Genomic DNA, 271,019 nt, shown 5'->3' with positions numbered 1-271,019 from the left:
ACAGTATAAAAATACACCAAAAATCCAATTCTAATAAAATGTACTAGTGTCTCAAGATTCTTCCAGCTTCACCTAAATACTACAAGCAAGTTTTAAAATAGTCTGGAAATACTTGTGAAAGATACAGAGTTTGGGACTTCCAAGAAGGCAAAAGGGTTGGGAGCAGCAGAAGGTGTCTCTCAACATGATACTGTTGGTCTGTAGGAAATTATGCACTTTCAAGAGTGCACTTTCAGGCCATTTAGGGGTCCCAGTAACCCCATCCAACACCTAAATTGTTCCCAAGCCATATCAAGAAGATAATGCAAATATTGGAGCCTTGATACAATATGGCCCCAATAAAGCACTTCTCAAATCATGGACATATTACCTTATTTCAGCAGAAGCTTTTAAAATGCCATGAAGGATAGTCCCAAGAAACATGGATTACTGCATTCTGGATCAGTGGCTCTTGGCTTGAGCACTGGGACTAGTCAGCAGTACATTCTGTGGCCGTACAATGTTAATTTCCTTAAATATATACTAAGCTCTTGAAAGTCATTCAATTGTTCCTGCCACTGGAACTGTAAAATAATAACACATTTTAGACATGTTTTGACATGGGAACCAGGTTAAATCAGTCTAAGGAGTGGTGGCACTTCCTACTGGTTGAATTGTGTTTTGGACTTGGTTCAATGATGGTATGAATGACAGATATTGAATGACAGTCCAACTAATACTGACAGACTTTTCACCAGATTAAGTCGATGAAACAGGCTCTGTAAAGTCACACACGGATTAACAGTAGAATAGGAAGTAGAATACCATTAATAACTGATGGCAGGGAGGGCGGTATATAAGTGTAATAAACTGAACTGATGTCCTTATCCTTTTAGATCACAGGTCCAGTTTTTTGTCCTAACTTTATTGGATTGACTGTTGTTTTAAGTCGCCCACAAATGTGGACAGTGAACTAAAATGGCTGTGCCTCAACTAAATGGAAAGGGACAACCGTCTGGGTGTGTGTTTAATGATGACGCCCGGTTCCATGGCTACAATCTATCATAGAGCTGAGTCTGCTTAAGACTGAAAACCAACTGGAACACCAGTGGACCACTGTGGAACAGGGGCTCCTCGTGGAGAATCTTGGGTGAGGATTACACAACATCTTTGCAGGCTTCTCTGTTCCAGTCGAGCTGTGAATGCTTTCCAGGTTCCACGGAACCCTCCTCGGCACCTCTTGAGCAGCATTATCAAAGGTTGCAGAAAAGCTTGAACAATAAGTGGCAACTGCCATGCAAGTTACCCTGAAGGCCATTCTTTCCCATTGGAGACAACAAAGCAGCAGCTTTTATAAAAAGTATTACCTTGGGGACAGCTGGGGTACTAATGAAGGTAAGATCACCATTCCAAAGAGAACATGGCGGCATACATAACTGCTGCTTGATTTTGCCCTTGGAATGTTAGCCGCCTTTGTGCCATTCACTCTGTTTTAAAGCCTTTTTGGAATTGGGCCATTTAGCTCTTGCTGAGAAATTATATGGATTAATGCCTGTCAGTCTGAGAGTCTAAATCCCTCTTCTGCCTTATTTCCTTGATGGCACTACATATTTCTAGGCCCTCTGTTGGTTTTGCTGGGTTTTTTTTTTTTAAGTCAGAGCAGACTTTTCATTATTTCCAAATTAAAGAATTTTTTATGATCGTTTAAAGCTTTTAATGCAGTTTAAAAGTACTGTGGAACTAATTTGTCTGTTTTTCTCCTAATGGTTTCTTTTCCCTCATAAAACCTTTCAGTAGGGCTCACCGTAACAGAATTTGGTTGTCATGTTTTTGGACAAGACCTGCTTCCAAAGCATACACTCGGGTTCTGTATTTACAGGCAGGCAGTGTCTGGGACAGAACTTGGGGCACCACAGGTCGAGTGATGTTGACTTGGGAGCTGCGTCACTCTTGGCTCAAGTGTGTGCTTTTAGAAACCATGGGGGAAGTTCTTTCATCCTTTCCATCTTGATTATGTAAATTTGCAGTGCTGTTCTCCTTTGTGAAAGAGATTTGCCACTTATATATTCCAACCTTTTACTAAGGAGCTCAGCAGCACACACAAAGTTGTTATGGTAATCTCCTTACAGCAACCATGTGAAGAAGGGTTAGGTTGAGCAACACACATTCCCTCCCTCCTGCCCCACTGTGAGGAGAGAAGAAATTACCCTCTGGTGGCGTAGGAGAACTGAGGGATGAAGGGGCACACCATGTCTTGCGCAGGATCAGGCAGGAAAGGCACGACACGTGCACAAAGGACCGAGAGCGCCCCATCCAGAGCTTTAGACCTATAGAATCTCTCTCTGGAGCAGGTCTGCGCAAGTGCAGTCCTAATGTGTGTATGCACAGAGAGAACTCGTTGAACAACAGTTATAGGTAGGTGCAACACTGTTTCCCCCAAAGTCATTTAGTGAACTTCACATCTAAGTGGGGTTTTGCACCCTGGTTAGGTGTCTGGTTTTGGCCCAGACAGTTTGGTATTTTGGAGGAATCTCCAGGAAAAACATCCCCCAAATACTGGACACCTGGGCCGGGCTGGGAAAGTGGTCTGCCAGCCCAGATATCAACCCAGCCTCCTGTGGCTATGCTGCACCAACCAGGAGCAGCTGGCCAGCAAGCTCGGGCTCCTGCTGGTCTTCTGTGGCTGCATGGCCCCATGACTGGGCCACAGAAGTGGCCTGCCACCCCAGGTGGCCTCCTGTGGTGATGTGGCCAGGCACCCAGGCGGCCTCCTGTGGCGGAGTGGTCAGTCAGTCTGGGCAGTCTCCCATGCCAGCATGGCAACACCCAGGAGAGGCTCCTGGAAGGGGGGGGTCAGCATGATGTCACTTCATACAGTGATGTCATCGTGCTGCCCCAGCAGCGCACACAAAAGGTAAGTCTGCCCCTCCCCCCCACTTCTCTCCAGGGTGTGGTATTAGGCCAGACCCTATCTGTTCAAGTCCAATACTCTATTCTCAGCAGCAAGGATCCTTACTTCAATTTAAATAGGGGATAGCACGCGTCACATGCTCAATAGAACTTTTTCAAAGAATGCGTGACAACCCTATGTCTTTGAAGGCTTTTGTCATCAAATCAATATAGTGAGACCCATCACAAGCAAGTTGAATAAGAAGTTATTGTCTGTGCTATGTCATGTCTCAGAAGATAGATGTGTTATAGACCACAGCTCAAAAGACCTAAATACTAATCAATCTCACCCCTTGATTGAATTACTACAGAGTTCGCTGTTTGAGTTAAAATCTGCAGGATCCAGATTTCCCCCAATAGTTTATGCAGCTGTTTCCCCTGATGTGCCGTTGCTGTCCATTGATGTTATTCTGCAGCGCAGATAACCACAGGCTCAACAAGGTCGAGTGCTCTTGGATGCTGTGCACCGCCGCAAAATGGCCGCAACACAGAATAGTTGTTGTGGGGGATGAGCCCATTGGAGGTTCCAGAGCAAGTGTTCTTTTGAGATGGATGCGGCTCTTTCTGAATCAACACTCCCAGCCGGTGCCAAGGTGCTCTTCACCTCCTGCTCCGGTGAGATGGAGGAAAGTCGAGATTGACTCTTCGCCTTGGAGAAGAGATGTTTTTATAGGAAGATGGAAGTGGTGCCAGGAAACGCAACAGGTACTAGGCTCAGTACTTTAGCAGAACATTTCAAAAAGGTCAGGACATTATCTCCATGCACTGATTTTCCTTTTGCTTGCTTTATTTTTTTCCCCAGTTTATCTGTTGTTTTTTCTTTCTCACTCTGGATTTCTTGTGTGGCCACTCTTGTTTTGTTCCTTTAAAGCAATTCTTAAGAACTTTTTGTGCATACCTTTGCCCTTCTCAAAAAATTCCAGCACCAAATATTAAAAAAAAGAATCCAGCAATGTTTAACAAAGGTTATAAGGGTCTAGACTAGAGCTTCACCAATACCCTTGGCACAGTGTAGTCTCCTTATTCCTTCCTCCTCACTCTACATAGATATTTAGATGGGAAGCCTTTGGCGAGGGGCTTGTTTATGATTCTTTATGGAGTTTATTTTAAATGCTATGCAAATAATAATGGGAGAGAGGGAAGCATGTCAAATGAGAGAGGTGTGGAAAGCTGGAATGTGGATCTAGCAAAAATCAAACAAACTGGGATTTACGTGCTGTCTAAGCATGGACTTCAATGAACTTTGAAAGATATAAGGCTATATAAGGATGGCACTGTCGGAGGAGGAAGGAGGACAGTGTAAATTTGCAAAAGTAAATTCGAATGCTTCAGTACTTTTCCACAAATTAAATTGCTTCCACTGTCATTACTGCCCAGACTTCTTCAGAAGATGTCTGTGGTTTTCTAACTTTTTTCCTACTGCTTATAACTGTACATTCCTCCCTATTTTCTGGGGGGTTTTCCTCCCCTTTCTTACTGCTGTTTAGAAAAAAAACTATTCAAACAGTACAAGCCAGCTAGTGTCACAATAGACGGGGGGGGGGGGGGACATACAGTCAGTCAAATGACCACAAAGGGCAACACACAACAGGAAAAAATGTGTTGTATGTGGGAGAACACTAGGAAATTATTTACACCATTACATAATATAATCTGAACTTGGAAATTTTCTTTTGGAAAGTAATTGGGTGCAGCTGCTTTACCAGTTGCACAATGGTAGAACAGAGTCCTGGTAAAATTAACAAAAAGCAGATGTTTGAAACAGGCAAAGCCGGAGTGTTTAGCATGACTTGGAACTTTCTGCCCTAGAGAGCCAGTTTGGTGCAGACAAGAATCTGGTAGACTAAAGGTACCGGCTGGATATTAGGAAGAACTTTTTCACGGTCAGAGTAGTTCAAACGTGGAATCAGCTGCCTAGGGAGGTGGTGAGCTCCCCTTCACTGACAGTTTTCAAGAAGAGGCTGGACGAATATTTGTCAGAGATGCTTTAGGCTGATCCTGCAGATGCTTTAGGCTGATCCTGCACTGGGCAGGGGGTTGGACTAGATGGTCTGCATGGCCCCTTCCAACTCTTATGATTCTATGTTCAGATCTTGGGCCTCTCACAGTTTCTCAGCCTAACCTACCTCTCAGAGTGGTTGTGAGGCTAAAATGAGCTCAATGAAGAAGAGCAGAACAAAAATTCACTAGACAGGATATGGCAAGTGCCAACAGTGCAATAAAAAGCATGGTTCCCTAAAGAGTTCAGCTGCCTGGGCCAATTTAGACATTCATCCATGGGTCTGGGAACATTGTTTGGAAAATTTGTTCAATAACCCCAGCTCAGTTTCTATCAATGATACTTTGGAGAAGGACGAGGATCTGTCTGTTTGGAATCCTGAAATACCAGACAAAGTTAAATTGTTGATGAACCGTTTAAAGACTGGTAATGTGCCAGGCCCAGATTTGGTGCCACGTAATCTTTCAAAAGTTAACGTAGGTTGGTGGTTGCCTGTAATCACTGCCCTGTTTACAGCAATTGATAGATCAGGAATAATACCTGAGCACTGGTGGCGAGTAATGGTAGTGCCCATCTTCCAAAAATGGCAAGAAATTACCCTGCTAATGACATCAAATCAGCCTTTTATTTGTTCTGGGTAAATTTATATGCTTCCCATTTCCAGCTTAAACCAGATAATTGGATGCGGCTGGCCCAGATTTTGGATCCAGAACAAATAAGGATAAGCTTAAGAAAAGGGGCTTTATCGTGCGTCATGCATTACTCTTGTTTCATTTGACCAAGAAATATTCATTCTACAAAAAGAGAAAGCTTTACGCAGCATTTATCAATGTACAGGCAGCATTTGATTCCATCTCTAGAACATGCCTATGGGAAAAAAATAGAAGACCCAAGGCTATTATTTCTAACCAAGCAATTATGTAAGTCTCACTCCTTGAAAACATGTTATGATACCCATGGTTCACTTACCAATTTGGTCACAGTCACCAGGGGGGTATGTCAGAGCTGTGTTCTTGCTCCTCCTCTTTACAATTATTTTTTAAGTGAGCCCAGAAATTTGCATCTACGGATCTTCATGCCCCAAATTGGCCAAGCACCCAATTTCTATTCTCTTATGTGCAGATGATGCTGTCTTGCTATTGCTCTCAGCGACTGATGTGTGCCATACTTTAAAAATATTCATTGAATATTGCAAATCTGAATCCTTAACTATTAGTTATCAAAGATAATTTTTTTCTAAGGCCAAGCTTGTTCCATGACTGGTTGCTTGATGCTCACCCACTTGAACATGTTCGATTATTCAATTATCTGGGCTTCTAATTCTCTTCATCTCTTTCCTGGATCTTGCATTACAAGCAAGCCTTGGCCAGTTTTTGGACAAATCATGCAGCCATTAAAGGGTTCTTTTTTTCCCTTGGGGAGCATCACACTCCTTCTGCCTTACAAGTATTTAAATCAAAAGCTATTGCTCAGCTACTATATGCAACCCCAACTGGGATTCAAGTTATCAGTCCTTATTAGATATGGGCATGAACCACAAAAAAACTGAACCATGCGGTTCATGGTTTGTGGGATTTGCAGTGGCAGGAAAACTTTTAATGGCCAGTTCCCCGTGGAAATGGCCATTTAAACTCTCCTTTAATACAAACCAAACAAACCAGTAGACCAGTTTGTGGAAGTTCATGGAGACGAACTTCCATGAACCACTGGTTCGCGAACTGCAAACTGGGCTGGTTCATGGGTTTTTTTGGTTCGTATTCAGGTTCGTGCCCATCTCTAGTCCTTATATCAAGCGCATTCAATCTACCTTTCTGGGCAGTTTCTTTGGAGCACCTAGATGCGTAACCTCATCGTTTCGGTGACTAGAGGCGAGTATGAAGCAAATTTCCACTGTAGCCTGGACTACAGCAGTTAAATTCAGGCTGTTTCTCATTCTATCTGACTGCCAACTGTGATGAGCTGGCTTCAATCTGACTCCTACTACAGCCAGAGGATAAACAAGAAAATTCTATGACTTATTTATCAATGTTGGGGTTAAACAAAGCCAGTGTAGTAATAACAAAGGCTTGAAGACCTAGACTGGCAAAAGCTAGTAGCTGAACCTAGATGAATCTACTGACCTATCTAACTAGGCTTCGTGCCTTCATTTCTTTTTGCTTATAATAAATCTTTAGCCTATCTTATAGTTCCTGCTTATCATAGGCTGATTTCCTTTGCCCGTTTTAACATGCTTCCCTTAGAGCTCAGGGGGGAAATTCAGGGGAACTCCCAGCGAGCAGAGGCTGTGTCCAGGTTGTGGAATCTGTTACGCACTTTTTGTTTTCCTGTAAGTTGTATGCTGAACAAAGAAAATACGTTACTTCTTCTTAGGGCCTCCATTCCACCCCACTTAGTGGAGTACCATCTGCTAAATCTCTGCCAGTGTATGACAAGAGGACAACAGAAACCGTGGCTAAATGTATCTCACGGGCCCTAAAACTGTAATCAAGTCCTGAAACCTCTTGATCAACCAGATTCTGCGGACTTCAAACTCTTCTAGTAGGCATAATCAAAACCTCAGCTACTGCTAAACTCCCTAGTTCTAATTTATACTGTGTGAATACTTTAACAAGAATGGTTTTTATATGTGCATGTTTTTATTGGCCCCAGCCTAAGCATGTCCCATAAGCCACTGTGCTTTATGGGCTATTTTAACAGTGAGTAATGAAACTTGCGACAGAAATCTGTTAGCAAACATATTTATAAAAATACAGGGCCAAAATAGATGGGGAAATTGACCCTTCCATGATTCTGGCCCTTTTCTTGTGGATTGCTCATAAGAAGCAGGGTTTAGAAGCTCTACAGAAGTAGATGTGAGCCATTTGTGTTCAGTGCATTTCACATCTGTTTCTTTCTGCCTGCCTACTAGAGAAGTCAATCCTTCCCTTAATTCTCACCCCCTATCATTCAAATAATGCTGTATCTACTGCAAAGCTGGAAAGGCCCAGCTAGAAACCCATTTCAATGCTGTTTTTATAAAAAGTGTGATTTTTTAAAAAATTAAAAATACACTTTCCCCTATTGCATTTTGGTATCCTTCACGGTTCCATTTTTGGAAAGAATCAGATTTTGGTGAATGAGTATCATTGTGTGTTTAAGGGCTGGAAAAACTGAATCACATGGGGACTGGTGCTACCTTTCCACATTGGTTGTTCTATTTACTTTACATTTGTGGCGCTATTTTAACTAGCTCCTTGCTGTGGCTGTCTGCATACTAAAATCTTTTATACCTTGATATTTTAAGCCATAGGCGTCAAATGTAAATGATTTGGAGAGCAAGTTAGAAAAGGTAGGGAGAAAACTTTACAGGTTCTCACCTCTCACTTTCAGGATAGAGAAAAATCAAGCTATTAAGGTTCTTTATCAGTTCCCTGAGAAGATCTCTCCACATCTGGATCTTAGAGGGAAGTCGGAGGCTAGCTAAGGTCCTTCAGTTGGAGGCTTCCAAGCTCTTGCACCTCATTAACACAACTAAGCATGTAGCCGATTGCCCTGCCTGCAGTCCAGCTACTGCAATTTCTTTAAAGCGCATGACTAATTGCAGTCTACGTCCTTGCCTAATGAGGCAAAGACAAGGGTAGAAGATCTCCCTTTGCACGGAGTCAAGCTATTTAGCTCTCAGAGAGATGAGGCTCTAGAGAAAATGCACAAGAACAGAGAGGACACAGAAGAAAATAATCTTTTCACAGACCAAGGCCATACACTCCAAGTCTTAGGCTTACTAGCATAAGGGTCAGGGATATCACCGTTTTCAGCCACATCCAAGGTATAAGTCCTCCCTTGCACCTTCGTACTCCAGTTCTCAGCCTCAACCAAGGAAGTGGCACCTTTCTTTAAAAAGGCAGACAAGGCTTCAGTGCCCTAAAGCATCACTTTCACCTGAGCAGTCCTTCCTGGACTCACCCCTTTACCCAAGTACTTAAGGGACCTCCCCTTACATGGGAATCAATACCCTCCAAGTCTAGCAATTATCTAAGTGGGTGATGCCATGGAATTCAAAGGCCACCCCTATAACCTGCCTCCTCTATCCAATCTTCCCACCCCAGCTCCTCAGTTATTTTTGGTACTAACTTCAAAAGTAACTGCGGAAGGGGTTCTATGCAACATATTTCCTAAACTGGGGTGGTGCTGGTGAGGGATGAACAGGTCCACTCTGGTCCTAAGACAAGTTTCTGTGGGTCAAAAACTTCAAGATACTCTCGATGTCTGATATCCTTATGGTGCAGTCTTTCTGTTAGCGCAATCTGCACAACTGCAACGTGGTCCTCTTCCAGAATGCCTACAAAACATTGCTCCATGGGTATTGATGCTGTAAAGCAGGCAGGAGGTGGGGAAAGTATTTTCACTGCATGATATTTTTGAAATGTGCCTCCTCTCCTTGCATTTCCTGTCTGTTGCTGTACTCAGTAAAGATTGATTTAGTTAATTTTGGTACCCTCTGGGTGTATACACAGACTTATGATCCCAAACCAAGAATACAGAGGTGCATGTGCAAAGGCCGTTCACATGTATTCCCCCCTACCAAGCTTCTCTGGATAGCAGCACCATTCTCAAAAAACACTTCTAAATTGGACAGTCTTTCATAATCTTTGGAAGCAGGCCAGCAGTGGAATCCATCCAACTTTGGGGGGGAAGACCATTCCAAAGGGCTCTAACCACAGCTAAAAATCACAAAGATTGGGCTGGGACAAATTTAATAAATATGGAAGAAGGGGACCCTGGGGAGGGAGCTGGCTGGCAGCCATCAGGCACAAAGGAAGGTCTTATTGAATGTGTGCCTGAGACCTGAGTATCATATGCATATATCATAAATACACCTACATAAATCAAATTATCTGGTCTGGAACACTGTTTATGGCCTTATTTTTTTTTGCTTGGGGAACATTTGATGATGTTGCATACTTGGTGGGCGGTAGTGGATTTAAAGGTTAAGAGAGACTGATCCTAAATCATCAGCCGTGCATTCTTGCAGATAATATGCAAACAGAGCGTTGCCAGTTTCTCTGCTATCATCCTCTTCCCCCTTTTGCCCATTCAGTACTGAGCAAAAGCCTTGTACCATTTTGCATAACAGTAGCCTTGACTCATGCATGTTGCAGTGGCACAACAAGCTTGGGTTGGTCTGGAACATTAACACATCATTACAAGCTGATCCGGTGCTGGCATGGTGGCAGCTGCATCCCCTCCAGAACGCTTAGTTGCTAGCCTAGAATGAGTGCATTAAGTGAATTCTATCATGTTGCTGTGCCTTAGCAATGGCAGCTCAAAACTGTCTGTACAACAGAAAAAAGATTAATGTGTCTAACTGAAGCATTAGGCCTTGGGTTGGGAATCCGCAAAACTATTTGTGATTAAATACATTCATCACTGGCCTAGCTGTGGATGTCTGGTACCTATTAGAGGGGGGGACAAAGCAAACTCGCTACTATGGTATCCAGTAAACATCTCCCAAATAATGCCTTGGTTAAGTCAAGGTCTTTGTGCTGCTGTTCTTCTATCTGCCCTGAAGTGTACAAGAACTGTCAGAAGAAAATAACTTTCTGGCTACTGATTCAGAACCTGTTGCTTCTTAACATGCCTGCAGATTCCCGTCAACTAGCTGGATTAGAAACAGACCATAGCTTTTAAGAGAGATTAAGGTGGTATGCCAGAGGCATAATTTCCTGTCATCCCCCTCCCTTTTAAAAATATGTATCAGTTATACCAGATGTACTGTTGTATGAAGAACAGAGAGTTGCATATGGGCATTGAGATGCTGGAAATGGAGTTGCTGGAAATGGGGAGATAGTTTTCAGTAACAGGGCACGTGTTGTTGTTGAATGATTGACATTCATGCTTAGTGGAAGGTGCAGAAGGGGCCAACCCCTTACCATCTGTGCCATTATCAATCTGGGTCTATTGCTTGCCGGACTAAGATCTGGGTGCCAGCAAAAGTGCCATTTAGGCTGCGGTACAAGCTCTGCCTGCTCAGTTAATGCCCAGTCCTTTTCCATCAAGCACTAGGATCTTGAGTTTGCTCCTCAGTTTAAATGACTCACTTTTGAGGCAATTTCATTGGGGTTGTGGGGGGGGGCAGGGACATGTGTGATATCAGTGCCAACTTCTGGATTCAAGCTGGAAGTGAGAATGCATAGCACTAGGAATCACAAGAAACTCATACCATAGAGTTTCTAACAATTCCTAGAGCTACCCACTGCCACTTCCCAGAAGTGATGTGCTGGCATGGAGGACATCAGCATTTTTTGTTTCACTTTTCTTCTGTTGCCACTCGGAGGGCGATGGAGGTAATCGGTAGGAGGAGTCCTGCAAGAGGAGGAGGCCTGGGAACCCTATCTGACTGTGATTCTGGATCCTGCTTGCTATCTTAGAGCAGATCCTTGACTGGACGGTGTCATACGTTACTGGATTGCTCTTAATCTCTGCTTAGATTTTTACTGTGTAACTGAGATTAGAGCCTTTGTCCTTGCACCTGGCCTCCAGAACATATGCTGCATCGAGGCCTGATGCTTCTCTTGATTTTTAAAAAAACATTTTGAACATTGAACTAATAGGGGAAAGTGGGAGAATCTTGTTGTGAACATGTTTGTTTATTTTGTCCCCTTTAATGCCTCTGGTCAGTCACCATTCTGAAGAGCGCAAAACTTTGCAAGATGGAGAGAATACACTGGGATATCATTGCATATAACACACAAGTGATGTTTCTGGGCAATCCTTTCTATGTGTTTGCAAACATTCTTTTTATATAAGTACCCTCATCAAAGAATGGAGATTGGCTATGGGTGCCCCGTGCATGCACTCAGATGCAAACTCAGTTTTGTTGCCGTGTAACGTGATTAGGGGCATTTTTCTGCTATTTTCTCCATTAGCTCAAAGTGATTTAAAAAACAAAAAGCCCCAAAGCCATAAGATGACAAATTACTTTAAAAATAGCGCCAACTACAAAGTACTCAACAGCCAGAAAGCCATCACTGTGACGACAAGCTGAAAAAGGTAGTTACACAGCAGTTAAGGAGATCCAAAAGTGACGTGGCCTTTTGAACCTCTTCAGGGAGGCATTTCCAGATGGCGGAGCTACTGCTGCAAAAAGAGTCCACTCCAGCTTTCATCTGATGTAAGCATGGAACCTGATCTTGCTTGCTGCGTGAGCTCACTATGCGTGAAACACCCTTAATCTTTTATCTTCCTAAAAATGCTGTCTCCGGCCGAGACGTTTGGAGTTGAGTTGCTGAGGTTATGCACCACAGTCTTCCTTCTGTGCTCTGAGAACAACGCGTCCTTGATGATATCAACCAAGACGAATAGTGTGCTTTGTTTAAAAGTATTAACACAAGAAGTAGGCACAACGTGGCAGAGGAATGCAAAGGCCAGAGACAGATTACAGCCTTTCTCAGAGAGCTGAAAGTGGGTTATAGATCCAGAGGGGTGGGGGCAAATTATCTGACAAGTCTGAGACTCTCCCATATTACCTTCAGTTAGTGGACCAACAGGGCTGCACCAACAGTGAAACTTCAGGGCAGATCCCTTAGCTTAAAAAAAGAGATAACAACTAAAAGCTCTTTCTTGCCCATTAGGCTCAGAATTGTCCTGGCCTGATTCTGAACAGTTTGTGTGGGCTAGGCTTGCGAGGTCCAGGTTGGGAAATTCCTGGAGATTTGGGGGGTGGAGCCTGGAGAGGGTGGGGTTTGGGGAGAGGAGGGGCCTCAGTGGGGTATAATGCCAGAGAGTTCACCCTTCAGAGCAGCCATTTTCTCCAGGGGAGCTGGTCTCTGTTGCTTGGAGATCAAGTATTATTCCGGGAGATCTCCAGCGGCCACCTGGAGGCTGGCATCCCTAGTGTGGGCCCAGCATTCCTGCAGGATACTAGCAGGAAAGTGAAAGTGTGTCCTTCCTACTCTCTTGCTTGCTCTGAGGCCTTCTTTGAACTTCAGGGCAGTGAGTTACAGAATTAGAGGCGGTAGGGCTGCTCTTGCCTCTTGCCTCTTCTGCTCGCAGCTTGCTTTGTTGGCTGCTGCTCGAAGAAGAGAAAAATTAAAATGAATGTATCGTTAAACACTACATGCTATAATTAAAGCATCATTAAATACTACATATAATACACTAGTATGTCATAGACTTGCCAACCTCCAGGTGGTAACAGTACAGAGAGAATCATGAGAAGCAATAATGTATCAAAGTACCGTGATGTTCTAATGAAATAAAGTACTACTACAACAATTATAAAATAATTAACTTGTTCGTATTTCATCTGTACAAAATTTATCATCAACATACCAGTGCATGCAATCTTCCCACCTTCAGACCTATACATAAAGTGCTAGTGCATTCAATACAATTGATGAACAGTCATTTAACAACATTCAATATTGCTTTTTGTAAACAGTTCTTGATATAAGGTGCATAAAGTCCATCAATGCCAATTGTAGGTCAAGGTGTGCTGGATGGAAAGGAAACCATCTAACGGGCTGACCGGTTTGCTATAGGTCCCATTCCAATTCTTTATCAAAGATGGTCAAAAAGCTGTTGTCAGTTTCACCATTCCTGAAACCATTCTATTCAATCACTAGTAAGCCAGACGTCAGGTAATGCTCCTAAAGAAGGCTGTGTTCCAGCTCTCCAGGCTATGGAGATCAATTTCCCTGGAGAAAATAGCTTTCTTTTTTTTTTTTTTACAAAAATATTGAAGGTGGTTTCCAGAAAGAGGATGTATGATAATAACAATGACTACAGAACTATAAAAGCAGAATAGGCAGCATTCAAAGGAAAGTAGTCACATAGAAACTGTATCAACTGTTTCATAAGTTAGACTATGGCAATGGCATTATACTCTGCTGAGGTCCCTCTTCTCCCCAAACCCCACCCTCTCCAAGGTCCACCCCCAAATCTCCAGGAATTTCCCAACCTGGAGGTGGCAACCCTAGGTGGCCATCAATGATGCCCTGATCACTGCCCCGGACATGACATCATGCTTCCCTAGGAATCATCAGTGATGTCACATCTCCCTTGAAATCTCCAAAAACTCTATAGTAAAACTGGCAATTCCTTGAGAGATGTTATGACATTTCTGGATTTTCCCCAGAAGTGACTTCATAGCATAGGGTCAAATGCCATTTTTAATTTTACTATTCTCCCTCTGTCACTCAGAGTGGCGGAGTAGGAGTAGGAGCAGGAGTAAGTTTTATTACGGTCGATGACCAGATTCAAGCTTATAAAACAAAACATCATCTGGTATACAGTACTGGTAGGAAGCCAGTTGAGCTGGCAGGGCTGCACTTGACTGGAGGTGCCAGAGGATATGTAAGCCTACTTCTAGTGATCACTTCTTGCCTTTGGAGCGAAAGAATGAGTGGGTATCCTATATGCAAAAATGCTTGGACTCATGAAGTTGCCTCATACTGAGTCAACCCTTTGGTATATCAAGCTCAGTACTGACTACTCTGAGTAGACAATAGGGTTTCAAGCAGGGGGTCTTTTCGACATGCGAAGCAAATGCTCCACCACTGAGCCACTGTCCCACCATGGCACTGTCATATGGTGGACATCTCATGCCACTTCCAATCTTCTCGCTCCAAACTTAACAGTACAATTCTAAAATGAGTTACTCCAGTGGTCTTAGACTAGACTCACTGGAGTAACTCTTCTTAGGGTTGCACTGTAAATAATTTGAAGCCTGGATGTTAGTGGTTTTAATTAGCTTTGTACACACGGAGATGGGAATTGTATCCTGAAATGTCTTTCCCCTGAATTTACTGTTAATCTAATTGCAATTTTTAAAAAAAATTGAATTAAAAAACAGAATTCGCCTCTGGCTGAACAAGGGCTCAGAAGTGCCAGCTGATTTCCCTGCCCCTTTCATTGAAAGCTCCTTAGTTGTTGTCCTCTGTTTTGAATAAAAAGTAACGTGTTTTGAAATTGCTGGTGTCACTTATGAGTTTTAATCCACCCTCCACAATAAAAAGAAGGAAAAACTGTGAAGCTTTACGGCAGGAGAACTCTTACCTACACCTGCAAGGAGATTTCTTTGTTGTAAAGGAAAACTGATCCTCCTGTGCCAGTAGTATCTGTGGTGTTATCCACACAATAATGGTAAACTGCAGGGAGAAGAATGAGAGATGAATCCCATCAACACTTCTCTAATTCATTTGGTTGTCCAAAAAGAAAGTGTTAACACAGCACAAAGAATGTCTCGTGGCAACCAGCACAGGCAATAGTGATAATAGCATCCCCAAACTTCAGGAGAATCACTTTTAAAATGATTTACTTTATATACTTAACTTTATATCATCCCCATATCTTTCTGTACTCCTTTCCCTCTTCCATTCTCTTCTTTTGCTCATCACTATCTGTCTTTCTTCATTGCTCTTTCACTGCAAAAAATGGTTGTGGTGCCATTGATATGATGCACCACACAGGTGAGGTCATCAGTTCATCATCACCCACCAGGCAAAGGCCAATGGCTTCAAGCATAATAGAGAGGTAAGGTTATATCAGAGCCCTGCTAGGTCAAACTGCTGATAACCTGTGCCCATCTAGATTACCTAGACCTGTTAACCCACCATATTTTAGGTATTACTAACCTCAATCCAAATGATCTCCAACTCCTGCTTTCTTTCAGGCAAAAGTTTAGAAGCTGTTCTGCATTCCTAAACACAAACAGTCTGGTTTCATTTTGGCTTAAGTAGGACACATCTCTGGTGTATGGGATTGGCTTGATCCAAAATGTTCCTCAGTGCCTAACAAACCTAAACTCTCCCTCCCAGCATCATTCTTGCATCAACATCCATCATATCCACTTAGGGTCAAACCACACAAGACAAAATACACTTGAATTACACTCGAATTACACTCAAATACACTCAAATTACAAAATACACTCAAATTACACGGGTATTTTGTCTTGTGTGGTGAGATCCTTATCTAGCTGGTCCAGTGTGTTGAACAGGCAGCATTTCTGAGATTGGTTTCCTCACTTATTTATCATTCGGCCCTCCAGCCAATCCCCTCCCATCTTAGAATGGGTGACACTATGTTAATTCTATCCTTATGGTTGTTGTTTTTTTATTCCTAAACACCAAAATGAGTTTAAACGAATGTTTTTTTAAACAATTCTTCTGGAAGACACACAGACTCAGGCTTTAGCAAGTCTCCAGGGGAAGAGAATTCTAAACGTGAGAAAAGAGCTGATGAGAACATTTCTTTGTGCACCCGTAGGCTCCCTGTTTTGGACAACAGATAATATGTTTAAACGACCTTTTGTATTCAGTGGTTGTGGTGTATATATACCATAGGGATGTAAGTGTCCTGTTAGGGATCCTGGCACCTTCTTCAACCTGAGGGGCCCCAAAGAGCTGGAGCCAATCCCAGTCCAGCCCCTCCTCTTGCCTGGCCTAACGCAGCATCCATTAAGGGCTCTAACCCAGGATGAAATCACCTTTCTTTCTTTCTCCTTCTGTTCCATTAAGCAAACAGCTATGATTTGTTTTGTTTTGTGGTTTTAATTCCTACTTGGAGTCGTCCATGAAATAGTTGAACAATGCGCTTAACTGACTCCAAGACTTTCGTTTTGCTATTTCGAGGAGAGTGAGCAAAGCTCCCACTGGAGAGCTCCTTGCCTTCCCCCATCTGAGCAGCCAAGGGCCAGCTTCCAAGAACATTAAATTCCAGCTGCCTTCTCTACCAAAAGCCTGGTTAGTTTAGTATCCCCCTTCCCCACCCCTACTTCTTTTTTTCTTGGGGTCTTTAACGTAGTTAATATTCCAGCCAAAATATTCGTCATGTTTCCAAACTTCCCTATTTCTTGATTTATAGGCAGAGAGTGCTGAGGGAAAGATTCCAGAGGGCTGTGAAGAGTGCAAACTAACTCACCTGCAGATGCGTAGCAGTGTATGCTAGTTGGAACATGACTGGCTTTGCCCAGGCACAGCCATCCAAGCTGGTCTGACAGCCAAATGGACTGGGCTTGAATGGAGGCAATGCTATTTCATGTTGTCATACTGAAAGATAAGAAAGAGGCTTAAAGAAAATCTCTCAAATACCCTATTATGTGTGCCAGAATGCAACCAGAAGGAGGGACACACAATACAGCAGAAGGCAAGAACAAAAGGCTCAAAGATTTATTAACAAAACCAAAAGGCTCAAAGATTTATTAACGGGTTAGTTTCCAGATTTCCTGGTGTATTTCAAAAGCCAATGATCTTCCCAAAGGCAGCTGCTTAATCTAGAAATTAAAATCAGTCAGAATGCTGATTTCTTAATCTCATCCAGTTTACTCCAAAATTAAACGGATCTATTTAAACATTTGGTGTGACTGTGAAAAGTTCATTCATGAATCATAGAAAAGCTGGTCTCCCCATGTCAACTTCCCATGCAAACGATTGATGTTCAAAATGCACTGGGAAATCTGGACACCAACTTAACAATAAATCTTGACCACATCCGTTGACGTTCCTTTCTTGACATACCAGCCCTTTTCACATGCGCCGGGACGGGAGATTGTGCAAACTCACAGCGTCTTCCTAGCACGATCTCCCAGCACGCTCCCCTTAAATGGCCCGATGACATCAGAAAAAGCGCCATTAAACGGGATAGTGCCAGGAAATCACACTAGGAAGACGCTTTTATGCTGTGAGTTTTGCGTGATCTTCTGGGTGCGTGGCTGTGTGAAAACAGCCACCATGAATATATACAACCATCCCTGAAGATGAAAATTGCTCATCTTTGGTTCCATGTAACTGTTTCAAGGTGCAGGTACAATGCAGAGAGTGGATCGGGGACAACCTGTGCTTCTCTTCCCTGCTCAGTCTTGACGTGAGGGTCTTGCTGCTGCATTATTTTTCCCCCCTGAAAGAAAGACATGACTCTGCTTTGCCAGTTTCTGAGCCAAACATATCTAACCAATCTGTTTACCTTTTAATTTTAATCTTTGAATGCTTTGTATATTTAGCTGTTTTATGCATTTGGATTCCGGGAATGGAGACACAATCATATACATGCCAAGTATCACCTTTTAGCAAGGAACACTTCTAATTTTCTGGCACCTGCCCTTTGTAATTACTGGACGTATGTTCTCTAACTTTTTTTTTCCATGTTGGGAGCATACTGTTAAAACTTTTAGTGACCGTTTTTCCAGTTTTCCTTCTTCAGGGTTCTGCTTCTTCTTCTAGACCTGTAGAAGTGGGTAATGGCTAGTACAGCATTTCCCAGCCTGTGGGTCCCACTCCCTACCCAAAAGATGGGTCACAAAACCTGTGAGAGTGGTTCCCAGGCTTTTGCAGGCTTATGGATTTGTGCAAGCTTTTTTTAAAGTGGGTCATCATACAAAATGAATTTGGGCATGTCGATCACCACGTAAAGAAGCTTGGGAACAACTGCTATAGCGCATGTTCTGTATGTGCATGAAGAGAAGAAAATTGATTCATTTGAAAAGTGGTGCTGGAGGAGAGTTTTGAGGATACTATGCATGGCCAAACTGATAAATAAGTGGGTTCTAGATCAAATTAAGCCCAAATTTTCCCTAGAAACTAAAATGACAAAACTGAGGCTATCCTACTTTGAGAAGACAAGATTCACTGGAAAATTCAATAATGTTAGGAAAAGTGGAAGACAGTAGGAAAAGAGGAAGACCCAAAATGAGATGGCTTGACTCAATAAAAGAAGCCACGCCTTCTAGTTTGCAAGATCTGATCAAGTCTGTTAATGGTCGGACGTTTTGGACATCTTTCATTCATAGAGTCGCCTTAAGTTGGAAGGGACTTGACGGCACATAATATGCACACACGTGTCATGCTCAACCATCTATTTCACACACAGTCACTACTGGGGCATATTTTGAACTGTTGATCATGCCAAGATAACTGTTTTTTTCTAATATATCTTAAAAAAAGATATTTCTTTGCTTTTAAATTATTGCTAGAGAGGTTAATGAAAAGAGCATAGACAGAGTAGAGCTATCAGCAAAATATAATTATGGATGGCTAAGGCAGTGATTCTCAGTAAGATGATAAAAGCAGTGCAAGAATGCCCATATGCCCTGTGAGGGCAGAAAGTAATGGTAAAAATCTTGTTTAATTAATAAATAAACATTTTCATCTATGAACGGTTAGAAGATAAGGTATTGAAGGATGGAGTTTTTCCTTATCTTTCAATAAACAAGTATCTTTCAAACCATAAAAACTTTGCTGCGGGAGAAATGTGAACTGGCCCTGATAGCTCTGAGCCCGGACAGGATTCTGACTCAAAACACATTTCTAATACCATAAAAGGTTAGCGTTCAAGGTAGTATACACACCCATTCAATGCATACTTGTCCTCCATTCCTGACTATCAGTCAATGGTGAAATGGAACGGTGGGTACAATGTTTAGAAATGGATGCAACCATCAGGTTATCTGGCTTTGTTGATTCCTGAGGGTTTGCTGCACCATCATTGGTTGTGAGCATTTTAACTTTGCGTGGTGTTGGGTGCTTCAAGTACTTGAAATCCATGAACAAAATAAATAACATTATGCTCAATCAGGGCTTGAAATTAGCTCTGTGCTGGCTCTTCCTTCTCCTTATTTACTTTTAATCTTGGCTCCCCGAGGGCTCCTTTCCCTTTTTATCCAGCAGTGACTTACGTTAAGTAACCAAAAAGGAAATTAGTAACAGGCTAAAAGCTGGCTTAATTTTGTTACTCTGAGTGTGTGATCCTAGGAGAAATATTTGGCTACTGCCAAATGCTGACATTCCTTCCTAATCTGCTTTAGCACAAAGGCTATATCATATATTTTTTTGTCCTGGTGAAATGAATGTAGTAGGTAAAAAAGAGGGCTAAAAACTTGAATTCAGCTAAAGCTAGTTGGTTGACTGGCTTCTGGAGGGACACACTTGCCGGGACAGATTGGAAAGTTTAAACTGATTTGGGGGGTAAAAAGCATCAGAGTGACCCTTTATGTTAGAGTTGCCAGGTCTCCTAGTCCTTACGACCCAGCACTTCCCATCCTGGAGCTTGGCCCTTATGAACAGTGGATCCAACAATGCTCTTGTATGGGCCGCATTCACCTTAATGGATTTTTTGGAAGGAATCTTCCGCTTGGATTGGACTGGGCTCACAGTCCTCATAGCCTGCAAAGTGATATTTCTGGTAGATTCAACTTATTACACAGCAAAGAGTTTGTCAAAGTTGTGAAAAAAATATGCATGATTATCTGAAAGCATATAACCGGTACCATTCTTTTCCCTTTCAGTGAGCAATGCTAGCATGTTACACCAACTTTGCTTTCTTTTCCCGCCCCTCTGAGATCACCAGAGCATAAAAACTTGGCAGATGTTTTTCTTACGTACTTAACTGTGAAATTTAAGATTGCCGAAAAATAAAGAATTACTTGAGACCCTGAATTACGGAGTGTTACTTGGCAGGGTTTCAATGAGGCTTGTAAATAAACACAACGATGATTTTCAAATAAAGTAGTCTGATCATAGGATCTTCCTGTTTCTGCTTTTTAAAAATGCATTGCTCCCTTCGAGATCCATGACAGGAATCATTTCCACGTTAACCCCAACGATGGCCCTGTGGGATGTGTGTTATTATTTGCTCCCATTTTACTAACAGCAAAATGGAAGGCTCTGACAGAACAGGCAGCAGTTGGTACAAGTGCTAGAAACTCCCTCCGTTGCAGGAGAATAATGAGTCAGTCACCCCTCACTCCCTGCCCCAAACCAAATTCAAGCCCATCTGTATATGAACGCTAGCTAGGGGATGCCAGCCGCTGTAACAAATATGCATGAGCTAGCCAAGAGCTGCCTAGAGAGGGAGATTAAGTCTGATATGTTGGAGGATTGAGCAGTGGGAAGCCTGCTGCTCAAAACCCCGCTGCCATTTTCTGTCCCAGTGCCAGGCCCCCATGTACTTCAAGATTTCCCAGGCCACAGTGACAGTCTGGCAGCAATGACCAGTAGCGGCTCCTGCTTTCAGACTGCAGTGGTGCTAGCAGGTGGGTGGGCTGTGTACACCAGACCACCTCTCTGCACAAGAGCTCTTCGGTGGGTACACGACCCAAAGGGAAGTAGTCCTGCCAAACATCATGTCTCTAGCAATCGATATACACACCCCAAAATGTCACCCTTCCTTCAGAAAGCTGCTGTAATGTTGGCAAGGAGATACAATGGACAGAGCCACCAGTCAACTGCCGCCCACAGAGCACTTACAAACCTTTGGATTTTTTATAATTACTAGATGAGGTACCGCTTAAAAAAAATACAGCCTCTTCAAAGGATGGAAAATCTGTACTTTCTACCCAAGGAAGATTCATAGAAATTCATTTGTTTTTATTCCCTCCAGCGCAAATAAATGACCCAAATCAATGGCCTGCCTCCCTCCTCCCTCCTCTTCCTTCTCTACCCTGCTTTGTTTAAATCACATTGGAAGGCTGCATAGGGAAGGTAATTTAATGTGGATTATTTAAACTTGACTCTTTTTGTTGTTTCAAAGAGGTCAAGCTGCAGTACGAGACTGAAGACATCATGTTTCTAACGCCAACTCTGTTGAGAGCTGATGGAGTGTAGCGGCTATAAGCCAGCAAGTTCTCCAGGTTCTCAATTCAAATCTCGCTTGTCCTGTGAATCCTGTAACACTGCAATTCTGTGCAGAGTTACTCTCATGTAAGCCCATTGACTCCTATGGCCTTAAACAAGCCTCTGTTTACTCTGCTTCAAGTTCAACCCACCATCTGTAATGTGGGGATAAATTAGGTATTGTCTCTCCTTGTTGCATGTGAAGTGGTTAAGTGTGTTAAAAGTGCTAAGGATCAGGGCCTTTTTTCTGGGAAAAGAGGTGGTGGAACTCAGTGGGTTGCCCTCAGAGAAAATGGTCACATGGCTGGTGGCCCCGCCCCCTGATCTCCAGACAGAGGGGAGTGTAGATTGCCCTCCGCGCCGCTGAGCCATTTTCATGAGGTTCCGGAACTCCGTTCCACCGCGTTCCAGCTGAAAAAAAGCCCCACTAAGGATTATGACGCATGATTAGTGATTCTAATCTATATTATTTTTAGCATAACTAAGAGGGTGCTTGTAGAGAAACAGTTGTGTGCAGAGTTATCGAATATATATATATATATATATATATATATATATATATATATATATATATATATATATATATATATATATATATATATATATATATATATATATATATATATATATATATAAATGTTTAAAAAGCTCTCTATAAAAAGGTAGTGTTTACTATTAAGAAACTGTAGAAGTTCTGAGGTAACATGATGAGGTAATTTTACTTCTTTGAAAGAAATAAAGCCAAGGAGTATCTTGGCCTCTGGGCAGCTTGTCAGAGTGGAGCGTAATCATTACCAAGAGAGTAGTTTTCTCGCTGGGATTGTCAGTCAGTATCTTTCATTTTCACATGGGACAGAAGGATTCAAAATGGGTCACTTGTGATGGGTCAAGTTTATGATTAGTCAGCTAGTGGATGATTTAGCTAGTTTGGTACAGTGGTTAAGAGCAGTAGAACTCTAATCTGGAGAACCAGGTTTGATTCCCCACTCCTCTACTTGAAGCCAGCTGGGTGACCTTGGGTCAGTCACAGCTATCTCAGAGCTCTCTCAGCCCCACCCACCTCACAGGGTGATTGTTATGAGGATAATAATAACATACTTTGTAAACCACTCTGTGTGGGTGTTCAGTTGTTCTGAAGGGCAGTATATAAATAGAATATTATTGCTGTTATCATTATTGTTGTTTGATTTTTAGCTTAGAACCAATGAGATGAGGGCCTGAGACATAATAAACTTCAATTAGTTGAAGAATCTGGAAGGAAAGAGTAAAAGGACTATGTGGACAAAGACAGGTGCAGAGTCAGTCAAGGTGTGTAAAGACAGTTGCTGATGGAGGCACCAAAAAGTGCTGAAGAAGAGGACAACTGAGGAAGAGCTGTGTGAAGATAGAAGCCTGTGATTTGTCAAGGGAGAACTGAGAGGAAGATGGTGGCAGGAGGAAGTGGTAGAGTCTTCAAGGGATGGTGTCTTGTCCTCGTTCCAGTATCTTCAGTGAGCCGTCATCATGACCAGTGAAAATCGCTAGCTTTGTACATCTGCCAGTGTCTTCAAGATACAGAACAAGCCAAATAAGAGCTTGACCAGAAGGAGGACTTCAGTGCAACCAAAGCAAGGCTCTGAGGTTGGTTGCTAGAAGTAGCAGCTTGTTTTAATTCTATCAAGGGGTAAGTCTATCACAGGGATCGCCATCTCCCTTAATTACAGTAACATTAAAGAAAGCAATAATAAATAAGAAAGTGATTCCTGCATAACAGATGCCCAGTTCAATATTCATATCATTCTTTTAAATATTTAATTATTTAATAATGTTTTAAATATTTGGCTCTTCTAAGCCTTTGGTCTCAGAGCCTATCTGCCCTATGACTAGTATAAACCAAGGTTCCTGGGTATAAATTAAAGGTACGTTTTACTTCTAAGTAAAATTGTGGCAGCAGAAAACCAAGTAAAATATAAAAATACATAAGACCCCATTCTTGCCACGGGGGTAGCATAGCTGAGGAGGTGGAGCATAACATAAGAAAAAAGTATGTTTTGTTCTTCTTCTTGCATGTATCTTCCATTTGAAGAGCATGCTTTTGTGTATTTAACTATACAAAGTCATTGCTCTGCCTACACAGAGGCCACTTCCTTCCTAGTCTCTTATTACAATCTTTAGTCAGCTGACAGTCGCTTTTGTTACAATCTTTAGTCAGCTGACAGTCACTTTTGTTGACTTCCAAGCACAAAGTCCCAGCAGTGAGGAGCGAGTAACAAGGCACTCTAGAAGGATACCCTCAGGTCTGACGTTTTCTGCCTCCAGAACTAGAAAATCCAAGCATCTTCTAGAAGTAACATATAGCCATTTTATTGAGACAAGACTGGCAGGAAGTTCATTAAAAATTATTTTGGTGGCTTCTGATTTTTTTTTGAAGTTTGTAAATGTTCCTTACCTACTCTAAACCTTCAGATGAAGGGCAGTGGACAAGACACCAGGACTGGCCAGATGTTTTTTGCCATCTTAGGTGTTTCGCTTTGCAGAGCATTCTGAGGAACATTCTCAATTTCTGCAAGGAGCTGGCTATATGGAAAGCAACACAAGACCTGCGTGCTGGTTCTAGAACAGAAGACGTACTTAAAAGTTGCAAAAAACAGTATCCTATATTGCTGCCTCCAAACTGTTGGGCTAGCGAGCTTGGCAACACAGGGGGCTCCACTAGTTCTCCATTGTTCTTTCTTTTTTGGCATTTATCTCCACCCTTTTTTCTTCCTCAAGTCGCTTTTGAAACACCTCTTCCATCTTGTTTCCCTTGCATTGTATCTTGCATTAATCCCTGTCTTAGCACATGCCCTGACATATTTGACTGGCTTCCCATTCTATCCTACAATACTTGGGAGAGGTGAAGAGCTAGAGAGTATCTAAATAACTTGCAGAGCCTCAAATAGGTAAACAAAGAATGAGTGTTATTTCCTGTCCTGATCTGCTTAGTTGCAACGACTCCATATTCTGGATTCCAGTGCCTCTTCTTTCTCCCTTGATGTCTGCTGCTTTTCATGGCACAGGTTCTTGCCTTCCTGCCTGACCTTTGCTTCTAAATGATCACCAAAATAAACAGGAGTATTGTGGCACCTTAAAGTCTGACAGTTTTATTCCAGTACAAGTTTTCAAGGGCTAGAGTCCACTTCTTCAGACGCAATGAGTAGTTCCTCGCTATGCAGTTATAGATCTGAATTGGGCTTCCTGTATTGCATGACCCTTCACTTTGCAGTTTGTTTTTTCCATTACCACCACCACCCCATTATAAATGTCTGTGTATGAGAATCTCCTTTTTGCATCTAAAGAAGCTAGCTCTAGTCCCTAAAAGCTTATGCTGAAACAAACACTTGGCAGTCTTGTTTGTTTTGCTGCGCTAACACAACTACCCTGCTGGAATTGTTGGCTTGTATCCAACCTTAAACAGAAGGGAGTTTCTCTAGCCTGATAAGCCCTCCTCCATTCTAGGGAGACTTCGTCTAATTTTAGTGGCTAAATTAATTGTATTCTATTTTCTTCATTTATACCCCACCTTTCTCCCCAGCGAGGACTCAAAGCAGCCAAGTCAAGGTAGTTCAGTTAATATTACTCAATGCTTCCTAATGTTCTCCTAGGATGCAACTGTGTTGCCTGGGAAATTGATGCTTTGGGGATTCCTCCACTTCTCTGCAGTAGGGATGGCTTTGCCAAGGGAATCCAACCCTCGTCCTTACTTACTTCCCTTTCTTGGGAGCAAGTAGCCAAGACCAGGCATTACAGCACCTTGGACAGTTCTCAGGGAGGAGACAAATTGCACTATAAAGGTCTCAGCTCAGGGCCCAACTATGTTGGTCATGAATAATCTCCCCACCCACCCTTTTTTAGAATTAGAACAGATATCTTAGCGGGGTGGGGTAATGGCCGTCAGGAAAATGACTGGTGGAAGAAGACTTAACCCTCTCCTCTGCAGCATGGCCCGAATCCAAAGGGGCCACTGCAGCTTCAGAGTGTGGAAATGCATTTCTTTTTGGAAGAATACAGGCTGATGTTTCCTGCGGCATCAAGTCTTCAAGGTGTGAGAAGAAGACCCAGAATTCCATTTTCCCTAATGCCAAAACCCCTTCGTCACTTAGAAACTTGGCTGACCACAGTAGTACAGAGGTCGACTAATCCTCTCTGGGTGCCACAATTCCTTTACAGAGAAGTCTTCCATGTGCGGTTGATGACAGCGCCATTTGGGCTTCCTTCAGGTGCATTGCTTCCTCCTACAGCCCCAGTTCTAGAATCAGTCCTTTCAAACCTAGGAGCTTTCCCTGGAAGTTAAATGGACAGTGTGCCCAGAGCCACGTACAGAAATGAACCATCATCTGGATGAAGGTTCTAACCAATCTTTCTGTCCTGCGAAAAAAACTGGGGATAGTGTGTGGATGGTGATATGGCAAAGACATTGTCACCTGTGGTATGTGCAGTCATGCCATTATAACTACATATCATAGTAAAGTGGATGTTTTAGACTTGGCAGCACAGCTCAGTGGTACAGCATCTGCCTTTGCATGCCAAAGGTTCCAGGTTCGGTCCCCCGCGTCTCCAGCTAAAAGGATCAGGTAGTAGAGGACATGAAAGCCCCTCTGCCCTGAGACCTCGGAGAGCTATTGTCAGTCAGAGTAGACCCTTGCTAGACCAAGAGTCTAGCTCAGTATAAAGCAGTTTCATGTGTTCATTTCCCCCACGTCAATTGGGAAAGCAAGAAAAACAGTCCACCCACAGGCAAGGTAGGGTGGTCTCTAGGTATGCAGGGAAATGTGACATTATAAATGAATTCAAAACAAAAAAAAACAAGGCATGGTAGGGAATTAATATGTTCAGGAAGCACCAATCTTGACAGCAGCGGTATGTCAGTTAAAGGAAAAAGTGTCAGTGTGTGGGGCAGGGTAAGTTAATCTGCTCAAGTTATTGAGAGCTTAGAAAATTTTGGAGGGGGGAGATTCCTAAAACTGAAGTGGAATTTCTGAATGGTTTCCCCCTCCCATGATTCTGTAAAGCCTCCCCCCTCAGCTTGTTGCTTCTACTGGTACTGGTATTACATTGTATTATCAGTTTTAAAGTTTGTATTTATGCTATTTTAATATTGTATTGTTTATTCTATTTTAGACTATTTTAAGTATTGGTTATTTTACATCTTATGTTGTAAACCATCACAAGCCCTAACCATCACGAGGTGGTATAAAAGTCAAATTAAATACATAAATAAAATGTGAACTTTTTTTTGTAGTGTTTCAAAACTTATTTGACCAAGTGAAACATTGGGACAAAATAAATTTGTGGCGTTTCCTCCCTGCATTGTGGCAATACTACTTTTAACTCCCTTAAAAACAGTTGTCCATCCCCAGTGGGAAATGTCATGAATGAAATTCAAAATTACTTTAGTGGAGGGGAAGAAAAACAACCTTTGCTTGCATTTAGTCACATTCTGCTGTAAGGAACAGTGGAAGACCAAAAGCTCGACAGCTGCGAGCGCAGTATCATGTGGATTGTAGGACATTTCTTTCTGGCAGAGACTATTTTTTATGACTGTCCTTTTTCATTGTTTTAAATTGATACCACCATGTGCTTGGACTCCCAATGGGCCACAGATGCTGCTGCTACCCCAACAGCAATGTGATATCCTGTGTATTTGAGGGGGAAATCAACATTGTCCTAGATTTTGCGGCTGAAATTTTACATCTGATTCTGAGGGGGATGAAACAAGAGCTTTCTTTGGAATTGATGCTTATAAAACTTGACATTTGGAATCTAAAGTCAGAGCTGTGTATTATCTGTATTAACAAAGAAGAAAAATTAACTGACAATAGTAATTCTCAGAATCTGCTGTTGAGAGATGCACTGCCTCTGTACATGGAAGTTCCATTTAAGTACCAGGGCTAACAATTGTTAAAAGACTTGTTCTCTGTGAGTTTGCCTGATTCTTTAAAACAGTCATCTGAGCAATCTGTCTCATAGTAATGAATTCTATGAGTTACTTTTGTATTCTGTGCAAAAGTATTCTCTTCCCCCTCCCTTCTTATTTTCAGGTCAGTAATTTTATAGTCATTCCTCAAAGAAGGGGCAATAAAGATCAAATTTATGTTTTTGGACTTGGACAGCTCTTCAAAACCATAGCCAATATCCTATAAAACGGAGAGGTTGAAAAAGCTGGGGACAATGTTGCTGATTTTCATTCTGAGTGATAGAAAATTAGAAGAAATGTACATAACTGGATTTCTCTTGGTTCAGTTTATCCAAAACGTGTCATTAGTGAACTGTTGACTTCTACCTAGGATGCTAGCTTGAATATTCCAGAAATACACAGAAATGCTATTGGAACTGTTTTCCAACAGGCCACTAATCCTATGTTCTTTTCATTATAGCTTTAAATCTCTGCAAATAGCAGAAAGGTATATGCTGAACTTTCTTTCACTGCCTTCTGCTCTACATACGGTTCTTGAATTGGTCCCATACAAGCAGAATTCTATGTATGTATAATAGTCTCTCTTGCCATTTGGAGAATCTCTTTGCTTTGCTTTTGCTTTTTTGTGACGTGTGATAAAGAGAGTTTAAAAGGGAAATCATCTGCATTTTGTAAACTCATGACTGCGCTGGCAGCTATGAGATTTGTAGCTGTTTCCAATGTCTGATAAAGCAATTATGATATTGCAAAGGAGAGGAAGTGCCAACTCTCCGCGCAAGTAAAGAGAGAAAGGATGAGAGATTCAAACACAGGAATAGAACCGTATATATTCCAAATGCAGGAAAACTTGGTGGAACTTGGTGGCTGCATCTGCCACATTGGACATGATGCAATTATTGTGCTGCTGAGATCATTTGCAACTAGTTTTTCCTGTGTGAACAAGGCAACCCTGTTGCAAATTATAACTATAGTACAGCAATCGAGCAATATTCAACTATCTGTGAATGCAGTCCCTACTAGAGATGGGCACAAACCAAAATATGAACCAATGTTCATCACGAACCAGGCCAATTTGTGGTTCACGAACTGGCAGTTTGTCAGAGCCCATTTCTGATGAACCACCACAAACTTTAGGGTGGTTCGTTTGGTTCATTTTTCAGTTCGTCACTGCAGACAGTTTGGCACCAATCAATCAGTTTCCTAGGCAACAGCTTCCTGCTGACCCAGAAGTGGTGATTTGCTGGCCCGGAAGTCCCATTTTCACAAACCAAACGAACTGGTTCATGAGCCGGGACAGGTTCATGAAAGTTCTAGTTCATGGCTCGTGAAACGTGATGAACCGCAAACCGCAAGGTTTGTTTTTTTCTGGTTTGTGCCCATCTCTAGTTCCTACACACATATCAATGTCTAAATGACAAAAGTTCTGCTTCAAGAGAGATTTCCTCCAAACTTCATTACAAAAGGATGAACTTCCAATTCATAACTCACAGGTATGGATCCAAAATTTCCATTCCACTCATGGGTTGAACCATCCTCTGACTTGACAAGACAACTGTCAATGCCTGGAGCTTTCTGTCAGCAGAACATGCTTCTTTTTCCGGATCAGGACCACTCGCACCCATGGAAGGCTCCATCATTAGTGGAACGGCATCTTTGGATCCAACCCCATGTGTTTTCAATTGGCAATTCACACATTTGGATCTAACCCATTGCTGTTTCTGTAGTCAAGAGGTTAGATCCAAAAAGGAGTTAGACTGAAAAGGAAAAAAAGAGAAAAAGTTATTCTCATGAAAATTCACATTGATTGCAATACAACTTGTTTTTCTTTATCTTGTTTTTGGATATTCAAACCTGTTCATACCTGAGACCCAATCTGCAACATAAGTCTTAAAAAAAAAAATTAATATCTGTTTCTAACGCTCGTTCTTACCATCTGTATTTTTCTGCTGTCTTTCCCCGCTTTTCAATCTCTATCCATTTCTCTTAGAAAATTTTAAGAGTATCAAAATGATAAAAGGGTAGTTGTGACTTTAGCCTGACCAACATTGTTTGGGCCATAGTTCAGCTACAAGTCAAAAGACATCCTGACTCATACCCTGCGACTTTTCATTTAAAGTCTGGTCCACTACAGGAAGTCATCCCATTCCCTGGTAGAATTGTGTGGCTGATCCACGAGTCCTCATGAAATCACAGTCATATTTTTTATGTATTTGTATTACCCGTGGCGAGAGAGAGAGTATCACGGGGCCTCCCTTAGCTTTAGCACTTCCAAGAACTATCCTACCCTTTTTATTTAAGCATCTCAAATGGGAAAGCACATCTACTAGCTCAAAGCGACTCCCGTTCTGTACCCCTTCCCTTTAGGGATAAGATCAGGATATTTAAAGAAGCAGCTGCTCCCCTCCCCAGGCTCGTGACCACTTCCAGCTTAGACCTTGGGGGAAATCCAGTTTTCCATTCCAGCAGAGGAGTTCATTCAGCAGCCCTGAGAATAGGGGGGCAGGGAGGAGAGGCTGGTTTTTACAAGCCAGATCATTCTCTGGAACGTCTTTTCTCTGGCTCTCTCCAGGAGCAGCAGTGCTGGCGTGCGCTCAGAGAAACTGCTGCTCCTGTTTAACTTTCTTCCAGTGGAACATCTGATGAGACGTCAGTTTCCACTCTGTGGGCCAGCATCACTTGAGTCCCCGGCTGTAGGCATGAGCTTGTGAGGCCTAGGGTCGCCAATCAATGTTGGACAGAGTGGACGACTGGGATCGCATATCGCGAGGTGAAGATGTATGTCAGTTCACCTGCCCATGGGTTGAGGATCTACGGCACCTGGATGGGGTCCCATTCTCCTGGAGGTGTGCCTGGATTCAAGTCTCACTCCCAAACAATCCATCTCAGTTTCACCTTCCCTCCTTCTCCACTTCATTCCTTCTAGGAGATGGGTGGCCAACTGGCAGCGGGGGACAGCAGGCAGTTCCATCAGGAACTTGATCAGGCGGTCCCGTGGTGCTCCTATAAGATTTTTATCATAGTAGCAAAAAGAAATTCACTCATTGTTTCACTTACGAGGAGAACAATGGATGTTTCTCCATGTATCTGGCACGGATGCACGGTTTTCTCAGACACAGCATGGGTTTCCCCCACAGTCAATAACCAGCTGCCATCCAGATGCACACACACTCACCCTGCAAGGCCCAGAGAGTATGACCAGCCAAGCAGGGGTGAGTCTGCTTTGTACAACATGCTCACTTCGCATGTTCATGGGCTGGCTGGGATAGCCACAGCGTAGTGACAGAACATATGTGTTTCATTAGGAGAGCCCTGAGTCCAATGCCTCGAGCACTTTGGGTAGGAAAGGCCTCTTGTCTTTGCTTGATACCAAGACAGGTCTGAGCTAGATGGGCCAACAGTCTGGGGCAGTTTATGCCAACTTCATAAGGTCCGTATGAATGTCATAGAGAGGCGGCGGCGGCAGCAGCGAAGGTCAGAATCTGCCTTCTCCAGGCTCAGCAAGTGACCTCTCCGATGGGTTGACTGGTCCAGAGCAATATTAATTGCAAGAAAATACCTAACACCGTAATGTTTTCCACCCTGTTCTCTTATAAGCCAGATTCTTTCACCATGCCATCACAGGCAAATGTTCCGCCTGGGTTTATTTTTATGACAAATTCACGGCCTTTTTGAAATTAAAAGCAGCTGGCAGAGGGAAGGAAAATCACTTTCTGACCTTTTTTTGGGTAATGCTCTGAGATTCTCTCTGATTCCTAATGATTTTTTTTTTGTCTTTGGTTTTTCAACAGGAGGAAAAATGGGAAGACTCGTTTTTTTAACATTCAAAATGTGGGTTTTAAAAGTCTGGGTTTTTTTCCTTAGCAAATTCTTGATTTCTTTGAGGGCTCAAGAATCACAACAAATGCAGGTGTGAGTGTGCATTCCTGTTCAATTCCCCTTCCTTTCGATCCTTACAGCGCAGTTTGGTGGAGATACGTTCCAGTCGAAGCCCATTGCTTTCATTGGGCTTAGACCGGAGTTACTTTGCACAGGAATGCACTATGAAAGTTTCGCTTCAGTTTGCATAGGGTGGTAAGGCTGTTCTGGAGATCACAAATGCAATCACACAAAACCTCCCAAAGTCATGGAAATGACTCCTAGGTTTGCACAATGACGATAAGGGGAAGGAGCCTCCACTGGGAGTGGAGGCAGACACTGGTGCAAGCTGACAGGGGCAGTCATAGATGACTTTGTTGCGAAGACAACAGAAACACCTAGATACTTTCCCAGGGATCAATGGCTGCGAATGAATGAATGGCTATACCTGGGTAACTACTGATTCACTGTGCAATTCTAAGCAAGAGTCACACCTAAAAATAAATCACCTAAGCAGAGTTACACCAATAAATAAATCAACTGGCCTGCTTAGGAGGACATTCTAAGGCTACAATCCTATGCATTCTTACTTGGGAGTATGCCACATTGAACACAGTGGGATTTTGTTGTGGAGTGCATGTCTGGTGTACAGGCAGCTAGGCCACTTCCATGGGAGAGGACCTTTTATCAGGCAATGCTGTTGAGGCAGAAGATCTTGGGGGGCGGCAGTCCCGTCTGCTGGTAGTGCTGGCATTGAGGTGGTCTGAATGCTGGGTGGATTTTTCTTCCTGACCGGGAGCTCCATTGCATGCCTCAATCCATAGATGTGTGAGGTCAGGACCCCCCCTTCTTATCTGTGACTCTTGGCCCCAAGTGACCCTGCTGGCACTCCTGGCCTCTGCTGTGGTGCTGCACTGGAGGGGTGGGGCTGCCTGGGTGCCTGAGCTAGCCAGCCCTTGGCAGTCGGTCCTCTGCTGTGGATCGCTTTGCCTCCCTCCTCTTTTGGCACTCCTTTGCCCCCATAATTAAGCGGGCAGCCCTGCGCCTTCTCACATCCTTCCCCCAGCAGCTGTGGCTGAGCTTCTTCGCTCCTAGCCCCAAAGGGCACGGCCTCAGTAGCAAGCAGGCTACATTCTAATTTCCCACATACGCATGTGAAGGATTGAGTGGTTCTATGGGAATCCAAGCGTCTGCAAATGGTTGCTACGCAAAAGGCAGGGAAATTGGCCGTACAAATCCATCCTTAGTGGATTCTCTAATCGGTTTCCCTTTGGGACAGCCTCTTTATTTATAAACACTCCCTGGACAAAGCGTGCAAGATGGGGGGGGCCTGTGGGGAAAGCCTTCTTTTCCCCCCTCGCTGATCAGAACTTTGGCAACTGGGAGAGGAACGAATGTGATAGCTTCGTTTTAATTAAGAACAGAAGCAAGGAAGACGGAAGAGTTCCTGGCTTCCTCCAGGCACTGGGCTCTTGAGCGGCGGAGTCCTCAGTACACTCAATAAAAACAGGAAAAACCTGATCAGGCTGATTCAGATGCTCCCTTCAAGATCTGCTGACAGAGTAACCCTTCCCCAGGTTTTTTGTAGCCTGTCTCTCTCCTCTCGGTTAGGGTGCAGAAACAGTCCACTTTTTTCAAAAGGCATTGCAAAGCTGTGGCTGTGGCAAAGCAACGGGAGCTAAATAGGCACGCATGAAAATGTGCACGCATCTGGAGCATCGGTGAAGTTTTCTTGCCGTAGTTCTGCCCCAAAGGCAAGCCGCTAAGAGCGCTCTGACTCCATGCCTGCCTGCCTGCCGGTTCTTTGGATGGATACACATGCATGCGAGAAGCACAACATTGCATCTGTTTAGCCTAGTAAGGGCAAATAGCCCCAAGAACTGTAAAAGAGCCCCGATCGTGAGATGGAACTTTCCCCTCTCCCTCTACATTGCCCTAACCCCTGAAATGCTGCTACTGGGGAGGGGGGTCATTGGACCCTTCCCAGGAATAGCACTGAATGCCACATAGGAAACCAGCAAAAATGGCTCTCCTCTGCCGGCAGGGAGAATGCTTTAGATCCAATCTAAATTTGCTTTGCTTGTGTGCTGGTTAAATTTTTTTTTTAAAGTAGACATATCTTAGGTCTACAATGCTCTTGGTCTCTTTACAAAGGAATAGACCCCATCAAGAAGCCACTCCTGGAACTTCTAGGCTGTTTTGGAATTGGGGTGAACTCCCTTCCTTGTGTTCGCATATAGGCCAGAGAATTCCAACACATGAAAAAGGTCACACTTTGGACTTAATCTTTTGCACTGAGCCTTTGAGGGGAGATCTTGTTTCAGAGTTGGAGATTCATCCTGAACCAGGGCCTGACTACCATGCACACCATGAATATGGTGCCAACCCCCCACAAAAGGGGGCCCTGTGGAGGCTTCATGGATGTCAGTTTGGTGCAGTGGTTAAGAGCGACGGGACTCCACTCTGGAGAACTAGGTTTGATTCCCTGTTCCTCTGTTTGAAGCCAGCTGGGTGAACTTGGGTCAGTCACAGCTTCTCAGAGCTCTCTCAGCCCCGCCCACCTTGCAGGGCGATTGTGTGGGGATAATAACAACATACTCTGTAAACTACTCTGAGTGGGTGTTCAGTTGTCCTGAAGAGCGGTATATAAATTGAATGTTATTATTATTATTCTGAATTCCAAAATGCTCAGGGGGTGGGTAGGATTCCAAACACATGTTCTATTGAGGCTGCAGTGGCTGATTGGAATGTGAAGCTCCTTAGTCCTATTGACAAGATTACTCCTTGTTGATCTCTCCCATCCTTAGGGCAGCCCCATATTTTACTGGAGTGCTCAGTGACCTAAAGAGGACCAAAAGACGTCTAGAAATACCCATGTAGAAAACTCATACCAATTTCAACAAAGTGAGCGATACCCATGCAAGACCCATGAAGCAGCAGTGATAAGTGGCAAAGAAATATTATTTCTCTGTGTCTATTGCACCAGCTAGTTCATGACCATCCCAGTTGTTTAAGGTATCTTAGCATCAGTTGAATACTAAATCTGAGCCTTTATTGTCTCAGGAACAAACAATTCGCTGTGATACCTTTACAAAGTTTTTTTGCTGATAAAATAACATGAATATGTCCTGATCTGTAATGTAGACCAGACAACTGAAATGCCTAATATTTTGTTCAGTTTATGGTCTATCTTGATCTAGTTATTGTGGTGGAATTGACAGGATCCTGGGAGCTTTGAAAGCCACAGTGTGTGCACTGGACCCTTGGCTACTAAGAGCCAAAACACACGTTAAGAAATACCTAGGTTCAGCACGTGTTCTCTTACCTCAAGGTGTGCCAGGATCTGTAGGCATCCTGGAAGCTTAAAGTTTAGCATTTACAGAGCAGCAGGGAGGAAAATACAGGTGCCTGTATTTCCCTTCCCCTTCCTGCTGCTCTGTAAATGCTAAACTTTAAGCTTCCAGGATGCCTACAGATCCCGGCAAACTTTGAGGTAAGAGAACAAGTTTAGCATTTACAGAGCAGCAGGAAAGGGAAGGGAAATACAGGCGCCTGTATTTCCCTCCCTGCTGCTCTGTAAATGCTAAACTTTAAGCTTCCAGGATGCCTACAGATCCCGGCAAACCTTGAGGTAAGAGAACACGTGCTGAACCTAGGTGTTTTGGCTCTAAAATAGGGTTGCCAGCCCCCCCCCCGGTGAGAATGGGGGATCCCCCACTTCCAGCCTCCCCCCCCCAACTGGCAGGCAGGCAAGAGGAAAAAGGCGCAAGATGGGCCTCCCGGGACTTGTACCTAGCACGGTGCAACATCATCACTTCCAATGTTATTGTGCAGGCTGCGGAAGCGCTTCTGTGCTTCACACCTGACCGATTTGGGCACCAATCAATGCAAAGCGTGGTAGTGCTCCTGTGGCCAGGAGCATGCACACACAAATCACAGGTGCAAAGACTTCCTAAAGGTTAGTGCTGGGTCCTCCCCTTCCACCAGGTGGGTAAGGGGACCTGGCAAACCTATGCTAAAATCATGTAAGAACCACATAGATGAGCCTTTGCTGCCTGTCAAAAACATGGTCCCTCCCCTCAGCCACTCAAAGAGGCTATCCATCCATTAAGTTTGATCCTACTATGTAATTTCTGCAGCGTTTAACGTGTCATATTGAGGTTTCAGATTTGTTTCAGCTCTATTTTCAGGTTTCGGCAATCCAAGTCCTGTTAATTTATTGAATGTCCCATCCTGTTTAGTGTATTTGACTTACACTGTAAATAACAGAAATAAATTCAATTAATAACATTTTAAACAAAAACTATGCAAGTGAAATCTGCAACAAGCTCAGCACTCACAGGGTTTCAGTGAGTGCATTGGGACCCTAGTGCTGTTTGCAGCAGCTCACATGTGGACCACCTGCTCTATTTAGAGGATCAATTGAAAAATCTTTTGATAAATTAAAAATGTGCCCCCTGATTGTTATTTGTTTTTTTAGTACAACTGTTTGCAAAACCCTAGAGGGCAAGTATGGTCTTAGAATAGAAATCACCAGAGGAGAAAGAATACGGGACTCAAAAGAGCTACCAGGAGGATCTTTACAATAAATCACAGACCATTTGATGTCATGCAAGAAGATACTGGGAACAATCTACTTGCAACAGAGAAACAGGATCCCCCAGGCTTCAGTGCAGCCCTATTTCCCCCCCCATTTCCTTTATCTCCTTGTGTTAGGAAAGTCCTGGTGTATGGCCTTGTGCACATATAGATACTTGCATATGAGCAGGGGGGACAGGTCACTGTTGCATCCTAGGGGGATTTCTGCAAGCAGGCATTGCAAAGCTGTAAAGCAATATGTTTAAAGGGGAAGATTCAGCATATCTTTCTCCGTGATGCTTTCTTTCTTTCTTTCTTTCTTTCTTTCTTTCTTTCTTTCTTTCTTTCTTTCTTTCTTTCTTTCTTTCTTTCTTTCTTTCTTTCTTTCTTTCTTTCTTTCTTTCTTTCTTTCTTTCTTTCTTTCTTTCTTTCTTTCTTTCTGGAGCATTCAGATTTAAAAAAAACACAATGTGAACAATACAATCCAGAAAATGGTTGCCTCCATCATTTTTGCTGAGAATGTATACTGAAGCTTGGGATTGTATTACCTTCCATTTCTCCTCTTCCTCCTGAGTAGGGATTCTGAAACATTCCTCCTGAGGGGCTCCTTATTTCCTGTTTAGATTCCAGTTGCTAGGCAGCACATTAAATTCCACCCCACATTAAATTTACAGCTTTCAAACTATCCCCCTTTGCTTCCTCCCCCACCTTCTAACCACACATCTGTAATGGGTTTTTGATCTGCCAGGATTCCCAGGTTGCGCCATTCATCCTTGGCTCTGCTGAAATCAAAAAGGAACCTGAGAACTCTTGTGGTTTTTCATGATCCTTTTGTTTTCCTTCTCTCTTCTCCTTTCCTCCATCCCTCCCCTGCCTCCATCTGTAATTAATTCTTCCACAAAGCCACATCTGTGGGAGGAAAGGGGGGGTTGGTAAAAATGAAGGCTCACTCTCTCTTTCCTAGTAAATGGCAAAAATACTGCAGGTGGGAAACAAAAACAATTGCAGTTCCTTGAGGGAATCTCTCTCCATAACTCCTGCCCTATTACACGCAAACTGCTGGAGTTTACTCACACTTGAAGCATTGCTAATTTGGTGGGTAGAGCATTTGTTCTGTGCTACTCTAACCACATCACACCACTGCAGTGTTAATATTTCCTGATATGCAGCACATTTGTGTAGCGTACTGAATTGCAAACAGACTGTGCTACTTATCAGGACTTCCCCAACTTGAATATACCCTCTGCCTTGAATTCACAAACTATGCTGTCTCTCTCAGCCCCCGCACCCTCCCTTTTTACAGACTTGTAAGAATTGCTATGAAATGACTTATGTGGAGTGCAAAGGTGATGAATTATTATCAACAGAACACCAATTATTGCCAACAGTCTCATTTAGATGACAGACAGTATCGCCTAATCCAGCATATAGAGATGGGCGCGATCCGCATTATGATCGGAAAAAACCCACGATAATGGCGATCACGCAGTCGTGACCCAGCAGATTGTTATCATCCACGGCCAATGATTCAACAATCGGGAGGGGCCTGGATCGAGGTGATCGGGCTCGGATCGGGGATCCAGACACTCAGGCGCCAGCAATCTATTCTCCTGGCAACGGAGCCAGGGGAATGCCTGAGCTCTGTTTGCCCTCCTTCTGTCACCCTGGAAACCCAAATGGAAGCCCAGCTTTCCTTGATCAGCAGGGCTTCCTTCCAAACACGGAGCAGCAAAGCAGTCACCAGTTGGGAGAAGACAACCAGGGGAGGGAGGGGGAAGGGGGTGTTCTGTAGCCGTGGGCACTCCAATCTCATCCCTGCAAACCCTGATAGGCAGCTCTGACGGCCAAACACAGACGGCCAAACACAAACACAGATGCCGCCGGCATCACCCACTGTTCCTGTATCGCTGGAAACAGCAGGGCACCCCTCCGCTTTTGCCTCCACGATCCATGATTCACGGATCGGGAATGGGAGATGCTTGGTGCAGGTCATTAAATCAGGATCGTTGCCGGCGCCGATCCACGATCAGCTTGATCATTAATTTTTTTTGGATCGTGCCCATCTCTACCAGCATATATCTTGAGATTCATCATTCGTGGTATTTACTCAAGAAATCTGCATTTTAATGAATTCTCACCTAATTTCAGACATTCACTGTCTTCAGCTGACCAAGTGCTGCAAAAGAGCCATGGAGATGAATGTGGAATATCACTACTATTTCTTTGTTTCAACTGGATTTGTGCGAAAGATCTCTGCAGTCACTGTGTCCCAAATCTCCAGGGTGATAGAAGTAGATCAGGCATTTCTTTGAACTAACTTGTGGAGTAATTTTTGGAACTTCCCAACCCCATCAGTTCCTACTTCATTCGGCTCACACTTGTCAGATAGGCTTGCAGCGTATCTGCCATGCATTATGCATCATATGTATTTTGTATATGTATTTTGCTTCCGACCCTCTGAGTATGTGCAGAGTGGAACCAGAGTTGTGTAGTCTTGTTGCTAACTGCTTATCTTTCCAGGAAGATGTTTTGGTTACGAGGTCTTGCAGAAGCCTGAGAATGCGACCTTGGATTTAGTACAGAGATTGAACTGAGCTCCTCTTCCCCCCTCTACTCCCTTGTTCCCAGGCGATGCATGCCAAAACTCCTAACTAGAGATGGGCACAAACAGCAATACGAACAAAAAAAAAGCCACGAACAGCCCAATCTGCTGTTCGAGAACAAGCTGTTCGTGAGGCCCCATTCTAAACAAACAGGTGGTCATTGCAAGACTTGTTTGTTGCTGTTCATCAAGCCAGACAGTCTGACACCTGCAATCAATTCCCTTGGCAACTTAGGCAGGGATTGTCTGAACTCTGTCTGAACTCCTGCTGTTGCCCTGGAAACCCCAATCTAAGCCCAATTTAGCTTGATAGGCAGGTCTTCCTTTCAAGTGTGGAGCTCCAAATTTGTTACAAGGGAGCAAAGACCGGGAGGGAGGGAGGCTCCCAGCTCTGGCTTTGCAGACAGTGGAGTGGGAGACAGTTGCTATTGGCATTTTAATAGAGAGAGTGCATTGGAGCTTGAATTTTCTTTGTGTGTGGTGGGATAGGGATCTACCCCTTCAGGTTCCAGGGCTGCTGCCAGGTTCTGGGCCAAGCTATTATTTATTATTAGTACCTTTCCTGCTGCCTGCTCAGGTCAGGTTTCTGGGAGTGGTACAGTAGGGATCTTGACCAAACTTGGATGATGGCTGGAGGAGAGCCTGCTGGCCCCCACGAACATTCAACCACGAACATGTTCATGAACAGGTCATGATTGTAAGTGTTTGTGAGTCCCTGTTTGTGGATGGCAACGAACAACGAACATCATGTTCATTTTTTTTCCTGTTCATGCCCATCTCTACTCCTAACTTCTTCTCCCTCCTACTGGGAGGGGGGAGGAGAAACTGACCTATAATTGATCCTGCTTTACCACCTTTAGGCATTCCAGTCAATTCCCTTGTTACAGCATCTTGATACTGGTAGTTACCCTAATAAACATCTTTAACTCATACACTGGCGTGATGCAGTGAAGTGTTTGGGAGAAATACCTGGCAAGACCTGACAATAATGCTGCTTCCTTCCTCCCATAAAATCAGAGAGAAGAAGAAGACTCTGCTCCCCACTTTACAGGGATTAGTATGGATTCAGTCAAGCTGGAGGCCCACAGAGAGAGCCAGTGAGTTGTAGGGGATAGAATGATGCGCTGGAATCTGGGCGACCCAGGTTCAAATCCCCATTTTGCCGTGGGAGCTCGCTGGGTGACCTTGGGCCTGTCTCACACTCTCAACCTAACTTGCCTCACAGGATTTGTTGTGAGGAAAAAATGGAGGAGAGGAGAATGATGTAAACCTCTTTGGGTCCCCAATGGGAGAAACCAAAAAAAAAGGAATACAATGAGTAATAAATCATGGAAGGGAGGACCAATTTGGACAGTGCACCCACCCTTGGAAACCAGCCTCTTCAAAAGTTACTAAATTCAGGGACTTGAGTAGAATTCTTCTCCCCCTTTTCTCCTTCTTTTTCTGACACACCGTTCCATTTCTTCTGGAGCCTTTCCAGACCTTATCAGGCCTGTTTTTTAAAGTTTTTTTTTCTCGTTTCATTTACAAGGTCATATATTTTCCTGCTAACCTGTGGAATTCTCCTCTCCCGAGTAATTACAGTTCTTCTGCCTTCTCTGTAGATTACCATGTTGTGCTGTTCTTGTCATCCAGACATAGACTGATAGCTTTACCACTAGACGGTTATAATATTTTAGAAGGCATGCCTGTCACACCCAGGAAAACTTGCAAGTGAGAACATAGCGATAGTGTGCTGATGTTTGCAGTAACAGATGTTTGTGTACTTGCTTGTGATACCTAACCGCTCTGCATTTTTCTGCAAGCAGTTCCTGTTCAACAGGCATCAAGAAAGCTACAGGCCTTTTTCACTTTAGAGGTTATATTTTGTTCATTACCATTTTATCCTATCGTTCTTCCAAGGAGGTCAGGAGGATTGCATACATGATTTTTGAATATTTGGGCATTGCTTGCAAAGCAGAGGCAACCATGGATTTGCTAAGCTACTTGTCTACAAAGATAATTTGCTGGACAGTATAGTATTTTCTCTTAACATAATTAGTGATGCTCAAACACCCATCACTTCAGCTCATATCCTGTTCACTGGTTGCAAACAGGGAGCTGGTTTTTCGACAAGCTGTTCAACTGTTGGCAGTTCAGCACGTTGCTTCACTTATTCCTTCCCACAGTGCAGTCAGTTTTTCCTGAAGCTGTGGCAACCATTTTCCCTGTCATGCCATCAGAAGGCTTTTTGAAGAGTTTTTTTAAAATTAGTTATTGTGCTTGTGCACGTGAACACTAACATTCTACAATCTGTTGCCATGATCTCTGAATCCCCAGTTTTCTTCTCTTAAAAAAAAAAAAAAGTATCTAGCACTTTCCCTTGCAGAGTTATTAGGGGAAATATGAGGTGCACATTTCCCCCTGTAAATCTGCCAGGAAAAGGGCTGGAGATTAATTTTTTGAAGCTGAGCATGTGCCAAAACACAGCTAATCCAAACATCTTAGCAGCAATTAGACAAACACTGGACAGCATGATTGTTTAAAAACACAACATGTATACATGATTGATTGATTTGTGACTGTTTATGGCTTCATCCAAAACAGCGAGCCTGCGTTTTCCCCCAACTGTGCCGCTGGAACCCTTGGGGGGGGGAAATCAGTAATTGCTGTTGCAAAACTACACACTAGAGCTCTAACAATCTCTTGCCATGATCTCTGAATTCCTAGCTTTCATTTTTAAAAGTATCCAGGCAAACCTGTTCAGCAGGCATTTGAGTTTTTCAGTGATTGGTTCATGTCTGATAGGCTCACGTCTGATTATGTTACATTCAATTGTTGAACATGTTTGACGTGGAGTTTGCAGCATCGGTACCAGGAACCTTCCCACAATATTGGGAAACCATTTCTTGTCTTTTTGCTTTTCCAATATCTTGTATGGAATTTGGACTGCTCACAACATAGGCTTACACACAGAGAGAGAGAGAGAGTTAGGATAATGAAGAAAAATATAGGGAACATTTGTGAAAACACTTCAGTGTTCAGGGAAGTATGGAATTTCCGCAGAGCTCTCTCCCCCTCCCCTCCGATGGCCCCCAAACATGTATCAGTATGCTGTCATCATTATCACAGCTCTTTCCACTTGGTGAAAACTCTGCAAAACACAAAAATGTCAGTTTAAGAGCAAGTTCCCGCAAAATCTCAACATATGCACTGGTGCAACATATGCACTAGTAGCTAGGGAAGGAAAGTTTTGATATAATAATTCCTTCTTATTCAAGTACTTTAGGGAGTCAAAGTCTGCATACAGGACAGGGTCCCGTGGGTATCCAACTCCTCAATAAAAAAGTTACTTTGGAGATATATATACATGTGATGCTGCTTTTAGTCTGTGGTTCAGTAGCTACGCGTGAAAAATGGTGCCACCTGGTGGCCAGAAGGGGAGCGGCAGTAGATAGCTTTGTTTAGGTTGATATGTGCAGAGAAGAACAAAAGAAGAGTTTTGTGACATCTTAAAGACTAGCAGAATTTATAGCATGTTTTTTTGTGAGAGAAGGCCCATTGTATCATGAATTGTGCCCTCAGTTGGCAGATATAAATATGGGAGGGAGGAGGGTTGATCTACAAAGACATTCTGCTGCTCATCCAAAAGTCACTATGCTTCAGAGAAGGAACTCCAAAGAAGACGTGAAATTGCCTAATTTAAATCCTTTTATAGCATTGATTATATTAACCAGGACTTAAATTGAAATGACACTTACCCCACCCACTAGAGATGTTATTTGCTTATCATAACGAAGGATGTGACAGATAGGAGATGCAGTTTATTTATTCACCTACTATTTTTATAGTCCACTGTTCTTAGAAGGCATGTTTAAATACCCACCCCATCCAAAGCACTAAAGTGCTGAAAAAAGGAAGGGCTCATCCTAGAAAGGGCTGGGCTGGACAGGCAGGGATTTGTTAGAAAGGAATGGGAGCTATGACTGATGAGATTAGGGTTAGGTTTATTCTTATGTGTTTTGTAAATTTCCCTTTGAATAATTTATTTTTCCAGTATTAGGCTGGAAACCAAGAGAAGGAATTGAATATTCTGAACTCTGTATGATTCTTAAAATTAAAAAAAAACAAGAAGATGCAATTTTCCTTAGCTGAAACAGTAGCAGGGAGATGCGCTGTTTGGGGTAAGGGTACCTGTATCTTAACTATAAAGCTGCTGGCTTGGCTTGCTTTGAAAGGATATTTATAGAGTTACTGCATCTTGAAAATTCCTTTATGAGTATTGATAGCTGGGGTGCTTTCCTTCAGTCAGTGATAAAAATCTGAACCAGCAGTGCTCCTAGTTTTGAAAACACATGCTCCATTTGAGTAGGAGCACATTTACACTGCCATGTGTCTAGCGATTACATGTCCTTGATTTCATGCGGTAACACCCAATTCAAGAGTTATGTGCCTCTGTGAGCATATTTCGGTGCATCAATATCCTTAGCTGCTTTGGGGGCATCAGTCTGTTGGCTGCCTTTATGACAGTAAACAAAAGTTCCCACAAAAGCTCCATATGCTCCTTAAGTCCACCATGCTGCATTGCTCTTCGGAGCAGCTGGAGTGTCCATAAACATTCCATGACACTCAGCAGCAGAGCCAATAGCTTAAAGAGCCAGCAAAATATCTATGGAAGTATTTAAAACTGCAGCTTGTATTATCCTCTGGTTTTCTTTTTAAAAAAGAAACAGGACTTGGTGGTAAACTGGCAGAACCGCTTTATTTCCTGCAAATCTTCGTATTCTGTGCTTTACTTTGATACCTTTTAGTTTCTCTCTGGCATTATTGGTCTGGAGAAATTTAAAGCTGGTTTTAATGTTCCAAATAGATTTGTGACTAGTTCAATCTCATTCATTGTCTTCTTTCTTTTGGCCAAGTATTGGAGGTATAGACATGGTGGTATAGTCATGATTTTTATTCAACATTTATTAACTAATGTGTATAGCAATAACTATCCACTTTGCAGTTTTTTTAAAAAAAAAACCTGTCAATCATTATTCTGATTTACCCTCCTTACAAGCTTGTGAAGTAGGGCCAAGCTACAAGTGACGAATGACACTTGCCTGGCAAGTGAACAGACTCGCATGTATTCCTCCCTGTTCACTTGCCATTCACTTTTGTTCCATTTGATCAAGTGGAGCGCAAGTGAATGGCAAGTGAACAGGGAGGAATACACGTGAGTCTGTTCACTTGCCAGGCAAGTGTCATTCGTCACTTGTAGCTTGGCCTGTAGATGAGCCTTTTTTGTAGATTGGAAACATTGAAGCAAGAGTGAGATATTTATGTTGGAGCAGCAGAACATTAATTGGGTATTAAATTTTTGCAATGGGTGATTTTAATTTTACTTAGAACCTTTTAATGATTAATTATTGGGAGATCACAAAATAAGTAAAATTAACAACCTCCAAAGTATTTTATTTTAAACGACAAACTGTGAAATCTTGTTTGGAGGCCAATAGTTCAATGAAGAAGAAAATATGGACGTGGTAACAATTTTTTACCATTGACCATAATTTTAAAATTCTGTAAAAGTGATTTTGTTGGATGTTGTCTATATCCTTCTGGGATTTGCATTAATGGTGGAGGAAAGCATTCTGGTCTGCCAAGGCACTGATAGCTGCCACTGGAGACGGTCCCTAACAATCACCTGGTAAGTAACTGATCCCTTTTCCTTAAAGCTTTCCAATGGCCATTCAGAAAGGCAGCGAATTTTTATAATCCTTGGGAAAGGACCAAACGGTTCCAAGAGCTATTCTGCCATTCATTAAGGCAGCATTAAGAGATTGTGGTAAACTGGAATCACACAAATTTGCCGCAAAAGACATGAACATAGCTCCTTCACTGAAACCAAGTGCTCGCCTCTCTTATCTCACTCCTTTCTCATGCAGAACACAAAAGCAAACTCCAGTCAGAAACAAGCTCCAGTTGCCTGTGGTGTCTGAGCGCAGGCTCTTGGCTAAATTGGAGTTTTCTGGCCCATCACAAACCAGGATTCTAAGCTGGGATTGTTTTTGAATGTCATCTTGTGAGCGGGAAACAAACTCTAGTTTGCTCGGTGTTTGCAGTCAGACATCATGGGTAATTGGAGCTTGTTTTCATCTAGAGTTTTCCTTCCCACTCTTGAAGGAAGGAGGAAGGAGGGATGAGGAGGACATGAGAACACAGGGAACAAGGCATGTGCATGCCTGTGGGGTAAACTGAGTTTCATTCCTGCTTAATGTGACATATAAATGCAGATGCTACACTTACGTTCCCATAATGCTTTTTAATTCTTGTTTTGTTTTTGGCTCAGAAAAGGGGGGGGGAAAGATGAGAGAGCAGGAGTTTGGACTCCTCTCGGAACAAGGAATAAAATAGCAGATGGAGGGAAATGGGGAAAGCAGTATTTGAAATATGTTTATAACATTTCAATCTTGTTCGGTTTTTTGCTCCAGCTAAACTTGCCAATTGGAGTTGCATCCTCCCTTTTTCTCCTTTTGGACATGTTCTGTTCTGATGTGCTTTTAATGGCTCTCTTTTGAATTTCCTTCTTAGAATGGTCTGAGCCAGGCTCAGCTTGGGGTACTGATGGATTCCAGAACTGGTTCTCATCCCTACCATGGGAAATCAACCTGAACCTAACGCACATCTGGGTTTCATGAAAATCATCACCAACCTACCTGCGGTGCTGTATTCTGAATCCCCCTCACTCCTGCAAACATGGAAAACTGCTCATTTTCTTTCCACCCCAAAGAAATTTCAACTGCGAGTTTGCTGGGCCCTTGGCTGTTATCCCCATGGTTGGAATATCCGACAACTCTCAAAAGTGGGGGTGGGGGAGAGAGAAAACAACAATAAAAAAGAAGATTGCGGCTCAAGGCTGTTTTGTGGACAAGATGATAATTTTTTCCCTATTGTAGTGCCAGGCAGGTGTGTTTCCAGGGTAATAAAGACATGTTTTGTTGCACGTGAATGATTAGCAAACCTGAGGTAAATTTACATGATCTTTGCCAGGTCTGCTAAGGTAATGAGTGAAGAGTATTCCTGCGGTGGAATGGAAAGCTATTTCACTCTCAGTTTATGGAGGCAGCACAACTCCAGACTAATTTTGTGTGAGCTACAGTTCAAGAAAACAAAAGCCAGTTAAAGAGCACTGAGGAGAAAGGGAGGATCCCTTGAAAATGTAAAACTGTGGAAAAGACTGGCTCAAATTTGTGAACTGTGTGTGGACTTCTTTTTGCAGACTATAAGAGAGAACCTCTTCAAGGTTTGCCGTGATCATCAATACTGCCATTTTCAGACATTCAGTATTGGCTTGCCAACAACGTGTAATAGGAATGTACACTATGAGCAATCGTCATTTTGTATGAATGGGGCAACATAATGTTTTCCATATGTGTACATCTTTGGTACATGTGTACATGTTCCCTCAAAATATTGGGGTTTTGTTCATGTGTACCACATGGAAAGTACATGAATTGCCCCATTCACACAAACTGGCAAACTCATATCAGGACAATTGCATGTAGCAAGCACTCCTGTTACACTTAGTTGGAACACTAAAATTTAACATCTGAAAGGGATTTTGATAAAAAGATATTCCCTTACCAATAGCTCTTTTTCCTTAACATGATCTCTTCTCCAGAAAATTTACAGTTCAGCCCTGTGCATAGTTCTTGTGAACTGTAAGCCCTCCTGAGTTCAGTAAGAGTAACTTACTTCTAAGTTAGCATGCACAGAATTTCATCTGGAATGGAAACAGGACTTAAAATCTTTCTTATTCATCTGTGGCAACAGTCCTGCAAGGTAGGCATAATGTTTTGTCATGTGAATAGTTTGCTTGTTTTATTTCTGCTAATTAAAGTGGGGTTTACTGTGGTTAAAAATGCAGGACTCTAAAGTAAAAAGGGGGGGCTGGATGGGTGAGAGAAGTGTGCTGTGACTGGACAGTAGAAGTACCCTAAAAAGTGGAGCAAGCTGCAGCTCCTAGAATCTCTCTATACGAAACACCTGGGCACGTGTTTGCCAAGTTCAAGGAGGCACGTTAGCCGGGAAGTGAGTTTTAAAAGACAGAGCCGGTGGAGATCGCTTCAGAGGGGACAGATTCTCTCACAGCCCTCCACAGCTTCTGCCATGCCCTTCTGGAGCCTTTGCCCTGCTGTACTCACTGCTTAAAACTTTGAATTAACCAAGCTTCTGCAGGGCCCTTTTCTGGGAATGTCGCTTGGGATCTTATTGCCTGCTTCAAACAGGTAAGCCTAATATGACATTAATCCATTCATAACAGAGGCCACCACAGAGAAGGCCCTGTTCATAGTAGGTAAGGACTCATTAGATGGAACTCATTAGATGAAAGAATTGGGGAGGAAGCTCTCATTAAGGGTGCGGATGCTTTCTGAGGTATCCTGAAAACAGTATAGAGTTTTAAAACACCAGCCTCTTAAAACTCAGCCCAGAAACTAATGGCAAACCGTATTCCATCACAGCTGGTTTTTTATTCTCCCAGGGTAATCTGTTAACAAGTAGACAGCTGCATTTTGAACTAGTTGCAGTTTCCAATCCATCTTGCAGGCTGCTCCACAGTCTTACAATAATCCAATGTAAACATTTCCAAGGCGTGAGCAATTGAATCTTTGGCCATATTTTTAATTTTGGGAATAAACAAATTTTTCTTGTTCAGGCATACAAAGTCTGTGAAAAAAAAACCCTGATGTGGCCAGATTGCAAAGGATGTAATTTTGTAATCTGGCATGAATGATGTTTAGTCTACAGCCACACAGCTGTTCTGTCTAAAGCGATGGATATCCGGTTATGGTTTGTGGAGAACCAGTTGTGATACGACTGAAAAGACTTCCGCTTGTTTGGGTGCATGAAGTGATAAAGTAAAATCAGTTCTAGCAGTCTCCGAAGGTGTGCAAAATGGGTTTGTACTACTACTGATTTTCCTTTGTAAGCACGCCCACATTAGGAGGGGCCGTGGCTCAATGGCAGAGCAACCGCTTGGCATGGAGAAAGCCCCAGGTTCAATCCCTGACATCTCCAGTTAAAAGGATCAGGCAGTAGGTGATGGGAAAGACCTCTGCCTGTGACCCTGGAGAGCTGCTGTAGTCTTAGGGCCAAGCTACAAGTGACGAATGACACAGGTTGGACACTTGTCAGCTTCCCTCAAGTTTTGATGGGAAATGTAGGCATCCTGGTCTTGCAGCTGTAATGGAGAGCCAAGCTATAAAACCAGGACACCTACATTTCCCATCAAAACTTGAGGGAAGCTGACAAGAGTCCAGCCTGTGTCATTCGTCACTTGTAGTTTGGCTCTTAGATAACACTGACCTTGATAGATCAATGGCCTGATCCAGTATAAGGCAGCTTCATACATACACACCCACCCAGCCATAGTAAGGTATACTGTAGAGGCCTGAATGAACACATGCCAGACAGCTCCACAGTACAGATTCCAGTCTCTATAGCAACCATGTCCCCTTTCTGATAGGCCTCACAGTGGGATGCATTACTGGCCTCTCCCACCACATCACCCCCAGCACACACTGCAAAGGCAACTCCCATCAAAACTCCAGCACCTCTCCTGAAAATAGTTCAAGTTGAGCTGGGGAGGGAGAAAAGTGCTTTGCAAGGCAAGGGCACAAGAGAATGCACACTTCACAGTCACATAAGGCGCTCCCGCCTCCAATAGCTCACTGGGCATAGCTCATTCACACACCAGTAGTTTGAGCACTGGTTAAATTTGAGTCACCTCTGGTAGACTGCATAGTACAGTAGCCTTCAACGGCTTTTTCAGACCTGAGAGTGAGGCCCACCATTAATCCCAACCAACAAGACGGGTTCCCTGTTTGAAAAGTTGATGCATGTTTTGGTCCCATTTCAGGCCCATTGTCTATATTTATATGTCCTATGCGATTTATTTGTTGAAATGCATTCTTTTGTGAAATGTTACCGCTTTCAAATTTTATGGTCTCAGTGAGACCCTTTTTGTGTATGTAAATGTCTGTTTTTATCTTTGCAGAGGTACTTAGAAGCAAGGGACGACAATCATTGTGGCTGGATTAAAAATTATGTGCAACATCAGTTCTGGCAGATGAGTCATGTCCAGCCCTCTTCTCCACCCCTGCTGTCTGTGACTTCACCTGCAGGGCTGCAGTGGATGGTACCGAGAGACCGGGCTTTTTGGTGGTGGTGCCTCACCTTTGAAATGCCTTCTTTCTTGCCTGGTGCTTACCCCGCTTTCTTTTGAGGGGCAGGCCAAAACATTTCTTTTTACCCAGGCTTTTAACTGAGTGATTCCATCTTTTTGAAAATTATTTTTATTGCAAGAACTGTTTTATCAATGCCATTTTAGGCTGCGTAGTGTTTGTTAAATGCTGTTTTTATACCATGGCTTGTTTTTAATGGCCTGCTTGGTTTTGTTGTGTTGTTTTGACTTTATGAGCCACTTCAAGCAGGTCTTTGGAGAGGCAGCGTGTGAATTTTCTAGATAAACAGATCAGCAAGCGAGAAAAAAGTTGCACGAGTTTAAATTCCCTCCTCTACAAGCTATTCACAGCCCCAGAGATCCTGTTTTCCCTCCTTATCTTTTTTTGTCTCCAACTTTTCCCTTTGTTTAAAAGGAAAATCCTAAATAAGTAAAGAAAATAATATGGAGATGATGATGCTACCAGGACAACTCACTTTAGACTGAGACATATCCCACTTGTGGGTCCTGGCCTACCACCTAAGGTAGCCAACTGGCAAGGTTATCAGGTCCCCATAGGCTCTTGCTGTGTGTGTGGATACTTATCAGAGACCCGTTTGCAGCCTGCACAATGACATCACTTCAGGAAGTGATGTCGTTATGCCCTGCCATGCTGGAAGTGTGCCCACCACCAGCTGGAGCCTGGGAACCCTATCAACTGGCCTAGAGGAAAATGCCCTGTCCCTTTAGTAGAGGCTTAATGCAATGTTATTTGCCTCCATTTCATGAAAAGTTCCAGTTGCCTATTCCTATACATGAAATCTCTGGTAAAGGGATATTTTTCTTCATGCCATCTGGCAACTCTACAGCCATCTGAAGACTTCTGTTGTAGTAGTTCCCAGCATCCCAAAGCAATTTGTTTTTAAAGGGGCCAATGATGACAGAGATCTCTTCTGCTAGTAGTAGCACTTTTCTCCAGTGCAAGAAGCCCATCTCTGATGCCAGAGGCTCAAGATCCAGTCCAGTGGTTCTGGAATGCAGTGTCATCATGACTGCTCTCTCGGACAGAAATAATGGCCTCAGTGTCTAGAGGAGGAGGCTTCTAGAAACTATTCAGTAGTTTCAGCGGCTGCAGAATGGAGCTGCTCATGTCCTCCTAACAGTGAGTGGCTGAAAGCTCATCCAGCGCTGACACTGCCATTCTAAGCCAAATTACACCCTGCCAAGTCCTCTGATGTCTATGAACTAGGGTGTAGCTGCGTTTAGGATTGCACTGTGACAATCTCAGTGCTCTTCCAAAGCAAGCTATATTGCACATAAAGCGTAACTTCTTTTGAGCATTCTGGCCAATGTTCAAACTTGAATTTGAGGCTACAAGTCAAAACAGTGCAATCCTAGGCAGGCTTCCTCAGAAGTAACTCCTGTCGGGTTCAGTGGGGCTTACTCCCAGGTAAGTGTGTATAGGATACTGCTTGCTGGAGGAAAACTGGAAAGATCTGTACTGACTACACACCTATTTCCAGGCACAATACAAACAGTGCAAAGTCACAGTTCAATGGACTTAGAAGGGTGTAACTCAATTTACAGTGTAAATAGGGTGCCACTCTATTTCAGATTGCGCTGAAAGTGTGGGTTCTTACCTTGAATGCTCATTAATGACTTGGGGCCAGGTGCTTGAAGTACAGGCTCTTCCCATATTGTCTAGCCCACCAGTTAAGATTTCCCAAGCCCTGTTCTCTGCCCCCCCCCAACTTCAGAGGCGAGGCAGGTGACACAACTAGAGACAGGGAATTTTCAGTGGTGGCACCTTGCCTTTGGAATGCCCTCCCCTTTGAGGCTCACCTGCCACCTAGCACACTTTTAGTTTCCAATTTTGAACATTTCTTTCCCCTCAAGCTTTTAGGTAAGGGCTTTAAAGCTGTTTATTGTCTGTATTTGGATACTTTTTAGGGTGCTCAATATTTGTTTTAGGCTATTGTTAGGCCTCCCTAGTTTGTTTTTAATTGCTTGTTGTGTTTTTATATTAATGATCGTGTTTTTATGACGTTATAATGTTTGGGAGGGAAGGCAGCATAGTATAGCCTAATCTCAGCAGATCGGTACAAGTATGACTTGAGGGCACATGGTACTTGCAAGCTGCCTTGAGTAGTACACTGGAGAGGCAGCATATACATTCCCTAAACAAATAAAAACCCACTGGCCTCAGTGATGTTCAGGAATAGACCGTTTAGTGGGGTATTTAATTGCTTTATTATTTATCTATTTATTTATTCAAAACATTTATTAGCCACCTTTGTGCCTTGCAGGAACTGAAGGCAGCATGGCTCCCTGGTTCTCAGAACAGAAGGGGAAGTACCACGGACTTCTTTACTTGGAGCAGAGAGCACTGGAGACTTAGGGCATTTGTGTAATATCCAGTAATAAATATACCATTTAAGCATGGGTGCACAAACAAATTGACAGAAAACAGTAATTTGTAAACCAGCACTAGATCCCCGGATAAAACTGCACCCATTTGGATCTCCATAATACCATCTTTTCAGGTTGCAGCAAACTTCATGTCTCGTGGAAATGAGAAGAAGATCACGCATCTTGGTTCAGCCACAACATTCAACTACAGACTCGTGCAGCCTCAATTTGCCTGGGGGCTGTGCAGGGAATGTGCAATGTCCATTCAGTTTCACTGTTCTAATCAGCTCCATTGTTCTGTGATGAAGTCCAGATTTCTTTCTCTTTCACGGGTCACACTACTACTCCCCAACTGCTTCAGCCCCAAACCGAACATGTGAGATGTGTCCTAAGCAAGACCCATTAACTGAGTATGTTCCTTAGAAGCCACAGAGCAAACATCTTCAGTTAGTTCTAAAAATAGCAAGTAGCCACAAGCACTCATTAGCAATAGCAAGCATTCACACTAATGAAAAGTTGGATGTAAAGTTCATCTCTGTGTTACGTTGATGCCACAGTATAGCATTTCTGTTACGTCAGCAATATGGTAAAACTGGTATGGTGGGGTTAATTGGGCTTAATTGCCCATTAGTGGTTCAGCACTGAATTTTGTATATGAATGGTTATTCCACAGGCAGGAAGAAAAGCAAAGAGGTAGTTGCAAGCAAACACAGAAATAGTTCAGTTTTACAGGACTAGAGAAAGCCAACAGTGCACTTAGAGAGCCACCTGCTGAGAAAAGCTAATATTACAGTCATCAGTATATTTGATTTTGAACAATGACCCCCAGGTCAAAAAGAAAATGGGAAAGGCCTAAAGAAAAAAAGGGGGGGCAGACCAACTGACATTGCTGGAAGAGAGTGCGCCACACCGCCAGAAGGTGCACCGTGCCACTGGGGGTGCATCCCAGGGGGCATGCCCCCCCGCTGACCTAGTAATTGGGGCAGTGGGGAGGTAGGAGCAGGGGATCCCCCGCCCCAAATGGGGGAATGGCAAGCCTATAGCAGGGCTTTATGCCCTTGAGGGCCAAAAGTGGTATGATGAGGCCCTTTGTTGTCTGTGGTTATTGCTTGTGTCCAGGTAGTGTGTGTGTTTTAAGCACTCTGTAAAAAATGTGTTTGAGCAAAGACAACAGTGAGATACGGAAAAAGTGTGTACATACCACCTTTAACTTTCTGAAAAATGTATTGCCTCTCTTCCTGTCACAGGCTCCTCATTATGAATTCCATGGGACATTCTTTTCAGAATTTTGCCTCTCCACTTCAGTTGCTAGACTGACTGAATTTTCTTCTCATACAAAAGCATTTTTGGCTAAATATTTGGCAGAACTTCCTGACAGAACGGTTCCTCAGTAGAACAGTCTTCCTTGGGATGGACTCTCCTTCTTTAAGTAGGTTTTTAAGGAGGTTTCTAAGCAGAGGCTAGGCGGCTATCTGTCAACAATTCTGATTCTATGACTCAATATGAACTTAGGCAGACTTTGAGGGGGAGGGCAGGAAGGCATGAGCCAGGGCTCAGCTCTCGTGGCCCTTTTCTAATGCCTAGGGTAAAACTGGTTGCCACTCTGGGGTCAGGAAGGAATTTTCATCCAAGCCAGATTGGCCAGGGCTCCTGGAGGTTTTTTGCCTTCCTCTGGGCATTGAACAGGGGGTCACTGGCGGGGGAGCTATAAATTTCTTTCATTGTGCAGGGAATTGGACTAGATGACCCACTGGGTTCCTTTCAGCCCTATATTTCTATGTTTCTAAACTAGTATTTGTCGTCTTGACAAATCTGTAGAAGCCTATGGTTTGCCCCATCCTAAAAGGCTGAATTAACAGAATAAAATTTTACCACAAAAAAGCTCACTTGAATTAGACCAAGGGATTAGACCTGTGAGGCTCCTCCCTCACTGGCGCCTCCACCTGATGGCCTGCCATCCTACCAGCTCTCCAGGCAGGTGTCCTCCAGCCTCAGATGGACAGGGAAGGGTGTTGCCTGCTGCCTTGGAAGTAACAGCACGCTAAAGCTGCCTCTCCCTGCAAAATCCTCCTCAGCCTTCATAGGGACCTGAATTTAAAGGCCTCCCCTTGCCTCCCTGGCTCTGCTCCCAATCTCCACCCAGTCTCCCTGACTGGCCCTGCTCCCAGCCCTGATAGGAGGGCTGGGTAAACTCTGCAGGCTCCCACCTCCTCCCCCCCCCGACCCCACTTACCTGCCAGCAGGGGGGCACGCCCCTGGGGTGCCCCCCCCCGGTGGCACACCATACCCCCAGGCAGCACGGCGCCCCCCACTGCAGCACACCCCCGCACCCCGCAATGGGACTGTTACAGGCTGAATCAGGCCTGCGGTGTGTGTGTGATTCAGCCCTTTGGAGAGCACCAGAGTGCACGCCAGGCTGCCCTTTGACCCACATGATAACATCACTTCCTGGAAACATCACTTTGTAGGGTAAGTGTCAGGCTCCCAATCCCCCATCAGGGGGGCTCCAGAGACCTGGCAACCCTAGTTGCAGGGCCTGAAGATGGTGTCTGCTACTTCAGGGTTGGTGGAGGGGATAGACAGAAGAACAGTATCGCTGGACAAGACCATTAGACCCAGTCCAGCTCTGGAAATAGCAACAATCTGTCAACTCTTTCCAACAGTGGAAAGCAGGAATTTCCAGGAAGCCCACATGTAAGTTATGATCAAAGCCCCCCCCCCCCGCTTGCCTCCCAGCAATTGGTACTCAAGGGTACACTGCCCCTGAACCTGGAGGCTTCATGTTGCTGTCATGGCCAATAACCACTGGATTTGCCTAATCCTCTTCTGAAATCATCTAACCATTTGCTGTCACCACCTTAGCACAGCATATTTTTAAAAATTCATTAGAATGGATACTCTGCCTATCTTGCATCTTCCTCCCATCAATAGCGGTGGGAAAGAAAAATGTAAAATTATCTTTATCAACTTTTCCCTACACCATACGTAATTTTATAAACTTCTATCATCCTCCCATCCAAGTTGTCTGTTTTTCTAAACTTATTTTCTTTCATTCAATGAACAGCTTTAGTGGCTGTTTTCTGCAGCAGCCAGTTGCATTTTAAGCACAGGAGCAGACCACATCATTTTTTCCCCCTTGATCATCTGGCAAATTTAGGAGGCAGCAGTTTCTAATGTTGAACTCAAGCTGTTACGACTTTATATGTCAATACAAGGAACAGTGGCTATGTTGATAAGAAGGCAGAACAATTAAAAGTACTTTGTTCACAGCAATCACTCTATAGTGCTGGGAAACAGGTCGTTCCATTCTGCATTAGTTTTAGTTTCTGAAAAGTCTTCAAGAGCCACCCCAAATAAAATATAGCACAGCAGAGTATCTTCAAAGTGATGAAAGAATGGATAATGGTTGCCACATTTAGAGATGGGCACAAACCGAAATGAAGAATGAACCAGGCCGGTTCGTGGTTCGCGAACCATGGTTCGTCAGATCCCATTAATTTAATTTAATTTAATTTAATTTAATTTATTGTATTTATATTCCGCCCTCTCCGCTTTCGCAGGCTCAGGGCAGATAACAGAATACAAATAAACATATCATTAAAACACATTAAAAAACACAATCATCATCTGCAATATCATCTATTGCATATAAATAATTTAAAAATTTTAAAAGCAGCACATAAGTTTAGCACATCACACAGTGGTGTTACCAGAACAAATCCATGCCGTAATAATAGGTGTGGCAGCAGCATCGGCGTTCACATAGGGGCAATGGTTTAACCCCCCCTCCACGGGGGGGGGAACGCCCGGCGTCAGTCATATGCCTGGAGGAATAGCTCCGTCTTACAGGCCTGGCGAAATGCAAGCAAATCTTGCCGGGTCCTAGTCTCACAAGACAGAGCATTCCACCAGGCCGCGGCCAGGACCGAAAACGCCCTGGCCCTGGTCAATGCCAGGCGGGCCTCTCTAGGGCCAGGGAAACTTAGAAGATACTTTCCACTAGATCAAAGAGTCCTCTGGGGCTCATATGGTGAGAGATGGTCCCGCAGATACGTCGGTCCCAGCCCGCATAGGGTTTTGTAGGTTAACACCAAAACCTTGGACCTGATTCGGTACTCCACTGGCAACCAATGCAGCTGGCGTAGCACCGGCGTAACGTGCTCCCACACCGGTGCTCTAGTAATGACCCACGCCGCTGCATTCTGTACCAGCTGTAACCGCCGAATCAGGCCCATGGGAAGCCCAACGTAGAGCGCGTTACAGTAATCCAGCCTAGAGGTGACCATTGCTTGGACCACTGTAGTCAAGTCGTGGGGAGATAAATAAGGGGCAAGCTGCCTGGCCTGCCGAAGATGATAAAATGAGGACCTGGCAACTGCCATGATCTGGTCCTCCATCTTCAAGGAGGAGTCCAGAATCACCCCCAGGGTCCTAACTCTTGGGGCCAATGTAAGTGGTGCCCCATCAAGTGTAAGAAGCCGGGGTCCCGAAGCCATCTCCCCATTTCTGATGAACCACCACGAACTTTAGGCTGGTTCGTTTGGTACGTTTTTGGGGTTCGTCACTGCAGACAGCCTGGTGCCAATCAATCAGTTTTCTAGGCAACAGGGGATGGACTTCCTGCAGACCTTCTTCTGACCCAGAAGTAAACTTCTGCTGTCCCAGAAGTGACCTTTTGCTGACCCAGAAGTGATGATTTTTCTGACCTGGATGTGACGTTTTCACAAACCAAATGAACTGGTTCGCGAACCGGGGCAGGTTTGTGAAAGTTCGTAGTTTGTGAAATTTGACGAACCACGAACTGCATGGTTCAGGTTTTTTCCAGTTCATGCCCATCTCTAGCTACATTCTCAGGAAGTCTACTCATCACATAGAGTTGGTCAATGGCACTCCTTGTTAAGGATGTGTGAAACCTTCACATTCATTTTAAATGACAGTTTTACATTGCTTGGGGAAACTCTCAAGGCAACGTCCGGGATGCTGACCTGCAAAGGCGGACATGTACTTTTTGGCACTAAGAAATTTTCAAGCTTTTAACCGTCCTTCAGCGCAGAATTTATCTTTGATTGCACTGTAAATGTGGCTTTTGTTATTCTGTTTGCGGTTGCCATTAAAAAGGCAGCCTTCCCCAAGGTGTTCCGTCATCTGGATTGAATTTCCTAATGAGGTTAACCTTTTCCTTCTCTAGTTTTGAGAGAGGATGCAGTAACCACTGTATTAGTCATGGGCAGCCATTCAAAACGTACCTTCCTTGACCTGAGTTATGGAACTCAGAGCTTGTAAGGAGCATAACACAGAGAGATGGGAATAGTCTAGAAGAAAAAAAAATTAGAAAAATTAGAAAACAAACACTGCACCTCTTTAGGACATGTCCCACCCAGTTCTTCTAAAAGAAATATCAGAAATTTTGTGAAGCACTGGAAAATGTCTGGAGAAATATTTTGTTTTGGAACTAGTGAAATGCTTTTTAAGATGCAGTTTTAATCCCTCAAAATGCATAGCAAGAAACAATCAACAGCATTATATAATTATCCCAGTGTGTTCATTAGATACATGGAAGATATTTTTCTGTTGCGGGGGTGGATCATTTTACTTGATCCCTTACCATTGTGGTGGCTTTATGCTACATTTAGGCTAAACACAACCAGACAGTGGTCCTAGGGTAGCCGTGTGCCCACTGGGGATGGGAGATTTTCTGCCCACCAATACAACTGCAGCCAATGGCAAAAAGAATTTTGTTTAAAAATTGCTAACAGGTCTACCATAGAGTTTCCAGTGATTCCTAGAGAGGCATGTAGTCACTGACAGCCTCTCCCAATGTCCCCTCCCCATCTGTTGTCCTGCTGATTCCCTTGGCAACCCTAAATGGTCCATGATTGACAATGGAGTCAAATAGAATTTTTCCACTCCTAGATCATTATCCTGACCAGAACACCAAATGCAAAGTATGATCCACTATGTGTGATGGGCATGATGTCAACTTAGACATACCCATAGTTGTTATGATGGCCATGAAATCCTGAACCGGTCCAGACATCAAAACTTTGGTATATATATTGCAAATTCCCCTGACACCAAAAGCCTGGGAGACTCTATTACCAGTGGCAAGACCACCTGGGTCAGCTCAGGCAGGAAGACAGAATGGTAGTTGGTACACAGGGATAGGCAGAGGGCTACATGGTACCAAACAGGACCCAATTCTATCTCAAGATCCCAGCATCAGGAATAAAGATGCAGAGAACAGGTTGTCTATATAAATCAATGGAATCATGATAGAGCAAGGCAACAACACCACTTCAGCCTTCAGGGTGTACCTTTGTTAGCATATTTACTTCAAAGACCATATATTAAAATGCTCTTAGGGAAACCCCCCTCCAAATTTTCTTGAGTAATCTGATAAGGATAGTAAAAGGAAAAGATCTAAAACTTGAATTGAGAGTAGCAAAAATTACAGTTGGGTGGGTGAAGGGCATTCTACTTTCAACATCTGGATATTAAAACTAAATTATAGATATTATACTGTCTCCCAAACTGATAAAATTGAAAAGTAGATTCTGTTTAAAGGTTTTTGAAATAAGAATTTATTCATCTATAAGTATCATAAGGCTGTTATCTGATTCTGCCTTTTTAGACCAATTGTTTGGCACCTTTAAAAAAATTGACACCCAAGTTGTAATGTTTCTATGTATACATTCAAGAATACAGTGATATCTTCCTGGTGATATACAAACTAGTACTTCCTAAAGCTGGCAAACTTATCCAGGGACCTGCCAGTCCACAGCTCCTAATATAAGAAAAATATATAAACTATTGTGCTGTATTTATAATATTTGACTTTATAAGACATTTTTCTTAATGGTTATTTACCTTTTTAGATAGCAAATTATTTCCGTCTCTCTTTAAATACAATTAAATGCCTTCCTTTTATTGAACTCACATTTTGTCCTACTCTGTTGTGCTACATCCTTTACAGAGTGACGTGTTCAGGCCTGCCCATGTTTCTCAATATTTGTTTTGAAAGGAGTGTTACATTTTTAACTTTCAGCAAACATCACCTTAACTTTCTTAAAATCACTATGTGTTCCTTGAATTTCTTTATCCTACCCATGTTGGGTGAAAAACACAGTCCTATTAATAATTGGGTGGTTCATTACTAATCACAAAAGATGCAAAACTGGATCTTCCACAGACAAGCAGCAGGTAAGCAAAAATATATTTGTAAATATGCTGCAGAAGGGGTAGAATGTCACCTCCAGGGTCACTTAAAGGAAACAGGGGAGGGGGAATTACTTTGCTGACACTAATTTCTACTCTCCCCCTCCTTGCAATTCGTTGCAAAACCTATGGTTGCCAACCTCCACATGGTGGCTGGAGATTTATTTATTTATTTATTTAATTTCAGATTTGTATTCCGCCCTCCTCGCGAGCGAGCTCAGGGCAGATAATACTGAAGGCAAGGGAACTCCAACCCCTGCCCTCCATTGCTTGTTCTCCAGTGAGCAACAGATGGAAGAGGGGGAACGTTGTTAACATTTCATTGACACTGATGAAGATCTGGAAGTGACATCACTTCCCCCCAGTGTATCTCTAGAAACTGATGCCAGTGTCATGGGAGACAATGACTCTTTCCCCTCCCGGACACAACCCCAAACACTTCCCAGGGAGCACAGGCGAAGGCCTGGTATCCCTACCACTGCGCCTTTGCAATCATTTTAACTGGATTTTCATGTGTAGACAAGACAGGTTAATGACGGTTAAAGGGCAACCATGGCACATTAGCCAGCTGTGTACAGATGCAGCCAGTGTTGTTGTGTAACTAGAAGTTGTTTGGTGTTCATGTATAATTGTAAAAGCGAACAAAGCCAATGTTGGTTTTACAGCTGATCGCCCATTAGCTGAGTTGTTAAATGTGTTGTATAAAGAAATGTTAATTAATTTAACCACCCATTAATCTAGGAATGACTTACGGATACCAACCTCCAGGTGGTGGCTGGAGATCTCCCGGAATTACAACTGACCTCCAGGCCAAAAAGATCCCCTGGAGAAAATGGCTGCTTTGGAAGGTGGACTTTATAGAATTATGCCTTGCTGCAGTCACTCTCATCCTCAAGCCTGGCTCTCTCTAGGCTTCTTCCCCTCAAATCTCCAGGAATTTCCTAACATGGAGCTGGCAACCCTAGAATGAGTACCAGCCTACATTTCATTGATGAGACAGGGCCTCAGGCATTATGAATACTTTCTACAACAAATATACTGTAAAATGTGGTGATAGCCATCATTTCAGTTAGTTTTAAAGTAAGGGTAAGTTCAGGCGGATCGACAGCGATTACACATGCAAGCTAAATGGAATCTGCATGTACGGTGCAGAGTACTTTTAAGGAAGGAAACACACAAGGATGTCCTTGGCCTGTTTATTCGTTTTCTCACTGGCATCTACTCGACACACAACGCTGGGTTAGATGGATTTTATTTTGAGAAAAGTAGGATGGAACAAGGACCTTCTTGCTAAATTAGGGCGCGCCCTAAGTCATAAAAAGCAACCATCAGCAGGTCTACTCAAACGTAAGTCTCATATTATTACATGGAGTTTACTCTCAGGAAAGCATCGCTAGGATTGCCGCCGCTAGTCTTCTCCAGCCAGGAAAGAGTTAACAAACGAACCCGCCCACTTGACTTCTACAGAGTATCTTTTTTAATTGGCCAGCTAAGAAGGAACAGACACGTCCTGATTGGGCAGTGGCTTTTCATTGGTGTGGGCAGGCAACGCCGAGCCTCTTCGAACGAACTCCTGGGCGGGGCCTTCTCCCCGCTTAGCGCGAGAGTATAAACCGCGCGACGTAGCCCCGTTGAGGGCGGATGCGTTGTGGAGGGAGGGCGTGGCTTTGCCGGGTGTTTCCATTGGTTGAAGGGGGGGTAGACGAGCTGGGCGGTACCATGTTGCGTGTATGAGGGGAGCGCGGAGAGAGGGGCAGCTGGCGGCGTCGGCGGTGCCGGCGGGCCCAGTCAGCGGGGATGGCGCGCGGGTGCGTGTTGGCCGCGTAAGTAATAAAGTGGGCATTCAGGAGAAGGAGCGGGGAAGGGAACGAAGGGGACGGGCGCGCGCACTGGAGGGCCAGAGCGAGGCGAGTTGCCGGGCCCTCTTCCCTCTCCGCTTTGGATCCGTCCATGTGCTTGAAGTAAAGGGGGGAGGTGAGGAGGGATGTACCAAGTACTGTCCTGTACAGGGGTGGGGGGCATCAGGGCCAGAGCAGTTACCTCGCAGCTGCCACATTTCAGTTGTGGTGAGGGGCAGTGAAAGAAATAAAAAACGATTTCCTCTGCCCCCCTTCGTGTGTCTTGGGGTAGAAGGAGCCGTTGACACATATCAGGTAAAAGAAAAGGTGAATAGGTGGAAGTGCCTCTGGGCATGTGCGGAGTGTCCTTTTACTTTCACCCATGAGTTGCTACAAGAAGGCATGGCGCTTTGCAGCTCAGGGGGTGTTACTGGGTGAGAGTGCCTCTGAACATGTGTAGAGGACGCTCCCTCCTTCCTTGCTGAATCACTGAGGAGAGCACTGCTTTCCTCCTCTGGCCTGATCTACATGTGCTGCAGAATGAAGAGAGAAAATGGACGGGGCCACGTCAGACTGCAGGGGAGGGCGTCGTTTTGTTCAGAGTTCCACAGCATGCAAAGGTCTAGACCAGAACTTTTTTCCCTAATGGACTAATCTGTTATTTGTAGGGAGGGACAGCCCATTCTACCTCTTCATTCAGCCATGTGTCTTGACCAAACCTCTCTGAGGAACTCTAGAGGGGAAAAACTTTTTAAGTGTAGAAGTGTTTTTGAAGCTTATTTTTGTGAAACACTTTTTATTATTACAAGTTCTGTTGCAATAAACAACATGAAGCAATCCCATCCAGTCAAAACAGATCCTGAAAATTGCTATTCCAGAATTTAGACTAAATCCTAAACAGAATTATTCCAGTCTAAGCCCATTGAAATCAATGGGTTTAGAGACTGGAAATCAATTAAAATTTTTTTTAAAAAAAACACGTTTCCAGAAAAAAGAAATGCATACAATTGGTACCTGTTTTTCTTCTGCTCTTTCTCCAAGGAGCACAGGGCAGCATATGTAGTTACTCCTCTTCCATTTTGTTGTCACAATAACGGTAGGAAAGGTAAGACTAAGTGAGGGTGGTTATCCAAAGTCACCCAGTCTACTTCATAGTAGAGAGTGGTTTGTACCTGGACTTCCCCCCGCCCTAAAATCTGACACTCTAACCACTGAGACACACTCCTCTTTTCTCTTGCCCCCTGAAATTAAGCACCAGGGAGAGCTCAACAAACAAACCCCAGATGCTCAATTTTCTCATTTATTTATTAGTGAAAAGTATACTCTGCTATCATATTTGTAAATAAGCCTAGTAGTTCATAATAAATTTTGAAACGTGATAAAATATTAGTTTGATAAAACAATGATGCCTGAACAGCTAAGAACAGTAACTGTAAAATAGCTATCAAAAGTCATCAAAACAGCAGCAGATTAAAACCTAACAAAAAGAAAAATAAGACAACACTTCTACCTTCAAGGTATAAACAGAGGCTATCAAATTTCAGGGCAATAATAATTGGTTCCGTAGGCTTTCCTGACCATGTAAGTTTTGGAAGTTCCATGGAAAACTGGCAAAGAAAAAGTAGATCGTGCCACATGTCAAAGAAAGGAGGAGATGATGAACATACTTCTCGCTCAGTTTTAACCAGAATATCATCTAATCTGCGTGAGTCCTACTTCATTAGGAAATAGCAACATTTGTTTCTTTAATACTATTGTTAAATTAGAGAGGAAGAGAGCAGGCTATGCAGTGTTTCTGGTTTTTGTTCTGATCTTTGGGACTTTGGGATGAGTGTGGGAAAGAGCTTCCTCTCCCCCTCTCTAAATTGCCACCCTAAACTGTAGAGACTTGAGTACTGTTGCTATTGCCAGTTTAAGAAAGAGTTGTTCATATTTCAAATGTGGCTGTGTAATGCACGTGTCTTATGTTATCTGGCAATTGGTCAAATACTACCATGTTCTAATCTTTTTTGATGAGTAGCAGATAAATTAACAGGATTAAGTATAACATGATAAAGTAAACATAGCTAACATGGTGAAACTTTAGCTGACGAATACCACAAAATCAGTATCATAACTGAAATTTATTATGAAATGCCCCTATGAGTGCTGCATGAAGTAACATGTTCTTTGTATAATGCCATTCAGACTACAAGAAGTGTAGTAACATCATTTTCTTATTCCACGTGTTTCTTATCCTTGAGCCTCCTGGTTGTCGCATCCTGTTCTGCGTGGTGGTTTGATAAAATGTAGTTTTTATTTCTTACTGGATGTAGATATAGTTCACAGTTGGTATAAATGATGTGTTACAGAATAATACCCATTTGGACTTGCAGAAGGCATCTCATTTTTCTTATTATTTCCCTTTCCTGAAAGCTCCAGTAGCCTTTCCTTTTCCTGCTTCCATTCCACCCGCCAACCAACCCACTTTTATCTGCTCCCCCTTCAGTTTTCTCTCCTTCCCTCCCCTGGCAGCCTCTCCAAGAATACTTGGGCCAAGTTGCATGGTGCCTGCTGAGCTGGGCCCATTTGCACTATGCGGAACCGGCAAGGATTTGTGGGAGGTACCTCACTTTCCCCTGTATCCCCCCCCCCATACTCTCTCTCCTCCTGGCAGCCCTTTCCAGCCCTTTCTCCTTTCCACCCACCAATCAACTTACCTTTTATCTGCTCTGCCATTTTCAGCCATATTTATTATTTATTTACTTATTTAATTAGTCGGAGCACAAAGTGTGTAGTTTAATATACTGTAAATCTAAAGAAATAAGGGGCTTTGTGATAGAATTAACAGAATTTGGGTGGCTTGCAGTGGTATACGCAAGCATAATTATGCTACTGCACTGTCTCTTCTGTGTTTGGTGGCACTTTTTTGTAATATTGAAAAAAAGACCATGCACAGGAAGTATGGCTTGTTACATGGATCTGCAGCCTGCGCAACTTTATTTTGCAAGATTCTTGTTGGGTATTACAAATCTCCCAGGTTCAGCTTTTTTTTTCTTAGACCATGTAAGTAGATTTCCTTATAACTGTCACCAACTACAAATCTTTCCAGCAGCCTGTTGTGGAGCTCAGAAACGCTGGTTACAGAAAGTAGATCTGTTTTATTGACATGCACAGCAAAAGTACTAAACATCTGAAATGTCCATTATATAGAACCAGAGAGCAGACCATGCCTCAAGGTATAAAATTCCATTATGTTTATTAACTTACAGCAGTAAAAGAAGATGCATTTGCCACAATGGGCTAGTTGGAGTAAAGGCTATGAATGAAATCCATCAAATTCCACACTGCTGCTTGCCTCGCTTTGTAAGAGACTTCCTGTAGCCCTTGGAAGAGCTTATCAGGATTAGAGACTATTTTCCACCATGAAGTTGAAGCAGCGGGTGGTGCTTCTGGCAATTCTCCTTGTCATCTTTATTTTCACCAAGGTTTTCCTCATAGACAACTTGGACACCTCGGCAGCTAACCGTGAGGACCAGCGTGCTTTTCATCGTATGATGGCAAGCCTGCGGGTGGAACTGGACCCCCGACTTGACCACACGCTGCAGTCTCCATGGGAGATTGCAGCCCAGTGGGTGGTGCCGCGTGAAGTGTATCCGGAGGAGACTCCAGAACTGGGGGCAGTAATGCATGCCATGGCTACAAAAAAGATCATCAAAGCAGATGTGGGCTACAAGGGAACACAGCTGAAGGCATTGCTCATACTGGAAGGGGGACAGAAAGTAGTCTTCAAGCCTAAGAGGTAAAATGTCCGTTTAATGGAAGCATAAAGAAATTACTTTCACCGGGGTTTCCCAAAGTGGAGCGCTTGATGATCATCCCCCGGCAGAAGGAGAGGTGGCAGGAGACATAGCTGACTGCTTGTCTGTTTATTCCTCCACAATGTGTATTTATGGAAAGGGTGTAGAGAGAGGTGGGGAGAAGGATCTGAGATAATTCCTCTGATGCCATTCTTGCAGGCAAGTTTGTGAATGGATGTCTCTCTCATGGGTCCTGGGTTTCCTGGAGCAGCATGAGTGAGAAGTAGCCACAGAAAAGCTGTTCCATCTCGCTGATGGTGAACCACAATGTAGATTACAGAACCATTTCTGTGCCTGCTGTTGAAAGCTGTAGCTCGGGGCTCGCTTGCTTAAACGGCAATAACATTATGACCCAAGAGCACTACTCTAAATTCGCTCCTGCTCCTTCTCACTGAATTACTTGGGAGTGATGCAAAGCCCTCCTTCCACTTGACCTTTTCTTTTGTAGCTTGGAAGTGGAAATCCAGAACAATGCACTAGAACATCTCTTTTGTCACATCTTTTTAGATATGCCAGAGACTATGTGGTAGAAGGGGAGCCGTATGCTGGGTATGACAGGCACAATGCAGAAGTGGCAGCCTTCCATCTTGACAGGTACACAAACGGTGAATTGCAATTCATTGCTTTTAAAGACTGAGAATAGGAGTTGAAGTGTCGTCCTTAGCTAACTGACTGTGTTTTCTTTTTCCTTTATTTATTTGGAAGAACCATCTATCGTAACATTTTTTTTAGTTGTGTTTAAATGTGAGTCTGTAGATATTTTTTTGAGGAAGATGCTCCCAAATGGTTCTTTATGTTACTGGAGCAGCAACAGAAGCAGCCATCAAAAAGTGAAATTACTGTCATTGAAGTAGGCTTGTAAATAGTCACTTGTCTGGTCACCTGTGGGAGATAAAAAAAATTTACTTCCAAGAGACGAGTATGGGAACATTACAGTAGTTCTCTTAGGCTGCAAATGCATGGTTAGTTAATGTGGGGCAGGCAAGTCTGTAAAAAAAGTGGGGGGAAGGTGGGCTAGTACATTTTATAGAGTTTTTGTAAGCAACTAAACCTTTTGTTGCAGCAGTTAAACTTTTCCCCATCTTCTCCAGTGTTCCCTTAGTACCTTGGTAAGTATCCGCCAATTTTAGGTATAAGAGAGTTGTTCTCTGATAGGGGAATTTTTATAATAGTACTCTGCTGCCAGTTCATAAGTCCCCTACTATCACTTACCCACATATATTTCAAGACACCAAACACAGTGATTACAGAAGAGAAAATTTTTTTGTTTAAATTTAATAAGCCCATGACACCCATCACCAATCAGGCTGAAATGTGTAAGGACCAGTTCCATTGGAGGGCTTTATATACAATCAATGCTATTTGTTTATAGGATAATTGCTAATTGTTTACAGAATAAAAGATCAAAGGTTATTTTGAACATGCTGTCAGAATGATGCGAACACTCTGTCAGAATGACGCTTGTCACAGAGAACATGACATCTGACAAGCTTGAGCGAGAAATGAATTATGCAAACATTTGAAAAGCCGGAGCCATATATCTGACATTCTCTTGGGAAAGGAATGCAATCAAGGTTAAAATCTTTATCTAATTAGAATAACCAAAACAAGTAAATGTTTATATTTTGCTCAGTGACCTTTCTCATCCACTGGAGACCTCTATGGCCTGCAGGATATCTCAGAGAAATAATTTTAACACTTGGAGCAAGGCTTTCTTACTTGTTTACATACTTTGTGTGCTGTTAGGTTGGAATGTATGCTCTTTAACAGTTTAATGCTCTTCAAGTCTTTAACATTCTCAATCAAGCCAAGAACATTAGTTACGCTCTAAATCGGTGCTGGAGCAGGACTACACCACAACTTGCATCCCTGGATTGAGCCTGTCGTGTGTCAAATGTCTGCATGTTCTTAAACATTATGGTGCAGGAGGGGAACATTCAATGTGGAGATGCTATTTTTGGCATCGTTCCTGCATGGCCATTATGTGTAGTTCTGAGTTTGTTGCCAAGGACTTAGGTGCTGGAACCTGAAATCTCATAGCCTGAGGCAAACTGGGACACTGTACAGGTGTGTGGAATATGGGTGCAATGCTGGCCTCACTGATTTGCAGGCAGTATGACACTTCTCTTTTGGTCAGACCTGATCTGAACTCTAAAAGGTTGTTTCCTGCCTTTGCCCAGGGTACCTTCACTCTTGTTTCAGCAACCAGCCTCAGGGCCTTGGGTTGGAGTAGATAGACTCTCAGCTCCGGTTATGTGTGCAGCCTGGCCCCAGCTGAACCACTTGTCTGTGGCTCAGGACACATTTCCGATGTTTTTTTCCTAGCCTCCTTAATTGCAAGTTACTCTGCTTTCAATGGTGAGCACTCTAAACCATGTGATGAGAATGGCACATGCAGTTTAAGGCGTTCTCACGCAGTTGAAACATGGCCTGTAAGTTCTCCAACTCTCCACAAAAGGTTTCAAGTTTGTTATCAAGTTTATTATTACGATCTAGGATCAGAATTTGAGTCAGCATATACAATAATATATAACAAATACATCGATTACATGTCTAAGCATATCTAGGAAACTGAACAATATATTTAAATAAATAAAATTGTTAAATATTGGTTAAAATTTCTTAAAGGAAGTTGTGATAGTCTATCTAATTAAACTAGTCAGGGTGCAGAATCTTGCTACCTCAGCAGTGATTTCATTACAGCAAACATCTAAAAGGATAACAGAATAAAATTAACTGTAAGAGTACATTAATTTTAAGTTTACACATGTCTAAGAATTAAGTACATCAGTGTGCTAAAATGGGTAAAATCGTTAAAATTGTAATTAAAATTTCTAGAGGAAGTAATAATGTTTTGTCTGATTACACTAGCCAAAGCACAGAACTTTGCAGCCTTAGCAGTAATTTCTTTGCAGGAATCAGTTAGAAGGAGGGCAGAATAAGACTGACTTGGTCTGCCTGGGTGGGCAGCAATAACTGGTAAGATATACTTTGTACGAATCTCCTGATAGAACTTACAGTATAGAAGGACATGCTCTATCGTCTCTACCTGTCCGGATTGACAGGGGCAGAGGCGATTTGCATATGGAATATGAGCGTATCTCCCCTCCAAGACAGCAGATGGGAGAGCATTAAAACGTGCTAAGGTGAAAGCTCTGCGGTAATTTGGAAACTCCAATGAAAAGAGATAGCTGGGTGGAGTAAAATTTTGTTTTCTGTTCCCCACTAATGGGACATTTAAGGCCTGTGCTCTATCTACTTGGAGAGAAGTGTCCCATAGTCTCTGTTTAATAATTATTCTGGCTCCTTGATGGCCAAGGTGCATCAGCGCTGTGCTGGAGAAGCCCAGCAACTTCTAACAGGATCACAAAAGGTTTTTAACTTCTGGGCACTTTTTTTTAAGATTCATTCTGTATTGCATCTCCTCAGGCTTTATTCCTCCCTATACCCCACAGAATCTTGGGTTTCCGGCGAGCCCCGATGGTGGTTGGCAGGTTTGTGAATCTCCGCACAGAAATCAAACCCGTTGCCACGGAGCAGCTGCTCAGTACCTTCCTGACATTAGGTAAGTGAGAATGCACATTTAAAAATGTCCTCTCAGCTGGAAAAACCTTGTAGAAAATGTTAGCTGGCTGCCTGTGTTTTCCAGGTCCCTTATGTCCAGTGCAGATGAAACTTTTGTAATCTCCCAAGGTTTAAGAAATGGGGAGGATGAGATGGTCTCGTTTCCCTTTCCCTTCGTTCTCACCTCTCATATGTGAAATCTCCTCTGTGGTGCCCTTTTGGAGCTAACCATGGTACTGAATTATGTCTACACTGGTATTAACACTCACCATGATTGGTTTGTAAACGGGTGTGAAGCTAGCTGCAGTTAGCAATAACACTGGTGCAGGGAGTGTGCACTGGTTAGTTCTAAAAAGTGAAAAGATTGGGAAGTTCATGCCCTTGAGGGAAGAAAGGAGAGAGGGGAGTACATAACTCCGTGGCTCCCCTCCAAGAGTTTAACTATGGGAAAATGGAAACATTGGGCTGTGATCCAGTAACCTACAAGCAGAGCTCTGCTTGTGGAATGAAACTTTCCTGCTTCCCCTGTTGATGTAGATCCCCCAAGTATTGATCCAGGTGCAGAGGACTGCCAGGAACAGTGCTGGGCACAAGCTGCCCTGGGGGTGAAACGACAGATATTCCCTGCTCCCAGCCACCAGAAGTCTCCTTCGTGTTCAGAAAGAGACTGTGTCAAATTCACCCTGTTACATCTGCTGACGAGCTTGTTTGACATACTGGTCTGTGCAGAGAATCCTCCGTTAAGGAGCCGTCTTTGCTGTTTCGCTACTGCTTTTGTTAATTGGGACAACGAATGTTTCAGAAGTAATTTCAACTGTTGGTTTAAAAATATTTATATTCTGGCTTTCCTCAGAATGGGTTCAATGAGGCTTACAGTATGATATAAACCAGTCTTTTTTTAAATGATCAGACTTTGCAGAGACAGTTGTTTGAAACCGCCAGCTGTATCAAGTACCAGGGGGTCTGCTTCAGACTTTGATACTCCCATTTTTAGGTGGTATGTGAATAAATGTCCTTTGCATATATTTATATAAAGTAAACATCTGTCATTACTCGCAGTCAAGTTTTAATCCATCAAGCACAGTAAAATTTGTTACAGCCTCTTTCCAACATATTGGGAAGCAGTAGTACCTGCCTGTTGATTTAAATTTTCTAGATTGGAATTTTTCCCTCTGGAAGACTTCCAACTTTGTCTTAGAACATCCCAAAGCCTTTTTGTTTAAAATCCGAACATCAAGTTGAAGTGGTTTCTTCTTTTGCCTTGAAGGTAATAATACTTGCTTCTATGGGAAGTGCTACTATTGCCGGGAAACGGAACCAGCCTGCGCTGATGGGAACACCATGGAGGGTTCGGTCACGCTGTGGTTGCCAGATGTTTGGCCTCTTCAGAAGCATCGGCATCCATGGGGAAGGACCTACAGGGAGGGCAAATTGGCCAGGTATGAGATGCATCGTGACAGCAAGCAATGTCTGTTGACCAGTCTAGTGGTGGGTTTTACATGTAAATAAGAATTTAAGGGTTTAGCTCGTGGAGAAGAATGGGAGGTGTCACTGATGGGAGGTTTGCTGTGGCTTAAGGGTATGTTAACCTAATGTGCAGAATATTTCAAGAGACAGTGGGAAATTCAAGGTTCATTTTGATCTCTTGGCCATTGCCTTCTTTGTTGAAAGCTTGAGTCTGTGAAGAAATAAAGATTTTAAGATATTCTCCAGTTCTACTATTGGCATTGCATTAACTTCTGCAACTAAAGTAAACTGTGTTCCCAAGAGCACAGAATATGGTTCTGGTTATTCTTCCCCTTCTAGAGAATCCAATTCCTGACTAGAGTAAGTTCAGTTTGCTTTTTTGTCATTCCACTCTGAAATTCGGATTCCTGAGAATCTGCTTTTGATTCCAGCAAACAAATCACATAACCCACAAACCAAGTTTCTGCCCATCTTGCTTGCTTGGTGAAATGTGTTCGAAAACCATGGCAGCATCTGATAATCGCTCTTCAGGGCTAAGGATTCCTGTGTATAACAAGGTTAAACATTTCTTCTTCATGACATGCACGTGTTTCCATATTACTTGTTGACAAGTTGGTAAAATGTGCATTCAGTCCTACTGCTGTAAGATGGATTTGTAGCTGGTTAAAAGGTAGCACCCAAAGAGTGCTTGCAAGTGGTTCCTCATTCTATTGGAAAGGGGTAACAAGTGGAGTGCCTCAGGGATCTGTCCAGGGCCTTGTGTTGTACAGCATCTTTATAATTGCCTTAGATGAAGGAATAGAGAGAATGCTCTTTAAATTTGCATTTGATACCAAATTGGGAGAGTTAGCAAATACAGTAGAAGACATAAGAAGATTAAGGATGAACTTGACAGGCTAGAAAACTAAGTTAAAAATAATAAAATGAATTTCAGCAGAGATAGGTGTAAAGTTCTGCATTTAAGTAGGAAAAATCAAAGACATAAATGTAGGCTGAGGAGACTTGTCTTGGCAGTAGTATATATGAAAAGGATCTAGGGGTCTTAGTAGACTGTATCCTGAACATGAGTTAGCAGTGTGATGCAATTTTAGGCAGTATCAACAGAAGTATCGTGTCCAGATCACATGAAGTGATGGTATCACTTTTATTCTACGTTGGTTACACCTCAGTTGGAGTACCATGTTCAGTTTTGGGCACCACAGTTTAAGAACAATGTTGACAAGCTGGAATGTGACCAAAAGAAGGCAACAAAGATGGTGAAGGGTCTGGAGACCAAGTCCTATGAAGAAAGGTTGAAAGAGCTGAGTGTGTTTAGCCTGGAGAAGAGGAGACTGAGAGGTGATATGATAGCCCTCTTCAAGTATTTGAAGTATTTGAAAGGCTGTCACATAGAAGATGGAGAGGAATTGTTTTCTGTTGCCCCAGAGGGTCGGTTCAGAATTAAATTAATTAAATATAGAGGCGTTTTTGACTAAATATTAGGGAGAACTTCCTGACAGAGTGGTTCCTCAGCGGAACAGGCTTCCTTGGGAGGTGGTGGGCTCTCCTTCTTTGGAGGTTTTTAAGAAGAGGCTAGATGGCCACCTCACAGCAGTGATAATTCTATGACTCAAAATGTATTTAAGCAGATCTGGAGAGGGAGGGAATGAAGGGATGAGCTTCTGCTAGGCTCGCATGGCCCTTTCTCATAGGCCCAGGGTTATGCCCGTCACCTCTTTGGATTCAGGAAAGAATTTTCCTCCATGCCAGATTGGCTGGGGAACCTAGAGGGTTTTTGCCTTCCTCTGAGCAGTGGTCACAGAGGGGGGGTAGCAATGAATTTCCTGCACTGTGCAGGGGGTTTGAACTGGATGACTCTTGGTGTACCTTCTAGTTCTGTGTTTCTATGGTTCTCCTTTCCCTTACCATCTTACTGAAATCTTACGGTCCTTTGCAAAAGCAGAGCCTAATGCTCAGTTCTGTAGCTGCAGGGAGCACACTGCCTGCACTTGCTTCCATCACTAGTTTTTCTTCCTACTTCTCCCCTGTGTGGGTATCTAGCGCCCCCAAGGACACTAGGACCCAGCACAACTCTCTTCTATATTGGAGGAGAAGGGGAACATTGTCAGATCCTTGCACCTTGCAACCCAGCCCCACAAAAGGGCTGGTAGAGCCCCATGCTAGAAGAGGGGCTTTGAGGGAGAATAGCGGGGGGAGCCTATACAGAAAAAGGAGAAGCAAGAGACTGGCTTAAACAAAGGTCATGGAGGAGAATAGCTTCCCCTGGAGAAGGTGTGGCCTGGAGGCAATTTGCTTGGGGACTTTTCCAGCAACACCTGCATTAGAGAAGACTAGGGGGTGATGAAGGTCATTTCCTAGAGCCAGATTGTCAGTTGTTAAAGCAGCAATAAATGTGCTGCATTTCAAAGAAGAAGAGTTGGCAATTTGACTTGTACAGAGGAGATGAATGCTAAAAGATGTAGTGTCTCCTTTTGCCCCTGCGAGGATAATAGGTACAAAATTGAGCAGCAGTTTGAAAAAGAAGTTAACATTCATTTATAAAGAGTGCAGGAAGCAATTTGTTTATTTTGAAAATGTATATGCCACCTCTTCAGAGAACCTGCTCGAGGTTGTATGCAAAATAAAACATGATAAATATATCTAATTCTCAGCATGGCCCAATTTGAGGATACTTGAATCTAGAGATCCTACTTTGTCTCCTAATTTTACATTCCAGTCACCTATGATTACCAGTGCATCTTGTTTATGTTTACGATCAATTTCTTCTTGGACATTTGCATAAAAACTTTCAGTTTCTTCCTGTTCACCATCTGTAGCGGGGGCATAAATGTGAGTGGTGGTTATGTTGATAGGCCTTCCATGAAGTCTGATTATTATTTGGTCAGATTTTGCATTATAGCTCCTGATTGTTTGTGCTACATCTTGCCTCACTATAAAAGCAACACAGTTTCTTCCAAGCTTGTCATTTCCATAGTAAAACACTTCATAATTTTCTAATTGAAAATGTCCAGTCCACTTTAGTTCACTCACGTTCAGGATTACAATGTTTAAATGTTCCATTTCTTATTATGATTTTGAGATTACATGGATTCATACTTCTCACATTCCATGTTCCATGCTTTGAATTTTCCTTTTGCATCCATTCACTGCCCAGATAATACAAGCAGCACCTGTAGCTTTAAGAAAGGAATGCCCTCTCAGTACTTGTTGCTAGGCAACTACAATAGTATTGCCAGCCTTCAAGCCATGGTTTTTGCCAGTGAAAAAGCAGCAGGAGGGGGAGGGCCCTTTCCAGGTCTATTTTGGCCTTTGAGGAAGGACTGAGTGGGACCAGGCCCACCAGCAATTAGTGGATTACTTGCTACCATCCAGCTTGCCTAACTCATCCAGGTCAGCTGCTTGGTACTGTTTAACAGCAGCCACCCCATGAAAGCTGATGTGGTTTAGTGGATGGAGTTTTAGACTAGGATCTGGGAGACCGTGCTCTGCTGTGGTGTTTGCTGGTTGACCTTGGGCCTGTCACATACACTCAACATAACCTACTTCACAGGGTTGTTGTGATGAAAAACAGAGAAGAGAGACTGATATACGCTGCTTTGGAACTCCATTGTGGACAAAGATGGGGTATAAATGAAGTAAATAATAAACATGGCTGAATATGGGGTTAGATAAAAGGTGGATGGAAGGGTCAAAAGGTGAAGTTATAGAGGCTGCTAAAAAGAGAAGAAGAGATACTGTGGTGGGGGGGGGGGCAGAGGAAAGTAAGGTTCTCTCTGCACATCATTGTGGGCTCCCCACTGTGCAACTGGGCCCAGCACAGGGAGAGGTTGCCGTGGGAAAGAAGGAAAATTGAAGGCAATGGAAGGGACATAAAGAGAGGTTGGGTGGTGGGTGGAAAGGAGAGAAGGAAGCTGGCAAAGGGAGAACCTCCCGCCTGCCATTTCAAGTGCTGCTTACAGCCACCCTAAGGCACAAGCAAAGGGCATTTAAAACAATAAAAGCTTGTCTATTGTAACTGTAGCTGACTAACTAAAACATAAAGCTGGCTAACTTAGCATTTCTCTGAGGAAAACTTGAGGCTCATACTCACAAACATATTCCTCAAACTATACCAGGCAGGTCTGGTCGTCAGGCCTGGCATAGAGCAAAAATCTCTCTCATGCTGATGGAAAAGTAGCATGGAGCAATCCTTCCCTCCTTCTTGGAGCCTTGTTGGAAGTTCTTCAAGCTAGTTTGAGCTAGTTACTGAGGGCTGAGAGGAGCCATCTTCTTTTTTTGATTGATAGCCAATCAGAGGTGCCGTGCAATCCGCGTTGCTAGGCGGGAACTGAGAGGAGTACGTGCAGAGATAAGACTCCCTTGTTTCTCAAGGCCCCCCCTCTCGGCAACAGCTTGCAGGTGCAGTTAATTAGCTGAGCCAGACATTCTGCTCCCAGGATGTTAAGCTAGAACTGGACCTGTGGAAACTTAGAAGCCTGAACCAATACAGGCAATGAACTTAAAGGGGCTCTGCTAGACAGGGGCGGGGGGGACCGAGGAAAGTAAGGTTCTCCCTGCACATCATTGTGGGCTCCCCACTGTGCAACTCGGCCCAGCACAGGGAGAGGTTGCCGGGGGAAAGAAGGAAAATTGAAGACAATGGAAGGCACATAAAGAGAGGTTGGGTGGTGGGTGGAAAGGAGAGAAGGAAGCAGGCGAAGGGAGAAGCTGTAGGGCCTTTTAGGGAAGATGGGTAGTGGGGGAGGGAAAAATGAGATGTCCCCAGCACGTCTTTGCAGGTCTCCCACTTGTAAAATCATAGAACGGCAGATTGAGATGTTAAGTTGAATTAAGTGCCCAGTCTAAGTAAAAGAAATTTGCTTATGCAACATGATGGGACTGCTAGGTTGAAACCTAAGTGAAGCTGACAACTTGGCTGCCTCTTGCTGTGGGCATTCACGAAGTAGGCTTTGAACAAATCTGACGTCAGAACTTTCTGTAGATAGCCTAATTGCTCACAATTTAAGTAGGAGAGGGAAAAAACTAAATGTGGAAGCTCTGAGATTATGCACGTCTGAACCTTCTTCATTTTTAATTTTTTTATTGTTTTTATATTTTACATTGTAAGCTGCCTTAACTGCTGTAAAGTAGAAAGGTGGGTAATAAATATTTTAAATGAACAGAACCTTTTTCAGAGTCTCTCTTTAAATATGTCTGAAGATGGGCAGTCGTATGGTGAACAGGTCATAAAAACCATCACAGTTTTGGCCTGGATATTCCATGTCTTCTTTCAGGTGGGAATATGATGAGAGCTACTGTGATGCTGTGAAGAAGACTTCGCCCTATGACTCAGGACCACGGCTCCTTGACATCATAGATACAGCCATCTTTGATTACTTGATTGGCAATGCTGATCGACATCATTATGAAAGCTTTCAGGATGATGAAGGGGCCAGCATGCTTATTCTCCTTGACAACGCCAAAAGGTAAGAGCTGTAGAATATCTGCAAGTTTTCTAAACAGAATGACTTCCTTGAGCCATCTGCTTTATAATTGGAGCCAATTAAACAGTGTGGGGGATAGATACAATTTTAAAAGATATATTTTGGAAGTCTAGACCCTCATCATGTGTTCAATGAACTCAAACCTCTCCGCGAGTCTCTCTTACATTTTCTGTTACTTTTTGGAGCTGCTAGGTACCCAAGTCTTTTATCCATCTTTTCCTTCTAGAGTTTTAAATCTTTCTTAAGTTTGTACTTTGAGCCAAAGTGTTCAATGAAAGAAAGTTAGGTAATATTTCCCCTAAACGTCTACCCCAACTCACCTTTTGGTGGTTAAATATGTCACTTTAGGAAAACTGTCCTTGGTTTAGGAAAACTGTTTGATTTAATTAATCACATGAATCAAGTAATGGTCACTGATGTGAATATATGAAGCTGCCTTAGTCTAAGACAGACTGCTGGTAGGATGTCAGCCACATAGTCCACTTGAGCTAGTAACAACTTTCTCAGTCAGGGTCTGTTCCAGCCCTGCTACGTGAAATGTAGAGGCATAGTGCTCAGAGTATCAGATGAGGATTTGGGAGACCTCAGCTTGAATCTGCCATGGAAGCTTGCTGAGTGCCTTTGGGCAAGTCACTCTCTCAGCCTACATCTGCCTGACACGGCATTTGTTGTGAGAATGAAACGGAGGAGGAGAGAATGATGAGGTGAGCTGCTTTGTGCCCCCATTGGAAAGAAAACATGTAATTGAATATCTGAAAATGCCAGGGACTGATCCTGGGGCTTTCTACATGCAAAGCATGTGCTGTACTCCTCTGTTAGGGACTGCACCCAAAGGTCTGAGATTGGAGTTCTCAGTGAAATTTTAGAAACAATCCAGCCTGTTGATGCATTTAATTGATTTCATTGTGTTGGATCCCATGGAGGATTTCCATGGATGGAGTAGGGGACAGGGTGATTTTTGCCAGTTTCACCCTCCTGCCGGAGACCTGTCTCCGCCTCATGCTGTTTCGCCCTCTCCCTTTGAAGCAGCCTTCTGATGGGCCCTTCAGGCTGCAGCAGGAGAGGGGAGTGAAAGGGGAGGAAGTCGTACTTCATGGACAGAACTCCCTATCTGTGGAAACCCTCTATAGGAGCCAACCAATTGTTTGTGGGATGTTGAACTTCAAAGTTACTTGCATGTATTTCATACTCCTCCATTGCTTGGTCAGGGGAAGTAGAATTTCCCAAAGAATTTGTCTGATTTGATACCATTTGCTTTTCAGTTTTGGGAACCCTTCCCTGGATGAGAGAAGCATCCTTGCACCCCTCTATCAATGCTGCATGTGAGTAAAGGCAAAATATCTGTTGGTCTTACTTGTATACAACATGCAAATCTTAAAAGCAAAACTGATGGTGATTAAGTTTCCTCTGAGCATCCTTGGAACGTACAGGTGAGGCAGCTAATCCAGTGTATTGCAATAGTAGTCCAGTTGCTGATTTAGAATCTGCATTTATCTTTTATATTTAAGGATCTTGATAGCTCTGGACTTCTTCCCCCAAACTTGATATTCCAGGTACACGTGCCATGATCATACAAAAAGTAGCTACATGTAAGCCCATGATCTGACCGTTGATAATTCTAAGGGCTTCCCTAGAGATAAATAGCCAGTGCAGTCCTAAGAGGAGTTACACCCTTCTAAGACAGATTACTTCAATGGACTTAGAAGAGTGTAACTCTGCTTAGGAATGCACTGAAAGAGAACTGGGATTGTAGATCTGCAGACTTGCCTAGACAAACAATGGCAGCCAACAGCTGTGGTCCCCCATCATACCTGAGAGAGCTTTCAGAACATTCAACAGTCAAAGCCTGGCTTATACAGAATGTCATGAAGAATAGCAACTGACAATACATAACCTAGTTCTGGTATTCCGTGTAAGTGCTGCTGCGTAAGGAAGGAATTGTAGGGAGCAGGAGAGATGGAATGATGAGAGGAATGGCAGCAATGAAGCCGTGAGGGCTTCTAGCTCAGGAATTTCTCACAAGAATAGCAGTGTTCTTATTCTCTGTGGCTGCAAAAAATGTTGCAAACTCCTTTAATCAAAGACAGGCACATAAAAATCATGTTTGCTGTTTTCATGTTATAGCCCTGCCATTAACCATAGCAAATATTCAGATCGCTGCTTTTGGCAATGCCATAGCCAGAGTGAACAAATTTCTGTGTGTACAGAATTAATTTAGGACTTAATTTGAGAGCTAGCCTAGCAATGTGGCTATGAGGCTGAACTTGTGATCTAGGCAGTCCCTTCAGATCTTATCTTGACTGTATCCAAACATAAGACTAATTATCACCATGTGCCTGGAAGAATAAAAGCATCTTTGCCTGACAGCTAAGAGTAGGTGCTTGTCAGATTTCTGTAGGGAGGGAATTCCAAGGTGTCACTACAGAAAAATTCTCGGTCTCCAAAGGCCACCAATCTCATGGCAGAAGATGGGGGTTGCACACAACAAAATTTCTGCTGATCTTGGCAGATTTGTACGGTGGAAGGCAGTCTTTCAGGGATCCTGATCCCACGTCGTATAGGGCTTTAGAGATAAAGATCAGCACTTTGAATTATGTTCAGATACAAATTGGCAGCTGGTGAAGTTTTCTTAAAATCAGCTTGGCATGTTTCCATGCCAGTATTTCAGCTGGCAGTGTTGTGGCTTCATAGTGTACCAACGGGAGTTTCCAAACAGTATTAAAAGGAAGCCTGGTGTAAAGTACATTGCAATAGTCTAATCTGGATGTAATCAGAGCATGGGTCTGGTCTCATATGTCCAAGAGTGGACACAGCTGGCAACCAACCAAAGTTAATTAAATGCTACAGGTGAAATCTGAGGGAATGGATTGAATTGGACTCGAGAGTATAAATCTGCTCCTTAAGGGCAGGCTGGCTCCTCAGTCTCTGGTTAGATCTACTGTGGACTTAACAGCACCTCAGTTTTGCCTAGATTGGTCTTCAGTATTAGTTCCGATCCCTCCCATTACTAAACTGTACTGAACTGTTCAGGACATCCACCACCTCACCTGAGTTTGTTCAAAATGAGAAGCAGAGCTGTGTGTCAAAGGTATGATGAGGATTTACGTGAATCTTTGGCATCCTGCCCTTTCTCTAGGGAGGATTTTTATTCTTGCTGTGTCCTTGAGAAGTTAAATTAGGCTGAGATTCACTGACTGGTCCAAGGTCATCCAGAGAGCTTCACGGCTGAACCCAGGTCTCCCTAATCTGGATCCACTGATTTTGTTGCAATATTGTGTGTCAGTGTATAAACTACCCATAACTATATGCAACATCAACTGTGCAGATAGGCCCAAATGAGGTACCTCCATGAGGTCTGCAGTGCAAATCAAGAGTTGTTGCACACACTTTTTTTTTTCTCCTTGCAGCATCCGTGTCTCCACTTGGAACAGGCTAAACTACCTAAAGAATGGGGTGCTGAAGTCTGCCTTAAAAACTGCCATGTCCCATGACCCCATCTCACCAGTGTTGTCCGCACCGCACATGGACGCCTTGGACCAACGACTCCTGAACATCCTGGCTACAATAAAACAATGTACAGACCAGTTTGGATCAGACGTTGTGCTGGTGGAAGATAGGATGACACTCTCCCATTTGTAGCTTTCAACAGAAGACAGTTGAGATTCTTTCTTAAAACACAGACAATAGAAAAACAGCACAATGGGCGATGTGTGGCTGTGACCAGATTGAACTGGAAATGAAACGCCTGATTTCCCTGCGTTTGAGAAGAAAACAGCAGCTCGAAGTTCCTGCTGAAGACATGGGACTTGCCCTTGGGTGGCCGTATGGAACTTTTTTGGGAGGTCCATTGCTGGCAGTGGATATTGCACCAAGAGCTTTCCTGGTATCTATGGAGAAAAGACCAGAATTGGGACATTAAATCAGACTGGTTCTTGAGAGGGGCCAGGGTTGCCCTCACCTGCTCAAGATATAATTTTTAAAATAGTTTAGTCCAGTTCAGGGTTGTGAAGAATTAGCTGGTTTGGAATCAGTGATGGCTCCTCTAAATGAGCAGCAGCAAGATAAGTACAGCTGTGGGAGAGGTTCCTTGGAATCTCGCCTGGAGTGTGCACACAACCCCACCCAGGTGTCTTTCTAATTTTTTGTGAGCCCTATGAAAGCGTGTGTGACTGTAACTGTGCTGTTCAGCACATTCCTTCAGTTCCAGGATGCTGAGGAAAGAAACTACTTTAAGTTGTCACGGTGATCAAGCTGAAAGGAGTCAGAATTGTGTGATAATAGCAAACACCCAACCAGTTCTAAAGATGACTTACAAATTCTTCATAAAGATTACTAGGCAAGACAAGGGTTCTTGCTCTCTTTAAGTAAATAATATTCCCTTGGTAGCTGCTAATGCTTAAAAAAAATCGGATGCAGGTTCAGTTGAACCAAATTGTCTTTCCAATTAGGGGAAGAAGGATTGAGTCTGTTAGGAGAATATAGATAGTACTCTTCATGAGACAAATAGGATTCGTTGCTGCACTTGGAATAATTTGAGTATCCCAAACTTGAAAGGATGGAAGATTTTCTGACAAATGTGTCACTTCTCATGTGAAGTAGTCGTAGATGCAGTGCTATAGGATATATCTTTGGTATTGTATCATTGGTCATAGCTGAACTCTCAACTTACACGGGGTCTTCAGAGGGCCTTTGTCAGCTGGTACACTGTTTTGTTTCAAACTCAAGCTGCTATCTGCTGGCCTTGTGAGCATGAGCCTGGAATTGTAGCTTGCACTGATTTTCAGAAAGCTTTAGGTGTCTCTGCTTGGAAGAATAAACCTGACAGTTTGGGAAAGAACCTCTTTCCACATCACTAGGAAGAAATTTGTGGACGATTATCCTGTGTCTTAATTTTATTATGGCCCAGTGCATATTCAGCTAGACTTTATCAGAGGTCTCAGCTGGTCTTCTTTGATAGATATTAAAACTGATGTTTGGGACTCCTGTTAAGAACTTAAAAGATCTTTATCAGTCACCTTTCTAACAGATGTTTACGTCAACTGGGCCAAAGGATAAAAGCATGTGCAAAAGATTTTTAAAAACCAAGGCAGTGCCTTGGTCGACACAAATAGAATAAGGATTCTTGCTTATGTTTCAGCAACTTCCCCTGCCATGGAGCATTTTTAGACTTGTGTTTATGCCAGTAACTCTTAAAAACGTTGCCTAAACAAACACTGATGCCATTGACAGACCATGTTGGTAGCAAGCTAGCTGCTTGAACAAAAAGAACATTAATAATTGAGCCAGTTTTTCTCAAGGTGGTTCAGCTAGGTATTGGCCGTTACAACAGGAATGACTAAGTAATAGCTGCTACAGTGAGGGTCACTGGTTAGAAACATCTTAGGGAAAGATAAAATAAAAAATATTATCAGTTCAGTCATTAAGGTGAGATGTTTATCATCAAAAGCTGGCTATTACGGCTAGTCTTACATCCAGAACTGATAGGCAGTGCTAGCGAGGGAAACGTCATGCAGATTTGGCTGAGGTTCTCAGGATGTTCCCATCTTCTCATCATTCATACAGCGTGTCAAGTGGGCACCAGTGTAAACAACAATAACCCCGGGTGGTTGAAAGATGGTCATTTCTTTGCTGCCCAGTCGTGGACATCAGAGTAGCTTTGAAGCACCAGAGTGAGTTTAAAAGAGCCCTCTGTGTCTTTGTCTCAGTTGGTAAGCAAGCCAGAAGACATCATATGAGCTTCTACTTTGGCATCTGATGAACTGGAAATATTTTGTATCACACTCATTTAAAAAAGACACTAATTTATTAAGAAAGTAACTTATTTGTGTGGCAGCTGAAGCGGAATGCTTTAAACTCGCACCTCTTTTTGGAGCTGCCAGAGGATCGCCGGCAGCAGCAGCTACAAAATGGAAGCTGTCAGCAGAAGAGAATACAGTGTAATCTCAGACATGATATGTGTTTTCCCCAGAGTCAAACTCTGCATAAATAAACATTATGTGAATAAAAATTTTAATAAACCAAGACTGGATCAGTTGTTTACTGGATGATGAACATTATCTTGTTTTTTGGGGGTAGGGAAACATTGTCTACATATGCCCTTCTGTCACTAGCTGCAGTAGCTTCCATGTGACTCCCTTTCACACTAATGTTAACCTAGTTCCCAGGAGCATAGTGGTCTGGGAAGTGTAAGGGACTCGTTTAAACTGAGAAGCCTCATGGTCTGAGGCTGGGATCCTGAGGCTTTACAGTCTCAGGCCTCAGAAACCATGTTGGGTACAGAAGGCAACATCAGCCCTTCTGATAGTGGCAGTATGAAGCCTCTGGCTTGGCTAGGTCTGGTATAAAAATCAGGAGATAGGGTTTCTGTCTTGGGCTGGTTAACAAAACCTTTTCAGTTGAAGCCACTTACTTCAACCACAGAGGTGGATACCATTCAGGCCTACGTTACATTGCATTCTGATACGAGAACAATGGAATGGACTTGTTGTGATTTCTTCTGTCCGATTTGTGTTAAATGAGTCTCTCATGCAGAGACTAACATATTTTTCCAATGTAGGTGGTTATAGAGGTATTGCTTGCATATGATGGCATCTATTAAATTGAGTGATGTGTAAGTGGATGCGCCCAGGATGGTATAGCTAATGTTATTAGGTCATCTAACGGTAGAGGGTAAAGTTGGCATCTAGGTCTGTGTCAGAATTTGGTTCCTGGGTTTATGTCTCTGTTGGATGGTCCATGGTTGGTGGTGAGAAGCTGTTTGAAGTTGGGAGGCTGCCTGTGGGCAAGGAAAGGCCAGCCACCCAAGACCTGTGAAAGAGAAATATCCTTATCTAGGAGAGACTGTAAATGATGCATTGAGGTGGTTTAAGTTGTAGAGCTGTAGGTGAAAACAAACAGTGTTCTTCCATTATCTTTTTTGGGGTTGGCTTGTAGCAGGCTTGCTCTGCTTCTCCCTGAGTAGTTATTTACCCTATTTATCTCACTTCATCACTTTGCTTATCACTCTGTTTATCAGACTGCTCTCATAATCTATTATGTCACTTACATAGGTAATTTACACCTGTAAGATTTATGATCAAATTCACACCAAACCTCTCTACCTCAACTCTTCTTCCCATTTTGTAATCTTCCTCATAAGAATTCCCTGTATGATTTTCCTTCACGTATCTGTCTGACAATGTGGGCTGTGACTCACAAAAGCTCATATTGAAGTAAAAGTTTTTAAAGAAGCTACTGTTTTTATTTTAACCCAACAGAGTAACACAGCTACCCTCTTGCAATCACCATGGAAGGCCCTGGTTATGAAGACATTTTTGCCTGTTTCTTGGCTGGTGTGGGAAAAAAACAGCTTGAGTGCATAAAAAGAGGGTGTGTGCACAATGGGGTCAATAAGCATGGCAGGGATGTATCAGAGATTCACCTTTGGGCTGGACTGTGTTCCTAGCCGCTGATTGTTTATTGCTGTTGTGTCATGAGCCCTGCATAGAAGCTGCAATATATATAGCAGGTATTTCTAACAGCCTCTAGATGGCCTTGCACTCTACTGAATGTTAAATGCTAAGAAATTGTTTAGATTTTTTATTCCAGTATTTGCCCTGACCTGGGTAATCAAGGATAGCCCGATCTTGGAAGATAAACAGGGTTAGCCCTGGTTAGTACTTGGATTGGAGACCGGCAAGGAAATCTAAGGTTGCTACTCAGAGGCAGGCATTGGTAAACCACCTCTGAATTGCTGTTGCCTTGAAAACCCCATGGGGTCACCATAAGTTGACTGTGACTTAATACCAATGAAATAAAATAAAATTACAGTATTTGAAAGGAAGCATGAACGAAAGAAAGAGACACAGGTGCACATACAGGAACAACAGCTTATCAAAGAACAAAAACTGCAAATAACACTGTATAAACTGCTTACAGTAACTAATACAATGGACAAAAAATTAACTATCCATTTCATCACAGGTTTGAAATCTAGCAGTCAACTAGGAAAATTGATGAAGTGGATTTATAAGGAACTATTTTTTAATTTTAGTAAGTGCTCCAAGTGTTGTGCCCAGTTTAGCAAGGGAAACCCTGAAATTTGACTAGAGAAAACAAGGCTCTAGCCCTGAGGCTGTTTCTCTCCATAATTTGTGTTTATTTTGAGGCCACAGTCAAAGAAAATTGCTAACAGATGTAGTGACCCAAATGGGCGTGTACTGAGAGTTCTTCATCTCATGTATATGCACCTGAGAGTGTAAAGGTGATAGGAAATGAAGTAAAAAAATATACACCAATAGTTATTGACGGCACTAACCTAGATGTGATGTGACGTCTATGGGGCCACTGTCAGGATGCGGCGGCCATTTTAAAAAGATTTAAAAATGCCACAAGGGCTCTTACTTCTTTCTCCTGCAGCTTCTAAAGTTCCAAAACAGCTGTGAGGTGGGGGATGGATTTCAGACATGGGATATCTCCCACCCCCATAGCCACTTCTGGGAACAGGGTGCTGGACTAGAATGACGTCATTCTGAGCAGCCAGGCCATTTTTAAGTTAAGTGGCATTCTGCACTTTGATTTTTTTTTAAAATGGATGACAATAGGACTCATGCACAGAATGAACAACATATGACCAGTTTTGCTTGATCCCCAAAAGAATGAGGAACAAGATAATTTATAAATATAGTTTACAGATATTAAAGTCCATCTCATATTAACCAAGATATTTACACTGGTGAACACAGGGACTACCTTGGGTTTTTTCACAGTTCATAGCTGCAAGAAAATCTTATAGCCTGTAATCTAATGAACTGTGTTACACAGGGGTATGGTATCAGGATATCAGTTTGACGATGTTGTTCTCTCTCACACACACATGATGAGCCACTGAATCTTTGCACAATGTAGTACACAGGGAGAAGAAGGAGTAGCTCCTGGAATTAGGCAAACGTGTTCCAAAATTGCTGCAAAAACCCAAAGGAAACAGTCTGTGAACTACAGGATAACACTTCATTCAATTTCTCCCCCTCTTTTATATTTCTACTTGTTATATTGCAAATAAAAATTTCAAGAGTTTTGCTTATCAATGTTTTGTAAACAGTAAACCCCCCTAAAATGTAAACAGTACATCTTGTAAGTGCCTATTGTTTTGCTGCTAGCAAATATGCAGTCCAGTCTCTTAACACAGCAAAAATAATTCAGAAAAAGTCTGTGGTACAGTTACTTCAATGTTCTCTGAACACTGTGCTACTGAATTACTTTTGTGAATACTTTTATTCGAGTATTGCAATAATGTTAAGGCAATATTTTCAAAGAGCATCAAAGAGAACACAATGAGTTCCTCTATACTGAGAAACTACCTTTGGAGTATGTCATTATTCAAAAAAGGCAAATGGTTCACAAAAAAAGTTTGAAAGAAGAATTCTGGAAAAGAAGAACTTGGAAAGAAGTATTGGCAAAGGTAAACTTAATTGGAAGCTCAAGGAACTAATGGACATGGGAGGGAAAAGGGCACAACTCTTCCCACAAATATCTGCTGGGTCAGATAGCCTTTGGAGTGCTTCCTTCCATGCTGGAGTTCAGAGTGCTGTGTCCAAACCAAGACAGAACAAGTGATTTTGCAACTGCTCTGGTTTCATAGGTAAACTAGATTTCAAATTAAGGCATCGTTATTCACGCCTAGGTTATCTATGTTCTTTTGCTGAAAAACATCTTTTTTCACACCATGATGGAAAACATGCATGGCTCTACATAGGATTCCTCTTTCTTTCTCAGAGATGGGTTTTTTTCACAAAGCCTCTGAATCTCTAGGATCATGAGACAGTGATGGTCCTACCATAGACACCCTTCACAGAGTCCAGAATTTTCAGTCATAAGGTAGAGCAACTAGTGTAGCACTAGGCATGTATTTCTAACATGCAAATTATAAAATCAGTAAAAGAAATTCCGCATATATACAAAACAAACCCCAAGTCAAGCTCTCTTTGGTACACACACTCCTAGCCCTACCAAGTTCAAGTCATGGCTCTGCCAACACGTTACCTTAGGCAGGGAGCAAGAGAGAAAGGAAGGGGATCAACAGCCTACATGGGGCAAGCACAGTTTTCCAATTCTTGTGTGTCCAGGGCCTGAGGCAGCTGGTGGCTCATTGGAGGATGAACTAAAACACTGGAAAAGGAGGAACACTGGCCTCAGATTCATCTTTGGACCAGCTTTTCATTCTGCCCAGAGGCAGCTGAAACAAATCTTTAGCCAAATCCAGAGCTCAAGACCCACATGCTTTGCTTGCATTAATCCAGCAACCATCTCTAGGTCCACATTTTGAGACTGAAAGATGAAAATGAAGGGAAGAATAGAACAAAACTGGGGGAGGGGGAGAAGGAGACCACTGCAGGTTTTGAATGCAGGATAAATCATCATGATGGTTAAGGAAGTTATTGCTTACAAAACCAGGTTAGGACAAAAGTTACTTAAATAAAAAACAATGTTTACTGATGACTAAGTTTCCACTGCTGCCAGTGAATCTGATATGGGGTGCTCCAGCTCAGCTTTTAATATAATGCAGTAGTTGTAAACAGACTGTTAAAGGATCAACTGGGGGGAGGGGGACTCTTTTTGGAACAAACCCAGGGAGAAGTCTCTAAAAATTGAAGGTGGGAGGGGGAGATGTCACACCATCTCTCTTCTCAGCCATGTTTAAGATCATATTTTGCTCCAAAGCAGCATTGCTATGACAAAGGGATCCATCCTGGAGGTCACATGGGCAGTAACCTCTCTTGTTTCTCGTTGATCTGGTTAAGAACATCGATTGTCTCTCTGATTAAGGCCTCAAAAATCCCATCTGCCAGTTGCATCTTCACATATAGCTCATCTTCATCATAATTCACCCATTGAGCTTCCTCTTCATGCAGTTCCTGAACCTTAAAATTATAGAGAGAGGGAATAGGGGGGAAAGTCACTATGGTTAAATAGACGTTGCTTGGTATGCATTCTGATAATCAGCTATGGCTGCCTTTTCATTCTCTATGACAAATCACAACAAAGTAGGTGACAACGAGTGTGCTGTTAGTGGTTAGAGTACTGGCCTAGGATCTGGGGGAACCAGATTCAATCTCCATTCTGCCATGGAAGCTTGCTGGGAGACCTTGGGCCAGCCACACACTCTCCGCCTAACCTACCTTCACAGCATTCTTGTGAGGATAAAATAGAGAATGATGGAAGCCACTTCGGGTTCCCGTTGGGGAGAAAGGCAGGGTATAAATGAAGTAAATAAATAAACTTAACAATTGACATCAGGAGTGATATAGTTGTTTAAATCAAGCCTTGAAAATGTTGTTATAATAATTCCCACTTATTAATAACTACTTTCTTCCTCTCTAGCATGTTAGGTCAGCTGTAGTGTTGCACGTACCATACTGAAAGTATATGGGTTGGATCCAACCAGATTTTCCGCTGGTGAAAAAAGAAGAAAGGGGTCAAAAAAGGGGATCAAAAAAGACTGTTCTGGGGATCATGGGATCTCCAAGGACAAAAACCACCTAGGACAGGGCTGCAGGAAGGAGCGGAAGTCAATGAAGAATCTGGCTGTATCCAACCCTATGTCTTGAAAACAGACGTAAGCAATCTTGGGGATTTGCTACTGGTCTCCTGCAAGCCCATAATATGCTGTCCAATACAGTTTCTCCGTATAATGTCAGCAGATTCTTCTGACAAAGGTAAACCCCTCCTAACATTCCCCACTTCTACAAGCAACTATTATGTCCCTCTAATTAAAAAAAACTCCACAGTCTTTGCTATTCATTGTTGGCCAAAGCCATTCTCCTTAAACAACTCTCATTGAAATGAAAGAGACTCAACAAGACTTATCTTCGGCAGGATCTTGTCTATGCTTTGATAGGTAAACATGGAGAGAGAGATTACTTATAAATTACATGGAGATGAATTGTACATTTTTTTGTCTGAGAACTGAGCAACACTTCCCATAGGTACTTATTTCTGGATACAAGTTTTGTTTTTTTTAAATCTACTGACCAGTATACGATCCACTCGGTGATGTTTTTTGTTTCCAGATTCCATTTTTTTTTGCCATTCCGTTTTGTTATTTGGCTCCTTTTTCAAATTTAACAGCTTTAGCACCTCGGTTGCTATGAAGCTCTAAAACACAGTAGACAAACATAAACAGAATTATTTGAAGGAAGTGCTTTCTATTTCTAAAAGACATTTCTGAGATGGAAGATCTTTTTTAAAGGGAGTATGTATTTCTAATTTAATTTAATTTAATTTATTATATTTATATTCTGCCCTCCCCGCTTTCGCAGGCTCAAGGTTAACAAATACAAACACCATTAAAAACATTTAAAAACATTAAATAATACATTTAAAACATTTAAAAACATTAAATATTACAGTTCATGCTGCACAGTGGTTCATACATGCCTCTGTGTTCGCATAGGGGCGATGGTTTAACCCCCCCTTCACGGGGGGTGCACTGCCCGGCGTCAGCCATATGCCTGGCGGAATAGCTCTGTCTTACAGGCCCGGCGAAATGCAAGCAAATCTTGCCGGGCCCTTGTCTCACAAGACAGAGCATTCCACCAGGTCGGGGCCAGGACCGAAAAGGCCCTGGCCCTGGTCGACGCCAGGCGGGCCTCCCTAGGGCCAGGGACACTTAAAAGATGTTTTCCACCAGAGCGGAGAGTCCTCCGGGGCTCATATGGTGAGAGACGGTCCCTCAGATACGTCGGTCCTAGTCCTAGGCTCTGGAGATGAGGTACCTGTTAGGGTTCTAAAATGAGACATGTTAGCCACACAGTACGACTTGGCTGTTCCCCTTCAGTGTTAGTGCTAAGTGCTTCCTCAGTAGTGCCAAGTTCCCTGTCTGTGTTTCTCCTGCCAATGAGGTGCACTGCAGAGACCTCAGAGGCACAGTTCTGTGCTGCACACCCTACTTACTCAACTATGGGGTGTCCTGGCTGGGGTTATGAAGTACCAGGGTTCAGTTTTGTCACTGCTGGGGAGGAAAATGGTTGTGGCTGTACCCAGCATCCTGTGCTCTTTTTGGGAGAGGGGGCACCTGGCATTTCCTGGTGCATGGGCACCTATGGGCTATGCTGTGGTTTTTGCTGGTGCAACTTTCTGTTGCTCTTGGGGGGTGTCCCTGGGCTGGAGTGGCTTAGAGAGCTGACTATCTCCCACCCTCCCCATCCCATCCAGTTCCATCTGGATGCAGGGATTTATGCCAGCAGTCAAACAGTGGGTAGCCATGGCAGAGCACTGCCAGCAGCCAGGCCTGGTGTGGCAGCGCCAATGTGTAGCTCCTACTTTTACCAGCATATCTCAGAAACACCAGCACAGCAGCTAGTCAACTCCCTAAATGCTTCCACCCCACCCCAGATTGCACTGACAGACTCCATCAGTGACAGTTTTCAGAGATAAACCACAAACTTTGCCTTAAACCCTAGATGGGATAACTTGTACTTCCATAGAACATTTTATGGCTTGTGCATGTAGAATATCAAGTCACTGTTTACTGCTTTCAATCGCGGACTGGATTTGGAAATGACGGAGTTAGCAGAGATGGCTCAAGTTACAGCTCTAATCAGAGATAAAACATGGTCTACTTTTATGGTTAACTGGAAACCCCTTATTGAATTTCTGTGTGAGATGAGGAAAAATGAACTGTTAATTTGTGGTTTTGATTTTTAAGAAGATAAATTTGGGGAAAATTATAAATAAAAGGGGGCAGTACTGAAAAGGTAAATTCTGGAGATATTAAAACGAAAAGTATAATGTTTGTTAAAATATGATAGGTGTTGTAGAGAAAAATGGAAAATAAAATATGTATTATTTTTCTTTGTTATTTTAAATCTTTGTTCTATTTTTTCTCTCTTTGTATTCTTTTTTCTTTACTTTTTCCTTCTATTTCTCTGCCCTTTTTTCTGGACTTTTAATCTTACTAATAAAAAAAAATCCAAATAAAAATAATATTAACAGAGCCAGGGCTTTTTTTTATGGGAAAAGAGGTGGTAGAACTCAGTAGGTTGCCCTCGGAGAAAAGGATCACATGGCTGGTGGCCCCGCCCCCTGATCTCCAGACAGAGGGGAGTTTAGATTGCCCTCCACGCCGCTGAGTGGCGCAGAGGGCAATCTAAACTCCCCTCTGTCTGGAGATCAGGGGGCGGGGCCACCAGCCATGTGACCATTTTCAAGAGGTTCCGGAACTCCATTCCCCCGCGATCCCCCTGAAAAAAAGCCCTGAACAGAGCAATCCTCAGCAGTGTTACACCAGTCTAAGCGCATTGAAATCAATGGGCTTAGACTGGTGTAACTCTACTTAGGATTGCACTGTAAGTCACAGTTCAACTTAACAGCTTCATTCCTACCTTTATTTCCTCAAAGTCTCTTGGGTTTTTTACTTGATGGAAGTAAACTGAAGTTACCCTGCAGGATTTCATCCATATGGGTTGGTTCAAATTTGGATCTTCTGCAAAGATTTCTCCCAAAATCTCTCTTGTTAAATCAAACACAGCCTTAGCAAACAAAAAATAAAAAGTATTTTAAATTTGCTTTTTGATGATATTTAGCATAGAAATGCTCATCATGCGGACTAGAAATTACAATTCAGTCTACATAGCAATTACAGCATTTTAGGGCCATGTTTCGATTCATTTCTCTGACAAGGCACAGAATTTCAAGATTTCCTTTCTAAGCTCTCTCTCTCAAGCTTATTCTCTTTCACACTCACTTTTGTGAGGCTGGCCCAGCGAGACTACCACTGCAACATATGCAGCACTGTGACCTGCCATGGGGGGTGGGGGAGGAACAGAGCGGTCCTTTTTTTTCAAAGGAACATGTTTTTCCTCTGTTTGCACATGGGCCTGAAAGCACACTAACTTTCCCCACCCTTTACAGCTGCTTGTCCCCAAGGCCCAGGTCATGTGAACACGAGTATAATTATGGTGTCCACCTCCACTATATTGGGGGATGATTCCAGTTCAGATTTCTTCCAGGAGACAGGAAGGTCCAGAATTCTTGACCTAGTGGATGAGAAGAGTGGTCCCCAGAGCTATACCTGTTTATAGATTTGGCTGCTGATGGCTTCGATGTCGTCATCTTTAAGGGAATCACTTAGATCTCTGGGAAGGCCAGCAGCCTGGAGACCATGCCCCAGCTCTTTGCACTTCCATAGTTCCTCAGCCGCCTCGTGCACCAAGACCTCTACCTCTTCTGCAGTGTGTGGGACAGCTAAGGGCCCTTCACATGGCTTGGGAGGTACTTTGGGAGGCTCTGTCTTAGGCAACACTACTGATTCTGCTTGCTTTGGAGGGAGTTTGCGAGAACTCAAGCCAAAATCTTCATCAAACCAATCTTGGTCATCTCCTAACACACTCAGGAATTCCTGGCTAAGCTCCCACTCTGCCAGCCTCTTGGCAAGCTCTTCTTGCCCACTGGCACCAAATATAGGTCTTTCCTGTACCATAAGAAAAAGAAGATTACTATTTTGGAACATGCAAGTGGTATGCATTACATTTAAATAATTGCCAGAGTTCAACAGGCTGTGATGCTGGGCAACATCACCCCACTTTTCAACAGTAATGGAAGCTGGGGAACAGCAGTGTTAAGTTAAACATATTTCTGATGAAATTGGAGGGCACTGTGCCACACACAGAAAGAGAAGCAGCTCTTTCTTTATGGTCTCACTTTCTGACAACACTTTTGAGACACTGTATGTGGAGCTATTACATTAGGAAAGGTTACAGCGGCAGCATGTTGCCCTTGAGCATGAGTGTGCGGACAGCATTCGCACACTTACTGCTGCATCTGATTCTGCTGCAGTCAAAAGGAGGAATGTAGATGTGCCCACCACAGACGAGCCGATTTTTTCTATTAACAGTGGTCTTTTACACACATTCAAAGGATAATATATAAGGATAATAATATACATGAAGAATAAGCAGAAATGCATTTGCTCCTGCTCAACAATCTTCTTTGCTTTTTAACTCTGCTGGCTGGCAAACAAACTAAGAGTCAGCAAATACATGGTATTTTGGCGCCAGCTCGCTCAACCAAACCATAAACCAAACGGTCAGATCCAAGAACTGAGAGGCCGCAGGAGGTTTCAGATGTCTTTCTCAAGCAGCAGCCCCTTATCCTGCATGGCAAGATGGTTCTGAAATAGTGGAGTCCCCAAAACAGTTTATGACATGGCACATGGGTGTGTGTGTGACGTGTGAGGTTCAGTGAAGTCAAAAATTGCACTGAGCCCAGGTCCCTTGGGCACTGAGGGGGAGGCCTGGCAACATTTTCTACTTCTCTGTATATACGTTTTATGGCTGAAGCAGCACCACAATAATCGTTTCTGGAACCATCTGAGGAAACGGTACTTACGGGTCTGGGACACAAGTCTGGAGAGGAAACTTCTTCTCCATCATCCAGTTGAGAACTTATTAAAATGCTCTGCAGGTCCCCAGCTGCCAACTTCTGCTCTTGGCCAGCAGCGAGTTCTTGATTACTACACTGAATTTTCTCATTCCTGACCTTTCTGATTTGCTGCAGCTGATTGACTGTGTCCTTCACAAACGCCTGCAGGAGGCTGTCTGTCAACAAGTCTACTTTTTCCTGTTGATTTTTGGATTCTTCTTCCTCGTGGGATGGGAGCCTAAGCTGTGCTTCTAACTGGCTCCTTTCTTTTGTGAGCAACTCCAGGAGTGGAGCTGCAGATTTCTCCAACACTTCTACAACACTCCTGGGGAAACACTTTTCAGTATACTTCTGCCAAGAGGGATGCCGTTGCTTCCATTTTTCAGGGAAGATTCCATCCAGGGCCCCTTGAGTAGCTGAAGTCTTGCTAAGAACATCAGAAATGGAGGCAGGCATGAGCCTGTTGTCATCTGCTGGGGACTTGAGAGAATTTACGACACTCTGTTCTTCAGCAAGCACTTCTTCAACAGCAGCAATAGTTTTGCTTTTGGGGGCAGGGAGTTCTAAATAATCTCCAGATGCTATGGCAGAGATGTTTCTTTGTGATTTATCTCTGAGAGATTTCTCACTTGCAATTTTCCCCTCACTTTCCTCTTCTTCTTTGGGAATTTCTCTGTACTTTTTTGTCCTCCATCTTCTTTTTCCTGCTTTATGGTTGTGATTTAGCTGAAGCTTGCAGAAAGAATCCTCATGCAAGTCCATGTGGCCACCCAAACTCTTAGAAATCCGTGAGATTTTTTGCGGAGGAGCAAAAATTCCATGTTTTTCTTTGCAAACAAAATATTTTATGCCATCATAAGTGCCATTATTTCTTCCTTCAGGCTTGTCTAATTCCACACCAGCCCAAAAACCTTTAGCAAAATTCGTCAGGCCTTTAAATCTCAACGTCCCAGGCTGGACATTACTGACAAGAACTCTGTCACCAATGCTGAAACCCTGTAGAGAATTTTCCTCTTCTTCTATCTTGGAAGCCCAAAGTGATGTATCAACATGTGCTGATTCTTCCTCCACATCACTGCGCTCTTTACTTTTCATCTGTTCTGTTGGCGATTTCAGTATTAATAATCTTTCTGAATGAGCGCTAGAAGCCACAGACAGAGCTTTGACGCTGAGACATTCACTTACTTCCTCATCACTTCCAATACTTGCAGATTTGCTCCTGGGAGTCTTTGTATACCATGATTTTTCTCCCTGTGACCTACAGTCTTCTCCAAGAGAGGACGCAGATGTGTCAAAATCATCCTTGTAGTATTCAGTATGAGGTACTTCATCATCTGACCTATGCTTTCTTGAGGATGACCTCTCAAAATCATTAGCATGCAGTGGCTCCTTGCACAGCTGCTCTGAAGGCAAGGTCTTATTTGGCTTATGAGAGGGCTGACCTGATGCAGCACATTCATCATCCTTGTAACTTCCCTCCTGCTTTGGTATCTCCTTTCCATCTTGAACACGTACAACAGCCAAGCCAACCTCAGGATAAACACTTGTCTTTCGCGAGACTGGCGGGCAGCTCCTTTGCTCTGTGTCCAAAGCAGAAGCACCAGGTCTTTCTGAAAACTTGTGAGTATCATCTGGCTCAGAGTCTTCTGATTTTACAGACTCGATGTCCTCTTGTACCACAGATCTGTTAGTGGAAAATGGAGTATCACAACTTGTCACATCTTCAAAAGTGTTCAGTGATGCATGCGATGTTTTGCTTAAGACTCCTAAAGCCAAGGACGGAAAACTATCCAGCATAACACCAGATTCTGCTCCAGTTTTTTGTGGGGCCTTGAGGATCAGGAATGGAATTTGGAAATGTTCCTCTGTCTGAATCTCTGCCTCAATGAATTTCTTGCTGAGTGTAGACACAGATTTTTCAGAATGTGGTACAGCACCTTTAGTGGAAAAAACTAAATATTTAAAACATTTCCCATAATAATTGCTATAATTTCATCCCATTAAAGAGTCAAAAGTTAAGAGTGCCCTAGGAAGGGCATTTGGAGCCAGAGACAAGAAACAAAAAGCCAACCCACTCCTCATTTCCACTGGCAAAAGAGAGGTGGAAAGGAAAGGAAACCAGGAGCTCTTTCTCCCCACTTATAGCGCTCCCTTGCAGCTCCAAGCAAACGAGTTCTGCTTAAGATGAGTTCCCCTGATGTACATCTGACTGCGAGTTGCCCCAGCACATGTCAGACATATTGTGTATTTGGGACCTAAGTCAGTTTAATCAACAGGATGAGATATTCAATAAACAATGCAATAGGACTAAGAATGGAGAAATCTGAAACTATGCATGAATCTGAAACAAGCATAATGAGACACATCAAACAATACAGAAATTACATAATAGGATCACACACATAGCAACAAATAGTACATATTATACATAGTAAAGGCAGGCTTTCCAGGTGGGGAGAATCAGTATCACTGTCTTGGCCAGCCCAGCACTAAAATGGAGCCCAAACAGAGAGAGAACGGTGGGGGAGGGAATTGGCGCTAGTGGCTTATTCAGTGCTACGATGGAATCCAAATATAGGGAGGAACAAATTCATTGCAAGGTGAGATGTGGGGGGAACAGCATGCTGTTCAGCATCATACAGAGTAAATGAACCCTTTTTTAAAAAGGGTATAGAATGGCACTATTCTCAAGCAGCAGTATGCACATACCAAAAATTTTCAGTTAATAATGGTAAAAAAACAGATTACCCTGTGCCATCTGGAATCTCTCTTACAAGTGAGAATTGACCAACAACTACAATGGCAACCTGACCACCACAGGGAAAATCTCCTTGTGTGGAATCAGCACTAGTTACATACCAATATGCTCTGCAATGGATTCCAGTGACCCCCTGCAACATTCAGAATCAGTTAGTGATTTCCAACTTTTTGTTGTCTCAGATCTAGAGAAAAACAGTGAAGAACTAGTCATTACAGATGCCAAAATGATATCATGCCATAGAACAAAACGCTGGATACAGAAAGATATAAACGGAAAAACTCAGAAGGCTCCTTTTCTGATAGCGTCATCCTAGTAGAATATAACTCTGCTTAGAATGGGACTGTCAATCATTCAATGCTAGTAACAGAGTCAGCAGCTCTTCTAGATGTCCCAGAGAGCTGATGGTGGAATAAGAACTGAAAACCAAGCCTTAAAAAACCCAGCTTTGTATCTAAGGGCCCACAGGCATTTCTAGCTTCAGATATCTCAATGTTGCCATCCCCATCTAGAAAATATTCCGTTCAAGATTGGTTTTTTTGAGAGGCAGAAGTCTAGGCGCTTGTTTTACAGAGGAGAGCAAACTGAGGTTCCTTGGCAAAAGAAATGCTCTCTTTAGTTAGCAATGGAACATACCTATGCTAAACACGAGACAAAGGGTTGCTATCTGACAAAGCGTGTCCCCCGGTTAAAATGCCTGATTTTTTTTGCAACGGCCATTTCACTTTGCAGTCATATGTTAGTTTTCTCCCCCATGAAAGGGCAAGAACTCTTCTGAGATAATGGCACACACCAAGAGCTAAATAAGATCATAGAGTCGCTTACTGCCACCACCACCCAGCATGGTGGGCAAAGGGAACAAGAGCATGACTTTCCACCCAGCATACCTGTCCTATCTCGGATGCCACCAGCTGCACACAAAGGAACGTAACAGTTCTATACACACAGAATCCAATATGTGTAGATCCATTTTCCAAATAAAAAATGAATCAACTTTGCAATCTTAGCTTATGCATGAAGGTTATATTAGAATATCATACCACAACGTATTAGGCCAATGGTGATGGGTGTAGGACAGTCATGTCAGGTGGGCACAATTTTGCTCCCCACCATGTGGGGACTGATGGAGTATCTTATTAGATTTATCCCCCCCCCCCCCAAATCACATTTAACTTTAAGCATTCATTCCTTTTACCTATGAAGTGGAGGCGGCTTGATCTTTGGTTTCTCCATAACAGAAGATGGAGTTTTAATTTGTGGTTTAGCTGTAGGTGTTGCCTCAAGATCCTGACTCAACTCTGCTTCAGTCTTCTTGATGAATTCATCATAACTCTGATATATTTTTTAAAAAGATATGAGAGGGTATAAGTTTCTGCTCTTTCAAAGTCTATTCTTATGGGTGGCTCAGCAGCCTGTAGATAATGGCATTCTTATAAATATTTTTTAATCTCCAGCATTCACTTTCTGGGGGTCAGAAGACGCTGCTAGAGAAGCAAAATGCAGGAAAGATTAGTAACCATCAGCAAAGCAATGCATACCTATTCAGTTTTCAACTACATAGAAGAATTGTAATTATCTATATCCACAAAAACAACATTCAATTCATTATTTTATTTCCAGCACATAACTACCCAGGGTCAGAAAATCTTAAGATAAATACTCTCTAATGCTAACGATTTAACAGTTCATTAAGACATGAATTTCAAAGGACACATGTCAACACTGACCTCTTGTTATTATGAGGTAATGAGGATCTTTCATATAGGATTCCTCCCAGCCATTCAGCTCCTGTTTAATGCCTCTTCCAAATGCTTCTTACCTCTAGCTGCTTGAGCAGGCTCGCCTCCTGGGCTTTCAGCCTCTCCTTGTGCCTCTTTTTTTGCTGCTTCTTCAGCTGGTAGACCACAGATTTTCTCTTCCGAAGCTCATCCTTCAGAGCTCGGATTCGGCTTTCAATGTCGCTCCGATCCGAGGTGGTTTCTGAGAAGAGAAGTTCTACTGTCATAGAGAAAGGGACTTCCTTATATGCTGCAAAACACAACTGGCTATAGATGATCGGAGAAAATCTCATGGTGCCATCTTTTACTGAAATCCACTTTTTCTATTGAACCCACCACTGAAAGCTTCCGATCTTCTGCCCCAATCTAAGGACAGGCCACTGCTTTTACTTATGTCTATCCCTTATTGGCTTCTCCTGTTCTTCTCTGCTTTGTATGACCCCTCCTTGGAGCAGGTCCTGACATTTGCTTGTGGTATAAAACACCTAAGCCCTATTAATACAAATGATGGACTGAAAGTGCAATTTAAACACTTGAGTAATGTTGATTTCTATCCAACTATGAGACCACCCCTTAACCTTCTCAAGACTGTGTCTTTTTAAACAGAACTGTTCACAATTTAGTCAATTCGATCCTGCCCACCAAAAGCAAGAATACAGTGGTAATGTTGTGAAGATTCCTAAGCAGAAACCATTGAAGCCTACCCCCTTCCATGCAATATATATCTAAGCAACCACAATACAATGAACAGCTCAGTTCAATACAATCAACAGCTGCAGCAATTAATAAACAATATAATAGGGTATAAATTGCAGAAATGTGAAAACACTTGATAGGCATCACGAAGTCTAATCCTTCCTTACCTGACTGGGTCATGGATAATGACTCATCAGAGCAACTATAGGATTCCTCCTGGGATTTTACTGGTAAATGCTGCTGCTCTCTACTTCTGGGGGTCCCTTTGCTGGACTCTTGCTTTGACAAGGATGTGCACCTTTTAGAAGGAAACTATTCAGAGGGGTGGGGGAAAGTAGTCTGGTTATACATTTTGTTTTTTAAAAAAAACTCCATGCATTATAATCTTACTTTCAACACCCTAATTGCAAGTATGGAAAACACCATAATTGCAAGTATGGAAAGTATTCTGGGGTCATAAAATCCTAGATATAGGATTTTAACATGGGGTTAGGTGTGATTAAGCTTTTGGTAGCAGATTAAGTTAAGAATTTGGGGGTGCTCCCAGACCCAGCCTTGTTAATGAATATGTAGATTCTAGGAGCACCTTCTTTCAGTTGCACCTGGCTCATAAGCTGGGCCTTATCTAGATTCTTCTGACTGGGCTACACTGATCCATGATACCGTATTCTCCAGGCTGGACTACTGTAACACTCTGTACATAGGGCTATATTTGAAGACATCTTAGAAGCTTCAACTGGTACAAAATGTGGTAGCAAGGCTCCTCTCTGGAGTCAGCTGCTTAGGGTTGCCATTTGCCAGGTAACGGAGAGGGAACGCCTGCCTCCCCCCACCCCTCAGCCGCCCTTGCTCCAGCAAACAGTGGGGAAGGAATGAAGGGGCTGGAATGGAATCCTACAATGTCATGACATCACTTCCAGCCATGTTGCCAGAAATATTATTACTGTGCAACTGGACGCTCTAGCTCTCACCCAAAACTCTATGGTTTCTGCTTCTGGAAATGATATGACATTGGAGGGTGCTGTTATGGTGAATCTCCATCCCTAAAATATTCTCAGGAGCTGACAACTCTATGTTCAGAACATTTAACTCCAGTGCTGTGTCAACTGCACTAGATACCTATTTGCTTCATGGCCCAATTCAAAGTGCTGGTTATTACCATTAAAATTCGTCATGTCCTGTGGCCAGTCCTTTCAAATTGTGTCTCCCAGTATATTCCCCTGCAACAGTTCCATTATTCAGGTAGCCTCTTCCTTAAGGAGCCTTTACGGACTTGAAAGGCTCATTTCTGCATTAGTTTTTAGCATTCTTAGGAACAAGTTCACTCACAAGTTTTCCTGGTGAGGCAGCAGAATCAAGTTCCTGTGTTTCTTCCATTTCTTCCATAAGTGTAGTGTGATCTGGGCTACCCAGCTGTCCTTGGACCTGGGAGATGTTTGATGAGCCAGGTTCAATAGCTAGATTGCCCAGTTCCTTGGGGACAGAGCTTTCACTATTTAAGTGAGAACAGGGCAACATGGAAGAATTTTCTTTGCTGGCTGTTTCTGTAATGAAATAGCAGACTAAGGTCAGTCAAGCAAGAACATCCACCCACTTCATGTCCAGCTGCAATGGCTCTATGTCTTTTACCCTCTTAAATCTACCCCCATTCTTGGATAAGAGATTCAAGTTAGTCACATTTTTTTAAAAAAACACAGTAGGGAGAGGTATTTGACAGACTCAAATGCAATGGAAAAAAATTATAACAATACACTGACTTCATAGCTATACAGTGATAAGCCAACTATCACGGCATTTAAAAGCAGAGATCCCGTGATACTCATGCATTTTTTTTCATCTTCAGGTGATACGAACAAAAAGAGACTGTGTATGTGAGTGGAGAACGTGCAAACAGTAAAAGCTTACCCACCTCTTAATTTCAAATGCTGCATAAACATAAGGCTGCTATTTCAGAGTTAAGCCTGAGTTTTCATGATGTTTGGGCCATTCAGACCACTCTCATCAAATTTCGCTTTTATTCATCCAGTGTAATACTGAATGGGAGACCACATTTTAGTGAATGTTTCAAATTAACGCTTTGGGAATGGGGTGTGTGTGTAAAATACCACACTCCCTCTTACTACAGGAAAACAGTGTATGAAGTAGCACAGGTATAGTGAGAGTGCTGGGCTAGAATCTGGGAGAACTAGGTTTGAATCTTCACTCTGCCATGGAAACTTGCTGGGTAACCTTGGGCCAGTAACACACACTCAGCCTACCTCACAGGGATGTTGTGGGGATAAAATGGAGGAGAGGAGAATTATGTAAACCACCTTTGGTCCCCACAGGGGAGAAAGATGAGCATAAATAAAGTAAATAAATAATAAAAAATTACACTCCTTCACACAAATATTTACATCGTAAGCTGGTAGGGATTTCCTTGGAAACAGTGATATCAACAAGATATATTTCCAAGCAGGCACACTCAAGATCAAAGGAAAAATGTCTTTAATAAAAACCCGAAGTTGTGGGAGGTTAATGTACAGGCTGCATAGCTGGCACTCCATTGGCAGAGGGAGTGCTGCTGACTACAGCCTTAGTCTTCCTGCCTTCAGAAGTCTTTCATTCTTTCTACCTTTCTGATCATTCTGGTCTCCTGCAGCCATTTTGAGCCCTTCTTTGTCCCAAGCAGCCAAAGCTTGTTTCTCTATCTGACGTATCTCTGCTTCTTCAGCATCTAGATGGCGTTTCCACTGCAGCAATTCTTCAGCATGCCGGCGCCGTTGCCTCAGTTTTTGCTCTTGCTTTGTTAAAAATCTGGAAAAAAACCAAAACATTGAGAAACCGACACCAAGAGTTGTAGCAGAAAGACATCCTATCTATGTTCAAGATAAGGTGAACACAATGAAAAATTATTTTTTATTCTTTTCATGATTACTCATTGAATATAAGAAACACCTGTGAAAATGTGCACCAGCTGACTCAAGCTTTTTTCCTATGTTTACACCATTTCTTAGGATATCATGGAGCCAGTGTGGTAGTGTTGGTTAGAGTGTTGGACTAGGATCTGGGAGATTCAGGTTCAAATCTCTACACCGCTGTGAAAGCTTGCTGGGTGACCTTGGGCCAGTGACACACTCTCAGTCTTGGGTCAGTCATATAGTCTTAACCTACCTCACAGGGTTGTTGTGAGGATAAAATGGAGGTTAAAAGAATGATGTAAGCCACTTTGGGTCCCCATTGGGGGAAAAGGTGAGATATAAATGAAGTAAGTAAGCAAACAAACAAACAAACAAACAGTCTGGAAAACAGTCCAACAGGCAGCATATTAGGTTTTTTCCGGTATGAGGCAATCAGAAATTTTTCTGCCAGTATCAATATCGAAATCAGTTCTCTTTTTAGGACAGAGAGCTTTTGAGCATTGATGTTTTCTAGTAAGACAATTAAGGGACCATAAGCAACCTTGTATTGTGTGATTAATTCTACATCTTTCAAGATCTTGTCCCAAAATAAGCTAAATTTTGTGGAGGACCACCAGCAAGGCAAAAAATTAAATGGGGTACCACAGCCCAACATCGACCTAAATGTCATGATATGGTATGATGAAGACGAGAGGGTATGAGATACCATTGACTTGTAATTTTGTCAACTAGTTGGTAGAAGCTGATTTAAGAGAATACATCTTCCAGATGGATGTCTAGTCACCTTTAAAAATATTAGATTTGATTGCACTCTGCCACATCTTAGTATATGAGGGAAGAAAAAAAGAGCTATCTTTTAAAGTTTTATATAAAATTGAGAAAATACCTTTACAACAGGTTTGTCTATTCAGTACCAGTGTCTCAAATGTTGTTAATTTTGGCAGATAGCTGGTATCTGGAATAAATGCAATAACTGCAGATACTGGAACCAGTAGATCCAGAGGAGTTAGCTGTGTTAGTCTGCAGTAGCAAAATCAAAAAGAGTCCAGTAGCACCTTTAAGACTAACCAACTTTATTGTAGCATAAGCTTTCGAGAACCAGTAGATTTTGTTTTCTCCTATGATATCTTGTAACAATGACCTATGTTTTAATAACTTTGTATGACAAACAGCTGTAGATATTTCTTTCTTTTTAAGCATTAAATAGGTCTGTGTCTTGTCCTGGTGGGAAGAAGTGTGTGTGTGTTATGTGCCATCGAGTCACTTCCAACTGGCGACCCTATGAATGAAAGACCTCCAAAACATCCTATAATTAACAGACTTGCTCAGATCTTGCAGACTGGAGGACCTGGCTTCCTTTATTGAGTCAAGCCATTTCATTTTGGGTCTTCTTTTCCTACTGCCTCCAATTTTTCCTAGCATTATTGACTTTTCCGGTGAGTCTTGTCTCCTCATGATGTGACCAAAGTATAGTAGCCTCTGTTTTATCATTTTACCTTCTAGGAAGAAGCCTTGGCCTATTATTGTAGAAGGTGGTGAAATTTCTGGAGCTAGAACCTTCTTTCTATTATCTCAAATTTGCAGTGTAGTTACAAGAAAGGGGTTCTGCTTCCCTATTTCAAGGATAGTGTTTTGATGGGCTGGGAGAAGGCTTAAAAGTCTCAATGCATGTATGAAAACCTGGTGCATATTCCAAAGCCCTGCTAATGTAACTTTAGAGAGCAAGTTTGGTGCAGTGGTTAAAAGTGGCAGGACTCGTCTAATCTGGAGAACTAGGTTGGATTCCCCACTCCTCCGCTTGAAGCCAGCTGAGTAACCTTGGGTCAGTCAGTGATCTCCCAGACCTCTCTCAGCCCCACCCACCTCACAGGGTTATTGTCATGAGGATAATAAGAACACACTTTGTAAATCTCTCTGAGTGGGCATTAAGTTGTCCTAAAGGGCGGTATATAAATCAAATGTTGTTGTTGTTATTATTAAATATTGTACATGTTAAATTTTTTTTAAAATATATCTTATGCCTGAAACTTTCACAATAAGAAGAAAATAACCTCAACCTGATAAAAATAAAAAAAGTTACTTCTCATCCATCTGGCTGCGCATTTTCTTTAATTTCTGCATGATGCTACTGGTCTCACTGCTGGAGACAGAAGAAGGGCTACATGTCTCTGCATCCATTGGCAGCAAGCTGGAAGAATGAGTTTGTTTTGTACCATCCTCCCTGCAAAGCTCCTGTGGAAAAAGCCAAGTCATATAAAAAACGAGAGAAATCAAGTTATGCTGGTTCCTAGTGTTGACATTCATCTACGCAAAAGGAAAAAGGGAAATGTGTAAAAATGAAACATGGGGTTTTAATTTTAGGGAAAACTGCTTTTTACACAGGTAGAGCACCAACAGCTGCAGTTAACTAGAAAATGTGTAGAATTGTGAGTGATGTCTTGCAATTTTCCGCTTATCAGTCATTCCCCTTTAATCATTATCTTGATTCAGTCAGAATAATGACTGACTTATTAGGACTGCCTCCTCTCATATATGCATGCTGCCAGTTAAGATCTTCTTTCCAAGCCCTGAATTCTGTACCTGCAAAGGTGAGGCAGGTGCTGACTAGAGACGGGCTTTTTCAGCGGTGGCACCTTGCCTTTGGAATGCTCTCCCCTTAAAGCTCGCCTAGTGCTTACCTCACTGTCCTTTAGTGTCCGGCTCAAACATTTCTTTTTGCACAGGGGTTAACTGAAGGACACAAACTTTTAAAGCTGTTTTTGTGCTCTACTTCTAGCTTGAAGACAGTTAACATTTTAGGCTGCTGAATATTTTTATGATGTTTTTAATGGCTGGCTTTAATGTTTTTATTATTATCTTTTTACAAGTTGCCAACAGAATTACTACTGCTAAAAAGATCTGGCAGAGAGTTTTCAAGCCTATTTATGTATATCTAAAAATTTACAGCCCTCCTTTTAGTTCTAAGAAATGTTCATTTTTGCATTTGAGAACTGCAGTGGGACAAAGAACATTTATAGGATACTTCCCCGAGGCAGGATTCCATTTGCTGCAGTGCACCTTACCAGCTTATTTTCTTCTGCAGATTTCAATTTTTCTTGCAGTTTCATAGTAGTTTGGCATATTTGCTCTATCTCTTCCTGCTGCTTAAGGATCAGTTGCCTTTCTTTCCGGGCAGCCTTATTAGCCTCCTGAAGACGTTTAATTTCTGCCTGTATGAGAAAGTAGAATGCAACAAAGCAAAAAAAGGTAGTAATGTTCTCATTGCCACAGATTTAATTCTCATTCATTTCCACTTTCTCCTATCTGTTCTTCATTCTGCTGCTCTGCAGGTTTTTTCCATCTTCTGCTCCTTTTATTTTCTTCTGTCTTTTTTATTTTCTTGTATTCACTACATGTGGTGCTCCACAAAAGCACATGCCAACAGTGAGGATGCTTTTCATCCATGCAAGTGTCTCTTAAGGCAAAGGAATTTGTTGCACTGTACTTTAAGAGCTCTGAATTAGGCTCACAGCTAACTTACACTTTCCTTTTAGCAGAGGCTCTTCTGTGTCTGAGAAGCAATTTCTCTTAATGTTACACCTGTCTTTGGAGACCCTTTCTGCTTCCTTGTCTCTCTTTGATATCTCCTCAGCAAAAAACCGGGGAGACTACTAGGAAAAGCACTCCATTTCACTCCTGCTTTTGTGCTAAGTAGAAGGTAAGAACAGACAAGTCTTTTCAAAAAATGAAATCAGACATGCTTCTGATTTCTATTAAAAAGCTATTCCAAACCCAGTTGCCAGGGTGTTTGTCTGATCATATGCATACTTACTCAGAAATGTGTTTCACTGGGGTCAATAGTGCTTACTATCATGCAATTGTATGCAGTACTGCAGCCTTGAACATATGAACCTGCCTTATAACACAACAGGCCAGTTGTCAATCTAACACAGCATTATCTACTCTGAGGGGCAGTGGACATGGTTCACAGGTGTGGACACTGCCGCCATTTTAAAGCAATTTTTAAAAATGCTGAAAGGGCTCCATCCTGATCACGCCTATAGTGAAGGTGGCTAAGAAGCTCACCTCTCATGTACCTTTCCAGCTGTCAAAACAGGCATCTATTGGGGTGAGTGGCCATTTCAGCACTTGAAAAGGCATGGGGGGGGGTTCCAAAACGCCTCAGCTTGCCATGCTGGCTGCCTGCCATGCTGGAGGCCCAATGGGCCTTTGTGGCATTTTTAAATCAGTTTAAAATGGTGACAGAGTCCATGGGTTGGGCCGATAGATGCTGTCACATCTAGTTTGGCCCTTACTTAAGTCTTCTTGGAAGCAATCTTAATTAGGCCTACTAACCAGGCCTATTCAGTGGAGCTTACTCTCCATAAAATGTTCTTTGGATTGCAACCATTGTTGTTAGTAAGACATAAACATAACCAACTATACCTGGATAGGGGCCACAACCCATCTTCCTCCTGAAACAGGTCCCAGTTTACTACAAGACAAGCTGCAGCATTTCACTCTTAATCCCAAGTGAGAGCCCAACTGGAAATCTACATCTGGACTTTATCCCTCTACTAACTTCCCTGTGAACTCTGAAAAATCATGAGGGCCGTCGTCACATGGGCCCTTATTTCGTCAGTTTTGCACTAGAAATAGTTTCTTCTGTTATCGTTATTAGAACGGATTCTCCCATCTTTTGACGACTGCTTGCACTTCCAGTCAGTCACATTAAGAGGGAAAAGTGCAATTCGACAGTCAGTCAAAGTGCTTCCGGAAACGGGCCTCTAAAAATCCCGCCCCTTTAAAAAAAATTTTTTTCACAAATTTGCGCTATATCACTCTTCTATTATACCAATGTTGTGCTGGGCCATCCCAAAAGCCAACCATGATAGGTAGCAGAGGTTTCCCGCCCATGGCAGAATAGCGCTATAGCGCTATAAGGCTGACGTTTTTAAAAAAAAAATTACTTTGAGGCTTAATTGCGGGTCACGCTGGGACTTGTGTGAGTGTAGGGCAGGAGAATCAGCATTAGGTGAGACAGATGATCGGGGAGAGTGAGCGATAGTCGATCCAGGGCATTCACATGGAAGTGGATAAAGACGACATAAAGAGTCACAAAGTGTGAATTGGGGAGAATGGCGAAATTGCAAGAGAACCAGAATAAGGTGAGCATTCAGCGGGAGATGGTGCTAGTTTGGCGCTAAATTTATGGCTGTGTGATGACAGCCAAGGAATCTGTTTCCCTGCCAACGTGCTGCTGGAAAAGCCAAGTCAGGCCTTCCTCTGATCCCAAATAATTGTGAACGCCACCTCACCCCCAGCAGCTTAAAACATTCTGAAATGGGGGGAAGCATATGCCCCGTCCACAATTCTGCCTCCTTTCCTTAGTCTGAGAGCCAAACTACAAGTGACGCCTGACACAGGTTGGACATGTGTCAGCTTCCCTCAAGTTTTCATGGGAAATGTAGGCATCCTGGTCTTGCAGCTGTAATGGAGAGCCAAGCTGTAAAACCAGGGCGCCTACATTTCCCATCAAAACCTGAGGGAAGCTGACACGTGTCCAACCTGTGTAAGGCGTCACTTCTAGCTTGGCCCTCATTCTTTACAGGAAAAGAGGTGAAATTATGTGCGGTACTACTTAGTGTTAGAATTGTACAACAAAGTAGCTTTACAGGATACTATTCATCTATTCTGGAGCTCACCACCTGAAGCAACTGTGGCTTGGAGAAAGGAGGATTTATTTCTCTTTTAGCTCTTCCCCTCTTCCTGCTCTGCAATTCCACTGGATTCTAACTGGTAGCTATGATGATGATAATATATATGAAGAACACTGTACATTATGTAAAATTTGGATATAATTCAATAGCTTCTCATGTATTTTTTACAATGTTTATATTATAAAGACAAGCTGGCAAATATTTAAGTGAATGTTTTAGTTCTTTTTTGCCTCAGACTCGGAGCCCTTTCAGTTGCTAATTTCATACCTGGTGACATGAAGACACCAGCAGTGTAAACCAAAGCCACGTAAATTCGTTCCTAGTGCTTCTAAGCAAACTGCTCCGAATCTAATGAAAAGCCACAAACCTTTCAGTGCTCCTGATAACTGTGCTGTGGGATCAAATAGTGCAGGTTCAACTTTGCCTCTCAGCCACACTGGCTCAAACTTCCAACAACCAGCAGCAGTATCTTGGCTCTACAGAAGTTAGGCCTCAAACAGGGATGCCACATCTCACACTTCGGCAGGAGTGTGTGTGTGTGTGTGTGTGTGTGTGTGTGTGAGAGAGAAAGAGAGAGAGAGAGAGAGAGAGAGAGAGAGAGAGAGAGAGAGAGAGAGGCCAAAACTCTACAGGAAAAATGCTAGAGTACTGTCGGTGACGCAATGATGTCACTTCTAGTCATGCCACAAGCGATGTCAATAGAATTTTGAATGCTAGAGTATTTCCAGCGATGCTGGTATGTTGCCAGTGAAGAGGACCCTCTACCAGTGAGTCTCCTGCTGGCTGCCTTCCTCATGCTGGCAACCCTAGCTTCAAAGCAATTTTTACCTTTTCCTGCTGCAGCTTCAGAATTAGGCCACGCTGCTTCTTTTGGATAGGTGGCATCTTGTCATCCTCTCCTTTGTCACTCAAATGCCTGGGAAAATCAACAGCAGAAGAGTCTCACATTTTCATCAGAATAACTTGCACCAGTTTTGCATTTTCATGTTCCTTTACCGATAATAGATCAGTACTATAGCTTTCTCCCTCCTTGATAATACCTGAAGTTTACAGCGATGTACAAAAGTCACCCTATTGGTCACTTTCTTGCTTCATGATTCAATTTCTGATTAGTGCATAACATTTTTATTTTCAATATAAAGTTTAAAAAACACTCAGACTGGAACCCCAGATATCAAAAGGTACACATAGCTATAAAAGCATATAAAACTCTGTGCAATGATACAGTGTGCTGTGGCATCCAGTGCAAGTAAGGTGCTGAAGGTCCAACCAGCACTCTTTCGCATCTGTAGTAGCCCTGTTCTAACAGATTACAACCAAAGACTAAAGGGATGGGTTTGCACTGCAATAATGTAAATAGTTCCAAAATAAACGGGTTGGCTTTAAGAGAATGTAACTCTGCACTTAGTATGCTACCTAATAGGTGATTCAGTTGTACCTTGTACCTTCTTTTACATTGTCCTCTCATTTTCTAGCTAGCCAGGGAAAAGGTGGGTGCAATACCCTTCCTATGTAAGCTGGCAATGTCAACCGTTCTTGGTAATGTACAAGCACCAACTCATTTGGGAGTAGAGGCACTTACACCACATCATTCAGAGTCACACCACATATCTATTTGCAGTCATAGAGGCTGAAAACTCTCTAGAGCAGGAGTAACCCCCTTATTTTGGAGTGAAAGGGATTCTATTCCAGAAAGCAGTTGAAGTGCTGGAACTATGACGGGGAACTCCATAACTGCTTGTCAAGATCTGTAAAATAATTATTATCTATTAGATTTTTATCCCATCCTTCCTCCGCGGATCTCAGGATGGTGTCCATGGCTCTCTCCTCATTTTACCGTTGTAACTGTGCTTTGCGGAATGCTTGCTCACCAAGTGAGGTTTGTGGCAGTGTTGGATTAGAAGCTATGTTTTTCAGGCCCTAGTCCAACATTAACCACTACACTATGCGGGCTCTTAGAGCCAAGCTACAAGTGACGCCTTACACAGGTTGGACACTTGTCAGCTTCCCTCAAGTTTTGATGGGAAATGTAGGCATCCTGGTCTTGCAGCTGTAATGGAGAGCCAAGCTGTAAAACCAGGACGCCTACATTTCCCATCAAAACTTGAGGGAAGCTGACAAGTGTCCAACCTGTGTAAGGCGTCACTTGTAGCTTGGCTCTTAGTCATCAGCAGGTAACAAGGGGCTTCCCAGATACCAAGCGTATGCATTTGGAGGGCTTTGCATCATCAACAAAGGGGGCTGCAGATTGAATATGCTTCTGAAAAGATTCCCTTCGTGAGTCAGATGGGCTTTTCCAAAATGTACACAATAGTAATACAATAAAATAATCTGAAATAAACAGGAGAATTAATTGCTTCCTTTTATTACAAGTGAAAAACTAAGGCAAAACTGTTCATCCTAGTTAAATTTATGTGGCTCCTGCTGACCCTAGCAAAGTTACTTCAGGACAAGTACTGGCCCACGGGATACCAGATGACCCACCTGACTCCAGAACATTACTTTTTGAAACATGACTGCAACATACACAACTCTTCCGAGCTGTTCTTTCATGGCAATCAAGCATTTATACAAGGAGAATGGAAACTAACAGTGCAACCCTAAACAGAGTTACTGCAATCTAAGCCCATTGAGTTCAATGGACTTAGACTGGCATAACTCTACTTAGGATTGCACTGAAAATGTAATAGAGTTGAAGAAGATCAAAAGATGGCTTAATATAAGTCCCCAAGATGGAGTACTGGTCCTGATATTACAAACTATAATGTTTCCTAAGATTCTCATACTTTTCTTGGTGCTTTAGCCAAGCTAGCTCAGCCTTGGTTTTCTCTTTCAGTGCTTTCTCACGCAATCGGAGTAGTGAGGACTGATGAACTGCCCGCATTTCTTCTTCCTTCATGTATTGCCGCACCATTTCCATTGTGAATTTGGAAAAATTGTCTTGACCTCCTGAGAACGGCAGGCTTAGCTCCTGAAACAAGAACACAGTTCAAAATGTTAATTTTCACAGAACAACCTGGAATCCCTTTAATTTCATATACTCGAGCAAGATAAAATTACCTTTATTATTAGCATAAGCAACACCAAGGGAGGAGTAAGCCCCTCCATTTAACAAACATTCCATAACACTGTAGAATAAGAAGCTAGTAAAAAGCTCATCTTGGGCATAAGTGAACCCTTCCTGACTCTTTAAGGGGGTTTTCTTGCTAGCAAAGCTGGTGCTCCTGCCAAACTCTGATTGACCTATGCAACAAGAGATGACCTGGGCAGTGGGGACGATTGCTTCAAAGTGTCCTTTCTCCTCCTGCAAAAAACAGAATGCTCCTTGGTTTATTGAGGGGCTCACGTAGAGGTCTTTCACATCTCCTACTACCTCATCCTTTTTAACTAGAGATGCAAAGGATTGAACCTAGGATCTTCTGCATGCAAAGAATATGTTCTGTCTCTCATCCAATTTATTTGGCAGTGTAAGGCTGTTTTGCTTAGCTGACCTTATTTTTGACTTGGTTTTAATGGTGTTAACACATTAATTGTTGACTTAATTTAAATGTTAATACAACATTAATTGTGTTAATAGTTTAATATGTCACTTTTCTGGCCATTTTTAATGTGCTTGCTTTATTGTAAACCATTCTGAGCAACAAGGAAAAATGGTATAGAAATATAGTAAATAAATGTTTTTGTTCACTCAAAATATGACTAAAAAATTAAATAAAGGAGTAAGAGAAAAAATAGTCTGATGAGGTCTAAATACCATATGCTTCAGATGGCAACCTGCCCGTAGTTAGTCAGGGCTAGAACTGGGAGTCAAGGAAGCCCCTTCCAAATGGGGTCTCCAAAAAAGGTTGTGAGCCCGTCTACCACCAGGAGGATCTTCTGCCGACTGGTTGAGACTGTCTCAGATTCAGTTCTACTCCTTTTCCCCCCTTACACATTTCATTTCTAGTGATAATATGGCCCATTTACTTTAGACATTACTGTGTCCATTGGGCCTTACATTATTTTTACATGTGTTTTAACAGGATATTCCTAATGAAATTCATAAACAGACTCTGAAAAACGACTTCTCATTACAACTGGATTTATAGAAAAGTAAATAACATTTGTAAATGATATCATTTGATTGTATTTACTGAGGTTTGGAATTTGTACAATATATATCAAAATAATAGTATAATTATAATATTATTAAATATATATACTAAAGGGGGAAAAAGGTCATTACAAACTGACAAGAAGATTCCCAAACACGAAGTACTGAAGTACTGAAAACTTGCCTTGACAGGTGTCTTTCTAGAAGGAGCTTCCTCATCAGAACAGTCATGGTGGCCTCGTTTTTTCAAGCTGATCCGTCGGTGACTCTCAGAAGGTAGCAAGGACCGGAAGGACTTTTCTTCAATCTCATCTTCTGTCATGGACTCATCAAATTTCAGGGACCATTCTGTTGCAATAGAAGTTGAATCTGAAGAGGAAGTCCAGACAATTGATTCTCAAGGGAAACCTTCATGTTAGAAAAAGATAGGGCATAGTTTTGTCCTTATGGACAACTTATACAAGTGTTCCTCAAGTCAATGGCCCAAACTATATTGTGCAGGTGTGAATCAGCATGAAGTGTAATAGTAAACTAACTGGCCTGTGTGTGGATAAGCTACACAATGGTGTCATCCACAAACAAGGTAGAATCTCTACCAATGAGGTGGTATCCTCATGCAGAAAAACATAACTGTAAATTATTTAAATAAGTAAAGGAGGGGAGCCTGTTTAGGCATAAATATGCTCTTGAAGCAGAGGAGTGCTGAGACCAGTGAGCATTAGCTAAAGAAAAAAAGAGGTAGAGGAAGAGAAAAAAGCCAATTCAAGGCTCTGAGCACCTGTTGAATTCTAGAGGAGCTGGGAATTTAGAGAGATGGAATTTTCAAACTGCTTCCATCCTCCTGTGATTTCTTCTACGCTCCCATTTTGTCAGATTTAACATCCAACTATTGGGTCTTAACTGAGGATCCAAACATTCCTTACTTCATCCTTTCAGCTATACCAGAGACACAGGATGCAAAGAGGAGCTGCAACCCACATGCTGTACCTCGCAAGACCACATACAGCTTGATCTTTTGTGTATTTAGTCAGAAGCAAACCCTCTGGAATTCATGAATTTTTACTTCCAGGAAAGCATACAAAAGATTCTTTTACAGCCTGACAACTTCAGTCCTTTGCAGTTTGGCATATCTTCATATCTAGTCATTTCAATAAGTTCAGGACTGACTATAGTCTACAGAAGAGGGAACTCTATAGGTATCCACTGTAATGTTGTCTATGCTAGTGCTGCACATTTTTGGGAACTGCTGACAAAGGAATTCTCTATGCAAAGCATGGGATCCAAAAGTTAAATAGCTGTGTCGATGCTGCCCACCATTATACTGGGGATCACTATGTATCATTCTCTCCTGCATTATTGTGAGACTCACTGAAATAATCATAGTCATGGGGCACTGCAACCTGCTAGCATGACCTCCCTTTCATATCCAAAAATAAAAAATCCACAGATTTTCCCTCAACCACGTAACTTCCCATAAGAGTCCAGAGCTTTTTCTAAGTAGCTCATACAGTGACGGATCTCCATAGCCAATTACCCACTCACAACTTTCTTCCTCCTCCTACTAGACTTCAGTTGCATAGAGGATCTCATCCTTCCCCCCACAATTCCTTGCAGGTCACTCATTTCTCATAGTTTGCTAGCACAATGCCCATCCTCATTATGGAGAAGGACATGACTTGCAAGAAGAAGAGTATACAGCACATCTTGGCCTTTCAGTGGAGATCAGGACTCTTTGTGGTAGGGAGAAGGAAGGTTTTATCCCCATATTTCTGTTAGGAGTGATGTTTAATGGTACAGAAGGAAAAAATAAGAGGAGGAGCTAAGGGAAGCTAAGCCATAATGGTAGATGCTAAAGCTGCCTTTTAGGTGGCTCAAAGTTACATAGGGAGGGGCTGGTTTTGTTCACTACCCCTGGCAGTACTGCCTATTGAAATTCATTCATTTTGCAGGATAAAACTTAACTGAAGTTACAGAGAACCAAAATCTGCACCTATCTGCATTGCCCTACCCTGAGTGTGACAAAGAGAAGGAATTTAAGATAGCTTTTTATATTGATGGTCATAGATGCAGAGGAGGTAGCCATATTAGTCTGTAGTAGCAAAATCAAAAAGAGTCCAGTAGCACCTTTAAGACTAACCAACTTTATTGTAGCATAAGCTTTCGAGAATCACAGTTCTCTTCGTCAGATGCATCTTTTATATTGCTGGTGCATTGCACAACATCCATTAAAAAACAACTCTATAGTGCTGTGGAAATCAGTGTTTTAAAGAAGAGACAATATCTTCCAGAACAATGAAAAGTGAGAACAACCAGCCAGCCAACAGCTCACAGCTAGGTGCCAGTGTGACAAACCAAGGTATCAAACTGCAGGTTCCTTAAGCAGCTCAAAAGCTGCCAATAGGTAATTCAGAATTACCAGCATGTGCAGACATACATGAAGCAATCAGAGGAGTTGCTTGTTATATGTCTGTTATCTGTTTCAGCATGTTACATGCTTTCGGCATGATTCATTCACAGCCACCACTGATGGAGGCAAGGACAGAACACAAATAGTCCTTCAGCAGTGCTTATCTGAGTACTCACCTCTCTCATCTGGGATGGATGGAATGCTATTGCTCTGCAGAGGATCATTCACAGATGTCAGACCCTCTTCCTCAATGGAGCTGTTTGGTTTTTCACGGCGGGAAACTTTTTTGGACTCCTTGGAAAATGGAGCAGGTGGACTTTCCTGGCAATTGCTGTTGCTTCATAAGGAGACATAACAGAAGAGCAGAGATTAAGCTTCGACTAGGATTATAAAAAACAAGACTAAAGCAAACCTTAGAATGACTGTAAAAGAATATATGTCTATTTTTACACCCCAAGGGGCCTGTTTGCCTCTCCTCCTCAAGAACTATAATAAAGAATGGAGATAAAGTTCTGAGTGTCTGTCAGATTGACAAGCAACATAACATAGCTTAATGAATGTAATATCCAATATATGCTAGACAAACAGAAACAGAGCAGCTCTACACTACTAGTAATTTGAGAACTGCATACTCTGTACGTAGCCTTTGTGGCCTGCCAGATGCTTGACAACACCCAAGTCTCTCCCAGGCAGACAGATAAACAAGGGATTTATTGAGACCTTGGTGGGCTACCAAACATGACATGAGCTGCATTTGAAGACTTGTATCCTATCACTCTACTATGCCAAATCTGAAGAATTCTTCCAACATGTGCTGGGGGAAGAACATTTTTATTGAATGAAGCCAGAGGAAGACTTCAGACTTGGTTGAGCTGAGTGGCAGGATGCAAGCCAAAGAACGTATCGCTTTGGACTAGAAGAGGAAAGTATTACACTGGCAAAAACTATGACACTCACAGTCTACTGGGAACTTTGAGTAAAACTTAATTGAAATGAAATGATATTCTACAACAGTGTCCGACAGCACTCGTACGCAGTTCCCATTCACTCTGGGACACCATGCCTGAAAAATCTGAACTGACTGAGAGTTACACATTACATGCATCATTCCAATAATGTTTCATCCTCTGTAACTGTTTAAAGAAAAATATAGAAAGGATGGGTTAAAGCTAAAAACTGTTTCAGACGTCACAAAAACACGAATGGCTGCAAGGATCTGTAGCAATACTGATGTCCGGTGGTTAAGGGCATGTCAAATTAAGTTTGCCTTAGTTTATGACAATGTTATTTGAGGAAGCCCACCCTAAGGAAAACAGTGAGGAACTTTAGAAGGATTTGATCAAAAAGGGAAGTGTAGGCAGCAAGACAAGATGATTGACCCAGGTGCTGTTCTGCCTCCCCTTCTGGATGCTCCAGTGCATTTTTCACTGCTTGGTGGTTTCACTGCATGCCCGCCCCCCTCAAGAACAGAAGCGTAGGGAGCTGTTTTCCAGAGAATCTTCCAAACAGCCAGACACTCACTCCAGCTGTATATATCGATCACGGTACCCTTCTGGACTGCCTTCTGGGACTGGGAGCAGGTTCATAGTCTTGGTGCGGCTGGGCCTGGGCCTCCTGTTGGTTAAGCAAGTGGCAGTGGTAGCCAGTGGTGCATTTCACCAGCTTCAGCTGGAGAGCTACCTGTAGCCTTTCCTAGATAATAAAGATCTTGCCATTAAGGTGCGTGCCCTGATAACATCTAGATTAGAGTACTTCAGTGTGCTCTATATGGTGCTCTTGAAGAGGGAGGCTCTATGTGGGGCTGCTCTTGACTCGCATTCCTGTTTCTGTTTTTTAATTCTCTCTCTGTCTCTCATTGATTTAGATGTTTTTTTGTTTGCCACCTTGAAGACCATAGCTGGGTAGAACAGCAGGATAAAAATGTTTTAGCTAAATAAATGTATAAATAAATACAAGTAAATAAAATATAAGGAGCAGAAGACTGCCGATGTGGTGCTACTAGGAGAGTACAACCAGGAAAGTCCCCTTTAGCATGATCCAAAGATAAAGCCATGGATAGTGTGTGCATACAACGAGAAATTACTAAGAGGTTACTAACTGGTAGGAAGATAATACTAACATCAATTTAACAACCAATATTCATATTGCATAATGAATTGGATTATGTGCCGTCAAGTCACAACCAACTTAGGGCGACTTCAGCAAGGGGCTTTCAAGACAAGTGAGAAGCAGAGGTGGTTTGCCATTGCCTTCCTTTGCAGAGTCTCCCTTGTGGCCTCCCATCCCAGTACCAACATTGCTTAGTTTCTGAGATTTGATGAGATCAGGCTATATCATGCCACCTTTCCTCTCTATGAACTAAGTTGCTATCTAGATTTCTTCATTGCCCTATTAATCAAAATTAATTAAGGATATGGGAATTCCTACAGGTGTGATGAATCAACCTGTCAATTTCTATAATGAATGGTTAATGTTGTCTCTCCTCTATTAACTCTCAAGTAATTATGATTTGGTAATGTGACTCTCTCTTTTTCAGTGTACTGAACTGAGATTCTGACACATTTTGGATAGTGAGATTAAAGTAGCTCTATTAAATACAAAATGAAAATGAATAATGGGCAAAAATAGATAAACCAATGTGTGTGTGTGATGGAAAGAAGGACTACCTCCCCCCGCAAAAAAAGGAGGAGAAATGACTGGTTTAAAAAGGACTCCAGAAATCTAAATTAATATCAAGGAGGAAATTAAGATCTTTTAAAAATGAAAAAGGAGAAACATTAGAAAGAACAGAACAAGTCATAGAAAATAGGCTGGGAGTTTTGGTTCAAAAATTATCCACATGTACAAGAATTAGATTATACAGATTATGGGGATGAATTAAAAGTTCCTCAAAAGGAGCTCACAGAATGGAACTTTCCTGCCTGCCTCCCACTTCCCATTGAAACCAGCTCAGGGGACCCCCTGGGAACATCACTGGATGTGACGTAGAGATCTGCAGTGGGAACGGAGGGACTTGGCAAAAAGTTCCTTCCTTTCCTCTACCACTGGAAGTGCCCTGTTAAAATTAGATTTGGATAATCTCTATGAAAGTAAAAGCTGGAACTGATGAGAAAAATGGTATTAGAAGAGCAAGAGGCAATTGTTAAGGATTTTTTTAACTTCAAGGGAAAAAAAAGATAACGCACTGGAAGGAGTTTGGGATCAAAATGAAGACGTTCATCAGTGCTTACATTTGGCACCAATTCCTAAGCACCACTCAGATTAAGTCCTGAGAATAATACCCATCTAAATATCATCAAAGGTGGTTCATAAAGTTTTGGCTAATATGGGAACTATATATAAAATTCAGATAATCTCAAGATGATGCTAAGGAAACAAGCAACGCAATGCTTGCATCTTGCTGGAAGACAAGTAAAAATGTATGGACTGAATACAGTGGCACAATGTACAACAGTACTCGTTTTGACAAGGATGGTCTCAAGCCTCCAATCACAGTTAAACTAGGGCATGGCAGTCCTGCTTTGTTTCTCATCTCTGCTTTCATTGCCATTGGGGCTGCAGTTTGAAATGCATAGGGGATGTCAGTCCCTTTCACAATTATTCAAACCAAGTTGCCTAATTTGCAAAGTGAGCATTAAAAAACTACAAATTGAGACTCGCTTATTATGTTTCAGGTTAGGGGTGTGTGTACCTTTCCTGTATGCACATATTCACCCACCTGACCAACCCTTGGACAGTATTGCCCACTCTCTTCCTGGATGATTTCCCCAACAGTATACAGCCTCATCTGTCCCAAGTCCTAAACTGACATTTTTAAAAAAAAATCCTTTGAGCTGTTGGAATGACTGATACTGCAATTCTCAAATAATGCACTTGAAAAATCAATTTTACCCTAATTGTAATGCCCAATTTTCTTGAATGGAATCCAAATACTCTCAAATTGCTGGTATTTTTACAAGTTAAAACATGTTCTAATTTGAGTGCACATACAATTTTTGCATCTCCATAGTCAGCTGCATTCATCTTCACACCAAGCAGCTATGTAGCTTCTTTAGCACATGCTCAGAGAATTATGGATGCAAGAAATCATGGCACAAGAAATGCAGAAAGCACTGCACAGTTGCCTAGGCAACGTCATCCCTTGTTCATGAACCCTACCTCATTAAAAGTGTTTTTTTAAGAGTTCCAGGAAGTTGCCTGCAATTAGTAATTGAATGTCATGAAAATTTGAAAAAAGACAATTTACACATCACTTATTGCAAGGTTCATAATGCATTACATAACTCTTTGGTTTGTCCCCCTCTGAAACCTGAGGAGAGGGACGACGCTGGATCCTCCCCTTCCAACACTTGCCTTGCCTATCCCTTGTTCCACAGAATGGCCTTGGTTGAAAGGTAGGGAAAGTTTTGCCACAAGATAGAGGGAGGATGCTGATCTGGCAAGTCACAACTGACTATGAGGCTTCACTTTCCAAACCTGGCAGCCCGGAAGGAAAGATAAATGTTATGGGGGAAGCAGATGCTGCTTGCTAGACAGCTGCTTGAGCCATAACTTGACAAGCAAAAGGCAATGTTGGTTGCTCCATACAGTCTGCTGCAGAGGGGTGAGATAACTGGATGCCTGATAGTTGATGTCTTCCCTGAGGCCTAGAACCAATCCACCCAAGAGGAAAATTTTAATAAAAATATTTTTTTAAACTTACGCATTGATTTTTCTTAGTATTTAAAAGATAAACCACTACCATACTGTATCTTTGAATTTTTAAACTTCCATTAAAATACCTGCTTATATCAGAATGAGCTTTGATTTTCTTTATGAATGTTGAATAGTGCTTCTGCTCTTGATCCGATAGAAATGGAATTGGACTTTCAAGAATATTGGCTGCATCTGTGTTCTGGGCATGTGCTATCGCTGACAGCTGAATAAAGAGTTATAATGAAAACTAAATTAGCCCTTTAGAAGTCATCAAGTATTAATTTTTGAATTTTGCCTAGTGATAGCCTTGTCATTTTCCCACTGCCACTCTTGTGGTCTGTGGGAGAAAAATAATGGGGGGGGAAATTGCGGTCAGGCAACAGCATAATGTCATTTCTGGGGCAAACATGGAAATGATATACTCCATTCTAGGAATTGCTGGAAACTCTATCATTTTAAAATACAGCTTCCAGCAATTCCTAGGGACGCATGACATCTCTTCTGGGTTTCCCCTAAAAACCGATGTTATGTAGGGTTGTCAGGTCCCCCTGTGCTCCTGGTGGGAGGTAGGGACCCTGGCACAGGTTCCCTAGCAAGTGACGTCATTGCTCAAGGGTGTGGCTGCCCCCAGGAGTACTCCCATGCTCCGCACAGCCCCCAAGAGCGCTCCCACACTCCGCACGGATTTGAGCCAATTCAGGTCACTGTGGAGCACGGGCAAGCTCCTGCACTCTGCAGCATCCAAATCCAGGTTGCTTTGGGCCTGAATTGGCCCAGATCAGGCCCAGATCGGTCCTGAATCAGCCTGGAACGGGCCACTGTGGAGCGCGGGAGTGTTCCTGTGCTCCACAACAGCCTGAACCAGGCTGATTTGGATAGGGCCCAAATTGTCCTGGAATAGGATGCTGCAGAGTGTCAGAGTCCTCCTGCACTCCTCAGAGGGCCAATTTGGGTCCAATCCTGGCCAATTCAGGCCCAAATGGGCCTGGATTGGACCTAAATTGGCCCGGATCAGGCCACTGCAGAGCATAGGAGTGCTCCCGTGATCTGCAGCTGCCCAATCCAGGCCGATTCGGGCCCAATCTGGACTCGGATCAGGCCTGCAGGAGCACACAGCCCAGAAGTGTGCTGTGCCACCCTGGAGCGTGCTCCTGGAAGACCCATGCCAGGTAGGCGGGGGCGGGGGGGTGGAGGGTGGTAGCGGCAGATTCCCTGCTCCCAGCGGGGGACTGGTGACCCTAAGTTATGCTATTGCCCAATGGTGCCCCCCATATTTCTGCCCCCCCAGACTCCTGACAGTTGCCAGCTGCTGGCTGACAACTGTACCTAGTGATAGCATACAACTGCTTCTTCTGATGCCTCACTTTTGTTTAACAAACAGCTCCACAAAATGATTGTTTTATTTATTTGAACCATTAGATTCTTGGCATAACAATTTGTAAGAGATTCTTCTAAGAGCATTTTTTCAAAGCATAGAAGTACCTAGAAATTGCATTTAGCACATCCACTTAGCAAGTCTTCTTTAACACATATCAGGTTTTCAAAGAGACATCATCTACTAACATTCCAGTGGTCAAACAGTAGTATAATTTTTACTTTAAGACAAAGATTCTTGTAAGTGTTGCATTCCACAAAGATTTGCCACAGCAGTATAGTTGGAGATGGTGTTTCTAGATTTACCCTCCAAAATAACCTATGGAATTGTCAGGAAGGGATCTTTTTCCACTCCGCCCAATCTCTATTGGGGAAGAGAGCAAAATAACTCCCAAGTTATGTGGAAATCTTCAGACTAATAATATTGTTCTTAACTGTCTATTTTAGGCATACCATGTCCCAGACCTACTGATAATTAGTAGCCTTACAGGGCAATCCTAAGCAGAGTTACTCCAGTTTGAACCCACTGGTTTTAATGGGCTAAGACTGGAGTAACTTTGTTTAGGATTGCACTGTTAGCCTACCACTCTACTAAGCAAAGTCTGAAGCCTTCCTTCAGCCTAAGGAGATGTCCTCCAACTTAACTGGTACTTCCAATGGAGGAAGGTTCTCTAGGATGGAAGAACTTCCTCCATCCTAGGATAGGATACCACCCAGGATATCAAACCGCAACACATTAACCCACAGAAAGCTCTGTGAGAAAGCTCTGTGAGAACCAAATGGCATTTGGTTGCCATTACCCAGGGGATTATAAAGTTAAAGAAATTTTAACATGTGGTTATGCTTGACAGGGATTTCACAGCAGACTCTCACCTCGCAGATCTGCTGAGCAGCATCTGTGGTGAGAAGAGTTGCCTCCACCTGTTGAGCTGTTATCTTACTCGTAGACTCCTGGAGAGCCTCGGCAGCATCTTGCTGGGACTGTATTAGCTGTTGCAGTGATTCTGCATGGGCCTAGAGAAGGGGAGCCAATAATCTTTTACACACTGCTTGCTTGCATTGAAGTTGCTGAATTACCTGGCTCAATACCACCCAGCAGCACATGAACCCATGTGGAGAAAGCATCTCACCCCATTTCCCCCTTCAAACAGAAAATAGGCTTTCTTTTTCCAACTTGCAGAAGCAGCTGAATTATTATTATTATTATTATTATTATTATTATTATTATTATTATTATTATTATTATTATTATTATTATTATTACCTGGCTCAATGAAACCTGAAGAGGGAGTCCAATCCTCTACATGGGTGCAAGATTCAGTATAATGACCAAATAAATTAACTCACATTTTTGGGAGACTAATAGTTCAGTCCTAAGCTATGAGACAGCACTGTCACTCGTGCGTGGACGGAAATGTGCTGCCGCCCCACTCTTCCCTATGGACTTTTGCCAGAGTCCTGCTGGCGGCCGAGCTCAGCGAGGTGAAGCACAACTGCAGCCAAGAGCACTCGCCCACTGTACCCGACAATCCTACGCACGCCAGCTACACAGGCGGGTGAGGGGCAAGCAGAGGCACAGCCAATGGGAAGGGCATGATCCCTGCTGCTCACCATCACCCCCTCATCAGGGAGCAGACATCCCTGCTGGGAGAGGGGGCAAAGGTAATACTGAAGGTGCGGATTGGACAGCCACCCTCTTGCCCGTCCAGCCCAAATTTCTGATGAAGGCCCGGCTGGTGGCTGCAGCTCAGTGCACCAGCAAATCCCCTCATTGCCGCCGCCGTCACCATCACAAGAAACAGGTGCCCCCTCCCTGAAAAGTAGGGCCAGATAGTAGGGAACTGATCTCTGTTGCCTGGAGATCAGTTGTAATTCTGGGAGATCTCCAGCTACCACCTGGAGACTGGCAACCCTAATTAGTCCCCAGGTTCTGGAGAGGCAGGTGAGGGAGAGGCGGATCCTTCCATGAGTGACAGGAATGCCCATTGGAAACTACGTGGGAGGCCAGAAGGCCGATTGGAAGCAAGGGGAATGAAAAGCGCCCACAAACTTGCGGCGCCGCCACTTGAACACATCACTGCATCTCTACAATGCGAGACATGGACTGACAACCCCTCCCCATGCTAGATTTCCCAAGTCCATCCCTGCTTCCATAAACAGCGAAAAGGAGGGGAATGCCCAGTAACTACATCCCCCCCACCCCCTGGCAGCAACTTTCCACACTCAGCGACCATCTTCCTGGCTTATTATTTTTTTTTTTTTGAAAAGTTTTTTATTTTTTCAATTACTAATACTAATACTACAAAAAGGAGAAAAAGGGAACATGGGAAAGGGAAAGAAACAACACATAACAACAAACATACTACAAGTCTTGCATTCCCTTCATACTGTAACTATTTAAAATTTAAGTTTTATAAAATGCTATTAGGATTGGTAAGTCTTATAAAATACAAACTACAATCAAAATTAAGTCTTCTTCACCCCCCTGGGTCTCGGACGCAGTTCTCTCTGCACAGCCACAATAGCTGTGCTCGTTCCCTCCTCCCCCCCCCCCTTCAGACTTTAACAGTGCAATCCTATGGAGAGTTACTCCAGTCTAAGCCCATTGAAGTCAATGGCCTTAGACTGGAGTAACTCTCCATAGGATTGCACTGTTAGTCCTCTTCTTGCTGGAATTCTTGGTTTTTAGATATAAAGTCTCTTAGCTGATCTTCCGATGTTATCTTGAAGTTTTGACCTTTATAGCTGAACCAGATGCCTTCCGGGAATAGCCATTTATACTTTATTTCACGTTCCCTCAGGAGAGCTGCAAGCTTTTTGTATTTGAATCTTCTTTTCCGGGCTAGAAATGGAACGTCCTTCAGTATTTTGACCTTGTTACCCAGAAAATCCAAATCTCCATTATATGAATTGTATAGGATAGTGTCCCGAATCTTTTTAGATGAAAAGTCAATAATAATCTTGCGAGGCAGCTGACGCTTCGTTGCATACTTTGAAGAAGCCCGACGGACTTCCAAAATGGTGCTTTTTAGCTCTTCTTTAGTTGCCTTCGTGGGTAATGCCAAAAGTTCCGAGGCAAGATCCCTCAAATTCTCATTTTCCTCTTCCTTCACATTCTGGAGGCGCAGTATTGTTTGGACACGATCCACTTGTAACCCGATCAATTGGTTTTCCAACAGCTTCACTTCTTTGTTTGTAGCTCTCATGAGTGCTGCGTTTTCTCGAGCAGACTGCTCCACCCCCAACGCTGCCTCCTTAATGGTTTTCACTTCACTCTCAATTAAGCCAACCCTTTGATCTGTTTCATTCAGCTTGTCAACAAAGGGCTTTATAGCTTCTACAACCGACCGCTTTACTAGCTCCTCCAAAGATTCTCCTTTCCCCTGTAAAACAGCCGAGACAGACTTGCCTATATCCGGGCTCTGCTTTTTCGTTGCCTTCTTTTGGGGGGGGGGGAGATCCGTCAGCTAAATTTCGGAGCCCAGTAAGGGGGAAAAAATCCAAGCCTTCTTAGCTTCAGATCCCACCAATCTTCCACATGCACTTGTAAACAGAAGGTAACCTGCCTAAAGGCCACTTTGCCTGTGGCTCATGTAACGTTTGCAGCCTTATGGTTAGGGCAGAACAAATACTCCCCGATTATCGTTCTAATAGACAGTTCTTTTCAAATTGTAAGTCTGAAAATGTGATCTATGTCATCCAGTGCGAATGCCCCTTACTATATGTGGGGAGCACAACTCGCCCACTTAGGATTAGGATACAAGAGCATCTATCGAGAATAAGGAATCAGGTTTGGGAGGCACCCCTTGTGAGTCACTTTCATGAATTTAAGCACCATCCTCAAGATGTTAAAGTTTCAGTGGTAGATATACTAGAATGTCCTTTTGCCGCTGATCGGGCTAAATTACTATCTCGTTTAGAATCCAAATGGATCTTCCAGACAAACTCCCTGTCCCCACAAGGTTTGAATTTCGATATTAATTTTTCCTGTTTCTTATGAAGGTCTAAATCCTGTAAGTTTCTCCAGCTCTTGCAAAGCCTTCTCTTTACTATGTTTGACTCCTCCTTCGGTGGCTATATTAGTAGTAACGGTTACCTTTATGGGCACACGTCCGTGACTTGCGTGTCGGAGGAACGGTGGGAGAACTCGTGGCGCTACTTTCATACTGTGAGTGTGTGGTTTGCTGTTTTAAATATAAATATTTATTAAAATTGAATATATGTTCGTTTATTGTTAATTTTCCTTCACAGTATGTTCAGTCTGAACTGCTACACGCCCAGGAAGAAGTGAGGGGTGATCCTCACGAAACGGGTTAATGTTATTTGCCTGCAAGTCCCCGTTGGCGTTTTCTTCTGTATATGTATTTTGATTATATGGACTGTTAATATTCCTTTGGCGCAAGCTCCCACCTACCGATTCTCCTTTGACTTTTTTGGCATTTGCACTTTAATGGATAAGATTTGTTCCGGACAGTGATATTTTGCACAATTATATTTGCTACTGGTAACTGTATCTATGCACTTATGAATTCTTCTGTACAAATTGGTTTATAATTCTTGTATGTATTTTCAGCACTTTTGCACTTTGTATTGTAAACAATAGATTATACTCCAATTATTAACTACATTGTAGCCCTGGCTTGTTGTTTTTGCTAATTTGTACTAGGGTTGCCCTTGGTATTTCCCTTTGTTCTCCATGGCCCGGCAGCACGCGATGTGCTGCGCAAGTCTGCCGGCCTCCATAGGAGCAAACGGGCAATTTACCCCCAGCATCAACTTCAGGGGGCTCTTCCCGTGGCGCACCGGACCCTGACTCCCTCACTGGGAGTCCTGGGGGTTAACCCTCGCAGGTCAACCACCCGGTCAGGCTGCTCGAGCACTTCCTCCCGGACCTGCGGAGAGGAGCGTCCGACATGGCCGAGAAAACGAAACCGAATCCCATCTTCCTGGCTTATTAGATGCCAGCAGCTCAGACTATCAGAGAAAAAGTCCTCAGTCCCCACTGCCCCCCAGACATTCATGGGCCACACTTCAATTCCCACCCCACTGCCTGAAGTTACATTGAGGAGAGGAAGGGGGCAGGGAGACTGGATGGGGCACCATTTGAAACATTTGCAGGGATGTGTGAGAGGACATTCTGACAGGGAGTTGAGGGGGTGGCTACTGGAAATGTCAGGCAAGCATGCAAACACAGCAGTTTGTTGTTTTTCAACATGTTTTATTAAAAAGTGCCAATGTCTCTCGGCTGGAAAAGGAGCCAAGGCAGTTTGTACAGCCCTCATTCTGCCCTCCCAGGGGCGAGGCTGAGATACAGATTGCCTTGGGAAACTGCTCCCTGGGCTGAATCTGAATGGCACTTGAGGAGGATTACGGGGGGGCAGGGCTGAAGCAGACATGCTCTGTCGTCTCCCGGATGAGTCACGACATGCCTGCAAGGGAAAGAGACATGTGCTGCAAGTAACCCAGCCCAGTCCATGGCCGAGGCCAAGCCCACACTCCAACATCTGGGAAGATGCACATAGTAGAGAACAGCAGCGGCAGCACCACAGGTGCAGCTAGTGACCAGATGATGCATGACCCTCTGGTGAGGAAGCGCGCTGCCTTGGGGTGATTTTACCTTTAAGATAAAAGTTAACAGGTAGTTACAAACACCCAGTCAAGAGTAGTTTTCTGGGCAACTGCCTCTGGGGTAGGCAGGGGCTGCCGCCACTGTCCCTTCCCCCACCGAGCCTCACCTGAAGAGGCTAGTGGTCAGGCGAGGTCAGGTGATGGGGCAGCTGGCACAAATCAGTGAGCTGGGTTTGCCGCCACCCCATCTCCTTCTTACCTGTAAGTGCTCCCTCACTCCTACTGAGCTGAAACTTCAGTCAGATAACCTGCAAGGAGACTTGAGTGGTTATTGTTAGTTAGCCAGACATTCTGGACTTTGCCCTTCTTCCCTTGAGTGAGTGCAAAGTTCTCCCAGTTTTGCCGCTAAGTCCCCTCTAGTGCACTCTCCCTCCTCGTGCACATAGTACCCACGGCAGAAGGCAGACAGGCAGAGCCTTTGGCCATATGTTCACCTACCTGAGGTCATGAGCAGCGCAGCCGGCCGTTTTGTAGGGTGCGTGAGCAGGTGATTGGGTGCAGGGAGCGGGGCTCACCCACCCTGGAAGCGCATGTGGATTGGCCCCCATGGTGGTTTCCATCCTATGCTCCTTCAGGCCGCGGGGGCGGGGCTGGGTGCCGGGAGAAGGGTACAAGTTTCCCCATTTCAATGGGCACCTATGAGCTACACCTGCTTTTTTCATGGTGTAACTTTCTGCTGCTGCAGGAGGTGTTCCTGGGCCTGGAATAGCTCTGGAAGTGGACTGACTCATGCCCTGCCCCCTACCCCCTTCCACGCCAGCATGGAGACTTGCACCATACTTGCGCCTCCGCCTGGCTGCCAAGCGTGCTGCCTGGCAGCAATCCATCTACAGTGATGTGCCTTGGGCAAGTGCCAGCAGAGAGGGGTTTACGTCGACGTAAGAGCCATTTACACCTGCGCAAGCCTCAGTTCTTTCCCTATGCACTCCCCCCCCCTTTAGGATTGAGCTGTAAGCAAAGAACAGGAGCAAAGGAAGAGCATCATAAGAAGTGCTTACAAGACAAGTTTTTTTTTAATGTTGTTTTGTTGACCCACTGACCAAGTCTAGTATTAGAAAGAATGATTAAGGACTCCATCTTTTCCAGTATTGGTGGTTATACTTAGTAGTATTTTCGGTCACTGTTTTGTGTATGACTGGCAAGTATTTGTATCAATAGTTTAAGAAAGTTGCTTAGACTTTGTAAAGGAAAAAGAAAAGAAAAATCTGGGTAGTTCAAGTAAGTTGGCATGGCACATTACAGAAGGTGTATAGAACACATCACAGCCAACTTTATCCCAAACAGGATTATTCAGATCAATCTCCGCCAGCTCTTTGAAATTCACACTATTAGAATGTTCATCTCCAGTTATAACCAGCTCTGTTTGGGGGGTGGGAGGGGAGAACCCATCCACTTGGGAAGAGCCCTTCCAAATACCAAGATCTTGTATTCTTTCAAATAGAATCTTTTTTTCCCTAAAGCATCTGCTAAAATGTTCCAGTTCTGTAACATATGAGGCTTCACTCAGGAAATTCATTCTAATGGATTTCCCCACAATATTCAAGCTCTACATACTCTTCACACTGTTGGAAAAGTTGTATTACCTGAGCTGCTTTCTGCCGTGCCTCTTCCAATTGCCTCTCGCTTTCCAAAGCCTCTTGCTCAGCTTTGAGCTTCAGAAGAGCAAAGTCCCGCTCATGTTGTTGTTGCTGTGCCTATACAGCAAAGAAATCAACACTTCAGTCATTGAATCTAATTTTCTATTAAACATGCTCAAGTATATCTCCTTTTTCAAAATCTTTTAATGTTTATATTTCACTGACTTCAAGACATCCACTCTAATCATACAAAAATATCTGTTGGGTTATGCAATTAAATTAGTCACATGGGTATCAGGGCCATCAAGAAAATGCATGCAACCCTGTCGCAAAGATTCCCTCTGGGCCCCCTTCCTCACATCACCCAGAAACAACCCAAACACTGCACACAAACAAATCGTGTGACTTGCTCTTGGAATTTCTGGGTATTGATGCAGAATGTAGCTAATTCATTTGTTTTAAGGATCTCAGTCTCTCGTAGGCACAAAGACAAGAGCTTATAAGTTAAGTATCCTGTTACCTTCTTGCCAAAAACAGTATGTGGACTGGAACATTGAATCTAAAATATTCAATAGAAAACAATAACCGTAATATTTATTTATTTTATTTTAAAACATTTATATAGGAAACTGGTAGTTTTGTGGATTTAATGGGAATATGACAATAGTCTTTCACTAGCTCTCAAGGGACATTTTCTCAGAGCTGCAGAAATGTTTCCAATTCGTGTCCGAGATTCTTACAGAAGGTAAAGAACAATTAAAGTAAAGATGAGTACTTCTTTGTTACCTTTAGTATTTGAGCAAGTGAAACACTTTCCTGTTGTACAGGTGATATGCCTCTTGCTTGTTCCACATCCAAGAGCTGTCGTAGAGACTCCTCAATGGTATTTAAGTAGTTGAGCTCTGCTAACATTTGATGTTGGAGACCATCAGGGGACAAATGCATAGAATCTGTAAGGAAAATACATAATATTACCATAAAAAGCTATCTTCTCCACCCCTCTGCTTGAAGCCAGCTGGGTGACCTTGGGGTCAGTCACAGCTCTCTCAGAGCTCTCTCAGCCCCACCCATCTCACAGGGTGATTGTTGTGGGGATAATAATAACACACTCTGTAAACTGTGTTAAGTTGTCCTGAAGAGTGGTATATAAATTGAATGTTGTTATTGTTATATCTAGTCAGAAAACAGGGTTGCCTTTACCTGTTGCTATAGTTCCAAGCAATTCTATCAATCAGGCATTTTGACAAACATATGCTAAAAATGTCATAACCCACAGTGCCTCCCCATGTAAGCACTTACATTCATATGCTCAAATCAAACTTTTAAAAACACACCAAACACATCATGTTCCGCAGGTTGTTTGTCAGCTCACCACTCACAACACCTGCCCCAGTCCTTTTGGCTCCAAGATTCACGTCAGAGGAAGAAATATTTGACTTGGGTCTAGGAGGTATAGTTGCTAGAGATCTTGAAGAGGATCTGGACTGTTCTGTTACAGAATCCAACTGTTTCTGTACACTTGGAGACAGTGGACAGCTTGCAGTCTTTGATGACCTTATCTTATCTGGGAGACTAATAAGAAAAAAATCAAATCAAATGTAAAAAAAGTCTTTCAAGTCCAGACAGACAACAGCAGTAGCTAAGAATGATTTCCTCAGAGTACTGTGCATCTCCATTAGTATACAGAGCAGAAACTTTGAGAGATTTGAGAAAACCACCCATAAAATGTGTTCAACAGCAATTTGGAGATCAGACCATTCATAACAATGGATTAGTTCAGAAATTATGTTTTTAACCAGAATACAATATCTTAGATATACATATAAAAATATAATATTTGACACATACGTTTGTTGCATGACAAATAGATCACAAAGGTACATTAATTTTATTTATTTATTTATATTCCGCCCTCTCTGCACAAGCAGGCTCAGGGCAGATTACATTCCTTTGTGGCTGTTGAATCTATCAAAATCTGTGACCAAATCAGGTAGTTATGATAAAATGCACCTCCACAAGTCTTTTTACACATTACATTTATAGGTATATATTTTTGTAAGTGGATAACTTGAATTGCTGCTATATGCCAATAAAGGCTAACTTGAACTTGAACTATAGGTATATATTTTTTTTAAAATGAATGTGGCAAACAGATGTTGCACATTAATGTAGTTTGTAGGTATATTTGTCAGAGTTTAATGTAGTTGTACCTTTCTATTGAGTTACACTCTGAGGCCAACAAAGGCCCAAAGATGCTCTATGAGCACTGCTGAGGGACTAGATTTTTTTCAGCACAGTATGCATAAGAATAATACATTCCTTTGTGGCTGTGGAATCTATCAAAATCTGTGACTGAATCAAGAGATATTTCCAATAATTAGGATTTTAGAGTAATTGCAGAGGGATTGAATAGTGATCCCAGTCCTGTTTATAAGAACTGGTTCCTCCCACCATTGATGGGTGGAAGGACAGCAGAGTATGAGTTGTGATAATTCCAAGGATATGCATCCCATTCATGGTATCTAGGCACCTGGTGTTGGTTTAGGAGATCCCAGGACTTTGGAGAGAAGTTCTGGGAGGACATCTAGTACTGAGAAAAAGGAAACCATCTTCTTGCGGATTCACTCCTCAGTAAACAGGGTTAAATTGATTGAGACCACAAATTGATTAGGACCACATGTACCTCCAACATGAAGTACCCTCCAACTGACCTCCTGAGAAGGAATCTGCAGGAGACTAAGTGTTGAATTCTTATGAGTACCAGTTGCAAAGGCAATTTCAGTATCCAAGGAGGTGGCTGCTTCCATGACTGCTGTCTAAAGAGACCTGAAGTTTCAGTGATAGGAGAGGTACCATGAGCTATTCAGTTTGCACTCCTCCTGAAATTATTTGGATTGATGCATAATCTTTATTATTCTTTCTGGATTTCTAAGAGAAACTGGCTTGGTGTTTCATCTTCAAGGGTTTTGGTGCCTGACCTAAGTTCTGCTTCAGAACTAGTGATTGTGAAGAGGTTCTAGAGTCAGGGCTGATACAAGATGTGCCAGTACCAAGCAGACTGGTTTAGTGGTAGTCAAAGTGGATGGAGAATGTTCCATCAGTCTTGCTGCCAATCATCTATCATGTCTGAGGCTAATAAAGCCTGCTGCACGGCAGGTGGAATAATTGCCTATTCAGTGACTCTGTGGCATTGAGAACAGGATCCAACTTTATGTTCTTCACAAACACAAAAGAGAGAATGGTTGTAGGCAACTAAGGCGTGGGAGTGGTGAATTGCCTTTATACTGTGAACACTTTTTAAAGGCTGAGCCATTCATGCACAAACCTGGGGGGGGGGGGCGCTGAACACATACCCACAAGATGAAAAAAGTAGAATAACTGTACAGAAAAAGTGAGAAAGGAAGATAAATTGAGGAAACTTTTGTACTGGTTCTGATGATCAGTAGAGGAAACTCCCATTTGTGGCATGCTGGCACCTTCTGCTTGGTGTGGGCAGAACTGAAATTTAAATCTTCACTCTCTAAGAGTCCAAATCATGCTCCGAACAGGTGCAATGCCAATAGTATACCTGCATACTGAGACCTGAAGAACCACCAGTGGATGTCCCTTACTCTTTCCTTCTTTTTGTGTTAAGATTAGATTGCATCCTAAGCGTAAATCACGAGCACATGCATGATGTTTGGGGCTATGGGCCAAATATATCTAAACTTCAGAGTTTTACTGGATCTGAACAAACAACCTCTAGAATATTAAGCAGCCAGAATCACCCTCTCACGTCATCTAGAATTCTAAGGGGGGGGGTTTAAAGGAAGAAATTGAAAAATATGGCATTCAAACATTTCTAAAAATATTCTCTTGAAACTAGATTTATGCTATAGAAGAAACTGGGGGATCTGAGGCACTCTTACTTAAACTTTCAAAACACCAGTAACTTACTTCAGCTGGTTGTATGGAGAAAGTACTTCACTTCTGTACTATCTGCACTGCCAGCTCCTTATTAACCGGAGGAGTAGACAGCGCTGAAGATGATGTACTTTGCTGCTAAAATTTCTGTTTGAGCATACTGCTGCTATTTGAGAGCACAAGACCAATCACATCTTTCTTTCTTTATAAAGCTCAGTTGTTCTCCAAGAGGGAGGTCCTTGGCTAACCAGTGAATTAAAGATTCTACACACAACAGGGATGAATTCTTCTTAGGCCTGTCACTGCTTGAAACTCCCTCCCCTCTCTAAATCCCAACCACCCCAACCTCTACCCCCAAATCTCCAGGAATTTCCCAGCCTGGACTTGGCAATTAGCTCTCAGTGGTCAATGATTCTATTTGTGGACATAAGGGCAACCACTCAAAATACTGGTATGAGCAAGTTCTTCAAGTAATAGCTCTCAGTTTAGCTTCTAAGGCCCAGATCTGTGTCATTCTCTTGACTGAGGTTCTGCTGTATATATAAATAAATGCTCTAGAAATAATATTGAAACTATGTCCAAATCTGCAATAAGCACATTAGAATTTAACTCCTGTTCTACAACATTTTACTCTGAATATCATGCTCTAACCCAGGAGAGCCTGATCTCATCAGATCTCAAAACCTAAGCAGGGTTGGCCTTGATTAGTAATTGGATGGGAGATCTCCAATGAGGGCCAGGGTTGCAGAGGCAGGCAATGGCAAACCCCCTCTGTTAGACTCTTGCCATGAAAATCCCACCAAGGGTCACCATAAGTCAACTATGACTTGAGGGCAGGATTTCATTTCATCAGAGTACTACAACAGAGATCTATTTAAGTATGCATTATTTTGATAATAACACGGAGGTATATAAATGTTAAGAACTGTTAGTACAAATTATCAACATAACATATTTATAGCAATAAAAATATTTGTGATAGTATTCTAGATTATAAAGCCACAATTTGACAGTAATATGCAGTTAAGACCTGTTAGCAGTTAACTTTGAGGGCCAGAGCGGTGTAGTGTTTAGAGTGTTGGACTAGGCTCTGGGAGACCCAGGTTTGAATCCCTACTCTACCATAGAAGTTTTCTGAGTGACCTTGGGCCAATCACACACACTCAGCCTAACCTACCCCACGGGGGTTTTGTTAGCATAAAATAAAGGAGAGGAGAATGATGCAACTGCTTTGGGTCTCCATTGGGGAGAAAGGTGGGATGTAAATGACACAAAATGATAAATTTACCTCATCAAAGAGTGACAGGAAAGTTCTTCTAAAGTGCTGTCAGAGTCTGGATTCTGTACTTGTTCTCTACTAGATATTCCATTGCTAGGCACTGAAGTCTTTGTCTGTGACAGCTTGTGCTCTGGTTCTACAAATGATTCTGGAAGAAAATGCAGCTTCGGCTAGACTGATTTTAATCCTGGCTACATTTATAGCAATGGGGAAATAGGGATGGGGTGGGATTGGAAATCTGGAGGTCAACAACTCCACATTAATTCTCTTAGAACACAGCTGTTGGTACTACAGAACACCACACTCTGGGCTGTACTCTACCAAAGTGTCCCTGCACCAATCTTGTGCAAGACATTACACAGGGATGCTACTTTTACTTAAAGCACCACAAAGAGATGACAAAGAAATGCAGTCATAGTAAATGGCGCCCTTACTTTCCTTTTTCCTTCTTTTAGAGGATGAAGATGAGCAAGAAATGGCAGGTGGACATCCTGAGGAATGGTGGGTAGATTCTTTAGCTTGGAGTTCATTAGGTGATTTCCTGCTGATAAACTCTTCTTTTAGGCTTAGGCTGCTGCTGCTGTGAATACTACCACAGACAAAAACATAGGTTGCATTTCTCAGCCTCATCATGAGTCCACGCCACAGCGAATTCAACTCTTTTTTTGAAGATGAACAAACCCAGGATCAATGATAATAATTCACCATTACTTCTTAAGAAATTAATCTTTGAAATGCCATATAAAGCAGCGTCAAGCTCAGGACTTCCACCAGCCATGTTGGGAATTGCAGAAGATATACATTTAGACTTGAAAACATAACTCTGTAGTCAATTTTAGTTGCTAAGCATTAAAAGCACATTGATTTTTGGACTTCCGGTTTGGGATTCATGGAGGTCTGAAGCAGCTCCATTTGCGGAGCTGACCGGACTGCCGTTTTAAGCGGCCGGCGGGGGAAATTTAGCCCGCGGCCGACTGCTCTCAGGCGGAGAGCAGGCAAAGAACGCTCAAGACCCTAGGGTGTGCTAGATCTTGGACGAGGGGGGGCTCTGCGCAACGGGTCCCCTCCCGATCCTTGAGGTCCCACCCTGTGACAGGTCGGCTACGATCTCTGCAGCAGTTCTGGGGCCAATTCGGCTGGCATAAGACCTACATACCCAAGCTTCGATTGGGGAAAGAAGCGGAGAGGAGAAGTTATAATCGAAACAGCGATTACAGCCTGAGAAAAGTGAAGGAGAAGGTAAAGATCACTATCTTCTGATACGGGACAGATTGATAAAAGCAGAGAGGAAGAAAAGTAGACTTTCAAACTACAACAGGCTAATAATAAGGAGGGGAAGACTCGGCAAGAGTTGTATTTGAAAAGAGACTAAGTTTAAAGAAGTTATTAAAGGAATTGGACTATTGTTTTGAATACTTGCGGTTATGGAGCTGTGAGAAAAAGATACCATCGCGAGACCTACTGTGGGAAGTTGGGAGACAGGAAGTGCGTAATAACAATAGAGTTGCTGGAGAGAAGCGGCCCTTGCTGGAGGGCAGGAAGAAGGGAATCGCCATCTTTGAAAGGGGAAGGGTCGCGGCCTCAGCGGAAAAGGAAGTAGGCCATCTTGGATTACAAAATCATAGAGAAACCATAGAGAAAAGACGCCCGACATTTTGGACTCTTTAAAATTTAATTTTTGCAAGAAGACCGGGACATTTGAAATAAAAAGACATTAAATCTTACGCCACGGAGTTAAGGAAGAGAGCGGACTCGTGGGAGCGAGCCAAAGCAAGCCCCACGATGTCAAAAAAAGAGTGGCAATCGGCAATAGAAAACCTGGACAAAAAACTTTTAGATGTGATTAAAAAACTTAAGGACACGAAATTGGAGCTGATTAAAGAGGTTAAAGAGGTCAAACAGACAGTAAAATCGGAGCTGTCAGAAGTGAAAAAAGGTATGGAAACAATACAAAGTGAACTACAAGGAACGCAGCAGAGAGTTAAAACAGTAGAAGACGCGATGGAGAACTTAACAGACACGCAACAAACAGAGATGAGACTGATGAGGGGAAGAATGTCGGTTGCAGAAACTAAACACATGGAGAAGCAGCTACGCTTTCGTGGCTTGCCAGAAGTGGAAGGAAAGTCAGCGCAAGAACAGATGACTGAGGTGTTAGCTGAATACCTGGGGAAGGAGGAGGAGGAAGTTGTGGCTATCCTAGACGTGGCATATCGTGTAAATTCGAGAATTGCAACCCAGAGGAAATTACCAAGAGACGTGATTGTGCAGTTTACGACACGAAATATGAAAGAGAAGATTGTGACAAAACAGTTTCAAGATCCATTGGAGATTGATGGCAAGACGATTATCATAATGAAGGAACTACCCAGGTCAGTGTTATTAGATCGGAAAAAATATAAAGTGCTAATTCAGATCTTGAAGGACATGAAAATCAGGTACAGATGGGAGTTACCAGAAGGTGTGTCCTTTGAGTTTGGAGGGGCCAAAAAGCGTATCAGATCTGAGCGAGAGATGGAGCGATTTATAAGGGACAATGAAAAGGACTTACCAACAAGACCATGAGTATGGAGTGTAAAGTTTTATCTTGGAATGTAAATGGACTAAACTCACCAAACAAGAGAAAAAGTATTTTCCACTGGCTATTAAAACAAAAATGCAATATTGTTTGCTTGCAAGAAACCCATATTCGAAAGCAGGATGTAAAATATTTAAAAATGGGGAAACTGGGCAATGAATTTGTAGCGGCCTCTAATAAGAAAAAAAGAGGAGTGGTGTTGTACATAAAAGAGGAGCTACAGCCAAAATTTGTAATAAAAGACGTGGAAGCCAGATTTATAGCAGTGGAATGTACATGGAACTTAAAAAAAGTATTGGTAGTCGGAATTTACGCACCTAACGGTGCAAAAGAGAGCTTCTTTGAGGATTTGAGGAAGCAATTAGAGGATCTTTCATACGACCAGATAATTCTTGCTGGAGACTTCAATGGAGTGACGAACTTGGAACTAGATAAAAAGACAACAACTGTACAAAAGAAAAGAGGATTGTTACCAAAGCTTTTTTTTGAGCTGATACAACAGGAGACTTTAGAAGATGTATGGAGAAGAGAAAATCCTAAAAGTAGACAATTTACTTTTTACTCTTCAAGACACTGCACACTATCGAGAATTGATATGATCTGGGCCTCAAAAGACTTAGCGTTATGGACTAAGGAGGTAGAAATAATGCCGATGGTAGGCTCAGATCATAATCCAATCATGTGGAAATTAGGGAGGAGGAGAAAAAGGAAAGCATGGAGAATAAATGAGGACTTGTTACAGGAAGGAGAGAACGTGGAGATGTTGAGAAGAGAGACAAAGTTCTTCATACAATATAACGTGAATAAAGAAGTACCAACTGACAAAGTTTGGGATGCCTACAAGGCGGTAATAAGGGGCATACTAATGGACTTAAATGGCAGAGTGAGAAAAAAGAAAGAGGAGAAGAGACAAGAGATTGAGGAGAAAATAAAAGCCAAAGAAATACACTTAAAAAAGAGACCAGGGAAAAAGAAATTATACCAGGAAATTAAAATACTTCAAGAACAGCTGACAGCAATGAATAATAAAGAATTGGAGTGGAACCTTAAAAGATTGAATCAGAAAGTGTTTGAAGGAGCAAATAAACCTGGAAAGTATTTGGCATGGCAATTAAAAAAGAGAAGGGAAAAGAAAATAATAAACAAAATATGTGAGGACAATAAAACGTATCTGGAACAGACTACCATTAGTAGAGCCTTTTACAAATTTTACGCTAAGTTATATAATAAGAAAGAGGTGAATAAAGAATCAATAGCGACATATTTGGAGAAAATGAAACTCCCAGTAATTTCGGAAGCTTGGAGAAATAGACTGAATAATGAAGTAACGGATGAGGAAATAAGTAAGGCAATACAATCTGTAAATTTGGGAAAGGCGCCAGGGCCAGATGGACTTACGTCTAAATTTTATAAGACAATGGCCAATGAACTGGCACCATTCCTAAAAGAGGTGATCAACGGAGTTTTAAAGGATCAACGGATTCCAGATACCTGGAATGAAGCGAATATATCACTGATCCCTAAAGAAGGCCAAGACTTGACAAATGTGAAAAATTATAGACCTATATCGTTACTTAATAATGACTATAAAATCTTTGCGAAGATACTGGCGGAGAGACTGAAGGGGTGGCTTTCGGAAGTTATTGAGGAGGAACAAGCAGGTTTTTTGCCAGACAGACAAATCAGAGACAACTTGAGGACAGTGATAAATGCTATTGAATACTATGATAAGCGTTGTGATAAGGAGGTTGGTTTCTTCTTTGTTGATGCTGAAAAGGCGTTTGATAATTTAAACTGGGACTTTATGTTTGCCACTATGGAAAAGCTACAAATGGGAGAAAGATTCATTAGAGCAATTAAGGAAATTTACAGAGACCAGAATGCAGCAATTGTGGTGAATGATGAAGTGACTAAGAAATTAGCTATAAGTAAAGGAACAAGACAAGGTTGCCCGCTGTCTCCGCTGTTGTTCATTTTGGTATTGGAGATCCTGATGATACAAATACGACAAGATGAAGAAATCCGTGGAATAAAAATAAAGGATTATTCTTATAAGGTTAGAGCATTTGCGGATGACATAATGCTAATTGTAGAAGACCCAATGGAGAACATGCCAAAAGTGATAGAGAAGATTAAGGAGTTTGGGGATTTGGCAGGTTTTTATATCAATAAAAAGAAATCAAAGGTATTATGCAAAAACATGACTAAGCAAAAACAACAATCGCTAATGGAAATAACGGAATGTGAAGTAACAAATAAGGTGAAATATTTGGGAATTGAACTGACTGCAAAGAACATAGACTTATTTAAAAACAACTATGAAAAACTATGGACTCAGATAGAGAGAGATCTGATTAAGTGGAACAGACTGAATTTGTCATGGTTGGGAAGGATTGCAGCAGTGAAGATGAATGTGTTACCAAGAGTAATGTTTTTGCTACAGACAATACCAATCATCAGAGACTCTAAGCAATTTGAAAAATGGCAGAGGAAAATATCAGACTTTGTATGGGCAGGCAAGAAGCCTCGAGTGAAAATGAAAGTTTTACAAGATGCAAAAGAAAGAGGCGGAATGCAACTGCCCAATCTAAGACTTTACCATGATGCAATTTGTCTAGTGTGGTTGAAAGAGTGGATGACGTTAAAGAATAAGAAATTACTAGCTCTTGAGGGATATAAAAAAACATTTGGATGGCACGCATACCTATGGCATGATAAAGTAAAGGCGAACTCGATGTTCCTGCATCATTATATACGGAGAAGTTTATATACAATCTGGAAGAAGTACAGAATTTATTTACAAGAAGGAACCCCTTTGTGGGTAGTTCCATATGAGGTGATAGACCCGAGAGCTGTTGATAATGAGCAACAATGTTTAACTTACAAAGAAATAACTAGAATTGAAGCATCTAAACTCAGAATAAAGACTCAGGAGGAACTATCACCTTATTACGATTGGTTCCAGTACAGACAGATTAGAGATTTATATAACTCGGACTCTGTAAAGGGAGGTATACGAACAGAGAATTCGGAACTAGAGCAGACCCTTTTTAAAGAGGACAAGAAAAGAATATCCAAGGTATACCAAGTACTGTTGAAATGGTATACTGAGGATGAAATAGTTAAAGTACAAATGGTGAAATGGGCCATAAACTTCAACAAAGAAATAACAATGGAGGCATGGGAATACTTGTGGAAGACTACAATGAAGATAACGACATGCACCAGCATTAAAGAGAACATCTATAAAATGATCTATCGTTGGTACATGACACCAAAGAAGATTGCGCTAGGGAATTTGAATACTTCTAATAAATGCTGGAAATGCAGGAAGCATGAGGGCTCCCTCTATCATATGTGGTGGACGTGTGAGGTAGCTAGGCAGTACTGGGGGGAAATAATAAGAGAAATGAGTGAGATTTTACAATTTCAAGTAAATAAGAACCCAGAACTCCTGCTACTAAACCTGGGAATGGAGGGAATTCCAGCCCATCATAGGACGTTGATATTTTACATGACGGCTGCAGCTAGACTTTTGTATGCGCAAAAATGGAAAGTACAAGAAGTGCCAACTATTGAAGATTGGATTTACAAATTGCTGTATATGGCAAAAATGGATAAAATGACAAGAAAACTGAGAAATCTGGACCCAGGACAGTTTAACGCAGATTGGGAGAAGCTGAAACAATATTTGGAGAAGAAATGGGAGGTGGGAGGAGAACTGTGGCAGTTTGAGAACTATTGAAGTATAATAAAATGCAGAGGGGGGGTGACTTTACCGGGGGGGAGAAGAGGTAAAAATGAACTTCTAAGCAGTTATGTTATTAGATTGATATATACAGAATAATAAATAGAATATTGATAGAATATAACTAATCATAAGGTTAATTATAAGGAATGACTAATTACGCAACAATTTTGTACAATGTACCAAACTGAATATGTTTATATGAAGGTATATATGAGTCAAATTGATTGATATCATATATAGATCTATGATTGAAGGGAATAGAAATACCAATATAAACAAATATAACTAAAACAGAAAGAAGATAGAATTAATAATATATAGAGTATAAGTTAAGTTGGTTGATTTATATGATTGTATGGCTTATATAGTTTACATAGTTTACGTTATACAGAAACATTTGAAAACGGAATTATGGGATAAATTGTTTATCCACTATGGGTACAGAGCATTAAAAATAGTTAAAGAAGTATTGCTTAGAATAAAAGGAGAATATACATTTGATTAGATAGAGGAATATATAAAGAGTAAGGGAAAAGGGACAAAGGGTTGGAAAACTGTTGGAAGTCAACAAAAAAGGGGGGGAAAGGGAGGGGGTTAGAAATTGGGAAATGGGAAAATTGACTGTGATGTGTAAATATATGATCCTAACCCAATAAAAAATTTTCAAAAAAAAAAAAAGCACATTGATTTTAAGGCATGTCACCATAACTGAGAATTAAAGAGAAAATGTCATAGCCTTTACTTCTACAATGCAACAGTGTTTGTTCATTAAATTGCAAGCTCATGCCTTTAAATATCTTCAAGAAGGTGCCTGTATTTGAGTTTAGGCAATGTACACATTTAAAATTTAATTTATGAATCTGTTAATAGGCAAGTGAGTAATCAGTTGCCAATCATAATTTAAGGAAACTTCAGAATATTTAAATACTTCTTTTGATCTGCACTCTGGGGCAAGGTTCAGAATTAGACACATAGATAACACTGCAGAATTCCTCAGTGCACATCAAATTAATTCTGTTCTGTTGCTATCTATATTGTAAGCTCATACATACCTGGGCTCAACTGCAGACTTTTTGTCTATTACCGTTCCACTGCTCTGTGATGAGACAAAGTCATCCTCATATGAAATGACGCTAGCTGGAGGGCTCATTACGGGAAGTGAAGGTCGCTGGATTGGTGTTCCTGTTCCTGACCATTCCTCAAATCCTATAAAAGAAAGAAAAAGTACACATGAAAAGATGAAGCTGCCTTATACTTATTCAGACCATCAGTCCATCAAGATCAGCAGCGTCTACTCCAACTGGCAGTGGCTCTCCAGGATCTGAGGTAGAGGTCTTTCACATAACCTACTACTTGATCCTTTTAACTGGAAATGCCAAGGGTAGAATCTGGGACCTTCTACATGCCAAGGAGATGCTCTGCCTCTGGCCCTTTGGTATTCAGTAAAAACTGAATACAATCTACATGAGAGAAGGATTTAATATCTTAACAAAAGCCAAGCCCAGAGTGTCTTATAGCACAAGAGCTTGGGAAATGTCCTTTCTGAGAAGCAGAAATGTTAAGAAGCAGTAAGACTTTCCCAAAAACAGTAAATAGAAGGTGTCAACATTTCTGAAACAGATTGAGACATGATGGTGAAGTGATCAGAGTGCTACACTGAGATCTGGAAGACGCCGGTTTTAAGTTTTCACTGTGCCCTGACTCTCACTAGGTATTCTTGGCCCAGTTACATAATCTCATCCTAACCTACCTGCCAGGGGTGTTGTGGGGATAAAAGGGGGGGAGTGGAAGGCCTGTACTGTGCTGTGAATTCCTTGGAAGAAGGGTAGGAATTGGGATAGAAAAGCACATAGATTGGAATATCCCTACTCATCACTAAATTAATCCAAAGATCTACTATGACATTTAATGAACTGAACCCATTTAAGTAATTTCTGTTACAAAAAGCTGGTGATCGAGCAACCATCAACAAAATACCAGCAATGATAGCAATACATTTCTCATTTATTTATCTTACCTTTCCCACACAGCTGATAAGATTTTGTAAAGATGTTAATGACACTATATGGACTTCCTTTGATGATGTCTTCCCAGGATCTTGAAGCATTCTTCACATGTGCAGAGATGGGTAAATTGTCTGCCTCCTTCTGAAATTGTTCTATGCGCTCATTGACAGTTTCGCCTGCAACACCAAACTCTTTTCCCTTTAACATCTCAGCTGTTTTCAAAGGTGAATGCTCATGCTGATTTCCCTCCTCCCCAGACTGGAAATGATCACTGGACAGCTGCTCACTAATTGAGGCTACACTACAGTTATGCAGAACTATATTACTTTCAGCATGAGAAGAGCAGTTTGGCTCCTTGGATAAGTTTCCTACTATTTCTTCAGATCTCTGTTTGCATGGAAGACTGACAGCAGTGGTGTGAAGGCTGATAGTATTTCCCACTCCAGGAAGGTTATCATCAAAATTTGTCTGAGACACACAGGTACTCAACATTCTTTGAAGTGTGGCTGAGAAAACATCATCCTCTTTTCTCACAGAGGGACTGCTGGCCTTTGCCCAGTAGCTATCACCCTGATTTCCTTGCACCAAGTTGTGTCCAGAGTTCCATGCTGCTCCATAATCCACACCAATTCCAGCTAACTTTTTGGCTTCACTTTCAATTCTACTTGCCAAAGAAGTTGCTGTTGCTTTCAGGGCTACAATACGGTCAAGTTTACCTTTATACTGACTTGTTGCAGTCTGTACAGTAGATGTAACTGGCAGAGATGCCAAAGGCATGGATCCTATAGCTGTGCTGTGGCTGCTGGGTGATAACACAGAATCAAAGTCCTTTTGCAAGTCACTCATGTGATCTAAAGACAAAAGTTCAGAAAAGAGACTTCCACTCAAGACTGCCGAAGGTTGTGGGAAAGGTAACTGGGATTTTGAACTTGGTCGATCTTGCTCAGTCCACAAAGGCTCCAACATATGATCCCTAGAAACCAAAAAGTTGAGTACATGTAAGTTTACAAGAACAGAGTCTCAGAAAACTTGACTTTTGAACAGTCATGTATAAAGACATTTTTGCAGCTATTTTAAAAACTGGATAGTTGAACTAAGATTGGATGATACCTTTCCTCTATTCCTGTTATATACGGGGGGTGGGGGGGAGCGAGATATCTGTGTAACTGCCAGTTGCCCATGTGTGGGAATCATGAGTATGTGCATAAAACTCAACACCTGGACTTTATCTGGATTGTGTCATATTCAGACATTACAACTATAAATGTCCAGTGGGGCGGCTCATCCAGTGGGTAGGGTGGCATCTCACACCTCCCCACTGTGCATACAGAGAAGCCTGAAAAAAATGTTGTCCACTTTGGGCTTCAGTCTTTTCGGAAAAGTTTTAAACATCCAAAACTGTATGTTAATATTTTGTTAATAGTATGTTGATAATATTTTGCACACCAGCTTTCAAAATTCTGCACCAAGGAAAGTTAAATTCTATAGTCTGTGTAAACTCAGCAAATAAAAATTATATTATCTGCTTTTGTTAGTTATGGGCAGCGCCAAGAAGTTACATAGGCTGGGCACCAAAATGTTGTTCCATGTGTCAGCCAATAGCTCTCCCCGCATGGCTTTTCTCTGCAAGTTAAAGGGTATAGAATGGAAAGGAGATGCCTTTGCACATGCACAGCTGATGATTCCCCCCCCACCCACCCACTGTTTTAAAGGTAAGCTTCCAGTCACATGTTAAACACAAGGTAGATTGGGGTTTCCCCCAAACCAAATTGGAGTTTAAGTAGCATGTAAAGAGGCCCTGGATATTATATGTAACCATATATACACACATACATATATACGTACATACATATATATGCATGTATTTTAATATATGATTATACTGCTTGTCACCTACAATACAACTGTTTTACACAAAAATAATGGTGCAATCCTAAACTGAATTACACCTTCCTAAATCCATTCAAATCAATTGATTTAGAAGCATGGAACTCTGCTTAGGGTGGCACTTTAAGACTCCAAAGGTACCTTCTATTTGTGTAATGTTTTTAAAAAGTACTCCTGTTCCTTTACCCAGCAAGAGAATGGTGAGGTTCAGACAGAGACATAACACTATTGGAGGATGCAGTAGATGGATGCCCCTGTGGTTTGTCCTCTTCAGATGGCTGATACCCAGGGTTGGGCTAGGAAGGAAGTGGCAATACATTAATCAACTGGAAGTACAATATTGTTAAAGTCGAAAAGAGAGAGTCAAAAAGAAAATCTGATCAATCAGTTGGGATTGTGTTCTAACAACTGGAATTTATTTTGTACATGTTTGTGGGGGAGAAGACGCTGCCCGCCCTGTCCTTACCTCAAGGCAGCAATAGTGCCTGTTGGGAAGGTCTGCAGGTCACAGCGGGCAAGCTCCCACCACCTCCTGCAACAGCCGTTCTTGAGGTGCACCACTGAAGGCTGTCATGTGCTAGGCCTGGCAACTCAATGGCACCGTGACAAGGAAGGGCCACGTTGCTCAGGAATTCATCACAGGTGGAACAAAGTTTGGTAAGGAGGATAAGGAAGACAGAAAGATCAGGTTCTGAGGCCAGAGATGCTGCCCGAACCCTTTATCAGACCCAGCCCACACCTATGTTCTTCTGGAGATGGATGCAGGGCTCCTGGGCCTCTGCGCCCCCAGCCATGGCTTTAAAAAGAGACCTACCCTCAAGCTGAGGACAATGTACTAGAGTTCCCTTAGCAGCTTATGGAGAAGCTCGGGGCTGGGGAGACAGGGACCAGGCTGAAGACATGAACCCCCTTTTGTCTCCCCAATAAACCAGTGCCAGTTACAGGGGGGCCTCCTCTAGGAAGAGATGCTGGAGAGCACACAGAAGCAGGAGCCTGATAAGGCAAAGGCAGACTTTGAGAGGATGTATGATGGATTAATAAAAATCAAGCACAGACCTATCATTTTGTAACCCCACATCACTTTCAAATTTAAGTGCAATGGTTGACGCTTAGTCCTTAAAAAGAAGTTTTAGACTGAAGCCCAGGCAACAGCTACTACTCAAATCCCATAGAGAGCCATGGTTTCTTAAAAGGACAATAAGCATCTAAAGCCATGGGCAACTACTGCTACATTCTGTCATTGTAGTGATGAGGACTGCTCTCCAAGACTAAGCTAGAAGGAGGCTCATTCATTCATTCTAGGACACAGGAAGATGAGAATAGAGTTGTTCTAGCAGCAAAAAGCTGTGCCAATCCTCTTATTGTTGCCCAACAGGCCAGAGGATTGAACTAGTGCTGATCCACAGACTAGCAGATAAAATCTGCTGTTATGTACCAATTGTCATTGGTTAATTCACGTTATTTACAATGCAGAATTGGGCATTTCATCTTCCATGCACTATTGAGACCTTTCCCAATCAGATACTAGGGAAGGACTACCTGTTATGCCACCCACCCTGTATGTTCTTTTGAAAGCAAGAACTTTTTCCGCTTGGCTACTAACTCACCATGTTCGAAAACTACCGTTTCCCCCAGCAATTTCTGTATTGTTCTTTATTACTGTCATTCCTCCCCCTAAAAAAAACAAAAACAAAACTATACCCGTACCTGCTGTATGAGTGATGGTTGGGGTTCCTCCAGCAAGGCTTGATCGAAGTATACTTGGGAATAAATCTCTTGTAGTTGCTTGGGGACTAGCTTGAGAGCTGATGCACTCTTTGACTTATTAGCAAGAGCCTCTCTCTGTTTCTCGTACAGTTCTTGGAGTCTCTTGTTCTTCTGCTCTGTTGCCTCCTTCTGTGTTTTCTTTTGTTCTTTCTGCTTCTTCTTCCTCTTCTGTTGCTGTTTAGCAATATACTGACGAACTTCATCTGTATCGTAGTGGCGTTTCTTAGAGGTGACTTGAGCCTCTTTGTTAGCAGCTAGTTTGTCTGGTTTTCTCTTGGTTGGGGAGCGGCTCCTGGTAAACGGAGCAGGCAATTCTGAATTCTGATTTTCTTCATCAGTGTCTTGCTTTGTACTCTGAGTCACAGAATCCGCTTTTAGGGCATCAAGAACATCAAGGATATCCACTGACAAGAACTCCGTATTTAAGTGATGATCTCTCTCTTTCGTATCCTGAAGAGCAGCATCTCTCTTCCTCAAGTTATTCTTCCTTCCTATTTTGCTCTGGGACCGTTTAGGATTTCTTGAGTGGGATTCTATGGTCACATCCAGCACGGAATCAGATCCTGTCTTTCCAACGTAAGATGCTGCGGGCAGGAGTGTCAGAAATATTTTAGTTTGGATTGTCTAAAGGGCGTGTAAGGACATCCAGACGGCAAATGTATTTTGTTTTATGCCACATGACTCAACACATGAACATACCTGAGAGCTGAAAATACTATTTAAAATTAAACCCATATAAAAGAGTATGATACATATTTTAAAAATATTATTACAAAAGAGAATATCAAATCTGTTACTATGCTAAGAAACCTTTGAGGCATTCAAACAAACACTGCAGGAGAACCAGATGTAGAAGATTAAAACACATTTTTTAAAAAGCTACCAGTTGGTGGAAAATAAAAAGGAATGGCTTGATAGCCTTTTAGAAGTTGGGAACCATGAAGAAAAACGATTGGGAAATTCTCCTTACCTGCAACGCAATAGCACACAACTGGTCTGGGCACTTTCTACCACCCCTTACTACCACAGCATCATCACTCTATAAGCTCTACCTGCTGGTGCTCAGGGTTAAAGAAGCAGGAACCCTGCGTAGTACCATGCAGGATGGGTACATTTTTTTCTTCTCCTCCCTGTCCTATAATGGCATATCCTATCCCTAGTTGCAGGTGCTTCCAGGGGGTGGGGAAGACTTAATGGAGTTTTATTGGTCAATATCCTCCACTGGCCTTCCACTTGCTCATGTGCTCTTGCGTAAGTGGAAGCACATACTTTCTATTTTTTAAAAAAGCTTTGTGCTACATCATCTTTATTTTATCTTAAGGTGTTTAATGCTTGCACAAGACCCAGTGCTAATGAAGTCTCAATAGTTCTCATGTTCTTTGGATAATAACAGCTGCATTTGCACAATAAACCACTCCATTAAATAATAATAACGTAATAACAATAATAACATTTGATTTATATACCACCCTTCAGGACTACTGAATGCCCAATAAATAAGTAAAACAACTTTATTAAATTTCACATCTAATTTATAACTGTTTTGGCTAAAATATATGAACTAACAGTTTTAATAATAGAACTTGAATCATGCAGTGTATTCAGGTTGGAAAAACTGCTGAATTTCTTTTTTAAGTCTAAAGATCCTCCTTTCTATCAGCTTTGTGCCTCCTCTGATGCACATCTGTACATCTGTCAGAGTCTTAATTGAAAAGCATGTTAAATATTAACTAGTAAAGCATAAATTACAAAGTTTAAGAGAATAAATGAGTATGTTATTCAAATGAGTATGAGTATGTTCACAAATAAAGACAAAAAAATTATATGTATGGCACTAACTATCCTGATTAATGCAATCACTTTACAATCTGTAAATTAAAGCAGCTTTCCCTCCCCTGTTTACCAACTCTGAGCGATGACCCTGCATTCATCTGCAATGTCTCTCATAATAAGAACTGGTGATCTATTGAGAATGTATTGGCTTGTCTCATCACTTGGATTCACAATATTTTGTTCAGGCTCATCTCCAAATTGTTGATTGCCCTCTGATCCTTCCCTAGTTTTTTTACTGGCTCTTCTAGCTCTTCTTCTAGGTGAACTGGGCAGCCACCCTCCATTTCCTCCTCTTAGCCACTTCTAGAGATCCCTGTGTAATCAACCTATGTAGGTTGTATGTAGTCAAGGAAACAACAACTCTGAATATTGTACATTATGCAACTGTGAGTCAAATTCACAAACCATACTGCACAAACCATACTGCTATTCACAAATAGCCAAATTCACAAACCATACGGCACAATAATGTTGTAATGAAGAAACCCCAAACCAATGGGGGCCTAATTGTTGCGAAAAACAACTCCTGGGGTAAGGTATACATGTAAGAGCATCCCTTACACATGCTAATTTAGACACACGCTCTCATGGGATCTTTTAGTCTGCAATATACAAAGCTCCAGGTTTTGAAATAATACACCTCCAGAAGACAATGAGAGGGAAAGAGACAGATACTTAAGCAGACAATAAGTTTATTGCCCTGACCAAGATACATAATGGCAAAGGGAAATAAAATGACAGAAATATAAGACAACAAACCTAAACTGCTCAATGGTATAAGACAGTGGCCAACTAACCATTTACCTTTGAAATAACCCTAGCGTCCAACTGTAGTAATTTAATCCCAAAATTGTTACATTCTCCCTACATGACTAGTCCAGAGAAAGGCCCAATTCAAGGAACAGAGAGTGTGTGGAGTTGCCCAAAAAGGGACCATAAAATGAGCATGATAAACTGGGGAAGAGGTTTTGGGGCTGTCACACCATTGGTCTATGTTTTCATTTGAGGTCACTGTTCAGCTTTCTTCATTCTTCTTAGCATGAATTCTTTCCCTCTTTGTTCTTGTTCATGCACAAATGGTATCAAATCTTCTCTGGCATTCTGGAGACTTATCCAATGTCTGTGGGGACTTCCACATGGTCTTTTTGCTGCAGTTTGGATTCCCAACTGCAATGGATTATTTCTGAACATCCAAATAACTCTGGAACTCTCTCTCCATGGAGATTTATCTGTTCCCTTCTGTTGCCATCTTCCATCAGTGGGAAAATACTTTTTTTTGGTTCAGCATTCCCTCAGTGGTTGTTGTGGATTTTCCAGGCTGTATAACCGTGGTCTTGGCGTTGTAGTTCCTGATGTTTCGCCAGCAGCTGTGGCTGGCATCTTCAGAGATGTAGCATCAAAAGACAGAGATCTCTCAGTGTCACAGTGTGGAAAAGACGTTGGCAGGTAATTTATATCTACTCAGGAAGGTAAGGTTGGGCTGAGTCATCCTGTTAGAGTTTCCCAGGGTGTGGAATGCTAATGGAGGGAGGCTTCACAGTGTCCTGAGGAGGTTCTTTTGAATATGGATTGGTGCTTGATATGCTAATAATCTCTGCAGGGCTATTGTTGGGTATAGAGTATTTTGTTAGCCTGGTGTTTTTCAGGACTGGAAAACATGCTCTATTCATTCTTAAGGTCTCTTCTTTCCTGTTGAAATTTTGGGTTAAACCACGCACTTCAAGCAAATGGCTACTCCAGAAATGAAATCAGAAGAGCAATTAAACCAAGGATAAATCAAACAACCAAGGAAAAACAGTCTCCCACAGGAAAAGTGTTTTTGCCATATATCAAAGGAATCACTGATCAGATGGGAAAGCTTATGAAAAAGCACAACCTTCAAGCAGTATTCAGACCTACCAGAAAAATACAACAGATGCTACAATCAGCAAAAGACAGTAGAGACCCCCCTCACCTCTGCAGGAGTATACCGCATACCCTGCAGCTGTGGACAAGTTTACATTGAGACCACAAAGCGTAGCATCCAGACAAGAATAAAAGAACATGAAAGACACTGCAGACTTGGCCATCCGGAAACATCTGCAGTGGCTGAACATAGCCTAACTCAAACGGGACACAGTATCCTATTCCAGGACACTAAAATACTGGACAACACTTGCAACTACTTCGTCAGTTTGCACAGGGAAGCCATTGAAATTCATAAGCATAAGCACAATTTCAACAGGAAAGAAGAGACCTTAAGAATGAATACAGCATGGTTTCCAGTCCTGAAAAACACCTGGCTAACAAAATACTCTATACCTGACAATAGCCCTGCAGAGAAGATTAGCATATCAAGCACTAATCCATATGCAAAAGAACCTCCTCAGGATACAGTGAAGCCTCCCTCCATAGCATTCCACACCCTGGGAAACTCTTACAGGATGACTCAGCCCTACCCTACCTTCCTGAGTAGATATAAATTACCTGCCAATGTCTTTTCCACACTGTGACACTGAAAGATCTCTGTCTTTTGGTGCTACACCTCTGAAGATGCCAGCCACAGCTGCTGGCGAAACATCAGGAACTACAACGCCAAGACCACAGCTATACAGCCTGGAAAATCCACAACAACCATCGTTCTCCAGCCATGAAAGCCTTCAACAATACATTCCCTCAGTGATCACTCTTTCCTGCCCAGTGTTTTAATTATTGTTTTAATGTCTTTGTATGCATTTTACCTCTGCTTTTAATTGTTTTAATGATGTGTTGTTCTTTTATATTGGTTTTAATGGCTTTAAAATGTGATTTTATTATGTCTGCTTCAATTTGTTAGCCACCTTGGTAGCCCATGAGAAGAAAGGTGGGATATAAATTTTGGAAAATAAAATAAATACTATGGTTGTGGGGTTCACAGGGACAAACATTCCTGTTTCCATTGCCATGCAAAGAGCAAAGCTGTGGAACATAAATGCATCATGGTTTCTGCCACTCTCCCCCACCTCCATCCCCGCAACCTCTGCATTAATGAATTGCCTGTTATGGCCCACAGTTACATGAAGTAGATTGGAACAACATTTCTTTCAGTTAGCATACTCCTCTACCCATCTCTCTGGTGCTGTGATGGGAATGTGTGTCCCATGGATTACACCAATGCAGTGCATAAAGTCAACATGTTCAAAGACATCTATGATCTATATGAGGAAAAGGAAAGCAAAGCCATTAATATAAACAAAATACTTCTTTAGTGAATTGCAGTCTCATAGCAGTGACATACAATACATAAAATGTTAATGCCCATTTCTGAGAGTTTAATTCTACAACAGGACTTGAGAAGTATTTAGTACCAATATATTGTTTTAACATATTAAGCCTTTTTAAAGGGGGGAAATAACAGTGGGACTCACCTTTCCAATCTCATCACACAACAGCTCATCACACACCCCAGCAAAAACAGACTCTAGAATTCACAAGGTAAAGGTGGGAAATCCCTGCTTGGCCAATAAATGCTCAAATTCAGAGGAAGCCAATTGTCTAATCACATCACTGTTGAAATCCATTATAATAATATAGTGAATCCCCAACACACACAAAAAATTAAAGTTGGTGCATTATTGCCATCTGGTGGCAAATGAAGCACTGTGTGTGTAAGGGAAAGAACACTATAGGGATAGAGAAAGAACAGAGAAAAAACACCAAGTTGAAGCTCTGTTGCTGCTGTTCAGCATGAATCAGCAGAAATGAAGGTACCCCCAGGACAGAATCACTATGTAGAAATATCCCTGATTCCTTATTTACTGCCCTATTCCCTTGTTACTTCCCCAACAACAATATTAGAAGGTCAATATAATGGGACTTTTTATAATGAAAGAATTTGTTCTTGTGATAATGGGTATATTGTGGATCTGGCTCATATGATACTGTGATGCCCTAGTTATGCACTAGAATGAGAAAAAATCCTTGGAACCATTTTATCACAATTTTTGGAAGGCCACATCTTTATCTGTCCACTATTATTGTGGACAGATAAAGATAAATTTGTTACTTTTAGAACGGTTCTCTTTGTCAGATGCATCTGGCGGGGAGGACTGTGGTTATCGAGGGCTTGTGCTGCACTGCTGCTGAACTCTTTTTGATTTTGCTACTACAGACTAACACGGTAAACTCCTTTGAAACTTTACACAAACAAACTGATCCCCACACCAAAAGGAGCTGTCTGCATCTCCATATCAAAGGAGTTGTTTACATCCCCCCTCTCCTCCTCCCCCCCTTCCCCCCCTCTCCTTCTCTATATTTGGCCAGTTTCCTTCTGCCCTCCATGCATCTGACGAAGAGAACGTGGTTCTCGAAAGCTTATGCTACAATAAAATTGGTTAGTCTTAAAGGTGCTACTGGACTCTTTTTGATTTTACACCATTTATTGTCTTTGTTATGAAGACAAAAGCAAAATAAAAAAAAACACAAGGGTAATGGTAGTGTTTCATTACAATGTTTTTGTCCCAGACAAATACTACACAAAGGTTTTGTTACATATTTTTATTTCCACAATTTTAACACTTGACTTCATGTCTTTCTCCCTGGCAAATGACAGCAGAAATAGCATCAACTACTACATGGAAAATTACTAGCCAGCAGAATTCTTGAGGACAAGGCAGATATATTTATTTACTTACTAATTTATAGTCTACCTTTTCACTAAGACTCAAGGTGGATTACATAGTATAAGTCAATATGAACACTGACTGGGACATTCAATAAATAATACAATAGGGTAAGGATAGCAGAAATTTGAAAACAAGCAGAAATCCCACACAGAGTAAGATTAGGGTCCATTAGCATCTTAAAGATCAACTAAATTTCCAGGGTATGAGCTTTTGACAGTCAAAGCTCCCTTTTGTCAGATATATGACAAAAGGAGCTTTGAAATTTTTTATATTATTATCTACAGTATTAGATAATAACAATTCCTAGGTATACTGTAGATATAGATAAGATTTTCAAGATTTTTCTTTAAACATAAATAATTTTGGCAACAATTAACATGCCTTGGGAGGATAGCATGAAAAGCCTTGTAGACTGCCAGAAGTACCATATGACTGATGTGAAGTTCCTCTTCTTGTGCTGACCACAGCTGTCAAATAAAATCCATGTTGCAATGGGTGCTCCAGAGGAAGGCATCTGCAATCAGAGTGAGATGAGGTTCTGGTGGTGAGTCCTGGTCTGAGTTGTATTAGTAAGTCCCCCAACAGAGAGACTGGGTTATGGAGGCAGTCATGCAGAGGACTTCACCCTGTGACTCCTCCATTGGCCAATAGCTCCTAAGTAGCCACTGCTGTAGCAGTCTCATACATAGCCTGGAATACTTCACCACCACAATGGATGCTGCCATATGTCTCAACATTGTATTGTACATATAGATTGTCTTGGTTGGACAATAAATGTGTGTGCAAGGGTACCCTTGTAGTCTTAGGGCAAGAATGCTCGATCAGAAATTGAATCAAGTATAACCCTGGTGAACTGCAGAGTCTGCAAGGGCTTCAGATGTGACTTCTCACCATTGACTTTTGAGCCAAGCAAGGCTACAGTACTCAGAGTCATTTGCACATGGTGAGAATAGAAACCAAGACAACTCTTGGAGTGTGGAATGAATTCTATTGTCTCTTTCAGCAGGATAGAATCTCTCTCCTGATGGAAAATGGAAAAGGATGGGGTGGTCAAAACACAAAGGAGTGGGGAAGAGAAATGAACTTACTGCGTATCTCAGTGTTACTGAGGGTATCACAAATAATGGACCTTCTCTGGCCAGTGGTTGTCAAGTGATTTCAGTCCCTAGTGCTAATGTCAGCCTGACTGACTGCTCTGAAAACTTACTGAAGTCTTCAGTAGGTGATGTATGCTGATAATTTGATAACACATTTTTAAAGGACAAGTCTGATGCTTGTATCTGCTCTGAAGCATTGAATTCTGACAAGGCCACAAATGCTAGTCAGGGATGATTAAGCATAAGTTGAAGATTTCCCACCAGTTTGGCCTTCAATAGACAAGGGGAGATTATAGAAATTAGAGAAGGAGAGACAGCAGAGACTTGAATCTGCTGAATTGTTTTCTGTTGGGATGGAGCAATTTGGTGGAAGAAGTATTGTGGAAACCATAAGAGTAAGGAACACGTGTTGGTGAAGCCAATAATATAGATGCTGTAGATATCAATGACTGAGAGGAGGCTTGGCAGTGAGTGGACTGATAAGCAGAAGTACATAGACAAGGTTGCTCGAATGACAACATGCTGAGATGTGTCAGTGGGAACAGCAGTGTGACTGGAGTGTTTGTAGTGACATTCCTCTGGAGACAGACATGTAGGAACGGTCCAAAAGCATTGACTGCCTGCTCAGCCTCATGGGGATTAATCATTTGAGAGCCTTGATACCAAAAAGGCTCTACATATTGATAGACAGTTTGGTACTGAGGAGCATCACAATGTAGAGAAGGATCTCGATACCAAGAAGAGTTGATGAACTGTAGAGATTTGCCATATCAGTATGGAGACCAAGACTGAAGGGATGTTCAGTATTGAGGGGACTCTTGAACCTGAGATCTGGCTTGCAACCTCGCGTAGGAACAATGATAGTCATGTGGTGAAGATTGCTGTTCCCTCTGAGGCAGCTGAAGAGAAGCTGGTTGTAGGAAAACTTGCAGTTTAGTATAGAAGGGTAAGCATGGTGAATCCTCTAGCTGACTCTCTTCTAAGTGAAGAGAAGGAGTCTTTAGTACTGAGAAGAATTCCAGAACAGGTTCAGTTTGCAAGATGAATTACAGAGGCACAGGATCAGCAGAGATGACGTTAACGTCTGCATCTGAGGAGGCATTGGTTGCCTCAGCTGAAGTAACCAATGGAGTCAGTACCAAAACCTAAGATGGTACTAACGATGCTGGAGGAGACTTTTTGATTGGCTGGTACTTTTCCCCCTGGGATTCAGTATCCTTTGTCTTCCAATGAGATGGTGGACCTTGTCCCAGGTGGGAGGATGGTTTGTTTGGTTATAGATCCCCAGAGATGGGACACAGACAGATCTTCCCTCTCTGAAGTTGCCAGCTGAAACATAGCAGCCTAAGCTGAAATTGCCTTCTCAAACAGAACAGTAAGAAGACAAGATAGCCGATTGTTTTCTGTCCTGTTTCATAACCATGAGGCAGCGAGGGCAAGAATATACCAACTAAAATTCACCCAGTAAGACAAGGTAGCTGTTGAGACTGTCTGTTGACAGGATCTTATTCCCACAGGATTTCCATATCTTGAAGGTGGTCAGAACTGCCACAGGTACAGAGTGCTAAGAAACTGGAAAAAGGACCCCAATCAGCAAAACACTAAAAGATCCCAGAAGCATGAATGTTGATGAAAAAATATCAAAAAAGTTAAAAAAAAACTTTCGTGAAGAAAGAGTCCAAAGTATTCAAATGAAGTTTCGTGTGTAGCAGACAAAAAGCAACTGAGTGGAAAAGCACAACTCCTCCTCTTTAGAGCATGAACAGTTCCTAAGTGGGAGAACACACCAAAAAGCCCGTCCTAGTCTAGATATTTCAGAATTATTCTGTAAGAAGGCTCAAAGCCCATCACTGAGTTGAATAGAGACTATGAGGGAGAAAATTAGTTTACTTTTCTTTGCTAGTCCCTTGAGGGGAAATAAGGCTTGTTTAGTTCTAGTGCCTCACAGTCAGGTTTTTTTTAGTTATTACAAATGAACTAAACAACCTGATGCCAGAAGAGCCCAATTCTTATGTGTTGCAGTTGCCTAAACAGCCTGTTCATCATGTAAAGGGATGAGAAATTTACTAAACTGTCAAATGTTCATTAGTACAATGATTCAGAAGCCAATTGCCTGATTCAAGGCCATGAGGAGTTATGTGCTTAGAATCTATTAATATAGCAGTATTTCAGGATACCTTTACAAAGGGTTAATCTGTCCTGGAGTTCCAGCAGAAAGCAGGACAGAAGAAAACTGAAGCACTGATAACAGCGAGGTGCCTGCTAGGCTGGAAATCCAGAAAGAAGTTGTTACAAGACAAATCTTACAAAGTAACCCAAATCAGCACTGTCAGATGCGCCTTGCTTATCTGCCGTGTGTGTCTAGTATACTCTGTATCATATTCTGAGCCTCTGAGAATGTGTAAAGAAATATCTATGTAGCTGTCTAACTGTGTAGCTGTAAATCGCTTATCTTGCAGGGGGCTACTTTCACTTTCTCGACAGGCCTAGGAAAGTGTCCTTGGAGTGCCCATTGGAGCCGTATATCCCTGAGATATGAAATGAGCTCATCCTTGTTTTCCCCTCCCCCTCCACCATCCAACTTTCTAGGCCCTGCACGCCTAAATTCTTATCCTAGGGTGGGAACCTTGCCCTATAACTAACATTGCTTTACCCCTTCCTGTCACTTCTGCCAATGCTGTAGTCTGAGTGCACTGATACTGATGGATCTCTAATAAAGAAACTTTAACTGGACTCTTGAAGTGTCTACAGTGAAGTAACTGGGAATCTAACTGGCAGGCCCTGACAAGCACAAATCTCAATGTAATGGACAACTCAAGAGTCCTTTAAGGCTATTTTATCAGCTGAAATCTCTAGCTATTCAGGTACAGAACATCGTTTTTAGCTCATGAAAAAAACAAGTCAGGCAGCAGTCTCTGAAAAGATACATATACTGACTATTAGAGATGGGCACACAATGGGGAAAAAACTAACCCTAAGTTTCATAGTTGGTCACATTCCACGAACCATGAACATTCACAAAATTGTCACGATTCATGAAATGATTTGTTAGCTCTGTGATTCATCAGATCCCAGGGCCCTACAATGGCCCTGTTCATACCCAGAGATGCCAAACTCGCAGGGAAACTTCAAAGGCACCCTCACCCAACAACCTTCCTAGCAAGGACAAGAGCAGAAAATAAGAGTCTTTTCAGTCTCTTTAGAAGCAGCAGCAAATCCATCCAAACCTCCCAAACCCACTCTCTCTCACTCCAAATTCCAGCAACAGCTCCTCCCTCTTCCTCTGTGTACTGGAACTGAAAGCAGGAGGCACAGAGTTGTGCCTTATATAAGAAATGCTCACATAGAGCAGAACAGGAGCTCTCTGGCTGGCAGACAGACCTGCCTAACAGGGTTTGGAGGGATGAGATTGGTGTTCCCATGGCTTCAGAAGGCCCATCTCCCTATTGCTCTCATAGAACAGAATGGGAGATCTCAGGTTGGCAGGGAGAGCGGCCTATCAAGGTTATGCGGGCTAAGATTGGGGTTTCCACGGCAACAATAGGTCTGCAAACATTCAGAGCCTATGCTGCCTAGGGAATCAATAGATCGGTGCCAGCCTGTCTGGCATCACGAAGCATTCATGAATCGAATGCATCGGCCCCAAAAGTCATGGACTTCATAAAAAATGCAGCCCCACGAAACACATTTCCGCGATACACGAATTGTCATGATTCGTTACAAAATTTGATTTGTATTTCGATTCGTGCCCATGTCTACTGACTACCTTCCAGCCAAAGACAAAACCTTTTGAAAGATACTGATTTACATAGAAATAAAACCACAGCCAGAAAAAGAAGGAAATATAACAACTAGAGTATGTATTTGTTATGTTTCCCCAACAAAGAAACTGATGGAGCATCTTGACAACAACTTTTAAGATCAACAGTTCCTCCAATACAAAAAAAGAATTCATCAAATACTTTTTGCAGCACAAGGAGATTTTGTGCAGTTAGCCAAGAAGTATACAATACCACATAAAAATAGAAAAAGTAATGCCACATATAGCTCAGCTTACCCGATTTAATAGACCTTTCACTCCAACTTCCATCAATGGATGATGGTGCCTGCTGTTTTACTTTAGGTGTTGGACCAAGTATCTTCCTTGCCAATCTTTTCCCATCTCTCCAGGATGACACAGTTATTATATTGATGCTTCCTAAATAAACAGCCAGCAATGATATAATGATTGCAATGTACCTCGGTTTATAAACTATTTGTAAAGTATTCTTGAGCTGGAAAAATACCTTTACATATTACAGAGTACACAGGTTAGGTCTGTATCTCCATCTTGTGTCAGATGAAACACAATCACACATGAGTTGTCATAGGTTCTCCTGAGTTTTTGAGCATGTGGCGCCTTATTAGGCTTGCAACCACATGTAGGTTGCAAACCACATAGGTTTCAGCTTGCTCCTATGGCATTTTTCTAACCTCAAATAGTCCGGCGGGGGGGGGGGGACGGACCATTGGGCCTCTCGGGAAAACCACATGTGTCTCATGGAAAATGTCAGTTTCCCCAACCAGGATAAAGTAAAGAGAAGAGACATCATCTACCATGGAGTGGGTACTGATACAAAAAATTTAAATAAACTTTGTTTAAAAATAAAGTACAGGCAAAGTGTACGCTGAAATGTAAGACTTAAAATTCACCTTGTTTGGAAACATGACCTGGTAGCTGTTTCACTTTCTGGACTTTGTGTACTGTTCTGGTTCCTTTTTTCTGCTTGCTTTTTTCAGCAAGCATGTCTTTCAGAGCAGAATCCTCTTCTGAAAGTCAAAAGAATACATACTCACAAATAAGATTTAACACTTACAGTATTAAAACTGGGGTAGCTGGCCTTTCTAAATTTGGGGTAGGTAGAAGGTCACTTGGGAATAACTAGTAACTCTACAAGCAATTAAAAGGAGTTCTTCACCCCTCCTCCAGTGCTGTTGCAATCACTTCCCTATCCTTCCCTTTAAAGCTACTGAAATAGCTTCTCTTCTCTTTTATGCAAAGGAAGTAGCACATGCTCACACCTTTCTCTGGATGGGAAAGTAACAGCACTTTCCATCCTCCTCCTCTTTCATGCATAGTCAGACACACCTTTGCTGTGGATGGGAAATCAGCATGCTACTGACTTGATGCTACGGGCATCAAAGCTGTTATTTGCCTCTTTTAGGGAAACACGGAGATAACTGTATATTTTTCCCCTGTATATTCCCCCCCAGCATTCATTATCAGGCATTCAAAAATAAACTGAAGGAGACATTGCAAGAAAAACTAACACCCTAAGAGATAAATGAAACTTCAAAGGATTTTAGCGATTCTTACAGAACCACTGGAATGCCGGGACTGTCTGCTGTGCACATGAAGCAAGCCAGCAATTTAAAATAATTATATAATAAAAATCTTCTAGCTGAAACATTGCATTGTTTTGACTATCACTGACAGCTTAAAACAACCCCAAAATAACTAAGAGCAAATAAATCTAATGCAAATTGTGACAAAATCTGTCGCAACCCAAAATGGTACCTGACATTGTGTGCCTTCCCACCAAGAGCTAAGGAGTAAGGAGCAGGGGCCATGATGAAAAAAAAGACACAAGGGCCAAACCAGACCTGATCAGCTAAACCTGTATGATCTTTAAAGGGGGAATGGGACTGACAGAGGTCTGGGAAGCTGGAGGAAAGCACTTAATAGGAGGTTGGTGCCACAGCAAGATGAGAGGAAGCAGGGGCCAGCAGCGAATGTCATTTTCCCTCCCACACAAATCCTCATAGATCCCCTGCTTGTACAAAACATTTGCATGGGTGGAAAATGCAAGAAGAGCCAGGAAAGCAGAAAAAAATATAAAGGTTAAAATATTTCAATTGGGAGGGATTCTAAGCACCACTATCTCAAGCACTGCAATAGAAGCCACTGGTTTGAAGTAACATACCAATAAAGATTTCTCTTTGTCTACACAAAGACTAGAGTCAGAGACTACGTACCTTTATACGAGGGAGTAGGAGGTGCAGCTGCCACTTTTCTGACTTTAGGTGGTACCATATTCTGAGCAGCTGCAACGATTACTGGATAATCAACATAGTCCTGAAACTGCCCTTTGCTATTTAGTTCTTCTGGAAGTTCCCTTTGCTTACTAATGCGTTCCTTCAGCTTCTCCAACTTAGCACCATGCTGGTGACCCTTGAAGATACCTAGTCTAGGGGTTCTAGAGGTACTGGCAGAGGAAGCTGAAGATGCAGCCAACTGTGGGTTTTTCAGTTCAGCATCTGGAACTGTAGTACTTATAAACATTCTAATATATTCATCTCCGGATCCTTTAGTTTTTTCCTCCTCAGATCTTGTACAAGTTACAGCTTTAAAGAAAGAATCTGAATTCTGCAAGGCATCAATTGCTGGTTGGTCATTCAAATATCGAACAACAATTTCATCTTCACAAGATGGGCTTCTGAGATCTCTGTTATGCAAACTGGGTTCGCCTTTTTCATAGGCCATATGACTCATTCCTTCAGCTGTATCTTCTGTTTCTTTATGCTTCAAACACTTTGCCTCCCATTGGCAAGGGCTTTTATAACACAGGGACTGCTGTGTATCCCTAGCAAGAGAGGAATATGGTGCTATAAAACAAATGCGAGGTTGTACGCAACTCTAATCAAGCTATATTAGAAACAAAGCAAAAGTTACCTTGGACTTTTTAAAGAAAGAATTGCCATTACAAAACAAGTATCCAATTGTTAAATGATCTCTTATTTTGGCTGACTGTCTTATAATACAGTCTTCACCTTTAAGGTAAACTACAGAATATATGAAGAGCCCAGATTACACCACAGTTAAAGTATATTTAAAAATATTTCCCCTTTAAAGGATGTGTTAATATTTTGCTAGATTATGAAACAGTAAAAAGCCAGAAACAATACTTGAAATTGACAGGGGTGCATACATTGAACCACAGAGGCTACGTATCTAAAAACATAAACAGAAGAACAGACAGGAAAAAGAGAGAGGAAAAGTTACCTGAGCTCCAAGTTGCCTAAACATCATGGACAACATCACTAAACACATGTGGGCAACCCCCCAACACCACTCAGTAGGGCAGAGATTGAGAAATTAAGGAAAAAAAGGAAAATTGGCATTGCACTGACAGCATTCAATCATTTTCTGGAAGTGACATCATCATAATGGCACAATGCTTTAGGATTCACTGAAACTCTATGGTAAAATAGGATTCTTAGAACATTTCCCTAACATGACACTTTCATATCCGGGTTTGTGCCAGCACAATGATTACATTTCCCCTGCCCTCCAGACTCTCTTGCAGCAACCCTAGCAGGGGGAAGAGGAATCAGAGGAAGAGGTCAATAAATTGCTCTATCCCATACTAGAGTCTCAGGGCGAGAAGAGCCTAAAAGGCTCCACTGTGCTTAAGTATTGACTGCTGAGCAGAAAGCTGCTATCTGTCTCTTCTTGACCCCTGAGTAATACTGCATTTACTTCACCTTATGTTGTGTGGGAGAACTGGGGAAGGGGACTGGAGCTGGGCATACATCTCTCTTCCCTAATTTGTAACCCATCCCATTCTAGGAGAAACTGCTAAATGTTATGCCCCCAGCTTGAAGTGGAGGAAGGAAAGATTTATTAGGATCATAGGAAGTGTTTCTCTTCTTACTCTAACGAATCTCTCTTCTTCAAATGACTGTATTAGCTTTAAAGTAATCCCTTAAAAGCTTTCAACCTCTGGACTAGATGTGTGTGGAGTTTTGATATATATACCCAACATATGGTATACACTGTTAATGGTTTGATCAGACTAATATTCTCCCCCCACCCCGGTATCTTTTGCTTTTTCTCTCTACCTGAAGGTAGCTGCCCTCAGTATGACATCTCCTGAAGAGCAATAAGCATGGCCAGCACTTGACTAGCCCATTGTTAGTCCCCCCCCTTCCTTTTACAAATGTACAATTGGAGGAGGGGTTATTCCTACATTTTCTTTGGACATCTTGTTTCATTGCCCAACATAGTTATGGTACTGTTCTGTTCTCTATTATGAGTGACAGCCTGGGAGTTCACAAGGAAACTATATATATAGACAAGTTTCCTGACTGACTCATCAATGCCCAGCCCAAACCCCTGGACCTAAAACATGAAATTTGGGGAGAACATTTCTTTCATGTTATAAACACCCACTAAGAAAAGATTTTAAGAAATTTGCTCCCTAAGTGAGTAAAAAGGGGTCAAATGTGTTTTCCTAAAGGATATAGCTTCCCTGTGTGGCTGACAGGCTGCTTCCTGCTTCCCTGATTGGGCCAGGCTTTCAAGGTCATTTGCATATGCAGGCTGATTGGGGCTTATAACATCCCCCCCCCCCCCCCCCGACAGTTGGAACAGAGGTCATTTGTGTCTGTGGCCTGATTGGTCCTCACCCCCACCACCTTCAAAACAGTATGCAGTTGCTATTGGGAGTCACTGAAGTCAAATGCACCTCCTAGTCTCCTCCTAAAAGTTCACTAGGGTTGCCAACTCAAAAACACACACACACAAACCAAAAAATGATTCATACCCGTAAGTATTATAATTGGATTTAAAGTAGTTAAATACTGTAGCAAAGCACAGGTATCAAGCTAGTCATACATATGATAGCCAATCTGGAGGGGGAAACGTCCTGTCCCTTTAACTGATGTTTACTGAATGGAGATGGATGGTGAAGCTTTTCATCTCATGGAGGTAAAAAACACCTGGTAAACCAGCATCCTATCAAGCCTCTGTTAAAGAAGCAGGGTGCTTTTTCTCAAAGCTGTTGGCAACTCGAATCATAGAAGAGAGAATAAAATATTTGGAAATTTCAACATCTCTACACACCCAAATTCCATCCTTCAGGATTTTATAAACTGGGTAACTTTCTCAGTGTTTTTCCCCCTTTAGCTGACTCTCAACATTTCTGCTCCTGGAGTATTCTCAGTTGTTACCAGGCCAGATCTTTTAAAGGTGTAGGGTCATATTTTCTACATCCCAGGGAATCCAATAAATATGTTGAAATCTCTACCTTGTCTATTGGGTTGTGTGTTTTCCAGTTTTCCTTACTGGCACAAACTATTCACAAACTATATTTACTATTAAATATAGTTATGTATTTTATAAAAGTAAACTACCCTTAACAGTAGAATCCAATCAACCCAAAGTTGGTCAAACTCTGGGCCTCTGCAACCATCTAGAACCATCTAGAAGTTTCCTTAAAAGAAAGCAGGGAAGATAGACATTGACTTTCTATTGATTCCATAATTTGACTTTTCAATTTTTTGCCACACAGACCTAAAAGAAGCATTCAAAATTTCTTTTCTTTTTCACAACGAAAGTAGCATGAAAGAGACAGCAAGCTATTCTGAATTGAAGACCTACTTTTTGTCAGTATTTTGGAAGCCTGGAAGAGTGTTTTTGAAGTGTTTTGAGAAAAGATTTAAGATCTCTAAGAGTGCCATCTTAAGTCAATTCAAAGGCTTGACAGAAGCAAACCATTTTAATTGCCCTCCTAAAAGGTTGTAAGTAAAAATGCCAGTTGCGCCATATAGGGGAAGACATCCCATAAATGTTCCACTGCCACCAAAATGGATCCATCACACACTGCTACCTATCAAACCTGCAATAGAAGAGGCACACAAAGACACAAGACCTCAGTATCTGGGTAAGATGATGTTGGTGAGCTTCAGGTATTCTGTTTCCAAATCGTTTAGGGCTTTAAAAGTCAAAAACAGAACTCTGAATTGCATTCAGAAACAATCAGCCAGGTCAATTAAATTAAGATTTGTGTTATATGATCCCATTAGTTAGCGCAGCATATTTCAGGCAGCCACAGTTTTGGACTAACTGAAGTCCAAAGGCAAAGAGTGTGTTACAAGTTACAACAGTCTAATCTGGAAATTACTGAAACATGTATAACAGGAATCAAGGCAGACTCTTCCTAAAGCAGTTGCCATATCACCTGAACTGACAAAACACATTCTTAGCTGCCCCTGCCTGGCCATCCAGAAGTAAAATTGAGTGCAGGAATATGCCCAAATTGTGAAACTGAATCTTCAGGTAAAGTACAACCAGGTCAAAAACAGGCTGAATCCCAGCCCCTACATCCAACCACAATGTAAAGGAATATGAAAAATACAGCTCTTCCCCTTTCTGTATTGGTGCCCCTTCCCCCTCATGCTGCTCTAGGGGGGATAGGCACAGGGGATAGCCACTTTCCTAATATCAAAAGGAATGTGTGTGGGTGGGGATAAAACATTTCAAAAAACCCTCTCCAAATCTCCTGTTTCTGTAAGCTCTCAAGGGCTTGAACAGCCCAATTCCCCCATCTCTCCCTGCCTTGATTCTCAATTACACTTCATATGGAATACATCTTCTTGTATGCTCAGTCCTCAAGCCTCCTGAGGAGGTGAGGGGGTGTGTTTTTTATGGTTAATATACAAAGTCTTGTTTTTCTGCCTACTTGGGGAAATCCCTGAGTAGTAAAAACTCCTGATTCCATGGATAGGCCAGTTCCATATGGAGGCCTACCACTTTACTATTAGATACAGCAATAATAATGACGATAACAAAGACTGAGAACAGGCTGAAATGATATTTTATTCTCAATGTTTAGGGTGCTTCCAAATATCATTCTGATCAGATCCCAAACAGAGATCTCAAAAGGAAATATTTCATAGAACAGACCTTTGGACACTTACCATGAAGGGCCCTTCTCCTCTGAGGAAAGGAAGACATCTTGGGTGATTCCCCCTGTCCAATCAGGGAGGGAGGAACTATTTTTCTTCCTCTTCCTGTCTGACGTGTGGGACACCCTCTCTTCAGTTTAGGTGACTCCACAAAGCAGTAACACTGAATATATCATTCAGCAACTATCAATACTGAGAGAAAAAACACCTGTTGCGTTAACATGTACAGTAAATAAAGCATAACCTGGAGGAGGCAGAAGAATGAGGCAGCAGGGTAGAGGAGGATGAAGACCCAGGAAGGGCAAGATGTCCTCCTTTCCTCAGAGGAGAAGGATCCTTCATGGTAAGTGTCGAAAAGTCTATTCCCCCTCTGAGATGGAGGACATCTTGGGTGCTCCCAAAGCAGTTTCCACTTTCTGGGTGGGATATGGTCTTCATCCGAGATCGTGCACTGCAGTACTTTTCTGCAGGTGGTGTACACTGAATCATATAGATTTAATTTGTAGTGTCTCACCAAGGTCGAGATCGACAACCATGTTGCTGCCTTGCAGACTTCTTCTACAGAAGTGTTCTTGTGTAATGCTGCATTGGTAGCAGCGCTCCTCACAGAGTGAGGTGTTATTCCATTAGGAACCTCTACGACGAGAGCTTTGAGAGCTTTGATAGTGTATGTTTTGCTATTGGCACCTACGGCTGCTGAAGGCATTTTCTTCCCCCAAACTGAGGGGAGATATATTGATGAACAGTAAGTCCGACTTTCTGATTTGCACTGTTTGGGGCAGATAGGCCTTGAACTTCCTTCTGATGTCTAGGTTGTGTCAGAGCCTCTCCCTAGTATATTTAGGGTACAGGTAGAAATATAGTAGCCTTATCTCTTGCAACCTATGGAATTTGGAATAGACTTTTGGAAGAAAGGTGGGGACAGTATGAAGTATCACCTTATCATTGTGAAAAGATACAGAGTTCAGGTCTGACTGAGGGAACACTTAGGTCTGAGATTCTTCTGGTAGATGTGACCACAATAAGGGTCTTCATTCTCAGCCTTTTCAGGGGAACTTCCTTGACAAGTTCAAATGGATTTTTGGTCAGGGCTATGTAAAATGTTCAGTGCTTTCCTCCTGCCCCACTGAGTGAGGGCTTGTAAATTCTGACTGTTTTCTGGATGCTAAGAGAGTGTCCGTTACCTCTCCAGAATATCCCTATCTTAGGAAGACTTTCATTTCTGTTTCCACATAGTTAAGAAGAGTGAGTCTAAATGAGAGGGTCAAATCATTTCCTGGTGTAACATGACCAGAGAGGTTGGTAGGATGAGAGGTGGCGATATCACCATCTGTTGGAGTGTGGAAAAGCAGTCTGCAGGGCCACCAAGAGGCAATACTAGCACTTTGCTCCCTGTTCCTTGATCCTTCTCAGGAGTTTGGGTATTACTGGTAAGGGTGATAATGCATAAAGGAGGCCTAATGACCACTGCGTTGTCAGGTCATCTGCTTGTGGGTGGAACAAACCTTGTCATGTACCTTGGTAGTTGATGGTTGTGTTGGGACGCAAACAGGTCCATGAGAGCTGTTGCGAAATGCGATGATATCCATTAGACGAGATCTTTAAGAGACTAGTCCCTTTGTTGAATGGGCTACCTGCTCAGCCAGTCTGCCTGGACTTTGGATATGCCTTTGATGCGTTCAGTTCCAATCGAGGCTAGGTGACCTTCCTCCCAGTTAAGTATCCTTGTTGCCTCCTTGTGCTGCCTTGAGTTCTTGGATCCCCCCTGCTTGTTTACATATGTCTTGTCTGCGACATACAGATTAGGATGTGTGAGTTCACTATCTGATCTCTGAACTGTAACAGGGCCAGACAAATCGCTCACATTTCCAAAACATTGACAGGAAGACGTACCTAACCTGTGATGCTTGCATCTGTAAATATTTGTTGTTCTCAAGGGATCATGAATCTTTTGATCTGAAGTGGTACCTGAATGGGAAGATCTGTCTTCTTCATGATCTGTTGTTAATAAGATCTGAGAAAGGTCTGAAGCGGTCTTGCATGTAGATGACCCCAAAGTATTGCACTGTTGTTGGCCACTAGCAAACCCATCAGTTTGGGTAGTGTTGTGTCATGAGAAGTGATTTTTACTCTGCCAGTCTCTGCCAGATGTTTGGTCTTCCTGACCTTTTCTTTGGTGAGGGATAGACACTCTTTTGATGATCATACCCAGGTGTTCCAGCTTTGTAGGAACTGAATGGTGAACTGAGTGTCGTGGTGAAATTTTTCTTTTGAACTTGATCTGATCAGGAGATCATCTGGTACAAGTGAACATGAATACCTCTCTCTCTGACACAAGATGGGGTTGATCAGGAGCTTTGTGAACACTCTTGACGCGGGGGACAGGCCGAAAGGGATGGCTCAGAACTGCCAATTGATTTTTTTTTCATGCAAAATCTTAGGTATTGTTGATAGGCTGTCAGAATCGGTACATAGAGGTATGTTTCCATGAGATCTGTAGATGTCATGTATTCTTCTGGGTGAATAGGGAGGAACTATGAAAGTTTTAAGTCAACAGAGTTTGAAAGACAAAGGAAAGATTAGAGGAAGAGATGAGGAATAGAAAAGTGAAAGTGAAACTGAAGTCCTAATAAGAAAGTAACAGAGCTAGTCTGCTATTAGACTACTCTCCCTGGAGGCAGGAACAGAACTGAAGAGAGGATGTCCCATATACCAAACAGGAATCGGAAGAAAATTAGTTCCTGCCTCCCTGATTGGACGGTGGGAATCACCCAAGATGTCTTCCGTCTCAGAGGGAGAAGAGGGATTTCCACTCGCAGGGTATTGTAATTCATGATGGGAGTACTGCCTCCCATTTATTTATTTATTTAATTTCATTTATATTCCACCTTTTCCTCCCCAGTAGAGACCCAAGCTGGCTTGCATTGTTCTCTGCTCCTCCATTTTATCCTCACCCTGTGAGGTAAGTTAGGTGTGTAACTGGCCAAAGGTCACCCAACAAGCTTCCACAGCAAAGTGGGGATTCTAACCTGGTTCTCCCAGATCTTGGTCCAGCATTCTTACCCCTACACTACAGTGGCTCACCCATACAAATCCATTTAATCTGTCTGAAACATACACTGACCTTCCATCCCCACCCTGCAAATGCATAAATTGTATGGCGACTAACATTCCTGTTCAGAGTGCTAATTGCCCATAAACCCATTTGAGCAGGATGATTCATATTTGTGGGCTGATTTACACATTACGCAGATTGGGTTGGGGGTTGTCACCTTGTTTAACAGTGGATTCTCCTCATTTTCTGTCTGTGCAGTGCCCAGTTTGGATCAGGACCATGATACCTGTAGAGAAAGTGCTTCATCCCCGAGCACGATCTTCTAGACCTGAAATAATTCAGGGGCATCTCCTGGACTATTTCAGGTTAGGAAAATAAGCATGGGGAAAGGTAATACTGTACATACCGTTTTTAGTTATTTTCCTGACAGATGGCTTCTTGGTATCCATGATAAACTTCAAGACAGCTGTGCCAGTTGAAGCTACTCTTCCAATTTGTTTCTATCTGTTTCAGCTATAATTTGTATATGTATATTAAAAAAGAATTAAATTTAATAAGAATCAAATATTAAAAACTTCTCTCACACTCATAAAGCGACAGCAGACTAATCAGTTTTACAAATTGGGTGATTCATATAAGGAACAGCTCAAAAATCCTGAAGCAAAATAGAACAGAGTTGGGCTCAGAATTCTTCAGCTAACCTAGATCCCAAATTTTACTTGACCCAGACCATTACCCTATGTATTGTTGAATTAGCTGTCTTGTTTTTCTTGCCTTTACCTTAGTTCAATTGGAAGTTCTTTAAGGAACATGTACCCTTCTATTTAACAAGGTTATTAAGCCCATGGAATGAACAGGCTAGTAATCCAGTAAAAGCTATGGAATGCCACAGGATAAACAGCATTTATTGCACTGAGTGTTCTAAATACTTCACAGGCATTGTTTTTATTTACCTGCTCACACTTGTCAGTGTTCTAGCAAGTGAAAATAGACAATAGAGCGACTCAATAAAAGAGGGATTTGTGACTAATATTTGTTGGATTGTGTCCTAAATGTTCAGTTCCCAGAAGTGTCCATTGTTTATTATACAATTGTGCTGAAATGTGTAACTATTTGTTGAAATGTTAACAATACTGCAATATACTGTGTCTTAATCAATACTGCAGATAGGCCAGTATGACTTAGGAAGCCACACATAAATATTAAGATGAGCAAGAACTGTCTTTCACCTGTGATTCAGTATTTCTTGCAAAATGTCTATACCCTTTCCCACTATTCTCAGTCCTTGTTGTGTAACACATGTAGGGAGTAAACTAAGCAGGTATGCTCAGTAGTAAGTCCCATTTTATATAATCAGGAAGACTCTCAGAAAAGTGTTTTAGGATTGTGGCCTTAGGGCACATGAATTCCAAAGGAAATCCTAACTTTTTCAGTGAAGGTTCTAATAAAGACTTAAAAGGAAATTTAAACAGCAGCAAGTAAGCTGCTGTTCTGTTTTTGAAAGCCTGCTTGTCTACTCAAACAGAAGCCACTTCATCTTTGGTTTTGGTTTGCATTACTATTATTATAGGTTTTTAAAATCCTACATGGAAAGGATTCCCTTTTAACCAAAGGAGTACATATTAAAAAAGTTTCCTCTTTAGGGTTTCTAATGCTTAAGAGAACATTTATTAATTTAAAAAATCATTATTTAAGCATGTTTGGGTTTCTATCTTAGATCTGCTAACTTTGAGGGAGGAGTATTAATAATAATTTTTTTTTACATTCTACATCTTAGTTAATATTCACTATTGCTACTATAATTACTACTAATAATAATACAACCAATTTGACACTTTTACCCTACATCTGAGTGAATATTTATTATTAATAACAAATGTATGGGGGCAGGGCTGTCCTACCTTTGTGAGACAATTTAACTGTTTAACATATTTGGGCTTTTTATCCTTCCTCTAAGAAAACATTTTATTTATTTATTTATTTAACTATATTGGGGGGATAACAACATTAACTTTATTCACCACTCTTGAGTGGAGCACTAATCTGTCTAGAAGAATGATATATAAGCACAGTTATAATAATTGTTATTTATAATCCACCTTTCTCACTGAGACTCAAGGCAGATTATACAGTATTGGTATAGTCTATTTCAAGGACATTTCAATAAAAATGTAAAAAACATTTATTTACTGCTGCCTTTCTCACTCAGACCCAAGACAGATTACACAGCGGAAGTGAAATACAATATGATAGGGTATTAATAGTCTGTTAATAATAATAATTAAACTTATTATGTTTCTTACCCTACACATCTGAGTGAATATTTACAATGAATAATAATAAGAACATTTTTTTTTAATCCTACATGTGAGGGAAGATTTATCATTGATAACAATAAAATCTTTTGGCCTCTTTATCCTGGATAGCCTACACACGAGGGATTATTTTATCTGCTGCACGCGTTACTTACTTAGGAATTAATTAATTTTAAGAATCCCCCCAGCTTTTTCCGCTCTCTTCACAGAGAACAGCCAGAAAAGACAGTTCACTAGAGGGAGGGCGGGGCTAGGGTGGGCGGGGGAGCAACGGCCGCCCTGGGAGGACCGGAGGTGGGCGCGAGGAGCCGCTCTGTCCCCTGCCTGGAGCTTTGTGGTTAAGATGGCGGGGGCGGAGGGGGCGAGTCCGTGAGGGCCTGGCCGGAGCGCGGCGGCGGCCAAAGGAGGCAGGGCAGCCCTGTGGGGCGCCGGGTGCGACGCGAGAAGCGGCGTCCGCGGCGGCATGTGAGGAGAAGCAGGAGGCCGGGGGCGCTGGCGGGGGCCCGGGACGGGCGGAGACCGGAGATGGGCCAGCAGGTGGGCCGCGTCGGGGAGCCGGGCGCCGCCGCGCCCCAGCAGCCGCCCCAGCAGCAGCAGCAGCAGCAGCAGCCTCCTTCCCAGCCGAGGGGTCTCCGTGGCAGCAGCGGCGGCGCAGCCAGGCCCGCTGGCCGAAGGCGAGAGGTGGCTGCTCCGCGAGGAGCCGAGAGCGGCTTCAATGTCTTTACCCAGCACGGTAAGCGGGGAGGGGAGGCCGGGGGAAGGCAGGCAGGAAGGAAGGGGGCTGCTTGCAGTGGGCTGCCGCCGACGTTGGAAGCGAATGGGTGTGGCGCAGGAGCAGCAATGGCAGTGGGGAGGGTTCCTCCACACCCTTTTCCAGGGGCGCCACTGAACAAGACACGGGGGGAGGGAGTCGCCACCCCATGCTTCAGAGCATAGCTCTGGCTCTGCTGCGTTGCGCAAAGGTCTCTCTGTTTCCAACAGCCGTGAGGGTGTGAAGGTGATAACGATAGGTGCATGTTTGAAATCCTTTCTTCCAAGGAGCTGGGCGTGATATCCGTGGCCGTCTCCTCCAGTTTGTTCTTCAACAGCCCTGTGAGGTAGCTGTGTTAGTCTGTCTGTAGCAGTAGAAAAGAGCAAGAGCCCAGCAGCACCTATAAGACTAACAAAATTTGTGGTAGGGTATGAGCTTTAGTAAGCCACATCTCACTTTTTCAGATAACCAATATCTGAAGAAGTGAGCTGTGGCTCATGAACGCTCATACCTTACCACAAATTTTGTTAGCCTGTGAGGTAGGTTCGAGAATGTCTGGCCCAAGGCTACACAGAGTTTCGTGGCGGAAGGAGGATTTGGGCTTGGGTCTGTTTGGTGCTAGTTCAGCACTTCCACAGTGTCGTGGCTATGCTTAAGTACATATAGACTTGCCTTTTAGGCAAGTATTCACTCACGCGCACACACCCTTGTGTATGAGCATGGCTAAAGGGCCATGGCCATCATTTTAGGTTTTTCCTTAAGGTTCTCCCACCAAAGAACTTAACAGTGGCATGCAGAGCTTCTCTTCCTCATTTTATCCTTCTAGTCACTTTATGAGGTAAGCCAGGGTGAGAGAACGATTGGCCTACAGTTACTCAGTGTGCTTCCATAGCCTAATTTGAATCTGGGTCTAGCCTGACAGTATGCCTCCTTTATGACATGGGCTCTCCCATCTAATCCAGCATCGCTTCTGGGAGAGAGAGCACAAGCAGAGCATGAAGATTGCAGACCTCATCTTTGACAGTCCTAAGCATCTGACAGTCACAGGTGTACTTTGTCTGGGCTTCCCCAGATAACTGTTGAACGGTCAAACTTTACCTTAAAGCAACCCTCACTGCATGACATTTAAGCTACTACCTACTTAAGTGTCACTAACATGCTTCTGGCCACAGATGGGCTCTGGCTCTTGAAATTGTCGAAGGACTGATTTTTTTTTCTTAGAACATAAAAATGCGACTGCTGGTCTAGAATTCTGACCATGTGTGATTATTCCTTTGGGATCATCTTTATCTATGGCTGCCTGCTGGTTCTTACTTATGGAGTGACTATTTTTAAAGGTGTTGGTGTACTAGAATGCAACAAAGGTGCTTAAAACGTATGGTTTTCTTTGCATTTTAAGTATCTCCAAGGGTAGGCTTCTGACTCTTGTTTTATGTATTCACACATCCATGTATGTGTATGCATATGTTCCTAGTGAGGCATGAAGTAGTGTCTTTGATCACTTTCCTGTTATGCTTCCCTGGCTCTATCACTGTCTGCTGGTGTGCATTGTCTCTGTAATCTCAGTGAGTGGTGCTTTATTGGCATGGTAAAGATTTGTTATTGTTAGTATGCTTAAAGCCCCATTGTAACAGCATATTGGGAAGTGCACTTCTTGCCAGGCTTCCTGAGTGATGCCAGTTCTAGAGCTTGCTAGAGCGCTCTTGTGGCCAATGTCCACATTTATTCCTTTTTGGCATTCTTAAGAGGCATCGTGATGCCAGGTTTGTTTTTCTCAAATTAATGGTTTAATAACCTGCTGGCAGGATTGAAGACAGAAGTAAATGCTGAGTGTATAAGAGAGTGAGTGGCATCTCTTGGTAGAGTGTCAGCATCTCTAGCCTGAGAGGCTTTGAGTAGGTCTGTCAGAAATGCAGTGCTATTTGGAAAAGTTCAGAAAGCTTTGCCAGTCTCTTCTGTCATCATTGTTCTTTTATGATCTTCTGAGAAGTCTTTTAAGTAGAGAGTTGGCAACTCACAACTCAGGAAGGTTACCCACCGTCTCCGAAAGTCAGATACAATTTCTAATTCATCACTATTGGGTGATACACCTTTTTTTATTGAACGTTTTCATGGAATGCCCAACCAAGCACCTATCAGCAATTGGGGGAGGGAGGAAAGGTGTAGGCTGGTCGGAAATACCTGATGAAGGCAAGCTGTGTGTAGTTATCCCTAGGATGGTGATAATGCTGTAGGCAGGTTCTGGCAAACTTCTTAAGTTACCATTGTGGTTTTAAAACCTTCACTTTCAAGAAACCTGTTCCATGTTGTTGTAGGGGACATCCTAAGTGTTTGGAATGCTAGCCAGAGCCCAAAAACTCTGCTGTTTGTTCATGAATTGAAAATATATCCTGGAACATGCTACATTTGATCGTGGCTAAACATTAGAGATCATGAATATTGGTGGGAAAGGCTTAGGGAAGCTTGCTCACCATGACTGATTTTCTCATTGAGGAAACTTTATAAATTTTTAGCAGAATTCCCTCGAACATAATTTTGAAAACTACTGGGATTTGGAAATAGCTGTCAGAGGAATTGAAATACAGTGTAGATACACAGATTATCGAGGACTTTATTAATACTCTCTTATCAAGGTATTTGCTATATTTTGTTGTCATGTATATAAAAAACTTGTCTTCCCAAAGGTAAGTCCTAAATATTTATCAAAAGCTCAACTATCCAGAAGGTTGTGGGAATATAAAAATATTAAACGCAGTTTTGGACAAATTAGACACATCACCTCTTCAGGTTTAATTTGGTGTCCTAAAGTCTGCTTAAACAGATCTTGTTAAACAAGTTCCATTTTTGGGTAGGGCAGAAGGCCGCAGTGTTCATCTGATGAAGAGAACTGTGGTTCTTGAAAGCTTATTCTACAGTAAAGTTGGTTAGTCTTAAAGGTGCTACTGGACTCTTTACTAGTATTCACCAAGAATATGGTGTAGTGGGACTCTTATCTGGAGAACCGGGTTTGATTCCCCACTCCTCCACTTGAAGCCAGCTGGGTGACCTTGGATTAGTCACAGCTTCTAGGAGGTCTCTCAGCCCCACCCACTTTACAGGGTGTTTTTTGTGGGGATAATAACAACATACTTTGTGAACTGCTCCGAGTGGACATTAAGTCGTCCTGAAGGGCGGTATATGAATCTGTTGTTGTTTTTATTTCTCTGCAATCTGCATCTTGCTGTCTGGAATTGGTGTAAAGATGTCATCATTAAGTGGCCTGTGTTAATCTGATTTTGTAGGTTATAAATAATTCTTGTTTAATGGAATATGCACTTAGTTGAGTTTGCTCTTAGCCTACAATGTTACCTTTGTTACCTTTATGTGTACTTGACTGTAACATATCAAACAAATCTCTGGTGTTGCTGGAACATATAGGCCAAGATACCATCTTTAAGTCCTCAACCAAAGTTGAGGGTCTACTTATTATACATGAAGTAAAAGACAGCCTTGGCCTGCTTTGAAGGGGAAACCAGAACATTATTGAAGGCTGGAGGAGAAGTTCTAAAAGAACTTGTCAGTGGTGGAGGTATTTAATAGTTATATTTAATACTTAAATATAAGGAACGGAGCTCCAGAATAATCAGCAAACCCATCCTCCTTGTTCCTCCTAGGAGCCTGCGGTCCTTCTCATATTTGACATTTTTAAGTGTATACCTAGAAACATAAAGAGTGGAAAGTGGGGAGCTATAGTGGGACGGGATCAGCAAAAATCATCTTGAAGTCCTTTGACTAAAGGGCACTTCCACCAGCATAAACTATTCTTAGACTACAGGCCAATATATTTATATCTATAAAAATAAGTTATAATATCACCTCAGGGAAATTCTGGCTGTGCTGGCCCTTCAGCCTGGTCCATGTTGGCTAAAGCGAATGCCCTAGAGGTTAGAACTTTCTTCAGTTGGAACGGAACCTATAGTGATGAATACTGTCCATGCAGTCCTTTTGCATTTAAAGAGTTTTAATCGCGCTAGGCAGGAATCCAAGCTTTGCATGCATTTGGAAAACCAGAAAATCGCACATCCTGGCAAGTGAATTTATTCCTCCCACTTTGCTGTCTTGACCCACTTGCCTTATTTTTGCTGCTCCTCTTCAAGTACCTTTACTTCAAGTATCTTGTTCTCCTCCCAAGAGGATTCTTATTTTAGATTGCAGTACACATGATTCATACACCCACCTTTTCTTTCTAAAATGGAAATGGAACCTTCTGAGGAATGCTTTATCTTTTTTACTTAACGCAGGCAATCAAAGGCAGAAACTTTTTTCATTTCCTGGGCAACCCTGTGATGAGCATACAACTGGAAGGCTCTTTGCAGCAGTGGTAACTCCTACAGTGGAGTTCCAACCCTCTCCTAGGCCACCCTAGAAAAGATTAGTCAACAGAGCCAGACCAGGGCTGTGGATGATGGATGCATCTGAAATTGGGGAGGGGGCAGTCTCTAACTCAGGCTTTTTGAAGTGGATAAGCAGGAAAAAGTGCAGCCTACCAGGTATAGCTCTGTTCTTGACCATGCAAAGGAGGAGGCTGGGTTTATAATTATACTAGGCCTTGTCAGAAGCTTCTTCCTGCCTTCCAGTTGTTCATATTACACATTTTTATTCCCTTCTTCACCTAAAGAGGGCTTTGAGGCTGTGGTGCTGGAAAATGCTATCACGTTATAGGTAGAGATGGTTTGCCATTGCCTGTCTCTGCCTAGCGATCCTGGTCGTCTTTGGAGGTCAGGTCGCCCATCCAATTACTAACCAAAGCTGATCCTGCTTAGCTTCCAAGATCTTAGAAGATCGGGCTTGCCGTCAGGTTAATTAGGCTGTCCCTCCTCTGGAGAAGGGTCCGCGAGTTATAGTTAACAGATCCTAGCCTCAGATGTCAGGGTTCCCAGTTCAAGTCCTAGTGACTCAGAATTTAGAGCTCCCTGCCTTCCAAAGGAATTTCCATTGACATGAGGGCCCGCTACATACACCATAGTATTTATTAGTCATTATATCTACTGTCCTTCTTCTATCATGAAACTCAAGGCAGCATACTTGGAGTTCCCATTTATGTGTTGAACTGTCCTTCTTAGTTTCAGTAAAATTGCTGAATCATATGCTTTCAGAACATACCCTTGGACCTTATCCTCACTTTAACAGCTGGTAACCCTTTGTGCTATTGATAAGCTGCTATTTGGGTGAAAATGCATAACACACTTATACACTGATAAGAGTCTTGTCACAATAAGGTTTCTTCTCAAAACTTGAGTCCTTTTAAAATAGCAAATTGGGGGCAGGGGTGAATTGCTGGACAGTCTCTCTTGCCTGCTTTTCTTAACATGTGGACTTAAGGGTATTGTGCATTTCATAGGCAACTGAGTGCATGCAAGTATTGGAATATATTTTGCCCCAAACAGTCTTGTCTTGGTGCCATTTAGACTTGCCCTCTGTTAAATGTAAGCAATGAACATACATTTTCTATTACTGTCTTGCATGCGTAATAAAGATTCTTGCTGTGAGTGTTGTAGACTGAACACTTATAAATAACTTTGAAGATGAAATGCATGGTAATTGATATAGATTAATAGTTGGTATGTAACCAAAATAATGAGTCTCCAATATGGTTGTTTTTACAGAAGCCCTGAGATTACTTAGTACCCTTCTCCTGTCTGTGAAACTGTGCTATGAAGATCAGCACTCTTTCCTAAAGAATGTAAAAATAGTGTTTGTTCGTGAAATACAGTACAAAATAAAATGGGAGTCCAGTGGCACTTTAGAGACTAACAATTTATTCCAGTGTAGGCTTTCGTGAGTCAGATCTTACTTTATCAGATGCATTAGGTCAATGCATTTATCTTAGCAACAGAAGAGTAGGACGAAGGGAAGAGATGTTAACACAGAGACTAGTGTTTAGTTCTCTTAAACTAATGTGAAGAAAATATTATACAGAACTGTGCATAAACATTTGACTTTCCACAAGAAAGAACATAGTTGGTTATATTCTAACGTAACTGAAGTTCTAGCCACTATTAATCCATTGCTGAGTAAATTTGTTGTCATTGCTTGATTTTAGTTTTCCCTTCAGGTGTATTTTGTCTGCTTTACTTATCTTCCAAGAACCTTACATTATCACACAGTTCCTCCAGTGCCATTCATTAAGCTGCATGAAATATTGTAACAGTTTCCTTTCTTCCTGTTGTAAATGTGACATTTTGCCTTTTGACTTAATGCTTCAGATAGTTAAGATTACACAAAACTCTTCCTGAATACTAGACTATGCGTAGTTTTGTTTTTAAAGGCCAAAGGGAGTTGTTGCTGCCTAGCCTGATCTGTTTTATGAACATGATTCCCAGCCTCATTGTGCCTTGTCATTCAAGGACTGTTTTTTAAAAGGCATGGTAGCTTTACTGCTTCAGGTTATAACTCTAAAGCCCAATATGTCAGCGATTGTAGTGTATTTAACGTTTATAGGAGATATTTTGCTAGATGCTTTTTAACAGTTATGTTGGAGTCAGGAAAGTTACTGTACTAAAACTCACCATCTTTTTCATGACTACTTTTTGAGTTACAACTCTCCTTTTCAGTTTTATATTATGAAATAATGGAGAGTTGTTGACATTTGGTTTAGGAGTCACATATTGTAACTTCTAGTAGTAGGCAATCCAGTTATTACCTTGAGGAATATTAAAATCTTACAGTCTAATTGGTCTATCAGATTACACGTGGTTGTCTTTAGTACTTGTTCTGCAGTATATGAGATCTATATATTTTTGCTCTGCCTTTCTATTCTATAAGGATTTCCCAGGACTGCTTACAAACATAATGAAAAGCAATACATCACAATAGTGAAAAATGATATAATAGAACACAAAGAGATCAGCAGCTTAAAACATGACTCCATATTGAATGAAACAGCTAGCAATCTAGTACAGAAGAAGAACCAGAAACTCAAATGTCAAAAGCCCTCCTGTGTAGAGTAGTTTTTAACTGTCAGCAGAACTTTACAAGCATGATATGTGGAAGGCCTTCTTTGGCGCTGCTATTGAAAAGGCTCTCTCTTGTGGTCATTCCTCATACCTCAGTGAATGGGAACATACAGTGAAGGATATGTGACAGTGACACCAGTGGCCAGGTAGGCTTACATATATTGGACCCAGATTATAAAACACCCTCTGTAGACTGTGGTACACAGAATAGTTTGGATGTCCCTAACTAAAGCAAATGTAGTGGTCACCAGCTACCTAGGAAAGGCTGATACTGACATACCAGCTGGAGAAGGTAAAAAGATGGTCCTGGCTACAGATGCTATGACCACCCAGGAACTGCGCAGTGCATCCAGTTGTATGCTTGAGTTGCAGGCCTAGTTCTCAGAAAAGTGCAGCTTCCTCTAATGAAGGTGATATATCTTTTCCTAGCACCTCTGTCTTTCCAGGATTAAGCTTGTTTGTTGAAACCCATCCAGTACGCTGATTTCAGACACTGGTTTGGCACTTCCACATTATCCCCAGGATTAGATGGAAATGACAGAGAAACTTGGGTGTTACCTGCTTTGTGGATGAAGTCAGGGGATGGGGGACAGGAGGGCCATTTGGCCTGGGCCTCAGATTTAGACTATCAGGGTGGGGACTTAACACATTTTGCAGCTTGTCTCGTTCTTTTTTTTTTATGCCTTATTTTGTTTTCAGGTGTTGCCATTTTTTTATTATGACTAGGGCTCTCAACAGCCCTCCACACAATATTTAATAAGCATTTATAATCTATCCTAGCCAGTTTCTCTGATACCTTTCCTGGATGGTTAAAGCTGTCAGTTGAACATAACAGAAGCAAGCTTTACTCTGTACTCCAAGAATCCTATCCATATCCATGGATAGAACAGACTTCAAACAGCCTATTGCGACTGGACAATACAAGTCTGAAAGACAATACAATTCCTGTTTATAATTAGCGTGACATCCAGTCTGGAATAAATAATTTGCAAATTACTCCATAAAAGTCAGTCACAAATGAGCCATCAAGAGCTCCACCTCATTTTGTCTGCCTAGTTTTAACAGGTCTTCAAAATGATCTGCTGGACATCTTTGCACAGGTGCAGTGGTGGAGAAATATTCTTTTGTAGCCTCCATCTTTGCTATCTGTATGCCTTAAAATGATCTCTAGCTTGTGTCCAATCAGAATCATATTGAGTTTTTTAAAAATACTATTGCACTGACTGTTGCTGCTGCTGTTTCATTGCCCCAAGCTGCTTAGTAAGCCAATGAGATGACAAGCCTATTAAGAGGGGAGAGGTTATCTAGGAGCAATTTTGTCAATTGCCCATGTTGTTTCCCAGTTCCAGAGATCAAACAAGGCTCAGAAAGAAGTGCTGGGCATTCTAATAGGATCCCCCCCCAAGACCTATTAGCCATCTGGTTACTTTAGTCTTCGATTTGGATCATTTCATGGGTTCCTGTCGCTGCAGAGTTCAGTTCTTGTTTGTCAAATCCAATTGACAAAGGAACTGCCAAGAGCTCACCCTCTCCAGATCCTTATCTGATCCAGAACAAAATACTACATCAAGAGAATGTCCAGCTGTGTAAGATTTGATAACAAGAGTTTAGAGAAAGGATACTGCTTCATGAAATCCAGGTGGGGAGATAAGGAGTCACCTTAGACTTCAAGTGTGTAACTTCTCTGTTGTCTAGTGAAGTTTGCCTGGCCTTCATGGTTGTGCAGTGGTTCACTTCACTTTAAGATGCAAACATTGTTATGGGCTGTAGAAGCATTTTCTGTTGGAATAATGGGCAGCCAACTGCATTACAAAGCCCTTGAGGTTTCTTTCGGGCAGCCCTAGTAAACCACAATACAGCTTTATTTGTATCAGCAAAGTCTGCTTTGGAAATTTTCTGGTTTGTGGGTTTTTATGTACACACATGAATACCTGCTCTGTAGGACAGGACCCCTGCAGTTATATTTGTAGCACAATAAATAACTATAATGGTGGGGGTGGCATTTCTAAAAGCCAAACCGGCAAAGATTAATTCAAGCTAGCTTTTGATACTAGTGTCTTCCGAAGATGTGGGAAAGATGGAACCCGCAGTTTCCTCTCTAAGAATAGAGTTGTTTCAGTTGACTGTAGTAAATCTCTTTTGGCTTTTAGCACTGTAACATTATGCCTGACCTGCTCTTTCGAGAAGGATGCGCCATTCTGACAAGGTGATTGTAGAAGTTTTATAATGACAACTTTTTAAAAGACCTCGATGCCCGAATGAACTTGATCTGTAAAATATTTTGCTTACCACATGTAAATGTCATATTTTCGAGTGCTTCATTGATGTTTTAGGGGTACAGTCCACATTAGATCTTTTATCACCTTGTGCTGCAAATATTGAATATCAGATGGAAACTTGTAGCCCATTCTGTATGGGTGGTTTGTCAAGAGGCCAAATTGCAAATGGAAAAACTCAAATGATCTCAAATGCTTTACTTACCATGTATTCTATTAATTTCAGTTCCTCTAACTGAAGTACAATTTTCCTCCTGCAACTTCCTATTTTCGCCCTTAGAGGCCAGCGTCTTGTACCTACAGCTGTGTTTTCAAAGGCTCAGGTTGTTTTCTTGTGGCATTGTGGGATTTTTTTCTGCATTCCAAGCCTCTCCTCCATACTGTCATGCCTGATTGAAGACTTGATGCCGGTGGGCTCCTTATTGTTCCTGTTAAGAGGAGAGAGACATGTTGATGATGATTCTTTAGAATGCCCTAGTCCTCATGAATATTGAGAAGCTGTTTACGGGTGGTAGGCATATACCAAAGGTAACCATTGCACTGGGCTCCAGATAATTCTTTTTTCTCCTTCGTTTGCTATAGAACAAACTTTGTAACTTGCTGGCAGTAGTAAAAGTGACTGGAATATCAGTTCTCTTCTGTTTTCTATTGCTGCTTGAAAAATCTATGAGTGGTAGGCAGTTGTTTGGCTGGCTGATAGTGGCAGCAGGACTCAATAGTGTGAGTTTATCCTATGACAGATAAGGCTATATAAGTGACTCTTGGATTAAATGTCACTTTAGGTTTGAACTTCCAGTGTGACTGCATCATTGTCTTCTTTCATTAGTGCTTGTGTAATCTTGAAGCTGGGACACAACAAAGGCCTGTGTTCATGAATGGCTAGGCTAATTGTTAGAAAGATGATGAAAAAGACTGTTAGATCAGATATGGAGAGCCTTATAATAAGGTTTTGTAAGTGATCTGTGTTGAAGAGTTCTTTTGCTTTGTCACTGGTATGGATCCAGCAATCTCAGAGTTCAGCGTGGCTCTGTGAATATGTAGTTGCATGCTACTTGTGTGCCTTGTGATTCATTTGCTTCCAAGAACATAAGGTTTTGTAAAGCTTTCTTTGTGCCTTTGTAGTTTACAGTTCACTAGCAGAAGTTGGATCAAGATACCAGTAGTGTAGTCTTTTAGCACAATCTGGTTTGAGATTATTTTTTCATTCCACAGAACCCCTTGCATTGCAAAAGTTGGGGAATACTGTAAGGCACACGTATTGAGTGGTGTCCAGATGTACTGGATATCACTGCTGACCCATATTATTTTATATTACTTTATGATCTGCCTTTCTCATTGAGACTCGGGGTGAATTACAAAGTGTAAATCAGTGGAATCAATGGGGATGAAATATCTAATAAGCAGTGTAACAAGACTAAGATTACAGAAGTTTGAAACAAATCATAAAGCAACCGGTACATGTTAAACAATGCAGAATGTGGCACTAAATAAGTGGGAAACTGTAATGGACTGTTATCCACACCTTACTAAAGATCCTACTATCTCAAAAGAAAGATTTATCTTTTACTCGTTGATAGCTTCCAGCAATTAGTAAGGCCTGTCAAACAGGACTGTTCTTGGAACAAGTTCTGCCTATCAGTACATTATTTATTTAGGGTCCTTTTTGCAATGCTTCTTCTCATCAAAGTACATAGACACCTTTCTAGAGTTTATTTCCGTTATTGAAATTACACCCTAGTTTCTTAACAAAGCAAGTTATCAAAATATATGCTTATTAATATAAATCCTACAAAAACAGAACACAGAAAGGCAGTAAGTATTAGGTTTGCTAACGTTTCCTAATTAACTGTTTAAAACAATCTAATTTTCTGTGAAATGCATTACAATGCAAAAATAAAATTCTCACCTATAATCTCATGAGATTTCTTCCAATCAAAACTCTAACATACTATGTGAATTTGCATGTTTTATAGATTATTTTACGCAAATATCTAAGATCTTTTCATGTGATAGCACAAACAAACTATGATTGGTTTGATGCTTCATTAGATAGTCATAATTTCTATTGTATAATCTAATGTGCTTTAATCTATATTATTGCAACAAAACAATGCAGTGAGAACAGGATAATACCTACAGCTGACAGGCAATACATCCTGTGCACAGTGATATCATCTGCTGTTCTGTTCCCTTTGTGAAAAGCATCTTCCTGAATTACTGCGCTATAATATGATCTGAGAATGTTTAGAGAAATTCCCTCCTGAACAATTCTGTTTACATAGTTCATGGAATTGCAGAAACTTGACTTCTGGCGGCAAACCATGCTGCAAAGGCCACAGTGGAGAATGCAAATGTATGGGCAGTTTATCTTGCCTATTCGAAGGTGGTAATGTTGACAAATATGACAAAAAGGTTGAAGGTTGATGGTTCTTTCAATAACAACAACAACACTCAATTTATATACCGCCCTTCAGGATGACTTAACACCCACTCAGAGCGGTTTACAAAGTATTTTCTTCCCTATCTTCTTCAGAGAGGATGTAGCAGGCTGGGATGTAAAGAGGGACATAAGACTGAGGGCAAGTGTTCATTGGAGTCATCATGAAGCAATCACCAATTCAGTAAGAAGTAGAATGAGGTAACATCTTTAAGCTTGGCCTTTGTACAGCATAGTCCTATTTTAAACGAATAAATGCTTAGACTCTACAAGCAGAACAAGTCTGACGTGGAATGTGTTTTCTGAAGCTATGTGCCTTCAGTTTTGGTTATTGCTTGGGAGATCACCTAGGATTCTTATGTATGCCACCTGTTGAAGATATTTTACCTTTTAAATATGTAGATATTGGGTCAGCTATTCAGCTATCTAATGAATTTCTTTTTTGTTATCAGACATTTTTAGAGGTATGGATCCTAAGTGGCTGTTCTATTCACAAAACAGCATTTCCTTTGGTGGGGGAAGGGAGGGTGATTTCTGACGATTTTGTCCCCTCCTGCTGCACACCCCACTTAGCTCAGTTCGTTGTTTCCGGGGCGTGAGTACAATTCCAGGGGGCACAGAAGGTGGGAGAGGGGGAGATGCCTTCCTCTTGTATGACTGTTCATGCTGCAAGCAAGAGTCTGTGAGTGTGTACAGTAAAAGCATATGGGTAGGAGCTGGATTGCAGCAGAAGGTTCCACCCTGAGCTTGCATTCATTGGAATGTATGCATAGAGCGTACGTGTGTGATTAGGATCTCTCCCTTTCCCATGTTTGTGTGGTGATAACTCTGCTCATGTAGACACTTTAAATAAATTCCATTGATCACAACTAGGCCAGGGCAGAGCTTGCCTCATTGATCCCGCTTTCCACCCTGCAACAGATGGAGTTCTGCACCCGCACCAAACAGGCATCCAGGGAATTGGTGACAGACAGAAAGGGGCAGGATCTGTGTCCATCCATGTTGCCCACTCCCTCAAGATTCATTGTTTGGTTAGACTGTTTTGAAAATGGCTCTTTTTCCTGATCTTTTTGTTGATGGACTTGGAGCTTTGTTTTGCCGTAACCTTTTCTAGTTCCGCAGGAGCAGTTTTCTAAAGAGAATGCTAGAGTTGCAGTGAGGGTTAGAAAGTTTTAGAAGCTTTCCTTTGTATGTCCAAAAGAGTGTCATGTCATCTTTCTTACAAGAACGATTTGGTCAGTATTCATGTATGGATTTTACCTTGTGTACTAGTAAATATCCAGCATTATTATTCTGTTTTGTTGCTTTAATATTTTGTTTTTAAAGATGACAAAAGGTCCTTGTGATCAAGAGTAGAACATAGTGCAAAGTGTGGGGTTTGAATCAAGGAGACCTCGACTTATTTCTGTTCAGACGTGAGATTGAGAAGCCATGAAGTTCAGAAGCTTAAACACAGGATTTATAGCAAAGGTAGTCCTTATTTAACCATGAGCTCTTTAGAGGATTCTTACGTCTGAAGGCATTGTTTGAAGGCACATAATGGTGCAGCCTTGTTGAAGTGAGGCAGGGATGGGTCTAGGACAGCAGAAAAATTAAAAATGAGTACCGAGATGGCAGGCTGCCCAAACATCCAGTGCTTATCACATTGAATACTGTGGAAGAAAGGCAGAATGTATGTGTAATAAATATTAATGTTTAATAAAATATAAATGCCTTCAGTTTGTAGATTTCTTAGTAGCCAAGTTCTGCATTTAAAAATGCTTTGTGTTGCATAATCAAGGGTAAGCATTAGGGCTGTGTACACAAACCAGTGTCATTCACACCAGCCAGGCACTGGCTTCAGCCAGTGGGGAAACATCACAGAACAGAACCAAGCAGTACCCAAGCACAAGGCATTCCCTTGCTTCAGTTTGCTTCTGTTGGGCTAAGTTGTAACAGTGTCCCTTGCTTCAGTTTGGTTTGGATGGAATGGATGTGATTCTCTGATGTGATGTTGGTCCTCTTGCTTCACTTTGGTTCTGGGGGTATTCCATTCCCTTGCTTCAGTTGGGCTTTCTCTAGGATGAGCTCAGCTTGCATTTGGGAGTGTGCCTTAGCCATGGCAGTCTTGCCCCAGTGTGTTTCTGCAATGGGAGTTAGCTTTGACTTTTTTCGCATAGGAAGCAATGGAGTGGCAGGTACTTTGTTCAGAGTCCCACAGAATTGGCACCCAGGGTCTAGTCTCCTTGAAACTTGGGGGGCATTAGAAGACAGTCAGGAGAAGGTCCCCTGAAAATCTGATGGATTTTGCATGAAAAATGCCACCTCCAGCCCCTGGCTAGCCCCCCAGATATTTTTCCCCACAGGGAATAATGGAGAGTGAGTGGAGGCATCTTCTTTGGGGCCCATAAAATTGCCCCCTGGGGTCTAATTTTCATGAAACTTGAGGGTTCTTTGGAGGACAGCCAGGAGTTGATTCCAAATTTGGTGAAGCTTGGTAGAAAAATAACCCCCCCCCCCGACCACTGGATACCCCCCCCAGTGATTTTCCCATAGATGGCCAAATTTTTCAAAAATACCCAAACTGAATTAGTGAATCAATTCAGAATACAGGGATTTCTGATTTTTTTCTCAGATTCAGTAAAAGAAATTCTCAGTTTCTCAGATTTTGTGTGTGTGTGTGTGTGTGTGTGTGCATATCCCTATTATATAGTTTCTTGAGTAAAATAATTACTTGGGAAAACTTTAGCCAAATTAATTTGCCTATAATGAGAGGGTTTTGCTTGTAATTGTAATTTAACTGCTGCAACACATTGTAATCATTCTGTTTTTCCACTAGAGGATGCTGCAGCCCTTAATCAGTCTACACATGTGCCAACCATAAAAGCTCTACTAGCGTGTGCGCATGGAAATTGTGGGGGGTCTGTTTCATTAGTGCTGCTTTTCCTCAGCCACAGGTAGTTGGATACTAAGTTTGGAAAAGCGAACACTGTGGATCATGTGCCTTTTCTGTTGTCAGAGGGGGAAACATCCGCCAAGACCTCCAGGGTTTGAATGCTTTTAAAGGCTGCTGTGGAAACGGCCTTTTAACCGCGTTCAGCAGAGAAAGGCTTTTCAGCATCTTTCAAACAATTCTTTCTTTATTATACTGAACAATGTAGTGTTTGGTTAATTTTTCATTTTGGGCAAATTGGTCTGTGCTGTGACTATGCCCTCTCAGCCGCATATTACAAGGCGGTTTCAAGGAACTTGGAATGCAAGTAAAGCACCCACTTGATTCCTCCCTCCCCCCCTTTTTAAAAGAGTTATGTATAGTCTGGGAGATGTTAAGATATTAAGGAATCATATACAAATGACAGCTATGTACTTATATCTGTCTTTCTGTTCTTTGCGTTGCTTATTGTAACTTAAGAAGTATAATTGGAAAACTACAGGGGACACCCACTTACTAATATTTAAGACTTAAAAAAACACACACAGGGACATAGCATTTTCATTTGAAGGCCTTGAAGCCATGTTCAGTACAATTGTCACAATATTTGTATGTGCATCCTGTTTTTCCATGCAATTGCTCCACAAGCACATAATCAGTGGTACTTTGATGTTGATGGCCACACTCCTGGTGATTAAAAATGTTTGAAAATTAAGCAGATGTAGCCTTTTTGGTTCTGGGAATACTTTAAACAGAGTGAACAGAGAACATCTGGTGAAATCTCTAAAATGACAATGTTGCTACAAAGGGCCATGATGATCAGTGGGGCTGGGGTCTCAACACTCTGAACAGATTCTCCATCATCCACCTACTCACCCCACATCATTTTACAAACTAATTAACTGTAATATTAATCTCTGTTGTTTTCTTTAGTTTCGCGAGAATTTCAGTGTGTCCAGCCTTCTGAGCTTAGAGGAGTTCTCTCCTCCGCGAGGTCAAAGTGATTTGAATAGCAACATTGTGTTGTGCTGCTGCCCGGCATTTGACTACTATAAGGACAGGGAGGAATTTTAGCATGATTCCTGTAGCTTTATGATTCCTGTAGCTTGAGCTGTGTTTATGGAGTGAATTAAAGATTACCTGACTCAAGAAAGATAGTTGTAAAAGCAGGGAAAACCTTGGTATGGGCTAACCTGTTTTATATCCTGCCTTTGTAAGGTATGGGGAACTATACAGAGTACTGGTCCATGGGTAACAGACAAGAATTGAGAAGTAGTCATGTGGAAGGTTCTCGGACTTCTGTACACAATAAAGGGGGAAGTGTTGATAGGAGGGGGGGTTCTAAGATGGAATTAACATGGGCTGCCTACTGCTAAAGTGAAAGACCTATACCTAAATTTAAAGCTGAGTAACTATGCAGTTAACTGGTCAGACATTCTTTCTACATAGGTAGAATCTTCAGAATTAGTCAAGCAACCAGATTTTTTTACATTTATATAGGCTGCCTTTCTCACTGAGGCTCAGGGGAGATTTACATAGTATTAGTCAATAGGAACATTAGCTGGGATAGTCAGTAAACAATATGATAGGGTAAGGATAGCTAAAATTTGCAAACTATCAGAAATCCAATACAGAACTAGTAAAAAAGGAAAAAGGTTTTGTAGATGGGAATATGCATTAATATGAGGGGCTATTTATTTATATCCCAGCTTTTCTCCTGAATGGGGACCCAAAGCTGCTTACATCATTCTCCTCCTGTATTTTATCCTAACAAGAACCCAGTGAGATAGATTAGACTGAGAGTGTGTGACTGGCCCAAGGTCATCTAGTGAGCTTCCATGGTAGAATGGGTATCAGAGATCTTCTGGGCTGTCTGCATTCCTAGCTCTACCACCCACACACAAGTGATCCCAGCTGCGGCTAAACTCTGCAAGTATGGTTGTTGTGGGTTTTCCGGGCTGTATTGCCGTGGTCTTGGCATTGTAGTTCCTGACGTTTCGCCAGCAGCTGTGGCTGGCATCTTCAGAGGTGTAGCACCGAAAGACAGAGATCTCTCAGTGACACTCCGGCCGTGAAAGACTTCGACAATACATCTGCAAGTATGGTTTCCAACCCTCAGCTGGCGACTCCTAGGAGCTTTGGGGGAACATAACCAGAAGTGATGTCACACATGGAAAAACCACGTTTGTGGTTTTATCATAAACATTTGATGGATTGCTAGTGTCACAGCAGCTTGTGATGTCTGGTTATGCAACTGGAAGTGACATTGTGGCATTGCTGCAAAGCATGCCCCCTCTCCATTTTTTTTCTCACCAGACCAGAAGAATATTATGTCAGTTCCAGATAATATACTTTAGTTTCCGATGTAACTGAAAACCTGTTTCTGTTCTACCGTAATGTTTGAAAGGGAGGAGTTGTGTTCTCCCTCTGAGCCGGAGGACATCTTGGGTGTTTCCACTGTTCAGTCAGGGGGGCAGGAAGTTAAATTTTTTTCCTCTTTCCTGTTGGCACGTGGACCACCCCTTCTCTCAGTTCAGTGATCTATTCTACGTGGAGTGCACGCGGCCCCGCTATGGAGCTGGCAGACTCCGATGGAAGCTTCATGGGAGAGAAAAACAAAAGAAGGAGGCTCCCCTACCATGGCAGCGGCGTCAGATTCCGAGCCTCCTGGTGCCATCCTGCCTTCGTGACTAGAGCAAGCTCCTGGCAACTTTCTGGCCTGGGATCTGTGTATGCCTCCCAAATGGGCCTGGCAGCAGCAGAAGCCAGATCTTTTGCGCAACTCTGCCTGGAGACTGAGTGCAGCGCTAGCCAGCAGACCACAAAAAAAGTGGGAAAAAGTGGCAGTAAGCTCACCAAGCCCCGCACAGCCTCAGAAAACATGCTGGCCAACCTCCTGCCAAGAGACATTCTGCAGACCCTTCCTGCTCGGATCGGCACCTGCCTTTGAATGAGAGTGGCTCTACCAGGATAGGTAACGTGCTTGGCGATTTTGGCCCTGTGTTTTCAGCTGACCTTTTCTCCTTATTAAAGTAGACTGTGGGTGTTGAGCTCTCCAAGCTGTGTCAACCTCTCTTCGGGGCCAGCAGTGAATTCTCCCCCTCCCTCCCCCCTCCATCCACCAGGCCCAAAGACAAATCCAGAAGGGCGGCAGCCAAATGGCCTACCAAGGCAGCCCAAAAGTCCACCCAAGTCAAGAATAAGGACCAGGGGGACCCAAGAACAAGGGGCACCCAAGTCAAGAATAAGGACAAGAGATGTCCTCTGACAGTGAAGACAGGGAGGAGGGCGAGTTCTTCTCAGAAGAGGAGGAGGAGGGGGAGGTCACCATTCTGGAGCAGCCAGACAGGCTATTTAAAATAGAGGACTATCAATATCTCTTCCTCCTGGAGGTTGAGAGGGACTCCCTATCCAAGCTAGGATATCTCCCATGAGTGGTGAACACCATGCTAACCTCCAGAAAGGGATTGACCATCAAAATATGTAATACCACCTGGAAGGCCTCTGCCAGGTGGACAAGAGTAGACTCCTTACGTCCTCCCATGTAGACTCCTTACGTCCTCCCATGGGCGTGATTCTAGACTTCCTCCAAGAAGGATTGGATGCAGGCCTCAAGCCAGCCACTCTGAGAAAACAAATTGCGGCCTTGGACTCAGTGTTATCGCTCACAGAGGGTCTCAAACTATCCAGGCACCCTCACATCCAGCTCTTTCTCGGGGAAGCAACATTGCTGAATCCCCCCACAGTCCACCGCTTCTCCACCTGGAGGCTACATGTCATCCTAGCAGCCTTGACTAAGCCCCTTTTGAGCCTGTGAGAGACATTCCACTGAAGTGGCTAAAAGTAAGGCAGTCTTGCTCATGGTCATCACATCAGCCAGAAGGATATCAGAACTCAGCATGCTATCCCTGAAGCCTCACCTGTGCATTTTCCGTAAGGACAAGGTGGTCCTGCACACGGATTCAACATTCATCCCCAAGGCATACTCTAAGTTCCACAGGTTTCAGGAGATCAATCTTCCATCCTTCTGCTTGACCCCAGACATGCCACGGAAAAAGAGTGGCACTGTCTGGATGTCAGGAGAGCCCTCAAGGCATACCTCACCGGAAACAAGGCTATCAGAGAATCAGATTCACTCTTCATAAATGTGGGTTCCCCTAACACAGGAAAGAAAATGTCAGCAACATCTATTGGTAACAGCATTAGGTCCTGCATCATGGAAGTGTACAAAGTATCTAACAAGGAGGTACCTAAAGGAATTACAGCTTGCTCCTCGAGAAGTTTCAGTGACGAATGCAGCATTCAGAAATAACACGTCTGTGGAAGAGGTCTGCAGGTGGTCTTCATTGTCCACCTTTGTGAGACATTACAGGGTAAACCTCTATAATTCGGTGGATGTGGCATTCGGAAAGAGTGTTGCAGCACATAATTCAAGACGAGGACCATATCCCACCCAAGTAGGAGTAACTCTTTGGGAGCACCCAAGATGTCCTCTGCCTCAGAGGGAGAACGGATCTTTGGACACTTACTGTGAAGGATCCTTCTCCTCTGAGGAAAGGAGGACATCTTGCCCTCCCAGGTCCTTCATCTCCTTTACTATCTTACCTTTTTCTCCTTAGTGCGGTATATTCATTCTGTCTCATCTCTCCTAACTCTTAGAGACGAATCAATCATTTTTCAGGACAAATAGCTCAGAGACTAAACAGAAATCTAGCGACAAAAAAGGGGAGGGGGGATTACTGCTGCGTGGATTCAACTGAACTGAGAGAACATGCCAACAGGAAAGAGGAAGGAAATTTAACTTCCTGCCTCTCTGATTGGACGATGGGAAACACCCAAGATGTCCTTTCCTCAGAGGAGAAGGACCCTTCACAGTAAATGTCCAAAGGTCCAGTCTCTGGCTGCACTTTCGTATCTTTGCTGACTTTAATTTAAAAGACACTGCGTATATGAGAGAACCGTTCTGTCTTATATTTCAAATTCAATTTAGCATCTGCCAGGCTTCCTTATAAGCTTATATCCAGATCTCGTCCCTGGAGGGGCACTTCTGACTAGTGTTGCCCATTCTTCATTTTGCTGCATTATATACTTAAATAGCTGTCCTTGTTAGATCTAGCAGACATTCCGTAGTTTTACTCTAGAGTGGAAGAAGAATTGTAAAAGGGCTCCCAAACCTAAAATAATCCTCTGAAAGGAAGAAGCTGTTAACCTTGCAATAGGACTATGATATCTATAGATTTAACCATCAGTGCAAGTCTGTACATGCTGCCACTTAATTGTGTGTGCTAGGATCAGATCTACAATTATGCTTCTGATTGTGTTGGTAAGCATCACTTTTGCAGAGACTCTACTCCTCTGTGAAGCCAAAAAGAGTATTATGTCAGTGCCTGATTTTAAGTGAAGACTAACCTGACCTTTATATAGAAACCGAGTTAACTATGGCTTTTGCTCTGTATTAACATTGGGTCTCCTGCTGTGGTTTTGCCCTCTTACTTAACTTGAAAAATATAGAAAACTGAATCTAGACTCTCAGCTCTCAGAGACAGGTGTCATGGAGACAAATGTCTCCCCATACAAACGGCTGATGCTGTCCCAACCAATCTTTTATGGCATTCCACTCACGCCACCACTGTGGCAACAGGAAGGAATGATGCAATTGTAGCCAAGTTCATCTCTGTGTGGGAGGAAGGCTCTTAAAATAACAGTAGGTGGGCCCTGCTCCTTGACTTGTTCGTTACAATTGATTTGTGGAAAAGGTTTATTGAGAATCTTAAGTTCTTGGCTTGCATGGGAGTAAGTAGCTTGTGGGTTGAGGTCCTGTTCAGTTTAAGCCCATCTTTTGTCCTGAGAGGCTATTAGGAGTCCAAACCTCAATCATCAGACTGCAGGAACCAAGATGGATTGATTGTATTTTTCTTTGTTTCTTTAAAAGAGCTGCTGTAGCATAGCAGCTAAGTTGTTGAGTGGTGAATCAGCACTCTGTTAGTTCAAATCCCACCGCTGCCATGAATGCAGTAGGTGGCCTTGGGTAAGCCACTCCTCTCAACCCCAGCTCCTCAGCTGTATTGTGGGGATAATAATAACACTGACTTTGTTCACTGCTGTGAGTGGGGCACTAATCTGTCTAAAAGAGTAGTATGTAAGCGTTGTTGTTGTTGTTACTGTTATTAAGTTGTTTCCCATTTTGAAAGGCATAAATTTCCTAAACAAGCATTCATATTAGCTAGTTACTATAAGAAAACATATCAGCTTGCAACTTAATAGACCTTATATAATATAGAAACATGATGTTTGGCCTTGATGCCCACGTGTTCTTAAAATAATGTCTTTCTGCTTTGATGACACATTTCTGCATACTGTCCACATTAAAGAACATCATTTACTTTGAAGGCTAGGAGTCCAGAACTTCTCATGAACAAAGGGTGGTAGTTGTTAGGCCAAGTAATGCTTCTCCGTACTTCTTGGTTAGTAGAATGATCATAAATATTCATAATGTGAAACTTGAAAATCTTGTAGCCCTCAGGCAATTGGAAGGCATAAAATAGGAGTACATTATCATCCTTATGAGTTCAGTGGATAATCCAGCTGAAGGCATTCTTGGATCCAGTCAGCAGAGACCTCAACAGACTCAACACAGGGCTGCTTGCTCAAGATCTTGTACAACACCTAGTGCTGTCCTCCTTATATATGAGACCTGATTGTACAAATGGAAGACCTGATTGTACAAGTGGAAACACAGGTGGGGATACAATAAGGTTGGCTTAAATCATGGTAGCTGCTTACATTTTTCCCCCTTGCATTTCTACTTTGCACTGGATCCAACACAGTAACTCCTTGGTTCTTGTATTTATGATGTGTTGTTAGTCCATAAGAAACCTTTAATAAATTAGTACATTTATTGTGTCATTTATAATGCTTGATGTCAGAAATAAGAAACTTTTTCCCTGTGGTTCTTCCCCTGATTCTCTATTACCTGGAAAAGAGACTTGAACTTTAATAATAAAGACTTGAACTTTAATAATTAATGTATTGTCGAAGGCTTTCGCGGCCGGAGAACGATGGTTGTTGTGGGTTTTCCGGGCTGTGTTGCCGTGGTCTTGGCATTGTAGTTCCTGACGTTTCGCCAGCAGCTGTGGCTGGCATCTTCAGAGGTGTAGCACCAAAAGACAGATCTCTCAGTGTCACAGTTTAATAATTAAGATACTAAAAATGTATGCTTTGACATGTTTGTATTAAATGCGGGCTGTAATAAAAACCACAACTGAAATTTAAACAGAAAAGTTAATTTTCTATATTCAATTTTAACAAAAGTTTCTGTTTAAATCCAGAATACAGTATAATTATTAAAAGGGTGCAGTGCTTGGGGAATCTATTGTGTGCCACTATGCAGCCGCTCTCCAAAGCTCAAGGTAATGTAATGAATAGTGAAAATATCTTTCCTGTTGCTTCTGCAGCCTACAATGCCAGCGTCTCGGTATAGGATGGTCAGCCTCTGTTTAGATAGGACAAGTATAGAGAAAGTAAAACAAATTGGACCCTAGCATGAGATGTCTTCTGACCTTATCCCATCCCAAGAGATCAAGGCAGCTTATGAGTTTCTCCCTTTTTTTTTTTAAATAGCCACCCTGTGAAAGAGATTGGCTTGCCCACAGTCACCCAAGAACTTTATGGCTCAGGATTTCCGGTTTGGGCTTCATGGAGGTCTGACGCAGCTCCATTTGCGGAGCTGACCGGACTGCCGTTTTAAGTGGCTGGCGGGGGGGAAAATAGCCCGCGGCCGACTGCTCTCAGGCAGAGAGCAGGCAAAGAACGCTCAAGACCCTAGGGTGTGCTAGATCTCGGACGAGGGGGGGCTCTACACAACGGGTCCCCTCCCGATCCTTGAGGTCCCACCCTGCGACGGGTCGGCTACAATCTCTGCGGCAGTTCTGGGGCCAATTCGGCTGGCATAAGACCTACATACCCAAGCTTCGATTGAGGGAAGAAACGGAGAGGAGAAGTTAAAACCGAAACAGCGATTACAACCCGAGAAAAGTGAATGAGAAGGTAAAGATCACTATCTTCTGTTACGGGACAGATTGATTAAAGCAGAGAGGAATAAAAGTAGATTTTCAAACTGCAACAGGCTAACGATAAAGAGGGGAAGACTCGGCAAGAGTTGTATTTGAAAAGAGACTCAGTTTAAAGAAGTTATTAAAGGAATTGGACTATTGTTTTGAATACTTGCGGTTATGGAGCTGTGAGAAAAAGACACCATCGCGAGACCTACTGTGGGAAGTCGGGAGACACGAAGTGCGTAACAACAATAGAGTTGCTGGAGAGAAGCGGCCCTTGCTGGAGGGCAGGAAGAAGGGAATCGCCATCTTTGAAAGGGGAAGGGTCGCGGCCTCAGCGGAAAAGGAAGTAGGCCATCTTGGATTGCAAAATCATAGAGAAACCATAGAGAAAAGACGCCCGACATTTTGGACTCTTTAAAATTTAATTTTTGTAAGAAGACCGGGACATTTGAAATAAAAGGCCATTAAATTTTACGCCACGGAGTTAAGGAAGAGAGCGGACTCGTGGGAGCAAGCCAAAGCAAGCCCCACAATGTCAAAAAAAGAGTGGCAATCGGCAATAGAAAACCTGGATAAAAAACTTTTAGATGTGATTAAAGAACTTAAGGACACGAAATTGGAGTTGATTAAAGAGGTTAAAGAGGTTACACAGACAGTAAAATCGGAGCTGTCAGAAGTGAAAAAAGGTATGGAAACAATACAAAGTGAACTACAAGGAACGCAGCAGAGAGTTAAAACAGTAGAAGACGCGATGGAGAACTTAGCAGACACGCAACAAACAGAGATGAGACTGATGAGGGGGAGAATGTCAGTTGCAGAAACTAAACACATGGAGAAGCAGTTACGTTTTCGTGGCTTGCCAGAAGTGGAAGGAAAATCAGCGCAAGAACAGATGACTGAGGTGTTAGCTGAATACCTGGGGAAGGAGGAGGAGGAAGTTGTGGCTATCCTAGATGTGGCATATCGTGTGAACTCGAGAATTGCAACCCAGAGGAAATTACCAAGAGACGTGATTGTGCAGTTTACGACACGAAATATGAAAGAGAAGATTGTGACAAAACAGTTTCAAGATCCATTGGAGATTGATGGCAAGACGATTATCATAATGAAGGAATTACCCAGGTCAGTGTTATCAGATCGGAAAAAATACAAAGTGCTAATTCAGATCTTGAAGGACATGAAAATCAGGTACAGATGGGAGTTACCAGAAGGTGTGTCCTTTGAGTTTGGAGGGGCCAAAAAGCGCATCAGATCTGAGCGAGAGATGGAGCGATTTATAAGGGACAATGAAAAAGACTTACCAACAAGACTATGAGTATGGAGTGTAAAGTTTTATCTTGGAATGTAAATGGACTAAACTCACCGAATAAGAGAAAAAATATTTTCCACTGGCTATTAAAACAAAAATGTGACATTGTTTGTTTGCAAGAGACCCATATCAGAAAGCAGGATGTAAAATATTTAAAATCAGGAAAATTGGGCAAAAGAATTTGTAGCGGCCTCCAATAAAAAAAAAAGGGGAGTGGTGTTGTACATAAAAGAGGAGCTACAGCCAAAATTTGTAATGAAAGATGTGGAAGCCAGATTTATTGCAGTGGAATGTACTTGGGACTTAAAGAGAGTGTTGGTAGTCGGAGTTTATGCACCTAACGGTGCAAAGGAAAGCTTCTTTGAGGATTTGAGGAAGCAACTAGATGATCTTTCATACGACCAGATAATTCTTGCCGGAGACTTCAATGGAGTGACGAACTTGGAATTAGATAAAAAGACAACAACTGCACAAAAGAAAAGAGGACTATTACCAAAGCTTTTTTTTGACTTGATACAACAAGAGACTTTAGAAGATGTATGGAGAAGAGAATATCCTAAAAGTAGACAATTTACTTTTTATTCTGCAAGGCACTGTACACTATCAAGAATTGATATGATCTGGGCCTCAAAAGACTTAGCGTTATGGACTAAGGAGGTAGAAATAATGCTGATGGTAGGCTCAGATCATAATCCAATCATGTGGAAATTAGGGAAAAGGAGAAAAAGGAAAGCATGGAGAATAAATGAGGACTTGCTACAGGAAGGAGAGAGTATGGAGATGTTGAGAAGAGAGACAAAGTTCTTCATACAATACAACGTAAATAAAGAAGTACCAACTGACAAAGTTTGGGACGCTTATAAGGCGGTTATAAGGGGCATACTAATGGACTTAAATGGTAGAGCAAGAAAAAAGAAAGAGGAGAAAAGACAAGAGATTGAGGAGAAAATAAAAGCCAAAGAAATACAGTTAAAAAAGAGACCAGGGAAAAAGAAATTATATCAGGAAATTAAAATACTTCAAGAACAGTTAACAGCAATGAATAATAAGGAATTGGAGTGGAATCTTAAAAGATTGAATCAGAAAGCGTTTGAAGGTGCAAATAAACCTGGGAAGTATTTGGCATGGCAACTGAAGAAGAGAAGGGAAAAGAAAATAATAAATAGAATTTGCGAAGATAATAAAACGTATTTGGAACAGACTACCATTAGTAGAGCCTTTTACAAATTCTACGCTAAGTTGTATAATAAGAAAGAGGTAAATAAAGAGTCAATAGCGTTATATTTGGAGAAAATGAAACTTCCAGTAATTTCGGAAGCTTGGAGAAATAAACTGAACAGTGAAGTAACAGATGAGGAACTAAACAAGGCAATACAATCTGCAAATCTAGGAAAGGCGCCAGGGCCAGATGGACTTACAGCGAAATTTTATAAGGTAATGGCCAATGAACTGGCACCATTCCTAAAAGAGGTGATCAATGGAGTTTTAAAGGACCAGCGGATTCCAGATACCTGGAATGAAGCGAATATATCATTGATCCCCAAAGAAGGCCAAGACTTGACTAATGTGAAAAACTACAGACCTATATCGCTACTTAACAATGATTATAAAATCTTTGCGAAGATACTGGCGGAGAGACTGAAGGGGTGGCTTACGGAAGTCATTGAGGAGGAACAAGCAGGCTTTTTGCCAGACAGACAAATCAGAGACAATTTAAGGACAGTGATTAATGCTATTGAATATTATGACAAGCGTTGTGACAAAGAGGTTGGTTTCTTCTTTGTTGATGCTGAAAAGGCGTTTGATAATTTAAACTGGGACTTTATGTTTGCCACTATGGAAAAGCTACAATTGGGAGAAAGATTCATTAGAGCAATTAAGGAAATTTACAGAGACCAGACTGCAGCAATTGTGGTGAATGATGAAGCGACTAAGAAATTGATTATAAGTAAAGGAACAAGACAAGGTTGCCCGTTGTCTCCACTGCTGTTCATTTTGGTATTGGAGATCCTGATGATACAAATACGACAAGATGAAAAAATTCGAGGAATTAAAATAAAGGACTATTCATATAAGGTCAGAGCATTTGCGGATGACATAATGTTAATTGTAGAAGACCCATTGGAGAACATGCCAAAAGTGATAGATAAGATTAAGGAGTTCGGAGATTTGGCAGGTTTCTATATTAATAAAAAGAAGTCAAAGATACTATGCAAAAATATGACTAAGCAGAAACAACAATTGTTAACGGAAATAACGGATTGTGAAGTAACAAGTAAGGTGAAATATTTGGGAATCGAACTGACTGCTAAGAATATAGACTTATTTAAAAACAACTATGAAAAACTATGGACTCAGATAGAGAGAGATTTGATTAAATGGAACAGACTAAATTTGTCATGGTTGGGAAGGATTGCAGCAGTTAAGATGAATGTGCTACCAAGAGTAATGTTTTTGCTACAGACAATACCAATCATCAGTGACTCTAAGCAATTTGAGAAATGGCAGAGGAAAATATCAGACTTTGTATGGGCAGGCAAGAAGCCTCGAGTGAAAATGAAAGTTTTACAAGATGCAAAGGAAAGAGGCGGAATGCAACTGCCCAATCTAAGACTTTACCATGACGCAATTTGCTTGGTGTGGTTGAAGGAGTGGATGACGCTAAAGAATAAGAAATTACTAGCCCTAGAGGGATATAAAAAAATATTTGGATGGCACGCATACTTATGGCATGATAAAGTAAAGGCGAACTCGATGTTCCTGCATCACTATATACGGAGAAGTTTATATATAATCTGGAAGAAGTATAGAATCTATCTGGAAGAAGGAACCCCTTTGTGGGTAGTTCCATATGAGGTGATAGATCCGAGAGCTGTTGATAATGAGCAACAATGTCTAACTTATAAAGAAATAACTAGAACTGAAGAATCTAAACTCAGAATAAAGACTCAGGAGGAACTATCACCTTATTATGATTGGTTCCAGTATAGACAGATTAGAGATTTATATAACTCGGACTCTGTAAAGGGAGGTATACGAACAGAAAACTCGGAACTAGAGCAGACCCTTCTTAAAGAGGACAAGAAAAGAATATCTAAGGTATACCAAGCACTGCTGAAATGGTATACTGAGGATGAAATAGTTAAAGGACAAATGGTGAAATGGGCCATAAATTTCAACAAAGAAATAACAATGGAGGCATGGGAATACTTGTGGAAGACTACAATGAAGACAACGACATGCACTAGTATTAAAGAGAACATTTACAAAATGATTTACCGTTGGTACATGACACCAAAGAAGATTGCGCTAGGGAATTTGAACACTTCTAATAAATGCTGGAAATGCAGGAAGCATGAGGGCTCCCTCTACCACATTTGGTGGACGTGTGAGGTAGCTAGGCAGTACTGGGGGGAAATAATAAGAGAAATGAGTGAGATATTACAATTTCAAATTAATAAGAACCCAGAACTCCTGCTACTAAACTTGGGAATGGAGGGAATTCCAGCCCATCATAGGACGTTGATATTTTACATGACGGCAGCAGCTAGACTTTTGTATGCGCAAAAATGGAAAATACAAGAAGTGCCAACTATTGAAGATTGGATCCACAAATTGCTGTATATGGCAGAAATGGACAAAATGACAAGAAAATTGAGAAACCTGGACTCAGGACAGTTTAACACAGACTGGGAGAAGCTGAAACAATATTTGGAGAAGAAATGGGAGGTGGGAGGAGAACTGTGGCAGTTTGAAAACTACTGAAGTACAATAAAATGTAGAGGGGGGTGACTTTACCGGGGAGGAGAAGAGGTAAAAGAGAATTTCTAAGCAGTTATGATATTAGATTGATATATATAGAATAATAAATAGAATATTGATAGAAAATAATTAATCATAAGGGTTAACTATAAGGATTGATTAACTAATAATATTTTCTTTTTGATTCCGTACAGTGTACCAAACTGAATATGTTTATTTGAAGTTGTATATGAGTCAAATTGATTGATATCATATATAGACTTATGACTGAAGGGGAATAGAAATACTAATGTAAACAAATATAACTAAAATAGAAAGAAGAAGATAGAATGAATAACATATAGAGTATAAGTTAAACTGGTTGATTTATATGAATGTATGGTTTACATAGTTTATGATATATAGAAATATTTGAAAGTGAAATAATGAAAAATGGGATAAATTGTTTATCCATTATGGAAAATGGGACTCATAGTCAGGGTACAGAGTATTAAAAATAGTTAAAGAAGTATTGCTTAGAATAAAGGGAGAATATATATTTGTTAGATAGAGGAGATTAAAAGGAGTAAGGGAAAAGGGACAAAGGGTTGGAAAACTGTTGGAAGTCAACAAAAAGGGGGAGGAAAGGGAGGGGGTTAGAAATTGGGAAATGGGAATATTGACTGTAATGTGTAAACATTTGATCCTAACCCAATAAAAAATTTTTCAAAAAAAAAAAAAAGAACTTTATGGCTCAATAGAGATTTAAATTTGGAAGTCTCTATTCATTCGTAGTCCCACATGTAACTGCACTGTCTCTGAGGTCTTGGGGAGCTGCTCCTGACTCATTTCACCATGTTGCATGGCTGCCAGTCATCTGTTCCGGCTGATGACAGTCGTGATTGTGGGAGAGTGAGCGACTTAAACACTACTTGTGAAGCTGTTTATTACAGTATCCAATGATGCACACCACAGGCTTTCTAGTTGTTGATGTAGTTCGGAAACATACATGTGTATGTATTGAAATTATTTCCCAGAAAATACAAGTCACAGTGCACAGTCTAAATTTTGAAATTATTCTCTAGTTTGAAAGACGTAGAACAAACTTGTGCAGCTGTGTTTTATAAGTCTGCTTTATAGTTTGAATATATAAACAGTAGAGATGGGCATGAAATAGGGAAAAAATGAACCCTGAGTTTCGTGGTTTGTCTCATTCCACGAAACATGAACCACAAACTTTCACAAAATGTTCCTGTTTCATGAAACAAGTTGTTAGGTTCGTGATTCATCAGATCCTGGGGCCCTGCAATGGCCCCCTTCATACCCAGAGACGCCAAACTTTCGGGGAGACTTCAGCATGCTCTCCTCCAGCCACCCTCCAAGTTTGGTGAAGATTGCAGTGCGTTGACCAGGAGTGTGAGGCCTCAGCAGAGGAACCCAGAAAGAATAAGAAGAAACAAAGAAAATCAAAGGGAAAAAAAGGAAGCCTCGGTCAAGCTAGACTCCAGATCCAAGCAGTGCCCTGAGGGTGGGGTGGGGTGGAGGAAAAAAAGCACCCTCACCCAACAACCTTCCCAGCAAGGACAAGAGCAGAAAATAAGGAAGAGGCTTTTCAGTCTCTTTTGAAGCAGCAGCAAATCCAGCCAAAAGCTGCCAAATCCCCTCTCATTCAAAATCCCAGCAACAGGTCCTCCCTTTCGCTCTGTCTGTTGGAACTGAAAGCGGAAGGCACTATGCCTTATATAAGAAACACTTACATAGAGCAGAACTGAAGCTCTGGTTGGTAGACAGACCTGCTTTAACAGGGTTTGGAGGAATGTGATTGGTGTTCCCATGGCTACAGAAGGCCCATCTCCCCCCTGCTTGTTGCTATCGTAGAACAGAATGGGAGCTCTCAAGTTGGCAGGGAGAGCTGCCTATCAAGGTTATGTGGGCTAAGATTGGGGTTTCCACGGCAACAAAAGGTCTGCAGACATTCCAGGCCTATGGTGCCTAGAGAATCAATGGATCAGCACCAGCCTGTCTGGCATCACAAAGCGTTCACAAATCGAACGAATCGGCCCCAGAAGTCGTGGATGTTGTGAAAAGCGCAGCCCCACAAAACATGTTTTCGCAGTACACAAATTGGCCCGGTTCGTCACAAAATTTGATTCATGTTTTGATTCGTGCCCATGTCTAATAAACAGAATTTTATTGATAATTTGGAATGGCTTCACATTATCTGGTCTCTCTTTTTTGTGTAACTAGAGAATTGCAACTGACTCACGGTACCAGGCCTCACCCCCCCCTTCTGCAACTTGCTTAAAATGTTTCAAATAGTTGACTTTTTTTCCCTTGTGTCTGAGGAAGTGAACTCTGACTCAAAGCTCATACTGGAATAAGTGTTGTTAGTCTTTAAAGTGTCACTGGACTTTTGTTCTGTTTTGCTACAGTAGACACATGGCTGCCTCTCTGGAATTGTTATCATTTTGTCAAGTATTGTGTGTTTAATTCTGATAGAAGATTGCAAACAAGGAGCATATCTATAAGGAAAATGATCATAGGGAGTATTAGCTTTGGGTGAAGGCAGTTGTCTCCCTAACAATGAGAATCTTCAATCGGAGACACTCTATGTAGAAGAACGATTGCCTTTTGCAGTCCTTAACAAGAATGAAAATCCCTACTGTCTCCAAGTATACATCTAAAAGTTCACAAGTATTCTGTGTTCTTCAGTTGTGGCCATGCAGATTCCTAGATTCCTTTATGTTCTCCTGAATCCTTTTTATTTTCACTGTGCATTGCTGATTCACCTATATTCATTTCTTATCCAAGAACTGTAACATGGATGCTGTCTCTGCTGCCAGAATGGATTGGGAAAAGGGAAAAAATTGCTAACTTGAAGGGCGCCACATCCCCCTCTCTTTCGCAGCCTGTGGTGTTTTCTATTAACTTGGATGCTTGGCAGCTGCTAGTATCATGGTTGTGAATAGAGTCCCTTGTCTTTGACTGAGCTGGTTAGATTGACTGAAAAACCAAAGAGAGAAACACTGCAGCTTCTATCTAACTGCAATGTGTTCCTCTGTATTTAGATGCACACTCTTTCCTGATCTGATGAGCAGACACAGAGCCAGCCTAGATTATAACAGCTATTTGTACTAGAAGACTTCATTGTCTGTTCTGAATTTTAGAGTTCTAGGTGGCAACTAAATTCTAATTTCAGAGCTCTAGTAGGCAACTAACCTAAGGTAAAATACTTAAATGTTATTAGTTTTTGTGAAAGCAGAAAGAAGGATCTTTCAAGTATTAATATTTGCTGTTCTAAGACTTTTTAATGCCTAATATGAGAGGAATCTTCTTTCAATATTCTAACACTTGCTTTAGTCAGAAAAGAAATGAAGCTACCTCTTGTTGCTGTGAGTGCACCAGCATTATCTTGTCTTCTGTGTAATTTTTGTGGTGGCACTTTGCTTTGGGGCTGCTTTTGAACCAATCTGGTATAGTGAAAATGGAGACCATATAATTTCCAATCTGGTATAGCGGAAATGGAGACCATATAATTTCAGCTGGGGAACCTTCTTTTTTCCCTGAACCTTGACAAAAAAACTTGTCTTAGTGCTGTTCTTTCTTTTTATCAGTTAGCATGGTGTTCTTGCAAAGAGGTGTGAATAAGGAAAAATATTCAGAAGAATCCTTGTTTGTTTTCTGAACTCAGCCATACCTTTTCCAAACACTTTAAACAGTAAAAGTAGAAATGAAGTCTCTGTCGACACTGGTATTGAATTGATCTTCTGGAACTCAAGGGGTTTCCAAGAGGAAAGATCTTTTGTCTTTCTAGTTGGAAATACTTGCTTCTGATACCTGACTTGTGGCTGATTAATCCCGTGCACTGTCAGATTGTACAGGTGCCAAACTGTTCATGGTGATTGCCCAGTTATTCTTTCATTTAAAACTTGACTCTAGAGCAAGTATGTTCACCAGGAAAAAGGAACAGCTGGGGTTAGCATTCTGTCCCTTGCAAGAGACACAAATCCCATTTGAATACTTGCGCAGTAGGCTAATCATCCTCCATAAAACCAACATATGCTCACCCTGCATGTGATAGTATTGACCTAAGAACATAATTTGTGATTACTTTCATTCTGTACATTGTTCTTGTTGTAAGATTCAAGGTAGTTCCTAGTTTGTACAAATACATGGTGCCATTGTACACATTGAAAAATGTGTGGGCCTTGTATGCATTGCTCAGATACATTGAAACATTTCATTCAAGCAATTTTATTTCCTCCCATGAATGAATAAGGTTTCATTGTTGTTTCGTGTCAATTCCTGAACTGTTTCAATTTGCAGTCCATTCCCAGCATTCTGACTTCAAGGAAAAGCTCCACCTCGCCAAAGCTTCCTGTTGCTTAATGCAGGAGTGTTTTCTCTTGCTTGTTTCCCCCGCCCACACCAACAGTTCTGCCTCTTGTTGGCTCCAGCTCTTGTTCATAGTAATCACATTTGTGTGACATACCATGCCCGAGGGAGTCGCTTTCTGACTTGTGCCAGGCACTTGCGTTGGTTTCCTGTAGGACAAAGCATGATTCTGGGGACCATTCTTCCGTCGAACGGTTTTGCTCAAGAGAATGATGAGCTTCTGTGCTCCTTCTGTGAGGAGGTCTCCAATCCTGGATTATCTGGTTTTACAGGTACGTTGAAAAGGAATACTCGATGTGATTTTCATTTTTGGTGTGTACAATGTACAAAACAAAGGGCTTAAATCTCTCATGAGCTCAACTGAGCCACCGCATATTGGGCTTGACTTTTTAAGAATGCGGTTTCTTTGGTGTTCTGTCAGGTTTCCTTCTACTGGATTTTGTGCTGGGTGTGAAATAATCTATTGAATGGCAGGAGAGTGGCCATTAAGTGACTCAGGAAGGGAGTAGGTCGCAAGGGGGAAAGATGAGATGAGGCAGTCTAAATTATGCAACTTGATTGGGCAGCTGATGCTTTGAAGTGCTAAATGTTTTCATTGTGTGTGAATGAAATGCTGTAGGGGAAGTAGATAAGTTACAGAACCACAAATTTTGAAATTGCACTTCTGTGTTTCCATACCATAAAGGATTATAGTGATGTGCGTGTAAAGCTCTTAATTGGACTCTTTCTCAGCATGTCAGGGCACAGTTGGCTTACTATTTGAAATGAGGTTGTTTAAATAGTGGCCTTTGGTTTAAGTAGTGTATTTTCATTCTCTGTGTGTGGTTAAGGAAAGGGGTTTCGTAGACCAGTTTCTTACATTCTCTGCTCTTTGTCATGCATTTCTTGACTTTAAAGTACCAAGAGTTCCTGTTGTGGCTTGTTCTTTTAATGTTTTTAATCCTCTTGTCATTTACTAATAGATTCAGATGTGAGGATCCTGTCAAAGATACGCTATAGATTTTATATTACAGATTCAATACTTCGATTTACTTTGAAAAAGATATAGCAAAAGCAGTCTTCTGGCTTTATTCAGTCTTAGAAAGGAGGTTGAAGATTGGAGGTATAGAAGCACATTTACCAGGGTGGAGATGAAGCTGTTGATGCAGAGTGTTCTGTATTAAAAATATTGTGGTGTGTTAGATGTCTGTCAGGTATGGCTTTGACTTAGCTGTCTTTCCTCAGATGCAAAGAGGATGGTCCCTTGAGCTCCCTGTTAAACTTAGTTTGCTAATAAATTATGTAATCTTAATTGCTTCTGCATTAATCTTTTATGTAACTGGATCACACAGATCTCTGGAAATCCCCCCCCTTTTATTGGAGCAATATTAACAGTAACTATGTAAATGTCAACTTAATTATGACTGGTTTCTCTGCTCCTGCAGTGTAGCTTGAAGCTCCACACGTCTGCCTCAAATTCTTGATCCTGATACGGCATACCACAGAACTAGAAATGGCTTTATGTGGGCAGTGCTGTAACAGGCTACGAAACTGGCAGCAGCAGGTGGGATGCTACTGCTGCTTTTTTTCATTGGGACTTTGTGTGTCTTTCATGTGTTTTGCTGTGGCCAAGTTGCATGTGGCTAGCCTGTAGAGGTCTGGCTGGTGCTTGTGTGTACTTTAGCAGCACTGAACCAGTCCTGAATTTGGGAAGATCGTGGAAGGGGGTGTGTGGCTCTTTGTCCTCTCCTTCCTTGCCCTTTCTGCATTCAGAGCGGATGCCTCTCCCTTCTCCCCCATACCCCGCTTTTCATCTTGCTGCTGCCACCTCAGGGGAGATGAGGAGGAGCAGCAGCTGCTTGCTGAGCCAGTCCCTTGAGGGCAATCAGCAAATGCTGTGTCCATCCACTTGATGGATTGGTTGGCCTTGGTTTTAGCGTGACTGTCATAATGTTATACTGTAGAGTGAGTTGCGTGACAGTTGAATGTTATAATGATGGCAGTGACTTATCCATATGTCAAATGGGGGCATGTCTGTTTAAATTATTTGGGAGTGTTCATTAGGAAATAAACTCTAAATCTATCCTGCAGGAACTGCATTAATTTGGATTTTGCTCCTCTCTTTCAAAGGTACGTAAGTTGTAACACAAATACATAGCTAAACCATACTGAATTCTGTAACCACAAAATCCAAATTCAAAAGTTGGAATATGTTGTGCAGTTTGAGGCTTGATGCCGTAATGTTTCTCCCCACCCCTTTCATCTTTGAATGTGTGTGGTGAATGATGCTTGGCATGAACAAGAAAGACGTTGAAATAATAGTCTATAGAGAATGGGGAAAGGAAGGAAGAGAGAAGGTGGAGGCATGGTGTACAGAAGGAAGGTTGAAACCATGAGGTATAGCTATGTTTTGCCAGCTAAATGTGTTATAAAGTCAAATCTGGAGTATAAGATAGTGCCACTGTAGTGTGTGCTATAATACATATGCTGTGCTTTGGTGTGAGCTTACCTCTAAATTACCACACTAGAGTGAGGCAGCCACACATGTGAGAGAGGCAGATAGTACTCGAGGCCTGATTATGTCATAGCCAGGGATTGATTTTCGTGTGGAAGAGTGTTCCACACCTGGGGTTGCCAAGTCTGATTTGGGGGCAGATCTTGGAAGTGGCAGAGTTTGAGGAGGAGCACAGCTGGGAGATGATGCCACAGAGTCAGCTCTCTGAAGCTGCCACTTTCTCCAGGGTAACTGATCTTGGTAGTCCGGAGAGTAGTTGCAACAAGTGTGGGACTCTCAGGGACTTGTGGAGGGCATCTCATGTCCCCCTTCCACACCATGTCCTCTTTCCCTTCATTGCTTTCTGTAGCCCCTCCCCTTTCTCTGCTTCCTTTTCTCTTTCCCACCCACCTTTGTCTTTCTCCCTGTTTTCACCTTTCCCCGTTCCACCCCAGGCAGCCTCTCCCTATGGCCCTGTTGCATGGTGGGGAAACCAAGTACTTCATTTTATCCCCTCCCCCACACTATTTCTTCTTTCCCTCCTCCTGGCAGGCCCATATGCTCTCCTTTTCCTATATCCTTCTTTGCTTCAAACCTACTAAACAACTTGCCTTTTATCTATCCCCCATCTTCATCTATATTTACTGATTTACTTCATTTATACACTGCATTTCTCCACAGTGGAGACCCAAAGCAGCTTACATCATGCTTCTTGCTTCCATGTTATCCTCACAAGAACCCGGAGAGGTAGGTTAGGCTGTGAGTTTCTGACTGGACCCAGGGACCTTCCACAGCAGAGTGGTGATTCAGACTTGGGTCTCCCACATCCTACTTTGAAACTCTAACCACTACACTACATTGGCTTGAGGGGGGCATGTTGTTGAGCAGTAGCAAGCAGGGTGAGTCATGCAGGTCATGTGGTATCAAGTCGTCCGGTGGTTGTTTCTGGTCCTGGTCCCAATGAGTCCTCCCTCACATGTCCAAACAGCCCTGGAAAGGGCCTTACCCCCTCTCCCTACCTTTTCCAGACAAAAAACCAACCTGGAATACTGACCTACTTGGTTGCCTAGCAACAACCACGGGGGGGCATCTGGTTAAAGCTACAGGAGCTCCTTTAATCATTTTGGAGTTTTTTTAACCCTCCAATGCATTTTTTTAGATTTCAGACTTTTCTGCAAACTTGGGGCATTTTTCAGGTGTGTAGGAAGATCTGTCTCGTCTGTTCATGGCTCCAGTCTCCAGTTTTAAGTATCCGCAGATCAGGGCCACTTCACTGTTAGTATATAAGAAGATTCCAAGAGGACTCCAGTTCCCACCTGAAAGTTGACCCAAATTCCTTCCTGTCTGTGCAGCTTGTTGTTTCTGTGCTGCTTGTTGGCAATTCGTGTGATAAATCTTTGACATGTTTCTTGAATGGAAAGCCATAGTATTTATTAAATAAATTCCAATCCATGAGTGGTTCTCCACCAGATCTTTTCATTTTTGTAAACAAAGAGAATATGTCTTCAGAACACACCACCACCACCACCACATTGGTTAGAAATCTATTGACAATGAAAACCAGAATTTCACTTGGGGTGCCATACTCTATTCTCTGAGCTGGTATAGAGGTCTAAGTCCCCTATAAAGCCCCTCTGCTGAAATATGTGAGTGAATGAGGTGATACAAACTCCTAAAGAATATGGTTTGCCCATTTTTCTTGGTGAACTTGATGAGCTTTCTTTCTCTCTAGCTTCCAAGATCTAATTTAGCACAAGGTTTTCCAAGACATGTACTGTTCGTGTGCTGTATATATGCACAGTTGATCTTACCTGAGGTCTTCGTTGGCATCAGGGTTGCTTAGCAGAGAGCTTGATGCTCTGGTTGCTCAGTTGGTACTCTGAGTTTACTTTGGAGGGGAAACTTCAGGCAGTAAATTTGGAATACTGTTAAAGCTGGCAAGAGGGAATGCACAGTTCTGATCTGTGGGAAGTATTCATATATAAGGCCCATTGACAAGAGCAAGAGTTGTGTGAGAACAGTTATTCCTAGTGGATTGTATGCCATGCATCCTCTCTCTTCCACTCTGCTACCCTGCTAGTGGTAGAGGTTCAATGGAGATTATGTCCTGTATACTCAGTAGGAAGGAATGGCTCCATTTGCATGGAGCTTTTTGTACCATGCACCCCAAAGTCTTGGCCTGACCCTGCTATACTGCCTCTTAGTTATAATGAAGATTCTTGCTTTCAGATTGGCAGCTTGCAGCTGTGCTTGGTGCCTAGGACTTGATTCGCAGTGGTGGCGTATCCTGAATTTTAATGGATGTGGAAGCTAAATATTGTCTTTTCCTTCCCCAGAGGCTCTGCACCGCCCCTACGGTTGCGACACTGAACCCCAGGCACTGAATGAAGCCATCAGGTGGAGCTCTAAGGAGAACCTGCTTGGTGCCACTGAGAGCGACCCCAATCTTTTTGTTGCACTTTACGATTTTGTAGCAAGTGGTGACAATACGCTCAGCATCACCAAAGGTAAGCCTGACTATTTCATTTTGGGGCAAGGTGGTATAAAAGGGGTGAGAACTTGGATTTTTACTGGGGCTTGTATTGGTTATATTGCAGTGTGGTAGTTTTTATCTCTTTAATAGTACTGGCTTTAATTGATAGTTTTAATGTTGACCTTGTGATAATGATGGAAGAACTAGGGATTGCTTGCAAGCTTGATAATAAATTACCATTTTTAAAAGATGCTACAGCTTTCATAAAGTAATCTGAGAACCTCTCTGTAGATGGAAGGGTGAACTACTAAACCCAAGACATTTCTACAGCCTGAGATACTGCTAGATCATAAGGTTTGATACGGCAGCTGTGGAGAATTGAGAGGGATTCTTAGGCCCACTCTTGAGGAATTGCTTTAATTCTTAGGAGGAAGGTCCCAGAACTGATAGTTCCCTGTCTGTTTTCTTTAGAGAAATCCTTTATCTTTACCCTCTCAACCTAGGTCAACCACATATAAGCCTGCTGGGTGAAATCCTGTGGAGAGTCAGAATTCTGTGCTGTCAGAGTGGTGATAGCACCCATGTCATAGTGCTTACGCTATCTGGCATAATGCAAACTATCATCCACCTGAATCCAGGCAAAAATTCTGAAATCAATAGACTGTTTCTTGAAAGAGGATTTTTTATAATGAAATTTAGTTTGGCAACACTGGCTTGCAGACCTAAGTGCTCCAGAATCCATTGTCTACATATAGATGCTTTGGACTGCAGCAATGTCCAGATAATACTTTTTATGGACTCAGGCTGGTGAAAAGGCTCTTGCTTTTTCTTTGGAGCTTTCTCCCCAACAGACATAATTTATTGCTTGACAATCTTGACGGTGGACTGCTGCTGTAATATACTGTCCATTATGCTACCCTCAGTAGCATACTGGCACCTTCTGTTGGTGTGCAGCAGAGTGACTAACAAGGAGAAAACCAAAAATTGTAAGGCATATATGATGTCAAAAGTGTATGCTTACTTTAGAGATTGCTTCCCATCCACTATCCTACCTCATATCAGCCAAGATCAGTCCCTTGGGCGTCTCTTGCGTGTGACAATTAAAGATCCAAAGGCACACTGAAAGATTCTTTGCGATAACTCCCCAACTCTGAAAATCTCTTCATCTCTTGAGTTTCACCAAAGCATGAGCCTCAGCATGCTTTGATTGTAATCAGTTGTCCCAGACAAGGAAAGACGCTGTGATATCAGTGATTTTCCCAGCACCTTTTAAAGACAAACTGCATTCATATGGGGCCTTGATACTGAGCAAGGCCACTTGGGGAGGAGGGAGGGTGTTTAACTCCTCTACTCCTCTAAGTTTTCATGACTGATACACTTAGAGCCCTTTGAGAGGGTGCTGATAAAAATAGAGTGGAGGCCAATTTCACTCAGCAAAACTGTGGAGCAGGAGAAATGTTAAACCCCCTCTCCCCTTCTTGCACAACCCTAATAAAAATCACATTGTTACCAAAACCTGAGGTTGACATGAGTAGGCATCTCCAAAAGTGCACACCGCAGAAATCTAGGGATCACTTTAGGCTTCTATGTACGCTGGCTTGCCCTGGCGTGCCCCTTCCCCAAAAGATATTTGGAAACATTTTATAGATGCTTATATGTATATTTATTTACGTCATTTATACTCTAATTTTCTCCCCAATTGGGACCCAAAACGGCTTACATCATTCTCCTTTTCTCTGTTCTCACAAGAACCTTGTGAGGTAGGTTCAGGCTGAAGAAGTGTGACTGGCCCAGTGAGTTTCTGTGATAGAGCGAGGATTTGAACCTGGGTTTCCCAGATCCTAGTCCCAACACTCTAACCTCTACATGATGCTGGCTCTTGTGGACTTGCCACTATTGTTGCCATAATTATATTTCTGTTTGATCTTAGGTTTGTTTTAATTTAAATACCTCTTCCCCAAAAGAGTTGGAGAGAAAGGCACCTTTAATAAGCAGTAGCAAACTATATTGACTAAAAATTGGACAGACCAAAGAAGGAAATTAACGACATCAGTTAATCAGTGGCAGTCCATAAATGTAGTAATAACATTCTCAGTCCTAGTGTGATTACTCCCTTATTTTTTTACCTAATCAAGAGAGGGGTGTGTGCGCTAGGTTCTGGGAAGGACCAAGGAGCCGTTGAGATGAGTGAGAGACACCCATGAAGACACACAGGCAGTGGATGATGAGGGCTAGAAATTTCCTGGATCTAAGTCCACGGGGGCTGTGCTTAAGGATGTTGCAGAGGATGGGAGTGCAGGAAAGTTGCTGGGTTGCAGAAATGCCTGACGAGAGGGAGAGATGTGGGGCTCTGCTAGTGAAATAGAACAAAAAATGAAGATGGAGGATTATGCTGTGATGTGGTATTTGCAGAGGGATGGTAGGAAGTTTTGGGGTTGGATGCAGTGGTAGAGAAGAGAGAGAAAGTACCCAAGGAAAGAAAGAGGGAGAGAGATTAAATCATACTTTGCCTGTTATCCTGGAAAAGTGATGGTAGAGGTCAGTCTGGAGGAGAAATGGAACCTGTTTTGTGGATAAAATGCCAGCCCTTATGCACCTGGGTTCCCTTGGTTTTTGGGAAGTCCTGTGATGATTATTGAAAGGTGATTAAATTGTTTATTTGCTAGTTTCAGGCTTCAGGAAACAGGGACAATGGTTAATGTGACCGGAAATTATGCTGATGCCCTGATTAACTCAGAAACAATTGAATATTTGCTCACAGAGGTTTTGGTGCTCAAGTCTAGGAGATGGGGTTTTGCCCTTATTGACTCAGAAAGGAGACTAGATTGTTCTTTTGATGTGATAGACATTGTCTTAAGTTTTTAGTTTCCTGTAATATTTTTCCTTTGTCATAAACACTGGCTGCTGAAATGATATCAGCTAATCAAGGTGTTGGCTTTGAAGATGAGCTTCCTTGCAAAAGGGTGCTCCCTTGGAACTAATTTTAACTGACCGTTGATTTCTTTGTGAGACTCGGATTCTGATCCACGCTGGACTTTTGGCATCTGAACTTTTGAGTCTGAGACTGCTGCCTGTTTTTCTATGTTCTAGGGCAACCTGAAGGCCCTAGATGACTATAGAGGTGCTGACATAGCAAGGTGTACACACACAGTTGTAATCTCCTTTAAAAAGTGCTGGGAGATCTATGATCTGATGAAGCTTGTTTGACCCAAAAGGACGGGAATGTTCTTAAAAAATACTTTGTGCCTAACTAGTGTATTTGTTGTCTTTTTACAGTGTAATTTTTCCTTCCATCTCAGAATAGGAAAAACATTTATAAAATCTCATTTTTCTGTGTTGATTCTCTTCCCTAATCCCCATCCCTTTCAGGTGAGAAGTTACGAGTACTTGGTTACAACCAGAATGGTGAATGGAGTGAGGTACGCTCTAAGAATGGGCAGGGATGGGTACCTAGTAACTACATCACCCCGGTGAACAGTCTGGAGAAGCATTCCTGGTATCACGGACCAGTGTCGCGCAGTGCAGCTGAGTATCTGCTGAGCAGCCTCATTAATGGCAGCTTCCTAGTTCGGGAAAGTGAGAGCAGCCCAGGACAATTGTCCATCTCGCTCAGGTACGAGGGACGTGTTTACCACTACAGGATCAATACCACCACAGACGGCAAGGTAAATAAATACCTTTGGGGGAAAAAAACATTTTTTAAGGCATGAAAATGTTCTTGCTTTTATTTCCCATCTGTTAAAGCAGCAGTTTGCGATGAAAGAAATACTGAAAATGCCAGTTCCTATTGCGTTGAGCAGAGGATTTGCTTCTTTAAGTACTGCTCAGTATCTCTGATCTTCCTTGGAATAACTGGTAGGCTTCCTGTCAAGATCTTCTGGTTCTACTTCAGTAATCAGCAGCTATCATGCCAGACTAGATTCAGGCAAACGTTGAATTTACAGGCCTCCCTTTTCTCTTTCCCTTATACTGGGCAACACCACCAAGTTAAACATTCTGAAAGAGAATATTTCATAAGAAATTTGTAAAGGCTTCTCTGTTAACAGGTTTCTCTGTTAACAGGTGTATGTAACAGCTGAAAGCCGATTCAACACGTTGGCAGAGTTAGTTCATCATCACTCAACAGTAGCTGATGGCCTGGTGACAACCTTGCACTACCCAGCGCCAAAGTGCAATAAGCCCACAGTCTATGGAGTGTCCCCCATCCATGACAAATGGGAGATGGAACGAACAGATATCACCATGAAGCACAAGCTTGGAGGAGGACAATATGGTGAAGTTTATGTTGGGGTATGGAAGAAATACAACCTCACAGTTGCTGTAAAAACACTCAAGGTATGTTGCAAGTCCTCTGCAAGTCCTCTGTTCATCAGATAATTGTACCGGGTGTGTAACAAAAAATTCTCAGAATGCCGATAGTTCTGGAATGCATGCTGCTTACTGATGCCATGATCAAAAACAGTTGGTGTTTAATGGTGGCAGCTTGTCTAGAGTTTATCATCAAATCAGAGCGTGTGGGGATTACTGTGGCATCTTTCTGAGATATTATAATCTCTTAGAGAAGTGGCAGATAACTCACAGACAGCATCAAGCTGGTATTACCAAGATCAGGAGAGGGTGGGCAGGAAGGGATGAGCTGGTGCTGGGTCCTTATGGCCCTTTCTTTTTATGCCCAAGCTAATGCCAGTCACCACTTTAGGGTCAGGAAGGAATTTTTCTCTGAGCCAAATTGTGTGGGGATCCTGGAAGCTTTTTGCCTTCCTCTGGCCATTGAGCAGAGGTCACTGGGGAAGTAGCTGTGAATGTCCTGCATTGTGCATGGGGTCGGATGAAATAAAATGCATGGATTAACTTTTGGTCATTCTAAGTGCTTAGTACCTATTAAAAATGTTTTGATTGTGTCTGTGATAAATTGGAAAACATTTGATAGTGGCTGGATTTAACGATGCCAGAGTGTAATTTTTAGCTTGGAAGTGCCCCTGGTACATGTCTCCCTGCTACTGAGAAGCATCAGTGCCTATTCCTTCCTTAGTTTCAGGCTCCATGTCTGCCACTCACATGCTTCTGGAGAACCTTTGTATTCTGAGGACGGGAGGACAGCAGTGTTTCTTATTTGTAGGTGTCTCGGAAGCATCTGATTGGACACTGTTGTAAACAAATTCTGGACTGAACAGATTTTGGTCTTATCTAGCAGAGTCAGTTCTTATATTCTTACCAAATATACAAGAGAGCCACAATAATAGATGTGTTGGGATCCAGGACCTGATCTTTCCGCTGTATGTAAATACTTTGTACAGTAAGTCTGTTTGTAATGTATACTGTTCTTTTCGTACAGTAAGGCTGCTTATAATGCATACTGTTCTTAAACTGGTCTCTGTTCAAAAGCATTGTGTCACACTTTCAGGAAGATACTATGGAGGTGGAAGAGTTCTTGAAAGAAGCTTCTGTTATGAAGGAAATCAAGCACCCCAATCTGGTGCAGCTATTAGGTGAGTACAGTAACCTGAGTTTGTTACTTTTAATTTCAGAGCGATTATTTTGATTATCGTATGGCCAGTCTGATCCAAATAGCAGAGTTCAAAAACAGCTTGGGCATGATGTCCATACTTCACTTGCATCGGGCCACACTATATGTAGGGTGTACTCCCAGTGAGAGTTGGATTGTGCATGCTTGCCATACCCATTGGGCATGTCTGTCCTACCTCTAAGTCTACTACATGTTGGATATAACATTTATACAGGGCTTATGCACCTAATGTGCAGCTTCTGTAGGCCTGAATTGTGTAGCTGTTTTCCAGATGTGTTAACAAATTCAGTTTGAGTTGTTGCAAGTTGGGTTTTATGTGCATGATCCTTATACAACACATGGCTGTCCAGAGGCAAAACATACAGCTGTAGTCCTTCCCTCCCTTGCTACATGATGCTGACGTGCACTTAGATCTTGCCTAAACTGGCAGGTCTATTTTTATTTATTTATTTTATTTATTTATTCAATTTATATACCGCCCATCCCAGGGGCTCTGGGCGGTGAACAGTTCTGACAAACTGTTAGAACAAAACTGTTAGAATCAAAATAACAACATTTGATTCAAACTGTATTAGAGCTAGGGAGTCTCATCCTCTGCCTCTTACTCTGCACAATTGCTTTGCGCGTTTTTTATATTACAGCTCTTCAGGATTCAAAGGTTATTTCAGAAAAGTGGATTGTGGGCAGAGGGGAGATAGAGATGAGACATAGCAGTCCTACATCCCCCAAGCTGAATTAACAACCTTGTAGATTTGGTAGGCACTGTATCCACACTTTCCTGTTCAGCTGAGGACTACAGACCTTTCAGTTTCTAGATGGTGGGATTATGAAGGTTGCTGGGAAAATTACCGTATGCCACAACACAGTAAAGGTGAGGCAGACTTCTAGATTTCCCTGATTTAACACATGTCCTCTGACAGAGTGTAACGTGCAATTTAATGTTAGCATTTTATGGATATTGGGAGACTTTATTTAAGATCTTTGTGATTGTTTTCTGTTAAAAGTGCTACTTTGCAGTCTTCCCTCAGGTACTGTGTTAAATTTGATCTGTCCTCCCCACCCCCCACCCCCCCACACACCATACTAGTTCTTGGTTATAAGAATATATCAGTCACACTTTGGGATCCTTATTCTGTTTGCATTATTTGAGAGAAATTTATTAATGAATCCTTTCTACATTCTGCTTTGGACATTTGGTGCCTTATCGTCCATGGATGGCTTATAGAATCAGCAAATGCAGTTTGTCTTAAAAACAATTTTATTTTTTCCCTGGGACTGTTTTTTTAATTCACCATGAAAGAAAGTGAATGATGCATGAAAGTGAAGGTAATCTGTTTCGGTACAATTGCTCATAAGAAAATAGTAATTACATTGAGAGAAATTATGTCCAATATAAGGCTACAAGTTCATCTTCCAAGAAGGATGCACATTTGTGGGAATTTATAGTAGTAGTAGTAGTAGGTTTAATTGTATATGGCCAAAGGCCGTCACCATACAAAGTTAAAAACAGTAAAAATAGAAATCTATCTTACAAGCATAAAATACAGTTATTATTAAAATAATAAAAATAAAATACAATTAAAATGGAACCTTAAAATGGAATTTATATGTGAGCATATCTGTACACTGTTACCTCTGAAATAGTATGGCAGGAGTAAACTTACTATTTTGAAGTCTTTCTGCATCACCCTGATGGCTTGGCACTTGTGCAGAGTAGAGGTGGGCACAAACTAAAATACAAACCAAAGTTCATGACGAACCAGGCCAGTTCGTGGTTCATGAACCGGTGATTCGTCAGAACCCATTTCTGACAAACTGCCATGAACTTTAGGCTGGTTTGTTTTTTGGTTCGTCTCTGCAAACAGCACCGATCAATCAGTTTCCTAGGCAACAGAGGATGGATTTCCTGCAGACCTGCTTAACCGGAAGTGGCCTTCTGCTGACCTGGAAGTGATGTTTTCATAAACCAAATGAACTGGTTTGTGAACCGGAACAGGTTTGTGAAAGTTCATGGTTCATGAAATATGACAAAACACGAACCGCATGGTTCGGGGTTTTTTCCAGTTCATGCCTATCTCTAGTGCAGAGCTATCATTTAGAAACCTGTAGAGTTAGCAAATAGGCACAGCAGCTTTGAACTGCACATGCCTTCCCTCTCAGGTCTCTTTCACCATAGTAGCAACACCATTCTTGCTTTCAGAGGTTGCTTTGAGAGCTCAGAATCTGGCCCAGGCTGTAGCTTCAGATAAGCATATGTTTGGTTTTTATGGAAGAGTTCGATGTGTTCTTGAAATGTTCTGGGAAACCACCCCAAGACTAATTTTGAGCAAACCTCTTGTCTGTCTTATGAGTGTTTCCATTTCCATTTTATTCTTACAACAATTCTGTAAGAGAGGATAGGCTGAGAGAGAATGGCTGGCCCAAGATCATTTAGTGAGCTTCATAGCTGAGTGGGGATTTGAACTGTGTCGACTTGGTTCTAGTCTGATACGAGCTTCTAAAAAACCGAACCCTTTATTGGTATTTAATTCCAAAGTACAGGGTGGGATGCATAGCTGACTGAAGCAGAGTATTCCAAGGGAGACAAACTACCCCATTGAAGCCAGGCACAAGTGGAACATGCTTGGCAGCTTGCTGCTTTTTTCCTCCCCCCGCCCGCCATGTTGGCATGTGTAGTGTGGTGGCTGCTGCCATGTAGTTTGAATGCTCTCAGTGTTTTGAGCTATTTGCTCGTGTATGCTAACATCTGTCGTTGGGCGTTAGGTTATTGCTGCTGGTTCGTAGTAGGGCAAAAGTGGGAAAATGCTGGGAATGCAAGGAACTTCAATGACCTCAACCAATCTGCACCCCTTATGAAACAGACACTTGTGGCCTGTATGTTGCATTCCGCTTCTAGGCAAAAATATTCTGCCTTCGTTAGACGCAATGATCCATTCTGGAACTGTAATTTTTAAATCATTTATATCTTTGCGGTAAATGTGCAAACCATTTTGAGTCCAATATGCCATCAAAGCACATCTCATTGGAGGGCAGAGGTCATAATTCCCATTTTTATAGAGAGAGCTGGGGCTAAACAATACTGTCTTGCCCATGATCTAGGACAGCTAATCTTTCCCTAGCCAAAATGCAGCCTTGCCCACTAGAAGGCACTGTCTCTCCTTATTCTGAAATAGTCCTACAGCTGTATGCAGCTTCTTGCGTAGTGGAATGGCAGAGTAACGAAATCAGATAATGCTGTGAAAGAAAATCTTTAGGTCTTCTTGTCTTACTTCGTTTGCTTTTTCTTTCCTATGAGGAGAGCTAAGTGTAGGGGCTAAGGGGATGACGTGTGAAGGAAGTCCCTAGTGCAGAAGTGGACTCTGCTATGAACTTTAAAGGCATTAGTCTAGTATCTCTCTATATTCTGGTGATAACAGGGCTGTTGTAAGGATTACTGAGAGTGTATGTATATGAAATGCCTTGAACACTGTATGTAAAAACTAAGCATAATAGTTGCTTTTCATTTATTTCATTTGATTTTTGTAAATATAAGAGCTGTTGAGATGGATGTGGTCAGGAAGGCTTGAATACGTCTGTCATTTTGCAGATGGTATGAAACAGAAATGTTCAGGAGGACATTTTTACAAAAGGACTAGAATGGTAATTATAATGAAAAAGCACAGAAGGTTATCAGCAACTTTTTTTTACTGCATTGTCCATTATTACGTTTGTAATCCCCTCTCTTCATTATGGCATATCATGCCTTTCACAGTTTTTCATTGGCCTTGTTTTCCAGTTCTTTAATCCTAGTCCTATGAAAATGTTTATTGGAGGTCTTTGCTGTCTAGTTGGATTGTTTGTCATATTTTGTAACCTGCCTTGAATCTCAGTGAGAAAGTTGGGGGACTAATAGGAGGGGATTTGATAGGATAGATGGGATATGTGGGATTAAGTTTTACCCCAGTAGCCGTGACTGGTTTCGTTTAGCTCTAGTAGTTGTGCACTATCGATGTGGTTTAGTGGGTTATGTGGAAAGAAGTTTGTTGCAATCAGTGGACAAGGAGAAATTTTGTTAGGGCTTTAAAATCAGCTGTTATTTCCAAGTAGTCAGCTGTTTACAGCATTCCTGACCACAAAAAATATGAGGGAAAAGAACAGATTGGAAAGGGGGCTGCCATCAGTTGGTTTTGTTTAACGATGCTGGAAACATTGCAAATAATGCACCTGCTGGTAATACTGTGTTTTTTATCTTGAACTGGTCCCTTTACATTCAATTTGCTGAAGTATTTGCAGTATGCAGTGGAAAAGAGCAAGAGTCCAGAAGCACCAATATGACTTAACAAAATTTGTAGTAGGAGAAAAATTTAACCTTCTAGGACATTCAGTTGCAATTCTCCTGCAGAGGAATTTCAAAGGGAGATTAGAAGAGAGACTACTGAATTGCAACTGATAATGTAGCTCAATGCAATGCTTATTCCTTTACTGATTTAAGAGGCTGCTTGAGTGATTTCTGAATCCTTGTTTCCGAAACTGACCTGAGCTTCTGGCATATGAGAATTTAACTTACAGGACTTTAACTTACAGGAGAATTTAACTTACAGAGTCACACATGCTCCAAAAAACCATGTCAGCATACATTGTTTCATTCCAGTCCTGACCTTGCATCTCCTCCTTCTCAAGGAACGGACTCTCGCTAGTCCTCGGCTGCTGCTTTCTCTCCTGGGGAGGAGGACTGTGTGGAAGCAGCAGTAGCTGAGCTATGGTGGAAGGTGGTGGTCTTCGCTGTTGAAAGCTTGGGAACCAGTCTTCTTTTCCCTGTTCTGTTGTGCTCTTGATGCAAATCTACTGCTTGAGTTGAGTCTGTATGAGAACCCTGTCACCTGGATAAACTGTCAGCTTGCCCCCTTAGAACCTGTCTTGTGTTAAAGGTGCCTGCGAGACCTTGGAGCTGTTATTTCATTAGAAGCCTGTACCTACAGTAAGATTTAAATGTTGGCCAACTCTCCTTCCTCCCACCCAGGTGTGTGTACTCTGGAACCCCCCTTTTACATTGTGACAGAATACATGCCATATGGGAATCTGTTGGACTACCTGCGGGAGTGCAATCGAGAGGAGGTGACTGCTGTTGTCCTGTTGTACATGGCCACTCAGATATCCTCTGCTATGGAGTACCTGGAGAAGAAGAACTTCATCCACAGGTTAGCAGGCTCCTTTTAACTTCTGTAGAAGACAAGGTCAAGGAAAGAAATTTTTGCTAATGGGCTTTGAAGCAGCAGCATCACCAGCTATTCTGTAGTTTCTCCTTAGCTCAAGAGTTTCATGCCAGCTGTTCTCTGTAGACAAGTCTGTGAATGTATTTTGTGGGTTTTGGCAACCTGGACTTGTCGTTTCCATGGGGGAGATCAAGTTTCTCCCTTTTGGCTTCTCAGAGAAGTTTCAAATCATACATTTGAAATCTCAGAAAGGTAGCACTTTGAGTAATGACAGGACAGTACTTTGTTATACCATGTGGATTTCCAGTGGCCATTATGATCCCCTGCCAAAATTCTGCTGGTTATCAAAGTGCCCATGTTCACACCTTATGTTTCACTTTATTTGCCAAATACAAAATGACCACACCAGATTTAGTTCTCAGATTAAATTTTACACAGTAAGGTCATTCACGTAAGTTTGCTGATCTTGCACTGGCATTCTTTTTCATTTTTGAGTGTTTGGGATGGGGCTGTAAAACATATGGGGATACATTGTGAGGAGTTACGAAATTAGATGAGCTAGGAAATAACTCTTTTTGGCATGATGCCATGTCACTTGAACACTGAAGCATTGATCAACCTCTGTATGTCACTGTGAACATCCACATAAAAACCTGCTTGCCTCAGCACCCAATGACATCCCACGTCAGGCTGTAAAACGGTACTATGTTTCTAAGTGAGAAACTCAAATGCCAAGTATTTAACAGGGATGAGGATTTCAAGATGAATCTAGGCTCCGGCAGTCCTGACTCTACACTGTCTTTTTCTGCACAGGGATTTAGCAGCTCGCAATTGCTTGGTGGGAGAAAATCACGTAGTGAAGGTGGCTGACTTTGGCTTAAGCAGACTGATGACTGGAGACACATATACAGCTCATGCTGGAGCAAAATTTCCCATCAAATGGACGGCACCCGAGAGTCTGGCCTACAACACATTCTCTATCAAATCAGATGTTTGGGGTAAGAGTTTCCTTATACATGGTGTTCCTGGTTGCCTGTGGATTGTAAAGCTGGATGGGGTGGGGAGATAACTTCTGCATTTTCATGGGTAGTTGTATGCCAGGCATATATTCTGTTTTGCACACTGACCAGATGATTGTTTATCAGACTGTGCAGTACATTTGGTGCCATCAAAAAGAAAGAGCCATCCCAGTTACAGAGTAGTACAGGCATTCAGGCTTGGCTAGGGTATTACATTCAACATCCAAAGTGTGATTTAGGCTTAAAACAGAGAGAGTCTCTTCCCCCACCCCCCACCCCCAACTTTTGAAGACAGTTTTACTTTTTCCTACAAGTGGGCATACTGTGTATCTCATTTCGATTTAAAATTTGGTTAGACAACCAGAGGGGCGGAGTGATAAAATTTCTTAATGAGGGTTGGATGCAAACTAACAGTAACACATTTTTTAACATAAAGAACAATCTTCCTTTAGCCACAGTTTAGGAATAATGGTGTGCAGACAATGAAGGAGGGCATGGCTATAAAAATCTTCTTAACTTTCAGCTTTTGGAGTGTTACTGTGGGAGATTGCGACATATGGGATGTCGCCCTATCCTGGCATTGACCTCTCTCAGGTTTATGATCTGCTAGAGAAAGGGTACCGGATGGAACAGCCAGAAGGTTGTCCCCCAAAGGTCTATGAGCTCATGAGAGCATGTGAGTACTCCATTTTTGGTTTTGCTTAGGTGGTGGGGTGGCGGGGGGAGAAATACTACATTAATATGTCATGCTGTCCCTCACTGGGGCCAAAGAGGTTGTACATATTACTTTTTTACCATCTATTGTTGTAATACGCACAGTGGTATGTGGCCAGTGTCTTGCCCACAGGACAGTTCTTGAAGAGCAGTTGCCAGTTGACATCTTCATAGGAGTTAACAAAAAGATTAGGCAGAATGCAGGTCTGCAGACAGTTTAGAGCAAAGAAATCTGCATGTGGGCTAATCCACCATCCTTAATCAAATCCAAAATACAGTAGCCCCTTTTTTTTTTTACCAGAAAAATCCTTGGAAGTCATATTTCTGCTTTAAAAGTCTCCCATATGATTTCCAGTAATCAGATAAGTGCCAGTCCATTTTCCCTGGCTCTGCATCTTTATCAATTTATGATTTTTCATCTCCCATTTTCTGTATCCTAGTCTACTTAAAACAAACCACACCACACTGTGTTGCAAAATTGCCCACTTGAAAAACAAGCAGTCAAAATTAGTTGTGCTTGTGGACTTGCGGAAAACATATTCTGTTTCTAGTACCCCAACCTCTGGCAATAGTTCTGAATTCTAAGGCATCAATGGCTTGCCTTTTTAGGGGCGTTTGAACATTTTGATGTGAGGTTATGCCATGTCACTGCAGAAGACTTAAAATTTAAAAGCAACATGAAAGGCTGTTCAGCTGAGGGTGGTGGGGTTGCATTCTTCTCCCTCTCTTAGAGTACTGTAGAAACTGTTGAAGCTGATTGACAGTCAGTTCAAGTCCTGATAAAGCGTTGCTTCACACAGCGCGTAATTACCTTAAGATGTTCAGTGCCACAAACAAGTTTTAAAGGATGTTAAATTCATGGAAGGTAGGCCTAGCAGAAGCCTGTAACTATGATAACTAAATGAAACCTGTGTGTGCAGGACCAACATGCTCAGAATATCAAATACTGGGGGCAGAAACTGGGTAGTTGTTGGCTGAATTCCCAGCTTCTGAGCTTCCCAGAGGCATCTGGCTGTTTGCCTTGTGGAAACAGAATGCTAGTCTAGATGAACTCTTAGTCAGATTCAGCTTGGCGATTCTCAAATGCTCATTTTACCCTCTTAAAGTATGTTCAGAATGCAAAGACTGTGACATGGATCTTAAAACCTTTTGTCAGTAAACAGTGAGTGGCAATAATAATGCTGTATGTTTCGGGCAAGTATATTCTTTCTTCCAGCAATAGGGGATAGTAATCTCTCCTTGGCTTCTCTAATGCTGTAGGCTGGAAGTGGAGTCCCTTAGACAGGCCTTCATTTGCTGAGACTCATCAGGCCTTTGAGACTATGTTCCATGATTCTAGTATTTCCGAAGGTAAGAACCCTTCTTGTTCATCTAAAAAGTGTTAACACTTTTACTACTACAGAGGTAGAGGTCTCTGTTTTGAAAAGGTGATTTTAATTCAAGTGTATAAAAATACTTTAGATGCCTTTTTTCATTTTGTCTCTTAGATTTCTACTAGAAAACTAGGGTTCTAGACTTTTATCAACTGTATTTGCTGCTTTTGAAAAGATGGGTTTCCCATTTTGACATTCTCGTGTATCTGATTTCATGCAAAATGCTGTTTATGAACTTTCTGAAGAATGTTAACCTAGTTTTCTTCCACCTTGCTAGCACTTAATGATTGCAAACGGTTCCAGTTTGAGAGAGAACATCTGTGTCCCAGTGTAGTTTATTTTCTCCTCTGTCGTCTTGTCATATTGCCCATTTCCAACCCAGCTTCTTCCCCTTGGTGCAGTACTTCATGTTGCCAAAAATCTACTTACTGCTGAAATAAAGTAGCGATCTGAATATGGTGTGTACAGGGAGAGGCTTTATTGCAAAGTAAGCATATCTGCTTTACTTCTTTAGATCGTATTTCCTTTGTGCAGTGGTTTTGCACTGGGCCCTGGAAGTTGCTCAAGAGGTTCATCACTGACAATAGTTAATAGGGGATAAGTGTTGCAGAAAGACAGTTTGTGCACCCCTGCTGACGTTGTCTTGCCATGCATATGTTCATTGAGGAGGGCTGGCCACCAGTGCACTGTGTGAATTGCCCTCTTAGAATGCCCAAGTATTGCTGCAAAGTGCAGGCATTTCTTACCACACCAGAGCAGAGAAGGCAATGGACAGGGAGTCCCTCTAAAGCTTGAAAGCTACCGTCTTAGTTAAGAAACTTTAACATAGAATGCCAAAAACATGCACATTCTACAGAGAATAACGATAGGGGGCTTCACGCAAGACATGGAAACTCTGAAAGAGGAAATATGGGATGTCTGCTTTCCCTCTGTGCTTCCAGATTTCTTGCAAAGGGGTGGGGGAGGAGAGTTTTGTATATTCCTTATCTTAAAGGAATCTGCATGTTGGTGTAAAGAGAATGCACATCTTGGTATGGAGGATATAAACATTTCTCTCCTCCTGTTTCACATGAGACCCCAAAGCTTGGAGGGGGGTGGCGAATCTGTCAGTGTGCAGACTGATTTTGAAGATAGATTGATATTAAAATATGGGTGAGATACAGGTCCAGATTCTTTTGAAGTCTTCTCAATGGTGAACTTGCTAGGTAAAGCTTGAATTATTGTTTCCCGTTAAGGAGATCCCATTTTAGGAGCCTTGCTAAAATAGTGGCTCAGTATGTGCCAGAGCTTCAGAGAAAAGGCATAGAAAGGATGAGAGAGTAGATATTTGACTTACCAAAAGAATTATGTATATAATGACACTTCAGCTTTTCAGCTCAGTTGTATCTGTTTGGCTTTGCGCGAAAAACTTAGGCATCAGTATGAGTTTTATCTGTCCTTACTTCTTCTAGAACTTGAGAAAAAAAGGAGGAGGAGATTTCCCTGTGGCAAAGGTGCATGTTTTCCTTTGTGTGCCAAAAACATGCCTCTTACCACAGGGGATAAGCATGTCTTTCCACTGGACACATGAGTCATTCATACTTCCTCTAAATAATGCTTGATACTTCAGCTGTTGTATGAAGCTGTCTCCTGCCTTTTAGCCCATAGACTTCTATTGGCAGGGGGTAAAACTAGAGTAATAGGAGGAGATTGTGCCTGTAAGAGGTACACATGAACCCCTTTGGGCCCTGAACAACCGTCTTCCTATGTCTGACCCTGGATGAGAGTTCTGGTTGCTGTGTTGGCATGCCAAGTCCTTTACAGCTAGTCCCTTTAAATCTTTCAAATGAATATCCTCATAACCTCATTGAATCGCTGAGTAATTTTTCTTTCCCCTTGCCCTAGTGCCTTTGATTAGTGTCCCGATGTGCTTTCCTCTTTCCCTGCTGCTCTCTGTCCCAACTATACCCCTGATGATTTCTTACAGAGGTGGCAGAAGAACTTGGGAGGACGGCATCATCTTCATCCATTGTGCCATATCTGCCTCGGCTACCCATGCTTCCTTCCAAAACCAGGACTTTGAAGAAACAAGCAGAAAACAAAGAGAATATTGAAGGAACCCAGGAGACCGTAGAGCATTCTGCGTCCAGCTCTGCGCCAGGTATGCTGTATAAGCGTGTCTGAAACAGCAGCTTTGGGAATAAGTTTTTCCTGCTCTGCATGGATGAGTGGTCCAGATTCTGGACACTGGAATTGTAGTGTTTCACAGAAAGGATTGGACTTTGGCTACCAGCACCTCCCTTCCTGTCAGGGTCAATTCTGTCAGCCTTTGTAGGTGTAGGAAGCAGCAGTGGAGATGGGTAGCAGACCTGCTGTGAATTGAGCCTTATGGAGCATGAAGACATGAGGGCTGCTAAGAGCCAGGGCTGAGCTTGTCGTCTTTTGCACTCCAGGCTGCTTTAAGCAGGTTTTGTAGCTGCTTTTTCCTTCCCTTCGCTCACTCAGAAGAGAACAAAGATAGGAGTTGACTGAATCCGCAATCAGTCGTCCAAGTATGTAGAACTTTAAACATGTTGACAGAAATACATGGGATTAATCCAGGCAAAACGGATTGGATGGTTCTTGCGTAAATGACATGTGAAATACATGGAAAAACTATTGATAGAAATCAGGTTACCTTTTTTTTATTGATTCATGTCCAAGTTGAAGCATCCCATCTTGCAAGTCTAAAATGAGGATTCAATTTAAACCTGTACACCCGGCTGGGACAGGGCAACAGGAAAGGCTCCGTTCTCAGTGGATTCCATTGAGTCCTCTGGGAAGAGATGACAGGATTTCAATCTTGAATTCGCTTGAAGGAGGCAAAGCTGTGCCCCTTCTCCCCAAGGGCTGAAGCTGCCAGCACATATTTACCCCCAGCTTCAGTGCTGTCCCCAACTGCATCCCCATGGGAAACTGCTGTGAGGAACTCTACATAATGTTGCGAATGATGTGCAGAAATGGGATAACATGAGGTCAATGAAATTGGTAGTCAGTAGATTCAAAACAAATAGAAGAAAAGACTGCCTCACACAACATGCAACTAACTTAGAGCTGCTACAGATAGTTGTGAAGGCCACAAGCATAGATACTTTGAAAGGGGGATTAGACAGACTTGTCATCCATGGACCTGTCAGTGGCTGTCTGCTATAATAGCTAACAAATCCTCCATGTTGTGGAGGCAGTATGTTTACTTATTCAGTGCTTGGGGACACAAGAATATTGGCTTTTTGCCCTGTTTTCGGGAATCATCTAGCATGCCAGTATTGGAAACAGGCTACTGGACTAGATAGTGCTTTTGGGTCTGATCTGCATGGGACTTTATATTACCACCGTTCACTCCTGTGTCAAAAAGTTCATTGCTTTACATGTTTGCTTCATCTTTCTTGACAGTATCCTTCATGGATTCTTGACAGGCTCCTTCAAGAACTATGTGTCCATGCTCACAGCTCGCCCATCGTCTTGATGGGTGCTTTGCCTGAATAAAAAAGCATCCACCAGGGTAGTCAGTGAGCATCATGTAGCTTTGTATGGTTATAGTTTCATTGGATCTCTAGCAAGGTTCATTTTGATTCGATGTGGTTTATTTACATTCTTTCTGTCGCTAGGGTTTATCCGAAGCACACAGCAGACCAGTGGATCACCAGCGCTACCTCGCAAGCAGAGAGACAAGTCACCCAGCAGCCTCTTAGAAGACACCAGAGAGACAACTTTCACTAGAGACAGGAAAGGTGGCTTCTTTAGCTCTTTCATGAAGAAGAAAAATGCCCCCACCCCTCCAAAACGCAGCAGCTCCTTCCGCGAGATGGAAAACCAGCCTCACAAGAAGTATGAGTTGACAGGTAACTTTTCAGCAGTTGGTCCTTTGCAGCATATCGATGGGTTTTCTTTTGCCGCCTCACAGCAAGAGGGAAACCTTTCCTCCTCTAAGTGCTATGGAGGCGCCTTCACAACACAGCGGAACTTCTATGGTGAGGATGGTGGTGGTGGCTCTAGTGGTGGTGGAGGCACAAGCACCGGTAGTGGCTGGTCAGGCATAACAGGCTTCTTTACCCCACGCCTGATTAAAAAGACACTGGGTTTGCGAGCTGGGAGACCTGCTGGCAGTGAAGAAGCTTCCAAGCCTTTCCCCCGGTCCAACTCAACATCTTCCATGTCCTCAGGTCTTCCCGAGCAGGAAAGAATGGCAATGACCCTTCCCAGGAATTGCCACAGGTCAAAAGTCCAGCTAGAACGGACGGTGTCCACGTCCTCTCAGCCAGAGGAGAGCACAAGCAAGTCCAATGACCTGCTCTCTAAAAGGTGCGAAGAAGCCCCTGTTCTGACCAGAGACAGACCAAAAGCCAAACTTCTGCCAAGAGGTGCTACAGCTGTTCCTCCCAAGACTGCTTCTGTGGACTCAGCTGTTTCAGAGAAGGACTGTCCAGGGCCAACAGCCACTGCAAACCTGAAAAGTAAAGAAAAGAACAGCAGTGCATGGCAAGGGTTGACAGAAAGTGAGGAGAAATCAGGCTGGTCTTCTCCAACCAAGGGTGCAGCAGTACTTCCAACCACTCACAATCACAAAGTGCCGGTCCTTATCTCGCCCACTCTGAAGCATACTCCAGCAGATGTGCAGCTTATTGGCACAGACTCTCAGGGGAATCGGTTCAAGCTCTTATCTGAGCATCAGGTTGCAGCTTCCAATGACAGGCCGAGGCGGATCAAACCAAAGTGCGCTCCACCCCCACCCCCAATCATGAGGCTCTTGCAGCAGCCTCCAGCTTGTTCGGAGGTAGCAGATGAGTTGAATAATGGAGCATTGGCACAGCATGGGCAAGAATCAAGTGAGGGCAACAAAAGGTCAGTGATGGCACCCGCTGGTGGAAAAGCTGGAAGGCCTATGATACCTCCACCTCAAGTGCCTCCATCGTCGTCTTCCACCTCACCTGCCAAAATGGCGAATGGCACAGCAGGGGCCAAAGTAGCGCTGAGAAAGACCAAACAGGCAACGGAGAGGATTTCTGCTGACAAAATCAGCAAAGAGGCACTGCTGGAGTGTGCAGATCTCCTCTCAAATGCCATTGCTGAGCCCTCTACAAACAGCCAGCTGGTAGACACAGGGCACCAGCTGCTCGATTACTGCTCAGGCTACGTGGACTGCATCCCCCAAACACGTAACAAGTTTGCCTTCCGGGAAGCTGTGAGCAAACTGGAACTCAGCCTGCAGGAGCTGCAGGTGTCCTCGACAGCTGCTAGCATGCCTGGAGCAAACCCTGTACTTAATAACTTATTGTCTTGTGTCCAAGAAATCAGTGATGTTGTCCAGAGGTAGCTACTGTCAAATATCTGATTGGGAGGAAAAATAATACACAATGTGGAGATAGGAGAAGGGTCAGGATGACTTCTTCTGTGGTTTTTCCCCCCCCCTATGCTGTTGCTTTTGAAATGAAAAGACTGATACTTGAGCGAGTTTTATGTGAAGTACCTCAGATCACTGAGCTCTCATGTTTACAGGTTCATCTCAGTACATGGGGCGGATGGGAGGGAAGCTAAGCTTCATGGGGAGGGGGTGTGAAGATCGCAGCTGATAGGAGCAGAATGTCAAGAATTTGCCCTAGCCAGAACATGCGACCGCCCTGGGTCTACAGAGGGGGAAAGAGAGGACGTGTGTTCTCAACCCTCTACCTTGAAGGCAGGATAATCAACAGCCAGTTCCTTGTTTTGGGGAAAGGTCTGCTGTTCTCCACATTATCCAGACAACCAGAGCGACTGGGAGGGGAGGCCACTTCCTTTTCCGCATGTTTTGGCCTTCTAAGCTATGTCCAGGAAGGTTCAGAGGCACCATGGGAACTGGAGTTTGCTATCCTCCTTGCAAAGGAGAAGAGGTGGGTTAGGTGTGGGGTAAGGTCTGTCATATAGAATGGTGTTTGGAGCTTAGGGGAAGGGGATGCACTAGCCCAGATGGTCTAACTTCCATTTTGCTGCTGTAATAAGAGTTGCAAAAAGCCAGCTAATGTATGAAACACATGCTGTTTTGTTCTCCTCACATTGTTTACCCCCTACACTTCTGTCCTTCCTTTTACTGGTAGCTGAGTGATGCTTGGCAAACTTGCCACTGGATTTCACTCCCCACCCCCCAAAACTGGCTATTATCACCGTTTGGGTAGTCTAGCATTGGGTATCTAACCTGGCAATCACTTGAGTAGTTTGGGGCTGTAGCACAAACTTACCAGCATGTGTCTGAAGGCTGTTTTAAAATGTGTATCTGTGTTTAAATTTTGGTACAATATTGGCTCCTACTTCTTCGATAAACCTTGAGGGGCCACCCTGGTTTAAAGGCATTGCAGAATGCTGCTGCTGCTGTTCTCTACATTCCTTTTTTTAAAAAATGTAGCTGACTATTCCAGCTATTTTTTTGAGGGAACCGGAAAAATATAGCTGTACCAGTCCTGAGGTCATTTGTTTCCCTCTGCTGCTCACAAACAGGCTCCCAAGAGTTACCTCGTCTGTGATAGTTCTTACCAGTCATATTAAAAACAATGATGGTTTTTGCCCTGTTTTAAATTGCTTGTTTTTCAGGAAGTGCTCTGAAGATGCATTATTGGGTAAAGTAATCTAACTATATGGATAGGATAACTCAATCTCTAACAGGGGCTAAAGGAAGAATGGACTGTTACTCCCCCTTCTCACACTTTCAGTTCAGTCAAGAGTCTAGCAAGTTTGGGGCCCAGTTCAGACCAGAACAACAGTGGTCCTCCCAAGGTGGCAAAATGGGAACTGCCCTCTGTTTTCTCCATGCAGATCATGTTACCTGGGATAGGTGCTTCTCATGGATACCTGATTTGCAGTCTTCTCCCCCACCCCACCCCCAAACTTGAGAACTGCCACCCACGTGAAGCACCTTTGTCTTTTTTGGGGAGAGGTGAGGGGCATGCAAATGTACATGATGGAAAGACTGTTGTCTGTTGTGTGAAATGAATTATCCTGTTGTCTGTCAAGCATTTTTCAAACAAATGAAAGGACACAGGAGCTCATTGTCATCTGATACGGTGTGCAAAAAATCCCATTCCCTAAACTATAATTCTGTCATGTCCTGAAGTCACTTGTACTAAAAGATGAAGAGAATTTTGATTTGTCCCAGCAATATGTAATATATGTACATGTACACTACTTGAGATGTAGGAAGGGAATTCCTGCTCACAGAAATCCACTAAATGAACACAAATCTCATCTTTGTTCCTTGTTTTTCCCCAGGATACCTACTGCGGGTTTAGGGGGAGGTCTATGTACTCTAGTGGCTGTATACTAACTCCAGATTTAAAACAGGCACAATCCATACACATTTCTCAGTAAATTTCAGTTTTTTTACTAGCAGCATTGTCAGGAAACAATTTTCAGGGTCTGATTTGCTGTGCACCTTAAACTTTAAAAATTGGTAATTTTAAGTTTTAAAATATGGGGACTTTAAAATGTTATGGCCGTGCTGTTTTATTAATATATATGTAGGTGAGAGCGAGAGAGAGAGCCCTCTGAGGTGTTAGAAGGATTTAAATGTGCTTTGTCAAGAGATTTGAGCCTTTCATTTTTATAAAAAGCAGCCTTTTCCCTAGTGTTTGTTGAAGAACCAAAATGAAATGAGCTGAATGGGGAAAGGGACTATGGAAAAATTAAGGGGGACCAGACTGTTAAGTGAACAAAAAGAGGCCAGTGGAGGTTAAGAGCCTGGCTGCATGTGAAAATTAGCCCATTTGCGATTTGAGATGGGTAGGGAAAGTAAAAGTGGACAATAGGAAAATGCACAGGAAAGATGGAGCCAGTGGTTCTCTTTCTCCCTCTGTTTATCTGTGCTTTGTTTAATTTACATGAGACTTTAGGAGTGGGAGGAGCAGGGGAAATTCAGTGTCGAACAATTAAGGGCACTAGTAATCAAACTTTAAAGCAGGACCCTTTTCTAACCTTTCTGTGCAGGAATTACACAGTGGTTAACAAAAGAACCAGTTTTTACACTGTCTTTCCATGTCCAGTGTTTATAATTATGTAGCATTACTGAACGACAGGCTGTATTTCACAGCCATTTTGCAAACAAGAAGCAAATCCAAATTTGCCCACAAGCCTCCTCGAGCCTCCTCTCAAAGCTGTTCTTCTTTAGCCTCCCAACCTACCCGCAAGAGAGACCCAACCCACTGCTTGAGAACCATTGATATAGATGAAATTGTGTTCATCAGTGGTCCCCAGCCAGCCTGTTTCCAGAGGAGAAGTTGAGACTGTAAGCTGGTGATGCCTGCCTTAACATCTTGTGTCTTTTCATATGCTGGGTGCACGATACCTAACCAGGCTCTTAAATGATATCTTTAAATATGTTGGGTTTCACATACTTGTGCACATCAAACTGAGGACAGCACAAGCATAACATTTTAAACAGAGTAGATTTCTATTCTGTCTGCCATTTAATCTGCAAGTGCAGCCTAGACTTTTTGAAGATGTAAACACTGACTGTTTTGATTCCTGCACGTGTCCTTATGAGCCAAGAACCATTCAATAGAAGGCAGAAGTGTTGCTCCCAGACTACTTAATGCTTCCTGTTTGTAAGGATGTCTGCACCTTTAGTGGAACATTGTGGGTAAAGCAGAGAGAGGGTCACACAGCCATCATCTCAGCATTTGTTTTTGTGTGTCATCCTTTGCCTACATAAATTACATACCTCATGCAATGGGTGGTTACAAAGGATGCGCGTGTCGGCTTGCATTTAAACCCTTCAATCTTCAGTACTTAGACTGAGAAAAGTTTCCATGTTTACTGCTATTGCTGTCTTCCAGCTTTCCGGAGAGGTTCTATGGCAAACCTAGAAGGGGGAGAGGGGGCGGAATCCATTTTTTGAGTTTCTAACCCATTCATAAAAAGCATATCTGTACCTTTTTGTCATGCATCCTTTTTGAATTTTCAGCCATGTCCAATCTCATTTCCAAGTTGTCTGCTGTTCAACCATGGGGTTCCCCCCTTCCCTGAGGTTATATTTCTACCATCAGGCAGAGAATGTAGTGCGTGCGGAATCTGTGATTTGCCTACAAACAAGAGCACAGAGCTTCAAGCCTTGCCTTACATGTGTGTTAAGTTTGTAAATCTTTCTTGATGCCAGCTTTTATACTTGGGTTGGTTGCTCCTTTGTCAGTTGCTGTGCTCGCTGCTCTACTTGGCCGTATATATATATATATATCAGGTTGGCCCTATCTAGTGAGTTGTGAATCCTGGATAATCCATTTCAGGGCAATTCGGTAGTAGCAAAAGATGCGACTTAACCTCTGGTTTTCTCTTGCCTCTTTTCTCCCCCCAGGAGCCTGCTATGTCACTTGTACTCCCCCCCCACCTCCAATCTTGATTTGCTTTGGTTGTGGGTTCTCAATTAATTTCAGTTGCTCAATAATTCAAATGCTGAGGAGCTGTGGGAGCATGTGGAAAAATGCAACATGTACCAGAATAGGCTTATAAAATAACTGTAGCCCACTTCACAGCCTACTTTGACCAATTGAGGGATCTTTCCTGTTGTATTCTGGGCTTGCTGGAAATAACACGCAAGTGTCTTGAGCATATGAATTGTTCACATACTGAAGGACTCCTGAATGGAGTATACGTATTGGTAATTGTAGGTAGCATTCATTCATTTTTTTTAGTCACTGTTCATGATTTACTGTGGCTCAAGGCCCTTGAATAGAATTGGAAAGGGTGATATTTGTCTTAGTACCCATTTTCAAGTAGTACCTTGCACAATTTGTACCCCATTTTAAAAATGGCACTTTTAATGACACTAATTGAGGGAAGGAGGCTGCTGCCTTTATGCCTGCTCCATTTGTATTTTTGAAATTGTGGCACTGATCCTTCGGAATTGACCACGATCCTTAATTCATACTCCTCTGAAACAATACTATGGGAAGAACATGTAACTGGTCTGAGGGGGACAATATGTTGAGTCCACAGGAAGCTTCAGCTGAATGGAGAATTTTTGATTTTTTTGAGCCTGTGGACTGTAGAAGGAGCATCATCTCGTTTCTTCTGTACTATGGATTGGAGTTTGCAGGAATACTTTCCCCCACTACTACTGGTTTCACAGCAAGGTTGTGCTAGATAATGTACATGTTCTCTAAGGTTTCCATGTGTGATGGCATGCTACGATGTATGCACTCTGCCTGTGGACTATTTTGTGAGTTTTGAGGTTTCTGAAACCTGTCTGTCTGTAGTAGATCATCAAACCATTAAGCTTTGAAGGCATTCCAACAGGCAATCTTAGTTTCTAATCGTGTGGGGAAGGGGGGGGGGGAGTTGCTTGGAAAGCAGTGGGATTTATGCAACCTTTGAAGTAGGTTGAACAGTCTTTGTTCCCATATTGAAAATTCCTATATAGGGTGCTTGCCAAATCCTACCTGACCATATGGCCTTAATTATTCCGGCAACCCATACAGAGAGAGAAGCTGCTTCCAGTTCATGAAGCAGTTGCTGGGGCCATCTCATACCTGTGGCGAAATCTAGTGGTAAAGTTTCTCAACTGTAACACTGCTGCAGGATGCATGTGCGGGTTCTATGTTTGAATGCTGCGCCATCTTAAAAACTCTACATGTGTGCATTTTAGAGAAGTTGGCTCCACATAATCTTTCCACTGACATGCTGCCCACCTTTGGCAGAGGGCTTTCAAATGTACAGTGCGCACATGCACACGCGCGTGCACACACACAGCCGCACACCCAGAGCCACAAATCCCACAGCATCAATAGTGCAGTTCAGTGCTTTACCACTGTGCAGTTACTATAAACAGGCCTTAAGTTGTAGTTGGATATGTGACCAAATCCATTCCAGCTGTTCCATCTTGGAGCATGGAGTCTGTGAATGAGAACTGGCTGTTACCTGTCCAAGCTCCTTAGCAAGGCATATGCCCATGATTCAAATAGAGGCTTAGAAAAGCCCCCTAATGACTGAACACAGAACATGCTTGGTGACCATCTATCCAAGGCTGTATACAGTTAGCTCTGAAAACCCAGCTTAATGCCCATGGAATGAAAACGTGCACTCCATTTCGGAAGGTTAATGTTGGAAATGCCTAATTTCACTGCAGCTGCCTCGGGTGCAAAAGTGTTCAGTAGAAGGGGTGGGTTTGGGGGGAGGGGGCAGGGGAAAGTGGTTAAGGTTTCTAAACAAACCCAGTACTCTTAGTTGAATAGTTGAAGTCACTGAAGAGAATTTGATGGAATCGAAAACACACTGATCACAAAAAAATACCCTCACTACCAGTGTTGTCAATTGGAGGTTTTTTTTGTTTTTTTTATTTGTTGTTGTAATATATTTGAGGTTTTTTTTCTAATTTAAATTCTCACTATTGCCTGACTGTGAACTGCAAACAGTGTTAACTTGATGTAAATAAGGGCTCCATTGTGTGGGCTCTTCTGCCTGTCGTTCCACAAAAGGGTTTTTTTTTTTGCCAATTTGCATTTTGTTTTAAATAAAAGTTGCAATATTTTATTGGCAAATAAACTTGGAGACATGATTCTTTTTGTTGTTGCTGTGTTTCTGCCTCTCTTTGGAACTAATGTTTAATAACTCTTAAGGGTAAAGTTTAGACCTATTCCTCCCAAAAATGTGATTCATACCACCAAGAGGTGTTAATGGGGGGCCTGGTTTGGTAGAAACGTCAGCTGATTCCACACACGTTGGATAATGCACTTCCAGTCCTCTTTATAGATCATTTGGAACAGATTTTTTTGTATGTGAAACAAAAAATCCACCTCAAACGATAGATAAAGTGCATTGAAAGTGCATTATCCAACGTGTGCGGAATCAGCCGTTGTCAAGGCATTTATTTTAGCTGTATAAACACTTGCTTTTCTCCCCAGCACAGACTCCAAACAGCTTACATCTTTGTTCTTCCCTCCACCATTTTATTGTCACATCAGCAACCCCTGTGAGGGGTACGTTCAGGCTGAGAGCGCAACGGACCCACAGTCACCAGCAAGCTTCCAGATCCTAGTCCAACACTCTTAACTAGTGTACCATGCTATATCTTGGGGGGGGGGCGATCAGAGAGGACAGCTAATGAATAACTGATGGCGATGCACAGGTGTCATATCTAGGTTGCAGAGGAAGTAACTTCTTAGCATATTGCAGAACTTCATGGTTGAGTTTTGAGTGCCGCAGTGTTCAAGGCAGTTGAGGTGCGTGTTCCTTGCCAATCTACCATCAAGGGGGATATCTTGCATGTAGAAATCAACGGCTTCGTCAGTGTAGACAGAACTTTGATCTTGCCCATTGTCAACTTGAATACAGCCCTTGCCAGACTGTTCCCATCGGCTGCCCTTTAAGACAGCCCAGAAAGTGCATTTGGTTCAGAGTGCAGCAGCCTGAGGGACTAACCAAGAATATTGCACCCATTTAAAAGTGGTTTCAGTGGCTGCCAGGTTGTTTTTTTTTTAGTCTTAGGTGCTGCTTATCACCTTCAAAGCTTAGTACTCGCGTATCTAAAAGATTTTTTTCTTCCTTATGTTCTCCACCAGCTGTCATTCTTGGGCTGCTCCATGTTAGCTCTTCCCTTGCTTCCTTTGGTAGAAAAAGCCTGCCTGGCTTTTCCCACCATATGGAAAAGTCTCCTTGAGTAGGTTTGGGGAGGGATGCTACCTAGAACTTTTAAAGAGGTAACTGTGAGGCTGTTTGGTTTTCCAAGGCTTTTAATGGGTATAGACTGCAGGCATTCTTAGGGTGGGAAGAGGCTTATTTGGGTTTTATTTGTTAAGCCTCGAGTCATAGCAGGAGGTAGTGAATAAATGCTTTAATGCCTAGCTGAGATGCACCCAAGTGCTGAATGTTCATGTATGAGCCTTCAAAGGTACAAGAATGACAAAAGTGCCAGGAGGCTACTCTGGGGTAGACTCTTGTGCCGTGGTAGTGGCTGAGGGACTGCGTGACATCCCTGGAAAGTTACCAATTCAAATTGTGCCTCTGCCATGAACTCCCTAGCTAAGCCTTGCTATTTCTTAGCTGCAGCCTTCCCTCCCAGCAATAATGCGGCCACCCTGTAAGTATGACACAGTGCAGTAGGAGACCCAGGCTGAAATCTCCACTCTGCCATAGAAGCTTGCTGGGAGACCATGAGCAGGTAATCTCTCTGTCCATCTAGCCTTGTCCCTTTAGGAGGCCACGTGTTTCAGTTGGGTCTTCAACCTTGAAACTATGCCAGAGGCCTGCAAGGCCGGTGGCTGGGCAGCCAGTTACCCTTTCCTGTTGTAGTATTGCATGATTACGTTGGAAGGTATTTTTGACCTGCCGGCCAGAGAGCAAATGATTACGCTGCACGTTCTGTTCTATTCTTTCCCCCTCCATTGTGAGCACGTTAGCCTTGGTCACGTATGCTGTATCATTTGGCAGGCAAAACTAGACAGCAAATACAGCCTTGTTAGTATCTTCTCTGGCCAGCAGTCAGCAAGCAATAATAAGCAAATAGGACTTTTGCCATCCATATTACAATTTGGGGCTGTGGCATATGCTTCCCTGTCCAGCTATTCTAAGCTGCCTCAGGGTACAAACCATCTTCCAGCTTGTGTGGAGATGGTTGCAAAGCTGTAACTGCATATTCATATACTTCACCGGATGTAGGTGGTCAGGTAAGTTGTCATTGGCACTAGGTAGCATGTGTAACACACACCCAACTAGATGGCTTATATAGAGATTGCATGTTAATTTTTTTTGCCCTCATAGAATCATAGGGTGGAAGGGACCTCCAGGGACATCTAGTCCAAATTCTGCAGGAAATTCACAACTATCTGCCCCCACACCCCCAGTGACCCCTGCTCCATGCCCAGAAGATGGCAAAACAATGTCAGGATCCCTAGCCAAATAGGCTTGGGGGAAATTGCTTCCTGACCCCAAAGTGGCGATCAGCATTACCCTGGGCATGTAAGAACTAAGCACTGATGTATCTCTTCCTGCCCTTCCTCATGATCTGCCTAGGTTCACAGAATCAGCATTGCTGTCAGAATGCCATCTAGCCTCTGCTTAAAAACCTCCGAAGAAGGAGAACCCACCACTTCCCGAGGAAGCCTGTTCCACTGAGGGACCACTCTAACTGTGAGGAAGTTCTTCCTAATGTTCAGTCGAAAACTTTTGATTTAATTTCAACCCATTGGTTCTGGTCTGACCTTCTGTGGCAACAGAAAACAACTCTACACTATCCTCTGTTTGGAAGCCTTCAAGTACTTGAAGATGGTTATCGTCTCCTCTCCAGGCTAAACATACTGAGCTTCTTGAACTTTTCCTCATAGGAATTGGTCTCTAGACCCCTCACCATCTTTGTTGCCCTCCTTTGGACATTTTCCAGCTTGTCTATATCCTCTTTAAATTGTGGTGCCCAAAACTGAATACAACACTTTAGGTTAGGTCTAACCAGAGCAGAGTAGAGCAATACCTTCACATGATCTGGACACTACGCTTCTGTTGATACAGCCCAAAATCGCATTTGCCTTTTTAGCTACCAAGTCACACTGCTGATGGTCTACCAAGACCCCTAGATCCCTTTCACACATATTATTGCCAAGACAAGTCTCCCCCGTCCTATAATTATGCATTTGATTTTTCCTACCTAAATGCAGAGCTTTGCGTTTCTCTCTCTCGACATTCATTTTATTTGTTTTAGCCCAGTTTTCCAGCCTGTCAAGATCATCCTGTATCCTTACTCTGTCTTCAACCATATTTGCTACTCCCAATTTAGTATCATCTGCTAATTTAATAAGCATTCCCTTTATTCCTCCCTCCAAATCATTTATAAAAATGTTGAACAGAACAGGTTCCAGAACCGATCCCTGAAGCACTCCACTTGTCACTCTTCTCTAAGAGGATAAGGATCCATTAACAAGCACTCTTTGGGTGCAATCTGTCAATCAGTTAAGAGATCCACCTAACAGTAATGTGATCCAAACCACATTTTACCAACTTGTCAACAAGGATATTAAGTGGCACCTTATCAAAAGTCTTACTGAAATCGAGATAAACTATGTCTACAGCATTCCCCTGATCCAGCAAGGCAGTAACTTTCTCAAAAAAGAGAGGTTAGTCTGACATTACTTGTTCTTGAGAAACCCATGGTAGCTCTTAGTAACAGCCATCTTTTCTAAATGCTCAAGCACTGGCTGATGATTTGTTCTAAAACTTTTCCAGGTACAGACGTCAAGCTGTCGGGTTAGTAGTTACCCAGACCCTCCTTTTCCCCCTTCTTGAAGATGGGGACAACATTTGCCCGCCTCGAATCTTCTGGAACCTTGCCTGTTCTCCAAGAATTCTCAAAAATAATGGACAAAAGCTCCAATTATATCTGCGAGTTCTTTTAGTACCCTTGGATGTAATTCACCTGGCTCTGAGGACTTGGTTTCATTTAAAGACACAAGTTACTTATGTACTACCTCAATGCCAGTCTTAGGCTATAACTCCCTTTCCCCATCATGTGTTCTGTTATTGCCATGTTGAGCACCATTTCCCTTGCAGGAGAAGACTGAAGTAGGAATTGAGCAGTTCTGCCCTCTCTTCATCACGTGTTACAATTTTACTTTCCTGTCCCTGCAATGAGCCTACCAAGTCCTTGCTCTTTTTCTTATTTTGAACATAAGAACCCTTTTTTGGTGTTTTTAGCATCTCTTGTTAGCCTAAGCTCAGACTGAGCTTTAGCTATTCTAACACTCTCCTCACAAGCGCTAGTTATTTGTTTATATTCATCTTTGGTTATAAAGACCTCCTTCCATTTCCTAAATAAGTCTTTTTTATTTCTCAACTCTTTATGGAGTTTATGGAGCCACCTTGGCTTCTTTAGGCTCCTCCCATTTTTCCTTCTCATAGGAATCGCTTGTGATTGTGCCTTCAATATTTCGCCTTTAAGAGACTCCCACCCCTCTTGAACTCCCGTCTCCTTAAGTATTTCTGACAATGGGATTCTACCCAGCATAACTTTGTTAAAATTTCCTGAAGTCTAACCTGTATGCCTGACTACATACAGCTTTTCCCTTCCCCAAGACTGTAAATTCCAAAATTACATGGTCACTAGTACTACCCAGGGTGCCCGCTATTTTCACCTCGTCAACCAGTTCTTCCCTGTTGGTGAAAGCCAAGTCCAAGATAGCAGATCCCCTTGTTTCTCCTCTCCACTTTCTGAAAAATGAAGTTGTCAGCAAGACCAGTCAAGAATTTATTTAACCTTTCATGTTTCGCAAAGTTAGACTTCCAATAGGTATCTGGATAACCGAAAACTCCCATGACCACTGTGTCCCGTCTCTTTGAGAACTTTGTAATTTATTCTAGGAGTTTCTCATCCAAGTCCTCTGCCTGGCTTGGTGGTCTATAACAGACACCCACCATAATATCACTATTATTTCTTACTCCTTTTATTTTTACCCAGAGACTCTCAACTGAACTTACATGCTCAGATACTTGTATTTCCTCTCAAGTATATACCTCTGTAGTATGTGAAGGGGGTTCTTGGGAACAAAAGACCCCCGTTGTAGACATGTTTACCATAGGAGATGATCCACCTTCCCTAGCAGTTACTGAAAATAGGGGGCCTTATTTTGATAATTTTAGAGATTCTGTACAGGGGGAGAGCGGGGTTCTGTCTAGTACATTTTTAAAAACCCATCCTTTCTCCAATGACCTGAAGATGGTGATCATGGCTTACCTTTCCCCATCGGCACCTAGGCCTGTTCAAGGGACATGCCTATTTACTTCACTTAGAAAACTGGTATGCTGTCTCTTCCAGAGAACCTGTTTGAAGCAGCTGGCGAAATATAACATAATCCAAACAAAACCATGAAAGTGAACAATTAAAAAATCCAAATGGAGCGTTAAAACTGTCTAAAACACTTGCTACTAAATAATTCTCATAGCAAAAGCAAACTATAAAAACACTAAATAACCCTGTAATTAAATGCCGGGGTTGGGCCTGGCTCATAGAAGAGAGTAAGGGAGGGGCATTGCACAGATGAGTTGCCACCCCTGGAAAAAGCAGTCTCTGGCCAACACCTGCACAGAGAGCAGGGCTGGGAGGCGTATTGCAACTAGCAAGCTGGATAGTATGCAAAGAGACGATCTAAGTAGCTTGGCCCCAAATCATTTAAGTTCTTAAAGGTAAGACCCAGTACTGTGAATTAGGCCTGGAAAGAGACAGGCAGCCAGTGTAGATCTTTTAGCACCTGGGTGATACGATCCCTGTGTCCTACTTTTGAAAGTAGCCTGGCTGCCTCCAGTCCTACTAGATCCCTGCAAGGAAGTTTGGAAGATCTTGCTAGGAGCAGCTCATTACTGCTGTGCTTGTTTTCTTCCCTGCTTGCAGGTGCTTAAGCCTGTCCAGGATGTGTTTTCTCTGAATGTTGCTAGTGTTGTCCTGGAAATTTTGGGCAGCTGCTTTGGGTTTCTTTGGGGAGAAAAGCAGAGTAGAAATGCCGTAAGTCTGTAGAGGGTCTGCATGTCTATAGCCCTGCCCAGATCAATTGTCACACGCAAAGTTGTGTAGCCACTTGCTTGATTCTGTGCTGTGAGCAGGGCCAGCTTAAAATGTTCTAAAACCCTAAGGCCAAGCTATCTCAACGTTAAGATGCTCTATAGTATTACCAAAAAGGAGGAGGTTAGAGGGGTGTTGTATTTAGAGGTTCTGCATAATCTGAGGCCTTAGTCTATTGCTTATTTAGCTTCTGCATGAGTGTAGGCCTTCTGCTAACAGCTGATGGCTTGACAGATGCACGCAGAGTGCAGCTGTATTGCCTCTTCAGTCTGTCTAGACTGGGACAAGTAATCATTCACAGATGCAAAGTTTAGCCACGTTTCCAGTTTCAACAGAAATCGGTGACTGCCAAATTTCTGTTTACAAAGATGCAGGTGTGAAATAACGGCAGACACCGGTTCATGTAAACAGAGTTTGCTTTATTGTAGTAATTGTATGCTTATTGCTCAACATTCATGGCCAAGCACAGTGCTGGGTTGGAAATGCATCGTTGTACCAGGGCATGCAATTTTGACTTTGGACACCAATTGCTTGTACGTATTGTGACCACATTAGCATGGCACTCCAATTTTAAATCCACTGTCTGTGTGAGTTCCTTATGGCATTTATGTACGCTGGAAAGGACAGTGGGAGAGGGCATGGCTCAGTGGTAGAGCAGATGCTCTACCATGTTCAGTCTCTGGCATCTCCAGAGAAAAGCATTATGGAGTAGGTGATACCTGAGACCCTGGAGAGCTGCCACCAGTCATAGTAGACAATACTGACCTTGATAGATCAATCATCTGACGGCATAAGGCGGCGGCAGCAGCATGTGCTCATATAAGCAAATCGCCACAACTTCCCTGGACTTGATTGCAAAACACCTCCCCCACAAAGCCCTAACATCAGATTAAGAAAGTGAATCCTATTTTAAAAAATGAGTATCAAGTCATCAAAAGGGAACAGGCCACCTTAGTCTTAGCTGATGGCCACCATACAATGCCTGTGGCATTGCTAGCAAATATTCTAGTCCCACCTAGTTTCTGAAACAGCAGACAGGAAACTATTTCAGTCTTCGGATAAAGTCATCCAAAAAACGACGACGTTCTAGCCAAATCTTGTTCCTCTTAAGAGTTTTTCCTTCAAGACCAACCTGCACCCCTTGTGCAGCAATTGAGAAGGGATGGCCCACCGTAACAAGTCTGTGATCTTTCAATGACGTACCTGTCCCCGTTTCTTTAATAGCGCCGTTTATGTAGATTCCAGCTACGTGGTTGTCTATTTGTTGAAAACCACTTTTTTCCCTGATGAAAGTTCATCAGTAGCATCTTGTAACAGACAGCCACTCGAATTGGTTTCTTCCAGCCTGGCAGGCCCCCATCATTGGGGGATCTAATATCCAGACACAGCGCAATGCATGTTAGCTACCCGTTGTGCAAGAAGAAGTGGAACTGGTTGCACTGCAGCAGTCAAACCCAGACATTATCAGGGCAGGAAGTAGTTTATGCGCTGGGAGACCGATTTGCAACCTTGAGCGGAGAAGAGCTTCTCCTCTTTGGGGACAAACACCATCATCCCTGCAACCTCGTCCAGTGCCTCTTCAGTGACCTGAAGGCCTCGGGCCAGGAAGGCATCCCGAGCACACAGCTTCACATGGCGAAACTCCAGGGGTAGGAAAGGTACCAGGAAGTCAATGAGGTTCTCTTCCAGAAGGCTGTTGTGGGCAGAACCCTCATCTGAAAATAGCACAAAGTACACGTGATAGAGGCTATCTATATTTTACTCCTTTCCAAAGAATCCAAATTTGATGTTCTAATGCTATTTTTCCATACTTCATTTATTTATTTAATGCAATTTATATTCCACCCTCCCCACATCAGCAGGCTCAGGGCGGATTACAATCAGTATAGTAATTTAAAATACAGGTAACTTTAAAACCAATAAAACCACAAATATTTAAAACACACAGCAGCAGACTTCTCCAATAACCACCACCCAACCATCTCCAAAGTATTTAACAGGCTGGATGGGGGGGCATGTTTTCCTCTAGTCAGCTAGTGGGGAGGCCCAACCAGCGTCAACCATACACCTGGCGGAACAGCTCCATCTTGCAGGTCTGGCGGAAGGATAACAAATCCAGCCAGGCCCTAGTCTCTTTAGACAGAGCGTTCCACCAGGTTGGAGCCAGGACTGAAAAGGTCCTGGTCGATGCTAGGCGGGCCTCCCTGGGGCCAGGGACCATTAACAGCTGTTTGTCGCTGGATCGAAGCGTCCTCTGGGGCTCATATAGGGAGAGGCGGTCCCACAGATACACCGGTCCCAGTCCGCATAGGGCTTTATAGGTTAATACCAAAACCTTGAATCTGATCCGGTCCTCCACTGGATGTACTTTGACAGCCCCAAATAACAGTGGGCTCTGGGGGAAGTCTATGGTGTTGCAGTTTTTGCTTCTCACAGACTTCAATCAAAAGCTTCAGAAAAGATGGTTGGTGGCATTTGGTTGCTGTTGCTTTCCTGAGTTGGAAAGTTGCCATTTTTACAGCACTCTTAATCTATGAGCTACATTCTAGAGCCATGTCAGCAAAAGACATGGATCCTCTGCCCCAAGTGGCTTACAAGTCTATATTTCGACAGTAAGAAATATTGGGGAGGGAAATGGGAAGGAAAGGAGAAGTAAAGCTATGGCAAATAAGAGATGAATGTGATCAAATAGGCTTACATATTTGGAGCTGCTTTATATGTTGGCTGTGGCAGGGCTTTTTTTCTGGGCAAAGAGGTGGTGGAACTCAGTGGTGGAACTCAGGACCACACAATGATGTCACTTTGGGTCAGCTGGAACAAGGAGGGTTTTTTTTAAAGTTTAAATTGCCCTCGGCGAAAATGGTCACATGGCTGGTGGTCCCGCCCCCTGATCTCCAGACAGAGGGGAGTTTAGATTGCCCTCTGCACCAGCACAGAGGCCAATCTAAACTCCCCTCTGTCTGGCGATCAGGGGGCGGGGCCACCAGCCATGTGATCATTTTTAAGAGGTGCCGGAACTCCATTCCACCGCGTTCCAGCTGAAAAAAAGCCCTGGGCTGTGGTAACAAGTGCCTCATGTCCTCTGTGCTACTGGCCAGTTCACATCTTATGTGGCAACAGAGCCGTGTTTGCCTGACAGGGAACCCCAGCCACTCCTGGCATGCTGTCAAGCATAATGTGCATATATTTAAAGTGGCATGTGTGAAGCAGGAATTTAATACATACGCTTCACATGAGCACCTTCAACCAGAGCCACAATGCTGTGTGTGTGTGACTTCTTTTCTCTTGGCAAAGTGAGAAGCAGCCTTCTGCTCTCCAAAAGCCAGGACTGCGACAGAGCCTGACGAAATCCTGCAGACCACCTCACCTGTTGAGTCCAGAAGCTCCGTCCTCAGGTAGCGTTCCAAGTACTCCAGGGTGATTTCCTCTCGGGCATGACCAGACCGCCAAAAGTCTAAGGCCACTTCGTTGATGATGTTGCCACCCGTGTTACTGAAAACCAGAGGTTAAAGAGTAAATTTATTTCTTACTTGTTTTTTAAAAAAAATTATGCTGCCTCTCCAGGATTGAACTACCGCTGGACAAAAGAAACTACATCAAATCAAAATAGAATGGGGGAGAGAGGGCCCAGTGGCACCTTAACAAGCAACTTCTCTTGGTTTCCTCACCAAACAATAAAAGAAGACCAAATGCCCAGACTGAGGGCTGAGCACTGAAGCAAGGTCCTCATTACCTGCCAACCTGAAGGCATAACAGAGGAGAAGAGTAGGAGCCTGGTGCCTATGAAAATATCACCCATCTTTCTGCTCACAATGCCCTGTTCCCCATCCCATGCCATGAGCAATATTGCCTTGCCAACTGCTTTCCCCTCTCTACCTCTCATCCTAAGTGCAAGAGGCACACCCTATGCTAAGATTTCAGTCGGGCACCTGACCGCTCTAGGAAGCAAGAGAGGGGCAGGAGAAAAGAAACAGTCTACTAAATAAATAAACAAAGCTACCTAGTTACAAAGGTGGTACAGCAACTTTGTAAAGCAAATGAGTGTTACTATCCACCCTTTACCACTGGGTGTACTGAGGGCTTCCCTAAAGCCACTTTAGTCATCTACTCCTGGCATTCTCCTTTTAACACACCACATTGCCATTCCAATTCCAACAGGTTGTGAACTGGGTTCAGGAAAATGAACTGCCATCACTGTGGAAGAACAAGTGAAGGGGTATCAGGTTTCCACCAGGCAAGGGGAGAAGGAAGGCTCCTGAGGCTTGAGCAAAAAATATTTGGGCAACCCTGCTCTGCACTCTGGTGAAGGTGTGGATCAAGGTTTGGTACATATTGATATGTCCTAGCTCTGTGTCTGCTGAAAGGCTGTTGGTAAGACTTGGCCCTGCTCCAATTCCATTCAAAAAGCAGAAAAAGAGCAAGAGACTTGGCAGGGATCCTGCCAATATCAAAGGTTGAGGTGCTGGGACAAGGGTGTGTGCGCGTGTGTAAGGAAACCAAGCAAGCCAAACCAGGAAATTGTTCTATTCTGTTTTTCCGGAATGTGAAATCCAACACAAAACTATGGGAATTTGCTTGTCTTCCCGTATTTCCCAAAATACAAAGGAAGCAAGAGAGATTCCAGAAGAACAAAAATGCTTATACAACACAATTTACTCAAAATTCACCAACCCAACCCCTTCGTCTATTATAAAAATTACATGTATGGGAACTCTGGGTTCGATCCCATGGATCTGTTACACTAACAGGGATGCCTTCCCTTGTAATGAGTGTCTTACCCTGCGGAAACAGGCTCTTGTGGCAGGAAGTCACCTTATGTCAGGAGAAGTCTCTTGCACTAGTGGAATGGATCCACAAGGTCCAATCCATTAAATAGTCAGACTTTCACAATTCACATGAGTTTGGATTCTATACTGAATCTCTGCTGCTGATTTCTGTCAGCTCCTCTTCTTTTATAGGCTGATTCCGCACATGTTGGATAATGCACTTTCAATGCACTTTATCAATCGTTTGAGGTGGATTTTTTGTTCCACACACAAAAATCCGTTCCAAATTATCTATAAAGAGGATTGGAAGTGCATTATCCAACGTGTGCGGAATCACTCATAGCTGCAAATGATCCCAGAAATGCTACCCCTGGGGGACAAGGTACCTCTCGAAACAGTCTAAGTGAGAAGCTGCAAGTATGAAGCAGAAGGGGAAAACTACCAAAAAATCTCCCTTCTAATTAGCAGAAATTTTCCACATGCTCTAACCCATTGTGTCATTATTTTCTTAAAACTGCCGCTGCTATTTAATATCTTCTTTTATGGTAATATTATTAACCATTACAAGATAAAAGATTTATACACAATAAGGATTTGCCTGGAAATCCGTATGTCCATAAGTATATTTGTATGTTGCTGGTATATGTAATTTTATTACTTAGCAAGTTTGTTTGTTTTTTACTTTAATAGATGTTATAATTGTCTCTTGATTTCAGTCAAGAAGCTGCTGCTCCTAGAGCTGTCAGACATCTAACCCCTTCTATGACCTTATCCTTTGACAAAAAAATTTACCTCAGGAACAAAAAGATGGACCGCCGATAATCCACTGTATCAACACTGTCGTAGTGATCCATGTAGGGTTTGATGGCATCAAGGAGGCCATCATGAAGTTTCTCCACCTCATCAAAGATGAACAGCGACTGATGACATAACTGCACTGTCTCGCTGATCTGCTTTGCTAGTTGGGCCTGAGCAGACAGATGGGAATGGTGAGAGTCACAAAGCAGGAAGCAATAGACAGAAAGACCCGATCTATATATTTAATTCTGAACAAAGCCTTGGAGCGCAGATCAAAAAAACTGTGCATTGGGCCAGGCACAGCAAGAGAAGTTTCTGCAAACATGAGATGCCCAGATTTGTATAAATATCCTGAAACATTAAAAAAAAAATATTGGGATTTCCAAAAACCCAAAACAGAAAAGTGATGTGCTACTCAAACAGAAAACGGCAAATGAGATCTGATGAGTGTTGCGAGATCTCAATGGCATTCTGGTCAAAGTTGACCAGTCCTGACACTTTCTCTTCCAAGCCTCCTCTACCACCGCAGGCCAGGTTATCGTGTGTGTGTGTGCGCCTGTCTGTCTGTCTGCTTAAGCTTGGAGTAAAAAGTGTGTTCCCACATGGTGGGGAAAGAAGAAAGCTTGGAGAAGAAAGTTTGTCCAGCATGCTTTCTGCTCCCAGCCCAGATCCCCCTTCCAATCAGGCCAAATTTATTTATTTACATCATTTATCCTTTGCCTTTTTTACTTACTCAATGCGTATTACACAGTGCGAGTTAGTACAATCAATTTCAAGGACATTTCAATAAACATTGTTCATAGTGGAGCCACAAGGACCAGCAGAGGAAGGGAGAATAGAACATCCTTTCTCCCATGAGTGCGGGCAGGTCTCCTACTTGTTGAGTACTATTTTTAAAGTGGGTATTAATCTAACATTTAAAGCTTGCTCTATGCCAAGAGACCAGACAGGATAACAGCATTGCAGATTTTTAAAAAATATGCATGAGGAAGTGAAGGTGGTTATATTGTATTAGAGGGGGGAAGGCTAAGGCTCTACTATCGTTCTAAGATACAACTGCAAAATGTTAAGAAGCTTCTCTCTCAACATGGGTCCCCCTCTAGCTTTCCTGGCATCCCTGTTGATTTGTTTCTGACAAAGGCAACATTTTACCTTGTACAAGTCTACGTATTTTGGATGGGGGAAGTGGAAGAGCGAGATGAAGACTTTGACGCATTCACTCTTGAGGCCATCTTGGTAAAGGTGTTCTGCTATTATCCGGGCCACAAAGTTCTTGCCAGTACCAGACCAGCCATGGAAGGAAAGGGCCAGTGCCTTTTCTGGCTGGGGGGTCTCCAAGAAGCCTTGAACTGCTTTCAGAACAACATCTTTTGCCAAGTGTTGTCCATGAAGCCGCCTGTTAAGATCCTGCTCCAGTCCTGCCCAAAAGAGGAAGAGAAATGCAGCACACGTCAATCTGGAGTGGAGAGAGGACACATGCAGCGAAGAAAGGCCATCATTGTTAAAACATTCACAAAAATCAGGGCTGCGTGAATGATGCCAAAACGAAGGGAGGAAGCCCTAAAGTATGGTATTGGCTGTTGCCCTTCCCCTGACCTTCCTAAAAATCTAATTTTTAAATGCAAGTTTCTAGTCCTTATGGAGAAGAAGCTATGTTTTATTGATGTAGGTAATGCCAGATGAAATAATAGATATCAGAAGAAGGGCTGAATATGATATCCTGGGGGAGGGGTCACACTACTATTTCAATTTAAATATTTATGCTCTGCTTTTCTCCCGGGGCGGGGGGGGGGGGCAAAGCAGCTTACAACAGAGAAGAAACCACAACATAAACAAACCAGTAAGCAGACAAACAAGTCAAAATTACATCTTGGGCTGGGCCTAGACTTGTTGGCTGGTTTGTCCAAAGGTACAGGCTGCAAGCCATGGGCACAGGGCAAGCTTCTTGCCTCTCCCAGTGACAGAAGCAGAATAAATTGAGCAAAATCACAAATGTAGGCTGCATGTTAAATGTACATAATTCATACAAGCTGCAGAACCCAGCTTGTATTGTTGCAGATGTGTGTGTGTGTGTGTGCGCGCGCGCATACGCATGCACAGAACATGCAGATACAGTTTTGTCTAATGTTACTTTTCTTTACTGGAGGACTTGGCACACACAAAAGGGATTTGTGCCCAGCTGTAATAAATGTGCTAGCCCTTGATGGGATTTGAGCCCTGAGAATCTCTACTTTCTTGTTGGCTCAATTCAAGTTAGCTAAGTTGAAAGCAATGGAATAAATTACCTGCAACTAACTTGCACCACTGATTCTGACAGATCTTAGTTACAATAAACTTTAGCTATATTCTTCATGGTCATGGGAGAAACCTCATTATGGGAACTATCCTAAGCAGGTTTACATAGCTATTTTATTAAATGGGGCTTACTCCCATGGAACCGTTCTTAGGGCTGCAGCCTGACTACCTAGGACAGCATCATATGGGGGAGGAAGGCCCGGATTGGGTCAGTGCTGGGTGGGGGAAGCGTCCCCCACCCGGCACTGACACGATCCCGGTCGTTTTGGCCTCGATTGGGGCCGAAACAACCAGACCGGGGCCAAAATGGCTTGGATCGGGTTGGTGCCGGGAGAGGGAAGCTTCCCCCACCTGGCATGGACACAGTCTCAGCCGTTTCTGCCCCAATCCTTGCCAAAATGGGCCCAAAATGGCCATTTTTGGCCCAGACTGGGGCCAAAGGGACCTGGACCAGGTCAGGGCCGAGCAGGGGAGGGTTCCCCTGCTCGGCTCCGACCAGATTTGGTCCTTTTCAGCCCCAATCCTGGCCCAAATGGCCCAAAACGGCCACTTTTGGCCATTTGGGCCATTTTCTGCCGGGATTGGGGCCAGAACTGCTGAGATCTGGTCAGTAAGCAAGAGAATGCAGCCTTCGCTGTACTGAGCGAAGGCTGCATAACAATACCTGCGTATTAGCATCGCTCAAAATTTTCTGGAAAGCCCTATAGCATCGGGAAATACCTTACTTGTTGGACATTTTAATTGCGGCGACTGCCGGGTGTGCCAACGGACTATGAAGTCTAATGAACGACTACGCTTGGGACTTCCTCCGCTTAATAGATTTACGAATTGCAACACCCATAATGTGGTATATTTGATTCAGTGTCCGTGTTCCATGCTGTATATTGGCAAAACTAATAGGTCCATAAAACTGTGTATATTGGAACATCTCTCACGTTTGAGAAATAAAATGATGGAAGCTCCCATGGTTGCCCATTATTTAGAAAGGGGACAGGGAATTGGACCTCAAATACACGATCCTTTATGTTTCGATGCAACGTTTTCCTGATGCTATTAATGCTGACTTACTCAGAAGGGAGACCTTCTGGATTTACAAATTGAATACTGTAATACCAAATGGTTTAAACATCGCCTCTGACTTCTCATGTTTCCTGTAATGATTGCATCCCAGGTCAATTTCCCTTTAAGGGTTACTCCCTCTTGTGATTGCCAGCTGTAATGGATTGTAAATTGTAACTGAGTACATACTGACTGCTTGTAACTGTATTGTTATGCAGCCTTCGCTCGGTACAGCATCTGTCGTTATGTAATTGATGATCTAATTGCAAGTGAGTAATTATGAGTCTTGTGCAATGGTTACATTGTTGTGAATGGATGTGTATGTTGTGATATTGTGAAGTTTAATTGTTTGTATTTTGCACAAGGTCAAAAGTGGATGAAGGGAACGTGAGTGTATATACCATCTTTGAAAAAGGGATTCCAGAGACGGGACTCTTCACTGGTTTTTCCATCAAGATGGATATTGTTTTCTGCGTGCTTCATGACCTATAGTGCTTCCGTGGCCATTTATCTTGATTTATTGGATGAAATTTCCCTGCTTACAGATTCATAACTGGAAGTTATATGGCTGTGGACGACTAATCAGTCCTTATACGAGCACTTAGCACTTTATGGGTCTTGCAACAAAGACTGTATAAATATATTGAAATATGAACGGTTATTGAATAAGTATACTGTATGAACTGCACAAGTACTGGCAATTTGTTTACTGCAATAATTATATTAATGTTTACATAAGATTGTGTTGAAGTGGTTGTTGTTAGGTGGTCTTGAATTCTCTTGCTTGCTAACTTTTGTCAGGACTCTCCTGTTTCTGTTATCCTTGGGATCTGGTCAGTGCCAGGTAGGGGAACCCTCCCCTACCCAGCACTGATCTGTTCCAGGCTGTTTCAGCCGTGATCTGGGCCCAAACGGGGCCCAAACGGCCATTTTTGGCCATTTGGGGCCCTTTTCAGCTGGGATCAGGACCAAAACTGCCAGGATTGGATCGGTGCCTGGTAGGGGACCCCTTCCCTGCCCCACACCAACCCAATCCAGGCCATTTTGAGCCATTTTGGGCCTGTTTTGGCCTGGATTGGGGGCAAAAAGGCCCTGATCGGGCCACTGCCAGGTGGGGGAACACTCCCCCATCTGACAGCAGCTGAATCTTGGCCATTTTGGCCTGATCAAGGGGTGTGGCATATGTTAATGAGTTATGCTAATGAGTTCCTGCAGTTCTTTTTCTACGAAATGACCCCTGCCAGAGAGTATCCTTTACCTGTGATGTTGTTGGTCACCCTGCAGTCTCCTGTCACACAACATTTGCCAAAGCTGCAGTACCAGCTGGAGAGGATCTCACTCACCATGGGCATATGCCACCCTAGAAAAAAAATCAATGTTGAAAAAGACAGATGCAAGCCATCCTTTCACTCATGAATCAAGACTGGTCCCACATCTTCCTCTCTCCCTCACCCTCGTAAATCTTGCAAAACTGGTATTTATTTCAGATGCAGGACAGACAAAAAAAATAGACTCAGGAAAAGGAATGTTTCGTTACTCAATGAGTGATTAAAATGTGGAATTCAATGCCAATGGATATAGTGATAGCCATGAACTTGAAGACCTCTGAAGGGCACTTTAAACAGATTAATGGAGAACAGGTCTACTGGCGGCTACTTGCCATCGTGAGTTAAGTGAATCTCTGAAATCCAGTGCTCTGAGGCAGCAACGAGAGAAGCCTGGCACCTCTCTGCCCTGTTGCTGCCCCCCCCCCATAGTAACTGGTTTGCCACTGCGTAAAACAGGATACTGGACTAGAAGGATCACTGGTCTAATCCTATGGGGCTCTTCTTATGGTCTTATTTATTTTTATATCCCAACGTTTCCCCCCCCCGCCATCTTAGGATGCAAGGAGGGTAACAATGATGAAAAAAATACAAAATAATTTAATAAACAAATATTAAAAATGAAACGGAAACCCCTTACTCTCCTCCCAAGTAGGGTCAGGCTGCCCCCAAGCTCTGCTCAGAAGAGCCATGTGGCCCAAGCAATCAAGAGTTCTTATGGCTATTCTAGCTGTTGCCTTTTCCCTCTGTGTGATCTAGAGAGCAGAGAGGCTTGTTTCCTCGTGGCTGCAGTCCTATGCACATTTCTGTGGGCGTAAAACCCATTTAGCTCAATGGGATTTACTTCTACATAGGACTGTGGTGCTTTTGAATCTTCTGGTATTACTCTGAACTACCTGGTATTTTTAATAGCCAATGCAACACTGAGATAAAGGGATATCCCTCTAATTCATCTACTGAAAAACTTCCGCCGACTCTTTTCTTTATACACTTTCTTTCTGTCTAACCAATTTTCTCCCACCTAAGCAATTATTGCAATTACATGGGGCATAAAAAGTAGCTTAGTTTATGCATGCAACAGAAGGAAGACTATACCGCTTTGTACTGAAGATGTGATGGAACCATAGTTTGAATGCTCCTTGAGTTAAAAAAAAAAACCTTGCAAGCAGATATCCAGAACATGAAGGGTAGGGCCAAGCTAGACCAGTTCTACCTCCTAAGCTAGCTTTCTAGTTGCAGAAAGGTGTGGCTTTTCACATGAAGGAGCACTGAAAAGTGATATTCTCCACCTGAAGTATCACAATCCTGTGTACCACTTCAAGAGTCTATCACTACATTCTACCGCATAACACAGTGACATCATAAACAAAGCTACTTCTTTCTAATCCCATTCATTTCGATGGACTTGTAACTCTGGGATGGCGCTGTAAGAATGAAGATGAAGCTAGCTTATGGGTGGCATGGGAAAGGCAAGGTAAATTGAAGTTAGGACAGGACTGGAGTTGACCCTCGTTTATAAAATTTCTCATTCTTTCATAAAAAACAGCACTCAAGGGGTCTTCCAAACCATCAGTTGCAACTGTAACTAAACAAGCATCATGGTTAAGCCCTATAATAAATGAGGTCAGTTGTTCTTCTAAAGTTTAAAGTGTGGGTTCACTGCACTCTAAAGTTCAATGGGGTTGCAGTTTGTAACGCCTAGGTCCATTTCTGCAGGTCTGTTCTCGTTCGATTCGTCATCAGCTTTCTATTGAAATACCCAATGTGGTGTATAAAAGGCATGGGGAAAGTACCGCGCAAAACATGCTGCACAGTAGGAGTCAACATTGTAAAACTGTTCTAAATAACTGCACTCTCCAAGCTGTGTGCCTCATGAAGTGAGCTCTGACTCACAAAATCTTATGCTAGGAGAAATGTTGGTTAGTGCTACTGGCCTCCTGTTTTATTCTGCTGCAACAGACTGGCCATTCTGAACCAAAACAAAAGAGGAAGAAGGCATGCGTAACATATAGCCTCTAACTACGGATTGGGCCTGGTCTAAACCAGCAGGTCAGCAGAGCTCAGGGCACTAGAATGGACCACACAGGGGTGCTGGACAGGGCTAAATTGTTGTTTGCAAACCATATTAGCATCCAAAAGTGAGACTCTCCCCACTCACTCACTGAAGAGGTACAGCCCATTCCACCATTTCAGAATTAAAGCCACTGGTTCTCCGGCAGGTGTACACCAGGCCTTAGTGATCGGTTAGACCACAAAGAGTCAACCAGTCTCTCTCATATTCCCTAGTAGGCTCATTCAAATGCTGTAAAGCAGCCTGAATCTCCTCCTTGCTCCTTCTCTCTAAAAGGATAATGTGTGCATAAGCAGTCACGTGAAAAGGAGAGGCAAAAAAAAAAGACCCGCTCTTCTTACCTTGCTTTCCCAGGTCGGTCTTGCCCTTGCCTTCCTCTTCCTCTATCGCCACCACGCCCTCTTCTTCATCGCCCTCCTCCTCTTCCTCCTCCGACCCGTCACACTCCTCTTGCCACAACCGGCAGGCCAGGAGCCGCCAGTACCGCCTGGAAAGGGCGCTCACCGTGCCCAGGTGCTTCTGCAACCCCTCGAAGCGACGGTTCCCCAGCAGAGCTGAGCCGGCAGCGCCTCCTCCGCGCTCCCAAGGCCTCGCCTGCCCGGCGGCTGCCTGGGCGCCCAGCCAGAGCAAACAGAGGCAGCAGCACAGCCAAACCACGGCAGCCCGCCGCCAACACACCATGGCCCACGGAGCCTTCCCCGTCGCAGGAGAGCGCGAACAAACAAGGAAGCACTTGCAAGCGCGGCGACAACGGAGCTCTCCGCTTCGCGATGGCCCGTCGGCTCGGTGAGCTCATTTCCCAGCCGTCTCTGCCGGGGACCGCCTCCTGTGCCGCCTGTTTCCCCGCGAGGGGCGGAGAGGCGGCGCCTAGGGCCGGGCGCCCAATTGCAACACGATCATTGCGTATTGGGAACGCGTGGCCTCAAAAAGAAAACGGGTCAGGCGGCACCGTCTTGACTGACAGGGGCTAGTCTGGTTTACGGAATACTGAAGCTCCCAAACCAAGCCGGATGTTGGCGCTTCCTACGCAGGCAGGAGGTTCCGGGAATCCAGCGGGATTGGCAGGTGCTTCCTGGAAGTCTCCCTTAATTACAACTGATTTCCAGATTACAGAGATCAGTTCCCCTGGAGAAAATGGTTGATATGGAGGGTGGACTTTATGCCAGATCTCAGCAAAGATAATTTTCCTCTTCCAGCCGTCTCCCCGAGCCAACTAAAATACCTTTCCCAGCCAATTGCTTTTTCGTGAAAGATCAGAAAGGAGTTGTTACTTACTGAAGTTCTCTAAAACTAAATCATGCGAATGTCCTTTAGCCAATATGGCTCCTCAAGTTTCTCCCTTATCCGCTTTTATTCTGATGATAGGGGAAATTCTTTGGAGTCAAGATTGCCTCAGAAATTGTGTCGTCGGAAAAAGATTCCTTGCCTTCCCCTTCGTTCCATGGTTAGTGTGGGTGAAGTGAATTAAGATTACTGCGATACAGACCACAAAACCACAGAGACTGATTTTGCAAAAGAGAATTTTACTTTTACTTAGTGCATAAAAGCTATTGATTACAAATGAGAAGATGCTGAACGTGGGATTTCTAGTTACAGCAAATAAACTAAGGAAGAAACTGCGATCCTAAGAACAGTTACTCCAGCCTAAGCTCATTGAAGTCAACGGACTTACACTGGAGTAACTCTGTTTAGGTTTGCATTGAAAAGTATGGAATGCATAATCCTTCCCCCAGTCTTAAACTGAGCCCTGCTGATGGAAATGAGCTAATCACCATAATACGGAGCTCCATAATTTTTTTCCTTTTAATATGTAAGGCAGAGGCTAATTTCTACCTCCTGCTCAAAATCTAACTTCTTGTATCCCCTTTCAAATAATGTGTTTAATAAAGGCATACCGTCCCCTTTTATCCTCACTCGAACTGTTCCCTTTCAACTGCTGGAATTTTTCAGGGGAGTCAAGTAGTTCTGCAAGAAGTTTAGACTGTTTTTCAATAGGGATGTGACATTTGTGAATGTAACATTCAATGTCCCATTTCTGGCAGACCCCTTGTGTCTCACTGAAGGTGACAATCTGCACATCAGTACATCCCCCCCCCCCTTAATAGCTGTGTTTCTAGCTGGTGGAGTGGTTTGATTAGATCTGGGAGATCCAGGTTCAAAATCCTACTAAGATTTAATATGACTCAAGAGTGCCACCTAGAGCATCTGGATTCTTAGACCCCCTGAGGCTTATATAAAAATAATGCTTTATACTCCATTCCACATTGGGGCTACCTGGCTAATGTAATCCTTTTTTTGACAAAGGCAACCTGTTAGGGCCAGGTACCCTTTTGCCATGTTAGTGCAGAGCTAGTTGCCCCATCAACTCCAGCAGAATCTGCTCATTGGAGTGCTGCTGCATGTGACAGTGCTGTGAGTGGCAGGGGGAAGCATTGCTTGTCCACCGGCTGGACTGTGTCGCCAGCTGCCAATGGCACTCCCCCACTGCACAGATCAGGTGGACAGAGCAAAAAACCCCTTCATGATTGGGCTTGCCATACTCCAACAGATGCACCTACCTCAACAGGAGCCCTTCCTGGGGGAGGGGGGGTTACACTGATGGTGCTGATAGGGCATCCACCCTCTCGCTTGCCCAATCCCCATTTCCAACAAGGGCCAAGCTGGAAACTGAAGCTCCACTTGCTTAAAAACTCTGCTTGTGCCACCACTTCTCCAAAAAACATGCTTTCCCTCCTTGAAAAGTGGGACCCAAAAGGTGGTGGAACCGGGCACTCAGGAGTGACCCCTCCCCAAGGTCATGGAGAGGCAGCTCCTCCAAGGCAAGTGGGGGGGGGGATGTTCTGCGACTGAAAGGATTGCTCATAGGAAACTGCTGGAGAGATGGGAAGAACCATTGGATGTGATGGGAGCAACGAATACCCCATCAACTTGCAGTGACATTGAAACACGTCACCACATCGAAAACGTGCGAGAAAAACACAGGTAGACCTTGTAAGCCATTCCCCAGTCCCAGGATGATGGCCCGCAGATTGGATCAATGGCTGGCAGCACCAGAGAACCCACTCCAGGGGCTGCCATCCCAATCCCCAGTGCAAGATTCCCAATGTCCATCCCTGTCCTTGCAAAAAGCAAACGAGAGAGTTGTCTGGCCTCGCAGGGGAGGAGACCCCGCGATCCTAGGATATCGCTCCACACTCCTCCAGGGCAACAACATTGCTCCCCACATGCAGAGATCAGTTACCAGACGAGCTGTTGGAGAATGAGAGCCTTCCGTGGCACCCCCTCCTCAGACACACACGGGCTACACTCCTGCTGCCTGCTGTGAACATGAGGGGGGGAGGGAAGCTGGCCGGGGCCAGAGCCTCCATGGTGCCCCATGGTGCCTTTGGGCAGCAGAGCCACGCAAAGACACGGAGACACCTGGAGCCTCTTTGGAGCCACCCCCCCCCCGTCCCAGCCATTTGCTTGAAGTGTGAAATGGTGTCACATTGGGGAATTCAAGGGGTGCTACAGTCATGCACAGACAAGCAACCAACAGGGAGGTTGTTCGACTCAGACTTTATTGAACTGCAAAAAGTGACTGGGATGTCTGGAGGCATGTCGTGCCCTCAGCCGGGAAGGGATCAGAGTCTGTTTGCACAGCAGTCAGAGCCACACGATCCATTTCCAGTGCTGCCCTCACAGGAGCAGGGTTGAGATACAGGCTGCCCGGGGAACTGCTCCCTGGGCTGGGCTTCTATGGCAGTCAAGGACGATCACCAGGGGCTGGGACGCCCATGCTCCATGGCCTCGCTTACGGGTTGCAACCTGCCTGAAAAGGAAACAGACACGTGAAACAGACCAGCCCCAAGCAAGCCCCAGCCTGTCTGTGACATCCTGGGAGGGTGTTCATGGCTAGGGGCGGTGGCAACTCCGTTGTCAAAGGTACTGCCAGCAACCAGATGATGCATGCCCCTCTGGTGAGAAAGTACTCCTCATCTGCACCTGGATGGTCTGCTCCCATAGCCGCTTGCAGCTCTGATCCTGTGAGAGAGACAGTTGAGGGGTTGTGTGCCTGCCATTGACAGGGACTTAAGAGAGTGAGCGTCCAGTTACCCTGACCCATGGCCACACTCTATCCCCTGCCTGAGGGGGGACAACGGCTGAAGGTGTTCAATCGGAGCCGCAGCATGGGCCGCCAGAATCCATCCACCCCATAACAACTGTGCTGAGCACGGTTCCTTGGGTGTCTGCGATCTTGGCAGGCATGGACTATGCTGGTTTGCAGGCAGGGGCCGTGCCCCCTCCTTGGCTAGCCTTGTCCGTGGAGGCAGGGTGCCTGTGAGGGGAATAGTGAGGCTAGTATGAATGAGCGAGCCAGAGCAACCACCTCTCCAGCTCCTCACCTGTCAGTGCACCCTTGGCCCTCCCTGAGCTGGGACTCAGGAGGCAGATAACCTACAAGGGAACTTGAGTGAGTGTAGTTAGGCAGACATTCAGGAGCCAGCTCTCCTTCCCTGAGTGAGTGCAGACAGTCGCCAGCAGGGAGAGGGTTACGCCCCTGTAAGTCTGGGATACGCCAGCATAACCCTTAGTCCACTCCCTATGCACTTTCCATTCCCCCCTCCTTTGGATTGGGCTGCCTGTCCCTGAAAAGTGTAACCTCCATCAACTGTTAATGCTTGAGGAAAGGACAGAGTACCCCTATTTTCAGGCCTATCACTGGTGATGAGCAGACCTAGAATAGTTTAGTCTCACTCTTTAGGAATGGGGCAAACTGAGGTAGTTAGAATCCTGTGGTGAAAGGATCTAACCTGGTGTTTAGTGTAGAATTAACAAATCTGTTTTAAGGGAAAGGCCCTGAATGATAAATGGCTGATCAGATATCATTCAGTGGTGGCTCAGAGTATAAAGTCTGTAGTCTCAGGCGTTAGTAAACTTAAATTCCATCCTGAAGCTGTTCCCTGTAGCAGTAGAAAAGTGCAAGAGTCCAGTAGCACCTATAAGACTAACAAAATTTGTGGTAGGGTATGAGTTTTCACGAGTCACAGTTCACAGTCTTATAGGTGCTACTGGCGTCTTGCTCTTTTCTACTGCTACAGACTACCATGGCTACCTGTCTCGATTTGTTCCCTGTAAATAAGTCTACGTGCCTCATCCAGGCTTTGCTTGACTCTGTTAGGAGGCCTGTGCCTATTGGAATGTTCATTTAAATAAATAAACCATCTTTGTTGCTCTCTTTAATTTCTTTCCTTGGTGTTCTCAGTGTCCTACTCACACAGCAAAACTTATCTCAAGGCAGCAAACCCTATAGCTTTTACACATGTAAAAGAGGGAGAGAGGGAGAGAGGTGCAGCGAAGGTTTTATTTTAAAAATCTTGTGTGATGGACTGCACTTAAAAGCATGTTTCCTAAGTGCAGCACAATCAGAGAGTTGGGAGGGAAAGAATTAACTATTGCTTGGAACAGAGAGCTTGTGTGGCAGGCTACTTCCTCCTCTCTGATTGGTCAGTTAGAACCAGGCTGAAGGGAGTCAGTTGGTTTCTGACAGGATTGTTCAGAGAGTGTGTGGATGAGTCTGACAGGGAAGGTCAGGCAGGTTCCCCTTGGAGTGAGGGAAGAGGAATCTTTTGCCTTAATTTGTAGCAATGTCTTGAAGAAGAATTCTGTTTAGGATTTCAAAGTATAAGTGTTAGTATAAGCTGAAGCTCTCTTTACACAGACACAAGCGAACTAGTAGTGTGTTTTGGCAAGAGTAATTGGTTAGTGGGTTAAAACTCTCTTTCATGCCAAAAGAAAAAGAAAGATATCTTCTGAGGAGAAGAAGATTAATTCCTGCCCGGTGTCTAAAGAGGGTTTGGATCTGAGACAGACCCGGGTCTGTTGAGAAGGGAAAACAGTTGTAAACTAACTCAAGAACCTTGAGCTGTCATAGAAAACTTTGTGAAGAAGTGCTAAGTAAAACACCTCTCACTGTTACAGCGCAATCCTATGGAGAGTTACTCCAGTCTAAGCCCATTGAAGTCAATGGGCTTAGACTGGAGTAATTCTCCATAGGATTGCACTGTTAAAAACCAAATTTATAAGAAACTAAGAAATTAGTTTCTTATAAGAAATTAAAGTACTAAGTAAAACACCTCTCACTGTTAAAAACCAAATTTATAAGAAACTAAGCTTCAAGGATACTCTTTTGCCTGTTACTTAAAGAGTATTCTGTAATACCAACAAAATTTTACCTCAGCACTTCCATTTCCTGACTACACTTATTCAATCCCTGCCTGTTAAATAAAGTCATTTCTTTTGAATGTTATACAGTCTCTAATACCATTTCCAACAAAAAGGAAGAGGGCTCCTGTTTTTCCCCATCAAATTCCTGGACTAGGCTAAAAAACCAGAATTACATCTGCCTGTCTGGGTGGGACAAACAGACTTTCTAAATCACAAATATTAACATGCTGCTTGGGGCAGCTCAATCAAAGCAGGGAAAATGAATTTTGGCAGGAAAATCTGCCTCACAGTGGGAAGTGAAGAAGGGTCAATCATATCCTGATCACATGTATTAGAGATGTGTGCTATAAAAGCTGCAGCCATTCATGCCGTGAGGGGACAGGTCTAATCTATTGCCCTCAGTAAAGAATTAAGTGTTTTATTTATCCACAGGAAGGGAAAGCAAACTTCATGTTTATGCAGTAGAAGTACAAGAATGTAGCGGCCATAATACCCTGGGCCTACTGTTCTCCTGCATAGCAACAGCTGGCAAGAGAATTTTTCAGTCTCTTTCCACTAATGCTCCTCTATGTTTCAGTGGCTTTGTACAGAAATCATAGTTCCTGGAAGCCACGAAATCTCCTCCTTTTCATTGGGTGATCTGAGATCATTTGTCAATACTGCATTGTCAGGCAGGGCATTCTACCAGACACAAACAACAAGAAAGAATGCTTGTAAATTGGCAGTTTACTGTTTACAGGGTAAGAAAGCTTTGGGTTCCTGAGAGAGATTCACACAATAGGTTTTAATCTTGGAATTAGAGAGTTTACCATGAAGTTTTTGAAAGTTTCTTTTTGGGTCCTATGGGACAAAATGGGGCCTCGAAGGACTGTGGCCCAGTGGTCAGTCACCTGTTTTACATGCAGAAAGTTCTAGGTTCAGTCCCTAGCATCACCAGATAAAAGGGACAGAGATTACCTCTACTGGAATCCCTGGAGACTTGTTATTAGTCATAGTAGGCAAAAAAAGTCCATGATAGACAAAAGGTCTGACTCAGAATAAGGCAGCTTCTTACCTATTCAAATGAAATTGTTTCTGTTCTGAAGAAACGAGCAATTTGATTTTCAGATAGTGCTCTGAAAGGTACCACCAGATGGCGTTACCTCATAAGGCCGTGCCCTTCTGGATCCAGTCACCAAGCTCAGCATTCTGTTGCCAATAGCGACCAGCAGGCCCAAGCTTGGGGAAGAGGGGAGAAGAATGCACTTTACAGGGATCTGGAGATCCAGGGGACCACCTGGGTGGCTTAGACAGTAACCCATTACCATGAGCAAGAAAAAAGACTAAATTGCTGATTATGCTTGAGGACGTTTATGGAAAGTTATATCGCTGTACCTAAGGCATGTACCTATATGGAGTGACCAACTCTTGTGATATTGGCTAGAGCTGATGATGAGTCAGTACTGGATCACCGCAGGCCATTCTCTATATCAAAGAGTGCATACTTGTGTAGTTAAACTAGGACTTGTAATTTGAGAGACAGAGATATAGAAATGAGAACAAGTAGTCCCAGAGTTCTTTACGCATAGAAGGGAGGGTCAGCTATTGAGGACACACAAAGCACTTTCATAATCAGGAATATTGATCCCAGGAACAGAGAACCAGTGCTAGTTACAGATAGGATTTACAAGGTCCAAATATATGTGAATACACAAGCACCACAAAGAACCATCTGTCTATTTTTTTTGTCTCAGCTTTTCTGTAAGGAGTTCAGAGCAATAAATATGGCTCTTTCCCCTTCACTTTACATGAGGTCAGTCAAAAGAGTAACTGGCCCAGAGTCACCCAGAGAGCTTCATGGCAGAGTGGGCATTTTGTAGTCAAATAGTCTAAACACTACACAACACATTTTAGCTGACGGATAATATTGTAGCGTTGTTTGTGCAGTCATGCTTATACATTTGTATTCTACTCTGTTCAACCATCACTTGATTCTTAAGATTTTTAATTTCACACTGTTTATTTAAAACATTTCTGTGCCACCTTATCTCCTTAGAGGTATGGTGGTTAACAAAGCAACAACCAGGTTGTGATGATACAAAATACACCTCTCCAGTTAGCAGTGTTAAAGTGCACAAATTAGAAATTAAAAAGCACTCATTTATAAAGAGAGAGAGAGAGAATAAGAATTGGCACAGCCAAATCTAAAACAATTTACCCTCCAGCAAATGGTTTCTGGAATAAGATTGTTTTATATAGCATTGCCAGCTACAATGGAGGAATGGAGGGCAATTCCTCTACAATGGAGAGGAAGGGGGCAGGGGCAGGGAGAATCAGCATGACATTGTTGTGATGCTCCAGGATTTGGACAAAACCGTAGTATTTTGTCCAAATCCTAGAGTGCCATGTCGATGATGCTTTCCTCTCCTGCTTTTTTGGAAATTTCCCCATCCACCCGCTGCCTGGGCAACAAAGAGGGAGGCTGGTCGAGTCCCTAGTCTTTCATGACTTCTTAAATGTGAGTGAAGGCGCCCTCCTCATCCACTTTGTTAGGCTGTTCCAAAGGACTGAGCCCACCATGAAAAAGAATCATCATCTTGCTATAGCTGTAAATACTGTCCTAAGCAGGGCTTTTTTCTGGGCAAAGAGGTGGTGGAACTCAGTGGGTTGCCCTCAGAGAAAATGGTCACATGGCTGGTGGCCCCACCCCTTATCTCCAGACAGAGGGGAGTTTAGATTGCCCTCCGCGCCACTGAGTGGCGCAGAGGGCAATCTCAACTCCTCTCTGTCTGGAGATCAGGGGGCGGAGATCAGGGGTCTGGAGATCAGGGGGCACCCTACAGATGAGGCTGTCTACAGACATAACTAGCACAGGGGTTTGGAAAGTATGAGGTCCCTGGGACATGGACAGCTTTTAAGGTAATAAAACAGCACTTTGAATTGGGCCTAGAAGCAAATAGGTAACCACTGCACTTGATGCAGCCTGGGAGCTATATATTCTGAGCAGCTGACCCAGAGAAGAACTTAACGACTGCTTTTTGTAACAACTGAAACTTCCGAGATGACTTTAAAGGCAGCCCTACATTACAGTAGAACAATATGGAGGTTACAGTAATACAGATCACTGTAGTCAGGAAAGAAGAGTCTAGATAAAGAACTACCTTACAAACTAGATATAATTGACATAATATTTCTGTACATCCTTTTAGAAGGGTTGTTTTTAAAAAACATTTAAAATAAATTCATACCATGAACAAAGGACAGAATCTTCACACGGTCTTGCACTCAAGAATTTTGAAACTTAAGTTCATTCACAAATTTGGAACAATGGACCCCTGCCTCCCCAGGATTCTGCTGCTAGAGTCTGCTAGTTCAAATCCCACTCTGCCACAAGCTCAGCAGGTGGCCTTGGGTAAGCCACCCCTCTCAGCCCAAGCTCCCCAGCTGTATTGGGGAGATAATAATAACACTATGTTCACCACTCCAAGTGGGCACTGATCTGTCTAGAAAACTGGTATATAAGCACACTGTTGTTACTATCAGTTTCTCAGAGAGCCAGTTTGGTGTAATGATTAAGAGTGTGGGACTCTAATCTGGAGAATTGATTCCCCACTCCTCCGTTTCAAGCCAGCTAGGTGAACTTGGGTCAGTCACAGCTTCTAGGAGCTTTCTCAGCCACAGCCGCCTCACAGGGTGTTTTGTTGTGGGGATAATAATAACATACTTGTAAACCGCTCTGAGTGGATGTTAAGTTGTCCTGAAGAACGGTATATAAATTTAATATTATTATTGTTGTTACATGCCAATCTTCTGCATTCCCTCTCCTGCTGTAATCAAGCTAATTACATTTCTCATTGTACCTCTACATCTTATCTTACTTCTTTGCAACACCTCTCCCACCTTCTGACTGTGCAGATTCAGAGATCTCCTTTTATACTCATATCTGATGAAGGGAGCTTAACTCTTCAAAGCTTATGCCCTGGAAAAACTTGTTGGTCTTTAAGGTGCTGCTGAACCTTGCTCATCTACTGCAGAATAACATGGCTACCCACCTGAAACTTGTGACAGTGAAGCCGCCAACACTGAGATCGGTGGAGTTCACAAACATTTCAACTGATCAGGAAATCTCTCGGTAACACTCCAGCTTGTACAGGGGGTGGGGATGGCAATTGCCAGTTTAGACTAAGATTAAAACTTTACAGGACCTGAGGAAAGAGGAACTTGGGGTGGAGGGGAGACCAAAGATTAAGGAAGTCCTAAGGGCTGCCCTAGGGTTGCGAGCCTCCAGGTGGTAGCTAGGGATATCCTGGAATTACAACTGATCTCCAGGCCACAAAGATTAGTTCATCTGGAGAAAATGGCTGCTTTGGAGGGTGGACTCTATGGAATTATACCATGCTGAGGTCCTTTCCCTCCCCAACCCCGGCTTTCTCCAGGTTTCACTCCTCAAATCTCCAGGAATTTCCCAACTTGGAGCTGGCAACCCTAGGCTGGCCCCATGGGTGTCATAGCTAAAGGACTGGGTGCAGGCCAGGTTCCTGAGAGAAGAGCAGGAGGACCAAGTGGAAACTTGGGGGTTGGTGGTGCAGTCCTAAACAGAGTTACACCTTTTTAAGTCCACTGCCTTCAATGGACTTAGAAGAGTGTAATTCTGCTTAGGATGGCACAGTGTGTTTCCAGAGCTCCCAGGTTTGGCAATTGAAGCGATTAGTCAGGGTCAAAAGGCACTGAGAGATGGGTCTCAAATTAATCAGCGGCTTAGCTGGCTTCTAGCTTGGAGGACTTGTCCTTGAAAAGAGAACAGCACATTTTAATCAGTTTAATCAGTAGATAAGTGATGTAACCAAAGACTGCGGAGGCTTCTATTGAAATGAGCACACCAAAGATGCAGTCTTCAAGTCAGTTTGTAAACAGCTTGAGACAGCATCGTGTTGGCATCATCTGGAGTTACACTGATGTTGTGCCCCACATGTATAAACCTGGTGCCACTGTGGCTATGCCAGTGCAGGGATCATAAGCTGAGGGCGTGCTGGGTGAGGAGTGGAATTTAGTTAGTATCCTAGCCTCCTTAGCCTACATTCCGTTCCTCACACCATCCGTATCCTATGCTGGTGAAAATGCTGGCATAAGTATAAATGGCTCCGAGAATGAATGGGAATGAAAAAAGTGCCCCTTGTTGCTAGACAGTCATGGCACAGCTTAGGATACTAGGTCTGTACCCTAGAACAGAAAGGTGACAACCAGAAATGGATTTTCAATGTTGGTGCTTTGCCTTTGGAATTCCTGCTGCTTTGTGACTCCCTTCCTGTCCTTTAGGTGCCAGGTGCAGACATTTCTCTTTAGCCAGACTTTTGACTGCCCCTCTTGGGCACTCAGCTTGTATCTAAGGCTTTTTTCTATTCCTTGTTTTTATGGTTGTTGATTTTATTATTTCATTGCATTTGACCCCCCCTTGCTCTTCAATCTCTACTTAAATAACGTAGTTCCAAGCTTGTCAGGCTCTGAGTTCTTTCCACCATCTTTGCAGGGGATCAGGTAGTATTGATTCTCCTATATGCAGATATGGTGCTGGTGTCTCTAACTTTTATCAGTTTAAGGCGGATGCTGAACAAACTGGGCAATTTCTGTAAGGGCAAGACCAAAGTAATGATCTTTGGGGAAAGACCTCGATGATTTAAATGGCCAATAGATGGCAATCCCATTAAACAATGCAGAACATTTAAGTACCTTGGGGTGACTTGTAGTGAAATCCTCTCATGGAAAACGCACCTGGCCATAACAAAAGCCTCAGTTTTGAAAACCACTGGGGCCATCTTTATATTTTATATCTCAGAAGTAGGATTTTTAGTTGAGCCGGCATTGAAACTGTTCCAGTGTAAGGCCATCCCACAGCTTATATATGGTGCGGAGATCTGGGGCTGGAATGAATGTCTGACTTTGACCCTGGAGCCAATTCAAAACTTTTTTTTAAAGAGGATTCTAGCTTTGCCTCAAAGTAAAGAGTCTAGTAGCACCTTTAAGACTAATCAACTTTATTGTAGCACTAGAAACAAAGTCCGTTGTGGGGGAAAATACAATGGTCTCTAGAAAGGGGAGACTGGGCAGGCAAGAATTCCCTCCTCCTCCATCACTGATCCTGGCTGGTGAAGGAGGGGGGTGGGCATTGCCACCTGATCCAGACCTGATCTCAGCAACATGAAGGGATGATGGGCTTTGCTACCTGCTGCACATCTGATACTTTCTGGGTAAAGGGGGCAGGCATTGCTACCTGCTCCACTCCTGATCTCAGCTGGGTGAAGGGAAAACGGGCATTGCCTTTTGCTCTGCCTCTGATTCCAGATGGATTGAGAGAAGTGATTAGTTACGAGATACAGGTTATACTTGGAGTTGAGATATCTGCCAAAAAGAATCCTCTTGACAAAGGAAGCACGAAACAGGAAAGGTGCTGGCATCCTGTCAAGGGTTCCTGGACGGCGGTGGATTCTCCCTCTTCCTGGAGACTGGGAGTTTTGGTGGTTCCCCTGCTTGGGAGATGGCATCCACGGGAGCCACTCCCGTTTGTGGGCGTTTGCCTGGAAAAACAAAAAATGTGAGACATTATACAAAAATTGAGTGCTCCCACCCTCAGACACAGAACATAAGAGAAGAGGACTAGGTGTGCTTGGTAAATATTGCAACTTTATAAATTAACGGACTTCAAAGTGAGATTGTACTTGTAATTGGCTGTATATGAATTGTTGAACTGTTTTTGTAAATTACATGGTGCGCCTTTAAAGTGTTAATGGTGAGCCTTTGGCTCTTTAATTAAAGTAGGATATTGTTATATATCACTGCATGGTGCACTTTAAGGATTTCAATTATTGATTGTGTCCGCAGTGGTTTTGGCTTGCTGCACCTGATTATGGCTGGGTGAAGGGGAGCAGGAATTCCTGCCTGCTTCTGATACCAGCTGGGTGAAGGGGGGTGGGCATTGCCATCTGTACCCTGCTGGGTGAAGGGAGGAGTGAGCACTACCTTCTCCTTGCCTGATCCTGACAGGTGAAGGCAGGAGGTGGGCTTTGCTACATGCTCTGCTCCTGATTCCAACTGGGTGAAGGGGGTGCAGGCATTGCCACCGTCTCTGCTCCTGATTCCAGCAGGTTGAAGGGGGGCAGAGATTGCTGCCTGCTTGGCGCCTGATTCCAATAGGAGAAGGGCCCTTAGATACAACCGCAACAACCAAAGTGGAAAACCGCAACTAAGGGACAAAAGCCAATGAAAAACTGCAAAAGTATATTAGTGCACCTGAATTCCTTCCCCCCACACACACACAAAAAAGAGAAAGGCAGACAATAATTACATACATACATACATACATACATACATACATACATACATACATACATACATACATAATCTGCCTCACGTCTCACTGAGAAAGGCAGACTATAAATAAATAAACGAGCGAGTGAGTAAGTGAATGAATTTGAAAATGAAAGGGAGGTACTACCTCAGAGAGATCAGTGGATTCTAAGGCACAGGGTAGCAAAGCAACATATTTAAGAAAGGACTGGTACAAGCAATATGAAATTTCATCAGTCCCTGGAAAAGTACAGCTACCAATGTCCTATAGTAACCTTTGTGTAACTTCGTTCATAGGAATGAAAGAAAAGTTGCTGTATTGCCCACGAAACGTCATGCAAACATGAGTCATCAAGTAGCGCTGTTGCCTGCATTTTGGACCTGCCATAACTTCTGAGTGGTTTTAAAGAGAAATCCTACATAGAGTGCCTTACGGTCAGGGCTTTTTTTCAGGGGGAATGTGGAGGAACGGAGTTCCGGCGCCTCTTGAAAATACTCGACAACAGTGCTTGAAAATAATATTATTTCAAAGAAACCCGTGTGTTTCTTCCTCATTTCCCTCTTGAGAGTTCCGCCACCTCTTTTCCCAGAAAAAAACCCCTGCTTACAGGAATCTAGTTTAGAGGTGATTGTGGCATATATCAGTGTGGACAGATCAGCAGGATGATTATTTTAACCAAGTGCAACTGAATTACTTCCCCCCCATACACCCCCCAAAAATCCCAAACACGTCCTGTACTCGTTTTTCAAAAAGAAGGAAATGGTCCAACAAACACGTGCTCTGACAATGTTGTCAACTTCAGCCCATAGAAAACAGGAAGAACAATCCCCTTTAGAACATCAGCAGGCCCAACCGGGATCAGCTCTGTCTTGTCTGGATTCAGTCTCGTCTTGTTTTCCTCCATTCACTTGACAACTGCATCCAGATATCAGTTTAGGACAAAGGCAGCTGCCTCTGAAGGCTTTGTTGACAAAATATAGAGCTGGGTGGCATCAGCATATCAACACATTTTGTCTTACTCGTGTCCTAATACAAATATTAAGTGACATGGGGGACAGTGTGGAACCCTAAGGTACTCTATTTTCAAGGGGAGAGGTGACGGATACTGCATCTTCATTGGAAAACCTTTGCATGCTGTTTGACAGAAAGGAAGCAAAGTACCAATCCGCTTCTCCACTGATGTAATGAAGTGGAGTGATCTACAGTACAAAGGCCACAAAAAGATGTAACAACATTAAAAGGGAGGCAGGTCCCATATCCACTGGTAACTTGAGATTGCTGTGCAGCGTGGGGCTGTGGCTCAGAGGTACAACAATTGCTTTGCATACGGAAGGTTTCGTATTCAGTCCCTGGTGGCATCTCTAGCTTAAAGTAAACAATGTCCAGAGTTCTCCACCTGAGGTCGTGAGAACTGCTGCCACTCAATATAAACAATGCTGCCCCAGATAGATTCGGTATAATGCAGCTTCGTGTGTATATTTATGTCTAATGCTGTCTGTATCCCAAGGCCTAAATGGGTCAAAGGCAGATATGTTCCACAGGTATATCTGCATTTGCTTCAGCACTTTGCCCAAGAATGGTAAGTTTGATACAGGGGTATAATTGGCAAGCTTGCCAAAGCTGACTATTTCAAAAGTACTAGGGGCTCCTTGAGAAAGTTTTCGGAAAAGCCGCTCCAACAACGAAGCACTGATGATCAAAAGACGTTCCGATCTTTAGTTTGGTAGGATTTAATAACACAAGAAGGATAAGGCATTAGTTTTGCAGTTGGTGGCAATCATTACCCTACATCAGTCAGGGATGGCAGTCAGCGTCTATCCAAGTAGGATTGATGAGAGGAGGCCTCCAGCACATTGTCAGAACTGGATCAAACCTCGTGTTTGAACTGGAACAGAGAGATTTTATCAGCATAGAACCTAGCCAAAGTGTTGAGAGTGTTTGGTTGAGACTCTATCATTTATTTCTAATAGCTCAGATCAAGGCGTTAACAGATCTTAAACCATCCTAAACTGTTGTTCAGGAAGATATTCATTGGATGGATGCCAGGGAACCAGAAAAGATGTATTTCTTCACCACCATTGCCACCCACTCATAGTCCTTCAGTTCGTCTGTATAGTACAACCTCTTTTGCATGAGTTTGCTAACACTGCTGCTCCAGTTGTCTTCGATCCTGTTTTCATATCAGCAGTCTTTCATGCAGGGCTTTTTTTCAGCTGGAACGCAGTGGAACAGAGTTCCGGCACCTCTTGAAAATGGTCACATGGCTGGTGGCCCCGCCCCCCTGATCTCCAGACAGAGGGGAGCAGCGCAGAGGGCTATCTAAACTCCCCTCTGTCTGGAGATCAGGGGGCGGGGCCACTGGCCATGTGACCATTTTCGCAGAGGGCGATTTAAACTTTAAAACACTCCCCCTTGTTCCAGCTGACCCAAAGTGATGTCATTGTGCAGTCCTGAGTTCCACCGCTGAGTTCCACCACCTCTTTGCCCAGAAAAAAAGCACTGTTTTCATGTATACCCAGGGGATAGGGTTCCCAGCCTCCAGGTGGTGGCTGGAGATCTCCTGGAATTACAACTGATCTCCGGCTAACAGAGATCAGTTCCCCTGGAGAAAATGGCTGCTTTGGAGAGTGCGTTCTATGGCATTATACTCCATACCCTCAGCCAATCTAGACTGTCCTCTCCAGGCTCCACCACCAAAATCTCCAAGAATTTCCTAAACTGGACCCAGCAACCGCATCCTCCTAGACAGGCTGGCAGAGGGAGAGAGTGCACACCTAGGAGAAGCTCTACCTACAGTCTCTCTCAACCTGCTGATGCAAACCTCTAAAACAGCTTCTACAGGATCACTGTCAAGACTCTCCCTGAGCATTCTGGAAACGAATGAATCCACACATCTCTGAGGGCAGGCTATTCTAATTGGTCTCATGTCTTCATTGATTTATTTTAGAAAAATGTGATGCCATCTCTCTGAAGAACCTTGCTCAAAGTGGGACGCAAAGCAGAAACAGCGCAAGGAAACTGGAATATTTATCGCATGTTGCCAAAGCCATCACAATCAAGCAAATAAAAACACATAAGCAAAATATAAACAACAAACAATAAAATGATGATTTTAAAAACATCTAAGGATGCATTAAAACACATGAGCATACATAAGAATAGATCAAGATGGGTAGCCGTGTTAGTCTGTCTGTAGCAGTGGAAAAGAGGTGGTGGAACTCAGCGTAAGGCACTCTATGTAGGATTTCTCTTTAAAACCACTCAGAAGTTATGGCAGGTCCAAAATGCAGGCAACAGCGCTACTTGATGACTCATGTTTGCATGACGTTTCGTGGGGAATACAGCAACTTTTCTTTCATTCCTATGAACGAAGTTACACAAAGGTTACTATAGGACATTGGTAGCTGTACTTTTCCAGGGACTGATGAAATTTCATATTGCTTGTACCAGTCCTTTCTTAAATATGTTGCTTTGCTACCCTGTGCCTTAGAATCCACTGATCTCTCTGAGGTAGTACCTCCCTTTCATTTTCAAATTCATTCACTTACTCACTCGCTCGTTTATTTATTTATAGTCTGCCTTTCTCAGTGAGACGTGAGGCAGATTATGTATGTATGTATGTATGTATGTATGTATGTATGTATGTATGTATGTATGTATGTATGTATGTATGTATGTATGTACGTACGTATGTAATTATTGTCTGCCTTTCTCAGTGAGACTCAAAGCAGATTACATAGTCTAAGCCAATATGAACTATGGCTGAAACATGACATAAACAATGCAACAGGTTACAGCAACAGTCAGTACACATTCTGCAGTCCCTATCACTTTTCCAAAATGGAACCATTTTGATACGGTACAGCCCTCCTACCTGCATGAAAAAGCCCTCCTGAATGATTAGATTTGCATAGTTTGTGGAAAGCCAAGAAAGGGGGAGGTTTCCTGACCTCCGGCAGGCCATTCCACAAGGTGGGAGCCACAACAGAGAATGCGTGTGGGTGGACCATTGTTGATTTTGCCCATTTGAACGGTGGTACCTGCAGAAGGCCCTGAGTGAAGCTGGTGTGTCAGAACATAGAGAGCTCACTGAAGGAAACATTTTGCAAATTTGCAGCTGGCCAGATGCTGTGCTACAAGCATAAAAGATACACTCAGGCTGATGCTTTGGCCGTTAGCCGTTAAAAAAAAGAAGAGATTCCCCTCCCATGCATTCAGCTGCGACTTAACACACAGAAACTGAGCAGGTGAAGTTTTTCAGGATAGAGTCTGTGGCTCAGTGGTACAGGATCTGCTTGGCATGCAGAAGGTCCCAAGTTCAATTCTCGGCATCTCTCGTTGAAAGGTGGTAGGTGATGTGAAAGATCTTCTCTACCTTGAGAGCTGCTGCCAGAGTAGACAACACTGACCTTGATAGACCAAAGGTCCGGATCAGTATGTATTCATGTGGAGTTGAAAAACTTCACTTCCTCAATTTCTATATATCAGGTGGTTGTTAAAGACGTAGAAGACAAAATAGTTGCCGGTCTTATCAGCTGTCATAAATTGTTTGAGCACTGCTGAGACAGACAATACAAACCTAAGCAGCAGAGTTCCACCCTTCTAAATCCATTGAAGTGAGTGGGCTTAGAAGCACGTGATTCTGCTTAGGATTTCACTGTAGTTGTGCTTTAGGTCACTCACAGATACAAAAACAACTCTTGTGTTAAACTGTATTGGTAAGAGATGTGCTGGAAAGGAGGAAATGGCTCCTGCAATATAGTTATCTCAAAGCTGCCTTCTCCTAACAGACAAGTAGAGGAATGAACTTTGGTATGTACAGCTTTGCTCATCTGAACGAAACCTTCGGAAGGTTCTTCCCTGCAAACAGGTAAGCAACTGCTCGTTCAGGCTCATTCTCTACGGTGGCCCCCACCTGGAGGAACGCTCCCACACATGTATCATTCTGTAAAATATGCCAAACAGAAATGTTCAGGAGGGCACTCTTATAATGGAATCAGAAATGGATTTGATGGAACAATTCAGAAAGACGCCTTCATATGGGCATAAGTCCCATACTGGAATAGGTCCCATAATAGTCCACTGCCTTGACTATTATTGTCATGCTCTACTATAAGAGGTATCATCTGGCTTTTTCTATATTGTCTTACGCGTCTTCATTCCACATTCTGTATTGCTCACACGATACTTTTGCTTTAACAATAACAACATTTGATTTATATACCAACCTTCAGGACAACTTAACGCTCACTCAGAGAGGCTTACAAAGCACGTTATTATCCCCACAACAATCACCTTGTGAGGTGGGTGGGGCTGAGAGAGCTCTGGAAGAGCTGTGACTAGAGATGGGCACGATCCAAAAAAAAATGCCGATCCAGCTGATTGTGGATCGGCGCCGGTGACGATCCCAACTAAACGATCCACACCGATCATCTCCCATTCCCGATCCATGGATTGTGGAGGCCAAAGCGGGGTTCGCTGCTATTCCCAGCTATGTGGGAAGGTGGGTGTTGGCGGCGGCCACTGGGCCTAGCGGTCACGGGGAGATGGTGACGAGCCGCCTCCCCTCAGGGGGCAGGGGGGGTCTGGCCGCTCACTGGCGGCACCCCCCATGTGCCCGCCCACCAAGCTAAAAAGGAGCACACTGGCGAGAAAAGAACGGTGGGTGATGCCGGCGGCACCTGTGTTTGTGTTTGGCTGTCTGTGTTTGGCCGTCAGAGCTGCCTATCAGGGTTTGCAGGGATGAGATTGGAGTGCCCATGGCTACAGAACACCCCCTTCCCCCTCCCTCCCCTGGGTGTCTCCTCCCAACTGGTGACTGCTTTGCTGCTCCGTGGTTGGAAGGAAGCCCTGCTGATCAAGGAAAGCTGGGCTTCCATTTGGGTTTCCAGGGCAACAGAAAGAGGGGAAACACAGCTCAGGCATTCCCCTGGCTCCGTTGCCCCGGGAATAGATTACTGGCGCCTGAGTGTCCGGCTTCCCAATCCAAGCATAATCCAGCCCCGATCCAGCCCCCTCCCGATCGCTGGATTGTTGGCTGTGGCCGATCATGATCCGCTGAGTCACGATCGTGCGATCACCATTATCGTGGGGTTTTTTGGATCGTAATGCGGATTGTGCCCATCTCTAGCTGTGATTCACCCAAAGTCACCCAGCTGACCTCAAGCAGAGTAGTGGGAAATCAAACCCGGCTCTCCAGATTAAAGTCCTGCTGCTCTTAACCACTACACCAAACTGGCTCTCAGTTTGCTGTTTGGGCAGTTTTCTCTTCCACTGTTGCTTATGTTGTCTTTGAATTTTGTATTCCTAAGCCCTTTGCATTCATTGGATATCTTATCTTGTATGGATACATTTTTAAATCTCTTTCTTTATTCTGTAATCCGCCTTGGGTCTTAGTGAGAAAGGCAAACTATAAATTAGAGAAATAAATAAAAAATCCTAGCAAGGATGAGAAGCTGCAAACGGGCATAATTTCCTTTCCTACAACTACTAAAAATACAGGAGCCCTGTGCTTTCTTGTAGATAATTACTGCATTTATTAGATCAGCTTCCATATGTGTATGCAAACTTTTAAGTCACACAGCACATCTCACCCAACAGGTTGCCATTCTCCTCTTCTAAGACCTTAAACAAAATTCTGGAAAGAAAAAAATTAGCAGATGGTGCTTTTCCTTGGCCTGGAGAGGCCATGGGTCAGTGGTAGAGCATTTGCTTTGCATGCGCAAGGTGCCAGGTTCAAATCCCAGCATCTCCAGTTTTTTAAAAAATTAAGTAGTAGGTAATGTGGAAGATGTCAGCCTGAGACCCTGGAAAGCTGCTGCCACTCTGAACAGATAATACTGACCTTGATTCTACAAGGATCTAACTCAGAATAAGGAAGGTCTGTGTGTTCATGTAGAGAAGAAGAGGTGGGTGTGGTGGCTGCTAAAGACAAAGTGCCTGGCAAGAAAAAAAGACTGTGTTCTTCAAGTATTAGAATGTATATAGAATGTGGAGAGACCACCCTTTTCATTACTTTTAAATATTCACTAAATGTGTGCTCTGATTGACGCCGGAGGGTAGTTTTGTTGCAGTTAAATGAACTTCTTTTACATGCTGTGTTTTTAATATTTTTCTTAGATAAGATCTGAAGTCTGGTTGGCGAAAAACATATTCTGATTATGAGACTTTGAAAAAAATGGCCCTGGGCCATTCAAATCAGCTCCCTGCTTGTTACGGTGTTTGTCATTTTCCTAGAATGCTGGAGCCACTCAAGCAGGGAAAGACAGAAGTTTATTTTTGCAGCCAGCAGATAGCAAAATAGTTGAATGTTCCAATTTCCAGCAAGGATTGGCAGGTGCAGAAGATGACAGTGCTCATGTGCCTCTAATAGTTACGTTGAAGAGCATATGCTTTGCTATGCTGGTGAGAGAAAAGCTGCACTTGCAAAAATTCCTGTTATTTATCTCTCAACAAGAGCCATGTCCTCAGTTGCACAATACAAAGAGTGGGCAACCCACAGCTGAGGGAATAGAAATATCACTGATGTCAATAATAAATACGAGTTTATAAATATCAAAAATTTGAGCGTGCAGAGTGACTACATGCTTATACAAATAATGTGGAATATTTAAAAATTCCTACAAATTCCATTCAACATTCCAGATATTGTCAATTACATTACAATTGAAGATACACATTTGTAAATTCAACAACAACGTCTCATAATTATCGGCCGTAAGTACACAATCAATATAAATCCACAAGATTCTGGGAATAATGCAGCCTTTTCTTCTTTCTCTTGTAGGTGCGCAAAAGAGGGATGCTCCAGGAGAAACATCTGTCCTCCAGGTAAGTCTCTGCTATTAATAAACAATCTGTAATCCTGTTGTCTTCTCTTTTACAGGTGGGACCATGAACAACAGGAGTGTGTGGGGAAAAACCCTACCTCAACAAAGGGCCATCTATAAAAACCACACGTTTCATAGATCTACTTCTTCAGAGGCCACGTACCTAGTCCACCTAAACTCTTTCTCATTCAAAGGCAAATATTAAACAAGCACTAGTATTGGTACACCAGGATCTCCAGGCATGCCGAGGAAGCCTCTTTGTTGAATGTCCTCAGTTGCATTTGATCAGCCTAGTTTGTGGTTACAGCATGCCATGATTTTGCTATTTCTCAGAAAGATACTTGGTGTCAGGGCTTGCCGCTGCTGCCGCTGGGCGTGGCCCTGGGCGGTCTGCTCCTGACGTCACAGGGGGGCCAGGGATTCTGCAGGACCCTGCTCTGTGGAAGGAGGGGCGGTATACCTCACCCAGACTCCCTCTCAGTCTACTCGCTGGCCTGCTCAACCTGGCCTGCTTACCCTCTGCGTCCTCCTTCATCTCCTCCTTCCAGGACTCTCCTCCAAGCCTCCACCCTTGCATCTTACTGCTCTCACTCCACATCATCACTCCTCACTCACACCCACCACCACAGGGCTCTTCCCAGCCAGCTTTTATAGGGCTTCCTTCTACTGCCCCACCCCTCTTCCAGCCTGGCCTTGGGCTGCACCAAGCAGTTGCAGCTGGGGTAGCTGATGTGGCCCCACTGACCAGCACCAGCTGTGCCTTGTTCTCTGGCTGCCCAGCCTCCCTGCCTTGGCTGATTGCTGAAGGCCTGTCCAGCTGCAGTCCCCTGGCTAGCAGCTCGGCCTCCCTGGCTGAGCTGATGGCTGAAGGTGGGTCCAGCTGCGGCTCCTTGGCTGGTTGCCCAGGGCTTCCTGCAGAGTGCCTCCAATAGCCCCACCTGGAGTGGCTTGGCTTTTGGCAACCCCTGGGCCAGGCTACTATTTTCTAGCTGGGGCGTGGCTTTGGGTTGTTGGGGCTGCTGCTGCTTCTCCTCCTCAGGTAAGGTCTTTGGGTGGGTGACTGCTGGGCTCCCAATCCCTCTGCCCTTGCCCCCTTCTGTCTTGCCTAGCCCCCTTTCCCTCCCTAGGGGAGTGGGACTCGCTGGCCTCTCTCTGTCTCCCCCTGCCTCCTGAGGCCCTGGGCTTTTGCCCCTTGCCCCTGGCACCGGCAGGTTCTGGCTCCATTTGCCTGTGGGAGGGGTTGACCTGCTGTCAGCTGGCTGACCAGTTGACCTGCTGTCTGCTGGCTGCCCCCTCTGTTTGCCTGTCAGCCCGGCTGACCTGCTGTTCCCTCCTACCAAGTCTGGGGGCTGGGACTCAGACCCCGGACACCCCCCCCCACTTAGCTTTGAGTTGTGGGGGTCAGGGTCAGACTCAAACATGCGGGACATGAAGTCTGCATCCACATGCTGCGCCCCCTTGCGGTACTTGATGGTGAACCGGAAGGGGAGGAGGGAGAGGTACCACCGCAGCACACGGGGGTTGTGTGCCTTCATGCGGTGGAGCCATTGCAGGGGTGCATGGTCCGTTAGTAGGACAAAGGGATTATTGGCCAGGTAGTATTGCAGGGCCCCCACTGCCCACTTGACCGCTAGGGCCTCCCGCTCCACTGTTGCATAGCGCCTCTCTGCGGGCTGCAGCTTCCGACTCAGGAAGAGGATGGGGACGTCGGTTCCGTCACGTTCCTGAGTCAGGACTGCCCCAAGGCCGGTGTCAGAAGCGTCTGTGGCCAGCGTAAAGGGTTGGTCAAAGTCCGGGTTCCACAGGGCTGTGGTATTAGAGAGGGCTGACTGCAGGTCCTTGAAAGCTGCTTCTAGTGCTGGGGTCCACCGGACTTGGTTGGGCAGCCCCTTCTTTAAGCAGTCTGTCAGGGGGGCGGCTCGGGAGGCAAAGTGGGGGATGAACCGCCCGTAATACCCCAGTAGTCCCAGGAAACGTCGGACCTGCTTCTTGGTCCGGGGCTGGGGGGCATCAGCTATCGAGGCCACCTTGTCTGGTGGTGGGCGAACTCGGCCTCCCCCGACCACAAAGCCCAGGTACTGGAGTTCCTGGAACCCCCAGGTGGCTCTTCTTTGGGTTAGCCCGTAGTCCGGCTCGCTGGAGGGCCCCCATGACAGCTTCCAAGTGTTGGAGGTGGGTGGGCCAGTCTGGGCTGAAGATGATGATGTCATCTATGTACGCCATTGCATACGCCCGGCACTCTCCCAGCACTTGGTCCACCAGCCGCTGAAACGTGGCAGCTGCCCCGTGTAGACCAAACGGCATCTTCTTGAACTGGAAGAGGCCTCGTGGGGTGGCAAAGGCTGTCTTCTCCCGGTCCGCTGGCCGCACGGGCACTTGCCAGTAGCCCTTCGTCAAGTCTAGGGCCGACAGGTAGCGGGCGGACCCTAGGTGGTCTACCAACACATCTGCTCGGGGCATGGGGTATGCATCGAACTGGGCCACCTTATTCAGTTCACGATAGTCGATGCAAAATCGGGTGGTCCCATCTGGCTTGGGCACCAAGACTATCGGGCTCCTCCAAGCGCTTCGCGAGGGCTCGATTACCCCAAGCCTGAGCATCTCGTCGGTCTCCTTCTCCACTGCCTCCCACCGCTTCCTGGGGATGGGGCGCCAGGTAGCCCGGGCTGTCTGCCCCGGGTCTGTTGGAATGGCATGTTGGATCAGGCTCGTGCTGCCCGGCCTGCGGGAGAAGACCCCGGGAATCCGAGCCCAGAGGTCTTGTAGCTGGGCCCTCTGAGCTGGGTCGAGCTGAGGGTCCACCTTGGGCTCCTCGAACTCCGGGGCATCAGTGGTCCAAGGCAGCACACTGTCAGGGAGCTCTA

General features: G+C 42.9%; 4 protein-coding genes across 5 annotated transcripts; 2 read left to right on the top strand and 2 right to left on the bottom strand.

Annotated features, from left to right (window-relative positions):
• The first annotated feature begins 58,184 nt into the window (after window positions 1-58,184).
• On the top strand, window positions 58,185-80,505 carry FAM20B (FAM20B glycosaminoglycan xylosylkinase). 2 transcript variants are annotated; one of them, XM_054981911.1, is made up of 8 exons: window positions 58,185-58,278; window positions 63,383-63,912; window positions 64,478-64,564; window positions 67,426-67,535; window positions 68,802-68,973; window positions 74,275-74,466; window positions 75,747-75,806; window positions 77,892-80,505. In XM_054981911.1, the coding sequence occupies exons 2-8, from the start codon at window positions 63,536-63,538 to the stop codon at window positions 78,121-78,123; spliced, it is 1,230 nt and encodes a 409-aa protein (XP_054837886.1). In that variant the 5' UTR covers window positions 58,185-58,278; window positions 63,383-63,535; the 3' UTR covers window positions 78,124-80,505. The 2 variants fall into 2 exon arrangements, with proteins under 2 accessions (XP_054837886.1, XP_054837885.1); XM_054981910.1 differs by lacking the exon at window positions 58,185-58,278 and adding an exon at window positions 60,035-60,116.
• Window positions 80,506-85,217: 4,712 nt separating this feature from the next.
• LOC129330301 (centrosome-associated protein 350-like) lies at window positions 85,218-163,826 on the bottom strand. Its single transcript, XM_054980336.1, is given in 35 exon segments — window positions 85,218-85,382; window positions 86,494-86,616; window positions 88,845-88,991; window positions 89,534-89,932; window positions 90,850-92,819; window positions 93,742-93,824; window positions 94,836-94,972; window positions 95,460-95,638; window positions 96,282-96,426; window positions 97,444-97,658; window positions 98,729-98,910; window positions 101,095-101,246; window positions 102,077-102,223; window positions 105,542-105,629; window positions 107,500-107,684; window positions 108,991-109,175; window positions 111,390-111,550; window positions 115,995-116,131; window positions 118,156-118,296; window positions 124,494-124,604; window positions 125,274-125,437; window positions 125,860-126,059; window positions 129,679-129,856; window positions 130,056-130,249; window positions 137,051-137,204; window positions 138,016-138,977; window positions 140,078-140,187; window positions 141,593-142,242; window positions 153,289-153,429; window positions 153,924-154,040; window positions 155,247-155,854; window positions 159,972-160,027; window positions 160,474-160,595; window positions 163,421-163,500; window positions 163,795-163,826. Coding segments are annotated over 35 exon segments (8,820 nt in total).
• Window positions 163,827-165,694: 1,868 nt separating this feature from the next.
• ABL2 (ABL proto-oncogene 2, non-receptor tyrosine kinase) lies at window positions 165,695-222,948 on the top strand. Its single transcript, XM_054980122.1, has 11 exons — window positions 165,695-166,062; window positions 203,011-203,181; window positions 206,517-206,812; window positions 207,210-207,482; window positions 208,552-208,636; window positions 213,674-213,851; window positions 214,680-214,864; window positions 215,409-215,561; window positions 216,860-216,949; window positions 218,939-219,112; window positions 220,599-222,948. The coding sequence occupies exons 1-11, from the start codon at window positions 165,855-165,857 to the stop codon at window positions 222,302-222,304; spliced, it is 3,519 nt and encodes a 1,172-aa protein (XP_054836097.1). The 5' UTR covers window positions 165,695-165,854; the 3' UTR covers window positions 222,305-222,948.
• Window positions 222,949-234,888: 11,940 nt separating this feature from the next.
• On the bottom strand, window positions 234,889-247,699 carry TOR3A (torsin family 3 member A). The gene is made up of 6 exons (XM_054981912.1): window positions 247,140-247,699; window positions 244,661-244,762; window positions 241,201-241,466; window positions 240,043-240,218; window positions 237,852-237,976; window positions 234,889-236,199 (listed from the first exon to the last, which is right to left on the bottom strand). Exons 1-6 carry the CDS (start codon window positions 247,477-247,479, stop codon window positions 235,949-235,951), a joined length of 1,260 nt encoding a protein of 419 aa, XP_054837887.1. The 5' UTR covers window positions 247,480-247,699; the 3' UTR covers window positions 234,889-235,948.
• Between the last annotated feature and the right edge of the window lie 23,320 nt (window positions 247,700-271,019).

This window comes from Eublepharis macularius, chromosome 5, assembly GCF_028583425.1.
Source record: "Eublepharis macularius isolate TG4126 chromosome 5, MPM_Emac_v1.0, whole genome shotgun sequence".
NCBI lineage: Eukaryota > Metazoa > Chordata > Lepidosauria > Squamata > Eublepharidae > Eublepharis > Eublepharis macularius.
Note: the sequence above shows the minus strand (reverse complement) of the source record. Positions and strands in the feature narration are given on the sequence as shown.

Bases quoted from the DNA above. Each gene is read 5' to 3' on its own strand.
- TOR3A (XM_054981912.1), bottom strand. From the start codon at position 247,479: ATGGTGTGTTGGCGGCGGGCTGCCGTGGTTTGGCTGTGCTGCTGCCTC. The intron at 241,467-244,660 runs GTAAAGGATACT...TCTTTTGGGCAG, and splicing joins GGTGACCAACAACATCACAG to GACTGGAGCAGGATCTTAAC. The intron at 236,200-237,851 runs GTGAGGTGGTCT...TGCTATTTTCAG, and splicing joins GGAGCTTCTGGACTCAACAG to ATGAGGGTTCTGCCCACAAC.
- ABL2 (XM_054980122.1), top strand. From the start codon at position 165,855: ATGGGCCAGCAGGTGGGCCGCGTCGGGGAGCCGGGCGCCGCCGCGCCC. The intron at 203,182-206,516 runs GTAAGCCTGACT...CATCCCTTTCAG, and splicing joins TACGCTCAGCATCACCAAAG to GTGAGAAGTTACGAGTACTT. The intron at 208,637-213,673 runs GTGAGTACAGTA...CCTCCCACCCAG, and splicing joins CAATCTGGTGCAGCTATTAG to GTGTGTGTACTCTGGAACCC.
- FAM20B (XM_054981911.1), top strand. From the start codon at position 63,536: ATGAAGTTGAAGCAGCGGGTGGTGCTTCTGGCAATTCTCCTTGTCATC. The intron at 67,536-68,801 runs GTAAGTGAGAAT...TTTGCCTTGAAG, and splicing joins CAGTACCTTCCTGACATTAG to GTAATAATACTTGCTTCTAT. The intron at 74,467-75,746 runs GTAAGAGCTGTA...TTTGCTTTTCAG, and splicing joins CTCCTTGACAACGCCAAAAG to TTTTGGGAACCCTTCCCTGG.